Genomic DNA, 288,358 nt, shown 5'->3' with positions numbered 1-288,358 from the left:
TGTTGTACAGCAGAAACTAACACAACATTGTAAAGCAATTATACTCCAATAAATATATTAAAACAAAAAACAAAAAAACAATTCAGAACTGCCCACTGAGTGAATCATAGGATTTCTAGCAGTTCACAAAATTCTCAATGGGACTTCAGCTCTGGCTTCAGCTAATAGCTGGAAGGAAGTCCAGGAACCGAATTAAGAAAGGAAAGGAAGTTTTGCTAGGACTGTCAAGCAAGATCAATGCAACCTTAAAATTGAGTGTATAAAATGATTAATATTTAGAGAGGAAAAACATCTATGATTCTTCCTCCCTTTATAATTCTGAGATTTTCAGTCTACTCTCTTTATTCTTCTCCTTTTGGATCTGTGAAAAAACACATTCATCCAGAGAAGACTGAGAGATGGGTCAAAGTCTTGTGGCCTGCTTCAGGGATATTGAACATCAGCCCAAAGTCAGATATGTCATCAGCAGTTGCAGCTTAAGCTGGAGTTAGAGGGGCATCTTCTAAATCAGGACTTCCCTGGGGCACATAAGAAAGGGTAAAGGTGGTCCATTTATTATCGAATGAATCAGGTCCCGCTGCTCACCGCTCACAACATCAGTACTGGGGCTTCCCTGGTGGCTCAGTGGTTGAGAATCCGCCTGCCAGTGCAGGGGACACAGGTTCGAGCCCTGGTCTGGGAAGATCCCACATGCCGCGGAGCAACTGGGCCCGTGAGCCACAATTACTGAGCCTGCGCTACTGGAGCCTGTGCTCCGCAACAAGAGAGGCCGCGATAGTGAAAGGCCTGCGCACAGCGATGAAGAGTGGCCCCCACTTGCCACAACTAGAGAAAGCCCTCGCACAGAAATGAGGAACCAACACAGCCATAAATAAATAAATAAATTAAACTAAAAAAAAAAACCAAACACACATCCACATCCACATCAAGCTCTCCCCACACACATTAAAAAAAAAAAAAAAAAAATCAGTACTCACAGATGTTGACAGAAAGGAAAGGTGCCTTTAATCAGAATGCCAGCAATCTAGGGAGATGGTGGACTCAACGTTCCCCAGAAACCACCTGCCAAGATTCTGCTCAGGCATGAAAGTTTTAAAGGGAAGAAGGGAAGTAATCTCAGTTAATCACCGAGATGGGGGGTCAGAGTCGTTGCCATCCGCCACTGTGTGCAGGCTCATTCGTCGACTTCTTGTGATCTTGCTCTAGATGCTATCTTAGTCACACGGTTTGGTCGCACAGTTTGTTCACGAGATTACTGAAGGGGAAGCTAGGGAAGAGATCTGGTCATCCGTTAATTACTTATTCTTCATTTCTACTTCTTCGGTCTATGGAAAGAACCGACAAGTTAGGCAAGGGTATTGTGTGATTAAAAGATTTGAAAGGTGTGCTTGGGCTGGAGATGAGTAGAGCATGGGGGCACCTGGTTAAAAGTTAGTTACAGTATAGCTTTGCTAAAGTGGCAAGAAAAGGGGCTTCCTGGTAAGGGCAGTTTCCTGCAAAGAGCTGCTTTCACATTTTTCAGGGCCTCTTTCTGAACCTATTAGGAATGTTTAAAACAGGGACAAAAATATTTAAATCTGATGCCATTAGATGTAAAGCCCAAGTGTCATCTCCGGTCTCAAGAAGAACCTTAAAAATAGGCCATTAGTGGAGAGCACTTGCAAGGCTCCAGGGAAAAAGGCACTCAGAGTAAAAAGGATTATGATCTTTAATAGGCACATTTTGCACATTCCAAGAGGTTGAGGGTGAGGCAAGAAGCATTGCTAAGTGCATATATTATGGCATGTAAAGCTCGTCATTATAGTCTGGTTTTGGCAAAACCTGAATTAGACCCACATGCATTAACCATTGAAAATGTTTGGAGTCTCTTAACAGAAAATAAAGCACTGCTGTACTTATAAATGTTGGAAACAGTGATGGGTGAAATCAAATCGGTTGAAGCCTGGTAGTTGATGGGTGGGAGGGTCCTTAAACACAGGGTTAGATACAGCTAGGCTGCAGGTGACATACTTGGGAGGAAGCAAACACTGTTATACATGGGAATTTGCTTTGCTAAAACCTTTGGGGAAACACTCAGGCAATATTTATTAAATTTGGAGTTACAAATATTTGGATTTCAAGCTAGCTTTTCTGTTATTGGTTTCTAGTTTAGTTCCATTGTGGTCAGGGAGCATACTCCAATTCTTTTAAATGTGTTAAGGTTTGTTTGAGGGCCCAGAAAATGTTTTGCCTTGTTGAATGTTTCATGTGTACTTGGAAAGAGTATGTGTTCTGATAGGGTTGTGGGAAAGTTCTATAAATGACAATTAGATCCAGCTGGTTGACAAGAGTCCTTCAGGTCTTCTATTTTTTTATCAGTTTCTGTCTACTTATTCTAACAATTACTGAGAGGAGTGTTGAAGTCGATTATAATTGTGGATGTGTCTCTGTGGAATTTGCAATTCCATCAATTTTTGCTTCACACAGTTTGAAGTTCTGTTATTAGGTACCTACACAATTATGACTCTGTTGTCTTAGTCAATTAACCTTTCATCATTATGTAATATCACTCCTATCCGTGGTAGTATCCCTTGTTCTGAAATCTACTTTGTTTGATATAAATATTAGTACCCAAGCTTTCTTTTGATTAGTGCTTTTCATGGTATATCTTCATCCATCCTTTACTTTTAACCTGTGTATATATTCATATTTAAAATGGGTTTCTCATAAATAGTACATAGTTGGGTCTTGTTTTTATTCAAGTTGACAATATGTATCTTTTAATTCTTATGTTCAGACCATTTCTATTTAATGTAGTTATTGGTATGGTTGGATTTGTCTGCCACTTTATTATTTTGTTATCTGTTTCTTCCCTCTGTTTTTTGTTTCTCTGTTCCCCTTTTCTGCCTTCTTTTGGATTATTGGAAAAATTTTTTGTATTACATTTTCATTTATCTATTGGCTTTTTGACTATATCTCTTTGTAGTTTTTTTCCCTTTAGCGATTACTCTAGGATTACATTCACATTTCTAAACTTTCGATTTATTTAGTGTTTTAAAGAAGTCAAGAGAAAAAAAATTCATATTTATATATATTTTATATTTATATTAACAGATAGTTACCATCTTGGTGGCTTTTTCTTCACTCTAAAGATACAGATTTCTTTCTGGTATTCTTTCGCTTCAGCATGAAGGACTTCCTTTGATATTTCTTTTAGAATAGGTCTGCAGGAGACAAATTCCACTAGCTTTTTTCCTCTGAGAATGTCTTTTATTTCACCTTCATTCTGGAAGGTTGTTTTTTTTTTTCTTCAAGATATAAAATTCTAGGTTAACAATTCTTTTCTTTCATCACTTTAAATATATTGTTCCATTGTCTATGTTTTCTTTTTCTTTTCTTAATTTTTAAATTTTATTTTATTTATTTTTTTATAGAGCAGACTCTTATTAGTCATCAATTTAATACACATCAGTGTATACATATCAATTCCAATCGCCCAATTCATCACACCCCACCCCAACCCCCCCGCCGCTTCCCGCATTGGTGTCCATACGTTTGTTCTCTACATCTGTGTCTCAATTTCTGCGCTGCAAACCGGTTCATCTGTACCATTTTTATAGGTTCCACATATATGCGTTAATATACGATATTTGTTTTTCTCTTTCTGACTTACTTCACTCTGTATGACAGTCTCTAGATCCATCCATGTCTCAACAAATGACCCAATTTCATTCCTTTTTATGGCTGAATAATATTCCATTGTATATATGTACCACATCTTCTTTATCCATTCGTCTGTCAATGGGCATTTAGGTTGCTTCCATGACCTGGCTATTGGAAATAGTGCTGCAATGAACATTGGGGTGCATGTGTCTTTCTGAATTATGGTTTTCTCAGGGTATATGCCCAGTAGTGGGATTGCTGGATCATATGGTAATTCTATTTTTAGTTTTTTAAGGACCCTCCATACTGTTCTCCACAGTGGCTGTATCAATTTACATTCCCACCAACAGTGCAAGAGGTTTCCCTTTTCTCCACACCCTCTCCAGCATTTGTTGTTTGTAGATTTTCTGATGATGCCCATTCTAACTGGTGTGAGGTGATACCTCATTGTAGTTTTGATTTGCATTTCTCTAATAATTAGTGATGTTGAGCATCTTTTCATGTGCTTCTTGGCCATCTGTATGTCTTCTTTGGAGAAATGTCTATTTAGGTCTTCTGCCCATTTTTGGATTGGGTTGTTTGTTCCTTTAATATTGAGCTGCATGAGCTGTTTATATATTTTGAAGATTAATCCTCTGTCCGTTGATTCGTTGGCAAATATTTTCTCCCATTCTGACGGTTGTCTTTTCGTCTTGTTTTTGGTTTCCTTTGCTGTGCAAAAGCTTTGAAGCTTCATTAGGTCCCATTTGTTTATTTTTGTTTTTATTTCCATGACTCTAGGAGATGGATCAAAAAAGATCTTGCTGTGATTTATGTGAAACAGTGTTCTTCCTATGTTTTCCTCTAAGAGTTTGATAGTGTCTGGCCTTACATTTAGGTCTCTAATCCATTTTGAGTTTATTTTTGTGTATGGTGTTAGGGAGTGTTCTAATTTCATTCTTTTATATGTAGCTGTCCAGTTTTCCCAGCACCACTTATTGAAGAGACTGTCATTTCTCCATTTTATATCCTTGCCTCCTTTGTCATAGATTAGTTGACCATAGGTGCGTGGGTTTCTCTCTGGGCTTTCTATCCTGTTCCATTGATCTATATTTCGATTTTGTGCCAGTACCATATTGCCTTGATTACTGTAGCTTTGTAGTATAGTCTGAAGTCAGGGAGTCTGATTCCTCCAGCTCCGTTTTTTTCCCTCAAGACTGCTTTGGCTATTCGGGGTCTTTTGTGTCTCCATACAAATTTTAGAGATTTTTTGTTCTAGTTCTGTAAAAAATGCCACTGTTAATTTGATAGGGATTGCACTGAATCTGTAGATTGCTTTGGATAGTATAGTCATTTTCACAATATTGATTCTTCCAATCCAAGAACATGGTATATCTCTCCATCTGTTGGTATCATCTTTCATTTCTTTCATCATTGTTTTATAGTTTTCTGTACACAGGTCTTTTGTCTCCCTAGGTAGGTTTATTCCTAGGTATTTTATTCTTTTTGTTGCAGTGGTAAATGGGAGTGTTTCCTTAATCTCTCTTTCAGATTTTTCATCATTAGTGTATAGGAATGCAAGAGATTTCTGTGCATTAATTTTGTATCCTGCAACTTTACCAAATCCATTGATTAGCTCTAGTAGTTTTCTGGTGGCATCTTTAGGATTCTCTATGTATAGTATCAAGTCATCTGCAAACAGTGACACTTTTACTTCTTCTTTCACAATATGTATTCCTTTTATTTCTTTTTCTTCTCTGATTGCCATGGCTAAGACTTCCAGAACTATGTTGAGTAATAGTGGTGAGAGTGAACATCCTTGTCTTGTTCCTGATCTTAGAGGAAATGCTTTCAGTTTTTCACCATTGAGAATGATGTTTGCTGTGGGTTTGTCATATATGGCCTTTTTAATGTTGAGGTAGGTTCCCTCTATGCCCACTTTCTGGAGAGTTTTTATCATAAACGGGTGTTGAATTTTGTCAAAAGCTTTTTCTGCATCTATTGAGATGATCATATGGTTTTTATTCTTCAATTTGTTAATATGGTGTATCACATTGATTGATTTGTGTATATTGAAGAATCCTTGCATCCCTGGGATAAATCCCACTTGATCGTGGTGTATGATCCTTTTAATGTGTTGTTGGATTCTGTTTGCTAGTATTTTGTTGAGGATTTTTGCATGTATATTCATCAGTGATATTGGTCTGTAATTTTCTTTTTTTGTAGTATCGTTGTCTGGTTTTGGTATCAGGGTGATGGTGGCCTCATAGAATGAGTTAGGGAGTGTTCCTTCCTCTGCAATCTTTTGGAAGAGTTTGAGAAGGATGGGTGTTAGCTCTTCTCCAAATGTTTGATAGAATTCACCTGTGAAGCCATCTGGTCCTGGACTTTTGTTTGTTGGAAGATTTTTATTCACAGTTTCAATTTCACTACTTGTGACTGGTCTGTTCATATTTTCTATTTCTTCCTGGTTCCGTCTTGAAAGGTTATACCTTTCTAAGAATTTGTCCATTTCTTCCAGGTTGTCCATTTTATTGGCATACAGTTGCTTGTAGTAGTCTCTTGGGATGCTTTGTATTTCTGCGGTGTCTGTTGTAACTTCTCCTTTTTCATTTCTAATTTTATGGATTTGAGTCCTCTCCCTCTTTTTCTTGATGAGTCTGGCTAATGGTTTATCAATTTTGTTTATGTTCTCAAAGAACCAGCTTTTAGTTTTATTGATCTTTGCTATTGTTTTCTTTGTTTCTATTTGATTTATTTCTGCTCTGATCTTTATGATTTCTTTCCTTCTGCTAACTTTGGGTTTCTTTCTCTAGTTCCTTTAGGTGTAAGGTTAGATTGTTTATTTGAGATTTTTCTTGTTTCCTGAGTTAGGCTTGTATAGCTATAAACTTCCCTCTTAGAACTGCTTTTGCTGCATCCCATAGGTGTTGGATCGTCGTGTTTTCATTGTCATTTGTCTCTAGGTAGTTTTTTATTTCCTCTTTGATTTCTTCAGTGATCTCTTGGTTATTTAATAACGTATTGTTTAGCCTCCATGTGTTTGTGTTTTTTACGTTTTTTTCCCTGTAATTCATTTCTAATCTCATAGCATTGTGGTCAGAAAAGATGCTTGATATGATTTCAATTTTCTTAAATTTACTGAGGCTTGAGGCGTGACCCAAGATGTGATCTATCCTGGAGAATGTTCCGTGCGCACTTGAGAAGAAAGTGTAATCTGTTGTTTTTGGATGGAATGTCCTATAAATATCAATTAAATCTATCTGGTCTATTGTGTCATTTAAAGCTTCTGTTTCCATATTTATTTTCATTTTGGATGATCTGTCCATTGGTGTAAGTGAGGTGTTAAAGTTCCCGACTATTATTGTGTTACTGTCGATTTCCTCTTTTATAGCTGTTAGCAGTTGCCTTATGTATTGAGGTGCTCCTATGTTGGGTGCATATATATTTATAATTGTTATATCTTCTTCTTGGATCAATCCCTTGATCATTATGTAGTGTCCTTCCTTGTCCCTTGTAATATTCTTTATTTTAAAGTCTATTTTATCTGATATGGGTATTGCTACTCCAGCTTTCTTTTGCTTTCCATTTACATGGAATATCTTTTTCCATCCCCTCACTTTCAGTCTGTATGTGTCCCTAGGTCTGAAGCGGGTCTCTTGTAGACAGCATATATAGGGGTCTTGTTTTTGTATCCATTCAGCAAGCCTGTGTCTTTTGGTTGGAGCATTTAATCCGTTCACGTTTAAGGTAATTATCAATATGTATGTTCCTATGACCATTTTCTTAATTATTTTGGGTTTGTTTTTGTAGGTCCTTTCCTTCTCTTGTGTTTTGAACTTAGAGAAATTCCTTAGCATTTGTTGTAGAGCTGGTTTTTTGGTGCTGAATTCTCTTAGCTTTTGCTTGTCTGTAAAGCTTTTGATTTCTCCATTGAATCTGAATGAGATCCTTGCTGGGTAGAGTAATCTTGGTTGTAGGTTCTTCCCTTTCATCCCTTTAGGTATATCATGCCACTCCCTTCTGGCTTGTAGAGTTTCTGCTGAGAAATCAGCTGTTAACCTTATGGGAGTTCCCTTGTATGTTATTTGTCATTTTTCCCTTGCTGCTTTCAATAATTTTTCTTTGTCTTTAATTTTTGCCAGTTTGATTACTATGTGTCTCGGCGTGTTTCTCCTTGGGTTTATCCTGTATGGGACTCTCTGCACTTCCTGGATTTGGGTGGCTGTTTCCTTTCCCATGTTAGGGAAGTTTTCGACTATAATCTCTTCAAATATTTTCTCTGGTCCTTTCTCTCTCTCTTCTCCTTCTGGGACCCCGATCATGCGAATGTTGTTGTGTTTAATGTTGTCCCAGAGGTCTCTTAGGCTGCCTTCATTTCTTTTCATTCTTTTTTCTTTATTCTGTTCTGCAGCAGTGAATTCCACCCTTCTGTCTTCCAGGTCACTTATCCGTTCTTCTGCCTCAGTTTTTCTGCTATTGATTCCTTCTAGTGTATTTTTCATTTCACTTATTGTCTTGTTCATCTTTGTTTGTTTGTTCTTTAATTCTTCTAGGTCTTTGTTAAACATTTCTTGCATCTTCTCGATCTTTGCCTCCATTGTTTTTCCGAGGTCCTGGATCATCTTCACTATCATTATTCTGAATTCTTTTTCTGGAAGGTTGCCTATCTCCACTTCATTTAGTTGTTTTTCTGGGGTTTTATGTTGTTCCTTCATCTGGTACATAGCCCTCTGCGTTTTCATCTTGTCTTTCTTTCTGTGAATGTGGTTTTTGCTCCACAGCCTGCAGGAGTGTAGTTCTTCTTGCGTCTGCTGTCTGCCCTCTGGTGGATGAGGCTATGTAAGAGGTTTGTGCAAGTTTTCTGATGGGAGGGGCTGGTGGTGGGTAGAGGTGACTGTTGCTCTGGTGGGCAGAGCTCAGTAAAACTTTAATCCGTTTGACTGTTGATGGGTGGGGCTGGGTTCCCTCCCTGTTGGTTGTTTGCCCTGAGGCAACCCAACACTGGAGCCTACCTGGGCTCTTTGGTTGGGCGAATGGCGGACTCTGGGAGGGCTCATGCCAAGGAATACTTCCCAGAATTTCTGCTGCCAGCATCCTTGTCCCCATGATGAGCCACAGCCACCCCCGCCTCTGCAGGAGACCCTCCAACACTAGCAGGTAGGTCTGGTTCAGTCTCCAATGGGGTTCACTGCTCCTTCACCTGCGTCCTGATGCGCACACTACTTTGTGTCTGCCCTCCAAGAGTGGAGTCTCTGTTTCCCCCAGTTCTGTCAAAGTCCTGCAGTCAAATCCCACTAGGCTTCAAAGTCTGATTCTCTAGGAATTCCTCCTCCCATTGCCAGACCCCCAGGTTGGGAAGCCTGACGTGGGGCTCAGAACCTTCACTCCAGTGGGTGTACTTCTGTGGTATAAGTGTTCTCCAGTCTGTGAGTCACCCACCCAGCAGTTATGGGATTTGATTTTACTGTGATTGCGCCCCTCCTACTGTCTCATTGTGGCTTCTCCTTTGTCTTTGGATGTGGGGTATCTTTTTTGGTGAGTTCCAGTGTCTTCCTGTCGATGGTTGTCCAGCAACTAGCTGTGATTATGGTGTTCTCACAAGAGGGAGTGAGAGCACGTCCTTCTACTCCGCCATCTTGGTTCTGATCCCATTGTCTATGTTTTCTGATGAGAAAATCTTTGTGGTTTCTAACGAGAATTCTATGATGATTCCCTACATTTTTCTTTAGCTGCTTTTAAGATTTTTTTTTCTCCCTTTCTCCTCCTCCTCCTTCTTCTTTTCCTTCTCCCTCTCCCCATCCCCCGCCCCCTCCCTCTCCCTGTCTTTCTCCTTCCTCTTTTTGGCAATTTGATTATGAAGTGCTTAGGCATTTTTTAAAAATTTATTCTGTTTTGGGTTGGCTAAGCTTATTGAATCTCTAAATTTATGTCTTTCACCAAATCCAAGAAGTTTTCAGCCATTTCTTTTTCAAAATTTTTTTCTGTGCCAAGTTTTTCACCTCTTCTTTTGGGATTCCAATGACACGTATTTCCAACCTTTCAATAGTGCCTCACAGGTTCCTGTCTCTGTTTGTGTTGGTTTTTTTTTTTTTCTTTTCAGTCTTTTTTTTTTCTCTACTTTTTAGATAATTTCTGTTGATGTATCTTCAAGTTCACTGCTCCCTGTCCATCCCTCCAAACTATTGGCCACAACCCATGAATTGATATCTAATCATATGTCTGGCCATTTTTTCCTTCCAAGCATAGTGAACAACCAAGTGCCCTGTCTCAAGTTCTGCACATTGAGAGGACTTCCCTTCACCATTGTCCCTCAGGGATGCCCCAGAAAGGGCTGGAGTGCTGTGGCCATTCACTTTAGGGTGGTACTTGCATATCATGCACAGAACTGTAAACCAGGCCTGAGTTTTCTCCTCCTCTGTCAACTAAAATCATAGAGAACTCCCCATGGGGCCGTAGGTGCAGGCTGGGAGAGGGAAGGGAAGGCAGTATAGCAAGAGTGGGGACTGTGGGCGTTTGGGCCTTCAACAGATTGGGTGATGCCCACCTACACTGGGGATGGCCATCTGTTTTACTCAGTTCACCAGTTCAACTGCTAATCTTTCCTGGAAATACTCTCAGAGACACATCCAGAAATAATGTTTTACCAGCTATCTGGACATCCCTTAGCCCAGTCAAGTTGAAACATAAAAATAACCATCACAGATATAGAAACCTTTGTCTCATTTAAGTTTCTATATTTTATAGTATCTTTGATATAGCAGCTGAGCTTATATCCTAGCAAATATATTGCCCTAGAGAGATACATCCAATATTATCAAGTGAAAAAACAAATTGCTGAACAATATGTACACTATGATCCTATATTTGTAAACATCAAACCACAAAATAACCTATACATATTTGTGTATATTCATAAGGCTATACATCAGCTATTAGCTTCAGTTACCTCAGGTGTGAAAAATGGAGAGAAACTGGAGGTTAATATTTGTTTTTATATATCTGGGTTGTTTCACTTAAAATGAGCAAATGTTACCTTTTATAATCAAATTAAACTTTAAAATTTTGTATTTAATTATAATTATTAATTAGCAATTATTCTTTATTATAATTACTATTTAGTAATTTTTTAAATAATTAAAACATGTTAAAAAAATTTTTTTAAGTCTCAATGTGCTCTACAAGTAAGGCCCCCATGAAGAAGGTCATGGATAATAAAGAGATAGAGGGTAGATTCTCTAAGGGTCTGATAGCATGAGAAAGGCTCAAACAGTTCTTTGAGTCACAAGTTCAGGTCCTCAATCCCCACACCAAAGAGGTCAGCAGAAAATGTTGGTCATCTTTTTCTTGGTCTACGTTTTCCATGCCAGAACCACCCTGGCGCTGAGTCCACCACAGTGACTTAGCTCAGGCTACTCATTATCTGAAGAAATCTACTGTTCAACAGTCTCAACATTTATAAATCCAACAAACAGAGGGATGGGAGCTAGGACTAAGGTGGAGTGACCAGAAGCAGTGGGAGGGTTTCCCTATGAGTGGGACTGTAATGGACCCACAGTCACTGTTACTCTTTGTTTCCATCATATGCTGCAACAAAATGTGTTTTCTCCTCATGTGTATGAATTCTTTCAGTGGACATGGGAGCAATATCGTATGCATTGTTCTGCTGAATTCTTAGAATAAGTCCAAACCCCAGGACAGTGAGTCAAGTCTCCCCTACAGGGGATGGACATTCAAGGGAAGAGGTAGAACTTTAGGCTTCTGTCTAAAATGACAAGTCAAGCTTTAATGGTGATAAAAGGGGATTTGTGTCTCTGTCTGGATTCATTTTCCTACTAATAGCTCAGAGTAGTTCCTGCTTGGTGAAAGATAGAGAACTTCTGCCTGTGTATATGGTAAAGAACTAACCTTACCCACAGAGGCCTGGCCTTTGCCCTTAGCTCCTGATCTCTAGGCCTTTGGAATGTGCTACTTGATAAGAGTGTTTCTGTTTACCAGGGAGTCCTGGATCACACCAGATAGTCTAACACTGTGATTTCCAGTGAGGACTCTAGACCATGCAGTATCTGTTCTGCCTCCAGAGGGGTTGGAGACTAAAGGTCAGCCACCTGGGCAGTCAAGTATGTTCATAGCCCCAATAATAACTGTGGCCATCAAGGCTCAGTGGACTTCCCTGGTTGGCAATACTCCGTGCATGTTGTCACACATTGTTGCCAGGAAAGTTAGTGCTGTCCACAGCTCCAATGAAAGAGAACAACTTTCCTGGACTCTGCCTCCTGCGTCTCTTCCCTTTGCTGATTTAAATCTCTATCCTTTCTTTATTAAAAATAACTATCACAGTGACTATCACAGAGTTCATTGAGTCCTGTGAGTCCTGGTGAATTACTGAAACTGATGGTAGTCTTGGGAGCCCCCAAACTTGCAACTGGTGTAAGAAGTAAAAGTGGTCTTGTGGACTTTTCCCTAACTTTATATTTTTATGTCCTATCTAGTTGTATATTTATTTCTGTGTTTGTTCCAGCTAGATCTCACCAGGCTTATCAGAAATCAAGGAACCAATTGTGTCCATGATTGGGCCAAAGCATTAGAGATAGATCAGGGAGGTCCCCTTCCTCAAGCCAGTGTAGGGTGAAGCTGGGAGTCTCTAGAAGGGGAAGATGAATTAGGGAGTAGGTGGGCAAAATGGGAGCTCTGAAGTTTTGGCACCCTTTCTCCACATGGAAGTTGTTCCTCATCAATCAAACTTGGAGAACCCACCCTTTGAGCTAATAGATTTCCATATTAAATTCATCTGGGCCAAGGACCCCATCTTATACTTCTGCCTCCGTCACAGCACCAAGTACAATGTAAAGCGTAGAGTAAGTACATACTAATTCTTTTTTTATTAAATAACTTTTAAAAATTGAAGTTTAGTTGATTTACAATGTTGTGATAGTTTCAGGTGAACAGCAAAGTGATTCAGTTACATATGTGTGTGTGTGTATATATATATACATACACATATATATTCTTTTTCAGATTCTTTTCTATTATATGTCATTACAAAATATTGAATATAGTTCCCTGTGTTATATAGTAAATCCTTGTTGCTTACCTATTTTATATATAGTAGTATGTATCTGTTAACCCCAAACTCCTAATTTATCCCTTCCCCCGCCCTTTCCCCTTTGGTAACGTAAGTTTGTTTACTATGTCTGTCAGTCTATTTCTATTTTGTAAATTAGTTCATTTGCATCATTTCTTTAGATCCCACATATAATGATGTCATATGATATTTGTCTTTGTCTGAGTTACTTCACTTAGTATGTTAATCTCTAGGTCCATCCATGTTGCTGCAGTATTTCATTCTTTTAAATGTCTGAGTAATATTCCATTGTGTGTGTGTGTGTGTGTGTGTGTTTGTGTATGTATACATACATACCACATCTTCTTAATCCAGTCATCTGCTGATGGGCATTTAGGTTGCTTCCATGTCTTGGCATTATAAACAGTGCTGCTATGAACATAAGGGTGCATGTATCTTTTCAAATTAGAGTTTTCGTCTTTTCCAAATATATGCCCAGGAGTGGGATTGCTGGATCATATGGTAACTCTATTTTTAGTTTTTTAAGAAATCTCCATACTGTTTCCATAGTGGCTGCGCCAACTTACATTCCCACCAACAATGTAGGAGGGTTCCCTTTTCTCCACACCCTCTCCAGCATTTATTATTTGTTGACATTTTGATGATGGCCATTCTGACTGGTGTGGGGTGATATCTCTTTGTAGTTTTGATTTGCATTTCTCTAATAATTAGCGATGTTGAACATCTTTTCATGTGTCTGTTGGCCATCTGAGTACATACTAATTTTTGATTTTTAGATTGATTCTTTGGTATATAATATCTCACAGGGAAAAGAAGACTTTTTGAAGAACTTAGGCTGAAAAGATGTTATGAAATGCTCACTTTCTTGTTGCAAATTTTAATTTTTCTCTTAGTTTGATTTTGATTGGAAAAGAACATTTTGAAGAGAAAAGCACCCATAATCTTATTCCATTATCATAAACATTTTTCTATACAATTACATAGCCTTTATATCATTACCTGCAATTCCTACAAGAGTTGTGATCAAAGTATGCCTTAGGAAGGAAACTGGCGCTGTGCAGAAGACAGTTTAGAGAGTTCAGTTGTTGATCAGACCCAATTGTGGAGCAGCGGATAGAAGAAGCTGAGTCCTAGAGTCACCACATGAAGGAGAACACCACCATCCTGGAATGCCTACCTTGCTGGACTGATACAGGAGTCAGAGGAAACATGTATTGTATTTAAGCTATTACATCTTGGTTCTAGTTATTACAAAAGTTGAACCTACCCTAAATGATGTGAAAATTGATTCCTTGATAAAGGGTACTGCCATAAAAAGAGGCCAAAAATATGTGGCATTGTCTTGGTGGTTGAGCAGGAGGAGAAAAGAATATAGCGTGCTGTAAATCTGGAGACTCTAAAGGCTGTACCCTCTCAACCATGCTGCATTGCCCAGATAGGGCTTCCTGACTCAGGTGCTGTGAACAGTTACACATGTGCTGACAAACCGACACCCTCTGCACTCCAAGACTAGTCAGGCCCAAGGTGCCCTCCTGCTGTTTGCCTCCAGCCAAGAGCAATCTTGTGTTTACCTCCAGGGAACCATTTAAATGTGTGTTTTTGTTGGTTGTTTTTTTTTTTAGTATTGCTGACAAATTTTTTTTGTTGTTTTTTTTGTTTTTGTTTGTAGGGTTGGGTTTTTTTGGAGCAGAGTATCTTTTTTTTTTTTTAAACATCTTTATTGGAGTATAATTGCTTTACAATGGTGTGTTCGTTTCTGCTTTATAACAAAGTGAATCAGTTATACATATACATATATCCCCATATCTCTTCTGTCTTGCGTCTCCTTCCCTCCCACCCTCCCTATCCCACCCCTCTAGGTGGTCACAAAGCACCGAGCTGATCTCCCTGTGCTATGCGGCTGCTTCCTACTAGCTATCTATTTTACATTTGGTAGTGTATATATGTCCATGCCACTCTCTCACTTTGTCCCAGCTTACCCTTCCCCCTTCCCATATCCTCAAGTCCATTCCCTAGTAGGTTGGAGGAGAATATCTTTATTGGAGTATAATTGCTTTACAATGTTGTATTAGTTTCTGCTGTACAACAAAGTGAATCAGCTATATGTATATGTATATCCCTATATCCCCTAGCTCTTGAGCCTCCCTCCCACCCTCCCTATCCCACCCCTCTAGGTGGTCACAAAGCACCGAGCTGATCTCCCTGTGCCATGCAGCCGCTTCCCACTAGCTATCTATTTTACATTTGGTAGTGTATATATGTCAATGCTACTCTCTCACTTCGTCCCAGCTTCCCCGTCCTCCACCATGTCCTCAAGTCCGTTCTCTATGTCTGCGTCTTTATTCCTGCCTTGCCCCTAGGTTCATCAGTACTGTTTTTTTTAGATTCCATATATGTACATTAGCATACGGTATTTATTTTTCTCTTTCTGACTTACTTCACTCTGTATGACAGACTCTAAGTCCATCCACCTCATTACAAATAACTCAGTTTTGTTCCTTTTTATGGCTGAGTAATATTCCATTGTATATACGTGCCACATCTTCTTTATCCATTCATCTGTCGATGGACACTTAGGTTGCTTCCATGTCCTGGCTATTGTAAATAGTGCTGCAGTGAACATTGTGGTACATGTATCTTTTTGAATTACGGTTTTCTCAGGGTATATGCCCAGTAGTGGGATTGCTGAATGAATGAAAAAGAAGCTTTCTTTTCATTGCTCTTGAATGAAAAAGAGAACAACCTCTCTAAGCTCTTTTATAAAACCACTCAGGCTTTTTTCTGTCTTGAGTTATACAGATGATTAAGACCCCTGGCCAATTTTAAACTAGTCCTTTCCCCTGTTTTTTGTTTTTTGTTTTTTGTTTTTCAACTTCCTAAAGCAAAAGCTATCAAAATCAGCATATATCACAAGTCCCCTGGATTAAGTTGATTCCTCTGATTGTTTTTCTTCCCTGCTTAACTATAGTTACAGGTCGCATGGTAGTTACAAGGAATTTCACTATTGAATTCCCTTTTCAAAAATTTACTTAAATCAAGGATTTGTGGTTTCCAACAGTGACAGTAGGAAGTGGGGTAATCCATGTGCAACATATTAATGTACTTTGTTCCAAATTGTGAAAATGGGCTAGCTGATGGAGAACCCCGATGGAAAATTGATTCCCAGGTGGGTTAAATTCTGAACTTGGGACATGACTAAGATACCACTGTTTCCTGGATCAGTTGTATTTTCTCAGGGAACTCTCATATTATACTTTTAAAAAAGCATATGCCTTAAAAGATGATTAAAATGGTAAATTTTATGTTAGGTATATTTTACTACAATAAAAAAAGTTGTATGAGAGAAGAAGCTTTACTTCTGACCTTCCTATTCCCAGATGCATAGAATATCAAAGAAAGAAGTTTAGCGATCGCCTGAACATTTTGATTATTAAATATTATTACTTACTATTTATTCATTTATACTCCAACTTATTTCAGAAAGAATGTAAGGCAAGTTAAAAGCTATATAAAATATAGTAAGACAATATAAAATAGAAATAGTAAGTAAAACTTTTGAAAAGACAGAAACAACAATAATTTTCAAAAAGATTATTTAAAAAATAATTTTTAGAAGATAATTTTCAAAATAGGGTAGAATCATGACATAAATATAGACATAAAAGTGAAAATGTGTTAAAGATTTTATTAATGAGCAAACTGGTAAGGATCTGACAACTAGTTTAAGGGAGAAGTTGAAAAACATATTGGAGACCAGGAATGTTGAAATGAATGTACAAATGGAGGCAAAACTGTCCCCTTTCACTGTGGGAGAAGGTAGTCAATTAAACCTCTACCAGACAGGACAGAATTTGCTTGTCTATAGACAATAATTAGTTTGCATTGCTATCAGTAATCTACAGTTTACAGAGTTACAAAATGGCTCCCATATGATTTGAATCCGGTAACCCCCAGAGGGGCGTCCTCTAGAGTATAGACGATGCACAGTTTCCAACCAATCATAAACTTTATCCTACACATTAAACAAAACTGAGATGAAAGCTAACACGAAAATACATACCAGGTTGGAATAGGATGAGAAGAATTCTGTTTTCACAAAGAACTTGAAAACCAAACTACTGCAAATTTAAAGGGTTACCAGCACTGTGCTTCATGTTTTATTTGCCTCAAGAATCCAACTGGGAAGTTGATTTGCAAGGCCAACCTGTGAATTTTATTTGTCTGCCAATCCCTGTAGTATTCCCATATGTGTGATGATCTTTAATGATATTATTATGGTTAATATTTTAGGGTAGAAACATTTTTTCAGCTGTGTGAGTTTCTCCCTTTATCATTTTGGATGTTTTCATCTATTTACACAGTTTATTCCTTTCATTATTTAAATTAAAGGCTGAAATATGATGTATTGTGACACTAATGGGATTACGTGAGTTGTCACATCTGGAGAATTGTAGATTCTTGAGGACCTTCTATAGCACCAAGCTATTGACAGAAAAAAATGAAATTTAAAGCTGTCTTTAAAATTGACAGTAGTGCTCATTTAGGGGCCTTGGGAGAACCTATAAAGTAAAAGCCGACCAAAATTCACTGGATGTGAACATATACTATGGCCCTTATTCTATAGTTCAAAGTCATAAAGTAAGACCCTCTGTCCGCCAGAGTCCCTTCTGACCCTCCTCTCAGTTTATGTAGCAAAAGAATTGTTAGTAACAGCCCAAGCCACTCCTCAGAAAGTTCAAGTCAGAGGAGAACCCAGCTCCCTAAATTACCCAAAGAGCATTTATGCTCAGAGGATGAATAAATAGTTTATCTTTTTACTCAAATTGTGACTCTGGGCCCCCATCCCACCCACCAGGAAAATGACTTTTTGCTTTCCCTGGGGACGTCCCTCCTCAGATAACTCTAAGACACTTTAGGGATGTTTATTCAATAGAAAATGTCAGTCTAGATATTATCACCTGAGGAAGAAAAAAAATGAAAAATTGGCTCAGTCAGGAATTCGATTCTTTTCAGCTAGTGCTATTTACTGCCACTAGGTGTTGCTATTGAAATCTGAGTTATCCACCGGACTCTGGTCCAATTCAGTCATTTTCCTGTTGTTTTAGCAGATTTTTCTTTTTTTAAGAAATGGGTTGAAGAACATACACAAAACTTAAATGTAAAATACTGTTGCAAAACATCATGATATAATCAGGTAATAATTTACAAGAGAAACTTGTAGGTGTGAGTACATATATTGCCTGCTTCTGCCACCTACCTGCTCTAAATCTGGGACCCTTACCAATTTATAGTACAGGTTTTAGTGAAGCAGGAGGGGAAGAATGGGGAGCACACATCTTGGAATACAAGAGCTTCGAGAAACTGTGTTATTTGTTTTGGGATTAGTTTGGACTCTTGCATCATTACTTTTTTTTTCTGTTCTACTGAGTCATTCCTGTTAACAAATGAACCTGCTTCAGTAGCTCGCATTTTAAAAAAAATCCTCCTTAGACCCCACATCACCTCCAGTTTCTGCCTGATTTCTCTATTTCCATTCACAGAAAAATTCAAGAGTTGACTATACTCACTGTCTCTACTTCTTCGCCTCCCATTTTCTTTCCAGTCGGTCTTTTATTCCCACCCTGTCCCCTGACAAACACTCTTTTCTCCATGTTGCCAAATCCAGTGTCCAATTGAGTCACGGTCTTCATCCACCTTGACTGTCATTGCCACAGTTGATTTGACCTACTTCTGCTGAAACCGTCTCATCTCTTGTTGCACTCTTCTGATTTACCTTCGACCCCCTGGCTTCTCCTTCTTAGTCTTGGCTGAATCCTCCTTGCCTCCATGGTCTCTCACTGGACCATGCCCACTCCCTCGGTGATCTCATCCAGCCCTGTGGCTTTGGATACCATCTCTACACTATGACTCCCAAATGAATGTCTCCTCCCTGACCTCTCCCCTCAACTCCAGCCTCCCTGTCCAGCTCCTGTTTGACACCGCTACTTGGTCATCTGACAGGTGTCTCAAGCTTAACGTACCAACAACCTAACTCTTAATTTCCCCTCAAGACCTGTTCCTCGAGTCTTACCCATTTCAGTCCATAGTGTCTCTGTTGGCCAGTTGCTCAAGCCAAATACTGTAGAATTATCATAGACTCTTTTCTCCCAGATTTCATCATCAAATCCCATCCAAAAGCAACTCCTTTTGGCTCCAGCTTCAAAATGTATATTGAACAGATCCTTTCTCACCATCTTCACTATCACACCTCCACAATACATATCACCACCATCTCACTGCTTATACTGGCCCCCCTACTCTGACCTTGCCCACCACTTACAACCCATTCTTCACATGGCAAACAGAGGGAACTTTTAACAAAATTAATCAGATCAGGTTGCTCTCCTGATCAAAACACTCCAGTGGCATCTATTTCACTGAAAATGACATCCAAATGTCTTACCGTGGCCAGTCTAGACCCTACCTGGCCTGTCTCCTGGCTATCTCTCCTACTTTATCGTCTATGACTCTTTAATCCACTCCCTTCACTCCAGTCAGAGTGGTTTCCTAACAGTTCTGTGAACCACCCTGGAGCCTTTCACTGGTCACTCCTTCTGCTTAGAATTCTCTGCCTCTTTCATGGCCTGGCTCATGTATGGCCTAAATAGGGAGGCCTCCTCTGATCATGCTATTTAAGATGACATTCACCCCCCCCCCCCACACACACCTTATTTCTCTTTATAGCATCCATCACTGCCTGAGATTGGGTTATATGTTGACAAATTTGTTTATTGTTTGTTTTCTTCTGCTACAAATATAAGTTTCATGAGGACAGGCCTTTGGTGAGTGCTCTAGACCAATAGCTGAGATGTAAAGGACAGTCAATAGGTATTTATTTACTGCAGGAATGAACACTTAAGGTCCTGTCAGGATATACTTATTCTGCTTTTGGTTTTCTGGGCCGTTAACCAGAGCATTACTAGAGAGTGACCTATGCTGTGCCTGGGCCTCTAAAGCCAGCCCATCATTCCATGTACTCCCCATGAACTCTCTCAGCACCGCACACAAATACTTCCAGTATTTACATCCTCTCACGGACTGACAATTCCAACAGCCAACCAGCAGCCATGGGTATGACAGCATCTTACGAAAACATTCGCAAGAAATCAATGACGTTCATTGCGTTTAACTACTTAGTCCTTGTTAATAGTCAATTGAAAGCAATTCAGAATGGTTTCCTTATAAATTCACACCAGTTTTTGTATGATTTCCAAACTCACTAGTAATATCCCTAAACTATCACCCCAAACGTTTTCAAAATTTCCTTCCAGGAGCAAAAGTGATCCCTACAAATGGGCTATCCACCCATCTGACGTCCTCCTTTTTTTTTTTTTTTTTGGCTGCCCCGCACGGCATGCAGAATCTTAGTTCCCCAACCAGGGATACAACCCATGGCCCCTGCAGTGGAAGCGTGCAGTCCTAACCACTGGACCGCTAGGGAATTCCCTGATGTCCTCTTCCATTCATTGTCAGATCATCTGTGGTGACTTGGTCACTCCTTCTGCTTATAATTCTCTTCTCCCTTCATGGCCTGGCTCATATATAGCCTCATTAGGGAGGCCTTGCCCATAATGCTATTTAAGATGACATTTTCCCCCACCCCTGCTTCATTTCTCTTTATAGCACCCATCACCCATCTGACACGATCTCTGGCCACCCAAGGAAGAGGCTTTGATGACCTGGAATCACTGATATATTCACCACCACTGGTTTGCCATCGTGCCTTGGGGTCCTGGATCACACCAAAAAGGAAATATCTCCTTGGCTCACTATGGGTTTCCAGGCCAACACTATAGCCCTTTCATGACAAAGCTCTTGGAGTGTAAACACACAAAAAGAAAGTGATTTTCCCCAAGACAACCCCTCAGGGCCAAGGTGGCCGGGTCACAGAAGGTTACAGACTGCAGCCCCAGATGTTCTGAGGAGTCACCCCTCCACCCTGACCTATACATCTTGGGGTTGGCAGTAAGGGGAATCCCTTTCTTTCTTCTGAGCCTCAAGACTTAGCCCATTTCCTATCAAAGGATGTGACATTCCTTGGGGGAGGGAGGCAGAACCATTAGTTGTCTTTAGGCATTATTAAATAAGCTAAACATCAAAGTGACAAAAAGTGCAATCAACTACCACCAACCTGCAAATTTGTAACTGTAAAGTAAGGTAAGATTAACTCATAGACAGAAGGCAAGCAACAAAAATTAACTACTGTACCTAACTTCTTCTTTTGGAAAACAAGTCAAAATGTAGGTGGTTTTTTTACCTTTTAGATTATGTGCTAGTTATCCCCATTGTTAAAAGGACAGGGAAAAATTCTCTTGGGTAAAATTTCCTGCCGGGGGTGAGATGGCATGAGGCTGCGGGGTAGGGGAGGTCTCCCCAGGAGAAGGGTGACTCTGCATATTGACTAAATGGTTAAGGAAAAACCCAATGTCATAAAATGACTTTGTGAAGGGGCTGGTGCAATTAAATGTGAATATTGCACTCTTTGTTCCTGCCTAAGGAGCCTGTTCTAAGCCCTTTCTAGCCACCTGTTTTGAAACCTTTGCTCTGCTCCTCTCAGTTTAGCACAGCAACATTTTTAGAAGACAGAATAACAATTTAAAAGGAGGACTGGGCAGGGAGATTAACCAAGATGGCGGAGTAGAAGGACGTGCTCTCACTCCCTCTTGCGAGAGCACCAGAATCACAACTGGCTGCTGGACAATCATCGACAGGAAGACACTGGAACTCACCAAGGAGGATACCCCACGTCCAAGGACAGAGGAGAAGCCACAGTGAGACGGTAGGAGGGGCGCAATCAGAGTACAATCAAATCACATAACTGCTGGGTGGGTGACTCACAGACTGGCGAACACTTATACCACAGAAGTCCACCCACTGGAGTGAAGCTTCTGAGCCCCACGTCAGGCTTCCCAACCTGGGGGTCCGGCAACGGGAGGAGGAATTCCTAGAGAATCAGACTTTGAAGCCTAGTGGGATTTGATTGCAGGACTTTGACAGGACTGGGGGAAACAGAGACCCCACTCTTGGAGGGCACACACAAAGCAGTGTGTGCATCGGGACCCAGGGGAAGGAGCAGTGACCCTGGGGGAGACTGAACCAGACCTATCTGCTGGTGTTGGGGGGGTCTCCTGCAGAGGCGGGAGGAGGCTCTGTTTCACCGTGGGGACAAGGACACTGGCAGCGGAGGTTCTGGGAAGTGCTCCTTGGCATGAGCCCTCCCAGAGTCTGCCATTAACCCCATCAAAGAGCCCAGGTAGGCTCCAGTGTTGAGTTGCCTCAGGCAAAACAACCAACAGGGAGGTAACCCAGCCCCACCCATCAACAGTCAAGTGGATTAAAGTGTTACGGAGCTCTGTCCGCCACAGCAACAGTCAGCTCTACCCACCAACAGAGCCTCCCATCAAGCCTCTTAGATAGCCTCAACCACCAGAGGGCAGACAGCAGAAGCAAGAAAAACTACAATCCTGCAGCCTGTGGGCCAAAACCCACAGTTACAGAAAGATAGACAAGATGAAAAGGCAGAGGGCTATATATCAGATGAAGGAACAAGAAAAAACCCCAGAAAAACAACTAAATGAAGTGGAGATAGGCAACCTTCCAGAAAAAGAATTCAGAATAATGATAGTGAAAATGATCCAGGACCTCGGAATAAGAATGGAGGCAAAGATTGAGAAGATGCAAGAAATGATTAACAAAGACCTAGAAGAATTAAAGAACAAACAAACAGAGATGACCAATACAATAACTGAAATGAAAACTACACTAGAAGGAATCAATAGCAGAATAACTGAGGCAGAAGAACGGATAAGTGACCTGGAAGACAGAATGGTGGAATTCACTGCTGCGGAACAGACTAAAGAAAAAAGAATGAAAAGAAATGAAGACAGCCTAAGAGACCTCTGGGACAACATTAAACGCAACAACATTCGCATGATCGGGGTCCCAGAAGGAGAAGAGAGAGAGAAAGGACCCGAGAAAATATTTGAAGAGATTATAGTCGAAAACTTCCCTAACATGGGAAAGGAAATAGCCACCCAAGTCCAGGAAGTGCAGAGAGTCCCATACAGGATAAACCCAAGGAGAAACACGCCGAGACACATAGTAATCAAACTGGCAAAAATTAAAGACAAAGGAAAATTATTGAAAGCAGCAAGGGAAAAACGACAAATAACATACAAGGGAACTCCCATAAGGTTAACAGCTGATTTCTCAGCAGAAACTCTACAAGCCAGAAGGGAGTGGCATGATATACTTAAAGTGATGAAAGGGAAGAACCTACAACCAAGATTACTCTACCCGGCAAGGATCTCATTTAGATTTGATGGAGAAATCAAAAGCTTTACAGACAAGCAAAAGCTAAGAGAATTCAGCACCACCAAACCAGCTCTACAACAAATGCTAAAGGAACTTCTCTAAGTGGGAAACACAAGAGAAGAAAAGGACCTACAAAAACAAACCCAAAACAATTAAGAAAATGGTCATAGGAACATACATATCGATACTTACCTTAAAAGTGAATGGATTAAATGCTCCAGCCGAAAGACACAGGCTTGCTGAATGGATACAAAAACAAGACCCATATATATGCTGTCTACAAGAGACCCACTTTAGACCTAGGGACACATACAGACTGAAAGTGAGGGGATGGAAAAAGATATTCCATGCAAATGGAAATCAAAAGAAAGCTGGAGTAGCTATACTCATATCAGATAAAATAGACTTTAAAGTAAAGAATGTTACAAGAGACAAAGAAGGACACTACATAATGATCAAGGGATCAATCCAAGAAGAAGATATAACAATTATAAATATATATGCACCCAACATAGGAGCACCTCAATACATAAGGCAACTGCTAACAGCCATAAAAGAGGAAATCGACAGTAACACAATAATAGTGGGGGACTTTAACACCTCACTTACACCAATGGACAGATCATCCAAAATGAAAATAAATAAGGAAACAGAAGCTTTAAATGACACAATAGACCAGATAGATTTAATTGATATTTATAGGACATTCCATCCAAAAACAGCAGATTACACGTTCTTCTCAAGTGCCCATGGAACATTCTCCAGGATAGATCACATCTTGGGTCACAAATCAAGCCTCAGTAAATTTAAGAAAATTGAAATCATATCAAGCATCTTTTCTGACCACAATGCTATGAGATTAGAAATGAATTACAGGGATAAAAATGTAAAAAAGACAAACACATGGAGGCTAAACAATACGTTACTAAATAACCAAGAGATCACTGAAGAAATCAAAGAAGAAATCAAAAGATACTTAGAGACAAATGACAATGAAAACACGACAACCCAAAACCTATGGGATGCAGCAAAAGCAGTTCTAAGAGGGAAGTTTATAGCTATACAAGCCTACCTAAAGAAACAAGAAAAATCTCAAGTAAGCAATCTAACCTTACACCTAAAGAAACTAGAGAAAGAAGAAGAAACAAAACCCAAAGTTAGCAGGAGGAAAGAAATCATAAAGATCAGAGCAGAAATAAATGAAATAGAAACAAAGAAAACAATAGCAAAGATCAATAAAACTAAAAGCTGGTTCTTTGAGAAGATAAACAAAATCGATAAGCCATTAGCCAGACTCATCAAGAAAAAGAGGGAGAGGACTCAAATCAATAAAATCAGAAATGAAAAAGGAGAAGTTACAACAGACACTGCAGAAATACAAAGCATCCTAAGAGACTACTACAAGCAACTTTATGCCAATAAAATGGACAACCTGGAAGAAATGGACAAATTCTTAGAAAGGTATAACCTTCCAAGACTGAACCAGGAAGAAACACAAAATATGAACAGACCAATCACAAGCAATGAAATTGAAACTGTGATTAAAAATCTTCCAACAAACAAAAGTCCAGGACCAGATGGCTTCACAGGTGAATTCTATCAAACATTTAGAGAAGAGCTAACACCTATCCTTCTCAAACTCTTCCAAAAAATTGCACAGGAAGGAACACTCCCTAACTCATTCTATGAGGCCACCATCACCCTGATACCAAAACCAGACAAAGACACTACAAAGAAAGAAAATTACAGACCGATATCACTGATGAATATAGATGCAAAAATCCTCAACAAAATACTAGCAAACAGAATCCAACAACACATTAAAAGGATCATACACCACGATCAAGTGGGATTTATCCCAGGGATGCAAGGATTCTTCAATATACGCAAATCAATCAATGTGATACACCATATTAACAAACTGAAGAAGAAAAACCATATGATCATCTCAATAGATGCAGAAAAAGCTTTTGACAAAATTCAACACCCATTTATGATAAAAACTCTCCAGAAAGTGGGCATAGAGGGAACCTACCTCAACATAATAAAGGCCATATATGACAAACCCACAGCAAACATCATTCTCAATGGTGAAAAACTGAAAGCATTTCCTCTAAGATCAGGAACGAGACAAGGATGTCCACTCTCACCACTATTATTCAACATAGTTCTGGAAGTCTTAGCCATGGCAATCAGAGAAGAAAAAGAAATAAAAGGAATACAAATTGGAAAAGAAGAAGTAAAACTGTCACTGTTTGCGGATGACATGATACTATACATAGAGAATCCTAAAACTGCCACCAGAAAACTGCTAGAGCTAATTAATGAATATGGTAAAGTTGCAGGATACAAAATTAATGCACAGAAATCTCTTGCATTCCTATACACTAATGATGAAAAATCTGAAAGAGAAATTATGGAAACACTCCCATTTACCATTGCAACAAAAAGAATAAAATACCTAGGAATAAACCTACCTAGGGAGACAAAAGACCTGTATGCAGAAAACTATAAGACACTGATGAAAGAAATTAAAGATGATACCAACAGATGGAGAGATATACCATGTTCTTGGATTGGAAGAATCAACATTGTGAAAATGAGTATACTACCCAAAGCAATCTACAGATTCAATGCAATCCCTATCAAATTACCAATGGCATTTTTTATGGAACTAGAACAAATCATCTTAAAATTTGTATGGAGACACAAAAGACCCCGAATAGCCAAAGCAGTCTTGAGGGAAAAAAACGGAGCTGGAGGAATCAGACTCCCTGACTTCAGACTATACTACAAAGCTACAGTAATCAAGACAATATGGTACTGGCATAAAAACAGAAACATAGATCAATGGAACAAGATAGAAAACCCAGAGATAAACCCACGCACCTATGGTCAACTAATCTATGACAAAGGAGGCAAGGATATACAATGGAGAAAAGACAGTGTCTTCAATAAGTGGTGCTGGGAAAACTGGACAGCTACATGTAAAAGAATGAAATTAGAATACTCCCTAACACCATACACAAAAATAAACTCAAAATGGATTCGAGACCTAAATGTAAGACTGGACACTATAAAACTCTTAGAGGAAAACATAGGAAGAACACTCTTTGACATAAATCACAGCAAGATCTTTTTTGATCCACCTCCTAGAGTCATGGAAATAAAAACAAAAATAAACAAATGGGACCTAATGAAACTTCAAAGCTTTTGCACAGCAAAGGAAACCGTAAACAAGACGAAAAGACAACCCTCAGAATGGGAGAAAATATTTGCAAACGAATCAACGGACAAAGGATTAATCTCCAAAATATATAAACAGCTCCTTCAGCTCAATATTAAAGAAACAAACACCCCAATCCAAAAATGGGCAGAAGACCTAAATAGACATTTCTCCAAAGAAGACATACAGACGGCCACGAAGCACATGAAAAGATGCTCAACATCACTAATTATTAGAGAAATGCAAATCAAAACTACAATGAGGTATCACCTCACACCAGTTAGAATGGGCATCATCAGAAAATCTACAAACAACAAATGCTGGAGAGGGTGTGGAGAAAAGGGAACCCTCTTGCACTGTTGGTGGGAATGTAAATTGATACAGCTACTATGGAGAACAGTATGGAGGTTCCTTAAAAAACTAAAAATAGAATTACCATATGACCCAGCAATCCCACTACTGGGCATATACCCAGAGAAAACCGTAATTCAAAAAGACACATGCACCCGAATGTTCATTGCAGCACTATTTACAATAGCCAGGTCATGGAAGCAACCTAAATGCCCATTGACAGACGAATGGATAAAGAAGATGTGGTACATATATACAATGGAATATTACTCAGCCATAAAAAGGAACGAAATTGAGTCATTTGTTGAGACGTGGATGGATCTAGAGACTGTCATACAGAGTGAAGTAAGTCAGAAAGAGAAAAACAAATATCGTATATTAACGCATATATGTGGAACCTAGAAAAATGGTACAGATGAGCCAGTTTGCAGGGCAGAGGTTGAGACACAGATGTAGAGAACAAACATAGGGACACCAAGGGGGAAAGCGGCGGTGGGGTGGGTATGGTGTTGTGCTGAATTGGACGATTGGGATTGACATGTATACCCTGATGTGTATAAAATTGATGCCTAATAAGAACCTGCAGTATAAAAAAACAAACAAAACAACTAATACTAAACTTTCATTGGGTTATTTGTATGGAAATATGTTAATATAAATGTTTCAGACATTACATGAAATTTCTAAAAATCTTATTTGTTCTGGTATAATGTTATAAGTCATAATCCTAGTTATTACCTTAAAATGTATATCTCAGAAATAACTAATTTTCTTGTCAACTGCATTATTATGAACTTTCATCAAATTTTTAACTGTGGTCATTCTTAAGTCTTTTGTCATTTACAGACAGTTCTGTGTGTACTCTGATGCTTTTGCAAATATGTTCCTATAAAAGGGTTTCATCTTTAAGAAATTCATGGAAAAGACTCTGACAAGTACAGGTTTCTGGTAACTGACTGTACTGCTGAACTGAGTTAATAAGCATTTTCAGAACTCTAATGAAAAACTGATGAACTCATAAAAGTGCTAACAAAAGATCAAGATGAAAAAACAAAAATTTAATTACATGGGACTGAGTGAACTGATGAGGATGAGTATAATTTTTGTGACTTTCTGTCTGAATTAAAAAAAAAAAAATCCCACAAGGACTCAGAGGCAAAGAATATACAAATCAATTTTCACTGCAAAGTAAAGGAGCTGTTACAGTGGAGGATTACTGGACTGAATGTCAATATTATGACATAGTATGAGTGTGTTTCATGTTTGGTAATTGCAATCATTGTTGCTTTTGTTGTGGTCATCCATGTACAATGCTTGGTGTCAGTCTATTTATCTCTTGTAAAAATAAAATACAGTGTGTGTGTGTGTGTGAAAAAACAAAAAAACAAAAAAAACACAAAAAAAACAAAACCCAAAACAACAATGCTGCTATGAACATGCTTGCACATGTATCCCACTATACATGACCAAAAAGAGCGTGTAGGTATGTGTATGTACACACACAGACACACAGACACACACACACAATTCCACCCAGGAGTGGAACTGCTGAGTGTTGGGCATATGCAAATAGTTCTGTGCCACATACTCTTCAAATAGTAGTACATGAAATTCTCCAATACATCTGCAGTATAACACTTGACTTTATCAGACATCTAATTTTTGCAAACCTAGTGTTTTAATTACTGTAGTTTTAATTTGCTTTTCTGTGATTACTAGTGTGGTTGAGCATCTTTCCATATATTTATTAGCCATTTGTGTTTCTTCTGTGAAATGCCTATTTGTGCTTTTTGCCAATGTTTCTATTGATAGATTTGTCTTCTGCTTTGTTTTTTTTTACTGTAGTAGTTCTTTATATATTTCAGATATTAATCTTCTGTCAGTTTTATATATAGCAAATACCTCATCTCAAAAATAAATAAATAAATAAATAAAATAAAAAATAAAAGGAGGACTGGTGTTAACAGATTTTATGGTGGCCTATTTATGGAGAAAGCCCTGAAAATTGCCCGAGGTTATTTTCCTTTAGAACGTTGCCAGGATGAATGATTGGTATTTAATTATTTACAGAGTTCTTTGCCATCACTTTCATTTGTTTTTCTCCACAGCACCCTAACATTGATAGCTTCAGATGGGATAATATATAGGAAAGAGTTTAAAGTACAGAAAGTCAGAGGATATTGTTCTATCATTATGACTATTATACTTCTGTTCTTCTCTATAACACTGTTACAGCTTTTTTTTTTTTTTTAATGTAGCCGCACTAACCACAAAGAGCTGCCTTTATTTATTTTATATTTATTTTTGGCTGTGTTGGGTCTTCATTTCTGTGCGAGGGCTTCCTCTAGTTGCGGCAAGTGGGGGCCACTCTTCATCGCCGTGCGCGGGCCTCTGCACTATCGCGGCCTCTCTCGTTGCGGAGCACAGGCTCCAGACGCGCAGGCTCAGTAGTTGTGGCTCACGGGCCCAGCTGCTCCACGGCATGTGGGATCTTCCCAGACCAGGGCTCGAACCCGTGTCCCCTGCATTAGCAGGCAGACTCTCAACCACTGCGCCACCAGGGAAGCCCCTGTTACAGCTATTAATCTTTCCAGAGAGCAGTGGTTGGAAAGCAAGGGAATAGCTGAGACTTGCTCCATTTCAGAGAAAAAGCTAAGAAATAGAGAACACAGGCATCTTCCTGAAACTGCTCTTTGACAATGATGTATATGACATAAGACTGAAGAATCTCCTAGGATCCCCACTTCCACTGAGCATGTACATATGCCTGTGTGTGCACAAGTGCACCTCTATCAGCTAACAGTCCTGGGAAGAAAGGAGAAGGAGCGTCTGGAAGGTTTTTCCATTGCAGGAATCTCTTTGCCAATGTTTGCTGAGTTCTCTCCCGCTTGTGGCCATTTTCTCATTAGTTTCGTCATTAATTTCACCATTAATTTCTTTGTCAGCCACTAACTAGCTCATTCGCCACACAGACTGGTCCTTCATAGAAATCATCTCTTTCTCTGGTGTCACCTCTTCCACTGACCCATGCGGCCACTAATTGATGTAATTGGTGGTTGACAACTTGTTCTCTGTTATGACACCCTGGCCGTTCCCTTGGTGCCCAAGCCTTAGGGCCTGTGACTTCCTGCCACACCATACAGCATATCCCCTGCTTTTAAACTATCAGAGGATTTAAACTCTCAGAGTGCTCTGGGCTGCACTGTTAATATTTCACACCCTCTGCTCAGTGTGACTCATTCTATAAGAACAGGCAGCCTGAGCTTTCTCATGCCTTTCATTTTACTTTGAGCACATTCAAGGCCACCAGTGGATAATTGTATGTCACTCAGCAAGGCCTGTATAGGCACCCCCTTGTTTGCAATGCCTTAGGGAGTCATGGAGCCAGAAAAGGAGAAACATCTGCTTTCCAACCCTGGACCTTAATACATCTGAGGGGTAGTAGCTGCCGCAGCTGGGGGCGGGGCAGAAAGGGAGAGGGGGAGTCTTCATCCCTCCTGCATGCCAGTGAGAGAGATCTTCTCCAACGAAGGTGCCAGGGACCTCGAAAGAAGGGATGGTACTACCCCCCATCTCCCCACCCCTGCCAGGCAGCTCAGAAGGGGTGCTTCTCTCCTTTAGCCTGGGTGGGGGACATGCTGAGCATCTCTGTGCTGATCAAGGCTAGCACTTGCTCTCTGGTTCTTTTGTGCCGCGGATGGTATCAGAAGTTCAGAGCACAGGGTCCGCGGGGCTGAATTTGCCTCACATGTACCAGAAGAGGGATAATAAGCTCTCAAGGTCCCACCATGGCAGGGACGCTGCTGCTAGCCCTTATGGCAGCTTTTTGTGAATTAGAAAATGCACCCCTTCCTCAAGGCTCCAGACTGCCATCTGTTGGAATGTTGTTGTAATAGACATGCACGTATACAACGAGGACAAGAAAGGTGCTCTTGAGCCAAGCGCAGTGTGGTGAGAGGAGGTGGACATAGGGAGGCATGGCTCTGGTGACTTCAGTGGAGAACAGGCCTGGATGGGCCACACAATCCTGCAGAACTGGCATGTGGGTGGTGGCAGTAAAATGTAAACTATGGTCTGAGACCCGGAGCAGATAACAGAAGTGGAGAAGTAGAGGAGGTTGTGGCCTGGCTCAGAACTTGGCCCTAGTGTCAGGCTTCTCTGAGACTGCCAGCACATCAGCAGAGGGGGGAGGAAGGTGCCATGGGCCGGACAGCACAGGTGAGGCCCACTGCTGGGGAGCAGCAATGAGGAACGTAGTGTGCGACAGGGATACAGTTGCCCTAGGTCTCTGCTGGAACCAGGAGGCTCTTGAGGGGGTGGAGGTGAGGGTTAGGTGTCCTGCAATGCTGCAGGCTGGGACTTAAGCCGGAGAAATGCTGTTTGGTTGCCATTATTGTGGTCAATTATGCTCCCAGGACCCTGACCTGGGAAAACGCTTGTTAAACCACAAACGCCTGCCATATCCTTAACTGCTCCTTACCATCCCCAAAGTAAACTAGTTTGACCATTTTTCTCTCCGTCCTCTAGACCACTGCTAATCGCCCATCTGGACCTCTTTCCTCCGGCCAAGGCTACCTTACTGCTGTAAAAAGAGTAGAGAATAGACTGGCAAGAGAATACAATTCAAGAGACCACTCTTCTCTAGATCCTTCCAAGTGGGGAGGGAAAGGGAACAGAAATTGTTGAGCTTTAGGCCTTGTATGCTGGACTTTGCATGTCTTTCCCCCCGCCCCTTTGGAATTTAAAATTATAAATTTTTTCTTTTTTTTTTACTTTTTTTAAAATCATTTTTTAAAAATTGAAGTATAATTTACAATGTTGTGTTAGCTTCAGGTGTACAGCAAAGTGATTCAGATATATACATATATATATTCTTTTTCAGATTCTTTTTCATTATAGATTATTACAAGATGTTGAATATAGTTCCCTGTGCTATACAGTAGGTCTTTATTGGTTATCTATTTTATATATAGTGGTGTGTATATGTTAATTCCAAACTCCTAATTTATCCCCTGCCCCACTATCCCCTTTGGTAACCATAAGTTTATTTTCTCTGTCTCTGAGTCTATTTCTGTTTTATAAATAAGTTCATTTCTATCATTTTTTTAGATTCCACATGTAAGTGATATCATATGATATTTGTCTTTCTCTGTCTGACTTACTTCACTTAGTATGATAATCTCTAGGTCCATCCATGTTGCTGCAAATGGCATTATTTCATTCTTTTTTTATAGCTGAGTAATATTCCGTTGTGTATATATACCACATCGTCTTTATCCATTCATCTGTCAATGGGCATTTAGGTTGCTTCCATGTCTTGCCTATTGTAAATAGTGCTGCTATGAACATCGGGGTGCATGTATTTTTTGAGTTAGAGTTTTCTCTGGGTGTATGCCCAGGAATGGGATTGCTGGATCATATGGTAGCTCTATGTTTAGTTTTTTTGTTGTTGTTGTTGTTTTTTTAATGGGAATTGTTTATTTATGGCTGTGTTGGGTCTTTGTTTCTGTGCGAGGGCTTTCTCTAGTTGCGGCAAGTGGGGGCCACTCTTCATCGCGGTGCACGGGCCTCTCACTGTCGTGGCCTCTCTTTTTGGGAGCACAAGCTCCAGATGCGCAGGCTCAGTAATTGTGGCTCATGGGCCCAGTTGCTCCGCGGCATGTGGGATCTTCCCAGACCAGGGCTCGAACCCGTGTCCCCTGCATTGGCAGGCAGATTCTCAACCACTGCACCACCAGGGAAGCCCCTATGTTTAGTTTTTTAAGTAACCTCCATACTGTGGCTACACCAATTTACATTCCCACCAACAGTGTAGGAGAGTTCCCTTTTCTCCACACCCTCTCCAGTATTTATTATTTGTAGACTTTTTTTTTTTTTTTTAGTGGCACCCACAGCTATACTTTATTATGGCAAAATGATACAGAGCAAGATCAACAGAGGGAAAAGACACATGGGGCAAAGTCGGGGAAACCAGGCACAAGCTTCCAAAAATCCTTCCCAGTGGAGTCACAGAGGACACCATTCTCCAGCAAGGAGTTGTGACGTGTATGAAATGTTGCCAACTAGGGAAGTTCATTGGAGACTAGCACCCAGAGTTTTTCTAGAGGGCTGGTTGGTAGGCAGCCTCTGCCTGGCACATACCAAGTTCTAGACTCCCAGAAGGAAAGCAAGTGTTCAGTATAAACCAAAGTGAGAGTAGCATCGACACATATACACTGTGGAATGTAAAATAGTTGGCTGGTGGGAAGCAGCAGCACAGCACAAGGAGATCGGCTTTGCGATGACCTAGAGGGGTGGGATAGGGAGGATGGGAGGGCGGCTCAAGAGGGAGGGGATATGGGGACATGTGTATGCATATGGCAGATTCGCTTTGTTGTGCAACAGAAACTAACACAGTAGTGTGAAGCAATTATACTCCGATAAAGATCTATTAAATAAATAAATAAACCAAATGGTTTGTACAAACAATTTAGGTAGAGGGAGCCAGAACTGTTATCAGTTCTGGGAACAGTGGGAACACTCTGCTTTCTGACACACAGTCAAGGCCAGTCAAGGGCCAACCTTGTAAGCAGGTCTTTCACAGGAGAGCAGTCAGGTCTGCTATGTTAATCTTTTCTGCACACACCCCCCTCCCTTCAAGGCACTCTCATGCTGCACTATTCACCAGTCCTCTCTCACTATAATGTTGAACCCCTACTCTCAGCACAATTCTTGCCTCTTCCTCCTGGGAAACCGCAGCCCAGGCAGGCTGCCTCTCAACCCATGGAGACAGTTGACGTCTTTGTGAACTCTGAAGTTCCAGGCCTCTCCTGCTGCAGCTTCTAGCTCTGCTGGCAGCTCCAGCCAGCCCTCTGCCAGAGTAAGAACCAGACAACTTATTCTGTCCTGCCAAACTCTTAAGACATACCTGTTACATCCTTTCAAGAATTTTCTCACTACTCTGGACCCCTGTTGATCCTGGAAGCCACTGGAGTTCGCCTTCTCGGCTTGGCAGGGAAGACTTTTCCCTATGTTCTCAACAATGTTCTGCAAAGAAATCTCTCTGGAACAAATCTCTAGGCTTCTCTTATGTGAAGAATGGAGGTGGGTGATGGGCTAAAGGATTCAGGAAGGGATTTGGCCACTTCTTAGCTACTTCGTCGATGTGTCCAGCGCCTCTTTGCAGAATTTGGAAGTATTTGCTCTTTATTATTTAGAGCTTTGGGCTTCTGCCAAGATTTGCTGTGCATCATGCCTGGGAAAGGACCACCTCAAGTGTCAAAATGGGGCTGGACGTTGTCGAATTCCTTTGTAACCACGTCAGTAGGAGGCTTTTTCTACTCTCCTGGAGAATAGCAATGAACTACTGTGCACCTTTAAGGCTGAATAAAGCCCTCTTCTTCCTATTGTGGGTCTTCCTGGAACAGGCGCTGGGGTTGAAGACGTTATTTTAATTGCTCCTCTCCTCATCCCATCGCTGACCCAGGAAGAGAGTCTCTTCTGATCGGTGATCTGCTAGTGTTGGAGGGTCTCCTGCAGAGGCGGGGGGCAGCTGTGGCTCACTGCGGGGACAAGGACACTGGCAGCAGAAGTTCTGGGAAGTACTCCTTGGTGTGAGCCCTCCTGGAGTCCGCCATTAGCTCCACCAAGGAGCCTGTAGATTTTTAATGACGGCCATTCTGACTGGTGTGAGGTGATGACCTCATTGTAGTCTTGATTTGCATTTCTCTAATAATTAGCAATATTGAGCATCTTTTCATGTTTGCATGTCTTTTAACATCGGATTTCATCACTGAACAGTCTCCATTACCCAGATAGTTTATATATCTTTTCTTTTAATCCTCACAACAACCTTGTAAAGTAGGTGCAGTTCACAGAATAATAATGGCCCCCCAAAGTTGTCTTCATCTTAATCCCCAGAAACCATGAATATGTTATTTTACATGATGAAAGGGACTTTGCAGGTGTGATTGAGTTAAGGACCTTGAGTGGGGAGATTTCCTGGATTATCCAGGTGGGTCCCGTGTCAACACAGGACCCTTATTAATGAAAGTGGGAAGTGGGAGAGTCAGGGTCAGAGAAGGAGATGTGACAGTGAGAGCAGAGTCAGAGTGATGTGACATGAGAAAGGCTCAACCTGCCATTGCTGCTTTGAAGGTGGAAGGGGCCACCAGCCAAGGAATATGGGCAGCCTCTAGAAGCTGGAAAAGGCAAGGAAACCCTTGGGAATGCAGCCCTGCCGCTATCTTGATTTTAGCCCAGTGAGACCCATTTTGGACTTCTAACCTCCAGAACTGTAAAGTAAATTTGTTTGTTTTAAGCCACCACATTTGTGGCAATTGTTAGCGGACCAATAAAAAACTAACACAGTAGGTATCCTTGTCTCCATTTTATAGGCAAAAAAACTGAAACTTGTAAGAACCTGAGCCACAGTTGAAATCTAATTCTCTATGACTTCAAAGGCCACACTTTCCCTTAGACTCCATTGCTGCCCCTCTTAAATTTGTATAGCTAATGTCCTTACTGAAATCATCAAATATTTAATTGCTGGAACAAATACTTTAGAAAGAATCATTAATGGCATGCTTCTGAATAAATCTGCTTGCCACAGGTAATTTATTGAGAGAAAAGAAAGCATCAGTTAAATCTTGCCTGGAGATTCATGAAAACAAAACCAGAATATCTAAATTTCTAAAGCACTTAAGTTTAAGGGGATTAACAAAATCATCACTCTTTAGCTTGTTTATTCACTTGGTTGAATTTATAATGTATCCTAGGTACACTTAGTAGTACACTGGTCATGAAAAGATGCACAACATCATTAATCATCAGGGAAATATAAATTAAAACCATAATGAGATAGCAATCTACATCCACTAGAACTGTTAAAATTTGAAAGACTGAGCATACAAGTGTTGGTGAGGACGTGGAGAAACTGAGACCCTCATAAATTGCTTGTAGGATATAAAATAGTACAGCTACTCTAAAAAACTGTTTGGCAGTTTCTTATAAAATTAAATATACATTTACCCTATTATCCATCACTTCCACTCCTAGATATGTCTTTTAAGGTGTATACATTTGTCAACACTCATCAAACTGTTCACTTATAACCTCTGTAGGTAATTTATATCTTGTCTTGAAAAAAGAAACAGGAGTTGAAACAAGAAAATAAAAAAAGACTCCTCACACACTGGGGTTCTTGGAATAATCAGTGTGCATAGAGTTAGGACTTTTAAAAGGGAAGTGAGTGGAAAGAGCACCAGGCAGGAACCAGAAGCTTCCTTCTGGTCTCAGTCCCTTCTTTGACTCATCCATGTGACCTTGTGGGATGTATTCCGCCTTCCTGGGTCCCAGATCATCATCTGCAAAATAAATGATCTGCATTAAGTGACCTCACAGTTTTCTTCTAACTCTAAAAGTCCATTTTTTTACGAGTTCAAGTAGTAAATCAAATTACTTTAGAAGCTTCTAGTTGATAGAGCACTGTTTTCCCAACACACTCTGATTCTAATCCGTGATTCAGTTCATACTGGGTCATCAGTTAGCAACGTAACTCTAAGAGATTACATTTTCCTATGGGAAACTTGAATCCACTTTATCAATTAGTTTCCAGGAGCATATGTTTGAGAAAAGCAAGTGTGGGCCACGTACATTCAGATTATGGGCATTTTCCATATTCAGATACAGCATATATGTGTATATTAATAGAGACATGGGGATTACTAAGAATATGCTCTTTAAAAAGCTTTGAGCAAAAGGGTAATGTGACACAGTCAAAATAGCACCAGCCTGATAGGCTCTGTGGCCTGAGACAAGCCATTGACATGTTCAGATGACACATCAGTATCTGCACACATCAATATCTGCTTCCCCGGGGCTTCCCTGGTGGCGCAGTGGTTGAGAATCTGCCTGCTAATGCAGGGGACACGGGTTCGAGCCCTGGTCTGGGAAGATCCCACATGCCGCGGAGCAACTGGGCCCGTGAGCCACAATTACCGAGCCTGCGCGTCTGGAGCCTGTGCTCCGCAGCAAGAGAGGCCGCGATAGTGAGAGGCCCGCGCACCGCGATGAAGAGTGGCCCCCGCTCGCCGCAACTAGAGAAAGCCCTAGCACAGAAACGAAGACCCAACACAGCCAAAAAAATAATTAATTAAGTTTAAAAAATAATAAAATAAAATATTTGCTTCCCCAGTGTTGGTTAAAGGTGAAATGAGATCTTGTCAAACAGGTAAAGCGCGTTTTAACTTGTACAATGTTGTGCAAATACAAAGTGGTTTGTTTTTATTGAAAATGAGGAGGGGGAGGAGCAAGTGTCCAGGAGGGGATCATTCTGCAAACAACAGTTGAGGTCCGATCAGTACTAATTACCGCTCTGATGTGATATAGGAGATAATGAGAGAGAGGACGGTTTTTTAAGGACTCAGAGATAAAGGCATTTTAGAAGGACACCCTTGGTTGCACTGGACTCACGGCGATTTTTGCTGCTTCCAGCAGTCTCTCAGCTCACCCCCTAGTTTGTGTCTGAATAAAGCCCAACCGGCCCTCATCTGCAGGGTGATTGACCTTTGCATTGCCAGGCCTGATTGGGAAGACTCACGGAAGCCCAGTGTCCATAGCTGGAGGTGGGAGAGGAGTCACAGAGAGTGCTTGGGGAAACTGATTGTGTCATACTGCCGAGGCTCTGCCCAGTGTGGAGCAGGGATGGAGGTGGGGGGTTGGGTGGGAGGGCGGATGGGTAGACAGATGACGCAAAGGTAACATTACAGCAGAGGTGGGAGGTTGGAGAGCACAGGGTAGAGGAGAAGGGAGGCATGGAGAATGACCCTCTTCCACAGAGCACAAACTCTCCCAACAGACTTACTATCTGATGCTGTTATTTCCCCACTGCTGTAGTCCCAGGACCTATGACCGTGTTATCCATGCAGAATGTGCTTAATAAATACTGGTTGAATGAACCGAATGGATGCATAGTAAAAGAGGGTCAAAAGGCAGCATTGGCAGTGCCTTTCACCCCCACTGTGCCCGGAGGAGTAGGAGAGTCCTGGCCCATCTCTCTGGCCTTGGAGGCAGGAATAGAGAAGGGTTCAGCAGGCTAATGCAGCCAGCTATCTAAACTATCAAATCATGCATTGTTAATACCCTTTTTATGATTACCCACACCCACGAGGCATACTTGATTCTTTCCTTTACTCTACAGTCGAGGAGCCCCAAGAGCAGCGCCCTCAGAATGTTTCTTGAATCTTTCAGTTTTCACCACTGCTCTTACTCCAAGCTCCATCGTCCCCCATCTGGACCACTGCAGCGTTAAAAGTGTCCTAACTACTAATGAGAGCGCTTAAAGCCCTATGAGTGATGAATTGGTAGATTAGGATTGACATACATACACTAATATGTATAAAATAGATAACTAATAAGAACCTGCTCTATAAAAAATAAATTAAACAACAACAACAAAAGTCCTATGAGAATTGACCTCCGTTTTTCTTCTCTACTTTGTCACGCACCACACTGCCCCTTCCTCACTTTCCTATAGCCACGCTGGCCTTCCCTCTGTTCCTCAAACTTGCCAGATTGCCTGCCTGCCTCCGGACCTCTGCCCCTGCTATTACCACAGCTCCAGCTTATGTGGCTGGCATTTTCTTGTCATTCAGAGAGCCTTTCCTAACTAACATGCCTTCCCCATGTCACCCTGTACGCCCTATCTCCTCATCTTGTTTTATTTTCTTTACAGGACTTATCTCTATCTGGAGATAGTTTTAATTGCTGTTTACTTGTTTCTTGGCCCCTCTTCGTTAGGAATGTGCTCCCTCCATGGGCAGGGATTTGTAAGTGTTGTTGACTGTTGTGACCTCTATTTTCAAATGTTTGTGGCACCTAGTAGGCACTCAGTAAAATTTTGTGAATGAATGCCTGTTCACCAAGTGCCTTCTTGACTCTAATTTAGTTTTTCGAATAGACTGCTTATAGGAACGTGCCAGCCAGGGGACAGGGGTGTCTGTCCTATTCCCTAACGGCTCTATTTTTCATATAAATAAATACATGGATACTTGAGTTTGTGTACCTTAGCCTCTGTGGGTTTGGTTAATGTGAATCTGTCCCTAGAAGATGGATGGATTGTCTCTCAGGGCACTAACAAATCAGGTATTTGAGCCTGTAGATCTAAGAGCTGTGATCCACACTGAGAGGCATTCATTAAGAAAGATACCCTGCCTCAGTGATCCTTGACATTCCACTCATGACCTTCATGGCCTTATCATGAGTGTCCCCTGGGCTTCTTTTAGGATCTTCTCTAGGAATAAACAGAGAAGAGCTCTTGATGGAAAAACCTCCAAAAAGGAAAGGAAGGCTGTTATAAGTATTCAACAGGTCTTTCATCTTGAGCTTTTATATTTGTAGCATCTTTCCATTCTACCCCAAATGCTATCAGAGTAATAAGACAAGCTTACACTTCTGGAGAATGAGAAGAAGGAGAAGCTAATAGCTATTGAGTGCTTTATTACACATCAGGCACTAAGGACTTTATAAATATTATCTCACTTAAAGCAATATTTATAGAAACCAATAGGAATAGAGAAAATATAAACAGTGTATAAAACTTGGATATTTAAGATGAAATAACACAAAGGGTCAGATTGTCAAATCAGACACATAGGAGTTAGAGATCTCACCCAGTAAAAATAGTTACTAATAATTTCAAGAATACAGGTGACTTTGAGATACAGGAGAATCCTAGAGCCCCTGATCTATGAAAGCTGCTCTCTGGCTCTTTTCTTGCCACATTAGGATTTGCTCTGGCACAGATTTAACATATGAGGCCTTTAAGCAATGTATGCCGTCATCACTAAAGCACAAACAACAACTTGGGTCATGAAACATCTCAATTTTATACTCATATAGTTACATAGTTTACATGTCACTTTCCAAGGAGCCGTGCCCCATAAATCCATGGATTCCAGGTGTGTTTATCATAAGCCATCCTAGACTGACCAGGTATATCCCGCTAAAAAGTTTTTCATAGGTAAGAACTCTCTAGTGGTAATACCCATTAGTTTCCTTTCCAGGAGGTCTATCATTAGCATTTTTACAAGGAGCTTTAATCAACTAACTTCTTTTTCCACCCCTCCCTCCCTCCCTCTCTCCCTCCCTCCCTCTCTCCCTCCCCTTCCTCCCTTCCTTCCTCTTTCTTTCTTTCTTTTTTTCTTTCTCTCTTTCTTTTCAGTCAGTGGCTTCTCAGGAAAAGAGAGAAAATAGCCCTGCTAACCCCTTTTTTCCTCCAAGGAATAGGTTTCTGATCCTAAGAATTCCACTGAAAAGAGTGCAGTGGTTACTTTCCTATGCCCCCAAAGCCTTTCACCTCAAATGAACTCTGCTGCTGTCCAGGGAGAGCCAGCACAGATAGGCAGCTTCTCCTTAACCAGCCTCTTACCTCTTTGGCTTTCAGACCTGTTTCTCTGCTGCAGGGGTCATATATCTCACCACTAACTATATTTCTATCACTGAGTTTACATTTGGTTATTTTTCCACATAGTTCTTAGGTTTTTGTTTTGTTTTGTTGTAAGGATTTGTCTTTCAAACAGCTCTTAATAGCGATGTTTTGTTTCTTTTGTTCCACTGACCAACATCTACCACCAACAACCAGTGGGGTTAGGCTGATATAAACAGTGTTAGCACACTGAGTCCAAGTTCTGTTCAAATGCTATTGAAAGCCCACTGCATGCCTACTCAGTACTGAGGATGGAAAAGACATGGTCCCTGCTCTCAGGGAACTCGCAGTCCATTGGGACATAAAATGTGTCTATCCCCCAATCCTCCAATATCATGGAGTCACCCTGCCTTCAACATCTAAGTAAAAATGGCTGTGTCTTCAAAGAGGATGTAATGACAATTCTCTCCCTAATGGTATCCTGGAGTCAATTTAAACCAAGCGTGGTCTTAAACACCAGTAAATAAATAGAAACAAGGGAATGTGCTTGACGCTGTTACATAAGCAGAAGGAGGAAGTGATTAGTAAATTCTAACTGGGGATGTGAAAGATAGCTCAAAGAGGAGGCGGTTGTTAAGCTGGGTCCGATGAATGACTAGGAATTCATTAAGTGGGAGAAGGACATACCAAGCAGCAGGCACAAGGCAGAAGTATGAAAAAAGCAAAGAATATTTAGCGACCTCCCAGTGGTTAAGTATGACTAAAGCATTCACTAAAAGAGGAGTGTGAAAAGTGGCAAAGATGGTGTAATAAACAAAAGGCAGCTTACTGTCCTCAGCATTTTCTAAACATAAAAGCAAATCTGGCATAATTATCATAAACAATCGAGAAGTATCCCAGCCAGGGCCAGGACTAGGGTGAGGCAAGTGAGGGACTCATCTTGGGTGAAAAGATAGATAATGTTTCAACACAAAATTTCAAATAAAGATAGGATCAGTGTTACTGAGTTTTCCTTTTGCCTCAAGCTCCAATATGCCTCTGCAAGGCACTTCTTTATTTAAAATTTTGACATTTGTTCATAACGGATTTTTTGGCACTGATTTTGATTTTTTAAATATTGCATTAAGTTTTGTCTTGATGACTGAGTTTTTTGACTACTCTCTTAAAATTTTTGCATCTGAGTGCTTTACTCACCCTAGTCCCAACCCTGATTCCAGCCAAACTTTATCCGTTAGCATGTGTGAAAGATGGAGCATGTCATCCTGGCATAAAAGAACAAATTTTCTAATAATAAGTAATAAAATTCACAGCAGCGGGTGGCTGATGGGATACAGAGATAAGGGGAAGAGAGGAATCAGGAATTTCATCTTGGAAAACCATATGGAGGTTCTTCAAAAAATAAAAATAGAACTACCACATGATCCAGCAATTCCACTCCTGGGTATTTATCCAAAAGAATCAAGAGCGGGTCTTGAGGAGAAATTGTACACCCATGTTCATAGCAGCAGTATTCACAAGAGCCAAGAAATGGAGGCCAGCCAAATGTCCATTGACAGATAAATGAAAAAGAAAATGTGCTGTATATATACAGCAGAATATTGTTCCTTAAAATGGGATGTTATGCCTTGAAAAGGAAATCTTGTCACATGATACAACACAGATGAACCTTGAGGACATTATGCTCTGTGAAATAAGCTGGTCACAAGAAGACAAATACTGTATGATTCTACTTATATAGGGATCTAAAGTATTCAAATTCATAGAAACAGAAAGTAGAATGATGGCTACCAGGGGCTGGAGGGAGGGGGAATGGACAATTATTGTTTAATGTGTGCAGAGTTTCAGTTTGGCAAGATGAAAAAGCTCTGGAGATCTGTTTCACAACAGTGTGACTATATTTAACACTACCAAACTGAACACTATGTATGTACCTATATACATACATTTCCTATCTCTGTCTGCTGAGAGGGCCTAGGAGCAATGACATCGTAGTAGCCAAAAAGGCTCAGGAGTCACTTACTGTCAAGGCCAATAGCCTTATATATTTCAATAATTTTTCTTTTTTATTGAAGTATAGTTGATTGACAATACTGTGTTAGTTTCAGGTATACATCAAAGTGATTCAGTTATATATGTTTTATATATATATATATTTCAGATTATTTTCCATTATAGGTTATTACAAGATATTGAATATTGTTCTCTATGTTATACAGTAAATCCTTGTAGCTTATCTATCTTATATATAGTGGTGTGTATCTGTTAATCCCATACTCCTGATTTATCCCTCCCCCTGTCCCTTCACACTTTGGTAACCATAACTTTGTCTTCTATGTTCATGGGTCTGTTTCTGTTTTATAAATAGATTCATTTGTATTATTTTTTAGTTTCCACGTATGAGTGTGGAATCATATAATATTTGTTTTTCTCTGACTTCATTTAGTATGATAATCTCTAGGTCCACCCATGTTGTTGCAAATGACAATATTTCATTCTTTTTTTATGGCTGAGTGATATTCCATTGTGTATATATATATATATATATATATATATATATATACACACACACACACCATATCTTTATCCATTCATCTGTTGATGGACACTTAGGTTGCTTCCATGTCTTGCCTATTATAAATAGTGTTGCTATGAACATTGGGGTGCATGTATCTTTTCCAATTAGAGTGTTTGTCTTTTCCAGATATATGCCCAGGAGTGGGATTACTGGATCATATAGTACCTCTATTTTTAGTTCTTTAAGGAACTGCCTTACTGTTTTCCATAGTAGTTGCACCAATTTTCCATAGTAGTTGCACCAATTATTGCCAACATCAATAATTCTTGAGGTCATTATTTTATCACTTCAACAATTGATATAGGCAATAATGACCCTGGATCATAACGAAAAGGTTAAAATTTAATATACAGTCACAATTTTCTGGTTAAGGAGGCATGTAAAAGACTTCCATCAAAACTTAGCACCCAGGTCTTAGTTTATCAATAACCATTTTCCAATGTAAGGAGCCAAGCTTCCTTGGAGAAGTGGTTGATTCCAGGGCTTAAGGAAGTGCTTGAAAAAGGATGGGGGGCCTCTCAAAAAGATACAAAAGCCAGCTAGAAGAGGTTCCCAGACAGCAAAGATGGAACAATTTGAGCAATAAACTAAATCATGCTAGAATTGATTATAATCTATAAAATAAAATGAGTTTTTGCTGATATTAATTAAGTAATTAACTTTTTTTCATGTATTTATTTTTGGCTGAGTTGGGTCTTCATTGCTGCTTGCGGGCTTTCTCTAGTTGCGGTGAGCAGGGGCTACTCTTCCTTGCGGTGCACGGGCTTCTCATTGCGGTGGCTTCTCTTGTTGAGGAGCTCGGGCTCTAGGCACACAGCCTTCAGTAGTTGTGGCACATGGGCTCAGTAGTTGTGGCGCAAGGGCTCAGTTGCTCCGTGGCATGTGGGATCTTCCCGGACCAGGGCTCAAACCCTGTCCCCTGCATTGGCAGGCGGATTCTTAACTACTGAGCCACCAGGGAAGTCCCATAATTGACTTTTAAAAGGAGAAGGGAAAATTCTTTCTTACAGAGAATACCAGTTTAAAAGGTAAAAGAAATTAAGGAAATAGAAAAAATCAACATTGGAGGAAAGATCCACCAAGGGATGCTAAAATCGGTGAGTGAAAACTTGAGGAAAAACAGTATATAAGCATAGTCTCAAAGTATCTCATCCAAGATATTGGGTAACTTTACAGTAGAAAAATCCAGCAGACATCCCCTTAACCAAGCAATCAAAGGTTAACATCACTGGTCATAAGACATATGGACATGATGTGTCCCTGATTCTATGCACCAAGAAAGGTACTTCACTTCTGTGGTAGTCTTCCCCAAAGTGTGTAACCTCAATCTAATCACATTACACATCAAAACCAAAATGAGAGGCATTCTACAAAATCACTGACCAGTACTCTTCAAAAGTGTTAAGGTCATGAAAGATAAGGAAAGACTATGGAATGATCACAGATTGGAGGAGACTAAGAAGACATGAAGACTAAATGCAATGTGGGGTCTTCGATTGGATCTTGGGTCAGAAAAAGGAATGGGTGGAATTCAAATACAATGTTTAATTTAGTTAATAGTATTATACCAATGCTAATTTCCTGATTTTTATAATGGTACCATGGTTACGTAGGATGTTAACATTTGGAAAAACAGTTTGAATGCTATGTGTGAACTCTCTGTACTGTTTTTGCAACTATATTTTCTGTATGTCTAAAATTATTTCAAAATAAAAAGTTTAAAAATTCCTAATGGACATAAATTTATGGTGATGAAAATATATAATACATTTCATTTTTTATGATTTAACTGCAAATGCACTTGTGATATTTTGCTGATATACATGTTTCTCAGTGTATAGTTATAGCCTGTGTTTACATACTGGTGTTCTCCTCCACTCCCTCCCACCCCAAGTAATTGCACTCATGGAATCATTTTTTTTAATAATTTTTTTATTGAAGTATAGTTGATTTACAGTGTTGTGTTAATTTTTGCTATAGAGAAAAGTGATTCAGTTATACATATATATGCCTTCTTTTTTAATATTCTTTTCCATTATGGTTTATCACAGGATATTGAATATAGTTCTTTGTGCTATACAGTAGGACCTTGCTGTTTATCCATTCTGTATGTAATAGCTTACATCTGCTAATCCCAAACTCCCACTCCATCCCTCCCCCAATCCTCTCCCCCTTGGCAACCACAAGTCTGTTCTCTATGAACTCATGGAATAATTTGACTTTGTCAGTATGGGTGGTCCCATGCTGGGCACTGAGAACAAGAAGGTGAATAGCGCGTGGTTTTTGCTTTTGAAAAATTTACTGAATAGTAGGGATAATAAATGTGAAAAGAAAAGAAATCAATATGATATGACAAGCTTCATAAAGGTAGATAAGCAAATAACTGTGAGATACAAAGACGCTACTGTCTTTTTCTTTTTAAAAAGAATTCAGAGTCTAACATATGACATAATCTGCATAATTATGCTTAAAGAACATACAATCATCCATAATGTAATATACTGCAGTTGGCCAGGCTGTTCTCGAATGGGAACAGAAGTGTTGGGTATATGGGAGCTCTTCCCACTTTACAGGGAAGAAGACATTTCCACATGTTTCCTTGGGGTCAGCAGGCAAGAGCAGGTCGAGGAGGTTGGAAGCCTTCCTCTGCAGAGGGAAGAGGGCTCCAGCCTCCCAGCTCTGCAACTGCAGACCATGCATTTGCTGTTCCGAGCCCATCAGTTGCAAATCAGTTCTCCTAAAAGGAGACGTATGGGATGGCTAGAGCTCAGTTTCATGAAGGAAGAGGTCAGTCAGGTTCTCACCTAAGAGCTCAACTAATTTGTCTCATTTCTGACTTACAGCCTCCCCGAGCCTCCTCTCGGAAGTACCACCTATCACACCAATTTTCATAATTGCAGGTAATTGAATAATTGGCACATTCATTTCTCTGGCAAGACTTTCCTGTCGATTCTGTCCCCAGAAGCCTATAAGGACCCAAGGCCCTGCTGAGAATGGCTGCTCTCAGTCTCCCGGCTCACACTGCCCCCAACGATCACCTTCACTCCTTCATCGTCAGCCTCCTCTCTTCTGGCTTCTTCCTTCCTGCTGGAAACATGTGGGGGGTCTCTCTCCCCTACTTCCATAGTGTGACAGTGCTCTCCTTGAACAAAAGGTGGATGGCTGAGGGCAGTAAGGAAATATTTTACTCTGCCCAAATACACAAATAAAGGCAGCAAATAAATGAATAAATATCTTCCTTTGACACTTTACCCACCTTTAGCCACTCCCCTGTCTATCTCTTTCCCATCTCAGAGCCTTTGGTGCCTTAAAGTCATTGGGCCAAACACTGAACCCATTGTTTATCTCCATGCTGGCAAACTAACAACCCCCCAAACCACAGTTCCCTTCTCTTTCATGACCTTGGTTGGTGGCTTCTCCATCACCCAAGTCACCCACGCCAGATCCTATATATGATCCTAGACGTTTACCAATCTCTTTCTTCTGACATCTAAGTGGTCACCAATTTCCATCAATTTTACCCCCTTAATATCTTTCAAATCCATTCCTTTCCCCCGTGCCCCCATCCCCACTGCCGCCGTGTGGACTCAGGCCTTCTCAGTCTTGCCTGAACCATTGAAATAGCCTCCACTCTGCTTTCACTTCACCTTCTATCTGTCCACACGGCTGCCCAGGTGCAGATCTACCTCCCCACACCCTGGATTGAAACGTTTCAGTGCTTCCCTTAGTGTGGTTTGCACAGATTTTCTTTTCTTTTCTTTTCTTTTTTTAAACAGAAGTATAACTTATGTACAATATTATATAAGTTACAGGTGTGCACACAGTGATTCACAACCTTTAAAGGTTATGCTCCATTCATGGCCATCACAAAACTCTGGCTGTACTGTCTGTGCTGCCAATACATCCCCACAGTTTATTTGATACATAATAGTTTGTACCCCTTAATCCCCCACTGCCATATTACCCTTCCCCCCTTCCCTCTCCCCACTGGCAACCACCAGTCTGTTCTCTATATCCACAGCTTTTCTTATTCTGGCCCTTGCCAATCTCAAATTCTCATTTCCTACCTCCATAAGAAGCGATGTTTATGAAAAGCTTCCCTCATGCTAGAAGATGTAGTACTTCATGTTTTGTTAGTTATTTAATGTTCACAGAAATCCTTTGGTGGAGGTATTATTTTTTATCCACCTCTTCACAGATAATAAAAGTGAAGCAAAGAGAGGTTAAGAGTTTTGTTCCACTTTACATAGATTGTAAGTGGCAGAGCTGGGACTTGAATCCAGGTGTCCTGGGGTCAGAGTCTGTTCTTGGCCACAAGCCCTGATGTCACCTCTCTCCTCCAGCCCCCAACCTCAACATATACACACGAGCAAACCTGAATGGCCAGTGTTTGCACACACTCAAAATACTGTTTCATGATTTGCATGTGTTATTTTCCCTCTTGGAATACATTTCTGCCTCTTATTTGCCTGAACTTTATTTAGCCTTCAAAACCCTACTTTATTATCGGTTCTCTTTTGAAGATTCGCTGTCCTCTTTCTCCATAGACCGTTGTCCATTTTGTTATTACTTGGTTCCTTACATAGATATATATATATGACGTGATGTGGAAATTATTTACTTTTCTGTCTCACCATTTTGTTAGGACACGTTAACGGTCTTATTTATTGTTATTCCTCAGCAACTGGCATACTTTATGTAGAAAATATGGACACTGATTTCAAATGGTGTTGGTGCTAAAAGTTTTACCTTTTTTTGATTAAAACAATGAAAGTCAAAAGGTCTGAAATATGATATACTGGAGGGCTTCTTCATCACATAAATAAATCAGCTTTTGGTTTTCTTTCATTTTGAAGGACACTTTAATAATTAGAAAAAAGGAGCCACCAGTTATTCAAAACATGACTTGCAATAATCTACTTCCTAACTCAGCCTGGCAACTCTGTTCTAAGAAAATAATGGGATTTGCTTAAAAGTCAGCATAAGTGGGGGGGAAATTAGCAAAAGAGAGTGTCATTTCCTTCTACCATCTCAAGTAAGTGATCACAGATGCTCTCCTTATGGAACTGTATCCCCCCACCCAGAGGACCTGGAGCACTGCATCAGATAGCTGGGCCACTCTTGCAGTCACTTCCAGACCCAGTCAAGAACCAGGAGCCAGGGATGCCCCAAGCATGGCCACGTAAGACCTTCCAGGGAGAGTCTTACAAGAAACGGTCAGCTGGTCATTGCGAGGTTTAATCCAGAATGCGAGACTGGGTCAGATTGAGCGGGCTCCTAGTGGAACAGGAGTGCAGGAAGCAAATTCCCCAGAGTTATGTGCCTGCATCTTCTCTATGCTATAAATATGACAGTGCAGCAAAAACGGTGCTTCTGATCAGAGGGCAGAGTCCTGCCACAGACAAGTAGAATTTAAACACATCAGTTAACTTGAATCACCACTTTTGTTTCCAATCAGCTTGGTTGTGGGAATAAATTTCTACCTGTTTTCTTATAGTTATCACCCAGTGCTTATTTTCATTTCACAGCAGCCTCTGGAGAGAAAGAGAGAGAGGGAGGGAGGCAGGGAGGGGAAAACCACGCTGAATCGCTAAGCCGAGCACCCATCCATTTGACAGATATTTTTTGATGGGCCGCCCAAAGATGATGAGGACAGAGTTCCTATCTTTAAGGAGCTTCCAGTCTAGTGGGGGATTAAGACACACAAGTATTTGTACAAATTATAACAAGATCTTAGAGATGGTAGAGAAAGGAATAATAGTCTACCAGGTGGAGCTAGGAAATGTTTGCCGGAAGAGGTCAGGCTAGGTCATGAATGGGTACTGGAACTACACCAGAAGGGAGAAAGGAGGCTTTCAAGGAGTGGTGACAGCACGTGCAAAGGCTTGGATGTATGGAGGACCTTGGTTGGCCCTGGGAGTGGGGAGTAGTTCTCTGTGGCTGGAGCACAGTGTGTGTGGCCTTTATGGTAGGAAGGACAGGCTTGGGCTCAGGGGTCCAGGGGCTTGGAGGACAGGCCGAGGAACTGGATTCCATCCTAAGTGCCTCAGTAACGTGTCGTGTCTTCCCCTCTTCTCCATGCCTGCTGTCATCCTCACAGTTGAGCTCCTGCCTGGATACTACAGAAGCCTGCTAAAGGCTCTCTCTCATCCATTCTTGCTGCCTCCAATCTGTTCTGAGGGATCATGGCTGTTCTTTAATCTCTTCATTTGAGTTCCAGAACAGGTGAAACTAATCCAGCCTAAAAGAGAAAGAGCAGTGGTTGCCAGAGGAGGGGGGCTAACTGCAAAGGAACACGGGGCAACTTTCTGAGTGACAGAAACATGCTGTGTCTTGATGGTGGTGCTGGCTGCTCATTGAACTGTACACTGAACATGGGGGCATTTTATTGTTTTTAAATTATATCTCAATAAAGTTGATTTCTAAAAAAAAAACAACCTTTATTTGCCCTGGGAGGAAGACCAGTGCCCTGCCCCGTGGCACACCAGACCCCAACGCCTGCCGCTTTCTCCGGCCTCCTCACCACCCCGGCCCGGACTCACCTGCTTCTCCTGATTGCAGGACTCGCCGTGCCCTTCTCCTCACTGAGAACCGTGCCCATCCTTTCTGACCAGGATGCCCATCCTCTCTCTGCTGCCCACTCAGCCACGCGGCCTAGCTGACTCCTGCTCGTCCTTCACGTTGTGGCTGAAATTTCAGATCTTGCAGGGGGCGGTTTCTGGAGCCGCAGGCTCTGGTGCCCCTGCCCGCACTTCTGTGAAGCACTGAACACTTCTGTGAGTATTTGTTCCACATCTGTCGTCCCCTCTAGACAGCAAGCTTCATGAGGATGGGGCTTATTTACTGCTACCTCCCCGCCACCTAGCCCAGTGCCTGACATGGGAAGGCGTAACAAATGTTTGTTGAATTCACAAACTCATTTTAGGGTTTTAAGCAGGTTTGAGAGAGATGATCATATGTATGTTTGTTGTTGTTTTTTGGCCATGCCTTATGGCAGGCGGGATCTTAGTTCCTCTACCAGGGATCAAACCCGGGCCCCCTGCAGTGGAAGCACGGAGTCTTAACCACTGGACCACCAGGGAAGTCCCTGTATGTTTTTTCTAACAGAGGTTCTCAACTATGATGTTTGAACATGTCTAGGATCTTCTGTCTCTCACAGTGACTAAGGGGAGCTGGGGCTACCTAGTGGCCCGAGGCCAGGCCTGCCAGATGTCCCTCAACGCTCAGGACGCCTCCCTTGAGAAACACCATTTAGAAAGATCACTCTGCCTGTGCCGGGGAAATATTTGTGAGGTATGGAGGAAAAGGAAGTGGAGGTTGAAATCAGAGTGATTCGCAGGGAGACTGACAATCATCCAAAATTGGAGCTGGCTGGGTGGCTGGGGAGGAAGCTGGAACTAAATTAAAAGGAGACAGATTGAGAGATAATTAGGAAATAGAACCAACAAACTTGGTCATCAATAGGATGGGAAGTTACCCTTCAAGGAAGGAGAAGAGGTGTGAACACGAAGGTAGGCAGACAGATATAAGTTATGTTAACTTGGGCAAGTTACTTAACCTCTCTAATTTCCTCATCTGTAAAATGGGGAGAAAATACCCACATCACAGGGCTGTTGTCAGGATTACAAGAACTGAATTAATTTCTGTAACGCACTAGGAGCACTGCCTAGGGTAAGCCCTGGATGAGTATTTGACCTTATAACTATAGATACATGAATAAACAGATATGGAGAAATACTGACAGATAAGTGGTGGGAGGGGTGGATGGATGGACAGATGGATAGATGGTAAAGAGAGAGATAGATGGATATTGGATGTGGAGGATTAAGGAGAGAGCATGATCCCTGGAATATTTTTCCAAGAGCAGTCACAGATTGGAGCAAATCTACCTACACTCTTCTTCTTTCTTTATGTCCAGTGATCAGGGTACCAAGTGGTCTTTGGTTTATGGGACAGAGCCACGACTACTGACCCACATGGGACCACTGGAAGCATGCAGTAGGCAAAGGGCTGATGTGACAGGAATGTGCCACACAGGCGTCCCCTGAGATGGGCTGTGGGGCACGTGGGGCAGTGAAGTCAGACACAGCTCTTGCTGCTGTGGCTCGGGCTGCTCACAGAGGTACTCACCCATCTCAACTCCCTTCTCTTTCCTGATCTGTAGACATTTTGTCACTCACCTGCTTTCTAAATTCTGTTGTTTGTTAAGATTCTCCATCACAGGATAATTTAGCAATCCGTGTATACTGCCTGGGAAGACACTGGCCTGGGAGTTAGAAGACCTGTGCTCTAGCATGGATAATAAAGTTAGTGTTTGGTCTTTTTTTTTTTTTTTTTTTTTAATTATTTATTTATTTATTTATTTATTTTTGGCTGCATTAGGTCTTTGTTGCTGCGCGTGGGCTTTCTTTAGTTGCGGCGAGCAGGGGCTACTCTTCCTTGCCGCTTGTGGGCTTCTCATTGCAGTGGCTTCTTCTGCTGTGGAGCACGGACTCTAGGCATATGGGCTTCAGTAGTTGTGGCTCGCGGGCTTCAGTAGCTGTGGCTCACGGGCTCTAGAGCGCAGGCTCAGTAGTTGTAGCGCACAGGCCCAGTTGCTCCGCGGCATGTGGGATCTTCCTGGGCCAGGGCTCGAACCCATGTCCCCTGCATTGGCAGGCAGACTCCCAACCACTGCGCCACCAGGGAAGCCCCTAGTGTTTGGTCTTGAGCTGGTCATTTTATTTCTCTGGCTTCAGTTTTTGCATGTGTAAAATAACTGGACTACACTAGATCATTTTTGAAGCTTCTCACAGCTCTAACGCACCTGCACCTGCAGCCTGACCAGCCTCTGTTCTCATTGTTCTTGTCCCTAAACTCAACGCTCTACCCCTACTCTCTCATCTTCTATACCTTTGCCATTTCCTTGGTGTAGAATGCCCTCCTCTCCTTGTCCTTCTGCTAACCTCCCATACATAGTTTTCAAGTTACAATGCTACCTTCCCTGTGAATCTTTCCTTGGCACCCTCAAGTTTAGGCACTCACTCCTTATGCACCTGGTATACTCTCTATGTACATGAATCATAGCATTATCCTCAGTGATTTGTTTATATGCCTATATCCCCAAAAGGTTATAATGTTTTTAATGCAGAACTTACACTTGTATCAGTCAAGGGCCAGTTTCAGAGAACAGAATCCACTCTAACCAGTTAAAGCAGGAAAGGATTTATTACAGATATTAAATGGTGTATTAAGTCATTAGGATGGGAAAAGAAAGACTCAAGATTAGGCTTTCAGGAACCACTCACAAAGCCACACTGCAGAAATGGGCCACTGAGAGAGCTGCTACCTCTTTTGGTAGCGGGAAGTCTCCAGCTTCACGACAGTACCACCATCAGAACAATCAGGAACTAAATTCTCTCCATGTAGATATCATAGTCAAATTCTCAAAAAGAGCAAGAGTCTGTTGAGCCATCACCATCCCTGTTTGGACAATGTTTCTTGCACCAGGACACCCCCTAAATTTCTGACTAGTCTGGAGATTGATTACACTGGGATCAGGTGCTAAGTGTGGTCTAAAGAGCTGTCGCCAAAGGAAGTTAAGTTCATGTGGCACAAACATGGTGAAGGGGGCTGCTACAGATGAGGGTGTGGCCAATATATTTACTCTTTCTTTTTGCTGAGGAGACGAATTTTCCCCCTACTAATAGGATTCTTTAGTGGTGATCAATGGCAAGTCAATCTCCTGGCTGGATATTAATTAAATTTAAATCTGCTCTTAACCCTAACAATTTCTTCAGCTTATGCCTCCCACAAAACACAAACTGCTTTAACAAAATAGGGCAGGATCAGAGAATCTTGGGAATAGGAAGATGTTCAGGGGTCATAAAGTCCAGTGGTTACCAAATACCACTTTGTAGTAAAAGGAGAAAAATAGTATAATGTAATTAGCTTTATTTTATCTAAATGTATTTAGTTTAAAGTCTTGGCCTAAGACTTTTTTTGTCCTCCTATTTCTTTAGTGATAGACGGTATTTGTAGTTCATAGGTTTTTTTGTTTAGGTTTTCCTTGGCAAAATAACAATTAGGTTGTCCTTTGTTGTCCTCCTTTTGAGTTGCCTGTTGATTTTTATTTATTTATTTACTTTTGGCTGCGTTAGGTCTTCATTGTTGCGCGCGGGCTTTCTCTAGTTGCTACGAGTAGGGTCTACTCTTTGTTGTGGTGCGTGAGCTTCTCATTGCAGTGGCTTCTCTTGTTGTGGAGCACAGGCTCTAGGCGCACGCACTTCAGTAGTTGTGGCACGTGGGCTCAGTAGTTGTGGCTCGTGGGCTCTAGAGCGCAGGCTCAGTAGTTGTGGTGCACGGGCTTAGTTGCTCCGTGGCATGTGGGATCTTCCCAGACCAGGGCTCGAACCCATGTCCCCTGCATTGGCAGGCGGATTCTAACCACTGTGCCACCAGGGAAGTCCCTACCTGTTGATTTTTAATCTATTCTGTCATGCCCCTAAAAGTCTATACCACAGTTTCACTATGACACTTGTGTTACTGTTTCATCCTTCATACCCTATCATCTATCAGGATCTCCAGACACTGAACAAGTACCTGGACATGTGTTAGGACCTCAAGATACATAGGATAATTTCATGTGTGTGTGCTGTTCATTTTATTTTATTTTAATTTTTTATTGAGGAATATTTGATTTACAATATTATATTAGTTTCAGGTGTACAACAGTGATTCAAAATTTTTATAGATTATATTCCATTTATAGCTATAAAATGTTGGCTACATTCCCTGTACTGTACATTTCACCCTTGTATCATATTTATTTTCTACCTAATATTATAATTTGTACCTCTTAATTCCCTAAGATAAATGGTACACTTTGTATGATTCTTTGTCACTGCCTCCATCCCATCTCATATCACAAGGAATTATTTTGACACTCTACTCATAAATAAGGCCCAGCTTATTGAGAAAATAAGCTGTAATGTTTAGTGTGTCTTGGCATGCTTTCCCTACTTCAGCTAGGTTTATTTCCCTCTTTCTCTTATCATTTACATATGTGTGGTCTATTTTTATTTATCCTAACGTTAGCTTTTATTCTATCTATATTTTGGTTACATTTTCCAGGACTTTTTTCCTGGAATGCTTCTGATGATCTCATTTCTCTTAAATCCAAACTTACTCTTTATGATTGGGTGGAAGCATCTATGACTTCATCTACCCATTTGCCAGCATTTGGTACCCATTATCTCACTCTAGGTTTCTTTTCTGGGCCTGCATGCGAGCCCTCAGATGCACTTCCTGCCCTCCCTGGGTTCTGCTCTGCATCACGGGAGTGGGCGGACCCCTGCAAGCTGAGCTTCTCAGGCTCCTGTGTTAGCGCGTTTCCTGATGGATTTGTCCAGTGGGAGGTGGAACTGGGAGACTAGAGTTGGAAGGAGAGGGAAGCTCATGGCCCCCTGTGGCTATGTCTCTCCTCAGTGGTCCCACTGCTGCAACAGGTCCATCGAGGTCCTGCTTCTGTTAGGTGACCCTAGCCTGTGGCCTGATAATGCTACCTCTCACCTAGGTCCCGTCAACCTTAAGGAGCTGGAGGGGCTCCTTGATGGTGCTGAGCTCTGGGGAGCCCCGCTGTAAATACTCAGAGGGGTTTCTCTTTTCCAGATTAGACCCCAACAAATATAAGGATAAGTTCTCAGAAGTAGAATTGTTGGGTCAAAATCTGTACGATCTTTAAGCTGAAGATTAAAGACATTTCGTCCTGCTGTCCTTCTCTCCCGTAAGCCCTTTCCTCCACCTGTAGTTCTTTGTACACTGTCAGGGCCTTTCTCCTTCTGCCACCCCATCTTTTTACATGTCTCAGCCTTTGGGCACTGGGCTAGCCCTTTGGTTACATTACACTCTTAAAAAATGATAAACAAAACTAAGAGGTAAGGGGGAAAGCCACTACTTCCTGGTAATAATTGATATGTGTGCTTTCAGAACATGCCCAGGCAAGTGGAAAGAATTAAGCAATTATCTGGGTAGTTCAAGCAAACATTGACTCTCCTTTGTCCATTATGAGTGAGTGGTGGAAAGGAGGGAGAACTGGAATTAATTATTAACATCTTCAAAATTGCTGGAATTAGGCAGAGAGTTACTGAACTCAACACTTCATTTTCTATCAGGTGTCTGGTGCTCGGCCATTTCAGCTGCCAGGTTTTTAATTTCGGTAGGAGTCAGTCAAGAAGCAAAGTGGTCTTTGTCATTTGTGGGACTGAACCACTTGGTGACCTTGACCGCACACAGCTGGTAGGAACACTCCAGGCCCTGCCTCCCTGGGCAGTGGCCATGGCTTGCTGTAAATCAGTCTCTGCATCTTCTCATTGCCTCAGGCTTGGCTCTCATTAGAAACCAGGTGATCATCCAAACTTGGGTAAATGTCTGGCTTCCTGTTGTCATTTACCAAATTAAAACTATCTGTTTTTTAAAAAGCTGCTGATTTATCTCTAGCTTTCTCTGAATGTGTGGCCCTTAAAGACTCTGCTTATTTAGCAATATAACATAGTCATGAAAAATAATTTTTACAGCAAGCCATTCTTTGAATGCAAAGATAGAGAGGCAGTTGCAGCAGGGAGAACCATTATCTTGGAGTCAAGAGTTCTGAATTTGAGTCCTGGCCTTGCCACTAATTAGCCAAATAACCCAGATCAGCCATTTAACCCTGGTGAGTTTCTTATTAAAATTAAGTGCTCTGAAGGTGAAGAAGTTAAGATGAAAGAGTTACATATAGGTACATGCTAATATTCGTATTCATTTTTTCAATTTTATTTTTCCAGTACTGGTTGTGGATTGGTATGACCTCTCCGGCTACTTGCATCCTTTCATCAGCCCATTGGTAAAAGCAACAGATTAAACACACGTGTTGTGGTAACTGGTTAGGAGCCTCATCAACATTGGTATATGTGTTGGGGGCAGAATCTGAAAGCCATAAGCAAAGTGACCCTGAGTTTGATAATGTGGTTTCAAAATGATACACTGGAAGTGTCTAGGGAGGCTTGGATTATAATATGTCCCATTTCTCCTGCCTCCTTCCTCAGCTGCTCCTTCCTGATGGTGTTTAGACATCCCAAGTCAGTCTCCAGCAGCTTTCCTCTTGTATAGTTATAGGGACAGGGGACCCTCAGCAAGCCAGACCCTGTCTCAGGCCAACTGGGAACAGGGAACAACCTTACAGAACAGACCCAGAAAGTAGCATTAACCCAAGAACAAAGTAGATGTCATCTGTGATTTAACATGTGGTACCACAGGAACAAAAGCATTTTTACTGTCGCTGAAGCTTTGTTTCCCCAGGCCAGAAGCACTAACTAAGGGAAAACAAGTAGAAATGAATTTACCAGCTTTCAGTTCTGTTCTTATAGAGGTTGGGCTGGAGCATGCTGTTCCAGCTTCCTCCCTCCCCTCAGTGTACTGAGCAGCTAGCAGACATCCCTCTTCCCGGCATGCTAATCAGCCAAGCTCCACAGATGTCCTTCAGACATTATTTCCATCCTTAATCCAGTAAGGTTTTTCTGAGTGTTTCTAGAATTGCATCAGGTACTTAGAGACCATGAAAACAGCATGGAAGTCGGAAGCAGGTCAGGGTTTAATGGATTGATTAATTAAATGAGTATTTGTTGAGTGCCTTCTATATGTCAAATACAGTTCTGGTCAGTGTGCTGAAAATACAGCAGTGAACAAGGGTTGAACCCAGCCCTCCGGGAGTTTATATTCTGGTGGGGAGTTGGGGGGGGTGGTAGAGAAACAAGTACACAAATAAATATGTAACATAAATCCAGGTAGTGATAAGTTACTAAAACTAATAATAATAATAGCTTCTTTCTACCGTGTGAGGAGAGAGGCTGAGGACTAGGGCCAGGTTTCATCAATCTAAGAAAAAAGACATGAATGAAGTAGGGAGCATTGGAGAGAGGAAGGGAGAAAAAGTAAATTTGTCTAATTCACTTTAAATAAAATAATGTATTGTCAGTGTATAGAACCTACATCGAACTAAAAAAACTTGTGCACAGTGAAAGAAATGATGGACAAAATGAAAAGACAACATACGGAATGGAAAAAATATTTGCAAATCATATATCTGATAAAAGGTTGACATCCAAAATATATAAAGAATTCATATACCTCAATAGCAAAAATATATAGTAATAATAATGATAATCCAGTTAAACATGGACAAAGAAACTGAATAGGCAGTTTTCCAAAGAAGATACACAAATGGCCAACAGGTACATGAAAAGGTGCTCAATATCACTTATCATCAGGGAAATGCAAATTGAAACCACAATGAAATATCACCTTATGCCTGTTAGAATGGCTATTATCAAAAAGACAAGAGATAACAAATGCTGGTGAGGATGTGGAGAAAAGGCAACCCTTGTACACTGTTGGTGAGAATGTAAATTGGTGCAGCCACTATGGATAACAGTATGGAGGGGCCTCAAAAAGTTAAAAATAGAACTACCATATGTTCCAGCAATTCCACTTCTGGGTATTTATCTGCAAGAAATGAAATCACTAACTTGAAGAGATATCTGCATCCCACGTTCACTGCAGCATCATTTACAATAGTGAAGACACGGAAGCAACCTTAAGTGTCTGTTGACAGATGAATGGATAAAGAAAATGTGATATGTATATATATATTATATATATATTATATAAATATTATTCAGCCATAAAAAAAGAGGGAAATTCTGACATTTGCAAAAACATGGATAGACATGGAAGGCATTATGCTGAGTGAAACAAGTCAGACAGAGAAAGCCAAATACTGTATGATCTCACTTATATGTGGGATCTAAAAAAACCAAACTCATAGAGACAGAGAATACATTGGTGGTTGCCAGAGGCAAGGGTGGAGAAATTGGGTGAAGATAGTCAAAAGGTGCAAACCCCCAGTTATAAGGTAAATAAGTACTAGGGATGTAATGTACAACATGGTGACTATAGTTAGCACTGCCGTATGGTGTACTTAAAAGTTGGTAAGAGAGTAGATCCTAAAAGTTCTCATCGCAAGGAAAAAAACTGTTTCCTTTTTCTTGGTATCTATATGAGATGATGGCTGTTAACTAAGCTTGTTGTGGTCATCATTTCACAATATATTTACATATATGTAAGTCAAGTCATTATGCTGTACACCTTAACCTTATACAGTGCTATATGTCAGTTATATTTCAGTAAAACTGAAAAAAAAAGCAGAGAAAGAGGTTAGAGAGTGCCTATTTTATTTTATTATTTTTTAATTTTTAATTTTTAAATATATTTTATTTATTTATTTATTTTTGGCTGCATTGGGTCTTCATTGCTGCATGCGGGCTTTCTCTAGTTGCGGCGAGCAGAGGCTACTCTTTGTTGTGGTGCACGGGCTTCTCACTGCGGTGGCTTCTCTTGTTGCAGAGCACAGGCTCTAGGCGCACGGGCTTCAGTAGTTGTGGCATGCAGGGCTCAGTAGTTGTGGCTCGTGGGCTCTAGAGCGCAGGCTCAGTAGTCATGGAGCACAGGCTTAGTTGCTCTGCAGCATGTGGGATCTTCCTGGACCAGGACTGGACCCCATGTCCCCTGCACTGGCAGGCAGATTCCTAACCACTGTGCCACCAGGGGAGCCCTGAATGTGAATTTTCATACCACTCATCCCAAAGATTCTCCAGACACTAGGATCCACTCTCAGAGTGCATGAATTGTTTGACCAGTTACAGCTCCAGCCACCGCTCTCTCTGAGTCCTGATTCCAAACTTCTGCGAGAGAATATCTGATTGGCCTGCCTCATGCCATATACTCACACCTCTGGCCCAATCAGTGGCAGCCAGAGAAGAAGTTACCTTTGTGGATGGGGGAATTCGACGGGACAATTCCTAGAGAACGCAGCGCTCCTTAGGAGAGGGACGGATATACCAAAAGCGCCCATTACATTCCTCGCGTGTGAAATGGAGACAATAATACATCCCTTTCAGGGTACTGTGCTAGCTAAACAACATAACATGCCCCTAAACAAAAGCGGCATCCCACAGTAGCTTGTGCTCAGTAAATGTGACTTTCTTCCTCTTCTCAAGAAACAAACCAACAAACTGCAAAACACTTCTCTCTTGATTTTCCAAAATAATCCCAGCTTCACTATGCTTCCCAGTTCTAGATCGTTAGATATAAATTGTCCACCTGAAAAATACAGTCACAGTAGGTATATTTAACAAATATAAAACTTTATTAAGCAAAAATATTTAGATTTTGTCCCATCCCTCATGTCTTCCTCCCTCCTGCTAGGTCACTTTTGGTGTTGTCTGGTGGGATCGTTCCCTTCCGCCTCTGCCTCTACTCCAGGGTCTAGAACTATGGATTGGAGGTAATCTGTTGGGAAGAACAAAGAAGCAAGGATGGGAACTGGCTTTTAAAAGGGAGAGACTAGAGTGAGCTATAGGGAGAGAGGTTTTCGGGCAGATTTCTGAGAAGGGTAGGGGATGCAGAGGACTAGGGGAAGAGCATTGGAGAAATGTTAACATAGGCTATGTGTCAGATCCTCTCTAATGACATTTGAGAGATGCCAGCAAGATTCTAGTTATTCAGATTCTAGTTACTCTCAACTGCTAGAGTCAGTCTGCAATTCCCTGATGAGACAGAGCCAGGTGGGTGGCTGGGTTTTATTTTGTCTGCATATAGATAAAAGAAACCTTTTTTCCAGGAAGTTACCATATTTGAGGGATGCAAGGCTTAAATACTTAAACTAAGGAGGCATGAAATGGTTGCATCATAAGACAGTATACAGAAATGTATGGAACTGAGCGTAATCAAATATTTAAGCTATATCTAGGGTGATAGAGGCAATTATGAGTCAAAAAATATCCAACCTACTGCCGTTTCCTGGGCATGAAGGATATTCACAAAAATTAAGAAGAGTCCTTTGACATTTAGACAAATAATCCATTCTGTGTGTGAAAAGCACGTTTCCTCAAGGGAGTTTCTAAATAATAATGTTGCTTTTCCACTGTGCAAACAGGAGTCTTTATTGATAAAGTGTTCAGTATAAGAATGCCTTCCAGTTCAGCAATGCACCTTTTCACGAACCAACTTTGATGAAAAATTAAACAGAGACTAAAGGCTTCATAGCTCACAAGCAGACAGGAACATATTCAGGAAACGTGAATCAAATTGAAAATGTGCATCTAAACTCCTTTAAAATAAAATAATATGCACTTTTCAAAATTTTGATTATAAAAGTAAAGCATACTATGGAACACTACGTAGAAAAGAATTAGGTGGGTCTAGACATATTGTCATGCTAACGTATTTATTATTTGGTGTTTTGATTTTTTAAAAAAGCACTTTACAGAACAGTATGTTAAAGAGATCCAGGGTGACAAAGACAACCTAGGAGGCCTAGGGAGACCAAGCAGGTGTCAAAAATTTTAAGGGCCAGGCAGGTGTATGGCAATAGGTACCAAGCTCTTTATGTTGTAGAAGAGCACGACCTGTATAACTATGCAACCTTTTAAATCATTGTGTGGGTCAAACAAGACACTGAACTGGGAGTATACAGCTCCCCTAAGTCTGTTTGTAAGCAATAATTAAAAAAAAAACTCTGTATATGTGTATTTCCTTACATATGTATGCATGTTTGTAAATGCAGAATAAAATACCTGGAAAGTTACATATATTTATAAACTTTTATTGGTGCTTATCTTTGAGAAACCAAACTTGGGGAAGGCGGATTGGTGAGAGAATATGTTAAACGATAGTTTTTATGTTTCTCTGATTTCTGTTTTGTTTGACTTTTACAATGGGGATGTGGTCACATATTAATGAGTAATTATGCTTTATAAAAGTTAAAAAGTAATTCATAAGATTGCAAAAAATTTGGAAAAGAATAAATAGATAACAAAAATCACCCGTAATCTCAGATATAACTATTGATCATTGTCTTAGTCTGCTTGGACTGCTATAGCAAAATAGCATAGACTTGTTACTGAACCAGGTTCGTTTGCCCAATGCACAGCAAGCCAAATGCTGAGACGCTGAGGTTTCCAGCCCAGAAAGAGTTTATTCACAAGGCAGCCAAGTGAGGAGACAGGAGAACAAGTCTCAGATCCGCCTCCCTGAAGGCAGAGGATTGGGATATTTTAGGGATAAGCAGGTGGTCTTAGGCTGGGGAAAGGTGATTGGAGGCAGGTTAAAAGGTGAGGTAATTGATGTTCTGTGCATATGCATCTGGGTTACATGCTTCTGCATATTCAGAATGGAGGTGCTTAGCATGATCTGAGAGTGGAGTTTTCCGGCCCTCTGACATCAAAAGGCCATTCACTGGACATCTGCACAGGCCCAGGTTTAAGGTCGGTGGTCCCAACCAGCCCCCAGCCAGGCTGCACTGGGCAGGAGCAGACTCCAAGTTCCTGTAAAACCCCTGGGCTGCGTGAAGCTGGTAAGGTATGCAATTAAAGAGAGGAAAAGAAAGAAAGAAAAAAAAAAAAAAATTAAAGCGAACTTAATAATGAGGCAGTTTATAAGCAAAGGGGCTTTAACAAGCTGTTCCTTTATCTGTTATTCTGTAAGACAAGTTCAAGCATTTCTATTAGTTATCAGCTTCTGTTAACTATGGGGCATGGTTTCAATGCTAAGCTGCAAAACACAGTCCTACTCATGTATTTGCAGTAAACTGGAAAGTGGCTATTGGAATTTAGGGAAAATGGTCAAGTAGAAAGGCCTTTAGTGAATGCAATTTTTAAAACACAGTGATCAATACTACAAGGTTTAATTAACTGTTGTTGAATTTGTAAAGAAAAAAAAATGTTACCTGCCATTCCAGTTCTACAAGGATCAAGCGATCAGCCACTGCAGTTGCCCACTGACGGTGCCCTCTGAGGGAAATTCAGGATGGAGAAAAACAGCAAACTTTCTGTGCTTTGGATATACTGGCCCTTAGGTATTTAAGATGAATATCTATGGAAAAATTTCAAGTGACCCCAGATTGTTGCATCTTCCCATACATAGAAAAGCACTAAAATCATTAACTTCAGCTATCTCTGTTCTTTGTGATTAGCAGTACTCTTTTGATGCTTGACTACAAGTTTTTTCCCAACAAAAAGGTTCATATATCTCCTGGCTCCTCCCTTTACTTCTTGGAGTTCCTCTGAGCTATCTGAGAGGCTGTCTCTCAGGCTATAGTCCTCAGTAAAGTCCCCAAATAAAACTTAACTCATAACTTTTACATTGTGTGATTTTCTTTGTCAACACATTTCATTACCAGTATGTCATTTGTCATTACCAGTATATTATTTGTCCCAGTCCTGTAGGTGGTTGAGTTTCTAGCTCATTGTAGTACTGAGGGCTGATTTCCAGCACTTCTGTCATCTCTAAGCGGTGTTAGTTAGTTTGCGCAAACTCTTAGCACATAAACAAGTGATCTTATTAAATCCTCTTTGATGATTACAGTTACTATAGAACTCCTCTTCACCGACCCCTCCCTCCAAAAAAATTACAAGCACTTGAAAATTAGAGTCTAAATTTTTTTTGTTTGTCTAAGCATGTTCTGAGTACTGGGTTTGTGTTAGGCTTTATTAACACTTGGTCTTCAAGCTATAAAACCTTTCACCTCAAGTGTCCTCTCTCTTCTAGCAGCTTCGATTGAATGGACAGAGAGGAGGAGACATCTTCCTAAAAAACAATCTTCTTCAAGGTTTGAAATCTTGTGACCAAAGTCATGGTTATAAAAGTCAGAAGGGGCCAGGTTTCTGTGAGCTCATCTTTGCTATGGGTTAGAATTTAATGAGTTTTTTTGGTTTGTATTTTTGCTTTTGTTTTTGTTTTGCCATGCCACGAGGTGTGTTTTATTTTCATTAATCATACAAATAATTTTCTATAGTATTCCAGGGCAAACCGGAGAATTTGGCAGTCCATTTGGAGGGCCCCCTCAGAGACCCATGGGCTGGTGGCATCAGCAAGGAGTGCCTGGGCTCACAGTGCAGCTTGTCACTCATGTGCATCTTGCAGGTGATGCTTCCTCTACATCACAGCTAGGGTCTCCAAGACAATGGGAGTGGAGGATCCTCCAGGTTCTTAGAAAATTTCACTCCGCTTGCTTCTCCTGCTCGATGGTCTCTTTGGTCAGCAGGGTGTTCTTCTCCTGTGCCTCCGTCTTCTTCAGCTTGGCCTTATTGAAGCTGGTGATTTCCCCCAGGTCCTGCTTATCTGCCATTTTCTTAAAACAATCCGAGAAGTTCTGCTCCAAGCCCACAGTCCCAGTGCTCCTACCCACGTTGCTGCAGCAAGAGACTAGAATTTAATGTTAAATCATTTTTTTAAAATATATTTTTCTTAACTGTATTTGCTTATTTTATTTATTTATTTATTTATTTATTTATTTATTTATTTTATGGCTGTGTTGGGTCTTCGTTTCTGTGCGAGGGCTTTCTCTAGTTGGGGCAAGTGGGGGCCACTCTTCATAATGTTAAATCATTTTAAAAAGCTGTTGCAGACTTCTTATATCTTCTATTCCTGAGCACAAACAAGCTCTAACCAACCAACCAACAGGTCTATGGATCTATTGTGTTTTAGTTTTTTTTTTTTCTAGACCTATTTTTAAAAGGTAAATACGTATTCACTCTTGCTCTGGTTTGGACAATATAGACATGTTTGCTATTGATAAGAGGTTCTCATTTCCTCTTCTGTTGTGTATTTTAAAGCCATCTGTTGTTCTCAATGCTGATTCCACATGAGAATCAGTAACATAATCAAAATATTATGACTCTAAAATTATTAATAATATATTTATTTTTCTTCATACTAAGTCTTTGAAATCCAGCATGTATTTTATACTTAAAGCACATCTCAACTCAGACCAACCACATTTTAAGTGTTCAATTGCTCCGTGTGTCTAGTGTGACCATATCAGACAGCACAGATCTAGACCTAAGACTTCAAATGATTTTAAGAAAATGAAGACATAGGTGAGCAGTAAAAGCATGCAGAGTCTCATCTTGTCCTCAGGGTTGGGTAGGCAGCAGAATACAGATCCTGACTAAAATGTCAATTAGGCAAGGCAAATACCATGCATAAGTTCTAAACACTGGAGAAAAAAAAGTAGAACCAATCAAATAAAAGGTGAGAAGTGAAAAGAAAATTAAAGAAAATAAACAAGAAATATGGCTGATAGTTTAAAAGTTTACAGTTGGTCCAAACTTTGGAATACTGTGCTAAAATTAAAAAGAATAAGGTAGGCAGTGTCTGATGGCCTCCCCCCAATGATCTCTGCTTACTAGTGTTAATGCCCCTGTGTAATGCCTTCTCCTTGAGTTTGGCTGGATTTACTGACTCTCTCCTAATTAACAGAATACAACAGAATTGATGAGATATCACTTCTGAGATTAGGTTATAAAAAGGATTTGGTTTCTATCTTGTGCACACTCTCGCTCATTCTCTCTTAGATCACTCACCCTTGGGAAAGCTGACTGCCATGTCCTGAGGCAACCTTGCTGAGAGGTCCATGTGGCAAAGGACTGAGGTCTGCCAAAAACCACATGAATGAGCTTAAAAGAAGATTCCCACCTCACTCCAGGTCAGGCATTCAGATGAGACCACAGCCTCAGCCAATAGTTTGACGCAGCCTCATGAGAGACTTTGAGCCAGAGTTGCCTAGGTAAGTTGCATCTGAAACTCATCCACAGAAACTGTGAGATAATAAATGTTTGTTGCTTTAAGTTGGGGGATAATATGTTATGCAGCAATAGATAATGAACACAGTAGCTATATATTAACATTAAGTATAAAAAACCCCAGTTACTGTTTAGTACATGTAGAATGAACCCGTATGTAAAAAAATGCAAAAATTAAAATGTGTGAGAGGTAGACAGAATAAGATTTATTTATATATGATTATTCCTGTCTTTCCTTTCTCCTTTATTCTCCTTACATACACTAAACTGAGTCTTTTCCTTCCTTACCCTTCTCTTAGATGCTAAATCAGAAGAGTATAAAGAAATCTGCCTGAAAGTAGGAAGGATTTAGTGAAAAATCAAGCTAGTGTACAAAATAAAGAACTGGAGGTTAAAGAGAAAAGAAAGGAGAAAAATATGCACAAATTGGGGCTTGACAAAGTTTTGTGATTTAGCATATCAGAGATCCCAGCTTGAAAAGTATAGTACGGGTTTGAACTGGGGCATTTTTAGGGTTTTCAAGAGATGGGTACAAGGATTAGAAATGCTTCTTCATTAATATTTTGTGGATGAACTACTTTCTTTGAATCTAATATTATTCAGAGACTGGGCTATGTGGAAAATAGAATTTAGTAGGGTTATGTATGTATATAGGTAAATGTTGGTACATAAAACCTTATAAGGAAGCAGTGAAAGGCTTTCATTGTTCATTATTTGTTCTTCGGGATTTGAAATTTTAATAACAAGCTATATTGATAAAAATCTGAAGAAGTTATTTCACTAAAACATCTGTGCGATGTTGCCAGTGCAAGACACATGTGACAAATTCTTAGCAACAGCTATGACACAGGTAGGAAATGGGTGCTGGTGGCCCCAGTGGTGACATGAGACAGAGAAAGAGAGAAGAAAATGGTGGCACCATGGGTAACTAAGAAGCTTTGCAATGAATACATTCAGAACATCCCAGAATTCGTGAGGAGGAACTTTGAGAGGTGTCGAAGATGAAACAATTGTGGATTGTGGGAGAGTCAGAGAAATCCTGTTTCTCGACTGCCTTGTCACCCATTTTTAACCCTGGGATTGTGAAACCTGGGGGAATAAGTATGAAGCTTCCATAAAATTATTGACAACTATAATCATCCCCTAAACAATATTATGCAAACGACTCTCAGAAAGTCAGGTCAGCTACTGGGTGCAGAGAAATGGGAACGCTCAAATACTGCTTGTGAGCAGTTACACAGGCGAAAACAACAAGTCTGTAGAGGGTAGTTTGGCTTTTAAAATACCTGATGGAACGTAATTCTCTTTCTAAACGCCCACTCTCCCATTCCCCAAACATCTCAGTCACCCTTTGCCTGTGAAACATGTGCAAACCCCCAGGAGCACTTAGTTTACTATGGTGCAGTAACTATTGCTGAGTACCTCCCTCGAGTTTAGCACTGTGCCAAGGGATTCAAGCATCTTACAGGATATATCCCCACCCATCAGTTCTTAAACTCTGGTCAAGGAGAGAAATCACACCCAGCAAACAGTGAGTGACAGCGTTGGGTGTACTGAGACTGTCTCCTCACTGTCAAAATATAAGACTGCATGGTACAGGAAAACAGATAATAACTAGGCCCCACATCATATAACACCAACTCGATGAGGATATTTGGGCATTTATAAACGTTTCCATTATAAAGATTACTATGGGGGTGGGGGGAGAAAGATTAAGGGACTTGCTTAAAATCAAACAGTGACCTCCCTCCTCCTTCCTTCCTTCTCTTCCTTTCTTCCTCCCTCTATCCATCTATTCATTTAATCAACGTTTATTTAGCACTTACTATGTGTCAAGCTCTGTACTAGGTCCTGGGGATAAAAAGGTTAGCAAAAACTCTGGTCCTCAAATATCTTGGAGTGTGTAGGGGAGATAGATCAAATCATTATACAAAAATATGTAATTATAATTTTGATAACGTTATAAAGGTTAACAATATAGTGCTGTGAGACTATGTAACTTGACCATGGGATTCAAGTCTAGATTGACCCCAAATTCCCTGCTCCTCTTACTAACCACTCTTTGCCTTTTGCAAAGTAGTCAAAATACCATCCTAAAGATTGTATTGCTAATTCTGCTTCTGGAATTTCCTTTTCTTTGTTGAAGCTGCCACGGTAGTTCACTGTACTTGCATCACAGTTGTCACTGCTGGTGTGTAGCAGAACCATTTCAGGCTTGAGGTTCAGAGAGCCCCAGTTCCAAATGCTCATTTTGTCACTTTCTATCTCTGTGACATTGGGCAAGTCATTAGACCTCTCTGAGCCTCAGTTTTCCCAACCGTAAAATGGGAATAATAGTATATGTCAAGCACATGGGACATAATATCCATGCAATAATTAACTATTATTATTATTAACAACTGAGAATGTTACTGCCTGTAAATCTGGACCCAGGGAAACTGGGCAGTTTGTCCAGAGTTAGAGCCGTACCTGATGCCTAAATTAGAATTTTATACCTTATGTTTATGAAATCTTTCTCAAGATTAGAAATAAGCGCTGTAGGGACTTCCCTGGTGGTCCAGTGGTTAAGACTCTGTGCTTCCATTGTAGCGGGCACGGGTTTGATCCCTGGTCAGGGATCTAAGATCTTGCATGCCGCACAGCATGGCCAAAAAAAGAAAAGAAAAGAAAAGAAAGAAGCATTGTATGTTTGAAGACAGAAAAGCAATGGAAATATATGTCCACACAAAAAAAGACTGGACCTTCAGTGTTTATATTAATGGAGCTGTCATTTTCTGTTAAAGAAACCCATTTGAGTAAGAAGCTTCCAGCCAGAGCACTTTAGCTATATGTTTTGGCAACAGTAAGGGTATGGTGTTGGGACTCTATGATTCTGGAAAGCAGAATCAGAGTTTTGTTCCTGGAAAAGTAATGTTAGATTGTTTATCCATTTACATCCAGTAAGACTATTATCCGCTGATTGCAATGCATTACAACCCCCTGGAGATATTTGGCCATCACATCCGTTCTATTACATTCTTGGCTCCTTGCTACCCCTTTTTTTTGGCACCTCATCTTTATCCAGATGAGCAGATTGTTGCCAATCGGTGTACATTATTCTGATCAGTTCTTAGGAAGGAGGCTATGGGACCTGTCCAATGAATGGCTGAGCGAGCCCTACACTCCCCAAACTGGAGGTTTGGAAGCCCCTTGATGTAAGGGATCATATTTGGACCAGATCCTAATCCTGCCCAGCCACTCATTAGGTGGAAAACTTGAGCTGGTCACCAACTTCTCTGAACTTCAACTTCTATATCTTGGGCACATAGTGAGCACTTTTTAAGTGTTTTAGATATTAATTCTGTGCCATAGTTTTTATTCTCCCCATTTTTCATATGGGAAGACTGAGTGCGGTTCAGAGGGGTTAAGCTCAAGGGCGTGTATTTAGTTGATGATGCAACTAACGTTTAAACCAGGGTTTCTCAACCTCAGCACTACTGATGTTGTGGACCAAATAACTCTCTGTTGTGGGGGCTGTCTGTGCATTGAAGGACGTTTAGCAGCATCCCTGGGCTCTGCTCAGCAGATGCCAGTAGCACTCCCCCAATCCCAGCTGTGACAACCACAGTGTCTCTGGACATCATCCAGGGTCCTCAGGGAACAAAAATGGTGTCTTGCACCAGGTGGAGAAGCACTGATTTAAACCCAGGGTCTTTGTGGCTCTAAAGCCTACAGTCATTCCATGACATTATATCACTCATAAGTACCATATGATTCCTCATTTTAAAAAGGAATTTAAACAAGGTTTTTGTTTAAAAACAATAATCACATATTATTTCCAGAGGTTGATTAAAGCCTAATTGTGAAATCAGTATATCTTGTCCTGTTTCCCTCTTTTGCTCTTTTTTTTTTTTTTTTTTTAATCTATTAGTAGTTACCACTTGACTTCTACTGACTCCCCCATCAGGTGCCCACTGATTTCATTGTTCCCCTTCCTCCGTCATAATCCTCTTTGTACCTTCAGATGGCTTAAAGCTTTAGCTATTAAAATTTTGTTGGTTGCTGTTGTTTAGGTGTGTCTTTTGGTTTTAAAACAGAGCTCAATATTTTGGGTTAAAAGCATGGGTGCCCTACCAGCAGTTCTCAATGCTGGCTGCCCATTCAAACCCTGGGCAGTTTTTATAAATGAAAACTTCTGTGGGTTCTGATTCAGTAGGGAAGGGGAAGATGGGAGTTTTAAAAACTACTCAGCTGATTCTAACAGGCTAAAGTGCTGAGAAACTCTAAAAAGGCAGCAGAGTTTATTTGCTGCATTAGTAGTGCCTCTCAATCAGAATCACCAGAATTTGTTTAAACAAATGAAAAAACAAAAAATATTTCTCAGAAGCAGAGATTAATTAATTCAGTAATTCTGGGGTTGGGCCCCAAACTCTTCCATTTAACAAGTGACTAAGGTGATTCTGATGGTGTGGACCACAGACCAACTTGGAGAAACACTGTCAAGAGTTAGTTTGTTTGAGTCATACTCGGTTCTGCTTCATGCAAGCCAAGTAACGAGGAAGAAGTGAAACTTCTGAACCCCAGTTTCCTAATCTGAAAAGTGAGGATGAAACAGAGCCCACCTTGCAGAGTTTCTTTGAGATCCAATGAGACATTGCACAGGTGCAGAGCCTTGGGAAGTGTTGGTGGTCATCTATATTATTAATGGGTTTAGAACCTTAAGCAATTTGATTATTATTCTTACTAAGGTTTGTTGTGGTTTGGTTGGTTGTTTTTTAAAGTTAAAGCTAACAGTATAAACTATTTATAGATTACTTTTGGGTGGAGAGAGGGGTCCTTTGGAAAACACATATAACGAAGTTGGTAGAGTTCTCGGGGGTGCCTGCCAGCCCAGTTTGCACGCTGTGTCCACATCTGCCTCCCCTACTAGAGGGTAAGCTCCTCCACAGCACTTATTCACTCCCACTGCGCCTAATCCTCTTCTCTGCCTTGTCAGTGCTCTGGGCACCTTGTTGAACTGAACGACTGGTTCTATTAGTTTGCTAGAGCTATTATAACAAATTACCACAAACAGAATGACTTAAATAACAAAAATTTATGGTCTCGCGATTCTGGAGGCTAGACGTACAAGATCAATATGTTGGCAGGGTTGATTCCTCCTGAGAGCTGTGAGGAAGAGTTTGTTTCATGTCTGTCTCCTTGCTTCTGGTGGTTTGCTGGCAATCTCTACTGTTCCTTGCCTTGTAGAAGCATCACCCCGATTTGTGCCTTGATTTTTCACAGCGTCCTCCTTGTGTGTGTGTATATCTATGTCCAAATTCCCTTTTTATAAAAACACTGGTGGGGCTTCCCTGGTGGCGCAGTGGTTGAGAATCTGCCTGCCAATGCAGGGGACATGGGTTCGAGCCCTGGTCTGGGAAGATCCCACATGCCGCGGAGCAACTAGGCCTGTGAGCCACAACTACTGAGCCTGCGCGTCTGGAGCCTGTGCTCCGCAACAAGAGAGGCCGCGACAGTGAGAGGCCCACGCACCGCGATGAAGAGTGGCCCCCACTCGCCACAACTGGAGAAAGCCCTCGCACAGAAACGAAGACCCAACACAGCCAAAAACAAATTAATTAATAAAAACAAAAAACAAAAAAACCCCAAAACACTGATCTAATTGGATTAAGGCCCATCCTAATGACCTCACTTTAACTTGGTGAAGACTCTGTCTCCAAATAAGGTCACATTCTGAGGTGCTGGGGATTAGGACTTCAGCATATGAACCTGGGGGGACATGATTCAGTTCCCAACTGTGTGGACCATGATAGCAATGGTGCACACAGTTGGGAACTGGATGCACCACTTATGGCCAAGAAATTACTGATTTTTCCCTGCACAGTGAAGTGCATTCGATTCTTGCCACTCTCAACCTATAGCTTGAATAACACAAATCCAACATCTCACTTATGAAAGTAAATCAAACCCACCACCACTCTGAAGAAAGGCTCCGTATGATTGCCGGTGATCATCCTCTCCCCAAACCAGGGGTAACGCTTTCTGTGCTGATGTGGTCAAAATCCCCCTCCACACTGCAAGATGTCTCTACATGTTTGCTGACAACATGAAGTCATTTCTCTGATATTAACGTTGTTTGAAAATGTGGTTTCTCCCTCTATTAGCAAAGGCAATGATGGACTTATTTTCTTGCTTATTATTAAAAGAAGGTCAAGTGCTTAAAAACACACAACCACAGGCCACAGCAATGAGAAGCCCGCGCACCGCAACGAGGAGTGGCCCCCCGCTTGCAGCACCTAGAGAAAGCCCGTGCACAGCAACGAGGACCCAGCGCAGCCAAAAATAAATAAATAAAAATAAATTTATCACAAAAAATAAAACACACAACCACTTGGATTCACATTTCGTGATGACTAATGACCCTGATGAAGGAAAAGAGAACTGACAAGATGGGTGTGAAAATAATATATGCCATTGAAGAGTACGGCTTTAAAAAATATTGAATACCTGGATTCATTATTATTTGATTTGACCAAAACCTCACTGATATGCTGTGGGTATTCTCTGAGTAGCCCTAGAAAATTTCCATACCAGCTCCTCAGTCTAACTACACACATTTCCCAGCAAAACTGCTTCATTTCCCTGAGCGAAGCCATGTGGGTCCTGCCATGAATACACAGCCAAGACAGTAAAGAGATCCTTGAAAATGCACCTGTCAGTCTGGTCTTGAGAAGCAAAGAATGAAGTTCATTATTTTAAGGAGGTTAGTGGGTAGGCAAGCAACCCTTCAAGTGTAGAGAAGGTGTGCAGAAAAGAGCTAGTGACAGGACCAAGACTGCTATCCTTAGAAAGGCCTGCTTGCAGGGTTGACCCTTGGCTGACATCTGGGGACTTAGATAAAGGGAGGGTTTGCACAATTCCTTAACTGGCAAGATCGGCCCCCTGTGCCTACAGTGTCTGCAAACAATGTGGTTTACACTGAATGCCTGCTTTCCTCCTGGGAGTGTGGAGTTTTAGTACATGCCAGGCAGAGTGTGTCAATGGGAACGGCCCCCAAGAAAAACCCTGGACACTTAGCCCCCCTGGTTGGCAGCACTTCACATGTGTTGTCACAACCCTTTTTGCTGGAGAAATTAAGCATGTCCTGTCTTGTGTGACTTCACAGGGATAGGACTCAGAAGCTCGGGCCTGGTTTCCTCCAGACGTCACACCATGTGCCTTTTCTCTTTGCTGGTTTTGCTTTGTATCCTTTTGCTGGAGTAGATCCTCGCCCTGAGTAGGACTGTGTGCTGAGTCCTGTGTATCTCCTGATGAATCCTCCAACGTGCAGGTGGTCTTAGGGGTCCTCGACACAGAAAAGCAGCTGTTAGCAGAAATAAAAGACTCTTTAAGCGAAATGCTTACAGAAACTTGATGTTTGATATCATTGCAACTTTTAAATTATTCAATTAATTACTATAGAATGTAATTTATTATATAAAAATTAATTTTCCAAATAAGAAGCAGGAAAAAGCAATCAAACAAGTGGGAGACCCTTTTTACCTTTTGTAGAAGATTCTCCTAAGAAAACCACAAGAGAGCTGGAAGCAGGGACCAACCAGCTGACATTAATTAGAAAGACTTTTTTTTCCTCCTAAACCTTGAAGTAGCATCCAATCTCAGATCATCACTTGGGAAATTCAAATTTCTTTCAAAGACTCAGACCCAAGCCCTTCTTTACTGTAGTGACAGGTACTGCAGAAATACCATATACAAATGTTGTTATCTGAAGCTTGAAAGCAGTCCCGGGAGAAAACTCTTAGATGGATGTCATTTTAGAGCACAACAAAAAACACTTTAAGAAAGGGACACAAAAATGAATAATGAGTATGCAGGAAGCTCAGGATGGCTGTCCTCAGGGACAGTTGTGCTGAACCAAAGGTTTGCTGAATCTTTGATATCTAATAAGTGGTTCTCAGAGATTCCTTAGAAGTGAGTGTCTCATCCAGCCTAGGTGTTTTCAGAAGTTGGAACTGAGTGCCAAGCTCTGGAATTTCTCAGTGCATTTCTTGACCAAATAGATCATTCTCAGGACAGATCTAGGAGCCAAATGGTCTGGGGTCAGCTATGCTAATGAAAGGTCCACACTCCTCCCATATTCCCTCGCCTATGGCAGAGCCCACCCTGCACAGAACTTGGCAGCTTCAGGCAATGAGGGCAATTCTCTGCTGTCCATCTCTGGGAATGATGACCCCAGAATGTTTCTGGCTTTCGTGTGACACATTAGCTTTCACTAAAGAACAGGCAGAGAGCTGACTGCAGTTGCATTAGCTAGGAGGGCAGATCCAGTTGCAGTAAATGGAAATGCATTACTATAGTCTTTGGTGCCACAGCCTGGCCTGGGGAAGCAGGGGCCAGCAGAGATAGAGGAACCATTCTTGGCCTTCAAGCTGTGTACAATTTGAAGTGTGTATACAAGGGCTTTATCCAGAAGTGTGAACTGTGTATTGAAGGATTGGTTATCTAATAATCCCAACTTTCTGGAACCCAGAAAAAAAAAACTTAAATGTTAAACACAAAAGTTCTCTGTACAGTAAAAAAGGATGTCACAAAGCCTATATGCTTTCCTCATAGCACTGCTGCTTTGGTCCTTGTCTAGAATACGTTTATTCTTACTTTATACCAAAAAAGAATCTGTCTTCAGCCTCCACTAAAACTGCCCTCAATGGACATCAATGCCTTCCTTGGGAAAATAACATTCTTTCTTTTATGAATTGATTCTCTAGGCAGCAGTTTTTAAATGTTGACTTCTCTTTCCTTCTCCCTTGACTTTTTTTTTTTTTTTAAAGTGCCTTTTTCCCCACATCACTACTTCCTCTTTGTTTTTTTTGTTTTTGTTTTTTTGTTTTTGGCTGTGTTGGGTCTTCGTTTCTGTGCGAGGGCTTTCTCTAGTTGTGGCAAGCGGGGGCCACTCTTCATCGCGGTGCGCGGGCCTCTCATTATCACAGCCTCTCTTGTTGCGGAGCACAGGCTCCAGACGCGCAGGCTCAGTAGTTGTGGCTCACGGGCCCAGTTGCTCCGCGGCATGTGGGATCTTCCCAGACCAGGGCCCGAACCCGTGTCCCCTGCATTGGCAGGCAGATTCTCAACCACTGCGCCACCAGGGAAGCCCCTCCCTTGACTTTTTAAAAGTTACATAATTTGTTGAGGTGAAATTCACGTAACATAAAATTACCCATTTTAAAGTGAGAGATTTAGTGGCATCTAGAATATTCCCAGTGTTGTGCAACCACCACCTCTATCTTGTTCGGAAACTGTATACAAGCCCCTGTGTCCTTGTCTCTTGAAGTAAAAGACTTTTTATTTAGTTTCCCAGGCTTCCCCTGTGACTCAAAAGGCTGGCTCAAGAGTTAATGATTAGGCATTGTGAACATGTAGAAACAAAGAAGAGCTGTTGGCCCAGGAAACTGGTAACAATTTAGACTGTAAGTCAGCCCGGTAGCAGCATCACCTAACTCCCAGTTCCCTGAAAGATATAGATAACAAAATCTGACACACATTCCAAAGTTGTTTTTCAGAAACCAGACCCCTACCATATGAAAACTGCTGACTGCAAGCACGTAGACCCCAGACCGACTGAAACCAGAAGACTGATGATGCTTGAAACTTCACCTTGATACCAATCAGTTCACATACCTTGCGGCCCCCTCCCTCACACTGCCTTTAAAAACCCTTCCCTGAAAGCCATCAGGGAGCTCAGGTCTTCTGAGCATTGGCTGCCTGTTCTCCTTGCTTGACTCTGCAATAAGCGCTGTACTTTCCTTCACCAAACCCGGTGTCAGTAGATTGGCTTTGCTGTGCGTCGGGTGAGTGGACCCAAGTCCAGGTTCTGTAACAGTTCTAAAACGTTTCCATTACTCCAAAGTAAATCTCCATATTCATTAGTAAATACCCATTCTCCTGTCCCCTTAGCCCCTGACAATCACAAATCTGCATTCTGTCACTATGAATTCATCTATTCTGGACATTTCATATAAATGGAATCATACAGTATATGGTCTTTTGTGAATGGCTTCTTTCACTTAGCATAAGATTTCTTCAAGTTTCATCCATGTCGTAGCATACTATCAGTACATCATTCCATTTTATGGCTAAATAATATTCAATTGTATAGATATTCCAAATTTTGTTTATCCATTCATCGGTTGAAGGACATTTGGGTTTTCTCCACTTTGGTGCTATGATGAATAGTGCTGCTTTGAAAATTTGTGTATTCCCTGACCTTTGCCACCTCAGTTTCTCATCTCTACAATGGAGATGATAATGGCCCCTATCCCACAGGACTCTTAGGATTAAATGAGGATGAAGCCTTTAGAATGGTGTCTAGAACATGATCAAAGCCAATAAATCCTTGTTATTACTGTTTTATTAATTTTTTTTAGTACATAAGTACTCAAAAACCATCGAGTCAGTTTGTATCAGGGCAGATAATTTACACATCTCAATAATGCTTGAGGTCATCATTGTACCCCTTTAATAATTAAGGTAAGAAATAGTGACCCCAAATCATAAGTGAAAGGTTAATGGTGAAATTATGGTCATTATTTTCTGTTAAGAAGGCAAGGATGAGTATGATACCATGTCGATGGATTTCCATCAAGACTTAGCATTAGGTATGGTAAACAATACAGCCTTACAGGGACCTGCAACAGAATATCTTTTTAAAAGTAATGAGCTATGAGTTTGCAGTGGGTAAGTCAGATAATAAGGGCCTTGGAGTGCTATTTCTCAAGCAGTAGAATTGCATGATAAAAATTAAGGATGAAGAAGAGCAGGCCAGCACTTCCGAGCCCAGGAGATTTGAGTGGAAGCAGGAAGACCAGAATGGACACTTGTACAGGGGTTGAGGTATTATCCTTGAGAGGCGGCTGGGCTTATGAAGAAGTAGCAACATTCCTGGGAGGCACCTTGTATGAAAAATTGATAGTAAATGGGAAGAGATTGGCAAGAAAAGGGAAGATTCAGAGCAAATGCTGTGAGCTCTGGTGAAGCAAAAGGCAGTGATGCCATGAATGCCGATTGCAGAGTTGGAAAGGGAGCTGCTCTGAGTTAGGGCAGGAGGGACTGCTTTGACACAGTGATGTCAGGTGCGTCATGTCACTCACCTCTATATTCATACAGATTTTACTTTCTATGTATGGATGAAGGGACACTCATTCCCACTCATAGCAACACTCTTTTTTTTTTAAAATAAATTTATTTATTTATTTATTTTTGGCTGCCTTGGGTCTTCGTGGCTGCATGTGGTCTTTCTCTAGTTGCAGCGAGCAGGGGCTACTCTTTGTTGCGGTGTGCAGGCGCCTCATTGCAGTGGCTTCTCTTGTTGCGGAGCACAGGCTCTAGGCATGCGGGCTTCAGTAGTTGTGGCACACGGGCTCAGTAGTTGTGGCTCACGGGCTCTAGAGCGCAGGCTCAGTAGCTGTGGCCCACGGTCTTAGGTGCTCCACAGCAGGTGGGATTGTCCCAGATCAGGGATCGAACCCGTGTCCCCTGCATTGGCAGGTGGATTCTTAACCACTGCGCCACCAGGGAAGTCCCAGCAACACTCTTGGTTGCATTCTCAAAACTTATTTCCCATTTTTTCCTTGCTGTATCAGTTGGAATGGGTTAAGATATGCCATAGTAACAAACAATTCCAAAATCTCTGTATTGTAACAGCAAAAGTTTTTTTCTCATTTGTGCTAAGAGTGCATTTCAACTCATTGGGGTCAGTACTCCTGCATCTTCATCATTCTCACCCTGGGACCCAGGCAGATGCAGCAGCCTCTGACTGGAATACTGCTGGTGACTATGGTAGAGGGGATGTTAGCATAGCAAAGCAAGGACTGGCCCTTAAAGCCTCTACTGACATTTTATTGGACAAAGTAAGTCATACAGCCAAGGCTGAGTATAAATCCCCCCTTAGGAGAAAAGTAGATATTGGGTGAAATGTAAAATAGTCCACCACATTTGCTAATTGAACTCGTTTTTTGTTTTGTTTTTCAGGTATGAACTTGTGGTATAAATCAGTCATGGCAGAAATTTGCCTTGGCCAGTGACTGCTTTAAGTGTCAATGGGCATGTGCCCCAACTCTGGTCAAAGAAACATGAAGGTCACCTGGCTGGGGGGCTTACAGGAGAGGCTTCCTTACTTACAGAATATGACTCCAGGAAGGGATAATCTTTTCTGTTTCTAGGCAGGATATTGGTAACTGTTCCATCTGTATCACATCCAGCCTGAGGAGGAAACCCTCACAGTGAACTTGGAGGCTCAGAAAGACAGAAAGAGCCTGGGTCTGTTGCTGACATGTTTGAGCTACTGAATGAACCAACACTGAAGTCACTGTATCTGCAGACTTCTTGTGTGAGATAATATATCCTCTTGTTTAAGTGAGATTTAATTGGGTTTCTCATACTTGCAGCCAAAGTATCCTAGCAGACAAAAGGAATATAATTATACTATCCTGACAAGTGAATTGAGATCATAGTTTTGAGGAAAATGTATTTATGCATTTTTTTCAATGAACAACTGATGAAATGTCTTTTATGTGCAGAGCACTGTGTTGTGTGAGGGGAAGACATTTGAGAAGAATAAGAAAAAGAGTTTATAACCCAGAACGGAATATCAGATGGGCACCCAACTAAATATAATATAAGGCTTCTAAAGTCACCTGAAATGCCACAACACAATGCTGGTGTTACGTGGATCATTTTATAACCAAAGTTATTCGCAGTTCACGTTATTTGGGATACAAGTTATTCCAAAGTCCCCAGGATGGTTACTTTCATGTCTCATTTGCCAGAATTGGGACACATGCCTATTCATACTTAAAGCTGTCACTAGTAAAGGCAAATGTCCAACATCAGAGTTTGAGCCTCTGGGAGCAATCGGGACAGACGGTTTAAAATCAAGGTCTTATTGATCTGCTTCCCACCCTGAGGGGAGTGTAGGATCAGGAATGCCCTGGTTCCAGGCTCCTTAAAGTAACAGCTACTTGTGCTTCAAACACACTCCAGCCTTAGCTGCTAGACACAAATGGCCAATCCAGTGAAGACGGTTCAGCCTCCTAGAGCTTAGGCTCCGTCTGCATGTGGATGAGCACGTGGATGTATTATGATTTTCAGTTTACTCTTAGTTGGGAAGAGGTTGCCCAGGTACCATCCTAATCAATGAATACGTGGTTCCACTTACAGGACAAACAAGCAGGTTTTCTGGTTCTTACTTGTTCAGTATATCATTATTCTACATTTCCCTTAGAAATGTGAATCCAATGTGGGCGGAGACAGGGTGAAGGGGACAGGTTCCAACATTGCTACAGCAGCGTCAACTGGCATGAGGCTTGAGAAGGCAATTTTCAGAGCCATAGCTATGTCACATCCTTTAATCCAGTAACTCTACTGGATTAAAGGATTTTCCCTGAAAGGGAACTAGGAGGAAGATAGATGTTTCATTGCAACATGAATAAAATAGAGATCAAATTAGATCTCTTTGGGGAGGAGAAGTTTATTAAAAGGGAAATTACTCAGAAGTAAATTTTTATAAATATCTTCCTTTCCTTGGGGACCTATTTCAGCTGACACATTATTACTTTCAATCTCTATAATAGCTATGAGGCAGGTATTATGAACTTCACTTTAAAAATGAAGAAGCAAAAATTTAGAAAGGTTAAATTACTTGCCCAAGATGAAAAAACTACTTAATGGAAAGGGCAGTATATAAATCTAGCTCTCTGTATTCATTCAAAATTTAGCTCTTTCTGTTATGGTCCAAGTTTAATTGATATCATACATATTTCTCAGGGGTTTTTGTAGTTTTCACAATAATCATTTTAATGAATTAATAATATTCTGTTGATAATTACGAAGCAGCAATTAGGAAAACATATTATTATATGTTTCAAATCAGAAATACAATTTAAGTTTGTATTTACCCCAAAATTACAACTGCATGAAAAAATACTAGAAGGAATCGTTCAATAATAATACTATAAGCTGGGGTTATTATTTGTAGGTAGGATTATAGGCAATTTAATTCCCTTTCTTTAGCTTCTATTACTTTTGTTTTTGCAAGAGATAATGATGTAGAGCAAATTCTTTCAGAATCTGACTTTCTTCCTCTCTTGTCCTCCATTTCATAGTCCCAGCAAATCACACTCACTTGGAGGAAAAACATGGACTCTAGGTATTGATATGCTTTATTCTAAGTACATACTCTTCAGACAACTTAATTTTCAGTTTCAGGAATTCAGTTCATTAAATTAACAGTCTATAAGAGACAGCACAAGACAGTTACAGTTTCTTCCCTGAAGTGCTAATTTCCTCGGAGTGTGATATTCCTAGTTGCTGTGGATCGATAGAGAATCGTGTGTAAGTAACAAGGATCAGTGAACAGGGCACTGTCTTTGGTGAAAGCCACATGATACAAGTCCTAACAACACTGTGGAGAAATGAAGAGGTTAACACAAAGGTGAAAAACCCACTCTAAGAAAAGGTAAAAATATACACCCATTGAGGTTTCCTAGTGTTCATTTCTATAAATAGGGAAAGGTCTTTGGGAATTGGGCTATGGCAGGGTGGAAGCAGCCAAACTAAGCCCTCCTCTAACGTTTCATTTGATGTGTTTGGTGGAGTTGATGTGGGCCTTCTAAGGAATAGGGAAATATATCATAAGGGAGAAGAAGGTAACATAAAATTAGTTAACTTACGATCTTGGCAAAACGGTAACTTAAGGGGACAGCATCTTTCTGATGTCAAGTAGCTATAAGATCATCTGTGTGATCTGGGCAATTGAGCGGTCTCTGCCTCCTGGGCCTGTGATGGTGCCCACACCCCTCACCCCTACCCCACTACTGTCATTAAAGTTCATTTCTTTGGGATTCCCTTTATTTATTCAACAAGTATTTGAAGGCCCAAGGCTGCTAGGTATTGAGACAGGCACTGGGAGATTAAAAACATACATGGTCCTCACCTTGTGGAATCTATAATCCAGTTAAGAGACAGAAATTAATCAGAAAAATCACAAAAGTAAATGTAATTGCAGCTGTGATAAGTGCTAACACAAACACACACACACACAATTCAGTTCTAACAAGAGCGTAAGATAGAACAATTTGACCTAATTGTGAAAGTCAAGGAGGACTTCCCTGAGGAAGAGATGACAGATGAAATGTAAACTAAATGAAGAGAAGGGAACAGCACATTCCAAGCCTAATATCCTGTGTCAGGAAAGCACAAAGGCCTGGAAGCAGGTCAGTGTGAGAGAAAGGGGTGAGTGGGATGGATGACATGGCAGAAGATGAAGTTGGTGGACACCAGACCACACCGGACCTTGAAAACCATGTATGCAGTTTTGTCTTTATCCTAAGAGCAGTGATCAGATATGGGTTTTAAAAAATTGCTCTGGCTGCGGAGTGGACAATGGCTTTCAGGAGAGCAAGAGTGATTTCCTGGGAACTGGTCTTAAGTCAGCTGAAGTTTTCCAGGCAAGAAATGGTGGCAGCTTGGACTATAGTGGTGTTGCTGGTGGAAACCGAGAGGGGAATTTAGGGGAATTAATGAAGGACAAGGCCTTCTGGTTTACCCTATAAAAATTGAAACACACCAAAGAGGATATAACATATAAAACCTTTTTCTGCCAACATACTTGTTGGAGGTTTGAAGGAAAAGATATGGTGAATGCTGTGGCTTGGCTCATTCAGCTTCAAACCCAACTTCTCTCTAATGTGCCTTACTGCAGAGGCTGGAAAGCTGAAAATCACATTTCCTAGCAGCTAGACTTGCAGGTGTGATTTGGAATGTACCAATCTGACGCATTCATGCAAGGTGTGAACTCAGAAATGTGGTAATGAAGGAGAATCAGGATTCGAAGCATACACTTTGCTGGTGGTTTGTAGCAGGAGGGGTGTGGTTCTGGCAGTTCTGCCAAGTCTTTCTGGTTTAACAGGCAGCCTCCTGATGGTGGCAGAGTGGCAGTAATCTTGGCAGCTGAGTTCGGTAGTGCCTGGCACATAAATGCTTAATACGTGTGAGCTGCTATTATAATACCTAGTATTTACCACAAATAGTACTAGGATGCTCATGTGCTATGGAGAGTACAGCTAAAAGATAATGGAGAGCTCAGCCTGACGTCTGAGGTAGTTCAGTCCTGAAGGAAATATTGTTTCATAGCTTAATGAATATGACGTTGGTGTCCTTTCACCCAATTTTGTTCCTTTTTTATAAAATATATACCTTATGTATAAGGTATATGTATGCGTTATGCTCCCACAGTATAATGTGCTAAAAACTGGTTCTGTCAGTGCTTGGAAGAAAGTCAGTCTGTTGTCACTAAAGGTGAGCAGTTTTCCTCTAGCACATTCCAGAAATTTTAAACATCTGATAAAAAATGACTGTTAGAATGAACTGTGACCTTCAGTTGCACTGATAGTTTCCACTTAAACTAAGCAGGAGCTGTGTCTGATTGAAAAGCCTAATGATGTTGCAACTTGATTGTAGTAAATAATAATTTTTGATTAAAAAGTTAAAAATGTCAACGAAGACACGCAGGAAGTGACTCCCTGCTCCTAATTCCCAAAATAATTTCTCCCTTCTCTGAACACATTTTTGGTACCTCTCCTAGGACATTTTCTGTTTTTTAGCTCATACTGTAGTTATTTATATCCATGTCTGGTCTGCCCAATATATGAAACTGTAAAAACATTGAGGGCAGGGACACCCACTGATTCAACTTTGGATCTCTTAAAATGCCTGCTAACAATGATCCCTTACACAAAGGAGGAGTCTTCTCTATTTAATGAAGGAATTGGTGAATTCATGTGCATTCCTCAGTCATGAGGACTAACACTTTTGAGAGAATGCTTACAAGGTGTTCCTACGCAACTAAATACTTTGATCCATTTTCCAGATAAAAGCAAAGGAGAACCAAAATGAATTAAGGGTATACAGGATGGGGGGTTACATCACCGCTTCAGACAAGTGTTTGCTCCACAAGTGGTAGCAGTGGCAAAAGAGAACACTTTAAGAGGGTAGGAGACCCAACCTCTAATCACTCATAGGCTGTATGATTATAGTCAAGATACTGGAACTCTCTCCCCTTCCTTCATAAAAGGGATTGATGAGGTGATAATTCCTTCTCATCACATTTGTCTTGTAGTCACCATTCAAGAAGATTGATGCTCTAATCTTCTGATGATTTAAGATCTTATTCTTAAAATGGCTTGAGGTTAATGTAGCTTCAGCATGGTGATTCAGCATCACCTGAATCACCTGCTGACCCTGCTCTATGAGTAGCTGCTTCCTAAAGCATTGTGTTGAGAAGGATTCTGAGGTCTTATTTAGGCTAAGTGGAACCGACTGCCTTGACTTCATTGTGATGTCTGGCATGAGGCAGGGAGGGGAGTGTCAGTAAATAAGCCATGTCATCTCTGATCTAGTCCCAATGCCTTCACTCCACAGGAAGAAAATGAGAATAGAAGCTCATGTCTTAAGTTTACCATGTTCCAGGCATTATCCAAATTGCTTTTATATGCACACATTCATCTAATCCTTAGCCAGTCTTAAGAAGTTAGCATTATTATGATTCCTATGTTGAAGATGAGGTTTATGGGAGCAAAATTTGCCTGAGGTTTACATTCTGGAAATCCTTATCTTTAAGCACTTCCTTATACTGCCTCCTGATCTGTGGGCACTTACTATGTGCTAGGCTAATGGCACTCAGCCAGGAGTGGTTTTGCCCTCCAGGGGACATCTGACAATGTCTGGAAATTTTTTGGTTGTGGGAGGAGAGGGGGTTCCTTGAATTTAGTGGGTAGAGGCCAGAGGTGCTGCTAACCACACAGTACAGTGCCCCGCAACAAAGAAGTATTTGGCCCCAAATGTCAGTAGTGCTGAGACTGAGAACTCTGAGTTAAGCCATGTGAAAGTCATTTTTCAGACTGAGGATGAAACTCTTCCTGGAGCCCAATAGGTACAATTACTGCCTCTCTTTTGCAGAAAAAGAAAGGTGCTCTCAGAATCAAGAAGTGGTCACCATAAGACAGGAACCCAGGTAGTCAGATTCTAGAGGCCTCCATTAAACTCCTTTATCATCATCTTCCTCTACTATCAAAACATGTCAACTCTTTTAACACCTGCTCACCTATTACGAATTTCAGAAGCTAGGAACTTTCAGCCAAGTGTGAACAATCTCCGCCGTGGTGTGTGTTTCCCTAAAGATAAAAAGTATTTGTTCCAACAGTTCCAAGAAGGTCTTTAGAAGCTCTTACTATAGAACCACGGATCTCGCTGGAGTAGACATTCAGATCCTTGCTTTAAAATAAAACTCTGAAGAGAAAGCTAATTTTAGGACATAACAATCTTTTTCAAGAATAATTAGCTCTGTGTTGTATTCAACTTTAATGTTTTCCCTTTTGATTTTAGGAGCTGGTGAGCCTGGAAGCTTATTTAGGAAGAGGAAATGAAACTGAAAAGACACAGTAAGATTCCTCTTTTTCTTGCAAGCAAGGCACAATATGAATACGAATAATTCTCATGCTGTCCAATTAACTGCCTCAAGTAAAAATAGAAAAAAAAATACACACTTGGTTATTTGGAAGAAATTGAAGAAAAAGCGAAGAACGGGATGGTAGTTTCAACAATAAAGCCCTACGCAAATAACTTCCTTTCGGATTTAAGGCTTGTCTCCCGCAGAAAAAGCAATGCTCATGAAACAGGGTGAGGGTAGGTGATGGACAAAGTTAAAGAAATACAGAGAAATAAAAGAGCTTGAAGGGGGGGGTGGAGGGGGGGTAATTGAGCATCTCTTTCTGAGAGGAATTACCGAAAAATGGAAGGAGGGCTGGAAAACAACGGGCGTGGGCAGGGTGACTCCATGAGTTCAGAATGAATGGTCCGGGCGCCTGCCAGAAGCTTTCATCCACCCGGCGTTGGTCGGGTGCAGGGGGATGATTTAAGAACCTCCAAGTCACTGGATTTTAAATCTTCTCCAATAAGGTTCTCCGAGTGCCAGCGCGGGCAGCATAACGGTGGGTTTGTTTGGCAGCTTGTCTGGGTCCTCCCGCCCTCGCTCGCCGCCTGCCAGATCCAAGGCAGACAATCCCAGACATTCCGCGACCCCAGAAAGCGGAGAACCGAGCGCGAAGAATGAAATGCGGATAGCGTGGCTCCGGCAAGAACCTCAGAAACGTTATTCGGGGTCGTCTAGGAGGCTGGAAATGTGTCGAGTGCCGCAGGTGGTGGGCGGCACTGGAATTTAATATTCTGGAGCCCCTACCCTGTGACAGGCAGCGCGCCTAGAGAGCCACACTCAAGGTCCAGCTCGGTGAGGTAAGTTAGAAGGATCTTCAGCGAGGTTACACACCTTGCATTTGCCGCTCCCTCTGCCTGGAACGCTCTTTCCGAGACGTCTGTGGTAGCTCCCCGGTTTAGGAGCTTTAGGGTGGGCTTTCTCGTCTATCACGGAGCTCCTGCATTTTAATTGTAACTGTGAGGCTTTCTCTCCCCTCCCCTTCGCACATGAACTGCGTACAATAAACAATCACGCTCCCCTCATGTCTCCTCCTGGGACCCGGCACCAATCTGCATGACTGCCTCTGGATGTCGGGGTCACAGCCTCCCGCCGGATCCCATGGGGATTCTGTCCTTCGTCATCCCGTGCCTGCAATCCTCCCTTCTCCACGTGTTTTCTCCGTTCTCCATCCCTTTGCCTCGGTCTGAGTTCCTCAAGAGGTCGAATCCTCTTTGCCTGTTCGACCAGTGTGTCCTCTGAAACCTTGTCCTTTAACCAGCCCCTCACGCGCCGCCCTCACTTCTTCCTCCCTCCCTGGCCCGGAAACGCCGCTCCACGAACATTTATTGAGTGTCAAGGGCACGCATATAGCCCGCTGGGCCGCCGGGAACTCCTACCCCCGCCCAGAGGCAACTCTCACCTCCCTCCACCCTTCGCACCAGTCGAGAACCCGGCTTCCCAACTCCCCGACTGCGTCATGGAATCGGTGCTTCTTCCAGGTGCATGGCCCCACCTCCTTCCCCGGGAACGACTCCTGGTTGGTGGGAGTGCGGGTCGCTCTGCCATCCCTCCCGCCCTCCCCGCGTGGCCCCGCCCCAGAGCTGGCTCTGGCTCCTCCTCCTCGCTCCCGCCCCTCGCTCCCCACTCCAGCTAATCGCCTGGCGGCGCGCGCGGAGAAGTTCTGGGCAAAGTACTGCGAACTGGTTGAGCGATAGCAGCGCACGCGAGCCGGGAGGAACAAGGAGAGCCGAGAGCCAGGCGGCCAGTGCGCGGCGCGGCTTCTGGCCCGGGCGGCCGTAGGCGAGTAGCCGTCCCCGCCCCTGTCTCCTGCGGCTGGTGCGGGAACTATATCAGCTGTGCGTTTGCTGGGGGACCGAAGAAGCCGGGTTTGCCTCCTCCCGCGTGTGGTGGACGAACCCCGGAGCTAGGCGGCGTTCGCGGCGGCAGAGCGTGCAGGTAAGAGTCGGGACGCCCGCCAGGATGGCGCTGGGGTGTGGTGGGGCCCCGGGCCGTGGCGCGGGCTCGGAAGGGCTGCGGTATGGGGGGGTGCCGCCGGTCTCAGCAAGCCTGGAGTCTGCCTCTTGTCGCCGAGGAACAACCGGGTTAGTGGGGGCAGCCCCAAGTCGCCCTCGGTGCCGGCCTCCCGGGAGTTAGGGCCCGAGTGCTGCCCACCCTGAGTGCTGTCCTGAGAGGCACGGTTTGGCTGGGATTGACGGCGAGAAGCCGCCGAGCCTGGGTCGGGGCGCCGGAGGATGCGGCGCCGAGGGGTTGTCCTGGGCAGCCGGGAGGCGCGGCGCCGGGGCGGGAGGCACAGGAAACTGGCTTGATTGGGCCGAGCGCGCGGCTTCACCACATCCGCGGGCTGGGGCGCGCCGGGGGCACCCGGGAGACGCTGGCCTTGCAGGCTCCGGGCTCGCCCGCCTCCCCGCGCCCGGCCTGCTCCACTCTCCGGCACCCAGGCTGAGGTCTGAGGGCACTTGTCCCTTCGGGCTTCCCAGCGGCCTGGGAAGCGTTTGCAGCTTCTAGAGTCACTAATGGGCATTGTCCTAGATCGTCCAGATATTTCTTAGGTCGGGGCGCGCCTCCCTCTTTCGGAAATGCAACTTGCCAGCCACCTTCTGCACATTTGTACTCTCTCTCCTCCGTCTCACGAACTACCAGTCTCCTCTGTAGTCAGGGCTCTAAGATGAGGGGAGCTGTGAAGTTGTCGCTGTCGATGTGTCTGGGGATTGCGCTGAGGTGCATCCGACCAACCCGCCCCGCCCCCCCCCCCCCCCCCACCGGCCAACAATGTTGGCCTGACCCTCAGAGTTTGAGTACTGGGATGAGGGCATTTAGAAATGTTTTAAGCTGCAGCTGCAAAAGAGATCCATCCATAGACAGGTAAAGGTGTAGGTCTAACTTTTGATCACCCACACTACCTCCAAGCATCATTCAAGGTGAGGTCGCCCTTCTGGCCCAAGGAGACCAACTAGGCCTGGGCTGAAATGCACCCAAGCTAAGTGACCATCCCCTCCACCAACATACTAGCACACCACCCTGTTTGGTGTTCCTCATAGCACTCATCTCTCTGAAATGATCTCCTTGGGCTGTTTACTGTCTGCTTTCCCCCACTAGAATGGAAGTTCCAGAAAGCAGAGACCTTAACTGTCTTGTCCATCATTCCACCCCTAATGTCAACAACAGTGCCTGACACACAGTAGGTACAAAAGAAATATTTATGGAATGGATGATGAAAACTTCTTTGTGAAATATGAGGAATGATGATCTCATAGCTGGTTTGATTTTCCTGTTTATTTATCCTTTTTTTTTTCTACTGGGAAACTGAACAAATACCAATAGCTACTATTAATCGACCACCTACTAAGAGCTGGATATGTACTAGGAACTTTGTATATAGATCACCTCGTTAAACATTACAATAGTCTTATTAGCTAGGTATTTCTAACCAGATGGGAAATTGAGGCTCCAGCAGGTTAAACAGTTTTCCCAAGATTATCCTGGCAGAACTAGAATTCAGCTCATTTTCTCTCTATTGTGCTGGGCTGCTTCCAAGAAACTAAAATGTGGTTTCCACCATTACAGCCAGTAGACATTTAGCTTTATTTATAACAAAAGCTATTGCTTAACTAAAAGATTTTATCATTACCGAGATTTAGTTTCAATAATAGCTAATAATTATGCTGTAAGCCAGATACTACCAGGCTGCCATAGGCTGTATTCTTTCATCTTCACCATCTTGATGGCAGTGCTGTGAGGTTATCTCCATTTTACAGATGAAGAAACTGCAGCCTAGGTTCGGGAATCTGCCCAGGGTCAATAGTAGATTGCTGAGTTAGATTTTTACTAATAGTCTTTCTGAGTGTAAATCTTTAGCTCCTTCCACTAGACTGAAATTTCTCCTGCTCCCACTATTTAATTAGATGTTAACTCATTATGATAGAGTTCAATGTTACAGCATATTAAAACCACCTGAGGTTGAGCTATAAACTTTCCACTGCCAATAACAAGTCTAGTTGTACTATTTTCTGAATTGTTGAGACTCTTACTGCCATGGATATTTGTGGATGAGTTTATGGTTTGTGGGCCTGGTAGATGAGGCACATTTAATGTAGGAGGAAAGGAAATTCTCCTTTCACCTGGATTTAAATTTACTTTCACCTAAATCTAAAGAGAAATCTGATGGGTTTTAACCCACTGTGGTAAATGAACTCTGAACACAGTAATACTTTCTGCCTCTTAAGGAAAGTACTGGAAGACCAGCTAGTACCTCTGTTCCCATATGTAGAATGGAGAGTTAGAAACCACTACTAGTTCCAGAAGCTTCTGCAGCAACCTTTTAGCAAAATAACTACATTTCGACTCTTTGTTCTCTTGTAGTAAAACTGAGAGCAAGAAGTTAGCTAAGTATGTCATGGTTACCACCTGAAGAGCTAATGGCAAAATAGAGGATGGGAAGAAATTAGAGATCCCTTTTTTCTTCTACTTCATTCCAGTTTTAGGGGTAGTATAATGTTTTTCCTTGCATGATGACCTGGATAATCCACGGTTTTATTTATACTGTGCCTCTTGGCAGTACTATATTTTCTTAATTGTTAATTCCATTTCAAGAGTACTCCAGGACTTCCCTGGTGACACAGTGGTTAAGAATCCGCCTGCCAATGCAAGGGACACGGGTTCGAGCCCTGGTCCGGGAAGATCCCACATGCTGTGGAGCAACTAAGCCTGTGCGCCACAACTACTGAGCCTGCGCTCTAGATCCTGCGAGGCACAGCTACTGAGCCCGTGCTCTAGAGCCTGCAAGCCACAACTACTGAAGCCCATGAGCCACAACTACTGAAGCCCGCGAGCCACAACTACTGAAGCCCGTGAGCCACAACTGCTGAAGCCTGCGTGCCTAGAGCCCATGCTCCGCAACAAGAGAAGCCACCGCAATGAAGAGTAGCCCCCACTCGCCGCAACTAGAGAAAGCCGCGTGCAGCAACGAAGACCCAGTGCAGCCAAAAATAAATATAAATAAATAAATAAATTTATAAAAAGAAGAGAGTACTCCAGGGAGGGTTGGAGAATCCTTCAACCCAGAACGCCCACAGAAATGATGGAACTCTGGGGCACTGAGGAACATGGAGGCTGTTAAGTTGAAGGAAGCTTCAGAACTGAGAGTTGTTTATAGTTGCCTGTGAATTCCTTTCCTGTCTACATCTCATTCGTCAACTTTTAGCCCCCTTCTCTGGAAATGTCCTTCTTAACTTCCCAGTCACTACTGTTTAGACCACGTTTATACTCGCCCCAGTTCGTATCTCTCCTCCCTCTTGTCTTTCACATCCATGCCTTCCAGCTGCCCCTGCAGCATCTTAGCTCAGGGTCTTAGGGACTTCTCTACTCTGTTCTAACATAGCTTAACATTGTCTCCCTCAGCCCCGCCTTCATATCATAGGTAAATTCTCTAGATCCTGTCATTATATTGCTAAAAATTCTTGAGTGGCTTATATAGTTAATAATAATTATAATATTAATAACAGCAGCAGTAGCTGCTGACCTTCTTGTGCCAGGTACTGTCATGAGTGCCTTATGTGAATTTAAACTTGTGTTTAATCCTCAGAGCAACAGCAAAGCAGGCACTGTTACTATACCCCCAATCTCCAGATGAGACCAGGAGAAGTTAAGTTTGCAACTACTTTACAACTAATACAAGGTGGAGTTGAGACTCGAACCCCTGGTCCTTTCTCTCCCCATTTAAGGTAGACTCCTTAGCCTAAAGTCAGCATCCGGCAGCCTGGGCTCAGTGTCTGCCTTCACCCATTGTTCCCCAGCCTGAACTGTATTCAGCAACAGGGTATTTTGCCTTTGCTCTTATACTGCTGTTGCCTAGAAAGCTCTTTCATTGCCTCTACCTGTGAAACCCCAAGTCTTTCAAGGCTGAACTCATAAACCAGTTCTGCCAGAATCATCTCTCTGAACTCAGTCTCTCATAGCATTAAAACACACACACTCTTCAGCACTTTCTTTCATACCCACCCGACACATTCCTCCACCCCAGTGCCTCCTGGCCTAGTTATTTATTCAGTTGTATTGGCTCCCTTACTACATTGTAGATGCCTTGAAGGCAGGACTAGTATCTATTCCTCCTGTTTGTATCCCCACATCGCTAAGCCTGGTATGCTATCCATAGTAGGTGCACAATTAAAAAGAGAGTAGAAACAACTATATGTGGTTATATGCTGTTAGAATATTTTGTGAAAAAAGTAATTGGAATGTGGCATTTTGTTTCCTACTTTTTGATCCACAATACTGTAATACCTTCATCAATTTATGGTGAAGCAATAGAAATCCTAATTATTTAAATCCACGAAAAGCACTTATTCTAGTTGTTTTCACCTTGCAGATATTGTAAGGAGATCTCAAACCCATAAAAAAAACAAGCATTGTCTGTAGGTTAAATATCTTGCATCTTATACACACTATTTTTTCATATATATGGTAAAGTTGTTATTAAAAGTATATTAAAACTGTTATGGAATTGAAACTAAATTTTCATCAATGTTTTATTGATCAATGAATATTTCTCATTTTTAAACCTGATTTACTAGATCTTCTATGAATCACCTCTGGCTCATAGCTCATCACTTCGCTCTGTGTGTTCTAGTCACACTGAACTAAATTCAGCTCCCCGCCTGTATCTCCAGGGCCATGAATAATGTATTTTGGCCTCCCAGTTTCCACATAAAGTTATGTCCTCTTTACAACGTCTTCCTGCTCACCCATGTTCACCTGGCTGGTTCCCACTCATCCATCACATTTCAGCCTGAATGTCACTTATAGGAAGACTTCCTCTGCTGCCTCCAAGTTGAAGTTGGAAAACACGCGTGGCACTCTGTGCCTATCTGTTTTGGAGGGAGCAGTTATCGTACCGTTGTGTAACTGCTGGTCACTTGACTGAATCTTCCATGAAACCACTGACTCTCATTTGGCTTACATTAGAATCACTTAGGGATCTAAAAAGCTTTTCCCTACCTAGGCCCAACTCCCAATGTTTCTGAATCAAGTGGCATGGGGTGAAGAGGGTTGGTCCCTGGAATTTTTTTAAAAGACATTTTCTCATTCTGTGTTATAGCTGGATAGTATTCCATTGTGTGAATGTAACATACTTTATCCAGTTACTTATTTTTTTTTATAAAAGCTTTATTGAGTTATAACTCACATTTCATACAATTCACCCATTTAAAGTATACAATTTAATGGTTTTTAGTATATTCACAGTTGTGCAACTGTCATGTCATAATTAATTTTAGAACATTTTATTACCGTCAAAAGAAATCTGTACCCTTTAGCAGTTCCCCTACTCACCTTGCAACCACTGGTCTACTTTAAGTGTGTATGTATTTGCCTATTCTGGACGTTTCAGGAAAATGGAGTCATGCTTTTATGTCTGGCTTCTTTCACTTAGCATGTTGTAGTTGGATTCACCCCTGTTGTAGCATGAATCAGTGTTTCATTCCTTTTTATTGCCTAATAACAACCCATTGTTTGTATAGACCACGCTTTATTTATCCATTTGCCAGATGGAACTGGAATTTTTTTTTAAAGCTTCCCCAAACAATCCGACTGTGCAGGCAGGAGTTAAACCGGAAGTTCCTTTGAGTCTTGCTCACTGCTGTGTCTTGGGGCTAGAACAGTACCTGGCACAAGATAGATGTGTAATAAACATCTGAATGAATAAAGCATTTTACTAAAAGTATAACTCCTGTTATGCAGGTGTCATCAAAAAACATTGCCATTAAAAAGAGATCCTCATAGTTGATTGATTAGATCCTGATTTGAACAAATCCACTGTTAAAAAAGTATTAGGAGACAATCAAGGAAATTTGAACATGGATGAAATGGTACTATTTTTAGGATTTGCTTTAAAATATCCTGGGGGTGGGGAGGGAGAATAGAGGAAACAAGGCTGTGTGTGAGTTGACTGAAGCGGAGTGGTGAGTTCATGGGCTTTTTAATGCTTTTCCCCATCTCTGCTGGCCCCTGGGGCAGCCATTGGCTACATGTGGCGGTGGTGCACTTGAGGTGTGGCTAATCCTTGGTGAGCTGTACTGTAGGTATGAAATACATACTGAGTTTCCAAGAGTTCGTACAAAAAAGGATGTAAAATTATCTCAATTTTTTATTGTTTGCTTACATGCTGAAATGGTAACATTTTGGATTATTATAATACATAATTAAAACTAATTTCACCTGTTTTCTTTTACTCTGTAATTGGCGACTTAAAAAATTAAAATTGCGTATATGGTTCATATTACATTTCTCTTGGACAGTGCTGCTGTATAGTTTTGTATATGTTTGAACTTTTTCATAGTAAGTTAAAAAAATCAAAGATATCTGAATTTCTTAAAAGTCTGGAGCAAAATATTTTTCACAAAGAATTCCTCTTATATGAAAAGATTGGAAAATATTGATTTGTTCCAAGATGATTCTTTGTAGAAGCTTATAGCAGGCAGACTGTAGCCTTCCAATGTCATTCCTGGGCTTACTTCATCTATGTGAAAATTTAAAAATTCTTTTATAATAAATGGAATAGCAACATGAAGGAGTAGAAGAATTGCTCCTTTAGTTATTTGTCTGATTCTTTTGTTTTGAAGTTGATGAAATATTTCCTTCATCTTAGAAAAATATGGAAAGTGCATTGGTAATTTCATTGTTCTTAGTCACACTGTTTATACCCTGAAATTGAATTTTCCCTGGACTTGCTTTATAATCAGTCTGCTTAAATCTGTTTGTTTGGGAGCCAGAATATGATTGTTTCTAGACACCCCAAGACCCCTGGAATATGAGTGGAAAATGATTCTTAAATAATAATGATAATGTGTGGGTTTAAAGCTGAGAAACAAATTGCTTTCATATAAAATTTCTTTAGATGAGCATTCTGTCGCTGTCTAGGTGTCTGTGTTTACTCACAAAAGAATAGCCGAGGTAATAAACCCAGCTCTCTGAGGGAGTGTAAGCTAGATGGACAACCTCAGAGGATATTCTTCCTCATCTGTGATTTCTGAGATCGTGAGACAGTGGACCTGAATTGAAAAATAGCTTGAATATAAAGTAGAACAGAATTAAATTGCAGTGAGGAGCCCAACAAGAGATCATCAGAGGATCTGTGACTGCCAATATAAAATCAAGTTTACTCTTTTGTTTACTCTCTATGGTTAAAATATTAAAATCTGTTTGTTTTTAATGTTGTGTGGGTCAAACACTTCTCAATATAACATTTCTCCACTTGTGTATTAAAAGATAGTACTGTGGAAGATTCCCATACTTGTTTTCTATCTTGATATCAAATGCTGTAATACAAGAAATTTAAAGTTATACTTTAAGTCTTATAAAACAAATATCCCTCTCCGAATCATTTGTGGTGGGCAGTGATCTGAAATGTTTAGAAGCAAAAGCTAAATAATATATTTTATTAATCTCACAAACATGATTAAACTTGAAGTAAATGCCTCTCTAGAAGGAAAGCATGCAGTATGATTTTTGTCCATACATTGAGTGCGTATTTGTTGAGCACGCGTTATGTGCCAGACACCAGACTGGGTACAGGGGATATGGTGATGACTGAGACAGATGTGGAACCTCCCTTCAAGGAGATACTAAACAGTCACAGAGAATTTGTTAATTACAGTGAGGATCTGTAGCTCCAAGGGAATGAGTCTGGATTTTAATTGGGACCCTGGAGAGAAAAATTCCATTTTTCTGTAGGTCATGATTCAGGCTGCTGATGGTCTGAAGGAGGAGGAGGAAAGGAAATCCTCAGAGGGGGATGACAGGAGTGAAGTCCTGCCCTTTCTGTGTCTTTGTGCTGATTGCCGGAGGCCAGGTGGAACTGAGTAGGAGGAGGGGTTTAATTCCTCTCCCAAGGTTTTGAATTGCTGTGATGATACACACAGGTGTGTTTATTTGCTACTGGGAACTGAATCCAAAGTTGAGTTTTTACCAGCTTTGTAACTGAGAGCGAATGAGATCTAACAACCTGTTTTCCAGCATGGTCATGGAAGTAGCTTAAAATAACTTGCTGGCTCCAATTCGAGTGTAGTTCTGTTGTCTAGCATCTGAGATGAAGTGGACGAGGGGTACTTGAAGACCTCAAAGAATGCAGGGAAGACCCACTTGGGTTTTTCCTATGGGTTCAGAGTTGCTTCAAGCAGATTTCTAGTGTCTATAGAATTAACTGAAGTGTCCTTTGGAGCTTGTTGGGGTCTTTAGGGAATGGGGAACCATCCTGACTTTAAAGGGGGTGATGGTAATTGCAAAGAACAGTAATAATAGCAGCGGCAGCCGGTAACTGTGGAGCACTTACTCTGTGCCAGGTTTAGTGCTGTACTTATACTACTATCTCATTAGATCTTCCAATAATGTATGTGGTGGGTCTCAGCATAACAGTTTACCAATGACCGAACAGAGGCTGGGGAGCAATTACTTGCTCTTTGGTTGTCCAGCATCCATTTACCCTTCCTGATTTCCATTTGAGGAATCACTTCTTGCCTTAGGGTCTAGAACGAGGAGCCCCATTCTCCTCAGCTGTGGGTGGCCCTGGGAGCCAGACCAGTCAGATTCCTCTGGCTGGAATCTGGGTCTAAAGCCGAGGGTCATGGAGATTCTGTTGCCAAGGGTGTGTCCTGACGCAACCATTCTTGTCCGCACGGCATTGTTATAGTCTGGCTTCAGGTCCCATGAAGCTGTGCCCGTGCTTGCCCCTCCAGCCCCGCCTTACTTCCTGAAACTGATATTTTCCCAGTACATTTTTTTGTTTGTTTCAGTTGCCAGAATATTTTCTCTTCCTTCCACTCACAGAACCCCAGACTATCACAAGCCTAGGGGGGCTTACGTAGTCTACCCACAGTCACAAAGGGACTGCGTGGCAGAGCTGTGGTGTAGTCGGGTCATTGACCAGAGGGCCCCTCCGTGTGGTGGAGGGCACAGAAGTGGGAGTCAGAGAATCAGAGGATGAATCCAGCCCCGGAAGTGCTTCTGCCTCTGTGGCCTTGAGCTGATCACTGCCTTCTTAGGCTGAACTGTTTGGACAAGATGAAATCTACACGTATGTAAAGGACACCCAGCTCCAGAGGATTTCCTCCTGCAGGAGATTTTTGGACGTGTGACTGTGTCCCCGTTTTCAAAGGCTTGCAGTCTGAGGTTTGAGGTGTAGTCTGAGGCGGTGGTTTTCAAAGTGTGGTTCCACAAGTTGCTGATCAGCATCACCTGGGAACATGTTAGAAACGCAAATTCTCGGGCCCCACCGCAGACCTATTGAATCAGAAACTGAGGGGAGGGCCCATCAATCTTTTTTTTTTTTTTTTATAAATGTATTTATTTTATTTTTGGCTGCATTGGGTCTTCGTTGCTGCGCACGGGCTTTCTCTAGTTGTGGCGAGCAGGGGCTACTCTTCATTGCAGTGTGCGGGCTTCTCGTTGCGGTGGCTTCTCTTGTTGCGGAGCACGGGCTCTAGGCACACGGGCTTCAGTAGTTGTGGCATGCGGCTCAGTAGTTGTGGTGCACGGGCTTAGTTGCTCCGTGGCATGTGGGATCTTCCTGGACCAGGGCTTGAACCCGTGTGCCCTGCACTGGCAGGCGGATTCTCAACCACTGCGCCACCAGGGAAGCCCCAGCAATCTGTTTTTACAAGCCCTTCAGGTGATTCTGATACTCACTAAAGTCTGAGAACCACTAGGCTAAGGCATTTTCATTTTATTAAATACTATTTATTATGTATAATAATAATGGATTAGCCACAGCCCCTGCTCTCAAGGAACATTCCCTCCAGCTGGGAGGGACAGTTATAAACACACAATGTGAGAGACAAGGAGGGGTGTAACACTTGCTGCAAACAAGATGCTGAGGTGTGGTGGGAGCACAGAGAGGCCATGGGAGACGCTTTTGCAGAGAAGGGGGCATCTGAGCCAAGCCTTGAAGGACGTGTAGGATTGAGACAAAGGAAGGGAATGGAGAGCTAGGTGAAAGGACACTCCAGGCAGAGAATGCAGGATGAGCCAAGGTGTAGCATTTTTTTTTCTTAACATTTTTATTGGAGTATAATTGCTTTACAATGGTGTGTTAGTTTCTGCTTTATAACAAAGTGAATCAGTTATACATATACATATGTCCCCATATCTCTTGCCTCTTGCCTCTCCCTCCCTCCCACCCTTCTAGCTGGTCACAAAGCACCGAGCTGATCTCCCTGGGCTATGTGACTGCTTCCCACTATCTATTTTACATTTGGTAGTGTATATATGTCCATATATACACTACCACTCTCTAACTTTGTCCCAGCTTAGCCTTCCCCCTCCCCATGTCCTCAAGTCCATTCTCTAGTAGGTCTGGGTCTTTATTCCCGTCTGGGCCCTAGGTTCTCCATGACCTTTTTTTTTTTTTTTTTTTAGATTCCATATATATGTGTTAGCATACGGTATTTGTTTTTCATACTTCACTCGTATGACAGACTCTAGGTCCATCCACCTCACTACAAATAACTCAATTTCGTTTCTTTTTATGGCTGAGTAATATTCCACTGTATATATGTGCCACATCTTCTTTATCCATGCATCTGTTGATAGACACTTAGGTTGCTTCCATGTCCTAGCTATTGTAAATAGAGCAGCAATGAACATTGCGGTACATGACTCTCTTTGAATTTTGGTTTTCTCAGGGTATATGCCCAGTAGTGGGATTGCTGGGTCGTATGGTAGTTCTATTTTTAGTTTTTTAAGGAACCTCCATACTGTTTTCCATAGTGGCTGTGTCAATTTACATTCCCACCAACAGTGTATGAGGGTTCCCTTTTCTCCACACCCTCTCCAGCATTTATTGTTTGTAGATTTTTTGATGGTGACCATTCGGACTGGTGTGAGGTGATATCTCATTGTAGTTTTGATTTGCATTTCTCTAATGATTCATGATGTTGAGCATTCTTTCATGTGTTTGTTGGCAATGTGTATATCTTCTTTGGAGAAATGTCTATTTAGGTCTTCTGCCCATTTTTTGATTGGGTTGTTTGTTTTTTTGATACTGAGCTGCATGAGCTGCTTGTAAATTTTGGAGATTAATCCTTTCTCAGTTGCTTCATTTCCAAATATTTCTCCCATTCTGAGGGTTGTCTTTTCGTCTTGTTTATGGTTTCCTTTGCTGTGCAAAACCTTTTAAGTTTCATTAGGTCACATTTGTTTATTCCTTTTATTTCCATTTCTCTAGGAGGTGGGTCAAAAAGGATCTTGCTGTGATTTATGTCATAGAGTGTTCTGTCTATGTTTTCCTCTAAGAGTTTGATAGTGTCTGGCCTTACATTTAGGTCTTTAATCCATTTGGAGTTTATTTTTGTGTATGGTGTTAGGGAGTATTCTAATTTCACTCTTTTACATGTAGCTGTCCAGTTTTCCCAGCACCACTTATTGAAGAGGCTGTCTTTTCTCCATTGTATATTCTTGCCTCCTTTATCAAAGATAAGTTGACCATATGTTTGTGGGTTTATCTCTGGGCTTTCTATCCTGTTCCATTGATCTATATTTCTGTTTTTGTACCAGTACCATACTCTCTTCATTACTGTAGCTTTGTAGTATAGTCTGAAGTCAGGGAGCCTGATTCCTCCATGTCCGTTTTTCTTTATCAAGATTGCTTTGGCTATTCGGGGTCTTTTATGTTTCCATACAAATTGTGAAATTTTTTGTTCTAGTTCTGTGAAAAATGCCAGTGGTAGTTTGATAGGGATTGCATTGAATCTGTAGATTGCTTTGGGTAGTAGAGTCATTTTCACAATGTTGATTCTTCCAATCCAAGAACATGGTATATCTCTCCATCTATTTGTATCATCTGTAATTTCTTTCATCAGTGTCTTATAATTTTCTGCATACAGGTCTTTTGTCTCCTTAGGTAGGTTTATTCCTAGGTATTTTATTCTTTTTGTTGCAGTGGTAAATGGGACTGTTTTCTTAATTTCACTTTCAGATTTTTCATCATTTGTGTATAAGAATGCAAGAGATTTCTGTGCATTAATTTTGTATCCTGCTACTTTACCAAATTCATTGATTAGCTCTAGTAGTTTTCTGGTAGCATCTTTAGGATTTTCTATGTATAGTATCATGTCATCTGCAAACAGTGACAGCTTTACTTCTTCTTTTCCACTTTGGATTCCCTTTATTTCTTTTTCTTCTCGGATTACTGTGGCTAACACTTTCAAAGCTATGTTGAATAACGGTGGTGAGAGTGGGCAACCTTGTCTTGTTCCTGATCTTAGTGGAAATGGTTTCAGTTTTTCTCCATTGAGGGCGATGTTGGCTGTGGGTTTGTCATATATGGCCTTTATTATGTTGAAGTAAGTTCCCTCTGTGCCTACTTTCTGGAGGGTTTTTATTGTAAATGGCTGTTGAATTTTGTTGAAAGCTTTCTCTGCATCTATTGAGATGATCATATGGTTTTTCTCCTTCAATTTGTTAATATGGTGTATCACATTGATTGATTTGCGTATATTGAAGAATCCTTGCATTCCCGGGATAAACCCCACTTAATCATGGTGTATGGTACTTTTAATGTGCTGTTGGATTCTGTTTGCCAGTATTTTGTTGAGGATTTTTGCATCTATGTTCATCAGTGATACTGGTCTGTAGTTTTCTTTTTTTGTGACATCTTTGTCTGGTTTTGGTATCAGGGTGATGGTGGCCTCGTAGAATGAGTTTGGGAGTGTTCCTCCCTCTGCTATATTTTGGAAGAGTTTGAGAAGGATAGGTGTTAGCTCTTTTCTAAATGTTTGATAGAATTCGCCTGTGAAGCCATCTGGTCCTGGGCTTTTGTTTGTTGGAAGATTTTTAATCACAGTTACAATTTCAGTGCTTGTGATTGGTCTGTTCCTATTTTCTATTTCTTCCTGGTTCAGTCTCGGAAGGTTGTGCATTTCTAAGAACTTGTCCATTTCTTCCAGGTTGTCCATTTTATTGGCATATAGTTGCTTGTAGTAATCTCTCATGATCGTTTGTATTTCTGCAGTGTCAGTTGTTACTTCTCCTTTTTCATTTCTAATTCTATTGATTTGAGTCTTCTTCCTTTTTTTCTTGATGAGTCTGGCTAATGGTTTATCAATTTTGTTTATCTTCTCAAAGAACCAGCTTTTAGTTTTATTGATGCTTGCTATCATTTTCTTCATTTCTTTTTCATTTATTTCTGATCTGATCCTTACGATTTCTTTCCTTCTGCTAACTTTGGGGGTTTTTTGTTCTTCTTTCTCTAATTGCTTTAGGTGTAAGATTAGGTTGTTTATTTGAGATGTTTCTTGTTTCTTGAGGTAGGATTGTACTGCTATAAAGTTCCCTCTTAGAACTGCTTTTGCTGCATCCCATAGGTTTTGGGTCATCTTGTTTTCATTGTCATTTGTTTCTACATATTTTTTGATTTCCTCTTTGATTTCATCAGTGATCTTGGTTATTAAGTAGTGTATTGTTTAGCCTCCATGTGTTTGTATTTTTTATAGATTTTTTCCTGTAATTCATATCTAGTCTCATAGCGTTGTGGTCAGAAAAGATACTTGATAGGATTTCAATTTTCTTAAATTTACCAAGGCTTGATATGTGACCCAAGACATGATCTATCCTGGAGAATGTTCCATGAACACTTGAGAAGAACGTGTATTCTGTTGTTTTTGGATGGAATGTCTTATTATTATTAATTAAGTCCATCTTGTTTAATGTATCATTTAAAGCTTGTGTTTCCTTATTTATTTTCATTTTGGATGATCTGTCCATTGGTGAAAGTGGGGTGTTAAAGTCTCCTACTATGATTGTGTTACTGTCGATTTCCCCTTTTATGGCTGTTAGCATTTGTTTTATATATTGAGGTGCTCCTATGTTGGGTGCATGAATATTTACAATTGTTATATCTTTTTCTTGGGTTGATCTCTTGATCACTATGTAGTGTCCTTCTTTGTCTTTTGCAGTAGTCTTTGTTTTAAAGTGTGTTTTGTCTGATATGAGAATTGCTACTCCAGCTTTCTTTTGATTTCCATTTGCATGGAATATCTTTTTCCATCCCCTCACTTTCAGTCTGTATGTGTCCCTAGGTCTGAAGTGGGTCTCTTGTAGACAGCATATACACGGGTCTTGTTTTTGTATCCATTCAGCCAGTCTATGTCTTTTGGCTGGAGCATTTAATCAGTTTACATTCAAGGTGATTATCGATATGTATGTTCCTATTACCATTTTCTTAATTGTTTTGGGTTTGTTATTGTAGGTCTTTTCTTTCTCTTGTGTTTCCTGCCTAGAGAAGTTCCTTTAGCATTTGTTGTAAAGCTGGTTTGGTTGTGCTGAATTCTCTTAGCTTTTGCTTGTCTGTAAAGGTTTTAATTTCTCCATCAAATCTGAATGAGATCCTTGCTGGGTAGAGTAATCTTGGTTGTAGGTTTTTCCCTTTCATCACTTTAAATATGTCCTGCCACTCCCTTCTGGCTTGCAGAGTTTCTGCTGAAAGATCAGCTGTTAACTTTATGGGGATTCCCTTGTATGTTATTTGTTGTTTTTCCCTTGCTGCTTTTAATATTTTTTCTTTGTATTTGATTTTTGATAGTTTGATTAATATGTGCCTTGGCGTGTTTCTCCTTGGATTTATCCTGTATGGGACTCTCTGTGCTTCCTGGACCAGGTGGCAGTTCCAGACCTTTTCCCGGACTCCCTCCCTGCTAGCCGTGGCACACTAGCCCCTTCAGGCTGTGTTCACGCAGCCAACCCCAGTCCTCTCCCTGGGATCAAACCTCCGAAGCCCGAGCCTCAGCTCCCAGCCCCCACCCATCCTGGCGGGTGAGCAGAGAAGCCTCTCGGGCTGGTGAGTGCTGGTCGGCACCGATCCTCTGTGGGGGAATCTCTCCGCTTTGCCCTCCGCACCCCTGTTGGTGCGTGCTCCTCTGTGGCTCCAAAGCTCCCCTGTGGCTCCGAAGCTCCCCACTCCACCTCTCGCCATCTCCGCCCACGAAGGGGCTTCTAGTGTGTGGAAACCTTTCCTCCTTCACAGCTCCCTCCCAGTGGTGCAGGTCCCGTCCCTATTCTTTTGTCTCTGTTTTTTCTTTTTTCTTTTGCTCTACCCAGGTACGTGGGGATTTTCTTGCCTTTTGGGAGGTCTGAGATCTTCTGCCAGTGTTCAGTAGGTGTTCTGTAGGAGTTGTTCCACGTGTTGATGTATTTCTGATGTATTAGTGGAGAGGAAGGTGATCTCCACGTCTTACTCTTCTGCCATCTTGAAGCTCCTCCCCGCATTTTTTTTTATTGAGGTATTGTTGATTTACAGTATTGTATTAGTTTCAGGTGTGATTCAGTTTTTTTGTAGGTTATACTCCTTTTACAGTTATTACAAAATAATGGCTGTCATTCTCTGTGCTGTACAATATATCTTTGTTGCTTATCTATTTTATACATAGTAGTTTGCACCTCCTAATCCCATACTCTCTCTTGCCCCTCCCCGCTTCCGTCTCCCCACTGATATCCACTAGTTTGTCTTCTGTATCTGCGAGTCTGTTTCTGTTTTGCTGTACACATTCGTTTGTTTTACTCAAGGCGTAGCATTTTGAGGAAGGACATACCCTCCAGTTTGATGAGAAAGACTGTTTTAAGTGGGAAAAGTGACAGGATATGAGAATGGAGAGGTAGGTTGGGGCGCAAGTGGAGTGGATCCTGAATCCTACAGTGAGGGTTTGGACTTTATCCTGTGGACAGTGAACAAGGAGGTGACATGGTGGGAGCTGTCTTAGAGAAAGTATTGTAGGGGTGGTAGAGAAGGTCAGAGGCTGGGAGTATAAGCACAATGAGACCTGAACTGGGGTGGTCACAGTGGGAGAAGAAAGGAAAGATAGCAAAAAGTATTGGAAAGTTAGAATGACAGCCCCTAGGCACTAGGAAATTGGGGTCCAGGGTTGAGAGAGAAGGCAAAGATGATTCTATGGGAGATAATAAATGATGTTGGTACAGTCAGGTGAAAAATAAAGTTGGAGCCTTACACCATGCCTTCCATCAGAATAAATTTCACATGGGTCAAAAGTTTAGCATTAAAACAACTAATAAAAAATAGAATACCATTTTAATAATAATGGAGATAGACAAGCCTTTTAAGATATAAAACAAAATATTGATTTATTTGACTATATATGATTTTTGCAGGGCCAAATGTTTTTAACTGTCAAAAGGTGATCAATAAATTTAGAAAAATAATTGCAATTCATGTCACAAAGATCTAATTCCATCAATATATAAAGAACTACAACAAATCAATAACAGAAAGAACAGTTACTGTAGAGGCAAAGAATTTGAACAAATAGTTCACAAAAGTGCATACAAATGATGCTTAAACATGTGAAAACTTTAACCTCACTCATAAAAAGAGAAAGGTAAGTTAAAACTTTAGTGAGATGCTGTTTTTTCACCTATCAGATTGGCAAATGTCAGAAAATGTGGTAACTGTTGGCAGAGGTTTGAGGAGACAGGTATTCATGGTCGATGGAAATGTGAATTGGTCCAAGCTCTGTGTAGAGCCCTTGGCAGTATCTATCAAAACTGCAAACACATGCACCCTTTGAACCAGCCATAACAGTTCTGTGAATTTAATCCTACAGATAAGTAAATGTGCACAATGATATATGTGCAAAGTAATTTATTGAAGCATTGTTTGAATAAAAGGATTGCAAATAACCTAATTGTCCATCAGTAGGAACTGGTTAATGAGTAATGGAGCAGTTAAAAATGAAGCAGCTCTACATCTACTGATTTGTAACAATCTCTGAGTTAAGTTAAAAAAAACAAAAAACAAAGTGTAGACTACATAGATTTATGGCATACATACCATATATACCAAGGTATGTATGGGATGCTTCCATGTGAGAAAAAATATATTCATAGCTAATATATATTTTATATGTTTATGTATGTAAACATGTACATATTATGCATAGGTACACATACTCATAAACTGGGGGAGGGGGTGGGCTGAAGGCAGCTCGCACTGGCTTGTGAGACCAGTTGTGTATATCTCTCCCCAACTCCTTGGTCAATGACTCTGTGGTGGTCGTTTGAAATTGGCCAAGGTGGGAGTATTTACACCATGGCAATCGGCAGAGGAAACAAATTGGGGTTTTTGTTTTTGTTTTTCCAGAGAGCTTGTTGATAAACATTTACTAGTACCCCCTGTGTATCATAAATATAAAATATCTCTTGAAGGCTATACAAGAAGTGGGTAACATCAGATTCCCCAATGAGGGAAGAATGGGAGATAAAAGGACAGTTGTGAGATTTAAATTGCATCTTTGAAATTTTGTTCCAAGTTAAGGTGTTACTTATTCTGCAGTAAACATATAAAGCAAACCAAGAAGTAACTCCAGAGTTTCAGGCCTATGTGACTGTTATTTAAGGTGCCATTGACTATGCCATGGAAGAAAATAGAAAGATGAATAGATCTTAGGGAAAAAGGATGCTTTTGGTTTTGAACATGCTGAGCTTGAAGTGTGTGGATGATATCAGTGATGTCCAGTAGATAACTCAGGAGAGAGGGCAAAACTGGGGATCACTCCTGGGAGTCGGCCGTTTAGTTGAAATTATAGCAGTTGAGGAGGTTTCCAAGGGAGGCCCAACCTGTCCAACCTTTTGGGCAGGTCCCAGAAGAGGAAAGGGGATGCATGTGGTACCTTGAGAAATGCCAAACAAGAGGTAGGTAGGGGAAGGGTAAGCAGTCACAAAGGTAGGAGGACCTTATAACGATAATCATAGTAGCTTTCTTTCATGGATTGTCTATAAAAAGTGAGCCACTATGTGCAGTTCTTTTTGAGAGAACATCACCTGATTTAATTCTCACAGCCACTCCCTGATTGCTGGTGAATGGGGAAGGGGGATAATTCCAAAGAATAAATGGAAGAGAGCTTCTGGGAAGGATGTTAATAGAGCGAGGCTTTGACCCACCGAAAGTGTTTGCGCTAGAGAATGTGCTTTCATCAGTGTGACTGGTAGTCACATACAACAACCACTGCTGAGAACGTCACACATGAGTTGGGCAAAATCACCATGTTCTTGGGTCTTGCTCTAGCTAGTTAACGCATGCTGAGGTTTGGCGTGTCATGGACTTCTCTACATTCCTGTGGATGGTACTGTTCCCCTCCACCCCCCGCCCCCAGAGGAGTTGGGTGAGAATTAGCCAAGTGTCAATAGATGTGAAGGGGGTTCTGGAGGAATTGAGAGCTGCATGATTGTTAGCCGCACAGGAAACCAGCTGGAGGAGTGTGGCCCGTGTGAATGGGACTCACAGTTACCTGTCAGTTTCTCTGGGGTTCTAAACTTCAGCAGCACCAGAATGACCTGCAGGGCTTGTTAAAACAGATTGCGCGCCCCACCCCAGAGTTTCTGATTTAGTGGATCTGTGGTGGGATCTGAGATTCTGCATTTCGAACAGGTTCTCAGGTGATACTGATGCTGCTGGTCCGGGGACCCCTTGGAAAACCCAAGCATTGCTGCAGCAGGCAGAAGACTCAGTCTCAAGCAGCCGTGAGCCCACTCTGATTTGGGGAGGAACCAGAGAATTCTGGTTCACATTAGGTTATCATAAGCCCCATATTTTAAATAGCATTTCCACATTTGTAAATTACTTTGATATACTTTGCTTCTCACAATAAAACAACCCTGTGACGTAGCAGGACAGGTATTACCTTGTTGTAAATCAGACTGAGGACCTCGGGTAAGGTGAGTGACTTACCCAAAGGGCAAATGTCAGAGCGGACCTTTGCATCTAGATTTCAGATTTCCTTAGCGTAGGTTTAGTGTTCCTTTTGCATTGCTAGTGAAAGCTTAGCAATCATCTTCTCCCATAACAAAGTTTGTTTTAATCACCCCCCAAGACAAAAACAGCTTTTCATTTTAGAACACTTTTAGATTTACAGAAAAGCTGTGAAGATAGTACAGAGGCTTCCCATATGCCCCACACTCAGTTTCCCCTACTGTTACTATCTTACATTAGTAAGGTACATTGGTCCCAATTAACGAACCAATACTGATACATTCTGATTTGTTAACTAAAGTCTAAACTTCATCCATGTTTTCTTAGTTTTTACCTAATGTCCCTCTTCTATGCCAGGATCCCATCCAGCGTTCCACACTATGTTTAGTCATCGTGCCTCGTTCAGCTCTTGGCTGTCAAGTCTCTTAGACTATCCTTGTTTTTGTTGACCTTGACAGTTTCAAGGCATACTGGTCAAGCATTTGTAGAATGTCCCTCGATTGGGATTTGTCTGATGTTTTTCTCATGATTAGACTAGGGTTATGGGTTTTGGGGCAGAAGACCACAGAGGTAAAGTGCCATTTATCACATTATGTTGAAAGTACATACTATCAATGTGTTTTATCACTGTTCATGTTGACCTTGATCCTTTGGCTGAGGTAGTGTTTGTTAGGTTTGTTCACTGCAAAGTTACTCTTTCTACTGCCCACTGTGCAGCCCACACCTAAGTAGTGGGGAGTTATGTTCTACCTCCCACGTAGATTATTTGGCATTCTTCTGTATGGCAGGTCTGTCTCTCCTCCCCCATTTATTGATGTATTCAGTTAATCAATATTTATATCGGTGTGGATGCACGGATTCTTACTTTATACTGTGGGTTGTAATCCAGTAGTACTTTATTTAGTTTAGTGCTCAAATTTTTCCAGCTTTGGCCAGTAGGAGCCCTTTAATTTGGCTCCCGTGGCCCTTTGACATAAGCCTATCGTTGATTTTTTTGAGCATGTTCTTACTTTCTGGCACTACAGGATGCCCTAGATTCATCTTGTATAATTCCTGCTCAGCCCTAGAATCAAGTTTTGTTTTTTTAAACTATTTATTTATTTATTTATGGCTGTGTTGGATCTTGGTTTCTGTGCGAGGGCTTTCTCCAGTTGCGGCAAGCAGGGGCCACTCTTCATCGCGGTGCGCGGGCCTCTCACTATCGCGGCCTCTCCCGTTGCGGAGCACAGGCTCCAGACGCGCAAGCTCAGCAGCTGTGGCTCACGGGCCCAGTTGCTCCGCGGCATGTGGGATCTTCCCAGACCAGGGCTCGAACCCTTGTGCAGACTGTCTACCACTGCGCCACCCGGGAAGCCCTAGAATCAGATTTTTAATGTCGGTCTTGATCTACTAAATTGGTTTCACCATCCACCTGAGTCACCACCCACAGTGGAAAAACACAGATCCATTTCCACCCGTCACTTTCACAATAAGGAAATCAGCACCTTGAAAGGTGAAATGGCTTATCTGGGGTCACATGTAGTTGGTAGCAAAGCCGGGGCCAGGACCAGGTCCAGGTCCTCTGGACTTCTAGTCTTGTGCCTTTTCTACCATTCTATGCTGGCACATTCTACCTTCAGAACCTGGGTCAGCATACTTCCCCCTCACTCACATCCTTGGGTGTAGGCAGTCTGATGTGAACTCACCTGGATGTGCTACTGTCTACTCAGGACAGAGATCAGCAAAAAGGGGCAAAGGGTACTGGCCAGATTCCTTGTGGAGGTGGCCTCAGCAAGTCTGTTTTCCCATCAGAATGGGGTTTTGTAATGGTGAAGAAGTACAAGCCCACAGAATGTAACTGCTGCTATCAGCACTTTGTAACTGAGCTTTTACCACATGACTGGCCTCTGCTTTGTGGGAAAGTGGGGGCCGAGGGAGGCTTGTAGAATCCACACACTCTTCATTTGGGTTCTCCTTTCCATGGGGGAGGCAGAAAGAAGTGAATTCAAGCAGCAAAACCCTCAAATTTCACCTTGTCCTATGAACTCCTGGCATCCACAAAGAGCTGAGCAGACAGGTTTTTGGTGTTCTAAAGGCCCAACCAACCCTGTATTAGGATCTGGTGTGAATAATCAATTACACCAACAAAGCTTATTTTCCTTTGTGGGAAGAAATAGTTCTGTCATCAAAAGGTTCCTAACATGCAGGGAGTAATAAAGACAAACTTATTTCATATCAATTTCTCAGAGTGTCCCATTTCAAAAGATATTTTTTGATTTTTTAATAATTGACGGTGGGTACTCTGGCTGAAGAATTATTCCTGTAAAGCAGCGGTCCCCAACCTTTTTGGCACCAGGGACCGGTTTCGTGGAAGACAGTTTTTCCACGGACGGGGGTGGGGTTGGGGGATGGTTCAGGCGGTCATGCGAGCGATAGGGAGCAGCCGATGAAGCTTCGCTCACTTGCCTGCTGCTTACCTCCTGCTCTGCAGCCTGGGGGTGGGGGAGTTGGGGACCCTTGCTGTCAAGGGATTTAAGGGAATAAGGCAGTAATCATGGATTAGGGAATTTGTTTGCAAGCAACAAAAACCCATCCAGTTTAAGGACAATTTAAAAGAAAGTTTATTGGCTTATGTTGCTAAAAAGTCCAAGAGGAATGCTAGCTTCAGGCATGGCTGGATCTAGGGGCTCAAATCATGTCATCAGGGCCCTGTTTCTTACCATTTCCTAGTCTGTTTTCATCTGGCTTCATTCTCAAGCCAACTTTCTCCATGCGAGAACCTCTTAAGAGCAGAGGGCTTATTTCCTACACTAAACAACTCTATTCTGCAGATGCTTATTGCTTTTGATTGTCCCTGCCTTTGGTCATGCCCCTAACCCTGAACCAGTTACTGGGACCAGAGTTATCAGGACTGTCACTGGCCAGGTGTGGGTCAGGTGTTCCCTGTGGAACCAGGGGAAGGGATGTTTCCTCTGAAGAATGAGGTGCTGGTACCAGAAGGATGAGTTGGATGGACAAACAAAAATAATGGTTGTCTGTCTTTTGCAGTGTTGTGAACACTCAGGGTAAATGCTTGATGAATGAATAAATACTCATCTCTGATGCTATCCATAGGTTTGTTTACTTATCCCCTTCCCAAGCTACTCATTTATTTCTTGGACTTGTGAGTTCTTCTAGAGAGACCTTCTAGTCATTCCTTGATTAGTGTACTCACTTGAATCGCCAGCCCTTGTTAGGCCCTCAGCAAATGCTCTTCTTGCTGTCCCTATTGCTGATTTCAAGTCTAATTTCAGGTGATGGCTAGCTGATGGTGATCCTTTCTTTGAACCTGTTTAACCAGGTCAGTGTTAACTTATGTTTGGTTTTGGCTGAATGGTCTGCATAGATGTCTTTAATAAATCTGCTTTGCAATATTAAGGGAAAGGAGGCAACTTCTGATCTTTCTTTTTCCCTTGATGCCATTCCTAGCTCGGATCATTAGTGGTTAATTCTAATCCTACCTTCTATAAGGGGAGAGAATTTTTTTAATCACTACATGAGCCAATAATTATTAGTTCCAGATTTTAAAAATTTACTTGAAAGTTTGATTATTCAAATCTCTTGCTTGTTTTCCTTCTTGCTACTTGCCTTCGGCAAATTTCACTGCTTATTAGCATCTTTACCTGAAGGTGGACAGTGTAAGATCAAGAGCTGTAATTAAAACCTTGACAGCATCCCACCTTTTTTTCTTGTTTCTTTTTGGAGGGGCTGCCTACTTGGCGACGTTTCTGTGCAAAACCAGTTTTGTACCGGGACTAACAATGAACTATGATGGATTATCTGTGAATTTCAGTTAATTATCTTTTTGGTATACCCTTTTACAACAGGAAGTTGAAAGTTGGCTGCAAAGTCACCTCTCTCTGGTGGTTGCCTTGACTTCTGATCTTTTCCCTTTGCTGCCTTCTTGAGTCCAATCGAGATCAAGTTAAAAATGAGTTAATGCCAGGTTCAGAAAAGAATAAGTGTTTGGGTCTGGTCATCAGCCCTGGAGTGCCTGTTATTTCTATATTGCCCTGCCAATAGAAGAGCTTTTTAAACATCTGTCTCCATTGACACTGATAATTGAATTTACTATACATTGATTTTATTTTGTCCATCTCTGTGTTTATTTGAAGCACTGCTCGACTAGTTCAGTGCCATCAATTTTTCTTTTCCTTTTTTAAATCTCCAAAGTATTTGTATCTGGGCTATGGTCAAGATTCACAAAAACCATTTTGATTAGGTTTCTCATTCATTTATATACTACATAAGCAGGGCATGCCTTTGTGTTATGGGAGTATTTTTAGAAGACTAATGAGGTGGAAGAATTTGTGTTTCATTTCCCTTGGTTTCCCTCTATTCAGACACCTGCATTTGCGATTAATTACTACTCCCATGGTGCTCTCTCTTTGTCTCTTGTGCAGTGTTTTGAAATAATATTGGGAGGGAAGCTGGGGGCTGAGGCACATATCTGCATTGGAATAAATAGTTGTTTTTTTTTCCCTAGTAGCTCAACATAAGGCTTATTTAAGAGTAATTGATATTTTGGTACCATTTTAAGGAGGTTTTGTTTCTTTTCATCTTTTTCTGCAATCTTTGCTTATTCCCTAGAGCTGATCTCTGGTCACCTCATTTTTTTTCCTTAATCAAACCATCCTGAATACCATTTGTGGCTCCTGCATTGTTTTAGAAATAGAAAACTGCTTTCTTTGGATCTCTTTTTGATAGTAGGCTCTTGGGTCAAACCAGTACAAGTCAGTTGGGTTTGCAAAAATGGCTAATAATCACCATGACATTTAAAAAACATTTATTCATGAAAGGTATTTTTAAAGGAATATATTCCCTTTTGGATGTTTAGCCTATTGCTTTTCTTTTATTTTAGGTAAACTTTTTACTGAAATGTAACATACATGCAGAAAAGTATACAAAGCACAGTTGTATCATTTAATGAGTTTTCACAAGATGAACACATCTGTGTAACCAAACTGAGAATATTACCAGCTCCTTAGAAGCCTCCTCAAGTGGTCCCCAGTCCCCATGCCTACTCCATAGGGGTCTCCTGATTTTTAACACCATCCGGTTACCTTTGCTGGTTTTTGTATTTATGTAAATAGAAGTGTGTAGACCCTTAGGGTCTGTGAGATTCTCTCACATTTTGGTGTGAAATTGTATAGTTTGTTCATTCCCATTGCTGTTAGAATTCCACTGTATGGATACCATACTTTATCTGTTCTACTATTGATAAACATTTAGGTTTTCCCCATTTTATGCTGTTATAATTAATGCCACTGCCAGCATTCTTGTACATAGCTTTGTGTGAACAATTTTTTTTTATCGAATATATACCTAGGAGTAGAATTTCTGGGTCACAGGGTTGGCATATGTGTGGCTTTAGTTGGTTACCCCAAACAGGTTTCCAAAATGCTTATACCATTTTCCTCCAACAGTTTATGAGAATTCTGGTTGATCTACAGCTACACCTGACATTTTCTGTCTTTTCCATTTTAGTCATTCTGTTGGACGTCTAATGGTATCTTGTGATTTTTAAACTGCATTTCCTTGATTAGTAAAAAAAAGTCAACCACCTTTTCATGGGTTTACTAGACCTTAGTACATGGCTTTTAAAAATGCTTTGATCTTAGTTATGTTCTTTAGTCATTTAAGTCACAACCAGGATTTCAGTGTTAAAACAAACGTTGAACAAAAAACTTAGAAGAAGGATTTATCAGCATTAAATTGTAATATGAACTTCTAGGCCAAAGAGCAAGTCTCCAGAGCTTCACTATATTTTATTATGCCCATCACTAGATTTACAGCATTTTGGAAGTTTAAGGACATATATGCAATTATTAGAAAGTCACAGTTTTTTATTTCTAATTCAGTCTTCCATTCCACGTTAATTGAGTGAATGTGTTGGATATCATAAAGGGTGCTAAGATGGAGAATTTGCTTTCAGACTTTAAGAAGCTCATATATGTACATGGCAGAGTGAAATGATGCTGTTCTGAAGCTTCAGCAGTGTGCCTTGGACACCCTGAAAAAGGAGGGATTAAGTCCTATGAGAGGAATACAGGAACATTTCATAAGCACTGAAATGCCTTTGAATTTGACTGTCAAACATTTTTGTGACTAGAGGTGAAAGGAATAGGCATTTTCCAAAATGTGGTCTATTTGGAGAATAGTAGGTATTTCAGGATGGCTGGATCATAGGATGTGCAGAGGGATGTCGAGGAAGAAAGTAAAAGGGACTGAATTAAATTTTCTTGCTACTCAAGAGAGACTATCAAGCAAAAAAGGCCCAAAAACTCACTAGATAAAGCAAATTAAAACACATGGAGGGCTTCCCTGGTGGCGCAGTGGTTGAGAGTCTGCCTGCCGATGCAGGGGACACGGGTTCGAGCCCTGGTCCGGGAAGATCCCACATGCCGCGGAGCAACTAGGCCCGTGAGCCACAACTACTGAGCCTGCGCGTCTGGAGCCTGTGCTCCGCAACAAGAGAGGCCGCGATAGTGAGAGGCCCGCGCACCGCGATGAAGAGTGGCCCCTGCTTGCCGCAACTAGAGAAAGCCCTCACACAGAAACGAAGACCCAACACAGCCAAAAATAAATAAATAAATAAATTAAAACAAACAAACAAAAAAACACACATGGAGATGCCATTTTTTGCTATCCTATTGGCTGAGATTTAACAACAATGTTTGACAAGAGATTATATGGACAATTTTGTGGAGAAATAGTTTCCATTTATGGCTGGAAGGAGAATAAATTGCTGTAAACCTCTATGAAGGACAATGTGGCAATCTTTTTCAAAATTGAAAATGTGTATACTTTTTGACCCAGCAATTCTCTTTTAGAAATGTACCTTACAAATATGCTTATACATGAGCAAAGACTATTAACGGTAAAAGATTGGAAATAACCTAAATGTAGGACAGTTAAATCTATCATGGTCCCTCCACTCAATGGCGTTTCAGGCAGCCAATGAAAAGAATGGAGGAGCTCCCTCTCTGTTGATACATGAATATGAAACAATCTCCAAGATACATTGTTAAATCAGAAAAAAAAGATGTAAAACAGTGAATAATATGATAGCATTTGTATAAAAATTGAGGGAAAATCCACATGCATCTGAAAAATAAATATGATGTTGATTACATTCCTGAGAAGAGAATTAGGTGGTTGGCGGAAAGGAATGAAAGACTTTTTACTGAATACCCTTTTGCAACTTTGGAATTTTGAACCATGTGAATGTATTACCTAATCAAAGTAAATAAAATTGCTCCCCTCCAAAAAAAAAAACAATTAGGAAATGAGATCATAGAGGACTTTGAATTGCCGTCTAACAGTTATATTTTTGTGTAGTTTGTTAGGGTTTATAAATTCTTTCAAGTGCTTTCCCTCCTTTAACCTTCACGATAACCAACTGACAAAGCATTTTGTATTTCTGTTTTACAAATGAGAAAACTGAGACTCAGGTATTTAAGCAATTTGCACAGAATCTTTCAGTGGCTGATATTAGATTTGAGAACATCAAGTGTATTGTTTAAGAAATAACATCATTTACTAGAATTTTATTTAAAGGACAAAAGGCAAAATACTAGAGAATTTTTAGGATGAATGAATATGTACTGATTAAAAGTCGTTGAAGCTTAGTGATTTGAGAAGTGTTTATTAGCAATTTTTATCTAGATCTTTACCTTCGTACTGTATTAGCACTGTGATAAGGCTCAGCTGTTCAATCTAGAGTAGAGCTTGTTTTCAAACTCGATCACTGAGTGAAAAAGGTGAAATTCATTAAGAAAGAGGTGGTTGAAGGCTTGACAAGTTTTTGCATAATGCAGACTGGATTTGTTTTGGAAGTGTAGAAAAGTAATCTTTTTTATTGATGGGAAGGATTGTGTCTCACAAACCTTAGTTGATGATGGTGAATTTTTTCTTTTTGTGTCTGTTCTGCCGGGATCTTGGCAAAGACCCCATGAGTGCATTATGTTGCTTCAATAGCCTTTCCTTTCAGAGTGTTAAATTCCTCTTTTATCAAAAGCAAAGGGCTTATTCAAGTATACAGACTGGAACTTTCTAGAATGGTTTGATTACCACTTGATCTTATCTGACCTTCATAGCACCAGGCAAGGCAGATAGAATATGACTTATTACATTTCTATTGATGAGCAGTTAGGCCACTCTATTGAGTATTTAATATTGGCGGGGGCTGGGGGCAAGGCGTCAATGAGGAAAGACAAAAAATATGAAAGGATGTGAACAGATAGGCCCCAGATCTCCCCGCTACAATCAGTGGAGCTGACCACGAAGTTGGGAACTAGAAATTCAGTAAAACAAAGAGAACCTATTTTAAAAAGGAATTTTACCACACCAAAGGAGCTCCATGAGAAGAAAGTAATGGCTGAGGGGTGAAAGAGTTAAAAAAACAAAAAACAATAGAGGAACAAAACAATGTATCTTCATTGAAAACTGAAATTTGATTGTTAACATGATATTACATGAGGAGCTAAGAGACAGGTGGGGAAATCACAAATGTAGAAAAAGACCAGACTCACAAAGAAGAATGCAAAAAAAATCCAACAGTTTTAATTCTAATAATGAGACCAACTTTATAAACAGAAAAACCTTCTATGAGAAATGTGTGCAGTGTGTGCAAAAGACAGAGATGAAGGAAGATGCTCATCTGATGGTTAAGAGAAGACGTGAAAACAGCAATAGATATTCTAGCGCTTTACCATTCTGTTCTTCATAACAACAAACACATGGAATGGGCAGGTGGGAGAGCTGGAGCAGGGAAAACTGATGAAGGATATTTTAAAAAATTAGCTATATTCTAATCTGAGTGGCTAGATGCTTTAGTTGATAAAATAATCTACCCATTGGCATCTTGTGCAGAGGTAGAAATAGCTCAGAAGAACAGAAAAGGGGCTGGTTAATTGGGAGCCCAGTTGGTACCCTCCAGGCTGGGTCAGGGGTCTCCCTGGAACAGGCTTTGCAGTATTTCAGTCACACAACAGTTTTAGTAAAGCCTTTATATGACCGAGTGGGTTTCCGGATGATGGGAGTCAGCGCCGAGCTCACACTCAGGTGTTGGCTGTAGGCCCCTGGCACCCTGGGGGAGTCAGTCAGTATTTTCCATGGAGATTGATTCAACACCTGGTAGAAATGGACTTTTTTTTTTTTTAAAGGATTTTTTTTTTTTAACATCTTTAATGGAGTATAATTGCTTTACAATGGTGTGTTAGCTTCTGCTGTATAACAAAGTGAATCAGCTATACATATACGTATATCTCCATATCCCCTCCCTCTTGCGTCTCCCTCCCTCCCACCCTCCCTATCCCAACCCCTCTAGGTGGTCACAGAGCACCAAGCTGATCTCCCTGTGCTATGTGGCTGCTTCCCACTAGCTATCTATTTTATGTTTGGTAGTGTATATGTGTCCATGCCACTCTCTCACTTCGTCCCAGCTTACCCTTCCCCGTGTCCTCAAGGAAATGGACATTTTTATTAGTGGTCTGGGATACGAAGTGGGAACAGCTGTTAGAGTTTTCACATGGTGCATCCAGTTGGTAAGTTGGAGGCTGGGCAACAGCCTGATCTCAAAGCTCCAAGTGCAGGCTTTTCTCTGCAGGGCCAAGAGCTAGTCTGAGCGAAGAAGATCTGTGAGGCCACAGTGATGAAGCTGCACGGCAATGGATGTGCTGAGGCAGCTTAATGATTGTGTGTTTTCAAAAACATTCATTCTGTAGATATTTATTGAACACTCATGAATGTGCCAGGACCCTTGTGAGTCCTGGGGATATGACAGTGAACAAAATCTTGCCTTTGAGGAGTTTGCATTATAAACAAATTATATATATATGCCAGGTGATATTAAGTGCCATGGAGAACATGAAAGCAGGGCTAAGGGGTTAGAGAGTATTCAGGACAGGTTGCTATTTGATTTTATATAGAGTAGTCAGAGGCCTCTCTGATAAGATGACATTTGAGGAGAGACCTGAAGAGACGGAGGGAGCACAGACTACATAAATGTCTGGGGAAAGAGTGGTCTAGGCCGCCTGGGGGGGTGGGATGGGGAGGGTGGGAGGGAGAGAGATGCGGGAGGGAGGAGATATGGGGATCTATGTATATGTATAGCTGATTCACTTTGTTATGGAGCAGAAACTGACACACCATTGTGAAGCAATTATACTTCAATAAAGATGTTTAAAAAAAAAAAAAAAGAGTGGTCTAGGTAGATGAAACAGGATGTGCAAAGGCCCTGGGGCAGAAGGGTGCTTGAATATTTGAAGAATAACAAGGGGCCCAGTGTAGCTTTCTGGAACGAAGTGGGGAGAAGTAGCAGAGGAGATAAAAGAAGTATGAAAAGAAATGTAGAATGTTGAATATGAGGAGGGGCCAGAGAAAGTAGACTTAGCAGGTAGAATGCACGTGAGAGATCATATATTAGAAAATGTGGCAGAGTAATTGATGGGTGATGCCTGAGTAATCACATAACCAGGAGCAGTTTATGGGAAGAAGTGCATACCGGTAGAGAAAAGAGACATCCCCTGGCACGTTCAGAACGAGAGTCGAGTCCACGGAAAGAGAGTACTTGTCTGGAAGTATCTTTAAACTGAGGGATGGGCAGGAGACCCAGGGAGCGTATGTAGCATGGGAACATGACTGAGAACCATTTAGGTGTGTGCAGAAGGAAAAGAGGTTGGTAATGGAGACTGACCCTCCCTCCAGAGCGGTAGGAAGGGGACAAGAGTGAGGACTGCCCCATGTACCCCAGAGGTCACCAGAGCTGTCCCAAAGGCCAGAGCCGTGAAGCCATTTGTGGAGTCCAAGGCTTGTCCACGGCAAAGCTGAGACTCAAGAACAATGCTTGTGGTTCTGGGTCAGCCCTTCTATTAAATCAAGAAATGTATGAGTGTGAAATGGGAAATGCTTCTGAGAAAACCAGGATATAAAATCATTTTTATACAGTTTGAACCCAATGACAAAAATAAATAAAATAGGTAACTAGAAAACATTTGGGGATGATATGCAACAAAAGTTTGTAATAGTTACCACTATATGGTGAAATTCCAGGTGATATCAATGTGTGTTTTTAATACTTTTCTGTATTTTCTAAAATTTCTAAATACAGTGAACATGTATTACATTTCTTAATCAGGGAAGAGAATGGGCTTACCCTGCAGTCTAATGGGTTTTGTTTAGATGAGAATTTCCTTTATTGCAGACTTAGGTACTAGGAAATTATGGTACCCACACTCTGCCTTCTGTCCTGTTACAGTGAATCACTTGCCCCTGCCCCTGTCTGAGGCCATGCACCTGCTCACAGGTCTCAACCTCTCTTTCTTTGCCTATGGATTTATCTCCTCTCTCCTATGTCATTAATTTCTTCACCTCCTGGATTATCTCCATCAACCTATAAATGTACAAAATATAGCCTGAGTCCAGTTCCTTTTCACCGATTCCTCTCTGGTGCAGGCCACCATCATCTCACCTTCAGTCCGCACAGGTTCCCTAACTAGCCTCTTTGCTTTTCTTCTCCGCCTCAACAGCCTGTCCTCCACGTAGCAGCCAGGGAGAGTCACTAGAATGGATGCCCTTTGCGGGCAGGAACTCCCTGTCTTGTCCACCACTGCATCTCCAGCCCCAACAAAATTCCTAGCACATCGCAGATGCTCAGTAAATTTTCGTTGCTGGAATAAATGAGTCCCTGAATGACAGGCAGCACCCAGTCTCATTATGGAGAAGGTTTAAGTGTTTTTTGCTTTATTAGTGGGGAACTAACTGGTAACTTAATGTGCTACCAGCTTTAAGCAAATGCCTGAATGATCGTGTTGTAACAATGTATTAATTCAAAAATAATTTGTTTGGGGCCTCTTATGTGCCAGATGCTGTTCACGTACTGGGGGTATGTAGAGCGGTGAAAAAATAAAATCCCTGCTCTCTTGAAACTTCCAGTGACCAAGGGACATCATGGGTCTTAGAAGTCATGATTATGGAGGGCATGATTACATTTTCCGTAACTGCCCAATTGCTTTATCCTTCACTCTATTTCGATCCATCCCTTTAGTACCATTGGCAAGAACCCTTGGCCAGAGGAACCGCTTATCAGACCCAGTATGATATTTCTTACACTCTTTAAAAAAAAACCTGTCAAAGTGTCTTCCACCCTTATAATTTCTAGGAAACATAGTTTGGTCACCATATTCCTGCTAAAAAAAATTTCTAGGTTTGAAATTAAAAAGAGTTATCAATGCAGAATGATTTTTTGTTTGCTTAGGGTCCAAATTTTAATTCTTTTAATTATTTGGACAGAACCTAAGTTTATTTGTAGGACTTGCCTCTTTGTACCAACCCCTCACTCCTGCCAACCCCCCCCCCACCCCCGGTTTTTTTTTTCTGCTCTGTGTAAGAGAATTGTCCAGTCAATACTGAAAAATAATATGGTTGGAATGGTAAGAGTGCTGTTTGTCTACATACTTTCTTTGGGGCAGAAACGCCCTGGTTAAATGGGTCTCTAATGAATGTGTTTATATGAATTCAAATAGCGTGAATGATTCTTGACATAGAGTAACTGTAATGACATTTGTAATTATACAGAACTTTTAAAGCTGTTTTGGTTTGATGTCTTACCTTGTGACTGAAAAATTTTGACATCCTTATGGAGAAAGGATTAAAAAGTAGCAGTCTCTCTTGGTGCAGAGAATAAATAATAACTTCATATCTAAAGATATCTTAATTTGCAAAATAAATTTAATCCAAGTGTTTGACTAGAAAGACTTTTCATAACTTAATAAAGCAGCTAGATGACTCCTGGGGTTTGGGGCAATGTTTTGGCTTGAGAGACTGTATATTTGGACATTATAGCTCCTTTGTTTGCTTACATGAAAGCTGTAATTCTTGCGGAAGGCAGAAGAGTGGAATACTATGAAAGAAGAAAGGTCTTGGTTGGGAAAAAGCTTTTCATTCAACATTTATTGAGCGTCTCTGGTGCCAGGTCCTGAAATAGGGAGTGGATATAAATCTGCAGCTTCTGTTTAAAGTGAGCTTCCTTCCTTGGCTGTGAACTACTTTCAGTAATACAATCTGACTGCTTTTTAATGTGCCTAATCCTTTTTCTATTAATCTATTTGGTTTTCATACTGAGAATAATAACAATTGCCCAATTAATAAAGTCCCATTTAGGATGAAGATTGAAAATTTGGTCATAATTCAGCAGCCACGCAATACTTTAATAAGAGATATTTAAAATCAAGTTCTGAGCAACCTTTCCTGCAGGGATGGGAAATTAGAAACTGCTCGTATAATCTTACTTGAAAGAAACCTCAGGGAAGAGTTGCTTGGTTTGGAAAGATATGGTCTAACTCCCTGGCAAAGCTGACAAATGGTTGGTTATCAGGAATCCAGCTGTAGATGGGTCGCCAGAACAATTAGAGGGATGAAATGAAACTATTGAAGTGAAGGTTTTCATCTTTTAAGATATTATAGTATTACGTTTGAAAAACCTCAGAGTTATTTTAGGTGAGGTGGAGGAGGGGAAGGGAATTGGGTGGAGAAATGTTTTAAATCTGGGAATCCTGATGGTACTCTTGTTAATAGATTCAGCTAATGGTTTACAGATTTTAACGGCTGGGACATCCTGGAAATTACCTAACCACAATCCCCTTAGGGCTGATGTAATGCACAGAGTTAAGAATGTAGTAGGGGAGGGCTTTCCTGGTGGCTCAGTGGTTGAGAATCTGCCTGCCAACGCAGGGGACACGGGTTCAAGCCCTGGTCTGGAAAGATCCCACATGCTGCGGAGCAACTAGGCCCGTGAGGCACAATTGCTGAGCCTGCGCATCTGGAGCCTGTGCTCTGCAACAAGAGAGGCCGCGATAGTGAGAGGCCCGCGCGCCGCGATGAAGAGTGGCCCCCGCTTGCCACAACTAGAGAAAGCCCTCGCACAGAAACGAACACCCAACACAGCCATAAATAAATAAATGAATAAATGAATGAATGAATGTAGTAGGATTTTGTCTATGATTATACAAATGCCTGGCATGAATTACATTAAACTGGATGAAAAAATTTAGTACCTAATCTCTTTAGGTGGCTCATATGAGGCTTTCCTTATCGGTAGAGCAACACCTAAAATTTCATCCTATTTCATGTTTTGTTTAAGGATGTTAAAAATGATTTTTCCGATACGGAAGATTAGACCACGTCTTCTGAAGCTTCTGAGGTTCAGTCTGCTACAGTGCATGGTATTGAGCCTCAAGGCATTCTCCAGGTAGACCTAAGTGACTGGGTATACGGTTAGTGGTAACATGACACTGGGCAAATCTTGAGCCCATGGGCCTTAGTTTCCTTGTCCCTAAAATAAAAGGGACACTTCTATTTTGCTTAGCTACTTAAATTCTTTTCTTTAATTCTGTTTAGATTATTGATCCTAACCCAAATCAAATATTAGTCTTGTCGAATAGAACTTTGTGTGTCATACTGGTGCCTGGGTAGTTAAAGTGCCTCTTGACTATTGCATTCTAAAACTTTACCATGTCTGAGCTCCTTTTTCAAAGCATGAAATGCCCCGCTACATTCACTCCTGTTCTTCCTTTTAGTTATTAGGTGATATAATCCAGTTAATCGTATCCCCAAGAAGTGTTGCTATCAACAATACAAAAGCTCTCTCCAGTCTCATTCATGCTTGAATGAAATGATTCCCTTTTATGTTTAAAAAAATGAAACCATTGGAGGTCTCGCTGGAAGGGTTTATTCATTCAAGCTCAAAGATGTACCATGGGTGTTATGTCTGATTTTGGAGAGCTTTTGCAACAGGTTTATGTCTAGAGTGTTTTGTCTGTTTATTTATATTTGTTTAGACTGAAATTAATAAAGAGCTTTTCTTGCAAACCATGAGGATAATTAATACAGGTTTCTCCCCTGTGGTGCTTTTTGTCAGCCCTTCCATGGAGAAAAATGTGAAAGAATATTTTTTCTTTAATCTCAGTTTGTACATCTTTGCCAGTAAACTAGGGAACTTGGGGAAAAAGAAAATGACAGAATCCTCTGTGTGTGTGTGTATGTGTGTTTGTGTGTATACAGTACTAAAGTTCAGATCATAAACATTAATAGTCTTCTGGCTTTTGTAAACCAAATTTCTTAGCTGGCTCTAAAAGTGTTTTGTGTTTTTTGTCCATATTCATGGTCATGGACTCTATGTATATATTTAATATTACTGAGTGAACTTTTTGGTTTGCAGTTACTTTTCATTTTTCCCTTTTTTGACCAGAAGGGATATGAAATTAAATATGAACCCTCTATGCGCAATTGAAAAGGTAATTATGATTTACTTTTCACTTGAGCAAAGAGTTGCTTTTATTTAAAGGCATTTTTATTTTTAGGAAACTTGAAAAAAGATCACCTATGGATCCACTTATGTTGGGTCATTAAAATTTTTTACATGAGGTTTTTATTGATTTGATTGATTTGACAGTTATTTCTACAATCCCAGATTTCTTCATTTCTCCTCCCCACTTTCCAGTCCTTGATGCCACAATCATCAATAATTGGTATTAGGAGAGTCTTCCTTCCTTCCTTCCTTCCTTCCTTCCTTCCTTCCTTCCTTCCTTCCTTCCTTCCTTCCTTCCTTCCTTCCTTCCTTCCTCCCTTCCTCCCTCCCTCCCTCCCTCCCTCCCCCCTTCTTTCTTTCTTTCTTTCTTTCTTTCTTTCTTTCTTTCTTTCTTTCTTTCTTTCTTTCTTTCTTTCTTTCTTTCTTTCTTTCTTTCAACTCTTAAGATCTACTCTTTTAGCAACTTTCAAATATGCAATACACTATTATTAACTATAGTCACCAGGCTGTATGTTACATCCCCATGACATTTATTTTATAGTTGGAAGGAAGTTTGTACCTTTTGACCCTCTTCACCCATTTGCCCACCCCTCTCCACCTCTGGCAACCACTAATCTATTCTTGTTTTTTCTTTTTTCTCTTCTTTCTTTTTTTTTTTTTTAGATTCCACATAAAAGTGAGCTCATACAGTATTTGTCTTTCTCTGACTTATTTCACAAGTATAGTGCCCTCCAGGTCCACTCGTGTTGTCACAAATGGCAAGATTTCCTTCATTTTTATGGCTGGATAATATTGCATTGTATACATATACCACATTTTCTTTATCCATTCATCCATTGATGGACACTTAGGTTGTTCCCGTATTTTGGCTATTGTAAATAATGGGGGTGCATATATCTTTTTGAATTAGTGTTTTTATTTTTTCTGGAAAAATACCCAGAATTAGAATTGCTGGATCATATGATAGTTCTACTTTTATTTTTTTGAGGAACCTCCATAGTTTTCTATAGTGGCTGTACCAATCTACATTGCCACCAACAATGCACAAGGGTTCCCTTTTCTCTACATCCTCACCAACACTTGTTATTTCTCATCTTTTTTTATAATAGCCATTCTGACAGGTGTGAGGTGATATCTCATTGTGGTTTCGATTTGTGTTTCCCTGATGGTTAGCGATACTGAGCATCTTTTCATGTACGTGTTGGCCATCTATATGTCTTCTTTGGAAAAATATGTATTCAGTTCCCCTGCCCATTTGTAATTGGAGTGTTTTTTTTTTGCTATTGAGTTGTATGAGTTCTTTATATATTTTGGATATTAACTCTTTATGAGATATATGATTTGCAAATATTAAGGGAGTCTTTCTTTTTATTGGGGGTTGGTGGTGGTGGTTGATTTAAATATTAAATGTACAAATATTAATTGTGGGGCTTTGATACAACTTCATATAAATGCAACTTTGATCTGTTAATTAAGGTTTAAGGCTTAGCTTTATATAAATAAGAAACAAATTTTTTTTTCAGCTCAAGTTTGGTCTCTTGTGATTTTGCAATTTGACTTTTAGCTGTTGGGCATTGGTTTTAAACCGTCCTTTGTGTTGATCTGAGTTCCAAATTACATAACCACTTTAATTCTGAGCAAACTTGTTCTGATTGGCCCTCTTTCCCTCCTTTTACTCTTATCCTTGGCCAAGAAATTTTACATGCTTTGCATGTTGAACTCAGTTGTTTCTACTTTAACCTTTGAGCGCTTTGGTGAGCTTAAGGTTCTGTTGTTGTTGTCATTGTTTTTGGTCTATGTTGATATCAAGACTAGTTATAAGGACTTAAGTGAACATCTGTGCAGGCATTTTGATTCTTGAGAAATTCCTTTTCACCAGTATGTGTGTTTGTGTGTGTTTTTATGTATCTTTGTGTGTATGTGTTGGCGTGGGTGAATATTTGTTCCTGGAGTCTTGACTGCATTACTAAATATTTTCTCGTAAAGAAATGAATGTGGTCAAGTTACGTAATTTCTTAGGAACTTTTGTGCTGGTACTTAGGGCTTTTATAGACTAAATACTCTTAATGGCCTGGCTTGGGAACATAACCATTTCTAATAGCATTTCTGTGGGAAAAACTAATTGGAAATACCAAGCAGTTGATTTACAAACATACTTTGGGTGCCAAAGTACTGGAAAACTGAAGGCTGTTTAAATAGTTCAAGAAGACAGGGCCCTCCAGTTGGGGCTGTATCTCGGTGATAAGGACATGTCAGTTGAGTTCATTAATGTGTTATCATCATTCTGAAGCAGAACATCCACCAAGTATGGCATCTCTCAGTGGTTCTCTCTTCTTCTTTGTCCCACTTGAAAGACCTGGTCCTATACTTACCATAAAGTTTAATGACTTAGTCTTATAATATCAGAGCTTGTTGGTGTGATAGATTACCGAGCTTCAGGAAAGAGAGGCAGTTTGCTTCTCTGTGTTGAAGAGGTCACCCTCATTGTGATGAGGAGATCCCCTGGAGTCCTAAAATGTGGACGCTTGAAGGGACTTTATTTCCATTTTCTCATTTTGCAGATAGAGGAACTGAGACCTAGAAATAACCTAAATGACCACTGCATTATTTCAGGTTCCCCTGAGAGCATAGCCTGAAACAAGGAGTTGAGTGCACGTTGTTTATTTGGGAAGGATCCAGGAAGCAGGGGTGAGGGAGCAGGGAGAAAGGCAGGGAGGGAGGAAAAGCCAATATAAAAGTGTGTTATGAAGGTTGGTGCCGTAGGCATTTGGGGCTCCGTTCTGCACCCAGATTCCTCCTTTGGAAAGATAGGAGGCCAGAGCATGGTACAGCTGCCCGTTTAGCCCCCTAGTTGAGGTTGTAACCTTGGCCATTAATGCTTCCACATTTCTGGGCTGCCCTTGCCTTTAGGCTGAGTTGATGCTTAGCTTCAGAGAAGACCCCGGAGAACAAAGGAGACACCTGTGTTGCCTGTGGTGGGAGCTGTCAGCCTGAGTTCACCCTACTTGGAACTCCCCACCATGGCTAAGCCTGAAACCAGGGCTGGGCTGAGGGAGTGTGACAAGGGACATCAAGAGTTATCTGCTGCCCTCATGTGGCTTAATATCATCAAAACAAACAACCCAATCAAAAAATGGGCAGAAGACCTAAATAGACATTTTTCCAAGGAAGACATACAGATGGCCAAGAGGCACATGAAAAATGGTCAACATCGCTAATGATTAGAGAAATGCAAATCAAAACTACAGTGAGATATCACCTCACACCAGTCAAAATGGCTATCATCAAAAAATCCACAAACAATAAATGGTGGAGAGGGTGTAGAGAGAAGGGAACCCTCCTGCACTGTTGGTGGGAATGTAAATTGATACAGCCACTATGGAGAACAGTATGGAGGTTCCTTAAAAAACTAAAAATAGAGCTACGATATGATCCTGCAATCCCCCTCCTGGGCATATATCTGGAGAAAAACATGGTCCGAAAGGATACATGCACCCCAGTGTTTATTGCAGCACTGTTTACAATAGCTAAGACATGGAAGCAACCTAAACATCCACTGACAAAGGAATGGATAAAGAAGATGTGGTACATATATAGAATGGAATATTACTCAGCCATAAAAAAGAATGAAATAATGCCATTTGCCAGCAACATGGATGGACCTAGAGATTGTCATACTGAGTGAAGTAAGTCAGACAGAAAAAGAGAAATATATTACAATATTGCTTACATGCAGAATCTAAAAAGAAATGATACAAATGAACGTATTTACCAAACAGAAACGGACTCACAGACTTAGAGAATGAACTTATGATTACCAGGGGGAGAAGGGTGGAGGGAAGGGATAGTTAGGGAGTTTGGGATTGACATGTTTACACTGCTGTATTTAAAAAGGATAACCAACAAGGACCTACTGTATAGCACAGGGAACTCTGCTCAATGTTATGCGGCAGGCCGGATGGGAGGGGAGTCTGGGGGAGAATGGGTGCATGTATATGTATGGCTGAGTCGCTTTGCTATGCACCTGAAACTATCACAACATTGTTAATTGGCTGTACACCAATATAAGATAAAAAGTTAAAAAAAAAGAGTTTCTGCTGCCACACCAACACCAAAAGTGGATTGATTACACAGAGTACAGCCAACTGTATCATTGAATCAAAGACTATTAATTGGAAGATCCACCATTAATTTATGTAGTACTAAGAAAGAAAATGTAGCACTAAGGAAGGAAAATACACTGCTAAGTAAACTGTGATGGCCATTAAATGTGAGACATGCCTAATTTCAGAGATGTTAAAATGTTGGAAAAAGCATTTTCTAGAATTGATGAAACAGTATGTAATGAATACTATGAAGCTATGCTGTAGGTCTATATGTCTTATCATGGAAAGATATTCAGAATGTGTTTTTTTTTTTTTTCTTATTAGTCATCAATTTAATACGTATCAGTGAATACATGTCAATCCCAATCGCCCAATTCATCACACCACCACCACCACCCCCCCCCGCCACTTTCACCCCTTGGTGTTCCATACGTTTGTTCTCTACATCTGTGTCTCAATTTCTGCCCTGCAAACCGGTTCATCTGTACCATTTTTCTAGGTTCCACATACATGCGTTATTATACGATATTTGTTTTTCTCTTTCTGACTTATGTCACTCTGTACGACAGTCTTTAGATCCATCCATGTCTCAACAAATGACCCAATTTCGTTCCTTCTTATGGCTGAGTAATATTCCATTCTATATATGTACCACATCTTCTTTATCCATTAGTCTGTCGATGGGCATTTAGGTTGCTTCCATGACCTGGCCATTGTAAATAGTGCTGCAATGAATATTGGGGTGCATGTGTCTTTTTGAATTATGGTTTCCTCTGGGTATATGCCCAGTAGTGGGATTGCTGGCTCATATGGTAATTCTATTTTTAGTTCTTTAAGGAACCTCCATACTGTTCTCCGTAGTGGCTGTATCAATTTACATTCCCACCAACAGTGCAAGAGGGTTCCCTTTTCTCCACACCCTCTCCAGCATTTGTTGTTTGTAGATTTTCTGATGATGCCTATTCTAACTGGTGTGAGGTGATACCTCATTGTAGTTTTGATTTGCATTTCTCTAACAATTAGTGATGTTGAGCAGCTTTTCATGTGCCTCTTGGCCATCTGTATGTCTTCTTTGGAGAAATGTCTATTTAGGTCTTCTGCCCATTTTTGGATTGGGTTGTTTGTTTCTTTAATATTGAGCTGCATGAGCTGTTTATATATTTTGGAGATTAATCCTTAGTCCGTTGATTCGTTTGCAAATATTGTCTCCCATTCTGAGGGTTGTCTTTTCATCTTGTTTATGGTTTCCTTTGCTGTACAAAAGCTTTTAAGTTTCATTAGGTCCCATTTGTTTATTTTTGTTTTTATTTCCATTACTCTAGGAGGTGGATCAAAAAAGATCTTGCTGTGATTTATGTCAAACAGTGTTCTTCCTATGTTTTCCTCTAAGAGTTTTATAGTGTCCAGTCTTACATTTAGGTCTTTAATCCATTTTGAGTTTATTTTTGTGTATGGTGTTAGGGGGTGTTCTAATTTCATTCTTTTACATGTGTCCAGTTTTCCCAGCACCACTTATTGAAGAGACTGTCTATTCTCCATTGTATATCCTTGCCTCCTTTGTCATAGATTAGTTGACCGTAGGTGCGTGGGTTTCTCTCTGGGCTTTCTATCTTGTTCCATTGATCTATGTTTCTGTTCTTGTGCCAGTACCATATTGTCTTGATTACTGTAGCTTTGTAGTATAGTCTGAAGTCAGGGAATCTGATTCCTCCAGCTCTGTTTTTTTCCCTCAAGACTGCTTTGGCTATTCGGGGTCGTTTGTTTCTCCATACATATTTTGACATGATTTGTTCTAGTTCCGTAAAAAATGCCATTGATAATTTGAGAGGGATTGCATTGAATCTGTAGATTGCTTTGGGTAGTATAGTCATTTTCACAATGTTGATTCTTCCAATCCAAGAACATGGTATATCTCTCCATCTGTTGGTATCATCTTTAATTTCTTTCATCAGTGTCTTATAGTTTTCTGCATACAGGTCTTTTGTCTCCCTAGGTAGGTTTATTCTTAGGTATTTTATTCTTTTTGTTGCAATGGTAAATGGGAGTGTTTCCATAATTTCTCTTTCAGATTTTTCATCATTAGTGTATAGGAATGCAAGAGATTTCTGTGCATTAATTTTGTATCCTGCAACTTTACCAAACTTATTGATTAGCTCTAGTAGTTTTCTGGTGGCATCTTTAGGATCCTCTATGTATAGTATCATGTCATCTGCAAACAGTGACAGTTTTACTTCTTCTTTTCCAATTTGTATTCCTTTTATTTCTTTTTCTTCTCTGATTGCCGTGGCTAGGACTTCCAAAACTATGTTGAATAACAGTGGTGAGAGTGGACATCCTTGTCTTGTTCCTGATCTTAGAGGAAATGGTTTCAGTTTTTCATCATTGAGAATGATGTTTGCTGTGGGTTTGTCATATATGGCCTTTATTATGTTGAGGTAGGTTCCCTCTATGCCCACTTTCTGGAGAGTTTTTATCATAAACGGGTGTTGAATTTTGTCAAAAGCTTTTTCTGCATCTATTGAGATGATCATATGGTTTTTATTCTTCAATTTGTTAATATGGTGTATCACATTGATTGATTTGCGTATATTGAAGAATCCTTGCATCCCTGGGATAAATCCCACTTGATCGTGGTGTATGATCCTTGTAATGTGTTGTTGGATTCTGTTTGCTAGTTTTTGTTTTTTTTTTAAATAAATTTATTTATTTATTTATTTATTTTTGGCTGTGTTGAGTCTTCGTTGCTGTGCGCGGGCTTTCTCTAGTTGTGGTGAGTGGGGGCTACTCCTCGGTGCAGTGCACGGGCTTCTCATTGCGGTGATTCTCTTTGTTGCAGAGCACAGGCTCTAGGCATTCAGGCTTCAGTAGTTGTGCCATGTGGGCTCAGTAGTTGTGGCGCACGGGCTTAGTTGCTTCACGGCATGTGGGGTCTTCCTTGACCAGAGATTGAACTTGTGTCCCCTACATTGGCAGGCGGATTCTTAACCACTGCGCCACCAGGGAAGTCCCTGTTTGCTAGTGTTTTGTTGAGCATTTTTGCATCTGTATGCATCAGTGATATTGGTCTCTAATTTTCTTTTTTTGTAGTATCTTTGTCTGGTTTTGGTATCAGGGTGACGGTGGCCTCATAGAATGAGTTTGGGAGTTTTCCTTCCTCTGCAATTTTTTGGAAGAGTTTGAGAAGGATGGGTGTTAGCTCTTCTCTAAATGTTTGATAGAATTCACCTGTGAAGCCATCTAATCCTGGACTTTTGTTTGTTGGAAGATTTTTAATCAGTTTCAGTTTCATTACTTGTGATTGGTCTGTTCCTATTTTCTATTTCTTCCTGGTTCAGTCTTGGAAGGTTATACCTTTCTAAGAATTTGTCCATTTCTTCCAGGTTGTCCATTTTATTGGCATAGAGTTGCTTGTAGCCATCTCTTAGGATGCTTTGTATTTCTGCGGTGTCTGTTGTAACTTCTCCTTTTTCATTTCTAATTTTATTGATTTGAGTCCTCTCCCTCTTTTTCTTGATGAGTCTGGCTAATGGTTTATCAATTTTGTTTATCTTCTCAAAGAACCAGCTTTTAGTTTTATTGATCTTTGCTATTGTTTTCTTTGTTTCTATTTCATTTATTTCTGCTCTGATCTTTATGATTTCTTTCCTTCTGCTAACTTTGGGTTTCTTTCTCTAGTTCCTTTAGGTGTAAGGTTAGATTGTTTATTTGAGATTTTTCTTGTTTCTTGAGGTAGACTTGTATAGCTATAAACTTCCCTCTTAGAACTGCTTTTGCTGCATTCCACAGGTGTTGGATCGTCGTGTTTTCATTGTCATTTGTCTCTAGGTATTTTTTGATTTCCTCTTTGATTTCTTCAGTGATCTCTTGCTTATTTAGTAACGTATTGTTTAGCCTCCATGTGTTTGTGTTTTTTACGTTTTTTTCCCTGTAATTCATTTCTAATGTCATAGCGTTGTGGTCAGAAAAGATGCTCGATATGATTTCAATTTTCTTAAATTTACTGAGGCTTGATGTGTGACCCAAGATGTGATCTGTCCTGGAGAATGTTCCGTGCGCACTTGAGAAGAAAGTGTAATCTGCTGTTTTTGGATGGATTGTCCTATAAATATCAATTAAATCTATCTGGTCTGTTGTGTCATTTAAAGCTTCTGTTTCCTTATTTATTTTCATTTTGGATGATCTGTCCATTGGTGTAAGTGAGGTGTTAAAGTCCCCCACTATTATTGTGTTACTGTCGATTTCCTCTTTTATAGCTGTTAGCCGTTGCCTTATGTACTGAGGCGTTCCTATGTTGGGTGCATATATATTTATAATTGTTATATCTTCTTCTTGGATTGATCCCTTGATCATTATGTAGTGTCCTTCCTTGTCTCTTGTAACATTCTTTATTTTAAAGTCTATTTTATCTGATATGAGTATTGCTACTCCAGCTTTCTTTTGATTTCCATTTGCATGGAATATCTTTTTCCATCCCCTCACTTTCAGTCTGTATGTGTCCCTAGGTCTGAAGTGGGTCTCTTGTAGACAGCATATATACGGGTCTTGTTTTTGTATCCATTCAGCAAGCCTGTGTCTTTTGGTTAGAGCATTTAATCCATTCACGTTTAAGGTAATTATCGATATGTATGTTCCTATGACCATTTTCTTAATTGTTTTGGGTTTGGTTTTGTAGGCCCTTTTTTCTCTTCTGTTTCCCACTTAGAGAAATTCCTTTAGCATTTGTTGTAGAGCTGGTTTGGTGGTGCTGAATTCTCTTAGCTTTTGCTTGTCTGTAAAGCTTTTGATTTCTCCATCAATTCTGAATGAGATCCTTGCCAGGTAGAGTAATCTTGGTTGTAGTTTCTTCCCTTTCATCACTTTAAGTATATCATGCCACTCCCTTCCGACTTGTAGAGTTTCTGCTGAGAAATCAGCTGTTAACCTTATGGGAGTTCCCTTGTATGTTATTAGTCATTTTTCCCTTGCTGCTTGCAATAATTTTTCTTTGTCTTTAATTTTTGCTAGTTTGATTACTATGTGTCTTGGCGTGTTTCTCCTTGGGTTTATCCTGTATGGAACTCTCTGCGCTTCCTGGACTTGGGTGGCTATTTCCTTTACCATGTTAGGGAAGTTTTCAACCATAATCTCTTCAAATATTTGCTCTGGTCCTTTCTCCCTCTCTTCTCCTTCTGGGACCCCTATAATGCGAATGTTGTTGCGTTGTATGTTGTCCCAGAGGTCTCTTAGGCTGTCTTCATTTCTTTTCATTCTTTTTTCTTTATTCTGTTCTGCAGCAGTGAATTCCACCCTTCTGTCTTCCAGGTCACTTATCCGTTCTTCTGCCTCAGTTATTCTGCTATTGATTCCTTCTAGTGTAGTTTTCATTTCAGTTATTGTATTTTTCATCTCTGTTTGTTTGTTCTTTAATTCTTCTAAGTCTTTGTTAAACATTTCTTGCATCTTCTCGATCTTTGCCTCCATTCTTTTTCCGAGGTCCTGGATCATCTTCACTATCATTATTCTGAATTCTTTTTCTGGAAGGTTGCCTATCTCCACTTCATTTAGATGTTTTTCTGGGGTTTTATCTTGTTCCTTCATCTGGTACATAGCCCTCTGCCTTTTCATCTTGTCTATCTTTCTGTGAATGTGGTTTTTTGTTCCACAGGCTGCAGGATTGTAGTTCTTCTTGCTTCTGTTGTCTGCCCTCTCCAGAATGTGTTTTAAGTGAAAACTGCAGAATACATTACATGCAGCAATATGTAGACTATTCCATTAATTTGTAAATAAACATCAATACAGTCTAGGTGGAGTCACACCAAATTGATAACATTAATTCTCCACAGTGTGGTGAGGTGACTGATGATATTTTCATGGTGAGAATATATGTGGTACCATGAAACTGACAAAAAGAAATAAGGACGTAGTGGCCCAGAGAAATCATGACTTGGTAAGTCTCTGACAGATCATGAAAGTCAGGTCTAAAACCTTCTTCTAAATATTGCTCAATTAATAACTGTTTCTGCTGACTGGGGAGCAGCTTTGCCACTAGGAACAACTGGTCTCCTTTGCTGCATCATATGCAGCCATACGCTTTGTATACACATCTCAGAAAAGCTTTTTCCCAGAGAGTCCCTCTTATGCCCTCCCAATTAAAATGCTTCTGACCCCTTCCCCACCCTTGATGATAAGGGCTCAGTGACACTAGCTAGCTTCAATATTGACCTATGCCGACAAATACCCAGATAAAGATGTAGAATTGAGGATCTCAAGAGTTTTATTAGATGATTTGGGGATTATCTACTCAAAGAAAGATGGAGACTTCCTCTTCCATGAAATGGGTAATAGAGTCTTAGAGTTAGAATAAAGGATCTTAAATATCCTCCAATCCAGTACATCATCAGATTCTGTAATGTATACAACTTTGCAGACAGACACCATTTAGATTCTGAAAGGTTCTTTAGTGATAGAGAATTCAGCACCATTTTGTGAAATCCATTCCAGCTATGAGCTATCAAATTGTTAGAAGGGTCTTTTTTTTTTAAGGTAAATCTGCTTAACTTCTACCCATAACCCTTGGGTCTCCCTTCCGAAGTGGAAGGAGTTTGATGTCTTCGGTGCAACAATACTTCAAATATTTGAAAATAGCTACCTTGTCTTCTCTGAAGACTTTCTTTTTTAGGTGACATTTCCAGACTTGAAACCACTTGAGAGTTTTCTGTTTCTCTGGTAGCTATTGGAGACTGTGATTCTCTGTGATCCATCCTTGTTTTCTAGCTCTGGCTCAAGGGATTTCTGTATAGGTCTGTGAGTTTGCTATGTGACATTTGATTTTCTTATTTCCAGTAAAAGATTTAGAAGTGAGCGAACATTGGATTTTTAAAAATTCCTTGTTATTCTTAAAGTTTAATCTGTGATACAGTCTCTTGCATCTTTGATGCACCATGAGTGGATAGAGTTCTTTGGGGCCGTTATAGTGTCTGCCTGTCCACTGTCAAATCACCAACACCCATTACAGAACCTGGTGTATTACTTGTGTTCAGGTCATGGTTTAGTTTCTAGCTTATTTTTAACGTTCAAATTGTGTTTTGAAATATCCTTTGCTTCACATGGGGAAACATTCTGTATCTACTCAGAAATTGTGACTCCTAGATGGATTAGGCAATACTTGACCTCCTCCCTCCACGTATAAATAAGTTGTTGGTACATTTAGGGATAAAACCTAGTTCTAAAATGTGACTTTGAGATTCATTCCTTGATAGTAACTGTGGAAAGGTATTTTCTGTGAAATCAGAGTATGTTAACTTTCAGGAGTAGCCACGGGGGGAGTGAGAGCAGCAGTTGGTTGTTCCAGAGGTTTCTGGTAAAGCCAGGTTGCATATATTCTGTGGGTGAATTCCTTCTGTAGACCATTGCATTACACCTGAAGGGCTTTATTCAGAGTTTCCTAGGTGTCTTTTTCTCTATTTTAATACATTTTTGGAAGGAGGATAGTGAATGATAACATTTCACACATGTATAGGAATTCAGTTTTGCTTTTATTTTATAAGGCCTATATTATTGAATTATGGAAGTCTTACTTGGAAGAGACCTTAGAAAACTTCAAGTCCAGCCTTTGTCTGATGGTTTAATCTTCCCTAAACACCTTGGCTTGACCATCATCAGGGATGGGGACCTCCTGTCTTTGTTTTTGGATACCTCTGAGTCTCCCTCAAACTCAGCAGTCCAGCTTCCTGTGATACAGCTTGTCTTCTTTGTTTTAGTGATTTAAAGGTATGAATGGGGCAAGAATAATGAACAGTAAGGCTCATCCTTTTTACTTTTACACAAGCCAAACAGCAAACCTTTATTGGGTCCCTGCTGGGTTCTGTGGGAAAGGGAAAGAATTGACAGTTCTTATCCTCACAAAGCTAACCATATAGATGGAGTCAGTTTCTCTCTCTCTCATCGCCCCCTCCCCTCACCTGCTACTACAGCTCACCAATTCAAGGTGTATGATGACCAGTGAGCAGAGCAGCAGAGGGAGAATTCACTGCACCTGGAGTGGGTAAGGTGGCCCCGAGCCTGCCCTTAAGAAACGGGCAGGATTCCTGTGCTTACGTGGCCTTTTGTTGCTTAAGAGTCCAGAAGTCCAAAAGCTGTTCTGTGACTCTCTTGTTAAGGTAATCAATTAGTTAAGCTTAGTTTATTTAACAAAAGAAGATATTTGGATAGAACAAAGTAACAGATAATTATTTCCCTCATAACGACTCTTATTTAGAATGCAGCAGTCTACCTAAACATATTTTTAAAATAATTGAAACTTACCCCTTTAAAAACTGAGGCAGTTTTTAAAAAAGTGGCCAGAAATCTCCTCACATTGATAGGTGTGGGTCTATGGGCTTGTGACTGCTTCAACCAATAGAATATGGCAGAAATGACACTATATGACTTCTAATACTAGGTCATAAAAGGCATACAACTTCTGCCTGCTTCTCTTGGAATGTTAGTTATGGGAAAGTGAACTGCTAAACAGAAATGTGATTACTCTGAGATTTCCATGCTGGAGAAGCCATGTGTAGGCGCTCCAGTCAACAACCCCAGCCAAGCTCCCAGCTGACACCCAGCATCGACTGCCAGCCTTGTGAGGGGGCCATCTTGACACCCACCCAATTGGGTCTTCAGATGACTCCAGCACCACCTGGAATCTGATTGCAGGCAGTTGAGAGACCCTGAGCCAGAACCTCTCAGCCAAGCCTTTCCTAAGTTCTTGCCACCCCGAATTGTGAACCAAAAAAAATAGTTGTTTAAAGTTGCTACTGTGATTTGTTACATAGTACTAGTAGTTGGAACACGTACTAAGACATAAAGTATAAATCAACTGGGTCTTGCATCTCTCTAAAATGTACTATCTACATTTTTTTTAAAAGAGTGTAGACATAATTTGAACATCTTCGGGACAGTGAACATCTTATATCTTACATTGTGATTAATGTAGTTATGTCTTTGAGCTGCACAGTGAGTTGCAGAGAAGCTGTAGACTGCTCAGCTTGTAGAGTCTTATGCATACTTCAAGGTTTTCCTTTTCCCTTGCTGCCAGTATCATTTCACCACATCTGAATGTGCCACTTTTAACACGTTAAATCACATTTAGAATCATTGTGTTCACATTCAGGTACTATATTAGGGATATTTTCAACAAATATTTAGTGAGTGTTTACTTTGTGTTGGGCATTGTTCTAGGTACAAGATGAGGTGCTAAGCTTCAAGAGACAATGACTTTGTCAATCATGTATCCCCAGTTCCTAGAATCATACCTGGTGCTCACTAAGCCTTTGTTGAATGAATAGATACAGGACACTGTGTTGGATGGTCAGAGCATGTTCTCACAATGGAGTCTTGTCCTTAGGGGAGTGACCAGGATGGAGAAGGGGCAGGAAACCATGTTGTGGGAGAGTGAGGGAATTAAAGGGAGATGTTCAGCCTGGAAAAAAGAGGAGTTGCTTGAAGGAGGGAAGGAGTATCATGTGGAAAAGAAATAGTGCTAGATTTGAAATAAAGTGGATTTTCTTTTGTCTTTTATCAAATGGTGCCTAGGTGGGGTTTATCAGATAACTTGGCAGTGGCTGTTGTGGCTTAAGGATGTTGCTTGTTCAAATACAAGAAAGAAGCTAATGATGGAATTCATCAGGAAAAAGAAAAAATCAGACGTTGACTCATTGTGCCAGAATTATTGCTTCATGTTTTATGGTTTCTAAAACATTTTTGTCAACGATGTAGATGCAGGTTGTTAATTCATTTGAAATGTCACTGTTACAGAGAATAAGAAGGGCCACATGGAGGGGTTAGGTACCCTTGCCAGACGAGAAAAATATGAACACAAATACCATTTTGTGGTACAAACCTTTGGATAAAGTAGAGCATTACAGAAGATCCCTTGGCATTCCTTCTCTTTTGGGAGGGAGAGGGTTTGATTTATTGAGGTTTTTAATTCTTTAATGTTGTCATGGCAGTTTTAACACGTGGAGTTTCTTCTCAGCATCACCACCGTAGTCTCAGTAACTGAGTCAGGTCAAGCTTAATGCAAATAAGAAAACAGAAGCTCTTGCTCCAAGTTTCATAATAAGTTTAGGAGATGTTACAGCCACTTTTGTAACCAGAGTGTCATATTTTAGAATATATAGAATCTGATCATCCCTCAAAGTCAAGATCACTTTTTAATCTTCGGTTTCTCCCCAATAAATTCTTAAATTACTCTAGACTTTATATTGATGAATCTTTAATTTCTTCCTTGTTTTTTTTTTGTGTATTAAACAAGATTTTTGGCTATTTATAGTCTTTTGTCCATGCTGGGAAGACTGATTGAGTAAAGAATTAATTTAACTATTATTATCTCTTTTAGTTGGTGGTTAACCTGAAACACAAGGTAAACTTCATAAATTGACTTCCGTGGAGTACAATGATAAGTGTCAAGGAAGATTCAGAATGGACCAACCAAAGTCACATATGTTTATGATATTTATTCTAGGTAGTGACATTTTCAATAGTCCATCCCAATTTAGTTGTGTCATAGTGAAGATATTGGCAGCATCAGGGAACGTGAAAGCTCTTCTTCGAGTCAAGTTTCCGTTTTACTAAATTCTGCTGGCGTGATTTCTTTCAAAATTGAATTTGTTTCTTAGTGTGGCTCTAATATTAGATGGGTTTCCTTGGATATATGCATGAATATAGAGTTATAGTGTTATCCCTGATCTTATCTAGCTTAATGGAATTCTTAGAAAAGTATGTTCTTATTTAGGTAATTAAAAGATTCCACGAAAGCAAATATAGAAGCTATGGAAATAAAATTTGAGGTGATAAATTTCTGGTTGTGAATTCCTGCTTTGCTGCAGGGGTGATTTTGAAGGTGGAGGTGAGGACTAGGGGAAATAACGGCATTTTTAGGTGTCACTACAGATAGGTCTTCCAACAGGAACAGACCATGTGGATCAGTGTACCTGGTAAATCCCAGTCTCCATCCCAGCAACTTAAGGAATTCATGACTGTTGAAAGACAGTGAGCATATGACTGACATTTTCTAATTATTGATAAGAGAAAAAGGATTCTGTTTTCTCAATTATAAAACTTTGAAGACTTTAGAGAAGTTTAGAGGGAGCCTGGGAGCGAATTTGTGACATCTTGCTCAGAGAAGAACTGAGCTTGGGTTGTGTTTTTGTTTTTTAATATTGGGCTATGATACCTCCAAACTAAGCCAAGTACAGGTGTGCTTTGTTAGGCTGAAACCTAATCAGTTGGAAATGCAAACTGACATCATAATGGGACCAATCTGACATAAACACTTTATTTTTACAGCTTTCAGGCTGTTTTCTTCAGTTGTGCGTTTCAAAAAATGTGTACTCAGACTTCTTTTTAAAAATATTTATTTATTTATTTATTTTTAATTTTTTGGCCGCGCTTCACAGCATGTGGGATCTTAGTTCCCTGACCAGGGATCAAACCCGTGCCCCTTGTAGTGGAAGCACGGAGTCTTAACCGCTGGACCACCAGGGAAGCCCCAGACTTCTTAATTTACATCTCTGGGTATGCATATGCCCCATTTTTTTTCTGGCTCATTTTTGCTCACTTCCTGCTGATGAACTTGCTGTTTACTAAACACCAACTCCTAGAGGGCCAAGAAACTGGGTCTCAGGAACATCCTGAGTGGGCCTGTCCTGCTTCAGAATCTTTGGGCAGAGGGGGCCCAATGTAGAAGCTAGAAACCTTTTGTGTTACTTTTGTTTTGGTATGAAATGACTGAAGGAACAGACTGAAATGTATCTTGTCTTTTCCTTTAAACCTATGTAAGGTTAATAAGCAGATATGTAAAGTTGCCTCTACGTCATGAGCATTCTTGTGTCCCTCACTGTGTCATGATTTGCTATGGTCGGACCCAGAGGGTCAGATTCCTCAGCGTGAATATTGCTGTAGAGCACTGGGCATGGGCTGTGTGAACGCAACCGTGGAAGTGGCGTAAATTGGTTAAATCACATAACCCTGGGCGGCCATACAGTACATTGCCCTACTGCCATACCTGGGATAGACTATGATAAGGAATTAGTGGCATTTCAAATAACCAGTAAATTGAAGAAACTGGGTAAGTTAGGGGGGGAAGCACTCTCTGAGGTTACATTTCACCCAGAAGTTTATTCTAGCTTGTGATTCACAGAGAGGACGGCCTTTCTTGGCAGTCATTGCTCTATAGCCTCTTATCTTTGCAGAAGGAGCGACAGCAGTGGTCACCTCCTTAAGCGCCAGCATTGCACAGTTATTTGTAATTCAGTCTCTTGCCACAATTGTGAAATCTGAGTAGCAACGGGGTTTTGGTGAGTTTTTCTGTTTATTTTAATTAAAAAAAAATTTTTTTTTTTTTTGGTAGCTCATTTAATGGCTAAGTCTGCTCTGAACTGACGTGAAGGTATTTATGGTCTTTATTCACGTTAATAGGAATGTTCATACATTTTGTTACAAAAATATTGATGTATTTAACTATGAGATGCTGCTGCACGTCCTGCTAGAGCTGTTATTATATGATGTATGTATCATATTACCTTTCTAAAATTAAAAAAAAAAAGAATTCTAAATATCTCTGGCCTCAGATGTTTCAGAAAAGGAACTTAAGACTTGCACCTAACAGGAAGAAAAATGGCCATCAACATAGAAACACAGAAATGTTTCTAATTTGCATTTGTCCTAATTTCATATTTCAGGGGCTCTGAATTCTCTCTTGTTAAGTAGATGAGACCTGATATCGGGATGTTCCTATTCTGATAACTATCAGTGTGGAATATGTGGATTATAAATGGCCTCTTTCTAGCCCATTATAAATGATAAATCTAGGAAATGAAAGGAGCAAAGTGTCTGGATAGGGCTGGCAGCCATGGATCTAGTCATCCTTAGCTTCCAGTGGACTTAGTGCTTTGGTCAGGATGGGTGCCTCTTAGCTTTATGTAAAACTATGTATTCATTATATTAGTTGTATACAGGAATGTCTATACTTAGATTGACTACTTAGCAAATTTGCTATAATTTTTTCCATGTTGTGTGATTTCTCTTCTTTTCAAATAATTCATTATTTTCTTCATAAAGTTCCATAAAAAAAAAAAACCTTGAGATTTTAAAGGGAAGGTTAATTGGGAGATTGGGATTGACATGTATACAATGATGTGTATAAAATTGATGACTGATTAAAAAAAAAAAAGATGCTAAAAGCAAAAAAAATAAAGGGAAGGTTACTTGGGTCAGATGGACTCGACATCTGTTTCTGATGGTGTCCAAAGTGCATGCAGATAAGCAACGGGCCTGTGGAACAAATCTTACTCCTTCTTGTTGTGTTACATGTTACATAGAGAAATGTGAGCAAGATACAGCCTAGTGTCCATAGAGCCATAGATGTGGATACAAGTAACTATTAAGACAGTCTAGCTTTGCAATTACGACAAGTGGAGTGAAGTGTGAGAAAGAAAGTTGGAAAGGAAGGTTGGGTCAGAATTGGGGAGGGCCTCGAATGTTGCTACTGCAGAGTTGGACTTTTATTTTGTATATCAAATGATATACACGACTTTTGCATGTAGAAGAATTCCATGTGATGATATGTGTTACACTTCAAATAACTAAATGTATTATGTTATGTTAGATTAGCTATCTCTTCTACTAGATGCTGATACGGACAAGTGAAAGTTGGTGCCAAAAGTTATGAAAATGTGAAGGGAGAGAAACAAAATGGAGGAAAAGTATCTATTACATCTATGTTTTTTCTTTCTGCAATTCGAGAACCGATTGCCTCATTTGATTTTTGTGGTGGGAACACCTCGACCCATCTCATGGGATGTAGGCGCTGTAAGAGCTGGACTTGAAAGCCAGTGCTCTGGGCGGTGATGAGTCACTGCAGATCTTTGCAGAGAGGAGTGACGTGATTGGAGAGGTGCTCCAGGAGTATTATTTTGGAAACTGTTTATGGATGGCTTGAGCAGCGAGAGCCCAGTAGTTGGCAAGCTGGTATATACTGTTAAGAGCTCAATATTTTATCTTCCTTTTCCATTCTCTTCATTCCAGCTCACCTTCAACACTGCCACCAATCTAATCCTCTGCAAAAACCCTTGGGTTTCCTACCATGTGTAGGATAATGCAGTCCAAGCTTTTAGCATGGTGTTCAAGATTGTTTCTAGACTCATCTCCCTTCATTTCTTCCCTGTCCTGTATGAACTTGTTCTCCAGCAGGTCCTTAAATTTTCTGTGCTTGCAGGCAGTCTCTCTGACTGAAGTGACTCTCAACTCTTCCCCTTTTTCATTTGGCAGAAGCTCAAATATGAGCTTTCAAGCCCCAGATCCAGGGTCACTCTTTGTCCAGAATCCTTCCGTCTTCCCGCTCCTAGACAGAATTGGTTATTGACTCCTGCATCTACTCCCAGGACTCTGTGCTCACTGGTGGTATATGGATGTGGCTTGGCGTATTACAGTTTTGACCTTGTTAAGAGCAGGATCTTTGTCTTGTGCATCTCGAGGACCCTGGAACCCTTTTGCATAATTTTAGCACAGGGTCTATGGTCACTGAAGGTTGTATTACAAGAATTTTTGTGTGTGTGTGTGTGTGTGTGTGTGTAAATTGTGAGAGGAAAAGTTAGCCCTGAATACAGTTTGTACTCATGTCTCAGCTTCCTTTGAAAAATGTACACATATTCTAACACACTGAACTTCAGGGGGAAGGCGTTTTCAAGTTCATCTTTTACAAGAACCATAAAGATGATTGATATTGTGTTTTAGGGGGGTGATAGGAAGGATTATACTGGGGATTTCAAGGCTAACTTTTCAGCCAGGAGAAACCTAAGAGTGAATTAGGTGGTGATAAAAAAAAAATTCCTTCCTTGAGAATATATATACTTTTGTGGGGTCTTTCCCCCTGAGTTATTAAAGCAATTCTTACTCACTGCAAAATAAACATCAGAAAAATGAAATAGAATTTTTAGAAGAATATTAAACTTTGGCGTTTTTGGACTTTTTCTCTGGTCACATAGAGACATATAATTGTATAAAAATGGGATCATCCTGTTATAAATACTGTTTTGTAACTTTTTAAAAAACCTGACCTGTCTTGAACATGTATCCATATCAAGCAATTGAGCTTCATCATCATTCTTTTTAAATTCCGGCATAACTTATATTCTAAATTGTATAAATCTCATGTGCACAGCATAACCACCACCCAGAGCAAGTTATAGACATTTCGATTACTGCAGAAGGCTCTCTTTTAGTTCCTTTGTGATGATGTAACAGTTCTGGTGGTGGTTACGTGAATTAGTGTACATGTGATAAAATTTTATAGAACAATACACAGTACACATACGTGCACACAGGTACACATGCACACAAAATGAGTGCACGTAAAAACTGGTGAAATCCAAACAAACTCTGTAGTCTAGTTAACTGTATTGTGCCAATGTTAATTTCTTGTTTTTGCCTACAGTTATATGTATAGCACGTTACCATTGGTAGGAGCTAGGTGAAATTTACACTGACCACTCTGCACTATTTTGGCAACTTCTTGTGATTCCGTAGTTTTTTTAAGTTAGAAAAAAAATGCCCTTATTCCTGTTTTATTATTTTAATGGATGTCTTATAGGTTATTGTATAAATATGCAATAACTTATTTAACCAATTCTCTGTCCAGAGTTTTGACTAGTACAAGCAACTTTGTGATGAGCAACCTTGTACATATTTTTCAAAAATAGTTTACGTATTTTCTTATCTTAATAAAGAGTCACCGTAAGGTTCTTTTAAGTCATTTTCCAATGACTATATACAATTTTCAAGATCATGCGTTAAATAAAATGAGGCAAGCCTGTCCAGTGGGGATAATTAAGTGTCCTAGGTAGAAGGTATTTCAGCTATTATAATTTCTGGCTTTTCCACCTGCCTGTTGCCAAGGATGAGGGGTGTTGAACTCTGCTCCAAGGAATAGACGATATAAATGAAAGTGCCGCCTAATTCAAACACAGGTCCTTACATTTCTTCTCAATGTAAGCATAAAATATTTCTAGAAAAGATTCATTCAAAGGTAAGCTGCATGGCAAACTCAGTTTTACAGTCTTTATTTCAAGGATAAAGCCATATGAGTAGTTATGCCAAGTTTTCCTGTATTGTTCATCCAAATTTCTAATCTGATTTTGAGAAGACCAGCATGGACACAGGCTTCTTGAAACCATAATGTGCTTTACGTTACTCCTCAGTGGTTGAGGGCAAAGATAGGTATGTTTTTGGCAAAGCATATGTTAAATGAAGATTGTTTCCGTTTTGGACCCTGCAGGTACCTTATACTCTAACAGTTGCTGAAGTTATTTTTTCTTGTTGCTGTTTTTGACAGCAGTTTTCATTTCACTTATATTTTATTACTGACAATTTTGTCTTTGATCCAAGGAACTCGGTTATTTGTCATTAAAGCGTCTAACTCAGACACATGAGAAGACTATAATGAAAACATTATTGCTTCTCATATCCAGCAAAGAAGACTTAACACTTGTCAGTAGGATTGGTGAAGAGCATGCTGTGTTTATTTGTGTAATATTTGAATAAAAATTTGTTGAGGTAATTGATATTGGTGCTTTTCAAATGAGACCTGCATTGAAATGGTGAGATTTAACTTTTTACACATAAAAAACTGCTCTCACATGACCTTATTTTCTATCACTTTCACACTCTTACTTTTGATTACAGCTGAGAAAAATGGACTGTCTCTCATATTCTCCTTTTAGAGCAATTACACATATGGTCTGCCTTTTCTCATCAGCCCCATTGCATTCTGTCCTTTCCTTCTTTTAAATTTTGCTTTTCTCATTTTATCCATGGAGCTATTTACAGACTAAAGCAATGTAATGCCAACAAGCCTTAGAATTTATTGTTTTACCCTTTCTATTTATGCCATTTGTAACTCTTACATATATTTTTGTATAGGTATCTTTGGCTGAAATTCCAAATTTTGATAGCAAAAGCAGATAGTTATTAACTTTATGAATTACCCATCTGTTTCTTTTCTCTTCTCATAACCAGTTATGTAACCATTGACCTCGGATAAGAACTGGGAGCATTTGCAAATACTTGCCTAAACTGGAATTTAAAATAAATGACTTATGGAAAAGCAAATTTTCTTTTGCATAACATCCTTAAAATTTTGCTCAACTATTAGTTTTCTTTGGGAACAAAAGTATAATCAGAAATATCATTGACAACCTAAGTGTTCTGTATTGTGGGGTAAAACCTAGTTTGGGTTTTTAGAGTGGCCTACGCTTGTCAGTGTCTTTATAGTTTTCTTCATGTTTTTCTTCTCCTTTACATGGTCTGCTTCTTTTAAACTATTATCAACTTCAGATGCTGTTTTGCCCATGAAAATTTTCAGTAAATTTTGGGAGTAAATCAGAGTCCATTGAGAGAGAGAATGTTCTAAAGGGCTGTGTTTGCATGGTTGCTTTTTGCCTTCACACGTCTGTTGCTTTTGAACTCTGGGACAGTGTTAATAAATTGTCAAGCTGAATTGCCTCATATTTGATTCCCTTTTTGGGAGTTTGCAGATGGTACTAATGAGCTTTCCCTCCTTGAACACGTGTAATGAATGTCCTCTTTAGTCTCCATTTTAAACTTGAGCGGTGAAACCCCCTCTCAGCTGGGCCCAATTCTGCAGGCACCTGCCTGCCTGGCCTGTTATTACTCCACGAATCATTGCTGGCCTTATTAAACTATTTTGGGTAGCAGCCTTTCCATTCCCCTCCCATGAACCATGAAGACTGGAGCTGCTGCAGCAGCATGGTCCCAGTGTGGAATCGGAATGTGAAGGAAGGAAGGGTCACTGGTTTGTAATACAGCATCCCACCTTACGGAACAGCAGGGTGTCTGCCCATTGAGGCCCCTCGGTGTCTTGACATTTTTCTTTTGTTTTTCAAAAGAAAAGTTTAGTTTTGAATATCTAGCATTTAAACTGCTTGACTGTAAGGCAGTTTGGTCTCCCTACCCCCAGCCCCCTTTTCTTTCACTTTCTCTAGCACGTCCACGATCCTGGTTTGGGTTGGTAGTCTCCTTGCTCTTGTATTCTGAACTGCCTCGGATCCATAGACCCACAGTGCAAACCTGGACCAGGAAAAGCAGCATAACACAGTGGATAAGGAGGAGGCCCCCAGTCAGACACGCCTGCATTTGAATCTCAGCAATGGTGGGCAAATGACCTCTTTTAGGTTGAAATAGGCAAAGTGTGGCCAACCTCAGGCTGGTTGGTTACAGGGATGAAGATAAGACATGTAAGAACTAGTTAATGGGAAAACTGACCACTGGTCAGTACTAATCAGTAGGGGAAGTCCTCTGGCCTGTGTTAAGGAGACATTATAATTCATGTAGTCTAAATGTTTCCTTTTAAAGATCAGTCACTCAGACCCAAGGAGGTTGTGCTTGCCTGATGGCACATAGCTCTACATGGATGAGCAAGGGTGAGAACTCAGCTTTTCTAACTCCGAGTCCAATGTGTTTCCATTATACCACATAACTTCCCCATATGTTATTGGTTCAGGGCCATATTTGAACTGTTCTCAGCCTTACTGATGGAGGTATTTGTCATTCATCAGAAAATACTTTTTCCATCAGCTGCTGTTTTGTACTTCTCTTCATTTCCTAACCCTTTAAAAAAGAAAGATAGCAGACAATGTATTAGCTTCCTGTTGCTGCTGTTACAAACTAAATTGTTTTAAGCCACAAGTTTAGTGGCTTAAAACCACTAAATACAATAAGTATTTATTCCCTTACAGTTCTGGAGGTCAAAAGTCTAAAAAGTCTAAAATCAATCAAAGTATCAGCAGGGCTGTACTCTTCCTGGAGGCTCATGTGGAAAACCTTCTTCTTTGCTTTCTCTACCTTCTCGAGGCTACCTGCATTCCTTGGCTCAAGGTCCCACATCACATCTCCTTGTCCATCATCACATCTCATTACATTGCATTCTACTAACTCTGATCTGCTTCTCTCTTATAAGGACCCTGTGATTACACTGGCCCCTCATGGGTAATCCTGGATAATCCATCTCCAGGGCTTTAACTTAATAATATCTCTGCAAAGTTCTTTTTGCCATAAAAGGTAACATTCACTGGTTCCATGGATTAGGATGTGGATGGATTTGGGGGCCATTTTTCTACCTACTACAGACAGACACCTGCCTTACGACCCAGAATTCCCAAACTGTCCTTCTTTTTCACCTCTAGTTCTGAATGTTTCCAAATTAAGTCACATTTACCAGTCTGCTCACATACATTTTTTGCTAGCCATTTACTCTCCTCCCTCTGTGTCCCATAAGGAATTTCTTCTTTTAGACTAGACCTATTCTAGAAATGGGAGGCACTGACACCACCCACTCAGATGACTGCTCATACTTCTCAGCAGTGGTTGGGGAATGGATTTCTGGGAGCATATCCACAGCCCACTTTGTACCTCTGAACATGTGCTTCCTGTGAGAATGTTAAATAATTTTTGGAATTTGCAAAAGTCAAGTTCAGATTCTGCCATGTATGTATTTGGGATTTGGATTAGGAGAGATTTGCCCGCCTCTGTTTGGATATAGGTCATATTTGAATTATTGTTAGCAGAAATATCATTGGTGAATTTGTTTAATCAGGGGTCCTTCTAAACCTAGGGTCCCTTAAAGGCTCCATGGAAGGCCTTCATGGAGGTAGATCTCTTGGGGCTGTGAAAAGCCATATGATTGTTCTTCTGGAAAGACTGGACCATACCTCTCATTAGATTTTTAAAGAAGTTAGTGACCCAGGAAAGGTTAATGACCAACTGAATTGATGGTGGGTGGATTCCTTTCCATTTCCCCAATAGGTAAAAGGCCCTTGGAAGTACACTGCATATATTTTTTTCATATGTAATGTGATCTTTTTTTAGCTGCAACTCAACTTTCCCCATTCCTGTTGAAATAGACATCCCACTGAAGCCCATGTCTTTTTTGCTGTCAGCAATAAAAGTTTTATTTTATTTCTTCTGGCATATACCGAGATATCTTTGGAGCAAGATATGGGAAACCTTTGTTAAGTGTAATCTGTGTCTTGAATAGGCAATATATAATTCGTTTAGACAGGAATTGAAGATAAAAAGTGTTGTTCTCCCCCCACCACCCCCAAACCCCCCTGAACACCAGATGTTTTATTGGCATTTTTTTTTCAGCACATATTTCTTTGGAACTGAAAACTAATTTCCTTTAATGTCTTGCCATGCCTTTCCCTCTCACCTTTGATCACCATTTACCCTTTCTTCTGACTCCTTAAGTTTCCTCTTAAAGAATGTGTGGTATTTTCCTGCCTTTATCATTAACTTTGCCTCACCTTGCCTTATGGGAACCCAAAGGATGAGGACTAACTTGGAATTTGCTTAGTTTCCATACATTGCTAGATATGTGAAGCTTAACAAGAGTAAAGGAGTATTGTATATGCGTAAGGCAAAATAGCGAGTGAAACCCAATGGTTTGCTGTTTGATTCACTCCATACAATTTAAAGCTTAGTGAGCAAAACATAAATGACCAAAGGGGATTATTTATGCTTCCTGGATCATAAAGGTTTTTTAAAAACAGGTGCAATTTGGAATTAAGCTCCGATGACTGTGAAAGGGAGTTCATTAAGCTTCACTGATTTGGCAGAGCAGATCTGACACACCAGGCAGAGGAGGGAGCCTTACATTAAATAAAATCTCCTTTCTTGATGAGTTCTTCTTCCTTTTTTTTTTTTTTTTGTTTGTTTGTTTGTTAATATGTGGTGTTTTGAGAGAATTATTCCTTTGGCATTAAATAGGATATATACAAAATCTCTTTGAAAACTTTGGGACATTATGCAAAAATAATGCTTAACTATTATGAAAGGAATATGTTGCCTTCGACAGAACTCATTTATGTTCATTTTTGTTTAGAACAAGAATATAAGTCTCATTTGGCCTGACTTAACCACTTTATCGATAGGAAAACATTGAGGTCAGGATAGATGGTCTTTATAGCATTATGCAACTATTTATTGACAAAGTTGGTGATAAAATTCAAGACTCCAGAAACGGACCCAGTGATCTTTTATTATATCATATTGCTTGTGTTCTATAGAAAGAGGAAAAGGTTGAAAGTTGAAGGACATAGATTTCATAACCTTGTAAATGAAACCACAGTGAGGTATACCTGCACACCCACCAACATGGCTGAAACTTATTATGTGTTGGCTTGGACATGGGGCAGCTGGAGCTGTCAGCATGGCTGGTGGGATGGCTGGTGGGAGTGTAAAAAGGCACAGCCACATGGAGAGCAATTTGGCAGTTTCTAACATTAAACACACTTCCCTTCAGCCTAACAGTTCTGCTCCTATGCATTTACCCAAGAAAGACCTATGTATAACTGTTCATAGCAGCTTCGTTAGAACCACTAAAAGCTGGAAACAGCCCAAATGTTCATCAACTGGTAAAGAGACAAATTGTGGTATACTTATTTATTCCATGGAATACTACTCAGCAGTGAAAAAGAAGGGACCACTGATATAAGCAACATGGTGGCTGAAACTCAGAAACATTGTTGAGAGAAAGAAGCAGCAACAAAAAGAGCATATTCTGCATGATTCCATTTATATGAAGTCCTGAAACAGACAAGATTAATCCTAGTGATAGAAATCAGAGGTGGGAGTGTGGGAGTTGACTGCAAAAGGGCATGAGGATACTTTCTGGGTGGGGGAAATATTCTATATGTTGCTTGAAGTGGTGGTTATATAGGCATATACATTTGTCCAAACTCATCAAAGTGTACATTAAAAGGGGGCATTTTATTGTATGTAAATTATACCTCAATAAAGTGATTTTTTAAAGGGACAGGATAATGAGAAGTTAAGGTGCTGAACAGCAAAGCACAGATGGTATAAAGCATAAAATATTTTTACCATGCCATTGAATTTTCTCTGGTCCCATTTTCTCTCTCAAAATTGTGGTCCTTCTGTTACTGTCCCCTTGCCACTTGTCTGAGAACACATATAACTATAAGCCAGCATACCATTGTGGAAAAAACTGAACAACTTGCCCATGCACATTTCCACGAGCGAGTTTCTTCTGTGCTTGAGGATATTTTGCCAACTTAAGCAGTAATCATGGGAATCATTTAGAGCTTCCATTATTAATTCTTCCTTAGTTACCAAAATTTTACCAGTATAACTATATATGCAAATAAAATAATACCCAGAGAAATGCCAAGTGTTTTTCTGTTCTCTACGAGGAAGTTTAGAGGGTTTGTAGACTGAGTAGGTTGAATTTATAGCCATATTCTCTGCTAGAAAAATCTAAAAATGAAAGCATTGGCATCCCAGTTGGTGTTCTGAGTCATATTTTAAATCCTGTAAGCCTGTAGCTTTGCAAAATGCTATTCAGAAAACTCTAAACTGCATATACAATATATCTTCGTCTTGCCAACTCCCCTGCCAGCTTCTTTCAAAGATTTCTTTCATCAGTATCTAAGGCTGGAATTGAAGTCATGTGGTTCCCCTTGAAATAAGTTCTAGACATAAGATGAGAGCAGCATTGCTTCTAACTGAATCAAAGATTCCCCAGAGCTTTCTCTTTAGTGTACTTGAGGATTATTAAGTAACTCTTAGAACCCAAGGCACACAGTGGAGAATCTAATTGAGTAAACACTAGTGATTATATTCATTCAAGTTTTCTTTTGCTCAACTAAAACAAGATAATGTCATCAGTATTCCTTGTTATAGTTTTGGCTACATTGCCTTCACATGGTGCATTTATTAGTTAGTTCACTGGAAATTTATTAAGTACCTACCGTATGACAAGTATTTTGTGAGGCTGCAGGGTATGAAGATGAAAAAGAACAGTGTCTTCCCTCCAGGAGCTTACAATTCAGTAAGGAGACAGACGTGCAAACAGAATTTTTCTTTGTATTAAATGCAGTTGCTAGAATAAAGTATGTGCAAGGGCAGCCTGGTGTGTGCCAGCCTGGGAATGTTAAGTCCATTTGATCTAATGTGTCATTTAAAGCCAGTGTTTCTTTATTGATTTTCTGTCTAGAAGATTTATCCATTAATATAGTGGGGTATTAAAGTCTCCTGCTGTTATTGTGTTACTGTCTCTTTTTCCCTTTAGGTCTGTTAATACTTGCTTTATATATTTAGGTGTCCCTATGCTGGGTGCATAAACATTTACAAATATCGTATCCTCTTGTTGGATTGACCCCTTTATCATTGTGTAATGATTTTCTTTGTCTCTTATTACAGCCTTTGTCTTAAAGCCTGTTTTGTCTGATATAAGTATTGCTACCCCAGCTTTCTTTTGGTTTCTGTTTGCGTGGAGTATCTTTTTCCATCCCTTCACTTTCAGTCTGTGTGTGTCCTTGCATACGAAGTGAGTGTCTTGTAGGCAGAGTAATGATGGGTCTTTTTTTTTTTTTAATTCATTGTGCCATGCCACTCTGTGTCTTTTGATTGGATAATTTATTCCATTTGCATTCAAAATAATTATTGATAGGTATGTACTTATTGCCAGTTTGTTAATTCTTTTCTGGCTGTTCTGTAATTCCTTTGTTCCTTTTTTCTTCTCTTGCTCGCTTCCTTTGTGATTTGATGATTTTCTGTAGTAGTGTGCTGATACTCCTTTCTCTTTTTCTTTTGTGTGTCTGGGAATGTTAGGGAGGAGTGGATAGAAAGCGTCATTGGAGCTGCAACCTCAAGGGGGACTACTCTGCCATGTGTACATTGGGGGCAGGGCAGCTGCTGCAAAGGCTCAGGGGCGGTTTGTGGGGAACTGCAAGTGGATTAGTGTTGCCGGAAGGTGAAATGTGAGGTGGATAGTTACGGGAATCAAGGCTCGTGTGTAGCACAGAAGACCTGAGACTTCCTTTTGTAAGTCGGTAGTTCTCAATCCTGTGCATTTTAGTCGTCTGGAAGGATTTTAAAAAAATGTTCTTACCTAGATCCCAGGACGGTTGAATTGCCATCTTCAGGAAGAGGACGTGAGTGTGCATTTTTCTTTAAAATATCCATGGATGGGACTTCCCTGGTGGTCCAGTGGTTAGGATTCCGGGCTTTCACTGCTGTGGCCTGGGTTCAATCCCTGGTCAGGGAACTGAGATCCCACAAGCTGCGTGCGGTGGCACAGCCTAAAATGAAATGAAATAAATCTATGGATGATTCTGATTTGCAGCCAGACATCTATTATTTGTAGGTAATGAGTGAACACTGAAAAAATTTGAACAGGGGCATGACATGACCTGACTTGTTCTAACTGCAGGCTAGAGAGCTTTTTATGAACTGTTGTCCACTGCTTCTGTAGCTGCAAATAGGTCGCTATCATTTTCCTCAATTCAGATTACACTTAGGGGGTAATTGTTCTAGATATAAAGAAATAATAGGTTCTAGTTACCACTGCATACCAATCCCTGTGATAGGAGCACATCTAGTAATTGTGTCTTCCTCTTCGTCACACAAGTGCAAAACTGAGGGCTGATAAGGTTTCCCTCCACAGCTATTTAAGGATCACTTTAATGAAACAGAATAAGCTTTTTATCTTTCTAACTCCAGCTCTGCCATCCTGTCTTAAAAGTGATCCACGGAAACCAAAACAGTTATTCTACTCAACCTTTCCATGTCACAAAGATGGGTACAGTAATGGCTGTGAAGTTGGACTTGTCTACCGAGCCAGCTCTCTGAGCTCTAACCACAGTAAAGTGTAAAGGAGGAAGCCTGACTTAAACACACCGTTAGGAGAAACCCACCTCTCTTCCCGCTTTTCTCCTCCTGGATGTAACCCAGTGACACTGTTTGCTGCAGTGATAGAGAAAGGCAGTGATAACGTTCCCATCTGAATGGGGACCCTGAGTGCATTTGTAGCTCTGAGAAGCTGGAGATCGCTCTTGCAGGGAGGGATGTCTTCCTCAGGAGTTTAACTTGGAAGGAAAGCCATCCTTGTAGAACTCATTTGAGACATTCAGTACCTCTCCCTTCAAGCAGGCCTGCCTACTGGCCGTTTGGAAGGAAGAAAGTTTTTGTTATGAATTGAGAGGCCCGGCCAGGAGAGATGTGGAAACCATCTTGGGTCTTAGAGTATTTGGGCTGGAATTGAACTATTTCTTCTGTTCTTGAAAAGGTGTCTGACCACATATTACTATAGGTGGGCATCCTTCCTAGTGTTCCAAGGTCCAGACGGCAAATAACAAAGTCAGGTAAATATACCGACCTCACCTTCTCCACATGCTTCTGGGGTTTATGTTAAAAGGGGAAACCGAGGGGAGTTTGTTATGGTAGCCGTAGGTCAGTGAAAGGCCTACCAGGATAATTTCTGATTCAGCTGTTGGTTCCTGTGTTCATATATATGGAACTTAAAACACCACACTCTGTATTCATGCCATTTAGTAATCTTTAATAACATTTTTTGAACATTCATTATATGTATGGGTTCACTGTGTTCTTATGTTATAAATATCCGAAGACATATATAAAAGTGATAAATTTTTATGCCCCCTCCCTTGTCCCTTTGCATATACATGCATATGCACATAAAAAAGAAGTGAGAAAGAGAATCTATATAGCTGATTTGTATCATCCCTAAAGAAAGGAAACAACCAACCAGCCTGCCACAGGACAAATCTGATTCCCAAGCAGAACCTTGAGCAGCACAGACATAGATCTAAATATCCCGGGAGGAAGGGGGATCTTTTTGGACATGGAACAGTCTTCTGACCACCATCAGTTTGGTGAATGCTCAGATAGGCCTCGGGGCAGCTGATTAAGCTGGAGATCATTGACATCATCAGAACATTTAAAAACGGAATTGGCTGCCTCAGAAAGTCATAAGTTGCCCAGCAGAGCATCCACACCAGTTAAACCCAGCCTGACACAAGGTAGGCAGGCACTGAGGAAATGTTAGGAAATTAATGTCAGAGTGACAATATTAGCAAGGAGCTTAACTGGGTGACCTTGGTTCTTCAAGTTGGCAATTCTGTGTAGGAATCCATACTGGATACTACAGTTATAGGAAAGTTACAACTCGAGAAGAACAAGTACAAAAGTGTAAGGGGTAGACTCTTAACTACTCCCCCTACCATTTGATTTTAAGTGATTAAATATATCATCTTGAATATATTCTCATTATAAAAATGTTGAAAGTACAGAAAATTAATAAGCAAAAGAGAGGGAAAAACCCCCTTTGATTTGCCATCCAAATGTAGCCCCTATTATCTCTTTGAGCATTTCCTGTGATTTTTATTTTCAATATGCATTTTTACATAGTTCTGTGCACTTTTATATTTAGTATTTTTCTTTAAACACGAATAATTTACATGTTATATTCTTCACAAAAATCTTTAGAAACAATATTATTCATTATATAAAATAATATATTCTAGTCCCAATTTGCTCAACTTATCCTCTAATGTTGGGCATTAAGGTTGTATCCACTTTTCCCCTATTATGAATCTTGAGTAAGATTCATAATAGGGTAAGACTATTTTATAGCATTTTGATAACAGTCATTAAATAGGTTTCCCAAACATTTTTATTTATTTATATCGCTATCAGCAATATGTGTCAAAATCTGCCAATCCCTCCTCTCATTGGGTTTTTTTTTTTTTTCCAATTAATTAATTTATTTATTTATGGCTGTGTTGGATCTTCGTCTCTGTGCGAGGGCTTTCTCTAGTTGTGGCAAGTGGGGGCCACTCTTCATCGCGGTGCGCGGGCCTCTCACTCTCGCGGCCTCTAGTTGCGGAGCACAGGCTCCAGACGCGCAGGCTCAGTAGTTGTGGCACACGGGCCTAGTTGCTCCACGGCATGTGGGATCTTCCCAGACCAGGGCTCGAACCCGTGTCCCCTGCATTAGCAGGCAGACTCTCAACCACTGCGCCACCAGGGAAGCCCCTCTCATTGGGTTTTGATACTCAAAATTACTTTCTTATTTCATATGTGAAAAATAGTATTTCAAACTGGATCAAGAAAGGGGGGATTTTATTGGACTGATGCAGGGGTAGCTCACAGAGCCCTTGGGCAGGAAGCTGGAGGCACAGCTGGAACTTGGCAGGGCCTTAGACACGGCAGAGATCCATCCGGTCCTCCATTCTCCCCACCAGGCCGCCCATCCCCGTTGGCCTCCCCATCTGATTTGTCTCTCTCTGTGCATCTGTTACTTTGCTTCTGGCTCTGTCTCACTGCATGTGTGTGTTGTCTGTCTGTCTTCCTGTGTGTCTCACTCTGCCTTTCTCTGTGTCTCTGGTCTGCCCGTCTCTCCTCGTCTGTCAGTCCCTCTCTCTGTCTACAGGCCCTGCCATCCTGCTTTCCCTGCTTTTTCCCTCTCATCTCTGCTTTCCCAGCACCTGGTGAAAAATAGCACCTCCCCCAAGCCCCCCGACCCCTGTCCCCGGCAGTCCCACATGTCTTTAAGTTCAGTGGCCATCAGAGGCTGCCTTGGTCCCTGTGTCTACTTATGAATTCTGGACAGAGAGAATCTGGTTGGCTCAGCTTGGTCAGTGCAGTGGCTGCCCTTGGTGTGGGTCATCCCAGTGGCCAGGGAGGGGCGGGGCACGGGGCGAGGCTGGTTCTCAGAGAGAAGGGTGCTGAGGAGAGGAACCCTGTTGTAAGTGCCTGTACTAAGACTGTAGTCCTGACCCCCCAGACATGATGAGCTGCCTCCTGCAAGTGTGCCCTGTGTTCTTTTGTGGGCCTATTAAAGAAAGGAGTGAGATTAGTGAAGACCCTCTCTTGATAGATAGTCTATCACGATTGACAGAAACTATCTTCTAGGAATGTATTTGCTGTCCCTAAAGTGAAGAATCGGCTTAATTGGTCCCTCTCTGATACTGTGTGTGTGAAGGGGGTGTGGCGCAATACTGCAGAGTATCCTGATGGTCACACTTACATGTTTGCTTTTTCTTTTCTTCTGGTTCTCAAACTGTCACTCAGCCCTTCCTTCCCCACCCCCCCCTCCTTTTCTGTACTGACCCTAAGGTAATAAGGGAACTTTGAATTCAGAATTAGCCCTCTGGTTTTCTGTAAGGAGGATGATCCGTCACTCTCACCCAAGAAGCTCTGGGTCAGTGAGAGTGTGGCCGGTTGTTAGAGGAGGAACCGAGATCCTTGACCTGAAGTTCTGAAGCAGGACTGGGGAATGAAGCACAAATAGCAGGGTTGACAGCAAGGCTGTGAATCAGAACCAGGTGGTCAGGCTAGAATGAGGTCAGACTGAGGATGGGGCCTGAGCCAGTAGCTCAGTGTAAGTCTGAGGAGGGCCGGAGGAGGGACAGGGAGATGGCGAGAGAGGGGCTAGGGAGGGCGTCCCGAGTTATTACACACTCCCAGCTCTCATTTGGGGTTCACTGTAATGGTGACTCACATAATGCATTCCGTTTCTTTGATTGTTTAATGGGTGATATGTATTTGTGAAACCACATTCTGAAGGCACCAAAGTATCCACTGAAAAGTTAATTTCCTTCCTACTCTGGTCACTCAGCCACACAATTCCCTGGGCGAGAATGATTCCCTGGTTAAGGAAATTGAGGCACAAAGAGGCAAATTGCTCAAGGTCACTATCACAGTGTATGTAAGTTATTCTAAGGTATTTTTTAAAATAAATTACATCCACAATACTAATGAACTTAAAGGTACAGAGATCCCACACATCTTTGAGGTGCCCACTATGTACAGCCTCTGTGCTGCGTGTAGGACACAAGGGTGATGAAAAACAGAATTTGTATTGACCACAAGAGACATTGAGAAGTTGCTGAAAGTCACTACTTTTCATGTATCTTCCCTATGAAATATATTTTTTTAAAAATCCAGTAATTTGACTTTCTGTATGCATATTGTATTTCAACAAAAAAATATTTTAAAAAGTTCTGTAATGAGAAGTCTTGTTTGCTTTCACTTCTGGATAAGCAGACGCTTACTGAAATTAAAACTTTGGGAGAGCAGCAAAAAGCCACAGGCCCTCGCAGTCACAGAGAGATCCCCTGTGAAGGATTCATATGTCTGAATGGGAGTGGGGTGGGTTTCCCATGTGGCCCAGGGCCTGTTTGTTCACCAGTTTAGGATATCTGGGGAAGGACAAGACCAGAGAGTGTGCACCCTATTTCCCCATGCTGCAGCCGGGGCACTGCCACTATTGAGCTACGTTCGGAGTTGAACTTGGAAGACATTTTCCCCCTCTAGGAAGTGCCATCAACTTTCTGCTTCACATGCATTGCATTGGTCTCCCTGGTCTCACCTGGGTATGTGACCACAAGCTAACAGATTTCTATGAGAAAATGTGTTTCAAGTTTCAAACAGCTGATTTATAACTACCTCTTGGGAATATAACCTCTCAAAATTTGGAATTATCTGTGATTGCTCCATTTATCTTGCTCTTTTGACTGCAGACAACGAATTGCAGGCTTTTCATTAGCTTGGGTGGTTCTTTTGACTTGTGATGGGTTGGTCTGTGTGAGTATGTGTGTACACGTGCATATCTATTTTAACCTACATGGTGGTATTTCTGAGAATTAGAGATGTAGTAACTTTTTTTTTTTTTTTTTAATGTGGGCCTGAGTCATTGCTAAATGTAAAGCAAGCATACAGATCAAAGATCAACCAACTGTTTTGGAGCTTCAAGGTCAGTTTAACGTCACATCCAGATTTGAGCTTGAAGGTCATCATTTTAACATCATGTCCAGATTTGGCTTTTAGTCATTCTGTCAGGGTTTTAATTAGACCCCTGATTGCTTGTAAATAGGCCCTCAGTCACCTAAGCCAGTACTGCCTACCACGATAGAAGAAAGCCTTTGAGGTCTTGGAGGACCCATGTTTCATCTTTGGATATGATTGTCAACAGCCTCTCAAATGAGGAGTCTCCACAATCTATTTGTGAGTTCTAGGATGACTAATGTGGCAGCCAGGATTGACAAGTCTTGACATAATTCATATTGGTGTTTCCATGTGTTGGAGTTGACTTTGACCTTTGACTTGCTGTTTCATTCTTTCCTTTCCATGAGGTCACTAGAGCATATGGATTCTGAAGACTTCATAGAGCCCAATCTGAAGTTATAAGCTCCCATGTTGATATAATTTTGTTCATTTGTTTTCAGTTGAGTATGCTATTTTAGTCATGGTGGAGTTCTCAGAACTTTCCTATTGAAGTTTATTTATCTTTCAATGCACAGAATAGTCCTTTATTTTTTGAATCTTAAGACTAGATCCCAGTGTTACATATCTGATTCAGCAAAAGTAGATTCACCTCAATGCCAGTGGTTTTTGTGGGAGAAACTACATAACTAATATCAGATTCTATTTGATTCAAAGATTATTTTTGGGAGGGTAAGATATTTTTTATTGATATATTATTCACATACCACAAAATTCACCCTTTTGGAGTATATAAGTTTATCATACTAAGTGAAGTAAGCCAGACAGAGAAAGACAAATATCATATGATATCACTTATATGTCGAATCCAGAGTATATAAGTCAGTGATATATTTTTTAGTACATTCACAAAGTCGTGCAACTGGAATTAGTTCCAGAACATTTCCATCATCCCCAAAACAGATCCCAAGTGCTGGCAAATACTTATCTACTTCCTATCTTTATAGATTTACTTATTCTGGGCATTTCATGTAAATGGAGTCATACAATATGTGGCCTTTTTTATCTGGCTTCCTTCACTTAGCATAATATTTTCTTTTTCTTATTTTTGGTCGTACTGCATAGCATGTAGGATCTTAGTTCCCCAACCAGGGATCAAACCTGAGCCCCCTGCATTGGAAGCTCAGAGTCTTAACCACTGGACCACCAGGGAAGTCCCTAGCATAATGTTTTCAAGGTTCACCCACATTGTAGCTTGACTCAATGTTTCATTCCCTTTTGTAGCTGAATAATATTTCATTGTATGGTATCTTAGTCCAGGCTGCTATAACAAATTACCATAGATTGGGTGACTTAAACAACAAACATTTATTTCCTACAGTTCTAGAGGCTGGGAGGTCCAAGGACCAGGTGCCTGCAGATCCACTGTCTGGTGAGCACCCCCTTCCTGGTTTGTAGGTGGCTATCTTCTTGTTGTATCCTCACATGGCTGAGAGCAGAGACAGGAAGCAAGCCAAAAGCCACTAATCCCATTCATGAGGGCTCCACCCTCATGACTTAATTACCTCCCAGTGGCCCCATCTCCAAATACCATCACACTGGGGATTAGGCTTCAATATATGAATTCTGGGACTACACAATCAGTCCATACCATATAGGTATTTTATTTTTGTTTATCCATTTATCAGTTGATAGATATTTTGGGGTTTTCTACCTTTTAACTATTATGAATTCTGCTGCTATGAATATTCTTGTGCAAGTTTTTGTGTGGACATACATCTTCAAGTTTCTTGGGTATATACCTAGGAGTGGTATTGCTGCCTCATATGGTAACTGTTTAATATTTTGAGGAACTGCCAGACTGTTTTTCAAAGTATGCATAGCCACCAAAGAGCATGAGAGTTTCAATTTCTCAACATCCTTGCTAACCATTGTTATTCTCTGCCTTTTTGTTTGCTTCTCTCTCTCTCTTTTTTTTTTTTTTGTAATTTTGGTTTGCATTTCTTTCATGGTTAATGATGTTAAGCATGTTTTTTCATCTGCTTATTGACCACCTGTATGTCTTCCTTGGAGAAATGTCTATTCAAATTCTTTGCCCGCTTAAAAAATTGGGTTATTTTTTCATTGTTGGGTTGTAAGAATTATTTCTGTAAATAATAGACCCATATCAACTATATGATTTGCAAGTATTTTCTCCTGTTCTTGGCTTGTCTTTTCATACTCTTGATTTTATCCTTTGAAGCATAAAAGTTTTTAATTGTAATAAAGTCCAACTTACTATTTTTTTTTTTCTTTATTGCTTTTGCTTTAGGTGTTATATCTGAGACTCTGACCTAATCCAATATCAGGAAAATTTACCCCTGTGTTTTCTTTTAAAGGTTTTATAGTCTTAGCTTTTACATTTAGGACTTCGGTCAATTTTGGGTGAATTTTTGTATGTAGTATGAAGTAGGGTCCAACTTCATCCTTTTGCATGTGAATATCTCCTTTTCCCAGCACCGTTTGTTGAAAAGACTCTTCTTTCCCCCATTGAATCGTCTTGGTACCTTTGTCAAAATGAGTTGACCATAAGAGTGAGAGTTTAATTTCTGCATTCTTACTTCCCTCCTTTTAGCTATATGTTTATCTTTCTGCCAGTAAACACTGTCTTGATTCCTGTAGCTTTGTAGTTAGTTTTAAAACTGGGAGGTGTGAGTTCAACAAATTTGTGAAGATAATTTTTTGATGTGATGTTGATATTTACTCTTCTACCTCACGTACTTTGAGATAGCTTTTCTCTGCCATCATGAAGTCACATTAGAAATGTAACTTTGAAGTAGCCATGAATTCAGTTTCAGGTCTAACCTCACTATTCTTGTATAAAAGGTATGGATTTGGAGTCAGACAGATTACAGAAGTTTGACCACTAGCTCTGTCTCATTTTTCTAACTGTAATATAAAGCTTAGGACCTAAGTCAAAGGATAGTCCTGAGAATTAAAAAATGGAGCATTTATAAAAGTATCTAGCATGATGCCTGAGAAATGATAGATAGAAAATAAATATCTGTTGCCTTTCCCACATCCTCATGGATGCAAAAACTTACCTTGTACCTTGTAAGATGGTTCTGAATTCTTAAAGTCAGCCTTCTTCCATTTAGAAATTGTTTTCCCCAAAGTCATCATATGCATTGGTATTACTGAATTTGCTAGTCTGTTCTGTGGTGTTGTTTCTAGTGTAGTGTTTTCGACTTTCTTCACTGCTTTATCTCCAGTGCCTAGAATTGTGCCTGACCAATAGTAAGTGATGAATAAACATCTGTTAAGTGAATACTAAATGTTGATCCCATTTCTTGTGTACTTGGGTAAATATAGCACACATTGCTAGGAGCTACGTGTTTAGGTAGTCCTGCACAACAGTTGTGTGAGTAATTTCTGAGATCTTTTCCGCAAGATTTCTTTGAGCACTTTGTCCAGTTAACCGAGAATGTCATTCCCTGGCGTGGTGCTTCTTTCCTCCAAATGATGTTGGACTTCCTATGCAGATGTTTTCTCTTCAGGGTAATTTCAGACTGAAATGGGAAGCATCGAGTCTGAGTAGTAAACTACAGAAAGCAAGGAGGAAGGGGAGTGGGGAAGTTGGGTTTGGAGGACGATTAAGTGATAATGAGAGACCATGGAGGGACTTTTAGGGAAGATTGGGTCAAATAGGGAAGCATGTTCCCAGTCTCTGAACATTGCTTATGGTTTTTATGCAACAATCATGGTTTTTCGTGATTCTCTAGACCTCTCAAGTCTAGACATGAAACTTTAAGCAAAGGATATCCAAATGTTACTACTGGCTGTTATGAGCCTGATTCATAGCCAAGAAATGGTGCCTGTGCGTGTTAGGCTATTATCTGTGTGACAGATAAACCAGCCTTTAAAGGTTAAGAGTTCAGTTCATTTCATGGATTCATAGGATAATTGAGCTTTCAAGCTAGACTGGATCATCAGGCTGAAGGAATGTCAAAGTATTACCTCAGAGAATAGATACCATAGAAAGGTTTGGAATGGGTTGAACAAAGTTAACCCATTTGGCTTTTATTGTAGTTTGCTTGTTTTAACCGCAGGACCTCTCAGAACCTTCAGTGTGCCAATACATATTACACTGTGTCTTCAAGAGGGAATGTAGGAGCAGTATTTCCCAAGGGGACCGGTCTGTGAGGACCTGCTTTTTCTCCCACAGACAGCCCTGTGAGACTGTTATTTGGCAGAGCACATTTTGAATAATTATGACCCAGGATAACAACTTTATTTTTCAGTCCTGAAATTTGATTTCTTTGTCTTTTTGAGCTGCTGTTTCTAGGAAGGGTCATGACTGCTTTTATATTACATAGAAGCTGACTGTGTCTGTTGTCTCACTTGTCAAAAAGTGAAAGCTTAAATTAGAAGCTAAAATCAAACTCCTGAAACATTGCATATATGTATAGATAACTTATACCCTACCTTCCAGGATCTGACTTTTTTTTAATATGTTACTTGTTTAGCTTGGTCTGTGTGGTACCTAATAATCCGTGATCTGTTGAACTGGTAAAATTTGATTTCTGCAGCTTTTGCTCTGATGCACCTTTTAAAAGATAGAGGCCAGGAAGAGGCAGGAGGAGGAGGACCCAAACCAAACAAGACCACTGACTTTTGCTATGGAGTAAACAAAACGTGAGCAGCTACCTTGTTCTGAGTTGTCAGATGAGCTTGTCATGCCTGGAGTGCATTCTTGGAGTTCTGTGGTAGAGCAGACTGTATCCAATTACAAATGTAATTTCTATACTCCTAATGGCTCTTCCATCTTCCCTCCCTCAACTTAAACACCCTCCCTCCTTCTTCCTCCAAGTCACCTAATAGACTTTGTTTATTTGACTTTCCTTTAAGGGGAGGAAGGGTTTCTTTTAAGGGGGGGGGGCAGAGAGAGAACGAGAAGGAGAGAGAGTGTGTGTGAGAGAGTGAGAGAAATAGGAAGAGAGAGAGAAGGATATATGATAGATAAGAAGGAAGGGAGGGAGGGAAGAAGGAAGGAAAGAGAAAGAGAAAGGAAGAAAGAAAGAAGGAAAGAAAGGAAAGAAGGAAAGAAAGAGAAGAGGAAGGAAGAAAGGAGAGAAAGAGAGAAAGAGAAAGAAAGAAAAGAAAAGAAAAGAAAGAACCTGTCTAGGTATTGGAAGAGGTCTCAGTGGTATAACCGCCTTCACTTCCAGTAAATCCAGTTTGTGTGTGTTGGTGTGTCACCACTGATGTGTAACAACAGCACAGTTGGGATTCCCAGTGTCAATAGTTTCCGTTCACACCTCCAGTTAAAAGACCCCAGACCTGCTGTTTTTTCTAATCTACATTTTCCATGTTCTTGGGAGGCCCAAGAACTGTGGGGCCTGACGACTGTGGGGAGGTATGACAAAGGACCGTTCTCTCATGTTGAAGCATAGTGTTCCTCTAAAAACTGAAGCACAACCAGAGAAAGGAGGGTCAGAGGATGAAGAGGACTGGTGAGGGTATTTGAGTCAGAATCTGAGATTGGTGAGTGTCAGGGAAATAAGAGAAGCACAGATCAGGTGACCATTTTAGGAAAATGAACCATACAAATCAGAAAAGTAATTACTATTTTACATTTATTTCAATGATATGTGTTCGTTACTTTTAAAGATCAAGCAAAACAAACAAACAGAAAGCTCAAAGGAGAAATTAAAATATTACCCAGAAATCTCAACCATAAAATAACCAATGTTAACATTAATTTCAGGCTTGGCTCTGTACATATAATGGGAGGGACGCATAGAGGGAGAGAGGGATAAATGAGGGGCAGAAATAATTGTCTAAGACTGAGCTCAAGCTAAACATAGGTTTAAAAGTAAAATATCCTATTTGATCTTGCTTGAATTTAACAAAAGGAAAAAATGGCTAGTCTGCTGAAAAGTTATTCTTTATCCAAAGAGGATTAGTTCTATAAATTCAGAGGAGAGATGAAAACCTCTGAGGGCCTGGGAGTGAGAATGGGTTGGGCAAGCTGTAACAATGTAATAAACAATCTGACTCTTTTGCCCAGCAACCCTCCCCTGATATCAGATGTTTGTCCTTTGTTTTATTTTCATTTTGTTAGGATTTATACTTTTAACACTTAGTAGCTCTACTTCCCCTGGTTATTCCCCCACTTATTTAACCCCAATCAGTGCACTGTTAACCATTGGTCTTTTTTCCATGGCTTTGTCATTCTTGATAATTTAATGTTTGGTGGCGTTCATCATCATTAAGGTTTTTTTGGAAAAGGCTTTTGGAAGCCATATTTCCTGAGTTGTTTTATCTTTGGAAATTGTTGCTTATTGCCTTTATTTTCGAGAGACAACTTTTCTATTGCCAAATTGCCTCCTAAAGAGGTTATACCGATCTATATTTTATTAGCGATTTATGAGAATGCCTGTTTTGAATGGGGAACTCTTAAGAATATCTGTTTGCCTGAAATGGTGGAATTATATTGGGCAATACATTTGAGCTGGTAATCGAATATCAGATTATGGAAGCACTTGCATGTTGGGAAATTGGCTGTTTTCTTAGTGAATTTCTCATTTCCTCACCAAAGTAACAACAGCTTTCCTGCAGGCCAAAAGATAACTACTGGGCAGCTTTGTGGAGCTGTTTCTAGGACTTTGCAAATTGTGCAGGAACCCTTTTAAAAGGCTCTCCCCCTTCCTCCCCACTCTCTGTGAAAAGGCACCTGCTTGGCTGAAGATGGAGTTTTTTTGCCATCTGAAGATAGCAGAAAGTGGTAAATATGTTCATCTACTAAAAAAATTGACATCTGATAATTTTGGATTGATAATACCTTTTTTTGTTCTGAAATATGATCTTGTGCTTCATGTCACAGACCCTGAGCAGCCATTATAAGCCATTCCTAAATGACACGTGAACTTCACATATCTTTTCATAACATTCCTAGTGGTTTTCCATTGGAGCTGTCTGTTGGAGGAGCTAATCTCTGTACTGACACAGTTTGAAGCACCTGGAAGTTTCAGTTGGGCTTATTACTAAAAATCCCTGCTCACCTCATGTAGAAAACTAGTAGCCTCTTTCACTCTTTAATTCATTGTCTCCAAACAATGGAAGGAGTGGGGAAGAAACTTTCCCAGATGACTGAATACATTTAAGTTTGGCCACCATACCTATGATGACTCAGCTGTTGACCAGCCATTGACTTTTCCAGAGTTGGTAAGAGTGCGAACACACCTGGAGGATTTCAGGAGGCAGAAATAATCCCGAGGTGTTCTCACTTTGTGCTTAGGGAAAGGAGGGAGAAAATAAGTGGTTTAGAATGGTGTGGTCTAAAGCTGTGATGTCTGATATGGTAGCTACCAGCCACATGTGGCTATGAAAATGTAAACGATTTAAAATTAAGATTTAAACTTCAGTTTCTTAGTTGCACTGGCCACATTTCAAGTGCTCAGTAACCACATGTAGCTAGAGGCTGCAGTGTCAGACAACACCCAAAGTTCTGTTGGCTAGCTCTGGTTCAGATGCTGCAGTTTTATTTCATGATCATTCAGGGTTCATTACAGCCTTAATGAGTGCTCTCCTGTCTTTTCTCCCTCCCTCCTACTGCTTTCAATCATTCTGCTCCAACTCAAATGATGAAGCGCTGCTCTCCATATTGCTTTGCTGGCGTCCTCTGGTTTCTGGGCACAGATAGCCCCCGGGGAGTCCTGTGTGTGGTTGAGAATAGATCTTTGCACTGCAGGATCAACCAGACAACTCTGGCCAAGGCCCAAGAGTTAGTCAGTGTTCTTTCCAGAGGACTGAATGGTGCTGCGGATTTTTTTTTTTTTAAATTAATTAATTATTTATTTATTTTTGCTGTGTTGGGTCTTCGTTTCTGTGCGAGGGCTTTCTCTAGTTGCGGCAAGTGGGGGGCCACTCTTCATCGCGGTGCGCGGGCCTCTCACCATCGCGGCCTCTCTGGCTGCGGAGCACAGGCTCCAGATGCGCAGGCTCAGCAGTTGTGGCTCACGGGCCCAGCCGCTCCGCGGCATGTGGGATCTTCCCAGACCAGGGCTCGAACCCATGTCCTCTGCATTGGCAGGCAGATTCTCAACCACTGCACCACCTGGGAAGCCCGGTGCTGGGGATTTTTGACTCTAACAATAAAACTGCTCTTTAGAAATATTTAAATGTACCCACTTAGGACTTTTACTTCAATTCCCTCTTCCCCTTCTGGATGGATGTTCTTAATGGAGAGTACAGTCCTGGGTTCTGTCCTACTTGTACCCCGACAGACTGACCCTATGACCTTAGTAAGACAATTTCTCTGTGGCTCAGCTGCCAGTTGAAAACTCATTCCCAACCACTGCTTAAGCTATTAAAGAGAAATGCCAAGTGATAAGTGAGAATTTTGAGGTCAGTGTTAAAAGGTGTATTTAAAGGGTTCTTTTAAGTTTAATTAGGTCCCATTTGTTTATTTTTGTTTTTATTTTCATTACTCTAGGAGGTGGGTCAAAAAAAGATCTTGCTGTGGTTTATGTCAAAGGGTGTTTTTCCTATGTTCTCCTCTAAGAGTTTTATAGTGTCCGGTCTTCCAATTAGCGCAGGACTCGGTGGGGAGAGCTAGACTCTGCTCTGCTCAGTGTCTGCTAGGACTGCACGAAGGCTGGGGGCAGGGACATTTGAAGGCTTGCTCACTCACATGCCTGGGAGTTGATGCTGGCTATCAGCTTGGGGGAGGGGTGTCTCAGTTCTTTTCCAAATGGGCCCCTCCATATGTTCTCTCCACGTTGCTGTCCTCGCATCATGGTGGCTAAGTTGAAGGTGAACATCCTGACAGAGAGAGAGCATCAAGTGAAAGCTGTATCACCATTTCTTTTTCTTTTTTTAAAATTTATTTTATTTTTGGCTGCATTGGGTCTTCATTGCTGTGCGCAGGCTTTCTGTAGTTGCGGCGAGCGGGGGCTACTCTTCGTTGTGGTGTGCGGGCTTCTCATTGCAGTGGCTTCTCTTGTTGCAGAGCACCGGCTCTAGGCTCACAGGCTTCAGTAGTTGTGGCTCGGGGGCTCTAAAGCGCAGGTCCAGTAGTTGTAGCGCGCTTCGCGGCATGTGGGATCTTCCCGAACGAGGGCTCGAACCTGTGTCCCCTGCATCAGCAGGCGATTCTTAACCGCTGCGCCACCAGAGAAGTCCTTTATCAGAATTTCTAACAGAGCCTTGGAAGTCACACAGCATCACTTTGGCCATGGTCACAAGCCCACTCAGGTTCAAGGGAAGGAAACATAGACCCCACCAACTGATGGAGAAGTGTCAATGTTACTTTGTAAGATGAGCTTTTTGGTGTCTTCGTCTTTAAAAAACACATCTGCCACACCCAGTAATGATGATTCAGAATTGGCATCGGCTCCTGTTAAGCCATTAATAAACCTTGAGGTCTGACCTGGGTCTGGAAACTGGGGTGCTTCTCATTTTCAGGAGGTATGATGGTATGATTGTCATTGCTCTGCGCTGGGGCTGCTCTGCCTTTGGGTGTGAGGTGGGGGAGTTGCCATTTGCATAGCGCTGGGACTTCTTTGATGACAGATGCTGTCTAAATACAAAATGGTGTGTTGAAACACCCTCAAATGTGCTAACCCACCTCGTTCAACTGATATCTACAATGAATACACAAATAGGGGAATTGAGTGAAGATCAGAGTCCTGGTTGCTGAAAATTATTTCAAATATTAGCCTGATGGAATCCAGCTAGAGTTTTGATAATTTACATCTCACTTTTGACTTAGATTTTATTTGTAATTTCTGTTACTTATTACTTTTTTGTTACATTCTCATTGGATACAAACTCCTAAACAATTAGGATCCATCTTTGTACAAAATTTTTTCAGATTCATAAATGGATACTTTAGAGTATTTATTTTCCTATTTCTGAGATAAAATCTTCTAGAAGCTAGGGGAAGGGGACACAGGCCATCAATTTGGTTTTGTTTTTATATTTATTTATTTATTGAGGTTAGTTGATGTAGACTATTTTATAAGCTTAAGGTATACAACATAGTGATGCACAATTTTTAAATATTATACTCCATTTATAGTTATAAAATATTGGCTATATTCTCTGTGTTGTACAGTATATCCTTGTAGCTTATTTATTTTATATATAGTATTTTATACTTCCTAATACTGTACCCCTATCTTTCCCCTCGTTCTTTCCCTCTCCCCACTGGTAACCACTAGTTCTCTATATCTGTGAGTCTGTTTCTTTTTTGTTATATTCACTGATTTTATTTTTTAGATTCTACATATAAGTGATATCATACGGTATTTATCTTTCTCTGTCTGACTTCTTTCACTTAGCATAATACTCTCTGAGTCCATCCATGTAGTTGCAAATGGCAAAATTTTATTCTTTTTTTTTACGGCTGAGTAGTATTCCATTGTGTGTATATGTGTGTGTGTGTATATATATATATAACCTTTTCTTTCATTTATTTATTTATTTATTCATTCATTCATTCATTCATTCACTTATTTATTTTTGCTGTGTTGGGTCTGTTTCTGTGCAAGGGCTTTCTCTAGTTGCAGTGAGCGGGGGCCACTCTTCATTGCGGTGCGCAGGCCTCTCACTGTCGCGGCCTCTCTTGTTGCGGAGCACAGGCTCCAGACGCGCAGGCTCAGTAGTTGTGGCTCACGGGCCTAGTTGCTCCGCGGCATGTGGGATCTTCCGAGACCAGGGCTCGAACCCGTGTCCCCTGCATAGGCAGGCAGATTCTCAACCACTGCACCACCAGGGAAGCCCTATAACCTCTTCTTTATTGATTCATCTGTTGATATACACTGAGGTTGCTTCCATATCTTGGTAATTGTAAATAATGCTGCTATGAACATTGGGGTGCATGTATCTTTTCAAATTAGTGTTTTTGTTTTTTTCAGATATATACCCAGGAGTGGAATTGCTAGGTCATATGGTAGTTCTATAGTGAGTTTTTTGAGAAACCTCCATACTGTTTTCCACAGTGGCTACACCAATTTACATTCCCACCAACAGTGCATGAAGGTTCCCTTTTCTCCACATCCTCACCAACATTTGTTATTTGTGTTCTTTTTGATGATAGCCATTCTGACAGGTGTGAGGTGATGCCTCATTGTAGTTTCGATTTGCATTTCTCTGATGATTAATGAAGTTGAGGATCTTTTCATGTGCCTGTTGGCCATCTGCATGACTTCTTTAGAAAAATGTCTGTTCAGGTCTTCTGCCCATTTTTGAATTGGGTTGTTCTGTTTTTTTGATGTTGAGCATCAATTTGATAAATAACCTGCCACACACCAGGTTCCGTGCTAGCTGTAGGAAATTGAAAAACAAAGCAAGAGTTAGACACAATCTTCAAATTGCTTCTGACCTACATGCTCTACTGGAGGGAAAAAACAGCCACGAATGGTTAGCACTAGCCGCAGAGTTGCTCTTACCTTTTTCTTGCCTTTTTAGCTTTAGTCTACCAATAACCACTTCATTTTTAAAATTTATTTATTTATTTATTTTTGGCTGTGTTGGGTCTTTGTTTCTGTGCGAGGGCTTTCTCTAGTTGTGGCACGCGGGGGCCACTCTTCATCGCGGTGCGCGGGCCTCTCACTGTCGCGGCCCCTCTTGTTGCAGAGCACAGGCTCCAGTCGCACAGGCTCAGTAGTTGTGGCTCACAGGCCCAGGCGCTCCGCGGCATGTGGGATCCTCCCAGACCAGGGCTCGAACCCATGTCCCCTGCATTGGCAGGCAGACTCTCAACCACTACACCACCAGGGAAGCCCCACTTCATTTTTTTTTAAACCTGTTTTCTCTGCCTTTTCATTCTGTTTCTCCTTATAACTGTTTTTCAGTTTGTACTGGTTTAAAGTGTCTCATGCTCATTTTCTTGCAGTAGTCCATCCCCTAGGAGAGGAAAACTCCCTGTGTCCTTTTTCCTTCCCACCTACATTTGCTAAGTTATTGACTTGTTGCTTTCTTTTGGGCCTCTTACAGGGGATTGTTTACTATTGCCCTGGCAATATTCCCCAAATATATATCGGGGAATTCTTTTATAGAATTTGTTTGAAGCTTAGCGTCTCAGTCCTAGGGTTATTTTTAGTTAGGGAGACAAACAACTTGAAGTGTGTACATCTGATACCTTAACCACAATCACTAGGTATTTCGTTTCTTGTTATTTGAGAGCATTCAGGTACTGCTGATGGAGCATTATTCATTGTTAGCTTAATGTTTCCATTGCTGAAAAGACTTTAGAAGATTTTTATGGGAGATAGAGAAGTTTTAAGAAATCACATTCACATTTTACAGTGACTCAATGGATAGTCTCTTTAGATCGGTAATGAAATGCCGTCTGTGGTTGCCAATTGTTAAAATCTACCCTGCTTCCGCCAGCAGTTGTCAGTTAAGGGAGGATCGCAACACCCACTGATAAAATTCAAACCACAAGATGTTATTTTAAGTTTTTGGGTGGCGCTCTCTCTTCTTACCCTTTAAACTAAGTCACATCCTGCTCTGCATTTTAATTTGGTACAAATTAGATGCAGTAGACATAGGTCTGGCATTAGATACTAAAATGAAATTAAATGCTAAAATAAAAGACAGAAGTTTTGTGGAGTAAATCTTTCTATCATTTCTGGATGCAAGATTAGGAAGTGGTTCTCAACCCTCGTGCCTCATCACAGTCACCTGGGGAGCTTGCCCAGGCCTCATCCCAGAGCATCTGGATGACTTGCTATGGAGTGGGGCCAGACTTTGGTATTTTGTAGACGCTCCCCAGGGTGATCCTGTCATACAGCCAGGCTTGGGAAATATTGTGTGAGGTGCCCTCCCCACCCTCCACATTCCTCTCTACCTAGTCAAGTCCTGTCCACATTTTTAAGGCTCCCCTCAGGCCACTTCTTTCAAAGCTCACAGCTTCGGCCCCCCTGAACTCTTCCCTGTGACTGTCCACCAAACCTACTAGATAGCCCACCCTGAACCGTGTTCTGACTCATTTCATCTACACACATCTTATCTCCTTGATCAGAGCAGTTGACTCCTTGGATTAAACTACTGCTTAGTTGTCACTTGTTTCTATCATTTAGGGTCAGCACAGCTATGGACACTTAATAGGGACTTAATAGATATGAATTGAGTCATCAGCGTAGTTATTCTCCTTCATCCTCTTGTCTCTCACTATAGCTTCCTTTATTAGCCCACCTTTGCCCATCAGTGTTTCTTCCTCTAGAGACAAGTCAGGGTGGCTAAACTGCAGAAGGAGAAGCAAACTCAGCCCGTTTCTGATTTTACCGTATTCAAGAGTGGAGGGATGGGCGTATGCCCTGTGGACTCATCCCTCTCCACCCAGAACATTCAGTGCTCCTGCTCTAGAGTGGCTCTCAGGACCACGTGGGTGACACATGCAACATGCAGGGGCCCCGTCCTGCTGGAGAAGGTGAAATGATTTGAGGATGGATCTCTACCGTAAGGCCTACTGAAGAATAGGGGGGGTTGTTTGAGGAGATAATACACTCCTGGAACTTGGAAACAGTAGCTTTCTTTGCTTTTTCAAACAGGATTCTTACTGCTAATGGTTCAAGGGTTCCTGTTTCTGGGCCCAGCAAGCTGACCATCGAAGAGATAGATGGTTGGCAACTTCCCGTTGAAGGGTACAGAGGTGACGCAAGATTCCTGATTGTGAGACATGCTACCTTCTTAGGGCCTGCATTATTTGCACTAAATCTCTGTAACTGAGAGACCCCCAAATTAAGTGGCTATAACAAGATTGAAGTTTATTTCTCTCTCATGTAACTGTCCAGATATGGTTATTCCTGGGCTTGTACAGTGACACTGACATCTTCAACCAGTGGCTTTCGTTTCTGGGTCTACTTGTTGCCATCTCTCAGTGCTCAGGAATGGGGAAAGGGCAGGGAATGTGCACATCTTTTTAGCACAGCTTCTACTCACATCTCATTGGTCCCCACCAAGTTGCAAGGAAGGCTGGAAATGTAGCAGATGAGCTCGTGCCCAACTAAACTTGAGAGTTCTGTGATTAAAGGAAGGAAAATGGATAGTGGTGAACAACAAGCCAAGGCATACGTGATAAGCTGCCAAAATACCAGACCTACAAACCATCACCCTGTTCATTGGTTTGCATAAAAGTACACTAAAAGAAACCACAAATGTATCTCTGGTGCTATGATGTCATGGTAGGAAACTGAAGATCTCCAGGGGGATGTGTGGTGTTTCTACTTTTCCAGGGAAGGTAGACCACGAGCTGGAAGAGGATGCAGAAAGTGTACAAATAACTGCCTCACAGATAGTGTTGACAAACAGGGTTTGGTGTGCGGGGAAGACTCTTGGCATCTCTGAGGACAAGTGTGTTTGGCAAGAGATCTGCTAACCTGATCAAGAGAGTTCAACTGAAATTTGCTGGGAAGGAAAAACCATGGAAACTTGATTGGATAGAGAACAATACGCATAGCTAAGAGAAGACCAGTAGCCGAGGAGGAGAACTTCAGTAATTCATTTAAAAACACCTGGGAAGCAGGGAGGTTATAGTAATACCTGTAGCTGTTTGCCATCGTGCAGCTTATGAGGACTAAGCAAAGTAAACATTAAAAGTGGGGCATAGATTTGATCATCCGATTTGTCTCACCAAGAAGGTTAGGATGGTTCTCACGACGAAAATATGATTCTAGAAGGGAATATTTTGCTTTAAAGAAGCAGGCCTATGGAAATCCAGGCCCTAAAGGTAAATTTCTAGGTAAGGGGGGTGGGGAGAGAGAAACCACAGAAAGTATGTTGTAGTAGGGTCAATATTATGGATTTTCCAGACTGGTTACAGATGATGCTTTCTCCCCAGAGACTGTAACTCTGGAAGGGATGCCAAATGTGCTGATAAAACCCACTGGCAGTTTTATTCTGCTAATTTCTTATAAACTCTTGATTTGTTTTGCTGATCGTTTCATTTTTAAGAAGACTGAGAAAATAATGCAAGGAAGGATATCTCTGGATTTCTTTCTGACCCAACAGAAAGCACTGTCCAGTGATATAAAGTGGTGGGAACCAGGAGATGAAATCCCTAGAGAAGCATGCTTTGGGCATAGCTATGGACACTAGAAACATTTCAAACAGTTCAGAGAAAAGAAAGAAATGATCTCTCTTGTGGCCAAAGAAAATGGTGAGGAGACTTCACAAGGAAGGGTTAGCTAAAATGTTCTGAAATGCGCATGTAATCCCAAGTAATTCCAGTGAAGAGGGAAGGAGGATGGCTCCTTGGAAATAGATCAATGTGCTTACACAGAGGACTTTTTCCCTGTTAACTCAGATTAATGAAGGGTATTCAGTCTGGCTTAACAATCATTACTACTAATCTTTAAGTTGCTTTCCCACAAGAAGGTAAAAGATGAGTAAAATGCAGTCACTGAGCGTGATGTAGACCTAACATCTAGTGGTAAGGTTACAAAGAGTAACCTCAAAATGTGGGCAACTTCTGACATACTTTGAGTCACAAAAGTAAAGCGGGGGTTCAAAAGAGAAACAAAACCAGGGGTCAGGGTGGTTTCAGAAAGGGTTTCAGGGAGCAGATGATGCTTGCGATGCTCTTTGGAGGGTGGAGGGAATTTCCACAGATGGAGGAGAGGCATCGTGTTAGAGGGTGCTTTGCAGAGAAGAACTAGCAAGGACCGAGGCAGAGCGACGTGACTGCAGGAGAGTGTACAATGTAAGGTATGTATATGTGAGTTTTTAGAGTTGAGGTTTGAGTGATAACAGCTGAAATATAATTGAGTGATGTCTGCCAAGTACTGTGCTGAGTGTGTGACCTGTGTTACTTCAGTCAGTCTTCACAAAAACTGAGTACTATTAATTGACCCTCTTTTCAGATGAGGAAACAACTCAGAAGTTTAGTAACACACAGTAAGTGGTAGATAGAACCAGAGTCCGAAGCCATTTAAATTTAACTGCGTTGTGAAGGGCTTAGGATTTTTTTTTTTAATATCTTTATTGGAGTATAATTGCTTTACAATGGTGTGTTAGTTTCTGCTTTATAACAAAGTGAATCAGTTATACATATACATATGTTCCCATATCTCTTGCCTCTTGCATCTCCCTCCCTCCCACCCTCCCTATCCCACCCCTCTAGGTGGTCACAAAGCACAGAGCTGATCTCCCTGTGCTATGCGGTTGCTTCCCACTAGCTATCTATTTTACATTTGGTAGTGTATATATGTCCATGCCACTCTCTCACTTTGTCACAGCTTACCCTTCCCCCTCCCCGTATCCTCAAGTCCATTCTCTAGTAGGTCTGTGTCTTTATTCCCGTCTTGCCACTAGGTTCTTCATGACCTTTTTTTTTTTTTTTTCTTAGATTCCATATATATGTGTTAGCATACTGTATTTGTTTTTCTCTTTCTGACTTACTTCGCTCTGTATGACAGACTCTAACTCCGAAGTTCAGTGACCAGTGGGAATTTGGAGTAGAGGAGAGACACTAGAATCTTTTTGGAAAGATGAACTGGGCCAGGAAATGTAGAGTAGATTGAAGTGATGGGAAAGAAAAAGTGGAGACCCCCTAATGGGGATCTAAAATGGATTGCTGGTTGTAGGTGTGGAAGAACAGGAAACAAGTTTTGGGTTGAGGAGGTGAGTGTCGGGACAGAGGTAGGATCTGCTGTATTGGGGGATCTGGGAGAGAAAGTTGGGGTGGACCTGGAGAAGGGGTGGTTGTCTTTTTTTTTTTTTTTTTTAAATTTATTTATTTATTTATGGCTGTGTTGGGTCTTCGTTTCTGTGTGAGGGCTTTCTCCAGTTGCGGCAAGTGGGGGCCATTCTTCATCGCGGTGCGCGGGCCTCTCACTATCGCGGCCTCTCTTGTTGCGGAGCACAGGCTCCAGACGCGCAGGCTCAGTAGTTGTGGCTCACGGGCCCAGTTGCTCCGTGGCATGTGGGATCCTCCCAGACCAGGGCTCGAACCCGTGTCCCCTGCATTGGCGGGCAGATTCTCAACCGCTGCGCCACCAGGGAAGCCCGGGGTGGTTGTCTTAATCAGAGTCAGGGAAGTCAGCACAGGTTATCAGCATGAGGGAGCGATAGGTTTGCTCTTGAAGTAAGCAGTAGGCTTCCTGTTCTAGTGATAAATCTGGGGGCCATCCACCAGGCTGTGGGCTGGAGGAGGGTGAGGACAGCAGAGTGAGTAGAAACCTATCTTACTAGGAGCTATGGGCGTGGGTAAGATGATCAAGAGCTAAGGCTCATAGAGAGAAGTGGATGGAGGGAAAAACACCGGTAAATGCCTATGTATTAACTGGGAGGGAGAAAGAGGAGCCGGTAAGCCACACTTTAAAGTTAGGAAGAACTTTAGTTAAGAGTATTAAGTGTTACACAAACATGATAGAAGAAAGTCTGCAGAACTAACGTCAGGAATGAGCTGAGACTTACAAAAGGTGGTTAAAAACTTTAAAACAGCTTTGCAAATGTGTATCCAGAACTACATGAATAAGTAAAAGATAATCTTCTGGGTGTGGAAATTTTCTCTGCTCAAAACATCAGGAGTCAAAAGAATTGTTCCAATTCTACTTGTTTCCCATCTTTTTTTTTTTTTTTTCCTAAAGGAGAAGTACCAACTGAAAAGAACTGAATACACCCAGAGGAGAGGGAATTGGAACCTTAGACAGGTGAAGGGGTGGGAACCATGTACCTATCTCTGCTAAACAGGTTCTGGGTGCCAGTTCAGCCCAGAACACACCAGGGGACTGAATTACTTTAGTCTGCACAGGACCTCTGAGAGTAAACTGTGCCGGATGAAAGAGATCACAAGCCTAAGGACAGGCAGATGCTGTCAAGATGATTAGAAAGAGAAAGGAAATTTCAGAAAACTCTAGACCAGTGATTCTCAACCCTGGGTGCACATTGAAATCTATTGGGGAGCACTTAAAAATTGCTGCCAGATCCCACCCCCAAAGTTCATGATAACAGTGGTATAAGGACTTTATGCCACCCCTTATGACATTCTGACAAGCATCCAGGGGTAAAAAAATCACACTCCATATAGGTGAGTTCTGTCCATCCACTGCAAAATTCTTGAATGTACTGTTACTGAAGAGGTGAACAGTTCACATTAGAAAAGGAGCCAGTCTGGGTTCACTTAAGACAAAACATGCTGAATTTCTCTGGTTTCCCCTTGTGTTTAGGTTACTAGATCATAAAAATACCACAGACACAGTAGATCTTATTTCTACTAGTTGACACCTGAGGATTGGGGGAGAGTCATTCCCAGCTTGGGAACTTGTCTCAGGAGGGCTGGCGGGGGGGAAGAATAGGTGCGATCTTCAACATTGGGAACCACCAATGGGATACAGAATGTTTAGTGAGAATATGGTAGCTGGTGAGGAGGACACAGCCTGATGAAGTCGAGCCAGCAGCAAAAGCCACTGTCTCGAGGGACATCTGTGCTGTGGGGTGTGGGTGTAAGTGCTCAAAGCGGAGCCCATGTGACCAAGAGTAGGGGCTCAGCTTTGGAGCCAAGCCCTGGGCATCAAGGCAGCCAGCCAGTATTGCAAGACGAGAGTGTTTATGCATAGCAAGCTCTTCCCATTTTTTAAGGATGTCAGACTTCTGAAAAGTCTGTTTGAAGTATTTGATAAGCAATCTGTCTTGTGATATCCTTGTGAACAAGGTGGAAAATTAAGGTCTAAGTCAATAGCTTCTCTTCTGGTGAAGAGTAGGATTTGTTTAGGTGTGGAACATGGAATTTTCATAATAATCATTTGGAAATCACCTGTACCTCCTTCTCCACATCTGCCTGCAAGCGCTGCCTCCTAGAAATCCTGCCAGCTCTGAATTGTCCGTCTGTAAACTTCTGAAAGGCTACTAGTAAGCTCCTTGGGGGTCTCTCCCAATCTTCTGTCTCCTTTCTTCACTGACATGCTGCTTTCTGATTCTGTGTGCTGGGGTTAGTATTTGTGTCTGTCCCTCCCTCCCTCTCGCTTGTTCTAAGGATGTTTGAGGCAGTTGGAGGCTAGGGCTCACCCAAGTAGATACAATGGAAGGCAGCCTACAGTAGGAAGCTAAGTAGAAAACTACCCGCTGTCAGACATCTTGCCAACAGCCCAGCAGCAACTTGTACAACTTTCTAGCTTAAAAAAAAGATAATTTATTTAAACATCATCTTATTTCACCAAGTCTTTGAAGTGGTTTCCAAGAATACACACACTACACGGGAAATAGTGGGTAGTTGAGAGAATTGAAGCGCAGGGACAATAAAGGTAAGCCAGGCACACGGGAAGGCTCATCTTCTGCCACTGAGGTTTACCAGCAGTGCCGCCAGGAATCTGACTCATCCATCCTAGTGCCCCAGACAAAACGAGATATGTTCTCATATACAAATTCTCAGTGTCTAAAAGCCAAGAACAAGCCAGTCACTTAGGAGAGGCACTCTGATTCTGAGACCTGAATATTTGCTTACAAAGGTCCTGTAAAGCAGCCTTTGTCTTGTATGAATTGATTGGTTTGGCCATTTGGAGGAGCAGTTTGGAATATCTGGTGAAACTAAAACTAGTTCTACCTCATGATACGGCAGTTCCACTTATTTTAGAAAATCAGGCCACAGCGTCACAAGAAGCAGATCCTGCAGCACTGTTTTTAAGCACAAAGAATCAGAAACAACCTAAAGAAAGAATACTTTAAACAAGGCAGAGTCATACCATGGAACTATGTGGTAGGAATGAACTAGTGTATATGTGTGTATGTGTGTGTAATAATTTTGAGTGAAAATAAGCCAGTTGCAGAAAGAAATGTATGGTATGATACTATTTATTATGCAAAATTTTTTAAAAGTCAGAAAAATGATAGATATATTTATATAAATAAGGATGGAGACCTATTAATTTGGGGTGGTAGGAAAATGGATATTTGTATATATCCTTTTTATTTTTCTGATTAAAAGGGAAAAGCAGCCACTGTGATGTTGGCAGGACAGTGACCACAATATTCTGTACGAACTCATCTAGAGATGACTGCCCGGTCACCTTTTCTATGCTTTTATATGATTAGCTCATTGAATCACCTCAACAACCCCTTTGGGGCAGTCCTTTAATTATTGCCATCTGTCAGATGAAACACTGAGGATTAGAGAAGCTGAAAACTTGCCTAAAGCCACCTAGTAAGGCTGGCTTTGAACCCAGGCCGTTTGAATCCAGAGCTTATAGTCTTAATTATCACACTACTGTACAGAATTTCCCAATATCCTCAGGTGGGTTGGTGGGTTGGTTATTTATATTTATATATATATATATATATATATATATATATATATATATATATATATATATATATACACACACACATGCACACACACACATGAAATCTCTTTCACTGTAGGTCAAGGGCATTAAGTCCAGAGGACAGTGCAGGGAAAGCGGTTCTTCCTATATCAGAACAGTGCAGTTCCACCAGCTCGTCCATCTGATGATCTGACTTGGGCTAGGTGTACATATATCTTATATTTCTAGATCATTTGCTGGTGGCTCTCAACCCTGTTTCCACATCAGAATCACCTGTGGAGGTTTTAGGACTATCAAATCCTGACCCCACCTCAGGTTCCAACGTGATAGATCTGGGCTTGGTCATCAGCATTTTAGAAAGTTCCCCACATAATTCTAATGTTCAGTCAGAGTTGAGATCCCTTGCTCTATAAAGTCTGGATGGTACAATGTTCAAGGTTATAATGTTTGGTAAGAGCCTGGAGGGTTGATGCTTTGTGTTGAGAATCAAGGATAGATTCGTAGGTGGTGACTCTTGTGAATGTCTTGTGAAATCCAGGCTCCTGATCAGGAGGAGGGGATGCCTGGACCTCCACCTGCCCCACCACACCCATGTGGACCTTGGCAGGTTAGGATCTGTCCAGCCAACTGTCTTCTAGTTTTCTGGAAAGCTGTTAGAGAAAACTTGCTGTGATAATTAAGCATAGGAGCGGGGACTGGAAGCCCATGTATCTGGCATTTGCCATCCGTGGCTTAAAGGAGAAGCTAAGAAGTGGGACAGAGTCTTCCTTAGAAAAGAGCTCAGGGTCTACTCCATTTCCCTGATGGAAGGTATACCAGTTGCCTCAAGGTTCTATGCCCAGATAAAGTATTCACCTATGGCAGTGGTCCTTAAACCTGTGCATCAGATCACCTGAAGAACTTGTTAAAGATGGATTACTGGGCCCCACCCTCAGTTCCGGACTCCGCAGGTCTGTGGTGGGGTCTGAGAATTTGCATTTCTAACAAGCTCCCAGGTAATGTTGATGCTGCTGGTCTGAGGACCACTTTTTGAAAACCACAGGCCTAGGATAATAAAAGAAGGTTTTGGAGCTTCCAAAATCGGCCTTTGAAACAAGGATCCATGAGACTTTGAAGCAGGTGGATCTGGACACTTTGAGAAATTAGACATGACTGTATGGTTACGGGGATTTGCAGTGGGTTGGCAGATTTGGTCCCAGAAATGCTAATTAATGAACAAATTATCATCGACCTATGGAGAAAACCTCAGTGCCCTTGACACTCTTCTTAGTAAATCTCCCTGTATGATTTACTTGGGTGAGGACAGAATTCACATGCCTATGCAGTCTCTGAATGCCGCAAACAAAGGAAAAGTCAGCCAGACACATAGAATGACAGTCACTCCCCAGAAATATCTTGACAGACTGGAATCATGGGTCAAAACTAATATGAGGTAATTCAATAATAATAGAGGAGCATCAAGTCCTGAATTTCAGCTAAAGGAAGTAAAGGAGTCCTGCTCAGAAAGAAGGAAACGCAGCTTCTCCACAATTCCTACCACATCAGAGTCCTAGATGTAAGGGCAGTGAGTGCTAGGAAGAGGTGTGTGTGTCCCCAAAGCTAGGACAAACTGAGGCAATATTAACAGCTGCAGTGTGTATAAGGCAAGGAAGTGGATTACTTCCTTCTTTCCTGCTATCCCCAGACCACACCTGGAGCTTGTCTTTAGATCTGGGCACTATTTTCAGGGAAGTATAGACAAATTGAAGTGTAATCAGAGTTGGATGTCTGTGATCATGAGGATCAAATAAGAAATGGCTGATGAAAAATGTGACTGTTTGGTCTGGAGAAGAAAAGATTTGCTGGGTGGGAGGTGGCAGTGATGGTAGTTCTGATGCAGGTTATGGTGGAAGAAGTGGTTCATCTTGTTCTCTGTAGTGACGGAGGGCAGATCTAGGACCCATGTGTCCTAGTGAGACAGAGTTCAACTCTAAGTGAAAAACCGCCTTTAACAAAAAATGACATGGGTTGCCCTGTTTCTGTCATAGGAAATGGTCAAGCAGGGATGACCTAGCAATTTACCAAAGGGATTCTTGCTTTGGATGAGAAGTTGGGCTAGAATTCACTCTTAGGTTCTATGATTCTGTGCAATGACTGACTAGTATTTTTGGGCTTTTCATTCTGTTTATTCAGTGGTGGCAAATAAATGGTTTGAGCAAAACTTACAATCTGGTGTCACTGTCAAGTTTTTTGTCTCACGGAAGCTGCCACACTTCAAATCTGTGTTCCCATATATTTCTGTTGCTGGATTGAACTCTGAGCAATAACTTGTTCCTCTCTGAAGAAATGGATTGCAAAGGGCATATAACACCCTTTGCATGGATCATGAGGGGGTAGAAATGGATATTCTGTTTCAGTGTGACAGAGTAAGCATTTGAATCTTTAGGCCTCTTGACCCCTGTCTTCCCAGAGGGGAGAGAATACAACAACAAATAGTTTATGTTTGCCCTTAGGGGAGAGGGGGTAAGGAATCCTTTACCTCTGAGCCTCAGTACTCATCCCCCAGGAACAGTCAGATTTCAGAGCCCCTGGATCAGGCCAGCCGTCCAGATCGTTAACGCAGATTGGCCAGCATTTCACACAGAGGGCCAGGACCAGCTGTCCAAGGGCATCATGGTTAGAACTAGCTTCCAGAAACCTCTGATCATTTTGGAGCTTATAGCCAAATAACCAAAGCCCTACTTTTGATCATGTAACATTTTGGAAATCAAGGTGTTTCAGAGGGCATCATTTCCAAAAAGATGTATATCCAGGATTTGAATAATTTTCTTTTATCAAAGAAGACCAGAAGACCAGAAATGGATATTCCATTATACATATTTTGGTGTTAATTCAGTACATAATTTTTTTAAAAATAAATTTATTTATTTTATTTTTGGCTGCATTGGGTCTTGGTTGCTGTGCGTGGGCTTTCTCTAGTTGCAGTGAGCGGGGGCTACTCTTTGTTGCGGTGCACGGGCTTCTCATCGCGGTGGCTTCTCTTGTTGCAGAGCACGGGCTCTAGGCACAAAGGCTTCAGTAGTTGTGGCTTACGGGCTCTAGAGCGCAGGCTCAGTAGTTGTGGTGCATGGGCTTAGTTGCTCCGCAGCATGTGGGATCTTCCTGGACCAGGGCTCGAACCCTTGCCCCCTGCATTGGCAGGCGTATTCTTAACCACTGCACCACCAGGGAAGCCCCTCAGTACATAATTTACCTATATATTTGTTGACTGAATTAAAAACGCACAACGTGAAAGCCAAGAGTTTCAGTTTTATTTGGGGGCTTACTGAGGACTGTAGCCTGAGAGACAGCCTCTCAGATAGCTCTGAGGAACTGCTTTGAAGAGCTAGGGGGACAGGTCAGTAGGTATGTGATTTTGGAGAAGGGGTACATGCAGTTAAGTGCACATCTTGGTAGAAAGTTGCTGCCAGTCACGAGGAACATATGTCTTAGTTAATGGTTTTAGTACTTTTCTAATTATGGGAAGATGCAAGAAACTGAGTGCATAAAATATCTGTCTGAAGGCCTGTTCTGCCAGTTTTCCCAGAGCACAGAGTGACTCATTCCTAATTCTGTTCCGAAATCCTTTCAGCGTGTGTTGAAGGTCAATGACTGCAGTGGCTAATCCTTGAACTGGGTGACAAGGGACCTTCTTTAGTTGACATATCTTACTGGGAAATTTTAAATTAACAGGAACTGTGTGCTCTCTGGTCTTCATGTGAGTTGTTTCCAAGGCTGGAAGCAAAACCTGTTTCTCAAGCAAAACATGACTGAGTGTGTGAGTGCAGACCCCCAGACCTAACAGATCAATAAATAGCTATGTTATATGCTGCTGTTTCAAACCTACAAGTTAATATTAAGTTGCATTTTTGGGCAGCCAATGGCAGTGAATTATACGGTTTTAATCTTTCTGCATTTATGTCTTGTCACAAAGTAAGCATGCTGCTTTGACAATTAAAAAATCTGTTCACACTTGCGTTATGGATTTGGGGAAATGTTAATATATTGAAAGACAAAAATGTTTCAAAATTCTGTAGAGTGCTTATTTGTTTTTGGTTGCAAGAGGAGTAGAGGATCTTATCTTTGGTGCATACGCCACTTTCAGAAAGCCGGGAGAGGAGGAAATGGAAGTAAGATCTGTTGAGTGTCTACTCCCTTTAAGGCAGGACTTTTATCCTCATTTTCTCATTTAATCCTCACAATTCCCCATTTCCTACATAAAAAAAAACAAAAAAAACAAAAAAACCCTGAAGATCGGAGAGGTTAATACATTGGTCAAAGTGCACAGAGTTTGTAATTAAGGAGCGCCAGTTCGAACCTAAGTCTTGCTCCTTCCAAGGCAGATAGGTCTTTTTAAAAAAATTTTTTTAATTGAAGTATAGTTGATTTACAATGTTGTGTTAATTTCTGATGTGCAGCAAAGTGACTCAGTTATACACATATATACATTCTTTTTTATATTCTTTTCCATTATGGTTTATCCTAGGGTATTGAACATAGGTCCCTGTGCTATACAGTAGGACCTTGTCGTCCATCCATTCTACATGTAATAGTTTGTATCTACTAACCCCAAACTCCCAGTCCATCCCTCCCCCACCACCTTGGCAACCATGTCTGTTCTCTACGTCTGTGAGTCTGTTTCTGTTGCGTAGATACATTCATTTGTGCCATATTTTAGATTCCATATAAAAGTGATATCATATGATGTTTGTCTTTCTGACTTACTTCATTTAGTATGATAATCTCTAGTTGCATCCATGTAGCTGCAAATGGCATTATTTCATTCTTTTTTGTTGGCTGAGTAATATTCCATTGTACATATGTACCACATCTTCTTTATCCTTTCCTCTGTTGATGGACATTTAGGTTCTTTCCATGCCTTGGCTACTGTGAATAGTGCTGTTATGAACAGAGGTGCATGTATATTTTTGAATTATAGTTTTGTCTGGATATATGCCCAGGAGTGGGATTGCTGGATCATATGGTAGTTCTGTTTTTAGTTTTTTGAGGAACCTCCATACTGTTTTCCATAGTGGCTGCATCAGTTTACAGTCCCACTAATGGTGTAGGAGGGTTCCCTTTGCTCCACACCCTCTCCAGCATTTGTTATTTGTAACTTTTTAATGATGGCCATTCTGACCAGTGTGAGGTGGTACCTCATTGTAGTTTTGATTTGCATTTCTCTAATAATTAGCGATGTTGACCATCTTTTCATGAAGGCACATAGGTCTTCATGTGTATGTCTTCTTTGTGTCTTTTCCCAAACTGTGTATTCTTTTCTTAGTGAAAATTTCTAAAATAGGTCTTAAAATAGCCTTTGTTGCCAAATGTTTGGCAGTGCCTTGGTCTTTTATTCTTCCCCATTCTTGGTAGAAATAGGAGTTCTCTCTTCCCTAATTGAGCCTCAGGATGGCGTATGTTTGCAAGTCTTATGCCCATTGGACTTGTAACTAGAGCCCCATTTTCACCTGGGCCTGACCCTACTGTTTCTCCAGGTGGGTGACAGTGGTGAGAGAGGACCCAGCTCATCTCAGAGGCCCAAGAAGAGCATTTTTGAATTGACCTAAATGCATCAAGCTTTGTATCCCTGTTGGATTTGGCTACTAGGTGGTTTGTTAAGTGAGAGCAGGTCCCAGAGTGAGTTCTGCTGTGCAACAAACACTTGTATTAGGCAGAAAGTGCAAGAGCACTCATACTTTCTGTTCCTGAAAGCTCAAGGAGGTCCCAGCTCTCTGTCCCTGGGGCACATTGACAAGTACTTGCAGGAGAAAAAGGACCAGCCCCCCACCAGGCAGATCAGTGGCCAGGGGGTGGAGGAACCTTCCGGGTAGCCTGCAACTGCTGTATTTCTTAATCCACATGGTGGTTATGTCAGTATTTGCAAATGTAAAATGTAAACTTTCATAGAGTTGTCTGTACACTTAAAATTTGTTCACTTGGGGGGAGCTTCAAGATGGCGGAAGAGTAAGATGTGGAGATCACCTTCCTCCCCACAAATACATCAGAAATACATCTACATGTGGAACAACTCCTACAGAACACCTACTGAACGCTAGCAGAAGACCTCAGACCTCCCCAAGGGCAAGAAACTCCCCACATACCTGGGTAGGGCAAAAGAAAAAAGAAAAAACAGAGACAAAAGAATAGGGACGGGACCTGCACCTCTGGGAGGGAGCTGTGCAGGTGGAAAGGTTTCCACACACTAGGAAGCCCCTTCGCGGGTGGAGACTGCGGGTGGCGGAGGGGGGAAGCTTCAGAGCCACGGAGGAGAGTGCAGCCACAGGTGTGCGGAGGGCAAAGCGGAGAGATTCCCGCATAGAGGCTCAGCGCCGAGCAGCACTCACCAGCCCGAGAGGCTTGTCTGCTCACCCGCCGGGGCGGGCGGGGGCTGGGAGCTGAGGCTCGGGCTTCGGTGGGATCCCGGGGAGAGGACTGGGGTTGGCGGCATGAGCACAGCCTGAAGGGGTTAGTGCGCCACAGCTAGCCGGGAGGGAGTCCGGGAAAAGGTCTGGAGCTGCCGAACAGGCAAGAGACTTTTTCTTGCCTCTTTGTTTCCTGGTGCGCGATGAGAGGGGATTAACAGCACCGCCTAAAGAGCTCCAGAGACGGGCGCGAGCCACGGCTATCAGCGCGGACCCCAGAGACGGGCATGAAACGCTAAGGCTGCTGCTGCAGCCACCAAGAAGCCTGTGAGCAAGCACAGGTCACTATCCACACCTCCCCTCCCGGGAGCCGGTGCAGCCCACCACTGCCAGGGTCCCGTGATCCAGGGACAACTTCCCCGGGAGAACGCACGGTGCACCTCAGGCTGGTGCAACATCACGCTGGCCTCTGCTGCCGCAGGCTCGCCCCGCATCATACCGCTCCCTCCCCCCCGTCCTGAGTGAGCCAGAGCCCCCGAATCAGCTGCTCCTTTAACCCCGTCCTGTCTGAGCGAAGAACAGACGCCCTCAGGCGACCTACACGCAGAGGCGGGTCCAAATCCAAAGCTGAACCCCGGGAGCTGTGCGAACAAAGAAGAGAAAGGGAAATCTCTCCCAGCAGCCTCAGAAGCAGCGGATTAAAACTCCACAAACAACTTGATGTGCCTGCATCTGTTGAATACCTGAATAGACAATGAATCATCGCAAATTGAGGAGGTGGACTTTGGGAGCAACGATATATATATATTTTTTTCCCTTTTTCTCTTTTTGTGAGTGTGTATGTTTATGCTTCTCTGTGTGATTTTTGTCTGTATAGCTTTGCTTTTACCATTTGTCCTAGGGTTCTGTCTGTACATTTTGTTTTTTTGTTTCTTTTTTTTAGTATAGTTTTCAGCGCTGGTTATCATTGGTGGATTTGTTTTTGGGTTTGGTTGCTCTCTTTTTTCTTTCTTTTTTTTATTACTTTAAAAATTTTTTTAATAATTTTTATTTTATATTTTAATAACTTTATTTTCTTTTATTTTATTTCATTTCATTTCATTTCATTTTATCTTTTTCTTTCTTTCTTTCTTTTTTTCTCCCTTTTATTCTGAGCCATGTGGATGATAGGCTCTTGGTGCTCCAGCCAGGCGTCAGGGCTGTGCCTCTGAGGTGGGAGAGCCAAGTTCAGGACATTGGTCCACCAGAGACCTCCCAGCTCCACGTAATATCAAACGGCGAAAATCTCCCAGAGATCTCCATCTCAACGCCAAGACCCCGCTCCACTCAATGACCAGCAAGCTACAGTGCTGGACACCCTATGCCAAACAACTAGCATGACAGGAACACAACCCCACCCATAAGCAGAGAGGCTGCCTAAAATCATAATTAGGCCACAGACACCCCAAAACACACCACCAGACGTGGACCTGCCCACCAGAAAGACAAGATCCAGCCTCATCCACCAGAACACAGGCACTAGTCCCCTCCACCAGGAAGCCTACACAACCCACTGAACCAACCTTAGCCACTGGGGACAGACACCAAAAAACAACGGGAGCTACGAACCTGCAGTCTGCGAAAAGGAGACCCCAAACACAGTAAGTTAAGCAAAATGAGAAGACAGAGAAACACACAGCAGATGAAGGAGCAAGGTAAAAACCCACCAGACCAAACAAATGAAGAGGAAATAGACAGTCTACCTGAAAAAGAATTCAGAATAATGAGAGTAAAGATGATCCAAAATCGTGGAAATAGAATGGAGAAAATAGAAGAAACGTTTAACAAGGACCTAGAAGAACTAAAGAGCAAACAAACAATGATGAACAACACAATAAATGAAATTAAAAATTCTCTAGAAGGGATCAATAGCAGAATAACTGAGAACGGATAAGTGACCTGGAAGATAAAATAGTGGAAATAACTTCTGCAGAGCAGAATAAAGAAAAAAGACTGAAAAGAATTGAGGACAGTCTCAGAGACCTCTGGGACAATATTAAACTCACCAACATTCGTATTATAGAGATCCCAGAAGAAAAAGAGAAAAAGAAAGGGACTGAGAAAATATTTGAAGAGATTATAGTTGAAAACTTCCCTAATATGGGAAAGGAAATAGTTAGTCAAGTCCAGGAAGCACAGAGAGTCCCATACAGGATAAAGCCAAGGAGAAACACGCCAAGGCACATATTAATCAAACTATCAAAAATTAAATACAAAGAAAAAATATTAAAAGCAGCAAGGGAAAAGCAAAAGATAACATAGAAGGGAATCCCCATAAGGTTAACAGCTGATCTTTTAGCAGAAACTCTGCAAGCCAGAAGAGAGTGGCAAGACGTATTTAAAGTGATGAAGGGGAAGAACCTACAACCAAGATTACTCTGCCCAGCAAGGATCTCATTCAGATTTGACGGAGAAATTAAAAACTTTACAGACAAGCAAAAGCTAAGAGAATTCAGCACCACTAAACCAGCTTTACAACAAATGGTAAAGGAACTTCTCTAGGCAGGAAACACAAGAGAAGGAAAAGACCTACAATAACAAACCCAAAACAGTTAAGAAAATGGTAATAGGAACATACATATCGATAATGACCTTGAATGTAAATTGATTAAATGCTCCAACCAAAAGACATAGACTGGCTGAATGGATACAAAACCAAGACCTGTATATATGCTGTCTACAAGAGACCCACTTCAGACCTAGGGACACATACAGACTGAAAGTGAGGGGATGGAAAAAGATATTCCATGCCAATGGAAATCAAAAGAAAGCTAGAGTAGCAATTCTCATATCAGACAAAATAGACTTTAAAACAAAGACTATTACAAGAGACAAAGAAGGACACTACATAATGATCAAGGGATCAATCCAAGAAGAAGATATAACAATTGTAAATATTTATGCACCCAACATAGGAGCACCTCAATACATAAGGCAAATACTAACAGCCATAAAAGGGGAAATCGACAGGAACACAATCACAGTAGGGGACTTTAACACCCCACTTTCACCAATGGACAGATCATCCAAAATGAAAATAAATAAGGAAACACACGCTTTAAATGATACATTTAAATGATACATTTAAGATGGACTTAATTGATATTTGTAGGACATTCCATCCAAAAACAACAGAATACACTTTCTTCTCAAGTGCTCATGGAACATTCTCCAGGATAGATCATATCTTGGGTCACAAATCAAGCCTTGGTAAATATAAGAAAATTGAAATCCTATCAAGTATCTTTTCTGACCACAAGGCTATGAGACTAGATATCAATTACAGGAAAAAATCTATAAAAAATACAAACACATGGAGGCTAAACAATACACTAGTTAATAGCCAAGATCACTGACGAAATCAAAGAGGAAATCAAAAAATACGTAGAAACAAATGACAATGAAAACACGACCACCCAAAACCTATGGGATGCAGCAAAAGCAGTTCTAAGAGGGAACTTTATAGCAGTACAATCCTACCTCAAGAAACAAGAAACATCTCAAATAGACAACCTAACCTTACACCTAAAGCAATTAGAGAAAGAAGAACAAAAAAACCCCAAAGTTAGCAGAAGGAAAGAAATCATAAGGATCAGATCAGAAATAAATGAAAAAGAAATGAAGAAAATGATAGCAAAGATCAATAAAACTAAAAGCTGGTTCTTTGAGAAGATAAACAAAATTGATAAACCATTAACCAGACTCATCAAGAAAAAAAGGGAGAAGACTCAAATCAATAGAATTAGAAATGAAAAAGGAGAAGTCACAACTGACACTGCAGAAATACAAACGATCATGAGCGATTACTACAAGCAAGTATACAACAATAAAATGGACAACCTGGAAGAAATGGACAAGTTCTTAGAAATGCACAACCTTCTGAGACTGAACCAGGAGAAAATAGAAAATAGGAACAGACCAATCACAAACACTGAAATTGAAACTGTGATTAAAAATCTTCCAACAAACAAAAGCCCAGTACCAGATGGCTTCACAGGCGAATTCTATCGAACATTTAGAGAAAAGCTAACACCTATCCTTCTCAAACTCTTCCAGAGTATAGCAGAGGGAGGAACACTCCCAAACTCATTCTACGAGGCCACCATCACCCTGATACCAAAACCAGACAAAGATGTCACAAAAAAAGAAAACTACAGACCAATATCATGACGAACATAGATGCAAAAATCCTCAACAAAATACTAGCAAACAGAATCCAACAGCACATTAAAAGTACCGTACACCATGATTAAGTGGGGTTTATCCCGGGAATGCAAGGATTCTTCAATATATGCAAATCAATCAACGTGATACACCATATTAACAAATTGAAGGAGAAAAACCATATGATCATCTCAATAGATGCAAAGAAAGCTTTCAACAAAATTCAACACCCATTTACAATAAAAACCCTCCAGAAAGTAGGCATAGAGGGAACTTACCTCAACATAATAAAGGCCATATATGACAAACCCACAGCCAACATCATCCTCAGTGGTGAAAAACTGAAACCATTTCCACTAAGATCAGAAACGAGACAAGGTTGCCCACTGTCACCACTATTATTCAACATAGTTTTGGAAGTTTTAGCCACAGCAATCAGAGAAGAAAAAGAAATAAAAGGAATCCAAAGTGGAAAAGAAGAAGTAAAGCTGTCACTGTTTGCAGATGACATGATACTATACGTAGAGAATCCTAAAGATACTACCAGAAAACTTCCAGAGCTAATCAATGAATTTTGGTAAAGTATCAGGATACAAAATTAATGCACAGAAATCTCTTGCATTCCTATACACTAATGATGAAAAATCTGAAAGTGAAATTAAGGAAACACTCCCATTTACCATTGCAACAAAAAGAATAAAATACCTAGGAATAAACCTACCTAAGGAGACAAAAGACCTGTATGCAGAAAATTATAAGACACTGATGAAAGAAATTAAAGATGATACAGATAGATAGAGAGATATACCATGTTCTTGGATTGGAAGAATCAACATTGTGAAAATGACTCTACTACCCAAAGCAGTCTACAGATTCAATGCAATCCCTATCAAACTACCACTGGCATTTTTCACAGAACTAGAACAAAAAATTTCACAATTTGTATGTAAACAGAAAAGACCCTGAATAGCCAAAGCAATCTTGAGAAAGAAAAACGGAGCTGGAGGAATCAGGCTCCCTGACTTCAGACTATACTACAAAGCTACAGTAATGAAGAGAGTATGGTACTGGTACAAAAACAGAAATATAGATCAATGGAACAGGATAGAAAGCCCAGAGATAAACCCACAAACATATGGTCAACTTATCTTTGATAAAGGAGGCAAGAATATACAATGGAGAAAAGACAGCCTCTTCAAAAACTGGTGCTGGAAAAACTGGACAGCTACAGGTAAAGATGAAATTAGAACACTCCCTAACACCATACACAAAAATAACCTCAAATTGGATTAAAGACCTAAATGTAAGGCTAGACACTATCAAACTCTTAGAGGAAAACATAGGCAGAACACTCTGTGACATAAATCACAGCAAGATCCTTTTGACCCATTTCCTAGAGAAATGGAAATAAAAACAAAAATAAACAAATGGGACCTAATGAAACTCAAAAGGTTTTGCACAGCAAAGGAAACCATAAACAAGACGAAAAGACAACCCTCAGAATGGGAGAAAATATTTGCAAATGAAGCAACTGACAAAGGATTAATCTCTAAAATTTACAAGCAGCTCACACGGCTCAATATCAAAAAAAGAAACAACCCACTCCAAAAATGGGCAGAAGACCTAAATAGACATTTCTCCAAAGAAGACATACAGATGGCCAAGAGGCACATGAAAGAATGCTCAACATCATTAATCATTAGAGAAATGCAAATCAAAACTACAATGAGATATCACCTCACACCAGTCAGAATGGCCGTCATCAAAAAATCTACAAACAATAAATGCTGGAGAGGGTGTGGAGAAAAGGGAACCCTCTTGCACTCTTGGTGGGAATGTAAATTGATACAGCCACTGTGGAGAACAGTATGGAGGTTCCTTAAAAAACTAAAAATAGAACTACCATACGACCCAGCAATCCCACTCCTGGGCATATACCCTGAGAAACCATAATTCAAAAAGAGTCATGTTCCACAATGTTCATTGCAGCTGTATTTACAATAGCCAGGACATGGAAGCAACCTATGTGTCCATTGACAGATGAATGGATAAAGAAGACGTGGCACATATGTACAACGGAATATTACTCAGCCATAAAAAGAAACAAAATTGAGTTATTTGTAGTGAGGTGGATGGACCTAGAGTCTGTCATACAGAGTGAAGTAAGTCAGAAAGAGAAAAACTAATACCGTCTGCTAATACATATATATGGAATCTAAACAAACAAAAAAAAAAGGTCTTGAAGAACCTAGGGGCAAGATGGGAATAAAGACGCAGCCCTACTAGAGAATGGACTTGAGGACACGTGGAGGGAGAAGGGTAAGCTGGGACAAAGTTTGAAAGTGGCATGGACATATATACACTACCAAATGTAAAATAGATAGCTAGTGGGAAGCAGCCGCATAGTACAGGGAGATCAGCTCGGTGCTTTGTGACCACCTAGAGGGGTAGGATAGGGAGGATTGGAGGGAGGGAGATGCAAGAGGGAAGAGATATGGGGGATTTATGTTTATGTATAACTGATTCACTTTGTTATAAAGCAGAAACTAACACACCATTGTAAAGCAATTATACTCCAATAAAGATGTTACCAAAAAAAAAAAAAAAAAAGAGTTGTTCACTTTACTGTATGTAAGTTATGCCTCAGTGAAAAATAAGGGAGGAAATAAATTATTGTCCTTAGGTTGTTCACAGTCTGTGAGCAGCGAAACTATTGTATTTTGTTCGAAGCAGTAATCCTCTTGAGTTAGAGGTTGTCCGTGGAAGGGTCACTGGGAGGGGTGAAAGCACCAAGGGTCTTTCATGTGTACCTGCTTCATCATCTCCTACACCCCTGGATCCATGGCCTGGCCCCTGGCCAGTGTCTGTCTCCCTGCAGGGCTTTCTCTTTGCCATTTTACTTAGTCAGCTAATTGGAGTAGAGGACGCCAGACTTTCATGTGATTCCCCTTTGTCAAGGTTCTCTGAGGACTCCTGTGAAGGTCTTTCCTGTGGTGACGCCCACAGGCCAGCCTGCAGGGTCCCCTAGGTTGGACACAATAGCTGCCTCATTCCACGTGACTGCCTTACCTCTCCAGTACCTTAGTCTTGGGCTACTGCTGCCTTCATTCTTTATTCTTTATTCTGCCCTGTTTTAAGCATATCCTTTCCCTAGAATTTGACTTCTTTTGCCCTTTAAGCTGCCCCTGGTAATTTTGACTGAATTTCTGATGAAGCTAGGCAGGAAGGTTCTGGGGGATGAAACAGATATATTTCCCTAGGCATAATCTTAAACTTACCTGGGGATGGATGTGGGAAGGGCTGTAGATTCTCACCCTTTCTTTTCCCAGAAGAAGAAGAAGAAGAGACAGGGGTGAGGGTCACAGCAGGTGGTACCTTCAGAGGCCTTAACTCAAAGTACCAATTTAAATGAGTATGGATTTAACCTGTTCACAGCCCTGGCCTTCATATCCGTTGCCTGTGAAGTGAAATTTGGCAGGGTTAAAAGATAACGATCATTCTTTTAATCAACTGCCTCTAGGAGAGGATTATGATGTTTCTGTTCTGACACAGTTTCAGAATTCCCGTGACTCTTACTTTATGGCCCAAATGCTCTTTTTTGTCCCTTCTGCACATGTTACACACCACCTCTCAACCCATGCTCTCATTGTCAGAATCTCAGCCTTGAAACAAAACAAAACAAAAAACTTCCACACACAAGCAGAGTCCCTTTGTTGGTATTCCTCATCCACTGTGGAACCAATTGTCATAGCAATGGCTGTCCCCACAGACATTTCATCATTTGGGGTTTCCATCAGGTGTTTCTTTTTTTCTCTTTCTTAAACAGCAACAGCCAACACTGCTATTAAACAAACTATTAATATAGCTTAACAGCCTCTCTTGGCAGTTTTTAACTAGACTGCATTTGCTTCTAATTTCAGGTACAATTAGTCATGTCTCATAAGTAAAGCTAACTTTATGAAGATGCTGGTGTTGGTTTGCTTTTAGTCTTATTTATTGTTGGATTCAGTACATAATGAATACAGAGATTTGTGTGTGTGTGTGGCAGAGGCGGGGTGGTTCTATGAAAGCAACGTGGGAATTGAGTTCTATGCCTACAGGTACCTTAATTTTATTTTCTGAGATTTCGTTATTTCTCTGCATTGTCTTGGTTTTAGTTTATGGCCTTAACATGCTCATTATTTAAGAAGTGTTAGTGAAAGGCATAGGAGACTTGAGTACTTAATAATTAACCAAAAGTTTGATATAATATTTAACTAGCTGGTTCCTGGACAGCTGTATAACATCCTTCTTTTAAAATTAGACTATGTGAACACTAAGAACCAAATGAATTAGATATAAAACATTTTTTCTTATTGTTGTTAACATGCTTGGGGAAGTTGTAGAATTTACTTAGTGTGTCAAATAAAAGTCTGAAGGCAAAACCTAAACATGTTAGTCACCCTTAACTCAGGGCTGTGGGTAAAGGCAGTGGTTCACCCTTAAAGAGCTACAGGGGTGGCAGCCCAGCCAACTACTTGTAAATGTAACCGGATGAGGCAGGTACCAAGTTCGGCTGCTTGCTGCTCGAAAGGCCAATACTCAAGAGATAAGGGTTGGTGGAAAAGGAAAAGTTGCTTTATTCAGGAGGCCAGCAATCTGGGAAGGTGGTGGACTAATGTCTTAAGACCGTCTCCAAGTTGCCAGTTAGGAGACAGAGGTCTTAAAGACAGTGTGAGTGAGGGGGCTGCAGGGTGCATGACCAGCTCGTGCACAATCCTCGGGTTGGTTGGCATCAAGGTGAAGTTTTGAACACCATCAATCTTCCAGTTTCAACAGGCCTGGGGTCTCCGTGCTTGAGGTCAGCAGTTTTCATCTGGTGAGGGTCTGCTTCCTGTAGAAACAACTCAGGAATGTGTGTCAGGCCTTTATATCTTTCAAGGAACCGGGAGTTCAGTGATTGCTGATTTATGGTCTAAGTTATTACCAGTTTCCTGGCACAGCAGCTATTCTTTGTTTCTACATCTTCACATTTCCTAATCACTAACTCTTGAGCCAGCCTTTAGAGACTCAGGGGAGGCCTGGGAGACTAAGCTTTTCTGTATAAACAAGAGGCAGGCAGAGGACATGGGGAGTGGGGTCTGTCCTGAGAAGGCGCCATGGGCTCTTGCTTTGTTACTTTGCTGCTCCTCGCTGCTGAGGAGGCACAGCTGCAAAACAAGAAAGGGAATAAAGTTTTGGATAGAGAGGTTAATCCTAAAGTCAGCAGAGAGACTCAGTTTCATAAAGGGGTCTCTGCCAATGCCCTGGTCAATCCCCTTCCCCGCCAGAGATCCTTGCCATCTTGGAGATCTGCACTGTGCTGTGGAGAGAATGCGGCATTGCCTCTTCAAAGCTGGCTTATGATGTGCTCCCTCCTGAGTCTTCCTAGTTCAGCTCCTCAGTTCTCTTAGGTCCCAGAGATGGGGCAGTAGCTGTTATCACCAGACCTGGCCATCAAGGCATGCTAATTTCCAGCACCAAGATTAAAGGCCTGGGACCTAGCCTGGATGCAGTCTCTTGCCAGCTGCATGACTGGACAACTGACTTAACTTCTCAGAAACTTGGCTTTTTCCTCTGTAAAATGCAGATAATACCCATCCCATCTGACTTTGATTAAATGAGACACTGTGTGTGGGAAACCCATATTATAGTGCTTGGCAGTAAGTAGTATGGACTCAACAAATGATCATTGATTTAATTACTAATATGCTAATAGATGGTATGGAAAATTCTGCTTTCCCCCATAGTTTTTGTCACATCATGTTATAGTTTTTTTTTTTATAAGATGTCTCCAGAAACCTTTGGTAGAACAAATTACCCATCTCTATCCCTCAAAAAACCAGAAAGGGATTTTTTTTTTTAATTGTAGTAAAATACATAACATAAAATTAACTTTTTAACCACTTTCAAGTGTACAATTCAGTGACATTTAGTACATTCACAATGCTGTACAACCATCACCATTATCTAGTTCCAGAACATTTTAATCACCATTAAAGGAAACCCCATAGCTAGACTCCATTCCTTAAATCCCCCAGCCCCTGGCAACCACTAATTGGCCTTCTGTCTCTATGGATTTGCCCACTCTGGATATTTCATATAAATAGAAACATCCACTATGTGTTTTTTTTGTGTCTGGCTTCTTTCATTTAGCATAATGTTTTCAAGGTTCATTTCTGTTATAGCATGTATAACAGAGGTGAATAATAATCCACTGTGTGAATATGCTGTTTTAGTCTGTTTGGGCCGCTGTAACAAAATATCACAGTCTGGGTGGCTTATAAGCAACAGAAATTTATTCCTCACAGTTCTGGAGGCTAGAAGTCCAAGATGAGTATGCCAGCATGGTCAGAGGGCCCTCTTCGGGTGGCAGGCTTATCACAGTACCCTCCCATGGTGGGAGGGGCCAGGAAGCTCTGGGGTCTCTTTCATAAGGGCAGTAATGCCATTCATGAGGGCTCTGCCCTCAGGACCTAACACCTCCCAAAGGCCCCACCTCCTAATACTATCTCATTGGGCATTAGGATTTCAACATATGAATTTGGGTGGAGGTGGCGGTTAGGGGGGAGGTGTAAACATCCAGACCATAGCATATACCATATGTAGTTTATCCATGCATCAGTTGATGGACATTTGGGTTGTTTCTGCCTTTGACTCTTGTGAATAAACAGCATAGCGGTGAACATTCTTGTACAAGTTTTTGTTAGAATACTTGTTTTCAGTTCTTTCGGGTATATACCTAGGAGTGGAGTTGCTGAATCATATGATAATTCTATGTTTAACTTTTTAAAAACTGCCAAACTGTTTTCAACTACGGCTACACCATTTTGCATTCCTAGCAGCGATGCCTAAAGGTTGCAGTTTCTTCCAACACTTGTTATCTTTCAGTTTTTTGATTGTATCTATCAGGGTTGGTATGAAGTGGTATCTCGTGGTTTGGGATGGTTTTTATAGTACAGATTTTTGTATGTGTCTGGACTCAAATTTTCTTACGTTCTTAAGCCTATTATTATATTGCAAAGTTACACGAAAAACCGCCTATACGTAATTTCCCATAAGAGATAGGTATAATGCGTCTTTTCCTTCACAGCCCCTGATGTGAGTGACCATCGTGGCTCTGTAATCTGTAGTGTAGATAAACCACTTGTGGGATCAGTGCTAATTATAGATGATATCTGATGCCTTGTACCTTCTCTCTAATTCTTTTCTTTTTGTTTTAGGGATTTCCTCTGGGTCATCCAAAATGCTTTTAAAACATATTGGATAAAAGCTGAGCCACCTGCTTGTGTCTGACTTCCATACTCTCTGCTCCACTGTCTTCTATGGCATTTTGACTACATCAAGGCCAAGGACCTGCTGTTCATTATGAGTGATGAGAAGAGCCTTGGGGTGTCCCCCAAATTGGTCTCACCTTCAAGGAGCACAAGTAGTTGCTCTTCCAAGCAGGGAAGTCGACAGGTAAAGTTTAATGCAAATTTTAAGATGCAAATTTAAATCAAGAAGTTTGCACATTAAAATCTGTACATTGACTTGGGAACTCCTGCTTCTCAGTTTAAGAGCATTTGCTTTTAGTCATATCTTAATTATCTAAGAAGAGTAAATTTTAGATAATTTTAATAATGCAGCTCGAGACCCTACTGGATGGGAAGAAATGTATTTGTCTCTTTGGATTATTTTACTCAATCGTTGCAACTGTCCTCCAACACAGATATTGATATTCCTGTTTTCTCCGTGAGGAAGCTGAGTCAGACCAACTGAGTTATCTGCCCAAGGACACATAGCTAGTCTATTAAGTGGCAGAGACAAGAAACCAAAGCTCATTCTGTTTGACTCCAGAGCCCACACTTTCCTTTATACCCTACTAACCCAAACAAAAAAGCTACCAATCACTTTTCCAGTAATTATAATATCCTCCCACCCTCTTCTTCCTTCACTTTACCAAACCTTTTATGACAGCTTCCAACCACAGAATGCCCCGTTATAACTTTGGGTCTCACCTGCTTTACTTCCCTAACGGGCAAGGGAAGCAAGTCAACAGAGAAGTGGTCAAAAGGAATTAAGTAGGAAGAAGAAAGAAGTGAAACAAAGGACTGAATAGTTAACTCCTAAATAACTATCAGCTAATTATATGTTGCTCCTTGATTTCCTTTCTAAAAAATCTCCGTTAGCAGAATTTGCTGGGTTTAGATCCATGGCAGTAAATGCACATTAATTATTATAATTCTTTCACCTTCAGTTAAGTCAAAAGAGAGTGGGCTGCCCAAAAGCTGTGGGTTTACAACCGAAGTGGTCTTGGAGCCTTTTCAGTGTCAGCTGGCTGTGTTGGCATTGCCTTTCGTCCATGGGACGCACTGGCCTAAGTTGGCTCTGAGTCCTTGGTTCCAGATTGGAAGCAACAGTCAAGCAGCCTCCCACCTCAGGCACGTCCACACATTTATGACGCATCACCACGGGTCTTTCCCTTCCAACATTGCCTGGGACAGGGAGCTTGCCACCTCTCAATACTGCTTCGTGGCATTAGAATCTATAATTCTAGACAAATTAGATCTTGCCATAGGGGCGTTTGGGGAGCTCTCCAAGATCTCCCCTGAGGGGTTAGGAAGAGTAATTTTTTCATCACTGTTATCACTTCCTCCTGGGATTAAAAAAAAATGACTAAGGTTACTCCTTGGCTAACGTATCATGGCTCCGTGGGAGTTCTAGTTTCATGAGGGTAGCTAATCTCACCCACTTTGTCAGCTTTCCACGGGAGTGTTTCTCTCCCTAAGCCAAATATCTGGTTGGGATTAGAGCCGAGTATGTGATCTTCCCCCAGCCCTTTGCATTTAGTAGCATCTATTGCCATGTCCTCCTTGGATAAAGGGAGAACACGTGATTCATTCAAACAGCCAGTGCTTATAACACCATAGCAACTGGAGCAGTGCAATGAATGAAATTCTAGGACTGAATACCATAGAAACTTTTTTTTGATGAGTTATTTGAAATTGATTGATTTGGTTTTCACAGAGCTTTTATTTTTGAGGTTACATCATAAAGAGTAAGAGGAATATGCTTGAGGCCTCACTTTTTTCTGACTTAGAACGGGTTGGTCATTCAGCCATTCATTCGTCAATTGGTCATCTTTTATATTTAGGATCTCTCACTTTAATTTGCATGTAATGTTGCTTTATACACATAAACACTTATTTTCCCTCTGTGCCAGAGAAGATGGAGAATTTAATAAGTTCATTCCCGCTTTAGCCTGAGTCTAGTTATAAGGCCAAGTTTAATTTTCAGGAACCATTTTCTTATTCAATCCACTTTCCCATCCTTCTATCAAAGAAAGGTGTTCGGTCGCAGGACTGGCTCAGCTTTTCCCTCTCTGTTGTCCACCTTGTCAGTCCATGTCCATCCCACATCACACACTGTCCCAAGACTGTCTTTTAGTTTCTGAAGGTGCCACAGAGGTACAGGGACCTTGAAGTTCTTACTTCATGGCTCTTAGGGAACACAGCCATATCCAGGGGTCTCTTGGGTGCTAAATGTAGCGACCATGCTGTGTTTCCAGTCACTTTGCTGGAAAGTACAAGTTCACCATTTAAAACTTCAAGATTTATATAATTTATTTAATTTGAGGAATGTTCACATATAACCAATGAAGATAATCTGTGCAAAAACCTACTTGTTTTTAAAGCTCCAGATTAAAGTCATTTTTAGGTTGTTCTGTTCATTCCGTCTGGAGGAGATAACTCTGATGTTAAGTTTATTGGCCATCTTCCTTAATGCTAGTTTTTCTCACATACTTTGGAATTATAGTTTAGGGCGCCATCTTGAGCTTGCTTTCCCTGTGTCCTTTCTCTGCACTCACCTGTGATTTTCTATTACCTACTTCCTACCTCTGATGACCCCAGCCCAGAGCCAAGTCTGATATTTGCAGCTGGCGCCTCTGTTCCACATCAACCAGGAGTATATAAGAGCCACCACCAGGCCAGCGTGCAGCATGGCCAGGTCCTGGTTGTGAGACTGTCTGCGTCCTACCATCTCTCTGGATAGGCAGATTTTTAAAGCCTCCTTTCATCATGGTGTGGGGCTTCCCCCTCCACATTCTCTGATTTCCAACAATAAGCTAGCTCAGGTCCCAGCCTTTTCCTGGGGATATTTGTAGCTTCATTAGCCCACTGAAGTAGGACCCCTGGACGCCTCTGTCTGCAGTATCCTTTGCATTTCTGTTTTGTGTCTTATTCATGAGATATTGAATCTTGTTTTGTTTTTTTTTTCCAAATCACACAGACATATCAAAAAAAAACCCTACATGTTTATATTTTTTTATATTTTTTCTGTTTGGAGCTCGTGAGGTGACAGGGAAGGGGCACTAAATGCATAAACTTGCAGTACAACCTTGGCTGAAAGACTTGGTCTTCTGGAGTCATTTTCGTTTAAATTCTCATCCACCATTGCCAAGTGACATTGGTTCTCTGTACTGTAGCCACACTGGCTTTCTTTCAGTTCCTCCCACTGAATTTGCCCTTGTCCTTGTTTCTTGAACTGAACTTGAACTTGTTTTTCCTATCCCAGAGCCTCCTCACGTAAATCTCAAGAAGCCCTCATTTATGTGTGGATACTCCCCTTTCCAAATATCTGTGTTAGAAGAGCTTGCTTCCTTAATGGACAAAATGATGAGACCTGGGTGTTAAGTGTGATCTGTGTTCTTCATTTCTACAAATTGAACCTAAGACAAAGTTTACAACTTACAGCCTTGAAAACCCAAGGAGAAGGGTGCTGTCATCTTTTAACTTAAATACTAGGGCTTTTGAAATTTTAAATATAATATGCCTCATTTTGTCAATGTGGAAACAGCCTTTAAATATAATTTTTATCAAGATAATTTTAGGAGGAAGGTATGCCTAGTGATTAGAACTTGAACTCTCCGACCTTGGTTCCACTCAATAATTAGTTCTGTAACCTTAAACTCTCTAAGCCTCAGTTTTCTCATCAATAAAATTGGAATAATAATAGTTCTTTTCTCATACGATTATTGTGAGGATTAGAACTAAAGCATTTAATGTAGGGTCAGACTCATAGTAGGTGCTGAGTTAATATTAACGTTTATTTTTATTATTATAGTTAACATTAATTTGAATTTCATTCCTATATGTGGAAAACCTAAATTTTCATAGTGAGTAGTTCTACTTTTTGCCCCCAGAAACTTTTGCAGGCATCATACGTGTACCTACCCATACCTCGTTAGTGTTGTACAGAGGTCCACAAAACTATACAATGTATATATGAATGTATACTTTAAAATAAAATGTATCTTACTTTATACATATTAACAAAGTACTTTTAGGGAAGAATGTAACAGAATGTTTAATATATGAGCTACATTTGATATCTTGAACATACAACATAACCTGTACCTAAAGCAAGTGGAAAAAGTGTTAAATTCGTTTATTTATTTGTTTGTTTGTTTATTTGGTTGTGTGAGATCTTAGTTGCGGCTTGCCTCTCCTTAGTTGTGGCACGTGGGCTCCTTAGTTGTGGCTCACTAGCTCCTTAGTTGCGGCACGTGGGCTCCTTAGTTGTGACATACAAACTCTTAGTTGCAGAATGCATGTGGGATCTAGTTCCCTGACCAGGGATTGAACCCGGACCCCCTGCATTGGGGGCGCGGAGTCTTATCCACTGCACCACCAGGGAAGTCCCAGGCGTTAAATTCTTATCCCATTCTGTTCTGCTGGGTTTTGTCCTTGCATGAGTGTCCTTGTATGTCCTTTCCCCATGCATTCACCTATCTATTGGTAGTAGCTGCTTAGAGCATTGTGTTGAGAAGGATTCTGCAGTTGAGTCTGGGTTCAGTGGGAAAGAGTGCCATGTTTTCAGTAATGGCTCATGGGCATACACAGGGTGAGTGGCAGCATGGGTGCCACATTTGTCACCCCTTAGTGGTATTAGAGGGCTGAAATCAAGAGAAAGCTGCTACAGTCTTTATATTCTGCTGTTGGAGGAGCTTCTGGCAAGTGAAGTTCACCTCAGTTCTCCATCTTCTGCTTCCTTTGCAGGGATGTCGTGAGAGAAAATTTAGTATTTTCACTGGCTAAAAGCCATTGAAGCTCATTGGAGAAAGGTCCTCTGTAAATTTAAGAAACAATTACTGATGAGCTCCCTTTACTTTGGTGAATTCTGGAGCCAGAAGTGAGATGTCCTTGTTTCAAGAACTCTGATTCTCTGCACAAGAAGTAGATCTCTTTGAAATAGACCATCCTTTAGATATAGCACCTTTACTGGATAGGAATCTATTCTCCTTGCAGGAAATCTCCAACTAAAGGAACCCAGCTTACACAGAGAATAGGTTGTTGGTCCCTTCTGACTGTCTTCGTCACACCCCATCCCTTGTAGTGTTCTAAGTCAGTCTTTGCTTCACTGTTCTTCCCCACCCCAGGCTTTGGCTCAGCTATCCCCTTTAGCTAGATTAAATCATATGAAACTGTTCTGCCCTTTTGAATTTTGCGATTTTCTTGAAAAGAATCTTCATTTATTGCTTTAGCCCTTTAAAAATAATTTTTATAAAAAATAATATATGCTCTCTGTAGATCATTTCCAATATATATGCAGTCTATGTGAATTGCAATAGTTTAGTTTTAAGTGGCTGCTTGATAGGTCAAATAAAGTGAAGTTGAGAATGACCGTTGGTTGTGGAGGTCATTGGTGACATTGCCGAGTGGTTTCCTTGAAGTGGTGGGCATGAAAGTCTGGTTTTAAGTCCGTTCATGAGAAAATAGGAACAGAGGAAGAGGGTACCCCAGTTCTGCCAGGCACCAGACAGGAGTTGAGAGAGGCCTTCACAAAAGTTCTGTTTGGGAACCTTCAGTTTGGCTAATGCCATGCCTAACACAGCCTTGTTCTCTCCTCTCTTTTGATTAATTCATTGGTTTGAAAGAGTGTGTGGTTCTTTGAGTCCTGGGTCCTATTTACGCATCTTTTGAGCTCTCACGGCACTGGCACGGGGCTTTGCACATGGCAGATGCAAATTACCGGGCTGAATTTACTGCACACCAGCAGCAAATATCCCTCTATCGAGGGCAGGTTGGAATGCATGGGCAGGTACATGTGGGGAACGGGAGCAAAAAGCCACAAATTCCCCAGCTCCCTCACTCTGGTGACAGACATATGAGGATTTCAAAAAATGAACAAAGGCCTCTCCATTGAGTTTTTCCTGGCAAATGATGAAATCCCTAAATACTTTCTAAACCTGGGGTCTCCAGACAAACTGCTCTGTTGGAAAGTATGGAACAGAAGTAAAGACTGTCTTTGTTTTAACTGACCTGTATTCACACTGGCTCTGCTTTTTGCTAGCTGGATGACCTTGCCATGTTACAGAAAACCTCTGAGTCTTGGTTCTTCAGCTGTGAAATGTAGATAATTTTGCTTCCTTTTGAAAACTAAATGAAATAATAAATACAGAGTACCTAAGCTGCACATGGTAGACATTTGATAAGTGTGGATTAAATGAATGAATGAATAAGCATGTGGTTGCTAGGTAGAAAGCTAGCCTTGTGCAATTCACAAAGCTCTATACATATATTAAGTAGGTTAAGGGATGTCTAAGTGGGAGAGAGAATTGCTATTTCAAAACCTGTAAAATATGAGTAATTTCCTCTTGTCTTTTTCCCACTGCCCCTTACATTTCCTTCCTAGAACTTTCAAAGTAACACATTTCAGAAGCCAGATTGTGCTAGAGATGAATGAATAGGTTTTGTCTTTTTTGAAAGAGTTCTGTATGCCCTAATTTTTATTTCTTCAACCAGTATCCACTGAGAACCTCTTACTAAGAGACCATGAGCAGGGGGATGTGAAGCTACTAAGGATAGGACAGCTGAACACATCACTAAAAATAAGAAATCAACTCTGATTGGGAAGACTGTGGGTTGTAAAGAGAGCATGGCTTCCGTTTTTTTTTTAATTTGCTGTGTAAGTCAGAAATCTGGAACTGAATCCTTCCAAAATAATTAACAAGTGCTTCTCTCATTATTGCAGGGGATTTGAAATGGAGAGATCTATTGCTATGTAAGTCTCCATACAATTATGCAATTTATTCTTGTCACCCTCTTGTCCCTGGGGCCATCAGAGGTGGCCTTTGAGCTCTCCCAGGGTCACCTGATGAGAATTTATTTATGCAGGCTCTTAGATTATGCTGTACTCCAGGGAGCCCAGGGTGGCTGGGCTTGCTGCCAGAACCCGTAAGACACAGGAGTTGAATGGGAGAGAATTTGCCAAGAAGAGTGAATTAAAGCTATAATGTTCAGGTGTTTATAATTTCAGCTCTCTGGGTATTGAAAATATGTAGTTCCATTTATTTCTTTTAATTCATTGTGTCTTTAGACACTGAGATTTACCAGCTGCCTTTTGTAAGTATGGGCTGAATAAACACCACAAGAAAGACCCGTCATGGAAGAGTGGCTTGGGAATGGCATGACTGTGTCACATTGCTCTATGATGGTCACAGGAAATAAAAGGCAACGAGCATGAAGTTGCTTGAGAGCCAGATAGCCTGAGTTTAAATGTTGGGCTGTTTATAAGCTGTTTGACCTTGGGCAAGGTCCTTAATCCCCCTGTACCTTGTGTCACATAAGGTTGTGACAGTTGCTTCAGTTAGAAGAGAGCCAGCACGTAGTGTTATGTAAGTGTTTGGCACATAAACCATTCACCTTCCAGAAGCAGGAGTCCCAGGAGCCCTCAAGCAGTACCACATGGTGACTGCTTCCCTGTTTCATCCTTTCAGCTGCGAGGCTGGTGGCACTACGCAGAGGCAGATGGCTTGGCTTCTGTCTAGGCTGCTCTGAAAAGAGTCAGCAAGGGACTCTAGAAGTTAGCAAGCATCTGATAGCACCTTTACAGCTCATGAGATCCTTTCCTACTCTCCTTTGGAGTCTCAAAACAATCCAGCGAGGTCTGTATTTTTTCTACACTTTAGAAAGAAAACAAGGCCCAATTAACTGCCGGTTTAGAGTCACACAGCTAAGAAGTGGTAGAGGGTCAGGCAGCCATCTATTTGAAGAACACTAGGTTTCTTTAGATGCTAGAAAGCTTCTTTAGAAGTTAATTCAAGTTCCATGTGCCCTATGTACAAATGATTGTTGTTTAAACAAACCTCCAGAAGCCAACACTCTGTGAATGCAGGGGCAAGAGTAACACAGATGAGGGAAGCAGCCATAATGATCCCCCAGGTCTGTTTGTCCAGAGCTGTTATTTTTCTGGTGGCTCCAACAGAGAAAAATAATTAACTATATAGTTCCATCTTAGTTTTTCAGATCCCCCCCTTTCTGAGCCTTTTACTTCTCCTTACTGCCTACCTTTTGGTCACACCTATGGTTGTGACATTATGCACTGAAAGTAGGAAGGGCAAAGACCCAACACTCAATTCTCAATATATTTCTACTCTGAGTAAGTCTTGTAAAGAAAAAAACAAACATTTGATACAGGAAGAAATGAAAACTTCAGCTAAAATGATGTATTTGAATTGTCAGGGTTTCCTTGTCACTTTGCATGTCTACAAATGATAAGCTGCCTTCCACACTCTGAAGAGCACAAGAAACCAAACTCTTAAAACACTTCTGGAAGTTACTGAACCATCCAAACTGTTTTGCAATTCCAGAATAACACACATAGCAAATATATTTTGGTGGGTTTTAGAAACACTAGTTTGATAGAAACTACATGGATACCTTAAGAGAATCAGTGTATTTATTCACGGTTGGCATTGGCTGTAGTGCAGGATACAGGAAGGCAGAACTGATTCAGATGCTTTTGTTGAGAGCACAGCTTACTAGCTTTGCAGCTATTAGATGTTTTTCTAGGAGCTATAGATGCAAATGTGAACCAAAGTGACTCAACAGTTCTTTCCCAGGGAGGGGAAAGTCTGAGTCTACTTCAGTGATGTGATGCTATTAAAATATTGATACTAAAGGCCGAGAAGTGACAGTGTAAGTAGGACAGAGGCAAAACAGGAGACTTCCCTGGAATAATCTGACCTCTCTCTAAGGTCCTCTACACCCTGGCCCTACCATCGAGTCCAGCTGTGTCTCCCTCTGCACCTCTACACAAGCTCCCACCACAACCAAAATCACCTCCTCTCTCTTCTCACTCCAGATGAGTCACTTTCCTGGCAATCTCTGGCCTAGTGGTCCCTCTTGCCCTGTGTAGTAGGCTGAATGGTCCCCCCACCCCCAAAGATATGTCTACATCCTAGTCCTAGGAACCTGTGAAGGTTACCTTATTTGGTAAAAGATGTAATTAATTTAAGAATCTTGAGATGAGGAGAACATCCTGGATTATCCAGGTCAGCCCCAAGTTCAGTGACCAGTGTCCTTATAAGAAACACACAGAGAGAAGACAGACATGGAGGAGAAGGTGATGTGTGTGAAGACGGAGGCAGAGATCTGGGTGATGGGAGTACAAGCCAAGGAATGCCAAGGCCACCAGAAACTGGAAGGGGCGAGGAACGCTATTGTAGACTGAATGTTTGTGTCTGTGCCCGCCCCACCCCAGTTCATATGTTGAAGCCCTGATCCCCAATATGATGACATTTAGAGGTGGGGCCTCTGGGGGGTAGTTAGGTTCAGATGAGGTCATGAGGGTGGTGCCTTCATCCTGGGATTAATGCCTTTATGAGAAGAGGACAGACAACAGAGCTTCTTGCTCTTAGGCGTGGAGGAAGAGCAGACAGCGAGAAGGCAGCTGTTTACAGGTCAGGGAGCGGGTTCTCACCAGGAACCGAATCTACCAGCACCTTTATCTTGGACTACCCTCCCAGTCTGTGGTATTTTGTTACAGCAACCCAAGTTAAGACAAACACATTCTCCCTTAGAGTCTCTGGAGGGAGCATAGGCCTGCTAACGCCTTAATTTTGGACTTCTGGCCTCCAGAACTGTTAGAGGATAAATTTCTGTTGCTTTAAGTCACTGACGTTGTGGTAATTTGTCAGGGTAGCCTCAGAAACCCTGCTTCTCACGCTGTGTCAGTTTTTCTTCATATCCCAGCTCAAGTCATTTCGCTAAGGTGGATCCAGCCCTACGTGAGATTGTGCCTACCCCGGAACAGGAGTCTGTAGCAGGTTTTTGTGCGACTCCCATTCGGCATTTACAAGTTTTCAACCGAGTGGTGTCTCTATTTTTAATGTACGTTAACTTTTTTGAAGGCCAGCATTTGGTTTCACATCTTTGCATCTCCAGTACCTACCTGGTGCTAAGCCTTAGACCTTTGAGTTAGAGACTACCCCGTTAAATAGAAGCTCAGTTATAACTAGAATATAACCTACATAACACAAAAGCCATTCCTTTTTTGATTCATGAGGCTCTCCAGGATCTTAACCTGTTGCTAGGTTCTCATGATGAGAACCAGTTATTCTTATAGAGAGGTGAAAGAAAGTCACTGATGATTTGCACGTTCATTGTGCTAAACTTCTGCCACCTTCTCCTATGATTTTTAAATCATATATGCATTAACTAGCCAGAATGTACCTCTACTTTGATTGTAAATTTCAATTAGCTCTGAAAAAATAGCTTTGAGAACACTGTGAGAGAGAGTACTGTCATCAGCTAGCACCATCCAGCAAGGGGGTGGGGTGGGTTTTCTTGAGGAGCTGTGGTTGCCCTGTGCTTGGACTACAAAAGTGTTATATCTGAATACGGAGAGTCAGTGATTCCCACCAGGGCTCAGGCGCCAAAGGGCAGAGCTCTGTGATATGCCAAAAGAGGTATGATTTTTTAAAATTTAAAGGTAGTAAAGATAAAACACTGAACAGTGCTGGAAAGTATAAAACCAAGCGGAAGTCTCCCCACCGTCGTGCCTCTGGTCTAGTCCCACTCACATAAGAGTCTGTATTAGAGATTTTCCCTGTTATCCCATGGTGTGTGTCCATGTGGTGAGTTAGCCCAGGATCTCCTACACAAGGCCGTCTGCCACTATGGAAACATGGTAATTCTTAGGAAGGGGTAGTGGAAAGGGTACTGAGTTGGGGTCAAAGGACTGGGTTCTGGTCCTCAGAAGTCCTTCACTCCTTGTTGTGGCCCTACTAAGATTGTTTCTCTTAGATTCCTCATCTCTAAGATGAAAGAGCTGGGTAACTTCCACATTCTCTCTCAAACTCTGGTGTTTAAAAGAAATATTTCATGACTCTATGGGATAAAACAAATCATTACTGTATTCCCTGGAAAAAAAACTCAGAAGAGACTCTTGAGTCCCTTGGGTGGAGAGAGCTGTCCTGTCATCATTGGCTAACACACATGCATGCTAAGTGCCAGAACGTGCTGTCAGAGACAGACTCCGCTTGGGGAGAAAGTAGTCCTGGGGAAGGGGAGTAAGTGGCCTTGGATGGACTCTAATACACTTGTAGGTCGTCTTGTCCAGAGTTGATGTTGAACAGAGAAGTTCTGTGTGTGGTCTCCAGTCCACAGATGGGGTCCACCACTCAGTAGTTTGTGATCCTGGGCAAACTACTTTGGAGCTTCATTTTCTTCGTCTGTAAAATGAGAATAATAATACCTTCATTACAGAATCATTGTGAGGCACATAGAAGTTATCCACCAAATAGTAGTTGTTACTTGTATCACTGTAATCACTACCACAATAGCAACTATAAAAACATTGCCACCACGCTGGTGGGCTGCATGGCCAGAGCAGAATGACATCTATGGGGTTGGGTGTCTCCATCTTTAACAGTAGCTACAGCTCTTAAGAGGCTCTTCTTTACAGAGCAGAGCATTACAGAGAGAAAAGTGCATAAAAGATGCAGTCCATAGTCTTGAAGGTCTTGTATACAATTGGGGGATATTTAACAAATATTAATAACCCACAGATTTATTTGAGGATCTTAAAAAGTACCAATGTAATTATACCCATAAATGCTAAGTGAGTGATAAACAGGATAGAAATCATCATTATATGTGCATTAAAGTTTTTTGTTAATACTATTTTAATTATAAATCCACCTGTGGTCAACGCAATTGGAAAGCATTTTTCTCTTATTTGGTACCCAAGATAGGAATGGCCTCAGGTGGAGTCACCGACAGACCTGATAACTCACATGCTTTTTCTCCCCCTTGTCAGTATCTACTGCTGCCAATGACTCTCCTTTTCTTATCCTCGCCTCCAGTGTTTTCTCAAGGGTTTACCCCCAAAGACCAATTGCATATTCTCTATTATCTAAGTTATTAAGTCTCCAGGGTTTTGGTCTGGGACTACCCAAGTGATTAAGACTTAAGACATTTGGGGGCCTCAGTCATCTGAGTGTTCACCTTTCCACGCCGGTGTGGGTTGGTGAACTGCGGCTGTGTGTGTGAAGGGAGAGGCAAGACAATGGCTGTTGGCAGGTCACGTGCTGCTCCCCACGGAGCTTTCAGAGTCTGAGCAGGCTCTTCACAGCTCAGTCTTCCTTTTTTTTCCTTCATCTTCTCACTTAGATCCTAAGGTCAGGGATTGAACCTGAAGTTACTAGACTGAAGTTAATACTACTCATTTTTAATTTGTTTTTTGGAAGATTTTATCAGCCAATATTTTCTTTTCTTTTATTTCATTTTATTTATTTTTATTATGGTAACACTTAACATGAGATCTACTACCTTAAAAAATTTTTAAGTGCACAATACAGTAGTATTGTTAACTGTTGGCACAATGTCGTAAGCAAATCTCTAGAACTTACCTCGCATAACTGAGACTTTATACCCAGTTAACAGACATGAGGTTATGATATAAGATTTAGAAGGGGTCTCAAGCTCATTTATCCTGACCTCCTTCCTGGTCTAGGAATCCCTCTGCAGCACCTATGCCAGCCTCTGACAGAGCTCCGCAGTGACTAGGGAACGTACTCTTTCACAGCCCTTGTCGTTTCTGTTATTTTTCATAGCACTAAGTATTATCAGACCATCATCCTTTATGCAGAGTTGGAATCCAGGGCCTTATAATTCTCACCCATTGGCCCTGGTTTTACCCTCAGAGCCTACTGAGTCAAATCCCAGTTCTTCAAGGCAGGCTGGTCTCCTCGAGTGTGGCTGCTTGTAGTGGTTCTGTGGTCCAGCAAAAGCAGCGGCCTCATCTGTGCAGGTGCAGGAGCTCAGGCCTTGCCCCAGCCCTACGAACCTGAACTCTGTGTTTTGACAAGATCTTCAGTGATTGGTACGTTACAGTTGAGAAGCACTGCGTTAGATTGCATATCCACCCCACCCCATCTCTATTCTTTTAATTTTTCTTTCTATGAGGTTTGTTGGTGTTCAAAAACTCTTAGTTGAGGAAGAAACAATTGACAAGAAGCAACAACTCCAAGTGTCAGTGATTGAAATATAAGTCCAGAATTGGTCTGACATCAGTTAAAGCTATCGTTATATTAACTGGAAATCTGTTGGCAAGCATTTCCATGTGTTCATAATACAGTCATAAAAGATGATATCGATGATCCTGAGGCTTTAGAAGATTACACATGCCTTTAAAGTCATGTTAAATTGTGTTCCACGTGATTTAATGCTGGGGATTGCCTTGTGATTTTTAAAAACCTGATAAACAGACTAAATAAATAATCAGAACAACCCACTTTCCAGTCATGGCAGACAGAGGCAACCACAAAGCTTCCTTCCACAACACTTTTCAGCTGCAGGAAGAATTTAGAGTTTTAAATCGTTTTCTATTTCTGACATCACTGCAAGGGCAGTGACTGAGAACCCAGCATTTGAAAGGTGCAGAGGAGATGTATGCTGTGGAAACAGCTGTGCTGGAGGGAAGTGCTTTCAATTTGTGCACTCAGCAATATGGAAATGAACTTTGCCAGCTCATGAGCATGAATAAATCCTTAGTTGCCTTTCCCACCACAAAGCAGCTTTCTATATTTGGCACTTTTAGATGTTCACTGAAACAGACTGAATTTAATGCCAGATGACAGTGCCAGACTGTCTTCCGTTAAACTCAAGCAAAGACCTTAAGAAGCCGCTTCCCCCTACCCTGTCATATTTCTCCCTCCACCTGATATTCATGGGGAGCTTTAAGCCTGACGCCCCCAGGGCAGATATCAGCCCAGCTGTGTTGGGCTAAGTCAGCAGGGCCTGATCTCCCCTGGGCCCAGGTCCACCTGCACTGTGTTTCTCAGGGCGCTCAGCTCAGGGTGCATGTCCTCCTCCTGGGTCACTGGTATGTGAAGCACAGTAGAAACCACTTCCTGCCACCCGGTGCCTTTAGCCAAGAGAAAGCGGCATCTCTGCTTTTTTCTGTCCTGAGTACCAGTTCACTCCAATCCAGCACATATTATTAAAGTCCCTGACCCCAAGGGCTCTGTGAGGCCCTTTTTATAGCCTCATTCGTTCAGCAAATATTTATTTAGGGCCCCTATGTCACAGGTAATGAGGTGATAAGAAATAAGCCCCAGTCTCTGTCCTCACAGTACCCACCTTCTAGCTAGGGAGACAGAGAGTGCAAGTGATGTCTGCAAGTGCTGAGGAGGGAGAGAATTTCTGCCCCGAGGAGGAGGTGGTGTGGGGCTAAGTGAGAATTCACCAGGCTGAGAAGTAGGTGGGGCAGATGTTCCAGATGTAAGACAGCGAATGAGCAAAGACTTGGCAGCATTAAAATGCACAGGCTGATTTCCCGCCCCAGTTCAGGGGAATGCAGGATGGGAGACGTGGCAGCTCTGCTCAGGATCCCAGCCTTGCTTCTCTCTGTCTATAGGGCAGGGCTTCTTGACTCCTTCACATGGCTTCGGATCTTGGACTTACCCACCACCGTCCCCCTGCCCCATGGCATTACTCTTTGTTCATCATCAGAATGTACATATTTAAATTACAGTAGAATATACAATGTGCTATAATATGTAGCAGAATGATTGAAAATATCGATTTTGTAGTCAGGTGACTTTATAGCATGGGGAAAGTTACCTATTCTCTCTTCCTTGGTTTCCACATTCCAAAAATACTGGTTTCCAGGAAGACTGAGAGGGGATGAAAGTTAAGGGAGGAATATTTTTAGGGAAGTGAAACTATTTTGTATGTTATTGAAATGGTGGATATATGACATTATGCATTTGGCAAAACTCATAGAACTGTATACCACAAAGAGTGACTCCCTAGTGTAAACTATGGACTTTAGTTAATAATGATGTATCATATTGGTTCATCTGTTTTTTAAAAAATGTGCCACATCAGTGCAAGATGTTAATAACAGAGAAAACTGTGTGTGGCGAGAGAGGAAGTGTATGGAACTTTTTGTAATTTCAATTTTCCTATAAACCTAAAACTGCTCTAAAAATAGTCTATTAGTTTTAAAAATGTAAAAAAAAATGAAGGTGCAATAAAGACATTTAAAAAAAGATACTAATAAATCCAACCTTGCAAGATTGTGAAAAGATTAAGCGCAACAATGTACACATGGTGTTTAGAACACTTCCTGATAGATAATAAGTAATAACATTATTAATAATGTTAGCTATTGTAATTGCTTCATTAGTTTGGTCAACATATTTATTCATATCTACCATGGACCATTTTTTCCCTTCCAGTTTTATTGAGATATAATTGACATACAGCACTGTGTAAGTTTAAGGTGTACACCATAATGATTTGACTTATATACGTCATGAAATGATCATCACAATAAGTTTAGTGAACATCTGTCATCTCAGATAGATTCAAAATTAGAGAAATAGAAAAAAAATTTTTCTTCCATGTGATGAGAACTCTTAGGATTTATTCTTTTTTTTAAAATTTATTTATTTTGATTATTATTTATTTTTGGCTGTGTTGTGTCTTCGTTGCTACTCGCGGGTTTTCTCTAGTTGCGGCGAGCGGGGGCTCCTCTTCATTGCCGTGCGCAGGCCTCTCACTGCGGTGGCTTCTCTTGTTGCGGAGCACGGGCTCTAGGTGCGCGGGCTTCAGTAGCTGTGGCTCAAAGGCTCTAGAGCGCAGGCTCAGTAGTTATGGTGCACAGGCTTAGTTGCTCCGCGGCATGTGGGATCTTCCCGGACCAGGATTCGAACCCGTGTCCCCTGCATTGGCAGGCAGATTCTCAACCACTGCGCCACCAGGGAAGCCCAGGATTTATTCTTAACCACTTTCATATACTATGCACTATTAAGTAGTGAACAAGACAGAAAAGGTTCCTGCTTTCATGGGGCTAGAAAGTATTCAATCATTTTATCTTTTTGTTTATATTTTTGTATTTATATATTGTTTCAATCTACCCCACTGGATAGTGTTTCCTGAGGCACTATTCTTTTGTGTTTTGAATGGCAGGCTGTCTAGAAGTGTGGATACATTTTAATATCTCCTTGTTGACCAACCACTCAGTGCCATTTACTTGGTTTGAGACCTTAGTCTATGTTCTTTGTTTGAGACCCCAACAATGAATAAACCCTGGAGAATTCTTTTCTTTCCTACTATATACTCAGTTCTTTGCTGGGGTTCTAAACAACTTAAAAAGATGGCCCCTACAACTGTTTGGGGACAGAAGATCAAAGCACTGGGGATAAAAATGGAAAAAAAACCCATAAAATACTGAATTACCTGGTAATGGACAGCAATACGACTATCATTTACAGGAATACATGATTGATGTCGTTTGGATAACTTAGGAATTTCATGGAAAGAGAAAACTGAACTAAAATCTTGAAGCGTTTGTACGGGTGGAAAAGAACAAGAGAAGATTCTGGGAGCTTGGAAAAATACAAGTAAACCACAGCAGTGGAAGTGACAAATATTATGTTGTATTCATTTTTACACTGCATGGAGAGTAGGACCTAGTGAGGTCCCATAAATGATTGTAGAAGTGGGGAGTCTTGGGAAATCAGGTTTGATGAGATCGGCGGGTGGTGGCGGGGAAACAGAGAAGGGACATGGAAGATACACATTTTGAAGATGAAACCAACAGGACTGACTTATAATAATCAAGCCCTTACAGTTTCAAAGTGATTTCACTATATTGTGTCCTGGTCTGGCATTCCTTCTCACAGAATTGGTGTCAGGATCAGCACTGGCTCTTAACCCCATCATACCAATGTCCCCTTTTTGTGACCAGTATTTCAGTGAAGCCTTTACTCTCCTCAAATGAAATTCATTATTAATTTAATATAATTGCCCACATAATTTTGAAAATATCAACATAACACTTTACTGTGAATAAAGGAAACTTCAGAGAAGTGGTTAAAGTATACATTATAATATGTAAAAGCCCAGACATGACTATACCAGAAGACATAATGAAGTGGTCAGATACACCTATATGTGGGGTGACGGCTACTAATGCAGACCCATAGAGATGTGTTAATAACTCACATACCACAAGTGGCACGGGCTTCAGTGACACGATTCTGCAAAATGGTGGGTGACTCTTGCTAAAGTCCCAAACAGGAGGAAGTACAATCTTATCTCAATTATTCAGTAGTTGCATTCCCAAGAATTCAGAGTGTGTTAAAAACCATGCAAAAATACTTTGGTAAGTACATGAAACAGAGTTAAGTTCTGTGCTCGAATAATTATAAACGGGTTTCACCTATGAAAATGTCTCTTGGCACTTTGGAAAATCATGCGGATATGGGACAACTTCTTTATTGTGCAAGACTGAGACATTTCAGGACATCTAACATTCCTGGTCCCCAGCCATTAGATGCCAGAGACCAACCCCCAACCCCATCACTGTGACAACTAAAAGTGCCCCCAAGGTTTCACAGCTTGAGAAAAGAGTACCCACTGAGAACCACTGGCTGGATGCTGGCTCTTAGGTTTCAGCCTCATGACTCAAGGACAGTGACAGATAAGGAAGTTGGGAGGGAGAGGATTTGGATGTTGAGCCAGAAAAGGAGTTGGCTGCAGTGCTTTCTTCCTCAGTCAAGGAGAACCTTCACTTTCTTAAATTCTTCAAATCTGGCTCTTCCAACCTCGTAAGAGTTTCAAGTTCTGAGCCCAGATAGAAGATAAAGTGAGGGAAAAAAAGATGATATTTTGTAGTAATAAGTGCAAACCCTGTTTGACTTATTTACCTTAAGAGCCAAGAAACCCTAGTCTAATCCCCTGCCCTCCACATTGGCTCATTAGTAGGCATATACTGTGTCTCAGGAGTTCAGGAGAAATCTAGTTCTAACATGAATCCTTGAAACATTTTTGAAATTTAAGCCCTGTTATCCTTTAAACTATAGGTGTGATCTCATTCCATTTGTTTTTCAGTTTTGTAAAGTATGCAATAACGTCTAATCCCTCTTGGCATTTGCATTTTGCACAATTGAATGTCTTCAGCAGATGTGCACTATGGTCTAGTATTAGCACTCTGCCTCTTGCCTTTTGCTTGGGAGTCTTAAACAAATCAAAAGGGCTTGATTTTCTTAGAGTACTTTTTAGAAGATTTCGAGCCTTAGATTTTCATTTAACAGTGATAACACACATACACCTTCTTTCACAAGTGTGAATGTGCTGTATTTGATTTGTAAATAGTCATTTAGCCCAAAGATATTGGGCATACTTCAAATGCAAGCCAGTGAATGATATTCCAAGAACATAAATCTGTTTGCAGCCTTATTCCAGGACCAAGTTTATCCATGTGTTAATCAGATGCATACTATTCACAGGATAACAGGTTAGGCACATTGAGGAAATCAGAAGTGAACAGACACTTTAGAGCCTCAAGGAATCTATTATCCAGTCCAGGGATGATAAAACCTCACATATACAATCATAAGCAGAAGGTGAGGTGAAATACTGATGGAGTCTCTAGGGATGAAATAGTACTTTCCTCTACTGGAGGAGGTGAAATTTTTAACTTGATGATTTTAACGATTTGTTAAAATCTTGACAAGCAAGACACTTTTTGAGGACTGGTTTTTTTGAGCTGAAATAAATGTGAGCAGAATTTTTGTGTGTGTGTGGCTTCCCATCCCTTAATATTATGCATTCTCCATTTGTCTGGATGTAATTAAGTGACTGAATAATTGGTAATAACTGCTACAAAGAATCTCATTTGACATTTTTACCTTTTTGAAAAAGTCCTCTAATTTAAGAGCTGAATCTAAGCTTTGGTTTTTCCATTGAAGAATTCAACTTTTACAACTCCAGATTTCAACCAGTGCTATGTTTGAAAACTCCGGGATGTACCTTAAGCCTTATTGAGAGTAAGGTGCAATCAGACATAAGGCAGATCTGTCAGGATGGTTATACAAAGCGTTCAGCCACTAAGGTAGGAAAATGGTCTTGCTACCAGGTGTTTTCCATGTATTGAACTTGAGGACAACACAGACACCGCGTCAGAGCACCCAGGACTCGCTGGGTTCCATGCCCTCCCCGTTAGGCCGTCTGTTTCCTGGGACTTGGGTCTAATTGCTTGTGCTCCCAGGTTATTAAGGTCCATCTCCCAGCCCCTCTGGCCTCTGCCTGTACCACTTACTGCAGGCTGGAGATTTGACTAAGAGCAAGTTATTCAACATGAAATTTGGCCCAGATGACATGTTTGTCTCTTGAGATATCCGCACCCCAGTTTTCATTGTAGCATTATCTACAATAGCCACAACATGGAAACAATCTAAGTGCCCATTGGATGGGTGAATGGATAAAGAAAATGTAAGATGTATATGTATCCCCTGGAAATGTAAGATTCCATATATTCCATATATATACATATACACAATGGAATATTATTCAGCCATAAAAAAAGAAATCCTGCCTTTTGTGACAACATGGATGGATCTTGAGGATATTATGCTAAGTGAAACAAATCAGACAGAGAAAGATAAATACTGTATGTTCTCACTTATATTCGGAATCTAAAGAAGCCAAACTCATAGGAGAGAGTAGAATGGTGGCTACCAGGGGCAGAAGGTGGCGGAAATGGAGAGATGTTGGTCGACTGGTACAAATTCCCAGCTGTAAGATGAATAAGCTCTGGGGATCTAACGTATAGCATGGTGACTATAATTAACAATGTTATATACTTGAAAGCTGGTAAGAGAGTAGATCTTAAATGTTATCATCACACACAAAAAAATAGTATATTCTGTGAGGGAATAGAGGTGTATCAAATCATCACATTGTACATCTTAAACTTATGTATGTTATTTGCCAGTAATATCTCAGTAAACCTGAGGAGGGGAAAGACATGTTTGTCAAAACTTACTTATCCTGTGTTGGAAATGTTTTCTCTCTGATCTGGATGGTAGGTATAGGTATATAAATTCTTCAAGTTACAGTCTTAAGATTTGCGCATTTCATGTATGTTATATCCCAACAAAAAATGTAAAAATAATAATAATAAAAACCACTGAAGTGTTGCCAGTTTTGGTCCACCCGGGGGTAATTTTGCAATGGTATGTGCATTTTCAAGCATTTAAAAAGTAAATTTTTAGTGTTTTTCTTTAGTATTCCTTTTAAAATTCTTTTCTAGTCAATTACTTGAAATAACCCAAAATAGCTAACAGTGGAAGCTTTATAGTAATAACTACTTGTACCTCAAAATTGCAAACAGCTTAGTAGAGCAATAATTGCACCCTCCCCCAACCAAAGTTTGTGAAACAAAAGAAAAGAGGAGAAAACAAAACTTCTGGGGAAAGAGGATGAAAATACTTGTTGCAGAACCACCTTTTTGATGCTTCAAGATTTCCAACATTTAAATACCTAGAATTTGGAGGTAGGGTGACTAAATCATCATTTCGACCAACGTGTTGTGTTTACCAACTTGCATGCAATCTCACACTTTTCAGCCAATTTTCCCAGCCACCCCTACCCCTCCTGCCCAGCCTCCGTCCTGATGTCTGTAGCTTTGGGTTCAAATTCAGACTGAAGTCTAGTGGTGAGTGAAAATTACTGATGATGTCAAAGGGAACAAAAATAGAACTTACAGGAAAGTCTTTACCTTTAGCTGTGGTTGTCAAGGTTCAAGCACCAAAAAAGACAGAGACATTCCCTTCTGAGAGAGAGCTTTTCAAAAACAACAACAACAAAAAATTTGATGCCACTAAATTATAGCATTAAATCTGTAAAGTCAAAGAACTGTACATAAATTAAATTTGAATTTCTTCTCCCCCACACACCCAGCCAATCTCATCATCTTGGATGGATTTACTGATGGGATTGAGTGCTTCTTAACATTACTATTTTTTTTAGAGATAGCCATTGAGCCTGAACTCTTTTGTTGGAACAGGACAGCTGGGAAGTGGTGGAAGGACTGAGGGGAGAGATGAATTACACCCAGGAGCCACCAATTCAGAAAGGATTTTTGCTGAAAAAAAGGAAATGGCCCTTGAAAGGCTGGCACAAGGTAAGAACTGGCCTGGGACGCACCTTCGTTTGCACCTACACTCCCCACTCAGGACCCGGTTCTTAGGCACTTATATTTAATTTGAAGTTGAGCATGGAGACCAAGAGAAGGATGTTTAAATGGAATGTCTTATTTTTTTAATTTCTTTTTGGCTGCGTTGGGGCTTTGTTGCTTCGCACGGGCTTTCTCTAGTTGCGGCAAGCGAGGGCTACTCTTTGTTGCGGTGCGCGGGCTTCTCATTGCAGTGGCTTCTCTTGTTGCGGAGCACGGGCTCTAGGCTCGCGGGCTTCAGTAGTTGTGGCGCACGGGCTTAGTTGCTCCACGGCATGTGGGATCTTCCCAGACCAGGGATCAAAACCGTGTCCCCTGCATTGGCAGGCGGATTCTTAACCACTGCACCACCAGGGAAGTCCCGGGAATGTCTTAATGAATTCTTCTTTATTCCCCACAGAGATTCTTCTATCTGGACAAAGGAATCTTGAAATATGCCAAGAACCAAAGTGATGTAAGTCGTCTTGTTAATCCAGTATGCTGTTGAAGAATTCTAAAGGCCTAGTGGTTGTCAGCTCATGGATGAGATTGTGCATATTTGGGAATTACATTTCCCTAAACTGGAAATCAGGGAGGGGTGGCGGTTCCCTCTCAGGGAACAGAGGTGCCTGCTGCCCACTGTCCCTGCTCTGGGTTCTGGGTGGGCTCAGTTCACCCACCAAATAGAGGTGCAGGAGCCCCTGTCAACACCCTACTGGGTATCCAGGCATGGGTTCTGGTCTTAGGGTTGTGCTGTGGGGTTCTCTGGGTCGGGGAGACCTCTTCACAGTGAGGTAACAGGAACGAAACAGAGAGCATGTCCCTCCCATTGTTATGGGGACTGAGGGGTTTACTGGAGAAGGCCCTTGGTGGAGGTGACAGGAGGTTCCCCTGTGTGTGGACACCAGGCAGACAGCCCTTGAGGACTCGGAATGACTGCTGGTCCTGCCCTCGTAGGGGTTCCTCTCTCACCCAGCACTTCTCTCCTCCCGTCTTCCTCTCTTCGCCTCTCTCACGGTGCTCACCTTGTTGGGGCGAATGCAGAGACGTGCCGTAGTGCCTGACCCACAGTGGCCGTGGCCTGTATTAGCTTCCTTACCCCTCTTTTTATTTTTATTTTTAAATTTTTTTTTTGGTTTCTTCAGCTTTTAAAGAAATTTTTAAATTAATTTTTATTGGATTATAGTTGATTTATAATGTTGTGTTAGTTTCTGCTGTACAGCAAAGTGAATCAGTTATACATATATCCACTCTTTTTTAGATTCCATTCCCATACAGGTCATTACAGAGTATTGAGTAGAGTTCCCTGTGCTATACAGTAGGTTCTTATTAGTTATCTATTTTATATAGTAGTGTGTATATGTCAATCCCAGTCTCCCAATTTATCCCCCCCTTCCCCTTTGGTAACCATATTACTCAGCCATCAAAAAGAATGAAATAATGTGATTTGCAGCTACATGGATGGACCTAGAGATTGTCATATTGAGTGAAGTAAGTCAGACAAAGACAGCTATCATATGATATCGCTTATATGTGAAATCTAAAAAATGGTACAAATGAACCTATTTACCAAACAAATGGAGTCACAGATGTAGAAAACAAACTTACTCCTCTTTTTAAGTCACTTCCAAATGAATTTAGACACCCGAAACTATTTCTGCAGGAGGCAGTGAAGTTAACAGGTGAATTCACTGTCATAGGAGTCATGGGGCTACCTTTCTAGTTTCCTCACCTTCCTGCTTCCTCACTTAGCAATGTGCAAACTGCTTGTTACTTAATTAACCCTCTGCAATTCAGTCTCCTGTCTGTAAAAGGGGAGATGTTTCCTCCCTCACAGGTTAAATAGGATGATGTGTGTATAGCACTGAGCTCCGTGCTAGTTCACCCTAAGTACTGGAGAAGCGTAGTTATTGTGTTTACTGTTAGTGGGTGTGGAAGGGGGTGGGTAGAGGGAAAGAGTGTTAAGGATGTTCCGATGGTTTTTAACAGCGTGGTTCTCAAGGAGCCCCCTTTGTGCCTCTGCAGATAGAGAGAGAGAAGCTGCATGGCTGCATTGATGTCGGGCTCTCGGTGATGTCTGTGAAGAAGTCGTCAAAGTGCATAGATCTGGACACCGAGGAGCACATTTACCACCTGAAGGTGACACTGCTTCCCAGATGCTGTCTCCTGTTGCACAGAGTTCCTTTATGTTGTGAAGGGATTGTCAGTTATAGTACCGTTGGTGATGCCTTTTGAATTTCAAAACATCCAGCCAACATGTAGAAGATCTTCATTATGAAAGTATTTCTAAGGATATATCTATTGATATCTGGATGGGACAGTTCTTCATTGTGTAGGACTGTCTCTTACACTGCTGAACATTTAGCCTCCTTGTCTCTTATCCCCTAAATCCCCCACTCCCTTGTGATTGTGACATCAGTAACAAAAAAACAAAAAACAGAAAACTTCATGTTTCCAAATACAAACCCTCCCTACCCCCAGGCAGTACTATCTTTAGTGAAGAACCATTTACCATAGGTTAAAATGTTTCCTGAAATAAAATATGATCTTTAGTCTGAGAGGCCCCATCTTATAACTTTGACTAATTTTATAGGGATTCCATTAAAATTCTCATACCACAATGATGTCCAAAATTTTTCCTCTAAAGGATGGGTCTCCAAATAGTATCTCTGAAAGCTGCTTAACTACCCTCTTCTGCCCCTTCTCCACAATGATGTCCAAAATTTTTCCTCTAAAGGATGGGTCTCCAAATAGTATCTCTGAAAGCTGCTTAACTACCCTCTTCTGCCCCTTCTCCTGCAGGTGGTATAGATAGTTAAAAGCGTGATAAAGATCTGGTTCAGATCTTGACTGCCGCTACTTACTAGCTTTCAGCCTTTGACAAATTATTTAATCTCCGAAAGTCTCAGTTTTCTCACCACCCTCCCACCCCGACAATGGGAATTCCAGTGCTCATCTTGTAGGGCTGCATGTAGAAAACTTGACGTAATGCCTGACCCACAGTAAGCTCAATACATTTATGTATTACATATAACTATTAGGTGGTACCTGAGTGTTAGAAATTAATTGAGAAAATGTTAAGAGTCTTTTCTTACTTGGACAAATTACTTGGAATATTGGGAATGGGGGCTGAGCTTTGGGAAAATAAAAGCATGAGATTATGAACTCCCCATCTTAATGTGTCCCTGTCCTCCCCATAGCTCGTCGTGGTACTTGGGCAAATACATGCTTAGCACATACATGGGCTTGATTGCCCCCACGGCAAAGACGTCTCCAGCCCACCCTGTCAATGTGCCGAGGGTGAGAAGCCCTGCTGTACGCAATTACCTACAGCCACAGGCATAGGGTCTTAGGCTTGGGGAATAGTACGGATTTGACTGTCCTGGGCAGTCAGTTAACAACATCTGGGAAATGAAGTACATTTCAAGAACATAATTTAAAGGCGACAAATAGATGTGAGTCTGTTGGTGTTGCTTCTACCTGTAAATGACACATCCAGTAGCACCTGGAGGGGTTTTAAGTCTTGTGTGTACTTCTTTTTTTTTTTTTAACATCTTTATTGGAGTATAATTGCTTTACAATGGTGTGTTAGTTTCTGCTTTATAACAAAGTGAATCAGTTATACATATACATATGTTCCCATATCTCTTCCCTCTTGGGTCTTCCTCCCTCCCACCCTCCCTATCCCACCCCTCTAGGTGGTCACAAAGCATTGAGCTGATCTCCCTGTGCTATGCAGCTGCTTCCCACTAGCTATCTATTTTACATTTGGTAGTGTATATATGTGCATGCCACTCTCTCACTTTGTCCCAGCTTACCCTTCCCCCTCCCCATATCCTCAAGTCCATTCTCTAGTAGGTCTGTGTCTTTATTCCCGTCTTACCCCTAGGTTCTTCATGACCTTTTTTTTTTTTCTTAGATTCCATATATATGTGTTAGCATACGGTATTTGTTTTTCTCTTTCTGACTTACTTCACTCTGTATGACAGACTCAACATAACAAACATAAACGCCAACCGAACACTTGCTAAACGAAGGATGTTGCTGACATTTATTTCCACATCCTTGCTCTCAGTAGCAGCATTAGTAAAGATTTTAACTGGATTGACCTGGATTTTTCTTCTTGGAAGTTAACCTACCATACATCCTTTTGGGGTCTTTTAAATTGCCACTTCATGAGTCTCTGTGTTCTTGTATATAGATACCATTTTTCATTTTGAAAATATTAATACACCATCATACACACACAAATATTGACTATTAAGAAATACCCATGGTGCATAGGTGCTTGTTATATTCTTTTTAGTACTTTTATGCACATTTGAAATACTTTATAATAAAAGTTACTACATACAAACATTACTCTTCATAGAAATTACACATTGATAGTCACTCCCGGAGAGAATGGCTAAAAGTTTGTGTATGTGTGTTTGAAAAATCCTGGAAATCACTGATAAAACTTTTTCAGATTTTTGTTTTCTAAGAGTGGGAGAAATGTTCTTTTAAGTAACCTTCACATTCATTAACATATATTCCTCAGCAACATGTTCTTTGTCCGAGAAGATTAACAAGATTAAATATTTTAGGAAGAATTTACTGGAATTCATTCCAGTTCAGAGAAGATTGATCTGAAAAGTCTGAATTATAAAAGAGGTTTTTTTAAAAATGGTGCTAATATTTTCAGTAGGGTTAGGAGAAACTGGGACAAGAGAACTTGGAACTGCTTTAAGAGATGGATAAATATAAATTTCAGCTTATTTGTTCTTTAATATTTCCTAATAATAACATAACAATTGGAGTCTTTCATAGAATGCCTAAATGTAGAGTTTATGAAGACCATTTTTACTCTCCATCTCCTTCTCCAGCTTGTTCCATAGACTACAGAAATGTAAATGAAGTCAATAAACTGGGATTTCCACATTTCTACACATGACAGCATGAAGAGGTGCTAGGAGTGACCTCAGTGTGATGACTAATTGTTCCTTAGAGTGATTGACATTCTCGTCTCCTTTCAACCCAACATAATCTAGGTAAAGTCAGAGGAAGTCTTTGATGAGTGGGTATCCAAACTTCGCCACCACAGAATGTATCGTCAGAATGAAATCGCCATGTTTCCACACGAAGTTAATCACTTTTTCCCAGGATCTACTGTCACAGACTCTGGTTCTGGGGTCTTGGACACCATTTCGAGTAAGAAGGTAATGATTTGCCGATAATCTGAAGGAAGGTGGTTTTGTGCGGCAGGAGTCTGCTTTCGGGGGCTGTGTCTGAGGAAGGAAGGGTTTGTCGGGAGGAGCAGGGTAAGCTTGAGCTGGGATTTCATTAGTCTGTGTGTCCACTCAGTCAGAACGAGGGCCAGAAGGGCATCTATTAATGCTGAGAGTGTAACTGGAGAACAGCATGTACGGAGGGATTTAATATCCCTGAAAGCTCCAGCTTTCTCTTGACCAGTTTGACTTCAGTTGGCTTTCTGGTTGTAACATGCAAGAGGTGCACTTACAGTCACACAGGATTGCAAACTCTTTCCCAACATTTGTGTCATTATTTCAGTGTGGTTATCATTTGACAGGAGGAGAAATCAGGGGCCCGTAGCATGGTGTGGCCACGCGGGTAATAGCTGGAGGTCTCAGGGTCTCCAGCGGAGTGCTTTGCTAGAAGCTTCTTCCTTACTATGGGCAGATGGCTTTCATTAGCTACGAGCCCACTTGATTATCCTTTACCCTAAAGTGTTCCCACCGAGCTCTGTTTTCATTTGTAATGTGCTTTTGTCATCTGTGGAACAGCGTAGCAGTATATCAAAGCAGAATTCGTTTCAAACCGGAAGCAATTTATCATTTTCTTGTGGTGGTGAGACTCGAGTTCCGTTATGGTTACAGTCTTCAGAGGACATGGAAAAATGCTCTAAAGGTAGAGTGACTCGAAACCTCTGCTTCTTTCTGTCAAAACCTCTGCTCTCAGATTACACTGGTTTGGTATTCAGACCCCAGATGAATTTGTATCCTCCCCCATCACTGGTCTACATCCCCTGTCATATTTTGCTTATGAAGTCTGCACTCGTGATCAACAAAAAGCACTTTCCTTTAGAGTTTTATGTCTTCCCCTGGGTGTGCGTGCAGACAGGTTTCCTTTTCTGTTCTTTAAGCACTGATGCCTGATTTCCATATGGCCTACTAAATCACAGAATCCAGGGATGGGGTCTGCACAGTTCGCTATATATCTTTAAGTGCCAAAAATGCTTCTGATGCACATCCAAGAATTTAAATCACTGTTCCAGAGGTGAGTGGGTGAACCAAATGGAGATCCCCACCAAACAGGTGTTCTCCACCCTGGCTGCACATTAGAATCGCCAAGAGAGCTTTTAAAATGCAGGATACACATGCCCAGGCCCCTGTCCCAAAGAATCTTTCTAAATTAGTGTGGGATGGGGCCCTGGCATCACTAGTTTTCCCGCAGTTCCTCAAGTGATTCTGATAAGGAGCCAGGGTTGAGAACGCTTACCGTATGGAAGCTCTGTGTTTGCAACCTTAATTGGCTAAGAATCACCCAAGGAACTAAAACAAAACAAGGTCACCAGTGGGATTGGGGGTGTTCTAATTTAATTGCCTGAGGATGGGACTTGGACATAGGTGATTTTAAAAATTTCACCAGTTGATTTTTAAAGTGTAGCCACAATTGAGAACCACTATCAGAGAAAGATGCCTGAAAATTGCATTTTTGCCTGTTGAAGGCAGATATTATCACACCTGGAGCCATATAAGTGTTGCCGTCCCAATAAATATGAGCTTCACTGAGTGACATTTTGGGACAGTACTCCCTGCAGTGTTTTCCCTGGACCAGCAGCATTGGCCTGGCCTGGGAACCTATTAGAAATATGAATTCTCAGCTTCAACTCAGATAGACTGAATCAGAAACTGGGGGGTGGAGCCCAGCAATCTGATTTAACAAGTTCTCCAGGTGATTCTGATGATACCAAAGTTTGAGAGCCGCCGTCTTTAGGCTTTTGGACCTTGATTTCTCAGAAGAAACAGCCACCGTCATCCAGTGCACAGCACATTGAGGACTAGCTTTTGAGTTAGTGACCCAGGAACTGGACTGAGGATGCTCGTAGGTCCTCTTAGGTCAGTCTGCAGAGGACCATCATGGTCCTCTTGCAGGTCCATGATTGACAACGTTATCCTTAGAGACCAGTACACCCTTCATTTTAATTTCATTCATTTAACTTGTGTTGGGTCCTTACAATCGGATAGTGACAGCCTGTTCCTGAAAGATTGGAAGTAACAATGATGGTGGTGGTGATGGTGATGATGACGAAGACTGATTGATTTAGTGCTTACCATACGCTGGGTACTCTAACAGTACTCTGCATTTATCAACTCGTTCTTAACTCAACTATCCTGTGAGATAGGTATATAATTACCCCCGTTTTCCAGATGAGGAGACTGAGACACAGAGAAGTTATGTAGTTTGCCCAAGATTCACAGTTCGTTAAGCACATTCAAACTGCGGCAACGTGGTTCTCCAGATGTTTGCCCTTAACCACGATGGTCGACTGCCTCTCCTGTAAGAAGGGAAGTGAGGTTTCCTATCCTTGTGAGATGTAAAAGCAAATAGAGATAAATGAGAAAAGTAGCTGGCGCTAGCATAGGGAAGCTTGAATGCAAGATAAGTGTGTTTGACTCCTCCTCTTGCTTTTCTCCCACAGACCTGGCACACTGTCACGCCTGCCTGGTGGAGATGAGCCAGCTCCTGCAAAGTATGGACGTCCTGCATCGGACATACTCGGCTCCGGCTATCAACGTCATCCAGGTTAGCCAGATCCCGCTTCTGTTTCATTCTGGCACTCTTCCGCTTTCCTCTCTCCTCCCAGCCTTTCACTAACAGGGACGTTGTCTTGTTGGTTGCTTCAGCCAGATTCAAGGGGATGGAGGTGGTCGCTTTGGTGTGTGTCTTTCCCTATTGGTTTGGTAGACCTTACTGTCTGTGCTCTCTTTCCTGTTTTGAAACAAAGGGTGGAGCTTTTGAAAGTCCCAAAAAGGAAAAAAGATCACATAGGAGATGGCGGTCCAGAGCTGTTGGCAAAGACGCTAAAGGAACGCTGCAGGTAACCCTTGCTTCCCTCCACGGGCTGGTTTCCTCATGGACACATGCTGGGGACTCCTTGGACTCAAAGAGAAGAATAGACAAGTGACTATTCTGTAGTTATTCTCTCAAATACCCTGTGCAGAGAGAGGAATTCAGTCACTTAGATTTCCTGGAAGATTTTCTGAATACTAGAATAAGCATGTATTGAATATTGGGTAAAGGGTTTTGGTTTCCCCTTCTTTAATGCTTAGCCTGCCTGCTCTCTTCGCTGCTTCGGTGTGTGCCTTGATTTGTGGCTGCTGTGGTCGTGTGCTCTGACTCACCTCTTCTGCTGCAACTCAGTGGACTCACCATCCCTCTGAGCCCACTGGCTGGAGTCTCTGGGAGCAGGACATTGTACAGACTCTCTCTTGCCTCTTGTCTCCAACCTTCCAATCCCACATCAGAAGTTCGCTGCATAATGCTAGCCGCTGACTTTTCCCAATGCGCGGCTAAGCCAGAAGCCATGATTTGCAGCTCAGCCGTTGCATATTAAATTGCAGCATTGTCAGGGTCAAAATAAATCAGAAACTTACAGAAACTGTTATACTCTTATATATTAATAACTCTGGTTCACAGCACTTTATGGGTTGAACTTAAATACTTTGAAAGCAAAGAGTGATTTGTGTATAAACATGTGAGAAGGAGGTTTGTTTCGTAGAAGCACCAGGTGCAAGTAAAGAAAACATTTTTAAATCTACCCCATTAACTATTAGCAACCTAGATCCTGGGTGATTATTGCCAGGAGGAAGGAAATGAATATAAACGAGAAACAGTCCGGCTGCTTTAGTTGTCATTTTCAACCTGTAGCTTTAATGCTGTGATCACCTCCAAAGGAAAATGTGATTTCTCACCCATTTTTATTTTGCAAGAAGCCAGTGAAAGTTTCTGTGACAGGTGTTTTCCTGAGTTTTCATATGTTATCACTCAATAGAAAGACTTTTCTATAGAATGTTCTTCTTCTTAGTACTTTCCAGTCCTAGAAACAAGTAAATATTCTAAGCGATTCGTATCTAAAAAGAAATATCTCCCTTTGGTGTCACTTCAGGTCCCAAAACCTTTTTCTGGCCCAGTAAGACTGCATTCCTCCAATCCTAATTTGTCAACACTAGATTTTGGAGAAGAAAAAAATTATTCCGATGGCTCTGAAACCTCATCAGAGTTTTCTAAAATGCAAGAAGATCTGTGTCATATTGCCCATAAAGGTAAATGAGTTTTCTTTCTTCCTAATGTGTTTGATGAAAATGTTAAATGTTTGTCTGAATGTGGGATGTCCTTGGAGAGGGGAATCTTAGTTGGTTCGTTTTCTGCTCTATTAGGATTTCGGGCAATCTAATTTTTATTTTATTTCCCTGGTAGTACAGAGTGTATTGGCAAGAAGTTTCTTTTTAACTCTGTAGGGGAGAAGGTGAGAGCCTTAAGTATACTTTAAAGGCTGAGCAATTTCTATGCTGCAGATGAGAGTGTAAATTGGTACTTCTCTGGAGGGCATGTGACATCATGTTTCAACTTTTTAAAAAGTCTGCCTATCCAGCAATTCCACTTTGAAGAATTCATTCATAGCAATTAATTTAAAAATTATCCAAAGATATCCATCGTAGCATTGTTTATCATTATCAAAAATTAGAAATAGATTTTCAACATCATTAGGAAAATGCAAATCAAAAGCATGGTGAGGGGCTTCCCTGGTGGCGCAGTGGTTGAGGGTCTGCCTGCCAATGCAGGGGACACGGGTTCGAGCCCTGGTCTGGGAAGATCCCACATGCCGCGGAGCAATTGGGCCCGTGAGCCACAGTTACTGAGCCTGCGCATCTGGAGCCTGTGCTCCGCAACAAGAGAGGCCACGATAGTGAGAGGCCTGCGCACCGCGATGAAGAGTGGTCCCCGCTTGCCACAACTAGAGAAAGCCCTCGCACAGAAACGAAGACCCAACACAGCCATAAATTAATTAATTAATTAATTAAAAAAAAAAAAGCATGGTGAGACATTACAATGCACCTATTAGAATAGCTAAAATTTTTTAAAAAACTGACAGCTGGTAAGGATCCAGAGAAACTGGATCTCTCTTCCATTGCTGGTGGCAATGCAAGATGGTACACTCACTCTGGACAAGAGTTTGGCAGCTTTATATAAAACCAAACGTGTACTTATCATACAACCCAACATTCACATTCCTGGGCATTTATCCCAGAGAAATGTAAACTTAAGTCCACACAAAATCCTATACACAACTGTTCAGAGCAGGTTTATTTGTATCAGCCAAAGACTGGAACAACCCAAATGTCCTTCAACAGATGAATGGTTAAACAAAAGGTGGTGCATCCATGCGGTGGAACACTACTCAGCAGTAAAAAGGAATGAACTGTGGATACACGCCACAGTGGAGGGGATCTCAAGGGCATCATATTGACCTAAAATAGCCAATCTCAAAAGTTGTCATAGTGTATGATTGAACTTATTAACACTTTTGTAGTGATACAGGCATAGAGATGGAGAAATGATTAGTGGTTGCCAGGGGTCAGGGACAAGGAGGAGGGAAAGTGTGATTATAAAGGGGTAGTAAAAGGAATCTGGGTAGTGATGGAAAGCTCTATATCCTGATTCTAGTGGTGGGTCCACGAATCTAGACATACAATAAAATTGCATTGACCACCATACGTGTACACATATTCACAAGTGAGAGCCTGTCAAACCGGTGAAATCTGAATAAGAGCTGTAGGTTATACCAATGTTAATTTCCCCGGTTTGATGTTGTACCAAAGTTATGTAAGATGTTACCACCATGGGAAACTGGATGTAGGGCACCCAGGGCTTCTCTGTACTGTTCTTGTAACTTCCTGTGAGTCTATAAAAATTTCACAACAGAAAGTTTAAAAAAAAAAATTAGAAATAACCTAAATGCCTGACAGTAGAGGGATTGGATTTTTAAAATGCAATGTAATCATATACTAGAATACTCAACAGCTACAATAATAATATCTGCCTTATATCGAACACAGTGTCATATCAGGTATTTGCTAATAAGCACTTAACATGCAGTATTTCATTGAATTCTAGCAGCAACCCGCAGAGTACATATGACTGTAACCTCTTATCTGTGCACGCGTAAGAAACCTGAGGCTTAGAGAAGCCAGAGAACTTCGTGAGGGTCACATGGTAGAAAGTAGCCAACCTGAGACTTGAATCCTAACCTGCCTGACCCCAGAGTCTGTGCTCCCCACATGGTGTCTCACTGCCCTTACAGATGGGGTAGCCAGGGTTATTTTTATTTTTATAGGTGTTGGAAGATTGACACAACATATTGAGCAAAAAATATAAGGTATGATCCCATTTTTTGGGGGGGAAAAAATAAACTATATAAATCTGGCATATATAGACATATTAAAAAAGTCTGAGAGGATACATACCAGCATTTTAGTGATGGAGACTAGGAGTACTTATTCTGCTTTTTTAAAAAATGTATCATAGATTTATCATTTTTTAAAGGAGAAAATGAGTTAAAAATTTTTAAATGGGAGGGCAGTACTTGAAGTGGGAGGAGAGAAGACATTTCCTATTTTGCTCTTCTCTCGTCACCCTGCATTTTCCTTCCTTTACATCACTGATTCCTTTGGCTCTTTTCCCTAACCCTACAGACTTAACGTAAAACACGTTGGTTATGAGGAAACCATTGTATTCTCTTTACAGATTCTTACCTCCAACTCTTGTCCAAGTCACCATTAGAACCTTGTCCATGTTTGGCAGTACAACTCATCTGTAAAATGGGAAGAATTACCTGCCCCACCCCTTTAAAGATCTTCACACACCCCAGTGTGGTTCTCTAGTATTAAAGGTACCCACTTGTAATTAGGTTGTTTCATTTTAGGTTTTGTGGGAGGAAATTCCTATACAGTGCCATTACTTTTTAATAATATGCACTGTCTTTTTAAAAATGAGAAGATAGTGCCTCCCTGCAGAAGGGAACTATCCTGATTTTACGTGCCTTGAAGAAGCTGCTTCCTCAGAAGGACAGAGTTTGCTATATTGAGTTGATCCCCTGATCCTGTCCTCCTGCAGAGGGCCTGACCTTGTGCAAGGTTTATAACGGGCCTCAGCCAGCTGTTCTGCCTTTCGGGCTTTGTGAAAACCAGCTGGCTGCAGGGCTGCCGCATACCTAGACTAGGTCAAGATTTGTGCTCGGAGAAAAGTCCAGGAACACCTATTCAACTATAGCCCACGCCCCACGGGCTTGCGAACAGTGAATTCCACAGGGAGCCCAGCAAGCTTTGTTTCATTCCTGTGGTTTTAGAGCATACTTGCAGAGACTGCAAGATGTCGGGGAGTCCCTTTTACAGAGGCTGTAACTCAGAGGCCTCATGAAATGAAGACAGTTCTCAGCTTCTCCCTGTGTCCTGTGACCTTGCCTGCTTTCTCACTTTCATTCAAACTTTTGAAGCATCTTGACTTTTCTTCCTTTGTAAGCCTGATTTTGTTACTGACAGTTTTTATTGTACTTCATTAACTGCATCACTAATCTGTTGACCAATAGATCTATTGCTCTATTGACTTCAGAGCAGCTGAGCTCAAGGCAAGAATTCCACTGTTGTTGTAAATAGTCTTATATTACCTACTTTTTCTTCAGCTTGTTAAATGCATCTGAATTCTCCCTGTCTCATAGAAGTTGGATCAAATGGTAGGCAACTAATATACACCCATCCTAAAAAGTCTTTGTTATATATTTTAGACTATAAATTTGATTTTTATGGTGTATCACTGAACTAATTCTCATTGGTTCATGTGTCTGGCTTTGTGTCTATGTTGACATACATATAAGCAAACAGAGAACAAAATGTACTAAAGTCTAAAAGTCATAAGTAATTTGCCTTACATATATTAGCTTTTACATATCCCAAAATGTGTTTCATGGAACACTTTGCCCATACAACACTTTAAAAAACAGAAGAATTCCATGATTTAAAATGTTTGGAAAACACTGCTGACTATAGTCTGCTTTGCATTTACACAAGAAGCAGTAAATATTAAAGGCCCTGAGAAGTCCTGCAGCAGAGAAGCCTGTTAGCTTTGTTTAACTTAATGATTTTTAAATTTTCAACGTTGTTAGGGAAAATCTCCTCCCTCTTCCCCAAACTGCTGTCAGCTATTATCACTCTGGAACTAAAGTTCCTGGAAACATATGTCAGCAAACATTGTAAATAATAAGCCTTTTTGGAGCTAACCCTCTATACAAGCTAAGTCAGAAAACTTGCATTCAACTAGGCCACCTCTGTTATGACTAGCTGTGGGACTTTCACCTCATTGATTAACTTCTCTGGGCCTCAGTTGCCTCATTTGTTAAGTGTCCTAAAATAGTTGTCCTGACTCTTCGGCCTCTCAAATTCTGTAATTATCTTCTATGATTAATTGTTTTCCACTGAACAGAAATCATGCTGCTGCTTCTTGTTACAAGGAGATTTTGTGAGAGAGTGGTCTATTAGTAACACAAGCAAAAATTACCATATTTGGTGAGCAGATTTAGGATGGGAAAGCAAGGACTAGTATAGGACTGGGGTCAGGGTACTCCAGATGGAAGTGGATATTCACATTCTGCCTTGGAAGGGAAAAAAGTGAGGTTTTAGGGATACATCTCCTGCAACCTGTGGAAAATCTTTGCAGTGAGAGAAATCTTCATTTACAAATAGTGATAGTAATCTTCTAGTTTGGTTGAATGCCTTGCTTTCCTGCAGGCCATCTGAAAGCCAAGGGAATTGATTTGGTAAAGTGGCAGCCAGCTGAGTGCTATATCTGTTTAATTTAGAGCAATAAACATGACAATGAAAAAAATTTTTTTTGTAACTATGTAAAGTGACAGATGTTAACTATACTTATTGTGGTGATCATTTCCAAATGTATACAAGTATTGAATCATTATGTTGTATACCTGAAACCAGTATAATATTGTATGTCAGTTATACCTCAATTAAGAAAAGAATTGTAGTAAGATACTAAGTAAACTTACCAAAAAATAACAGTGACGAGGTGTTTCCCCAGGGACCCACTCAGATGGGCATGGGTATCCTGTGGAGTTGCAAGGGGTAGGGGTGCCTATCTAATAGGACCTAAAATGCAGTGAGTGAGTTAACCACAGGGCTTGTTGCTTTCCGGCTGAGAGCTTCCACTGCTTCTAGTCAATCTCTCATTCATAGAACTTCTACCCTGTGTGCATTTATTTATAAATGATGTTCCAGCAAGAGACTCAAGTATCCTAAAACTGCTGCCCATATTTCAAAAGACTGCAGTCATCACCACTTTCAGCCTCGTATGTTTCTTTCATCACCACCACTATTATTATTGCAGTAGCATTTATTATTTATTATATGCGATGCATTGGGTTAAGTGCTTTACCTACATTATCTGATTTAATCCCCATAACGATCTTATGAAGTAAATGCTATTATTATCCCTATTTACAAGTGAGGAAACTGGGGTCCAGGTGCATAATATACTTGTCCGAAGTCCTGCAGTGAGTAAGTGATGGAGCTGGGAAGAATCCAGGGCTGATGTGGGAACTCACACTTTTGGTAGCTCTGTTATTGTGCTCAATTGAATTGTTTAAATCCAAGAGCTAAGCATGTTCCATAGACACTATTAGAAAATTCAGTACCTATTGACCCTTTACCCCTGTCTTCTGTCAACAGAAGCACCATAATTTGTGTGTGCATTTAAACAAATTACTTATTTGTCCTGTGATTTTGTGAAGATGCTCTAAGTCTATGGCTTAACACCACAACCTCAGACAAGTTAGGGACAGCCCACCGAGAGAGGTTCAGTTCTCTGCGTGCCTGTGGGATGAAGGGAGTAATTCAGTCATGCATATTTAGTTTCTGTGATACTGAATCGGCCACTCTGGAATAACAATACCTCAAAAAGTGCAGCGCCAGGCAGTTCAGTATTATGCCAGGCCATTGGAGTAGAAGTGTGTCTCAGCCTCTTCCTTCTTCCTGCCTTTCTAAAACAAAATAGAATGAAGGAGATTGGAAATATTCACACGTGATTTCCATGATCAGTAATTCGGATGACAGTTGCCTTGTCCCTAGGAGGCAACTTGTATATTATGTGATCAAAACTTGGTGAATTTTTTGCTGTACCTAATAAGGGTTTTTAAAACTTCAGTTCAGGCACCTGAGTGCCTAATAACACTGAGCTCTCATTGTACCTGAACGCTCACTAAAGTGAACCAATTGTGGAATGCCACGTTGAGAGGTGGGGAATTCTGGGTCAGGCAGCTGGAAGGACTAACAAGGAAGAGGGTAGGTAACACCTTTTTGGAAATAATTTTAAACTTATAGACAAGTTGCAAGAATAATACAAAGAACTCTCATATGTCTTTTACCCAAATTCACCATTTTTAATATTGTGCTGCATTTATCTCTTTCTTTCTACACACACACACACACACACACACACACACAGACATATATATATATATACATGCAGATGTGTGTGCATTTATTTTTTCTCATCCATGTGAGAATAGGAATCAACATCATGTCTTTTTTTATGCCTTTATGCTATAGTGTATATTTCCTAAGAATAGGGATATTCTGTTACTCAACCGCAGTTTAGTTATGAAATTCAGGAATTTTAGCATTGAAACAGTACTTTTACCTATTCTGCCTTCCATATTCAAATGTTGTCAGTTATCCAAATAACATCCCTTAATAGCTCTTTTCCCCTTCAGTACAGGCTCTAGTCCGTGGTCATAGAGTGCATTTAGTTATCACGCCTCTTTAGTCTCCTATAATTAGGAACAGTTCCTGAGTCTGTCTTTCTCTCTGATGAAATTGACACTTTTGAAGAATGCAGGCCAATTTGAAAAAATAGGATGGTCCTCATTTTGGGGTTGTCTGATGTTTCCTCCTGAGCAGATTCAGATGGCCTATCTCTGGCTTGTGTACAACAAAAACAATAGTGTGTCTTTTTCAGGGTATCACACAAAGTCCCAAGGTACACGAAGTCCATCTGACTCTCACTAGTGATTAATTTTGGACACCTAGTTAAGGTGCTGTCCAGTTTCTCCTCTGCATCGTTACCATTTTCCTTCTGACAGCCAATAAGTTCTGTTTTCAAACATTTCCAGTCTTTGGAGGTACAAACAAAACTAAATGTTGATAATTGAGAAGTATAGTCCTTTCAAGTGTCAAAATGTCTTGGTGACAGGTCATAAAATCATGGAATTTTATAGTGGATAGGGACTTTGGAATTGACAAATATGTGTGATTTTCAAATTTTTAATAGACCTTATTCTTTAGAGTAGTTTTAGGTTCATAGCAAATTGAACAAGAAGTATAGTGTTCCCATACCCAGTCCCCCAGACATACATACATAACCTCCCCCATTATCAACATCCCACCACAGTGGTCCATTGGTTAACCGTCGATAAACCTACATTGAAACATCATTATCACCCTGAGTGCATGGTTTACATTAGGGTTCACTCTTGGTATTACATTTCAGATGTATTTTTTAAAGTCAATATAGGTACACATTGGCTGGACGCAAAATATTCATGGCTGTTGCTTTTCTAAGTTCTTTTATAAGAAGTACATCTCTCTATATCTTGTTTTTAATTATGACTCTTCTTTTATTCCTTTTTGTAATGATTATATCTTTATAGTCTACTTCACTTTAAGGTCAGCTTTTAATACCATATTAACGGAGAGAGAGAAACTGAAGCAGCTGATGGAGCAGGATGTCTCCGTCTCCGCCTCTGCCCAGGTCCTTGGTCTGAAGCACGCCCTGTCATCTGTAAGTTACACGTCTGTGTCATGGAAATGCCTGACAGTGTGTCCAGGCTCCTGAACTCTTTATATTTTCCATTGCCATGGTTATGTTGAAAATTCACGATTCCCAAGGTTGTGTTGAAAATTCATGAGAAAACCAAACACATTATCCAAATTACGCTCTAACCTTTCATCAGATCTGCTTATTCTAAACAGCAAAGCTGAGCCTACTCGAAATCTTAGTTGCTAGTATTTCACTGAGCATTAGATACTCTTGTTTGGCTTCCTCCTATTTATCTTGAGTTTTCTGTTTCTGTAAAGCTTTTGTTATATGTTTTCATTTTTGTTTTAAATTTATTTATTTACTTATTTATTTTTGGCTGCGCTGGGTCTTTGTTGCTGCGCGCGGGCTTCTCTCCAGCTGCGGCGAGCGGGGGCTACTCTTCGTTGCGGTGCGCGGGCTTCCCATTGCGGTGGCTTCTCTCGTTGCGGAGCATGGGCTCTAGGTGCACGGGCTTCAGTAGTTGTGGCTTGCGGGCTCTAGAGCGCAGGCTCAGCAGTTGTGGCACAGGGCTTAGTTGCTCTGCGGCGTGTGGGATCTTCCCCGACCAGGGCTTGAACCGGTCTCCCCTGCATTGGCAGGCGGATTCTTAACCACTGCGCCACCGGGGAAGCTCCCATTATATGTTTGTTTTACAGACATGTGTTTGTTAATGCTTACAAAGTCTGACAGTTTGCAGATTTCCATACCTAAGACTTCACAAGCTTAGATTGACTTTCCAAATTGACAGGTACAGGCAACAGAGTGAAATGTTGAATTCACACTCTTCTCTGCTGCCCAGCATTGATCCTATCTACCTGTTTATACCACGTCTCTTTCAAAGACAGAAAAGTGATTTGATTTGATAGTACAAATGTTCAGCTCCCATGCTCCCCCCATGGGCACAAAGAGATGAGTCATGAGGAGTGTCAGGCAATCATTGTGCCTTCATAACAACAGAAAAATCACTGCCAAGCCTCAAATGTCTTTCAGTAAGCCGTCCTGTCATTCACTCTCTCTCCTTTTTTTTTCATCGATTCCAGTTTATTCCTCAGAAGAGCTGGACTCCATTGAAGTGCAATATCCTAGAACTCTGTTTTGAATAGCTGACAATGTCTGGCTGTTATCTCTGTATCTGTCAAAAAGCTGGAGAACTTTTAAAAGAACATACTCATTTGCTCCTACTCTTTGCTTGTATGTGGAACCCTTATTGTGAAAAGAGAGAGAGTGTGTGCGCACATGTGAAATTACCATCTGAAGCAATACTGAACTTTCTATGTAGGGTCAGGTAGGGGAGATGAATTTTAGGATTTTGTTTTCAGAAGCCAATTCAGGCAGTGAGAGAGCTAGGAAATACCCACCCAGGTTTTCTACTCATCATATTACTGAGAAAAGTAAAGCAATGCTTTTGGTGTAACATTAATGGTAAATACATTACCAGTGGTACATACTGTCATTGTAAGATACTTAAGGAATATTCGCTCAGTTGAATATTTCCAGTATGTTATCTTTGAAAGAAATAAAAAATAACATAGATTTACTCCATGTTTAGAGTCTTAATGTTGTAGACCCAGAGATAGAAATGCCCCTTTTGGATTGTATTGGACAGCCAGCCACACACTGGGTGCTGCTTTGGTTTGAGGGAAGCAGGGTGGTTTTTTTCTTTTCTTTTTTTTTTTTAAGTTTATTTTTTAGTGGTAAAAGCATTTCTTATTGTTCCCAGTAGGTTGGCCTTTAGTGCACTTAGAAGGTACCTCTGATGGGCTCCCCAAAGTCCTTTTCACTGTGGTCTTCCTGTCTCCTGCCCTCCTCCTGTGGAGGTCTGGCCTCATTTTGTTAATCTGCTGGTCTGGTAGAGGCCATGAGACCCACCTGGCCATGGTGTCCTAGTCCAGAGTCATTACCTTCTCTAAGGAGCTCTCCCTCACCCATGGTAAGGATTTTAGAAACTTAAGATAAAACGGATTGATCCTTTCCTTTTTGTCTTGGATTCCTGATTAGATTCAAGACTTGTTTTTTAAAAATAAGAACTTTAGAGTTATCTCAGGGCTATCAGAACGAATATGTTTGTGCTGTATGTGCAATCTTTGTGTTTTTCTTTCTTCTGCCTGTGGCTTACAAAGGAAAGAGAAGCTACTAAAATAGCACATTTTTCAGACCATATGGAGATTCTAGCCAGTGGTATAGATTCTAGCCACTTATACTAAGACGCCAGCAACATATTGGCCAAAGTGAGTGCCCCATAGAGGTTATTAGATGTAGTTGTGTGATTTAAGCAACGTTTACTCGATGTTTCCTAAATGACCCTTGAGAATTTCCCGATAACCCTTTCCATCTGTGAGTACTAAAATATAAAGCCAAAATTCTTGTTTGAGATCCAGGCAGTGGGTTAAATATAGACATCATTCTATGCTCTCAGCAGCTAGACCCTGTGGGCCCTGATGGATGGGGAAGGCTCTGAGCTTCTCAGAAGAGAGTCAGGAAGACAGACAGACAGGATGGATCTGTGTACAAGCACCTGGGGAGCTGATTGTGGGAGTGTGTGTTGGGTGAACCAGGTGAAGTTGTCCCTTTCTAAAAACAGATCATTTGGAGAACAGTTGGTCATGAAGCACAGGGGATACCAGCATGAAAGAAACACCTTCCTTTACTTTCCTAGTTGGGAGGATGGGCTAGGGAATCACACCTGTCCAGGGAGAAATAAGAGATCTGGGTGGGCTGACATGAGCTCACATCTCACAACCCCCTTCCCAGGGCCCTGGTCCTTAGCCCTTACCCAGGTAAGTAAGCTCTTTTTTTTTTTTTTTTTTAAATAAACTATCTTAGTCATGAAGAATGAATATAAAGCAGTCAATACCTATATTGTAAAACAGTAAAATTAATCCTCCACAAAATCTTCTCAGCACACTTCCTAAGATCCAATTCAACTAGTATGATAATTAAATAACATTAAACTATGTCCAATCATAAGGGGTGAGAGCAGCATTTTTATTGAAGATGAGAGAGGGAAGCTTGGAATCTTTAGAGGGAGCTAGTCAGAGTCTAAAGGCAGCTGGGAAGGAGGAGGGGCTGAGAAACCTTGAGTAATAAGAGCTGTAGGTGTTTGTGATTTCCTACTCCGCCGAAAGGAAAGCCTTACTAACCCCACTTCCATCCCTGGAAATGAGATTCGAGAAGGGCCTCCATTTCCAGTGTTTAATATCTTGTATCTGCCAGGCATCTCAGGAGTATCCTGTTGGATAACATTCAAGAAAAATAGTCAAGGAAGTGCCCCCAAGGGCTCCGCCACACTGAGCCCACTGCCGTGCTTTTCTGAAACATCCATTCATTAACAGAGCCCCACTATTTTTAACGTGTTCCAGGCCCTAGCACAAAACACAGATCTTAAAGAACGCTTATGCAGAATCCATGCTGAGTCTCTGCTCCTCGACCTCCCAGTTGCTGCCAAGTCGGGTGATGGTCTGGCAGAGGTGGGTAAGGTTCTCGTCTGGTAATGTCGCCGCGCCTCGTCCCCGCAGGCCTCCCTGCTGCCCCTGGGAGTGGTCCTCCCCTCACCACGGGCAGCTGAGGATTCCCAAGGCTTCCTTGAAAGTATGCTGCTAGCTGCGTTTCTGAACTGCTTTTTCCCCCTAGAACTCTTCCTCCCTTGGTATTTCTTTACCCCATTTTCCTCCTAAGGATCACCCTTTTCTCTTGATATTACTGGAGTGGGGACTGTAGAGAGACAAATGTTTTCTCCTGTTACTTCTGAAAACACCTCACGTTCTCCGACCTATAGCATCCCAGTTCCCAGCCAGCTTCTTTTTGCTCCCTCTCTGAGAACCACTCTCCTATTTCTTGGTGGCTGTTTCCCTCTCCCTTTCCTGTGATTACCCTCAGAGGGGGAGAAATATTACAGTTGAGTGTCTTGGTCAGTTCATAGTATGTTAAAAATGTCTGTTCTCAAGACATGGGATGTTTATCCAAAATATTCTTTGACTGTGTTTAAAATGAGAAAGTTCAGAAAAATACAAGTGGGTTACTTGAAAAAATCAGTAGAAAAGGGTAGTGAAGGTCAAAATTGTTTTTAGCAATCTCTTATGTTTATATGCCTGCCTCCATTGTGCTAAATTTTTCATTAACAAATGTATTAGACTGAGTGCATTAAAAAAAAAAAAAAAAAGGAAGGTCAGGTACAAGAGGTGGGCATTGTAAATTTTTTAAAGGAGTTTCTAATGTTTAATCTTAATTCGTCCTCCTCCTTTTTCTGTCCTCAAAGAAAACAAAACCCTGACACAATTCCTTTACTCCTTGGAAAGTTGTTGTGTCGGGCGATGGGAAGATTAGATGCTGGAATCAATCAGACTGAAAGGCCCAGGCATCCACCTTCACGTGAAGCACAGGCTGTGTCCTGAGCTGACGGGACCCTCTTCTGATGAGGGTGGTACCCTCTCTCCACAGGGCTGGAGGGCCTCTTATTACTTCTGAGATACATGTCAGTGGTTGACCATGAAATTCTGCATCTTTCCTGCCCCCAAGAGATCTTTTCAATCACCTTATTTATTTTTAAAATTTTTATTAGAGTTGATTTACAAAGTTGTGTTAGTTTCAGGTGTACAGCAAAGTGAATCAGTTGTACATATACATCTGTCCTTTAGCCCAGACCCAAACTTAGCCCCCTGCAAGACTGAGCACCTAAACATTACCTAAAGGGGCCTTCATTTCAGGCCTGGGTAAAGAAACATGCTTACCAGGAGGGCTGTCTCTGAATCTGCAGGTTTGCTGTAGCAGGGCTCAGTCACTGAGGCCAGCCGTCACTCAGGGTGGCTTGCTGCCAAAAGCCATGGCGTTCTGTGGGGTTTGGTGCCCGTTTCCAGGCAGCACTTACCTTTGAAATTATCACCTAATTACATTAGTTTATTTAACAAGCCATTAAATAGATAAATGGCGAATTGACCCTTCATTTATGGTTCTGTGAATTTATATTCAATGCGTACCCTTGGGGCTATTTGCATTTGGGAAAGGAAACCAAAATCACAGGTCTTTTAAAATGCATGTTTTTAAATTGATCTCACAAGTAATGCACCTGAAGGCTTAAATGCTGTACATTGTCTTCGAAGAGGAGTGATAACATCCCTCGAGCTCACACCTTCCAAAACAACCTGCTAGAGTCTTGAATTGATGATTCACTTGTCTCACTGATCTAGTTCCTCTTTCAGTGATTTTCTGTTTTCCGTTGTTTTATCCTGCTTTTCACAGAGTGTGAAAAGGAAAGGCTGACTTTCCCAGTAAGGGAAAAGCCATTGTTGCCCTCAGGAAATAAGAGAGTGAGTGGAAATGGCCGCCCCAGAGCCTGAAAGCTCTACTCCAGTGTCCTTTCCTTCGGTAGCTCACAGGCTCCTCAAACACTGTGGGAATGACAGTTCCCACACTGGGGTCAGCCCAGGGTGCTCTGTTTTTAGGCCCTCGCAGCCAAAAAATTAAAAATAAATAAATAAATAAATAAATCTTTCCATTGCACACTAAAATTAATCACTAATGAATTAAATTCAAACGGAAAAATATTGATTTAAATGTTTAACAAATGGCTAGAGTAGGGAGGACTTCCTAAATGTGGAAGCAATAGAAAAAATTACAAGAAATGTTGACTAGATTTGGAATTTTTTTTTAAAGGAAAAAAATTGGTCTGTTTCAAAAATAAGAAGGCAAATAATAGACTAGGAAAAAATATTTTCAGTGAAAATGACAGACTTAGATAATGCTAAATAGGTGGTAGTGTCTTTAATATGTAAATAATTAATGAGTAAGAGCAGGCAACTTAAGTCCTCAACAAATAAATGGGAAAAAAGACACAATTCACGAAAAAATACCAAATACAAATTTTTTTTTTTAAACTTCTTATTTTGTGATATTTATCAATTCACAGGAAGGTGCAAAGAAATGCAGAGGGAGGTCCCATGCATCCTGACCTAGCCTCCCCCATCTCTACAACTAGTTTTTTTGTTTTTTTAATTGAAGTATAGTTGATTTACAATATCATGTTAGTTTCGGGTGTACAGCACAACGATTCATTTATACATATAGAGCTAGTTTTTTTAAAAAGGAAAAAAATGTTCAACCTAATTCTTAATGAAGAAATGCAAATTAAAACAATTAGAGTAAAAAAAAAATTTCTAAATTATAGTATTCTGTAGCGGTAAAGATATAGAGAAAATAAAGCTTCTCTTACTTGGTGTAATTAGGTAATATACATTTTGCCTTAAACATTTTTAATAATTACTTCTGAGAACTGATTCTAAGAAATAATGACATACGAGCAAAGACACATTTGCAAACGTGTTCACCATCTTTACAAATTTGGAAACACCCTTAATTTCCAATAAATGAAATGGTTACTCTGTGACACACATATATAGTAAATCTATCAAGTAAAGTTCATTGTCTCAGAGAAATTTTAGCAGCTTAGGAAGAAGTTCACAATATAATGTTAAGTGAATGTGGCAGACTTAATAAAGACTACGTGCAGTGTGATCCCAGTTTTTCAAACTAAAAAAAAAATCTATATACAAATATTTTAATACAAAAAATACACTGACAGGTTAATAGGGGCCACATCTGGGTGATGGATTTTAAGTGATATTTATTTTATTTACGTCTTTCTGTATTTTCTATTTTGAGCACGTACTACCTTTATCCTCAGAACAAGTGTTAATTTAATTTTATTTTTTTTAACATCTTTACTGGAGTATAATTGCTTTGCAATGGTGTGTTAGTTTCTGCTTTATGACAAAATGAATCAGCTATACATATACATATATCCCCATATCTCCTCCCTCTTGCGTCTCCCTCCCACCCTCCCTATCCCACCCCTCTAGGTGGTCACAAAGCCACCAAGCTGATCTCCCTGTGCTATGCGGCTGCTTCCCACTAGCTATCTAGTTTACATTTGGTAGTGTATATATGTCCATGTCACTGAAGTTACTGTGCAATGTTGTTTGGAGGAAATTTATAAAATTAGATAGATAGATAGATGACAGTTATTTCAAAACAAAGCAAAGCTATATGTATAAAAAGGATTGGAGAGAAATGTATCAAAATGCCTATAGCATTTTGATTTAGTGTGATGGAATTATGCGTGTTCCCTTCCCTCCTTTTTCTCTATTTATCTTTTTGTAATGTAAAAAAAGCTAAACAACCACTTAGGCCTTACAAACTTGAGGGGATATGATTGAATTGAACTGACTAGATTAATATTTTAATACATGAGGTCCTGGGCTGTGCAGGACACTGGGCTGAGGGCTGGAGGCTCCTGCAGTCCTGTTTAGTTTTCAGTGACTATCAATAGGAAGTTGCTGGAGTAATGGAACAGCAGAAAGGGCTGGGGCCAGGCGTGCTATTTTCAGCGTTGATCAGGCAAGAAATCCTTCTGACCCATCAGCCTAGGAAGAAGAAATACAGAAAGAGCCGGAGTGACTATTAATAAATTAATGAGGAGAACAAGTAAATAAATCATTAGAGTCTTATGTGGCAGTGACAGCAAAGACACAGGACTGTTCTGTTGTTTCAGTGAACATTAAGGGAGCTCGGTTATTCATTACCATGTCTCCTCTTTTGAGGAGAGAGACCTTTCCTTTAAAGGTGACAGATGTGATGCTTATTTATAGATCCTAAAGTGATCTATCTTGTTTGTTAGCATGGAGAAGAAGCCTGCTTTTCAAAAGGCTGTAGGGATATTAAAATGGGTAGGATCTTTCAATGAATACCTTGGCTAGAAGAGAAAGGGATACACATTTAAATGTGTTCCTGAAGTAAACATTCCATAAAGAGACCATTTGACCTTTATTAATTATGTACATCTGCTGGGGTCCTCCTGTTATAGCATCTCCATTTTATGAGACTGAGGCGTGTGTCCTGAACTCATAAAGCTTCTGGGAAAGACGTAATATGCGTTAACTTTTATTTCCCAAATTGTTCTGGGACTCATTTATCAGATACATAAGGATATATAAGCAGCTCCTTTATCAGCCGCGTGAGAAATGTGAGCTGTCAGGAAGTTCAGGTGACAGTCTTCTCTGATTCAAAGGAATCAAATCATGTCATCCTCAGTATGTTCTTGTTCCTCAAGGTCTAGTCAGGCATCACCTCTTCTGTGAAGCCCTCCCCAACCAAAGCCCCCCTAACAGAACCAACCTCTCCTTCCTGTCCGCTTCTGTAGCGCTTTCTGTTCCATAGTCTTGGGCTCATGTGTGTTGGATGCGTCCTCTACACCACTTACTCGGGCCAGAAACCTTGGCTTATTCATCATCGTATCCCGCCATGACCGGCACAGTGCAGTTGCTCAATTTCTTGAGTTAAATTGAATTTTCACTTGCAAATACCATACAAAACATATTCCCAAAGTATTTAGGTCCTTTCCAGAGGAAAAGTCCAGACTCAGTGACTCAAGGGATGGAGGGCCAGCAAGAGGAGAAAATCCCGATATTCAATTGTGTTGTTTGCAGAGAGGCTTGTAAAGGAGATTGGGGACTTCCTTCCCTTGCAGTCAGTGTGGTTAGAGAGAGAGAGACAAAGAGAATTTATCTCATTCATCCATGAATAATGAATGATCTACCAACAGGGGCACTTCTGGACCGAAACACACTGTTTATTTCTCAGGGGTGCCTCAGGAGCAGCACACTGGCCTCTGCGAGAGAACTGAGGCAGAAGAAAGCTGTGTTGCTCTGAACCAGCCATGCAAGGACATGCATTGAGTACAATTCAGAGGAAATTTTAGGATGAAAAGAAACATCCTGCAGTGGTAGAGAATAAGAGGATATGATTCAGAGAGTGTTGGAATTTTTCCCGTCTTAAGTGGAATAAAAACTGACCTGCACAGTCTTTTTTTTGCTTTGAGGTTTGTTGTGTGTGCCTGAGCCGTGATAGTGCCTGTAAACAAGGTGCCCATTTGGGGGAGACCTAGGCTTTTCACCGTGTTTTGTGTGAGGTTTGCTTCTCCTCAACTTTGAACCTGCCCTCTGCTTTGAGCTGCTTGTTTGCCTGGGCCTGTGACCGTGTGTGTTGTGCAGCAAAATCAGTTGTTTATTTTGCTTCTCTTGAGACCGTTTCTAAATATATGCATTTTTGGTTTTGTGTTTCAAATAGGAAAACTCCAGAGATGACAATCGAGCTCTGGTCCATCAGCTTTCCAACGAAAGCAGGCTCTCCATCACTGACTCTCTTTCAGAGTTTTTTGATGCACAGGAAGTTCTGTTGTCTCCAAGCTCTTCAGAAAATGAGGTTTGACCACTGTTTTCAGTTAGGTGCCTCCAAAATCTCTTTTGCTGCTTTACCTGTTCAGTAAATACCCATATTTAGAAACACTAAACTCAGTGGCTCCTTTTTATCATTACATTCTGAGGATCTTATAACTCATACCCCAAAAAGCATAAAAAGATACAAGATCTTAGGGAAAAAAGATATGAAAGTAGGTGTTGGGCACATCCTGGTTTCTGTTACTTGATTTGTTATACCTCTTTTCAATTGTAGGTTAATGATTTTGACTATTAGCTGTTTGATAATGTATTATTTCCACTACAGGGTCAGACGTTAGTACCTTGTATATTTTCTCATCATTGAATTTGCTCTCTAGTAATTTATAATATAATTATGGTTATTATAGTTATTATAATATGGTTGTTATAATTAATTTGTAATGATGTTCTGAGTGTGAGTACTGATCATTTTACCCCTTCAGGATAGAAGTACTAATATTTTTTATCTATTAATTTCCATAGAAAATACTTTTATTCACAAATAGTTAAAAGACAATTTGTAACTCATTCTAGTCAAACGCTAACAAATTCTGAAAAAGCAGTCTGAATTAATAAGAATTTTTATAATAACTAAAATCTGGAGTTTACATGTGTTTTCCTTGTGAGAATGAATCAAGAATGTATAAGTATTTTAATAACATATTTTCCGTGAACATCCCCTAGGCAGACTGGTGTATGGGCCTTTATGAAAACGGCATCCAAAATTATTTCTATAGGTTTATAATGTGGGGTCTAAGGTATTTGATCATTTGAAGTAAAGGCTTTATGAAATCTGGCTTGTGTACTCTAATGTATATTATTTCTTCTTTCCCATAGATTTCTGAAGATGATTCATATGTCAGTGACATAAGTGACAACCTTTCCTTAGATAATCTCAGTAATGATTTAGATAATGAGAGACAGACTTTGGGTAAGATTTAAATTGTTTGATCTCTGAGTGTTTGGATCTTTACAGAATACTAGTAAGCATACATAGAGTACCTGCTGCAAACAGAGAACTTAGCAAGTTCTGCATCAGAAACTTAAGACATGGTCCCCACCCTCAAGTTTTATAATCTAGGCGGGACATGGCACTCACATGTGAAAAATTTATTCATTCAAATGCATTTGTTGGCTAGTGCAAATTTCTATTTTATAAAGTAAGGTTATACCAATTATCATATAAATATCAAAAATTAATACTACAGATGTTCCTTACTTGGTTCAACAATCTCTCTGCAAACATATTAGAATATAGCTTTTTTCCTTTAGGTTTCTAGTGGTTTTCATAGTTTAGGAATTCAGTAGCACTTATATTGTAAAAGGTCTGGTCTAAGCGGTAATTTAGCTTCTGATTCTTCAAGATAACACATTTGAGAGTAACAAACTGCTCCCCCTGTGGGGGTAGGGCTTAAGGTACCCTGAGATGTCCCTTTATTACTGGTTAATCCCAAGACTGAAAATGATGCCCAGGAAATGTTAGTTGGAACCGTGGCGGGTACCTGGAATGTCTGCTGTCTCCAAACAGCTCTGATTTAGGAGTTCAGTAAGCAGACTGAAGCCTGTTTAGGAAGATGACCTATCCTTAAGAAGAATCTGCCCATTGGACAGGTCTCTATATGAGTCCTGCAGCATCAAATACTCCCAGTCTTGGTACTCAGTGTGCTTGGGGTCTCTAGATTTATCTATGCCAGAACACCACATATTTTTATATCTACATGGAAGACAAGGACCGTGTCAGTTCCTTTTTGATGTACCAGTGCTTGCCAGCTCAGTGTGTATGTGAAATACGATGATGATGAGTCGTTATCTCAATGTCAAAGAGCCTGCTCTTTGGGGGACTACAGAAAAGGCAGGTAAATTCACTGTTCTCTGAAAGAATATCCTTTCAGCATCACACCTGCTAGAAGTCAGAAGCTCATTATGCTCTGTATCTTTCTTGAATTGTTTCTGGAGAGATTAACCCTTTGGTGGAAAAGTCTGAGAACCAGTAATTTGAAGGCAAAGACCAGTAATACAGGAGCAAGTTCATGCGCTACTTGTTTTTGTAGAAAAACAAGGAGGCGAATTGAAAGAGAAGTGAGGAGGCATCACTTATTCCCTTGGCAAACAACACACACACACAGTAAATGGGAACTCTTATTGTGGATGAAGAAGACGAACGAATGCCGAAGTCCTTCTGTTTGAGGCCTTAGGGAGGGGGCCAAGAGGAACAGAGGGATAGAGGTTCAGAGGTCAAAGTTGGGAACAGAGGACTTGCCCCCAAACCTAAGACCACAGCTGTGCTGAGTTGACACCAGCCAGGGAAAGCATGTAAGAGGTGAAGGCTGGTTCTCTCTATCTTATTCCACAGCCATTTTGCTAGATTACTGACCAACATTTTCTTAGCTTGAACAAACACTGGGCCAAACCTAGCTTTCTTCTTTGGCAGTATTTGGAAGATTAGATTTCTACACATCAGTACTCTACTGAAAAGATTGCATGTAGAAATAAACTTTGCATCTTAGGACACAGTATTGCCTACATAAGGAAATAGGATTTATCCAGGTCTTGATAAATTACCACACTAGAATTTCTCTGAGCCCTTAGTAAATGGTAGGTATTTAGAATGTTTCCTATTAGTTTACCCCCCCCACCCAAATCAGTAGGCACATAATAGGATCTGTCACTGTGATGGGTGCTGTGTGGAGGTTCAGTGGTTAGGAATATAGCTTCAGGGACCAGATTTCCTTGGTTAACTCCAGCCCTGCCACTCACTGGTTATGTGTTCTAGGGCAAGTTACTTAATTTCTCTGAGGAATTCTCTTAATTCCTCAGTTTCTTCATCTGTAAAATGGGGATAATAATTCTTTTTATCTCAAGAGGTTGTTGCAAAGGATAAGTGAGATAATACGTGTAGAATTCTTGAAAGGCTGTCACAGAGTAAAAGCTATGTATGTATTAGCCATTATTATTAGTAGTAGTATAGTATTCTTTCAAAATTTAGTGTAATCAAAGAAAGTATTTTGAGATTACATGGAATGCTGTTTTTAAAGACTGTCATCATTTGCAGCTATTTACTTGATTTTTGCCCCTGTTGAGCAATTAAAACAAATTCAGAATTTAATTGGTTGCTTAGATTAACATGAGACTTCAAAGTATGACCTCACTTTCATATTCTCCTGTTCATCAAAGCAACCTCGTTATTCAGAGTGATTGGCTTTATAATAAAATACCACTTTCTCATATGTTGATGTAATGCAAAAGATTTCATTTGAAAATAGGCTATGTTGGGGTGGGAAAAGAATTCCAGAGCATGAGGTAATGGAAGTTGTCACAAAGGAAAAGATTGATAGGTGTAAAAACCTAAGATGTAAATGTTTCATTCATTAAAAAACGGCATAGACCAAATGTAAAGATAAATGTCAAATGGGGATTAAATTGTAAAACAAATACAAAAACAAAAGATTATGTCTTAATATGTAAATAGGAAAGTGGACAATTCAGAAAAGAAGTGTTCATGAAAGCATTCCAGACCACACTAGGAATTTTTTTAATGTAGGTTAAAACAAGGAGATAGCGCTGTCCACCTAACGATTTGCCAAGAATTCAGAACGAATGCTGACAAGCCTGGAATGGTCTCAGAACATGGACACTGGTATATGCTTGCTGATAAATGGGAAACTGATACAGCCTTTTTGAAGAGCAGTATGATCGTATGAATCAGTGTATGATTCCCACTTCTGTATATTCTAAGAAAATAATCAGATATAATTAAATATCTAAGAATATGAATATTCACTACTTTTTTTTAGCAAAACATTGAAATAAATCTAAAAGTCCAACAACAGATGAATGATTCAATAAATTATGTCTTATCCATAGCATGGAATTGTTTTACAGTCATTAAAAATGATGTTTTAGAAGAATTTTGAATAGCATGGAAAAATATTTATGTTAACTGATTAAGCAAAGCATTCAACTGTACAAACATTGTCAGCTATATGGAGAAAACACTAAATGAAAATACTCCAAAATATAAATGGCTACTATTTCTGGGTAGTGGGATAATGGATGACTTTTGTTTCCTTTATAATTTTCCTATAATAAACACAATTGTTTTACCAGAATTGGAAACGATTTTTTTTTTTAGAGGTTTTCTGGCTTTATTTATTTATTTATTTATTTTTGGCTGCGTTGGGTCTTCATTTCTGCGCGAGGGCTTTCTCCAGTTGCGGCAAGCGGGGGCCACTCTTCATCGCAGTGCGCGGGCCTCTCACTATCGCGGCCTCTCTTGTTGCGGAGTTGAGGCTCCAGATGCGCAGGCTCAGTAGTTGTGGCTCACGGGCCCAGTTGCTCCGCGGCATGTGGGATCCTCCCAGACCAGGGCTCGAACCCGTGTCCCCTGCACCGGCAGGCAGATTCTCAACCACTGCGCCACCAGGGAAGCCCTGGAAACGATTTTTTAAAAAGACTTCAAAAGTTTTTATCAGAACTTGAAGTGCTTTTATAAAGAGTTTAAAAGTAACCTGCTCTGGGCATAGCAATCCAGTTTCCAGTTTTATTCTAAGTGCATATAAGCTACGAGGAACTAGCCTTTGATTAGGAGTATGAAGACCTCCCCATGAATAAGGTCCACGAGTTTTAGTGCTTGTAATTTTTGGTACTTCATTTAGCTGCTCAGAATTCTTTTTATTTTCTGACTTCAGCCATAATCTGGATAACTGAGATTAATAGTATCATGGCGTACTTGCTCAGTAAGGTGAATTTTTTTTTTCCTTTTTAATAGTAAAATAAAATGAAAATCCTTGTAAGGCAACCAGACTTATTTCCCTTTCAGGGCCCGTTCTCCCAAGCGGAGGGGAAGCCAAGTCCAAAAGAAGAACGTGCTTGCCAGCCCCGTGCCCCAAGTCCGGTAACGTCAGCTTGTGGAACATCCTGAGAACTAACATCGGGAAGGACCTGTCTAAGGTGGCCATGCCGGTGGAGCTCAATGAGCCCCTCAACACGCTGCAGAGGCTGTGTGAGGAGCTGGAGTACAGCGAGCTCCTGGACAAGGCCGCCCGGACGCCCAGTGCCCTGGAGAGGATGGTGAGCGCGCAAGCCGCCCCTTCACCGCAGGCGCGGCGGCCACTCACAGGGCCCGGCAGAGCCAAAACGGGCACAGCCAGGGCTCCTGTGCCTCCGGCTCCCGTCTGGATTGACCGTCAGATCGGTTCATTTCCCAGCCACCTCCGCTTCCCCTCTGCCTGGCTGTTTTCAGTCACCTGGTCAGGAATTGCCACTGGGGGCGGCTTCCCCGTGACAGCTGCGGCCTGGGGGGAGTTCTGCTTTGTGGTTTCCTCTTTCTCCAGGACCTTCCATGGGATTGTTCTGATATTGCCTGGCTGGAAGACATGTCTTGAGGGCTGTCTGAGTGTTTTTACTACCCTGAGTGGATAGAACTTAATTTTTGGAGCTGGTTGTTTTGTTTTGTTTTGTTTCATCCAGGGTAAATTTCCCTTGAGAGCATTTTTGTTTATTTTTGGAACTATCCTATCAGCCCCTAAATTTTTAGAAAATATCATTCACTCACAGGTTTCACATCAGAAAGATTCTTCTCCCCCCCGCACTTCTTTTTTTTTTTTGAATTAATTTTTATCGGAGTATAGTTGATCCCACACACACACTTCTTATTTTATGGAATAAGTTTTTTTAAAAAAACCCTCACCCTAGAAAGATTAACCTTCTGTTCTCTACTCAGTATCAATTCTAATCAAGTGATGGGGCTTCCGATGAAGGGGTCTCCAAGTATTTCTCATCCTTCCCCTGTCTTGTGGGGATGGGGTTAGGGGTACCTTAGTGGCAAGACTGGCCAAATCAGCCCTTTCTGTGACTGTGGCTATTTGTTCTTCAAAACTGAGTGTCTCTTCCTCTTTTTGCCTCCTGGTATGTTACCTGCTCAACAGAAAGGTCATTGTTTGTGTGGGATGCTGGGACATGAGTGTCTTCCCCCAAATGCAGCATCTCTGCCCTAAGCATCTGCTGATTGGCTAAGTGGGACAGCACGCCCCCAGCCTCAGGGACCCAGCTATACATCACCGTCTCACTGTTGGAGGACGCCATTGTTTTCTAAATTGTACACATTCTGCAGTTTAAACCCTCATTAAAACTTCAATTTCTTCAGTGATTTGAGGATTAAGGGAAAATCTTTTTTTTTTTTTTTTTTTTTTTTTGGGAAAATCTTAACTACTGGTTGAAAGAGACATCCTGGTCTCATCCCATACTGTCTCCTGGGACTTCTCCCATCAAAGAGATTTTCTTTCTTGATACTAATGATAATCAGAGTAGGAGAGAAAAACAAGCTGTTTATTTTTTGTCTTCTTTGTTACTCTACCCCAGAGAATTTCTGTGAACAAAGGGAGGCAAATAGCTGCCAAGGCAAGTGTTAAAAGTTATCATTCGTGGGCAGTGCTTTTCTTTAAAGAAAATGATCGGCTCTGAAGATGAAAGCATTCTTAAAAGGTGTTTCATTCTTGTAGCAATTTAGAGACCCTTAGGATGTCAGCTGATTGAGTGGTGTCATTGACCTTGAGAAGAAGTTTGAGGAAAGGCACCAGTACATTAGGAAGGGAAAGTTCAGGAAAGAATTGAGAACAAACCTAGCCCGTGGATTGTGTTTACTGCTCTGAGTATGAAGGTCAGCTCTACCCCTGCAGAGATTCTCTCTCATATTGTCAGCCCACAAGGAGGATGCTTCGTTTTGCCTGCTCCCTCCCTCCTTTCTCCCCCTACATCATGAATGATACCAGGTTCTTTTGTAAATGTGTTATATGTTAAATTGTGAAGGTGATTCAAGGTTGATTCAGCATTCCATGTAGACGTGTGACCTTGCTGTTTATCAGGTAACAGGCATCTGAGGAAACAGAGGAACAGATACCCAGGTTTCAAGAACAGACTGAATTGAGCACAGCAAATTGATTTTTATAAGCTCTCCAGCTGCTCTAGAGTGAGCAGCTTTAGTGTGAGGTGGTAAGGTGGGACCAGTTTGCAAAAGGCTGTTGAAAGTTATGTGACTAAACAGTTATGAAGGGCACACAGCTTTTTTTTTCCAATATAAGAAACTTCATGAAATGAGCTGAGAAGAGGAAATATTGAGATTATTATTCTGTATTAGAAAGGAAAATTTGCTATCGCTACTTCGGTTTAATTTTTTTGCCCCTTGCCCCTCAAAAGACCAAAAAGGATACAGACACATCTCAGAGATATTGCAAATTTGGTTCCAGACCACAGCGATAAAGCAAATATTACAATAAAGTGGGTCACATGAATTTTTTGGTTTCCCAGTGCGTATAAAAGTTATGTTTATACTATAGTCTATTAAGTGTACAATAGCATTATATCTAAAAAAAACAAGGTATACGCCTTAACTTAAAAAATACTTTATTGCTAAAAAATGCTAACCATCAATGCACCAGAGCCTTCATTGAGTGGCGGTAGTAACATCACTGATCACAGATCACCATAACAAGTATAATAATAATGAAAAAGTTTGAAATAATGTGAGAAGTATCAAAATGGGACACAGAGACATGAAGTGAGCAAATGCTCTTGGAAAAATGGTGCCAATAGACTTACTTGATGCAAGGTTGCCACAAACCTTCAATTTATAAAAAAATAAGTTTCTGCAAAGCACAATGAAGTATAGCACAATAAAACGAGGTGTGCCTGTACTGTGGCTCTTTGGTGCCCTGAAAGGGGAACTGTGGAAAAGGCTGAGATCCTCACAGCCAGGGCCATTAAAGGATTTTGCTCATTTCGTGTTCACCTATAGTTTTCCTTCCTTTTCCTTTTTGAGTTTTCATTTTTCCTCCCAGAAAAGCAGAACTTCTTAAAAGGCACTGTGCTCTGTCCCAGGCTCAGGAAATGACTCCCACAGATTTCTTTGGTCAAAATGAGGGGTTTTTTTGGTTTCTACAATATCAAATTTTGAATGATTAAACTTAGGATGCTTATTCCTGAATTTTTTTTTTTTATATTGGAGTAGAGTTGATTAACAATGTTGTGTTAGTTTCAGGTGTACAGCAAAGTGATTCCAGTTATACATACAATACATGTATCAATTCTTTTTTAAGCTCTTTTCCCATTTAGGTTATTACAGAGTATTGAGCAGAGTTCCCTGTGGCTTATTCCTGAATTTTGAGGGAAGTTTAGCTTTTTTAATACTCTTCATCCCTCTCCTCCTCAAAAGCCTTAGCACGACCTCAGGATTCTCAGATAGTGGCTGGTTTAGAGGGACTGACTCACCATCTTGAAAGCCTCTACCCACTTGCAGGCATCAGACCAAATGGACAATCTGAAAAGGTCTGGTCCACTTGTGCCTGGGCCAAAATGAACACTATTTAAACCTACAACTTGAAACCAGAGTCGGTTTGGGTGTCTTTAAACCAGGGACAAATCTTTGGCTTTTCGGGATAAACTGTAAAGAGAGAAAGAGAGGTTTTATTTTGTTCATGTCTTTGTTCGTAAAAATAAATTCCTTGGTGATGGAGAAATAACCAGGTTCTCTCCGCTCTCGCTAGGTGTACGTGGCAGCCTTTGCCGTGTCCGCATACGCATCTAGCTACTTCCGCGCTGGGAGCAAGCCCTTTAATCCAGTTCTTGGAGAAACATACGAGTGTATTCGTGAGGACAAGGGCTTCCAGTTTTTTTCAGAACAGGTGGGTATACACCCTTTTTGTTTGTTGGGAGAAGTTGCTTATGCCTCCCATTAAATGTGCTTTTGAAATATTTATATTCCACCTTTCACTGGCTTCAAAGCAACTGAGATAATTACAGTGCCTTTACACATAAACAGAGGGATCAGTTTCCTTCTACTGAAACCTCTCTGCCACCCGTGGGCATAAATGCGCGAGCCAGGCTGAGGCTCGTTTGGCCATATGCATAGTCAGAGCCCTTCCTGTTGAAAGTCGTGGTGGAGAGGGACTTGTTTTTTTTTGAATTTTATTTTATTTTATTTTTTACACAGCAGATTGTTATTAGTCATCCATTTTATACACATCAGTGTATACATGTCAATCCCAATCTCCCAATTCATCCCACCACCACACCCCCTGCCGCTTTCCCCCCTTGGTGTCCATACGTTTGTTCTCTACATCTGTGTCTCAATTTCTGCCCTGCAAACCGATTCTTCTGTACCATTTTTCTAGGTTCCACATATATGCGCTAATATACAATATTTGTTTTTCTCTTTCTGACTTACTTCACTCTGTTTGACAGTCGCTAGATCCATCCATGTCTCTACAAATAACCCAATTTCGTTCCTTTTTATGGCTGAGTAATATTCCATTGTATATATGTACCACATCTTCTTTATCCATTCACCTGTCGATGGGCATTTAGGTTGCTTCCACAAACTGGCTATTGTAAATAGTGCTGCAGCGAACATTGGGGTGCATGTGTCTTTTTGAATTACGGTTTTCTCAGGGTATATGCCCAGGAGTGGGATTGCTGGGTCATATGGTAGTTCTAGTTTTAGTTTTCTAAGGAACCTCCATAGTGGCTGTATCAATTTACATTCCCACCAACACTGCAAGAGGGTTCCCTTTTCTCCACACCCTCTCCAGCATTTGTTGTTTGTAGATTTTCTGATGATGGCCATTCTAGCTGGTGTGAGGTGATACCTCATTGTAGTTTTGACTTGCATTTCTCTAATAATTAGTGATGTTGAGCAGCTTTTCATGTGCTTCTTGGCCATCTGTATGTCTTCTTTGGAGAAATGTCTATTTAGGTCTTCTGCCTGTTTTTGGATTGGGTTGTTTGTTTCTTTAATATTGAGCTGCAAGAGGTGTTTATATATTTTGGAGATTAATCCTTTGTCCATTGATTCATTTACAAATATCTTCTCCCATTCTAAGGGTTGCATTTTCGTCTTGTTTATGGTTTCCTTTACTGTGCAAAAGCTTTTAAGTTTCATTAGGTCCCATTTGTTTATTTTTGTTTTTATTTCCATTACTCTAGGAGGTGGATCAAAAAAGATCTTGCTGTGACTTATGTCAAAGAGCATTCTTCCTATGTTTTCCTCTAAGAGTTTTATAGTGTCTGGTCTTACATTTAGATCTCTAATCCATTTTGAGTTTATTTTTGTGTATGGTGTTAGGAACTGTTCTAATTTCATTCTTTTACATGTAGCTGTCCAGTTTTCCCAGCACCACTTATTGAAAAGACTGTCTTTTCTCCATTGTATATCCTTGCCTCCTTTGTCATAGATTAGTTGACCATAGGTGTGTGGGTTTATCTCTGGGCTTTCTATCTTGTTCCATTGATCTATATTTCTGTTTTTGTACCAGTACCATATTATCTTGATTAGTGTAGCTTTGTAGCATAGTCTGAAGTCAGGGAGTCTGATTCCTCCAGCTCCGCTTTTTTCCCTCAAGACTGCTTTGGCTATTCGGGGTCTTTTGTGTCTCCATACAAATTTTAAGATTTTTTTGTTCTAGTTCCGTAAAAAATGCCATTGGTAATTTGATAGGGATTGCATTGAATCTGTAGATTGCTTTGGGTAGTATAGTCATTTTCACAATATTGATTCTCCCAATCCAAGAACATGGTATATCTCTCCATCTGTTGGTATCATCTTTAATTTCTTTCATCAGTGTCTTATAGTTTTCTGCATACAGGTCTTTTGTCTCCCTAGGTAGGTTTATTCCTAGGTATTTTATTCTTTTTGTTGCAATGGTAAATGGGAGTGTTTCCATAATTTCTCTTTCAGATTTTTCATCATTAGTGTATAGGAATGCAAGAGATTTCTGTGCATTAATTTTGTATCCTGCAACTTTACCAAATTCAGTGATTAGCTCTAGTAGTTTTCTGGTGGCATCTTTAGGATCCTCTATGTATAGTATCATGTCATCTGCAAACAGTGACAGTTTTACTTCTTCTTTTCTAATTTGTATTCCTTTTATTTCTTTTTCTTCTCTGATTGCCGTGGCTAGGAGTTCCAAAACTCTGTTGAATAATAGTGGTGAGAGTGGACATCCTTGTCTCGTTCCTGATCTTAGAGGAAATGCTTTCAGTTTTTCACCATTGAGAATGATGTTTGCTGTGGGTTTGTCATATATGGCCTTTATTATGTTGAGGGAGGTTCCCTCTATGCCCACTTTCTGGAGAGTTTTTATCATAAATGGGTGTTGAATTTTGTCAAAAGCTTTTTCTGCATCTACTGAGATGATCATATGGTTTTTATTCTTCAATTTGTTCATATGGTGTATCACATTGATTGATTTGCATATACTGAAGAATCCTTGCATCCCTGGGATAAATCCCACTTGATCATGGTGTATGATCATTTTCATGTGTTGTTGGATTCTGTTTGCTAGTATTTTGTTGAGGATTTTTGCATGTATATTCATCAGTGATATTGGTCTGTAATTTTCTTTTTTTGTAGTATCGTTGTCTGGTTTTGGTATCAGGGTGATGGTGGCCTCATAGAATGAGTTTGGGAGTGTTCCTTCCTGTGCAATTTTTTGGAAGAGTTTGAGAAGGATGGGTGTTAGCTCTTCTCTAAATGTTTGATAGAATTCACATGTGAAGCCATCTGGTCCTGGACTTTTGTTTGTTGGAAGATTTTTAATCACAGTTTCAATTTCATTACTTGTGATTGGTCTGTTCATATTTTCTGTTTCTTCCTTGTTCAGTCTTGCAAGGTTATACCTTTCTAAGAATTTGTCCATTTCTTCCAGGTTGTCCATTTTATTGGCATAGCGTTGCTTGTAGTCGTCTCTTAGGATGCTTTGTATTTCTGCGGTGTCTGTTGCAACTTCTCCTTTTTCATTTCTAATTTTATTGATTTGAGTCCTCTCTCTCTTTTTCTTGATGCGTCTGGCTAATGGTTTATCAATTTTGTTTATCTTCTCAAAGAACCAGCTTTTAGTTTTATTGATCTTTGCTATTGTTTTCTTTGTTTCTATTTCATTTATTTCTGCTCTGATCTTTATGATTTCTTTCCTTCTGCTAACTGTGGGTTTTGTTTGTTCTTCTTTCTGTGGTTCTTTTAGGTGTAAGTTTAGATTGTTTATTTGAGATTTTTCTTGTTTCCTGAGGTAGGCTTGTATAGCTATAAACTTCCCTCTTAGAACTGCTCTTGCTGCATCCCATAGGTTTTGGATTGTCATGTTTTCATTGTCATTTGTCTCTAGGTATTTCTTGATTTCCTCTTTGATTTCCTCAGTGATCTCTTGGTTATTTAGTAACGTATTGTTTAGCCTCCATGTGTTTGTGTTTTTTACATTTTTTCCTGTGTAATTGATTTCTAATCTCATAGTGTTGTGGTCAGAAGAGATGCTTGATATGATTTCAATTTTCTTAAATTTACTGAGGCTTGATTTGTGACCCAAGATGTGATCTATCCTGGAGAATGTTCCATGCGCACTTGAGAAGAAAGTGTAATCTGCTGTTTTTGGATGGGATGTCCTATAAATATCAATTAAATCTATCTGGTCTACTGTGTCATTTAAAGCTTGTGTTTCCTTATTAATTTTCTGTTTGGTTGATCTGTCCATTGGTGTAAGTGAGGTGTTAAAGTCCCCACTATTATTGTGTTACTGTCGATTTCCTCTTTTATAGCTGTTAGCAGTTACCTTATGTATTGAGGTACTCCATGTTGGTGCATATATATTTATCATTGTTATATCTTCTTCTTGGAATGATCCCTTGATCATTATGTAGTGTCCATCCTTGTCTCTTGTAACATTCTTTATTTTAAAGTCTATTTTATCTGATATGAGTATTGCTACTCCAGCTTTCTTTAGATTTCCATTTGCATGGAATATCTTTTTCCATCCCCTCACTTTCAGTCTGTATCTGTCCCTAGGTCTGAAGTGGGTCTCTTGTAGGCAGCATATATATGGGTCTTGTTTTTGTATCCATCAGCAAGCCTGTGTCTTTTGGTTGGAGCGTTTAATCCATTCCCATTTAAGGTAATTATCGATATGTATGTTCCTATGACCATTTTCTTAATTGTTTTGGGTTTGTTTTTGTAGGTCCTTTTCTTCTCTTGTGTTTCCCACTTAGCGAAGTTCCTTTAGCATTTGTTGTAGAGCTGGTTTGGTGGTGCTGAATTCTCTTAGCTTTTGCTTGTCTGTAAAGCTTTTGATTTCGCCATCAAATCTGAATGAGATCATTGCCGGGTAGAGTAATCTTGGTTGTAGGTTCTTCCCTTTCATCACTTTAAGTATATCATGCCACTCCCTTCTGGCTTGTAGAGTTTCTGCTGAGAAATCAGCTGTTAACCTTAGGGGAGTTCCCTTGTATGTTATTTGTCGTTTTTCCCTTCCTGCTTTTAATAATCTTTTTTTGTCTTTAATTTTTGCCAGTTTGATTACTATGTGTCTCGGCATGTTTCTCCTTGGGTGTATACTGTATTAGGCTCTCTGCGCTTCCTGGACTTGGGTGGCTATTTCCTTTCCCATGTTAGGGAAGTTTTTGTCTATAATCTCTCCAAATATTTTCTCTGGTCCTTTCTCTCGCTCTTCTCCTTCTGGGACCCCTATAATGCGAATGTTGTTGCGTTTAATGTTGTCCCAGAGGTCTCTTAGGCTGCCTTCATTTCTTTTCATTCTTTTTTCTTTATTCTGTTCTGCAGCAGTGAATTCCACCATTGTGTCTTCCAGGTCACTTATCCGTTCTTCTGCCTCAGTTATTCTGCTATTGATTCCTTCTAGTGTATTTTTCATTTCACTTATTGTATTGTTAATCTCTGTTTGTTTGTTCTTTAATTCTTCTAAGTCTTTGTTAAACATTTCTTGCATCTTCTCGATCTTGGCCTCCATTCTTTTTCCGAGGTCCTGGATCATCTTCACTATCATTATTCTGAATTCTTTTTCTGGAAGGTTACCTATCTCCACTTCATTTAGTTGTTTTTTTGGGGTTTTATCTTCTTCCTTCATCTAGTACATAGCCCTCTGCCTTTTCATCTTGTCTATCTTTCTGTGAATGTGTTTTTTTTTTTTCCACAGGCTGTAGGATTTTAGTTCTTCTTGCTTCTGCTGTCTGCCCTCTGATGGATGAGGCTATCTAAGAGGCTTGTGCAGGTTTCCTCATGGGAGGGACTGGTGGTGGGTAGAGCTGGCTGTTGCTCTGCTGGGCAGAGCTTAGTAAACCTTTAATCAGCTTGACTGCTCATGGGTGGGGCTGGGTTCCCTCCCTGTTGGTTGTTTGCCCTGAGGCAACCCAACACTGGAGCCTACCTGGGCTCTTTGGTGGGGCTAATGGCAGACTCTGGGAGGGCTCACGCCAAGGAGTACTTCCCAGAACTTCTGTTGCCAGTGTCCTTGTCCTCACGGTGAGACAGAGCCACCCCCTGCCTCTGCAGGAGACCCTCCAACACCAGCAGGTAGGTCTGGTTCAGTCTCCTATGGGGTCACTGCTCCTTTCCCTGGGTCCCGATGCACACACTACTTTGTGTGTGCCCTCCAAGAGTGGAGTCTCTGTTTCCCCCAGTTCTGTTGAAGTCCTGCAATCAAATCCCACTAGCCTTCAAAGTCTGATTCTCTGGGAATTCCTCCTCCCGTTGCTCGATCCCCAGGTTTGGAAGCCTGACGTGGGGCTCAGAACCTTGCCTCCAGTGGGTGGACTTCTGTGGTATAAGTGTGTGGGGAGGGACTTTTAAAGCACGAAGCATTTGCCCAACTGCAACTTAGAGATTTAAAGTGTGCACCCTAGCTTGCTGAATCGTCCTTCTAGAGCAGGAGCACCCCCATCAGAAGGGGCAGCACCAAAGAAACACATTACTCTTGATTTTGATTTAAGAGGAATCATTCATTCGTGTATCTATTCATTCCATCCATAAATATGTCTCGAGATTATACCACCTGCCTGTCACTGTTCCAGGTGCTGGGATACTGCAGTGGGTGGGAGCTGGGGGCAGACAAGAATGCCTGTCCCTCATCCTGTGGATGGACATACCTTATGCTTATGCAGCCTGAGTTCCCTGAGGAAGTTCCACAAGACCCTTCCCACCTGAGTTAGCAGAGAATAATATTCAAGAACAGTATCTCTGGAGTCAGCCAGCCTAGATTCAAATCTCAGCTCTCCCTCTCACTAGCACTTAGAGCACTTATACTCGAAGTATAAAGTGTTATATGAAGGTTTGTTGTCGTTATTGACGTATGACAGCATGGTTTGCAATAGTGGAATGTTGGGGACATCAAAGACCTCTGTCAGTAAGGAATTGTTTAGCTAAAATAGAGTGCATCCTGCCTGAAAATAAAGACCATTTCTCTCCCATCTGGTTAAGGCAGCACCTGAATGTGTCTACCGTCTGTATATCCCTAAATGTCAACCTGGGAACATGAAACATCATTGATACATTTCTCCCCTCTCAATTCTTAGAAAACTGAGGAAAAAGGGATGGGTTGCTAAAACATTATTTGCCTTCTGTTATCTTGCTGCCTTCTTTATCAGTGGACTGGTATTATGGGAGTAGGAACAGGAGGGTGGTGTGGCTGAGAGACTTAGGAAGACGGTGGTTGTCTTAACTGTGAATTATGAGCAGTGTTCTCTGAAACTCAAAGGAAAATGACTGTACGATAATCCCAAAGCACATTTTCAATCGCTTTCCAGTTAACAGCTAAAACGAGAAGTTGAACACTGATAGTGGGGCGGTAGGGGGTTAAATCCGTAGTTAAAGGGTAAGATAATCTGATTCAAATTCAACTGGGTTATTTAAGTACTAAATCTAAAATGGAATGTGAATAAATGAAAATATAATTTGGTTTCCATGGTATTACATGCACTCATGTGAAAAAACAAAGGCCAAAAATAGCTCCAAACTACAGCAGACAATCAGGACAGGATGAATAGGTAGAAGAAAAGAGTAGTAACGTGAGCTTGTGTAAAGCTGAGCTTCAATCCCACAAGCCCTTGATGGGGCAGGGCTGATTCAGGATCTGCACGTGGTTCCACTGTGGTGGCAGGGAGAGAGAAAGCAGAGCTCCTGGGCGCATGTGCACAGAGACGGAAAGAGCATTACATAACCTAGTCTTTAGTTCCATGAAATGGATCCCAAGGAAATAAGCAAGAAAGAGATCTGGTCGTTGTTAGTAGCATAGGGCATGCTGGGTGTAATATGGACCTGCTTTAAAATCCTAACCCCACCACTTTGTGTGTGGCCTTGTATGAGCTACTTAAACTTTCTGAAACTCAGTTGTTTCATTATCTGTAAAATAGGAATGATCATGCTTAGCTCATAGGTTGCAGGAAGGCTAAGTGAAATAACACACTGATATATAAAGCACATTCAGTACCTGGTTGTTGCTCTTATATTTAGAGGCAACTCTTAAAGTGCTTTTTAATACACAGTGTTAAGAACATTTAGAGGAGTGTTGAAATAAGATATGCTATATCTACTCTACTGATTCAAGTGGTTTGAAGGTGGCATAACGTCACTGGTGAGTCTCTGACACAAAGCCAGCCACGAGGCACCCAGGAGTCCTCACAGCTGGCTTCACCATGGGGATACCACCAGTCCTGATCATGAGGGAGCCACTTCATCTGTCTTGAATTTAGCCTTATGGGCTAGATAGTTGATTCTTTAAATATACCTGAGAATGGATGAGCCTCTCAGGGACAGAATCACACTAGCTAAGGTTATAAGAGACATGTATAAACCAGAATGCTACTATATGCCTTTAGCATGAAAAATAGACCTGCCATGGGGACCAGATGGCTTTGGTCAGCCTGACCAGTGATGCTTTCCCCATAGACTACTTAGGAAGACAGAATTGTAGTCATCAGGTAAGTGTACGGTGAGAAGGAGAGGTGTCTATTTAATTCAATGTGGCAGGCTGTCCACTGCCGCAGAAGTGAAAAGGGTTTTGACCAGGGCCCTCCTTTCCCGGCCAGCAGGAGAAACATCAATTCAGCCTCCCCCACTCCCTCTCTCGCCCTTGTTGGTTATGCTGACCTGGCGACCCGTTGTGCATGAAGGCTTTCTGATTTAACACATCTAAAGAGAGTGCCAGAGCATTTATTCTGTTTCATGCTGGTACCTGCCAGTCTGGCTTCTCCTGCTTCTGTCCCAGGAGACGTTCTGTTATGGAGACAGCATGACTCTACCCTTGTCCATTAGGTGTAGGTGATGGACTTCCGCTTTCAGAGTTTGGGGCTTCTTTGCTTTCTTGTATCTCTCTACAATGAGTAGAGCTTGCTGAATGACTAACATAAGAAAGTGAACAGGACCCCGAATTAAGATTTTGGGGTGGAATTTTATTCTAAGGAGGACATTGATGGAAATCATCTCTCCAAGTGAAAGGACCTGGAAAGAAACAAAGATAACTCAGCTTTTCTACTGAGTTTTCCAGACAGCAGAGTCAGGTGATTTGGAAAGTGATGTCTATCCCTTTACTCCAAGCCCTTAGGTTTTGTGGCTTGTGGTTTTGGTGGGTATGGGGATGTTTGGAGTCGTCGGTGATTCAGGAAGTTGAAGTAAGTGCTACTGCACAGAGTTCAGCTACGTGGAAGCTTGCCCCCTTTACCTTGTATCTCACCTAGAAGACCCAAAAATGCAGGAGCGAAATGACTCGTGCAGTCAGAAACGAGAGAAAGCATTTGCTGTTCAAGTTTTCCTCCTAACAATTAACTAGTATTATGCTTGCAGGGTGCTTTATGCTTTTCAAACTTGTGCAGGACCTTATTTGATCTTCGCAATACCGCTGTGTGGCACGTGGGGTGAGGTTCAGTTACAGGTGAGGAAACTGACGCCTAGGCCCATCAGCGCCCTCCAGTGGCCCTCAGCTGCACCCTCGGTTTCTATTCCAGCACCCTCTCTCCCTCACCTTTTTTTGGTGTCTCTTGTGTGGGTTTAGCGCTCAGAGCTGCCGGAGTCATCAGCTGCCGATGTGAAAACAGCCTTTTGTACACTGTTCAGACTATGGGGTTTTGCCTCTCATTGTCACGTAAACCTTTCATCCTCCAAACTCACGTAGGACTTTGTTCTCAACTCCCATTGTGGGCTGGGCAGTGGCCTTTGTGAACAAGGAACATTCAGGAATCCATCATAAACATTCCCGTCATATGTGCTAACCTCTGACTGTTCCACCTTCTCAGGGGAGGAGTTTCCTTTTTTTTCCAAGGGAATCCAGAAGGAAAGGACTTCCTTTCCCTTGTCAGGGACCGAGGATCCTGCCTGCAGGTTCTTCCTCCTTGGTTCTCGGGCAGCCTGGGTGGACCTTCATCAGGGACTGGACGGGTGAGAAAACTCATTTCAGTTTGCTCTGCTTCTGTTTTTTGTACCTTTGGGAACAAAAGTACAAAAGTTGGTGTCTATAAAGGATAAGCAGTTAAGCTATTGTCTAAAAGTGGCTTTTCCTAATTACCTGGAGCTTCAGTTGTCAGGTCACTGTTCAAGCCATTTTCACCATTTACCCACCCAGCCACTACTGTTGAGTTTCTGACAGAAAAGCTGAGCAGAGTTATTGAGCTACTAAAATGTGAGAGATTCAAATGAAGTCTTTTTTCTTCTGCTTCATGGGCTCAGCCCTTCTTCCTTTTCTGTTACTCATCAGAAGTCTGAACAAACATTCTTGGCTGGATTTAAAAATACCATACTTATCACTTCCCCCCGTGCACACCCACATCACCCGTCTGAATAGTTCTTTTATCTACTAGTAGGCAGGGTTATTTACTTCTGATTAAGGTGGCAGCTTGTTTAAAGACATTATCAGGGGAAATTCAAGCTGTTCAAATAAAATAAGCAATAAATCAACTATAAGGTGACTAAACCAGTGCTTCTGCATTTCTAGGTCAAGTCATTACTTAATGTAGTTTTTGGTTTTTGTTTTCTTTTAAAGAAACCGTGTATTTATCAAATAAGTGCTTAACTCTGAACTTAGGGGAAGAGAAAATAATTGGCAGCTGTATTCTCCCCCCAATCAGGCCAGTATCCTTGGCATCCTCCTTAATAGCTTTCTCTTAAAATCCACATCCTATTCATCAGCAAATCCTAGGATCTTCCTTCCAAAACCAGCCATTTTCACTGCCACCCCACTGGTGCTGGCCACCAAGCCCAAGCCATCGGCATCAGTGACTGGGCTTGTGGCGACAGACTCATCAACTGGTCTCTTGTTTCCATAGCCAGTTCTGCACTCAGCAGCCAGAGTGATTGCTCTAACGATTTCCCCAGTCACTTGGAATCAAATCCCAAGTCCTGGCTATGGCCCACAAAGCCCTCCAAGATGCCACCCCCAGATGTCATGCCTCCTCCCACTTTGACTCATTCAGCTTTAGCCATGCTGGCCTTTTTGCTTCTCCTAAAACATATCGGGCATTTGTCAGCCCTGGGTAGTGGCTGTGTCCTCTGACCTGGACATACTTCCCCCAGCTATCCGTGCGGTTAACTGCCTTATTTCTCTTAGTCTCAGAGGTTTCTATCACAGAGTCCTGCCCCTACCACCCTGTCTGATATGATACTTCCACTCACCATCCCCCATCCTCCATCCTCATCCTTGCTTTCTTCTCCTTCACATGTTACTACTGACAAATTATGTGCTTATTTGTTTAATAGTCTGTCTCACCCACTTCTGCACTAAAATGTAAACTCCAGGAGGGTAAAGATTTTTGTTTCTTTTGTTTCTCATTGTATCCACAGTGACTAAGACAGTGCCTGACACATCACAGGCAATCAGCAAATGTTTGATGAATGCCTTGGTCCCCTCCATGGGTGATTTTTGACCTGCCACTTGTTCTCTTTTCCACAAGCAGCGCTTCATGGTTAGAGACGCGTCCAGAACTAGGAGGACTCTATAGTTATGTCTCTGGACCGCTGCAGAATTGATGTATTTAAGGGTTTATTTTTCTAAATCTGAAGAAGAAAAACCTACAAATTACACACATATTGAAATGCACTCTTGACCCGTATTCTCCTCTCCTTACCACCCACCTCATATAAAGTGCATTCTCAAAGCATAAATCAAAAATGATTAGGTCAGGGTGAAGAAAGACCTCAGGTACACAAATAAATTACAAGAATTCTTAACTGCCATGGGAACTCATTGACTTTGGGATTGTAGAAAAAAAGATACATATAAATATTTGCACAATAAAAACCATGTAAACTAATTTCCTGAATGTTTGAGAATCCTTACCAGTCAGAAATTGCTCTTATTTGATTGGAATGGAGAGGAAGTGATAGAGATACTAAAAAAACTAGTCTAAAGTGGCTTTAGCTAGCAGGCTAACAGACAGTGTCTACTGCGGGGCTGAATCAGTTCAGACTCAAAATCTAGTGCCTTTCTATGCCTGGGTTACAATGTATGAGAAGAGAAACTCAACCAAATCCCGTACTAGCAAACACAGGTTCGATTGTGCACATTATTCTCTATTCCAGTAGATTTTAGAGAGATTACCGTCAACAAAGATTAAATGGTTAACTGTGAATTACCCCTTTCCGTGGGTATTAAAATTAATCAAAGACTTAATAGAATCTTCTCCAGTTGTCTGGCATCCACTGCCGCCTCTGATGCTAGGATTCAAAGAAAACAGATGTTAGAATGATAGCATTTTGAAGCCAGAGGGATTCTCAGACCTCATTTTACAAAGAAATAAATGAGAGAGAGGTTGGAAAGGTCAGACTCAGAAGATTCCTTCTCCAAGTATCCATGAGATGGGACATTAATGGTGTGCCGAGGCTCTGGGGAGGGACCAGAGCCCAACTTTGAGAGCAGCCATTGAGGAGCAGCGGAGGCATTGCAGGAAACAGCACTGGATTTGAAGTCAGAGGACCTGGGTTTAAAACACTACCCTCATCACTGATTAACTGTGTAACGTTGGGCAGGCTCTTCACTGGAAAGAACCCGTTTCCTAATTTATAAAATAAGGGTAATGAAGGCACAAGGTGACCGTGAGAGCTAAGTGGAAATACCACTCATGACAAAAAGTTAAAATTTAATCTCTGCTTACTCCATACCAGCATATGATCCTGGCACTTTCCATGTGTTGTCTTTTTGGGTTTGCAAAGTCAGTGGTACTAGCCCTATTTTACAGATGAGGTAATTGGGGCCCAGAGGGTTTTAAAACACACTCAAGGTCATACAGCCAGTAGATGCTATTGCACAGTTAGGTTCTAGATCTGTGGGACTCCAGAAGCTCTCCCTCACTCTCTGACACTCATGCAGCACATGGCAGAGGCTTCAGAAGTGTTTCGTGAATAAATAACCTGTTGTGAAGAAATATATCAAAGAAAAATAAGGCATCAATTTAATTTCCCTGGAAAGCTTTGTAAACTTCTGAAAAGCCATGTGCGCCAAATAAATCACTCCCAAAGGCCATTTTAAGCCAGAAAGAAATAAGCCAAATCACTGATATTTCAATGTTGAGATTAATGCATTCAGAAAACATCCCTTGGACCCCATCTAAAGGCGCTTTGCTAAGCATTGATTCATTAATCTGACACAATCATTTTAAAAGGTCAAATAAGCATTTTATGGGACATATGTATACTTTATGGTATGATAGGCTTTCTTTTATAATTCATATGAACAGTATATTTATCCTTGTATTATGGGATTTTAAACTATTACAGAAGAATTTATAGTTTTTATGTATTATATTTTGCTTTGATGTTTATATTTAGCCAGACTTATAAAATGCCAAATTCTTGATAAAGGCTGTGATCTTTACATTTTTTACTACAGAATTTCCGTGGGAATGAATATGATCTACTTTATAATAATCTACTTTAAAATATGCCCCCATTATGGGGCAGGGGAACATTCCATAGCTCCTCTCCCCTCCACTGGGGCTGGATAGGGCAGGTGGAGTGAAGAAGTGAGGGGCTGGTATTGTCTTGCCCTAGTTTAGTTTTTTATGATCCTGAGGTTTAAAAGTTAACTCCACTGTTTTTGTTGAGAGCTAGTGGGAAAAGAAGGGAAAACAGGGGTGTAGCGGTTTGTGATATTATGAAGTATCTTCAGGGGGTTGGATTGAAAAAGAAGACGATGAAGGAAAGCAGAGAGTTGCATTTTAGGAGTGAGGTTTCTAATTCTGTGTTTGAGCTGAAAAGCCCATAGGCACGGGATGGGGACTCACATTCTCAAGAGGCCTCTGAGAATTAAGACCATCAAGGGACGGTAAATGTGCACCTCCCACCTCATATTGGATGTGGGATTTATGTTCATCAAGATCTGAAAGATGCCTGCCCTGTTGACATCTTTGTCCCTACTTTTCTCCGAGCCAAGCTGGCACCATTGCGCTCCCATCAGTTGAACGTGTGTGTGGCGTGACTCACGATTATCCTGTCCCTGCCGTTCTCCACCTGGAGGAGGGCCACAGAAGTGGTTCTTAAACCGTGTTCCTCACTGCAGTCCAGGGTCCAGAGCAAGGCGAGTGGTTGTGGATTGGTCATCCCCACTTCCTGCCACACCTGTTCACCTCAAGCCGGGCTCTGAGTATATTGAGTTCTTGATAAGATATGTTTGAAAACAGGGTGTGGCTGCTTACGGATTTTTTTTTTTTTGGAAACTTTTTTGAAAACCATCTGTAAACCAAAAATGCTGGGTTTTACCTCTACTTCTTCCCTATCAGTGTGTTTCGGAAACGTTGCTGTTACTTAGTCTTTCTAGTTTCAGTCTCCTCATATGTAATATGTTGGCTTTGGCCCAAATGCCCTAAACGTAAGATACCTTTGCTAAGAACCAGCTAAGTCAGAGAAATATCTGGAAACACCGCTAGCAGCATTACTCTGGTTTTACTAATGCTGAATTATGATAACAGCACATATACTGCTCTCGTGCCTTGCATGTTACTGAGATAATGAGGAAATTAACTGAGGAGTCATTTTCTCTTTAGCTTCTTCATTAGTGAATAAAACAGAAGTAATGACCTCAGTGATAAAGGCAGGGAAATGAGCTACAGTCTCTGTTACACGGGACTCTCTTTTCTAGAATGTAATTGCATATTTACTCAAGATATTTTTATGAACAAAGAATGAACAAAAATGAACAAAAATTTTTTTCTTAGCAATTGACTAACATTTCTTCCATAATTGTTTAGCTCTTTTTTTATAAAAACATTTTTTTTAAAAAAAAACTATCTTGGATTCGTCTTCTTGTCAGTGATTTAAAAAGTGGCTGGACTATGTGATGCAGAGTTTTCAAAAGAGTAAAATCTGCTGAGCCAAAGAGCATTTGTGTGTTGCTTAGGAATATTTACGTAACATTTAAAAGGTTCTACTATTTGACATCTTAATTAAAACATTTGTGGGTACTTTCAGAATAGCATTGATTTTGACCTTGGTAGCTAATGTCAGATTAGATGATTTATAAGTGGGCAGCCCTTGCATCTCTGCTTTTGTTTTCATGTCTTTCAAAACACGTCTCTACCCTCATCACTCACCACTTGGCTGCTTTTTCCCCAGGCTTCTGGAGGCTTCCATTCACAGGCTTTTTCCTGACAAATTTGAGCAAGACAGAGCTGACTATGTCAGGAGCACCCTCTTGAGGACAGACTTATCGAAGGGAAACTAAACAAGTTTCCATTCAGTTAGACGCTGCAGTTGTATTACATCTCAGTGCAAGGGAGAAAGAATGGATTTCATGAGACACAAAAGTTAATTTTTTGTTTCTTCGCCTTTGTTTCCATCAGGTCAGCCACCATCCACCTATTTCTGCATGTCACGCTGAGTCTGGAAATTTTGTTTTCTGGCAAGGTAACGTGCTAATATATTTGACTTCTATCATTTTGTGTAATGGTATAATTTATTTTATTCAGGAACCTACTGTAAATGCTTGTTAAGATCAAAAGTGGGCCCTGGACTTGGGCCTTATTGGAAGAAACTGTACCACTTGATGTTCTTGCCTCTCACCTCTGAACAATAACTGCCATTTGTCGACTTCATAATTCAAGATTCTGGAGGATAATTTAGTTGTTCTCTTCTTTAAAAATCCTCAGTCTTTGTCTGGGCCAGCACCATTGTTTATTGCTATAATTTTTCCTTTATCGCATTCCACGGCCATTTGAAATGCCTCATGTATTTCAAGACATTAAGTATTTACAGTTATTTATCAGATTCTAGACAGCAGAGGGTTCTTTTGCTTTTGAAAGCTTTAAATTTGATTTCTGAAATTTTACGTTACTGACTTTTTTTTCAGTTTGGGGTTGTTCCTGTATTCAGTTTATTATATTTTGAATTTGGGAAGGGATGGCTTGCTCTGAAGCATAAATAAGGCTGCAAATATTTCCTAAATGGATTAATTAATTTTGTTAAATTATTTATTCCAAAGTCAGAAGGTGCTATAGAAAGAAAATTTGAGCATCCCAGGTTTTTGAACAATGAGCACATGTTAGTTTTTTAAAAGATTTTTCTCTGCTAACTGGTTAACACCTAATTTGCCACACTGCCTTTTTTTAATGCATCTATAAAATTTAAAAGATAAGAAAGAGTATTTTGTGAAAAAATTTCCTTCCCCCATTCCAGTTCGTAGCCATCCAGTTTCTCTCTCTGGACGCAATATTACCAGTTTAGGTTACAAGTACCATGGTTTCCTTTCTGAGTCTTTGCTACTAAAGTTTAAAATTGAAGCTTGACTGGAGACTTCTCTTTCACCGAAACCCTCTGGAATTAATTCCCAAAAGATCTCTAACCTCCTAATTGCTGTGTCATTGACCTTGTTAGCACTTTATTATTATTTTTTTAAGTTAGGTATTAGGTAATGGGAGGGGTCTTCTTCAAGTACTTCCTGTGTGCTCCTTACATCAATCAGAGTTTTCTCCTCCACTCCCTTTGCTTCTTCTTCATCAGCTTCTTCCTGGGCAATCCCATGTCTCCATAAGCCCACGAGTGCCAAATCTTGCTTTTTTTTATCCACTTTGACATTTTTCTGCCTTTTAATTAGGTTGTTTAGATCATTTACATTTATTGTGATTATCAACATAGTTGGATTTAAATCTGGCCTCTTGTTATTTGTTTTCTGTTTGTTGCATCTGTTCTTTGTTCCCCTTTTCTTCTTTTTTTTACGTTCTTTTGGATTAATTATTTTCTATGATTCCATTGTATATCCTTTGTTGCCTTATTAGCTGTACTTCTTTGTTCCATTTTTTAGTTGTTACTTTAGGATTCATATTATATATCTTTAACATATCACAGTCTCTTTTTCAAGTGGTATTATGCTACTTAACATATAGCAAAAGAAGCTTACAAAAGTGTACTTCTATTTCCCCTTCCCCAACCTTTGCTATTGTGGACAAACATTTTACTTACATATGTTATAAACCCTGTCATACATTGTTACTAATTTGCTTTAAACAACCAATTGTCTTTTGGGGGGTAACAGCTTATTGAGATATAATTTATATGCTATACAACTCACCTAATTAAAAGGTACAAGTCAGTGGTTTTTCATATATTCACAGAGCTGTACAATCATCACTACAATCAATTTTAGAACATTTTCATCACTCCAAGAAGAAACCTCTTTTCCCACCTTTTAATGGCTCCCCACCCCCCACCTTCCAATTTCTGTCAAGCTCTTCCATCCTTAGGCAACCACCGATCTTCTTTCTGTCCCTATAGACTTGCCTAGTCTGGACATGTCATATAAATAGAATCATGTAATATGTGCCCAGGAGCTTCCTGGTCCCAGCCCACCTCTCTCCTGGACCACAGCCATGACCCGCTACTGTCCTCCCTGCATTCACCTTTGCTCCCCTATGGTCTGTGTGTCTGTGTATTGTCACCCAGCAGCCAGAGGGATCATCTGCCTCTGTCCTTCTTTTTCTATTCCCTGTCTCCCTGATGGCACTACCATTCATGCAAGTTGGAAGAATCTGAGATCATCCACAAATTCTCCCCGTCTTTCACAATCTGCGTCTAATTTGTCACCCAGTTCTATCTCTGCTTCTTTAATGGTTCCAGGATCATTCCCTTCTACTCCATTCCTACCACCACTGTCCTGGTTCACTTCATCCTCATTTATCCCTTGAGCACGCAGGTCATCTGCTTCTCATCTCTCCTGCTCCTGTTCCATTCTCCATACTGCTGCCAGTTATCTTGGCAAAGTCTGTATCTAATCACATCAATTCTCTGTCTAAACAAAACCTTATTTCCCCCAGTGCACCCAATTCAGACTTCTTAGCCAAGCTTGTAGAGCCCGCTGCTTTTTGCACTGAAGCTGTTTTTCTACTCTTCTCTCTAAACAGTCTGAGACCCAGAGGACAGAACCACACCCTGTTCTCTCGTGTCTTCTCATGTCTTCTGCCTTAAACTGCTTTTTCTCTGCCTAGTGACCTGTTTATTCTTCAAGCCCAGTTTAAGCGGCCCCTTTAGACAAGCCTCTTCTGATGCCTTCCCCAAGCATGTTGGGCTTTCCTTCTTCTCTGGTTCCATTTCACCTTACAACATACCCAGTTATGGCCCATGCCTCTCTGGGGGGCCTTACTTGTTTTCACTTCTGTATGCCTTTCCCACTGTGAGTTCTTCCAAGGGAGGGACTTTATAATTTTAGTTTCTCTGATTCTGTTCCAGGTACTCAGTTGCTACTTATATTGAATAATAATGAATTTTATTATGAAGAGATTGTCCTATATTGTGATTGATCATTTATCCAGCCTAAGAACACTTTGATCTACCTAGCTCTCCTGCTAAATATGTAATATTTGGTATTATTTCATTTCAGACATGAGATGGAAGAACAAATTCTGGGGCAAATCCATGGAAATTGTTCCCATTGGCACAACCCATGTGACTCTGCCAGCGTAAGTTCTCCTTCTGTGGTTAGGAGCTTTATAGAATTTAGGGCCAAGGTTTAGGAGCAGGATGCCCATTGGCCCCCGTGGTGCTGAGTGTGTTTCTTTCTGTTAATGTGTTTGACAGTAGCTTCAAATGTTCTTCATTTTGACAGTCTCACATTTTTGTTCTCTCTAATGGAAATGCTTCCTGGACACCAAAGTGCCCAAGTAGGGGCTTTAAAAAATACATTTCTACTTTCTAACACAGTTAAGAATGATAATATTTCTTGAACACTGTTGTCCTGCCTCACTGTCAAAAAAATTTTTAAAGAAAGCTATGGCCTTGATCTTCAGGGATTATTGGTACTTACTCATAAAGCAAAACGGTAATCATTATGGCCTCTGGAACTGGGCTACTGTGACTCACGTGCTCACACCACTACTTACTAGTTGCAAATCCTTGGGCAGGTTACTTAACCTTTCTGATCACCAGTTCCCTCATCTATGAAACAGGGATAATAAACCATCTACTTCATAAGACTGTTGCGAAGGTTAAGCAGATATGGAAAGCCCTTAAAATAGTAATTGGCACATATTATGTGTCATTTAAGTGTTTGGTCTTGTTACCATTATCCTCATAATTATTATTAAACTCCATAAGTCAAATCTGAATACCTTCTCATTGTAAAAGATTTAAGATATATGTATCTTAAGATTAATATGTAAAATATATATGTGTGTGTATGTATACAGACACACCTCAGAGATATTGCGAGTTTGGTTCTAGACCACTGCAATAAAGCAAATATTACAATATAGTGAGCCACATGAATTTTTTGGTTTCCCATTGCTTATGAAAGTTATGTTTTATATACTTCATAGACATGAAGGGAGCAAATGCTGTTGGAAGAATGCTGCCAATGGACTTGCTCTACACAGGGTTGCCACAGACCTTCAACTTGTAAAAAACGCAATAAAGCGAGATCTGCCTGTATACATATGTGCCTAAATATACACACCTACCCGTGTATATACATAAGTATATATGTACATGTGTGTGCCTGTATGTACACATTCGTGTGTGTGCGCACATATGTTATGTGTGTAGAGAGCACAATGTGGAAAACCCCTCTACCCTCCCCTTGCCACTCTCCTTTCATAGTTTGGTGACTTTCGACACGTCTCCTCTGGCAAAGGACAGAGTGGGTTGTTCCAGGAGACCCCTAGCTTCTCGTGGAGCCTCTGGGAGCCTCCAGGGTCTGACCTTCACCCACCTCCCAGCCTCCTGAGAGGATGAAAGCTCTTAGACTGCCCAGCATGGCTCAATCGGTGTTGGTTCCGTTAATGAAGGAATGAGTAATTCATTACAGGACTTGTTTTTTAAATAGCCGTGCTTGTTTGCATTTGCTGCTGGCTGCTCTGGTAGTTGCTACTTTCACTTTTTCTTCCTTTAGTTTTGGAGATCATTTTGAGTGGAACAAAGTGACCTCTTGCATCCATAACATCTTAAGTGGGCAGAGGTGGATCGAGCACTATGGAGAGATTGTTATCAAGAACCTGAATGATGATTCCTGCCACTGCAAAGTAAACTTTATAAAGGTAACCTGGGTGGCCTGGTAGCTCTGGCCCCGGACAGGCCTCGGCAGAGCTGGACCTGAGGGCACAGGGTGTCTTGGGAAATTTTTCACCTTCACTTTTGTGCCAGTGGACAAGCAATGCCAGGTGCTCCCTGGTCCCAGCCCCACCTCTCTCACCTGGACCAGGGCCATGGCCCCTCCTGGCCTCCTTCCTTCCACCGTTACTCCCCTATGGTCTATCTTCAGTGTGGCAGCCAGAGGGACCCTGTTGAAACATGTCATCGTGTTACGGTACGGATGAGCCTTGAACACATTATGCTAAGTGAAATAAGCCAGACACAAATAGACAGATACGATTCCATTTATATAAGGTACCTGGAGCAGCCAAATCCATAAAGACAAAGTAGAATGGTGGTTGCCAAGGGCTGGGGACTGGACAGCATGGGGAGTCATTATTTAATGGGTACAGAGTTTCAGTCTGGGAAGATGAAAAGTTCTGGAGATATATAAGGCAATGGTTACACAACATGGTGAATGTACTTAAAGCCACTCCATTATACACTTAGAAATGGTTAAAACAGTAAATATTATGTTATATATGTTTTACCACAATTTTTAAAAATGCAAGTCACGCCATATTTGACCAAAATCCTCTGACAACTTCCCTCTTTCTCAGAGCAAAAGCCTGCATCCTTCCAATGGCCCACGAGACCCTACAGAGTCTGCACTCCTCACCCCCACCACCCCTCACTCACTCTCACACACACACACACACACACACACACACACCCCACCCTCATTCCTCTCCAACCTCAGCTCCTGCCACCCCTCGTTCCCTTTCTTGCTCACCATCCTCGAGCTGCACTGTCCTTCTTTTTCTCTCTCCATTTCCTTCTGCTCGGGCCCCTCTCCCCAGATCCTTCCATCCACCTTGTTAGTCACCCTCTATCATACCCTGTTTTCTTCAGAGTGTTCATTACCATCTGCAGTTAGCTTGCTCGCTGTTGCTTTACTTGCTTATTTTCTGTTCCCCACACCCTCCTTGCCGTTCCTGACTCCAGAAAAGCAGAAGCCTGGTCTGTCTTGCCCACTGCTGTGGCCAGTGCCTGGCAGTGGTGCCCGGCACACAGCAGAGGCTCATGAACATTCACAGATTCTCCTGGGGCAGAGAGCCTGGAATACTCTGCTTACCTTTTCAACTGTCCAACTTCCTTGATTTGAGCCCTTCTCCACAACTTCTCTTCCCCCTGAAATTCCCTCTTGTCCTTAAAAATCTCATGTATACAAAATGGCCTTAAAGTGCTACCCTCCTCAAGGAATATTTGCATTTAATTAAGATCAAAGTCATAAGCCAAGAGATTAGGTTCTAACTGTGGAATTTCACACGGTACCTCTCTGTACCACCTGTAGCAGGTGGGGCACATTATGGAGAGGTGGATGGGGGTCTTTATTATATCCTATAAGTCAAACTGGGTTGTAGATAGACATAAGCTGGTAGTGACTTGGCATAAAATACAAATGACCCTGCCGTGAAAGCTTCATCTAAGCTCTCTACAAAAAGAAGCAAAGGCAACCTGGAGCAGGGACATATATAACTGGGAGATAGATAGATAGATAGATAGATAGATAGATAGATAGATAGATAGATAGATAGATAGATAGATAGATAGAGATAGATAGATATCCAGGTGAGAGCTGCCTTGTTCTCAGAATTTTCCCCAAGGAAGTGTGCTCCACTCCCATTTCTACCAACCACTTGGTACTCGTCCACTGAGGACCAGGGAACAAATTTTCATAGCGATGAGAGATGAACAGAATTAGAACACTGGACGTGCCTCTGGTGTTGAAAGAGAATCTGAAAGCAGAGGCAGCCGTTGCCTGTGGAACATGACTGCCTCCCTCTGTGGCTTCCCATCATTGGACTTGTTGGCAAATATCTCTAAAGAGGAAATCTGACTCCTGCTTTAGAATAAACTGAAGAGCCTGGACAGTGTTTGTTCCCCTGTCCCCCATCTTTACATGACTAGAGAACTCACTGTTACCTTTCTGATTCAGCTCTGGGATACTGCTGTACTCTGCCCTTCCTCCCATGTTTACCACAGACTTGGTTGGAATGGGGAAACCAGTCCACCAGATGTGGCCTGGAAATGTCACTCAACTTTATTGGTTTCCAAATGTGGATTCTGTTTTGGCTGAAAATAGTAGTAGGATTTTTTGATTTATGGAGTAATGCCTTCTGGTCTTTTGCAGAGATTTTTTAGGGCAGCCAGGTAATTGGGAGAATTTAAAAAATCAACACTAGGGAGTTAGAGCTCCCTCTGCTGGCTGCAATGTGGTACTGTATATGTAAAACGCACAAGGCTGAGCCAAGATGAGCTGGTCTCAGACCAGGACCAATTCATAGTGGGAATACGGGTTGTATAAGGTTCCTGTAAGTTAGGTGAACGGATCTGGTTTTGGGGGGGGAAACTAATAGGAGGAACTGAAAATTGATTGGTTTACAAACTCGGTTAAAAAAATTCGTTGGTTTACAAAGGATTGTCTAGTTCCTTCAGAGAAAAAATTACATGAGTTACATTTCTTTTAAACTGCAGTAGTCAGAGCCACCGTGACAGCCAGGAAATAGCTGTTCCGGAGGGGGTGCTAAGGGCCAGCCCCTACTAGGTGGATGTGTGAGAACTGAGCCTTTCCTTTCTACTATGCATGTAGTGAAAGTCGAAAAAAATTGTGTCTTACACAAATGTTGGTGGTTGAGTTACAAACTGTAAATAAAGTGCTAGCTTTTTACTTTTCATTAAATAATTAAAGTATTATTAAAAAAAAACAAAACAGAACTAGCAAACCATATATGTAGCATAGAATCATTCTTATGGTACTTTTTCTCTCCTCTTTTGTTTTCTCTTAATATCTGTAATAAATTGACCCCAAAACACTAAACAGATGTCTCTCATTTGACTCCTAGGCAAAATACTGGAGTACTAATGCCCATGAGATTGAAGGTACAGTATTTGACAAGCGTGGAAAAGCAGTGCATCGGCTATTTGGGAAATGGCATGAGAGCATCTACTGCGGTGGCTCCTCCTCATCCACTTGTATCTGGAGAGCGAGTTAGTATCTGGGTTAATCAGCCCCAAGCAAAAGGAGGCGGGACGTGGCCAGAGGAACCACACGTGGGTGGGCGTCAGTGTCCGTTCGGTGTATCTAGCCTCTACCTGCTTTGAACTATGTTGGAGCTACTGGCCCATCTCATTCACCTAGTTATATCTCAGGCTTATCCTCATGCTTAACAATACCTCTGTTGGGGTGATAGGTCCTGGGTTCTTAATCCCAGAACAAAGCCATTGCTAATCGTGGTCACTCTGTCTTCCAGTCAACACACATCATTCCTTCACCTATACTGGGCACTATGAAGGAATATCAGTGAGGTACAAGAAGTCGTTCTAGAGTAAAGATAAAGGGAAAATTCTTACTGGAAAAGTAGAATGACGTACAAGAGTTAGGGGTCCCCTAGACTCTCCCAATACCATAAGCCACTCCAGTCTCTCCTGTAATTCTAGAAGGATGCTAAGTGCTTGAAGCAGCTGGGGGGAGAAGGGGGAAGGAAGTCAAACCTTCATAATGGCTTAAAGCATTAGGATATGTGCTATGCACTTAACAACAAATGGCAGGGGGTGGCCCCAGGGTTGTTACACAGGCAGATTACCTGTGTCAAGAACACAGGTCACTGAGGGACCCATCTGCCACTTCCAATATGGTGGTGATGTTTCTTCCCATGGATGCAAAATGGTTGCCTCGATTCAGTATCACATCCCCCTGTGACAGCTCACTAAGCAGGGGAGAAGGGAGGACAGAAGAAGGGAAGGGTCCAAACCCATCCCTTAACCAATCCTGGGCAACTGGGTCGGCAGGAGAGATTCAGATGAGTTTAGATTCATCCCCTAGGCAGTGTACAGTGACACCCAAACACATGAGTTTGCCATTAGCAAGTAAGAAAGGGAGATGACTGTAGAGTGGGCAAGCAACAATGTCTCTTTCAACGGGTAGCAGCCGTATCTTCCACCATCGCAGAGGTTGCCACGAAGCTAGAATGACTTGGCACCATGGCTGCCTTCCTAGCTTCAGAGGTTCAAAGGCACGCATGGCATTTTATGAATGAGACACTTGCTCTTCTTTGCTTAAAGAATGTATCACAGATGAGAGGTACCATCTGCCCTGGGTGTTAAAGTAGTACCTTGACAACAGTGTGTAAGCTGTTATTCTTGTTGCTATTGTTGTTATTCATTGACTTTATGTCTCTGCCTTGGCTATGAGCATCCCTGGCCTGTCTGCAAGAAAAACCACTGTCTCCACTCCGGTGATTGGGAGACTGGGATGGATTTTTGAAGGCACAGTAGGAAGTTGGCTATTATTTTTATGCTTAGGATCCACAGAGAATTAGAATTAGACAAAGTGGACTTCTGAAGCTTCAGAAAATGGGTCTTTAGAAAAGTTCGTGGAAAGCATTTGTATATGTGGACAGCTAGAGCTAAGGCTACGAGTGGATTGGCTTAGTCTACACTTGATTTATCCAATACGTAAATTTGGGTATTTTTAGCTTGACTTTTAGCTGGATTCATCCCCTAGGGAGTGCACAGTGATGCTAAGTGCTTGAAGCAGCTGGGGGAAAAGGGGGAAGGAAGTCAAACCTTCATAATGGCTTAAAGCATTAGGATATGTGCTATGCACTTAACAGTTAAATTAAAGTTAACAATTAATTAAAGTTAGGGCAATACGCCTGCATTAATCTGCTTGGGCTGCTGTAACAAACACCACAGACTGTGTGGCTTAAACAGCAGAAATTCATTTGCTCACAGTTCTGGAGGCTGGGTGCTGGCAAATTCGGATCCTGGTGGGAGTCTTCTTCGTGGCTTGGCTGCCAGATCAGGGCCCACCCTTCTGACCCCATTTAACCTTCGTTACTCCAGAGGCCTCATCTCCAAAGGCAGCCACTCTGGGGGTGGGGCTTTAACATATGAATTTTGAGAGAACATAAACATCCAGTCCATAACATTCCGCCCCTGGCCTCCCCAAATCATGTCCTTCTTACGTGCAAAATGTGTGTATTCCACCCCAGCAGCCCCAGAAGTCTTGACTCATTCCTGCATCAACTCTAAAGTCCAAAGTCTCATCCAAATATCATCTAAATCAGGTACGGGTGAGATTTGAGGTATGATTCATCCTCTCCAGCTGTGAGCCTGTGAAACCAAAATGTGCTTCCAAAACACAGTGGTGGGATGGGCATAGGATAGACGTTCCCATTCCAAAGGGAGAAAGAGGAAAGAAGAAAGGGATGACGGGTCCTAAGTGAGTCCAAGACCTAGCACGGCAAATGCCGTTGATCTAAACACTGGAGATCATCCTCATTGGCTCGATGCCCCACCCTCTGGGCCCACTGGGACTTTGCCTGGCTCCCAGGCCCCCCAAGGCTCTGGCTGGTGGCCGCCGGGCATGTTGAAGCTGCACAGCGGCCCTGCCATTTGAGAGGTAGAGGCAGCCTTGTCCCCTGAGTCTGTGTAGTCTGGGCCTGTGGTGGGAGTGGCAGCCTGATGATCTCTGAATCACCTTCAGAGTCATGCCTCCCTTTTCTTGAAGGCAATGCATGTTTGCAGCTGCGTAGCTCTCTGGTTCCATCTGTAAAATAACAGTAGTCCAGCAGCCTTGCTTCATTCAGTCCCGTTTTCTCCGTCCCCTTTGGTTCCAGCTGGCAGTGTTTCTGCCATTATAATCCCATCTCTATTCCTGGCTTCTGCTGAGGTGGTTTAAAATTAAAATATGTAAGATTTGGAGGGGCCAAGCATTGGTGAAAAGAAGAGCAGGATTGGAAGTACAGAATAATATTTATTGACCTCTTGGTATGGGTCCAACACTATTCTAGGTACTAGACAGAGTTTCAGGAGAATTTGACATCTCTTAAATGAAAAACGGATTCTCTAGAGTGAAAGTCTTGTTAGTCAGGAAAAATGGACCTAGAGTTCTTCTTAACATGTTTATTTTAGTAACAAATTATTTTTATAACTTAAATTCTATAGAAACTTCTTGGTATTTAATAAATTTGCTATAGGACCACACAAAGAAGGCCTTATCCTTGTAGGTAGAAGGAAGCTTATAGAGAAGAAAATTTATAGAGAAAAATTCAGCACCTCTTTGTGAGCCAGAATATTTTAATAGAAATGGAAGAGTTTAGAGCTGAGAGAGAAAAATTGTAGCTGGTCTGAGATGAAAAAGGTGAAGGAGTTAAGATGCGATGTGAATGCAATGCGAGTTAGAGATGAATGATTTCTTTTTCTTTTAGATCCCATGCCAAAAGGCTATGAGCAGTATTATGGCTTCACACAGTTTGCCCTGGAATTGAATGAAATGGATCCATTGTTAAAGTCTTTATTACCACCTACTGACACTCGATTCAGGCCAGACCAAAGGTAAGGATTTTTTTCAGATCTTTATCTCTAGAGATGTGAAACTCTTTGTAAAAAGTCTTGGTAACATCTCCCAGGCCACCAAAGGAGCCTAAGAGAGAGAGATTCTGTCATCAAGAGCAGAGATCTAGGGAGACTTTAAGCCATCTTGTGGAAGGAACGGAGCCCAGCTTAGATCTGTGTGTGGCATGACCTTTGTTCGTCAGTAGAACCCCATTTCTATTGAAATACAAAAAAAAAAAAAAAAGTTTTTTTTTAAAGAGTTTCACTGCATACAGCACTAAGAAAAACTTACTCTGTATTTGAAAGAGTAAAAGCATCCAGCTCCCCACCCCTCGAATTTTAAATTATTTTGGTGCACTGAAATCTAACTTCTGATCCTAGGTTTGCTGCTGACAAGCTGTGTCGCATACGCTAAGTCTTTTAACCTTTCTCAGCCTCAGTTTCCAACTCTGTAAAACAGAAAGAATAATCTCTCTCCTAAGGCCTTTCTAATTAAGACTCAAAACCAAGAAGGCAAAAAATAAAATAAAATTGATAAAATTTGACTTTATTTTAAAAAACCCAGCACCTTTCTTCATGGTAAAGTAAATAAAATGTATACCCAGAGTCAAAAGATTAATGACTGAGAAATCTATACTTGCAGCTTACTTCATGAATTGGTTCTAGAAATCAAGATCAATCCATTAAAAAAAAAATAGACATAGGGAAATGAACAGTTCACAAAGTAGGAAATTCAGGTAGCCCTTAAACATATGAAAAGATGCTCAGTCTTACTCAAAAAAACCTGCAAAATTTTAAAACCACGCTGTCATACCATCTCTTTACCTATCAGATGGCAAAAACTCAAAAGTTTGATGCACTCTGAGGGGAAGAGGCACTTCAGTAACATTGCTGGTGGAGATGTAAATTGCTATAATCCCCATAAAGGGCAGTTTGGTAATAAATATATTACAAACTCACCCTTTAACCCAGCAATTCCACTTCTAGAACCGTCTCCTTAGAGATATACTAACACATGTGCAAAATGACAGATATATACAGTCCTTCACTGCAGCATTAATTTTAACAGTAAAAAATTGGGAACATCCCAAATGTCTATCAATAGGGAATTGTTTAAATAAATGCAGGTATATCCACACAATTGAATATTATATATCTATTAAAAGTGAAAAGATCTGTGTACTACCAAGAATGAGCTCCAAGATACATGGTTAAGTAAAAAGGAAAACAAAACAAGATACCAAAGTATAGACAGTATGTGTCTCCTGCTTCCGTTTATGTTCTTAAAAGGGAGGGAGGTGTAAGAATATATCTTAATGTGTGTTTATATACGAATCAGGAATCTCTAGAAGGATGCATAAGAAACTGGTAACGGTGGATTACCTGCGGTGGGGCGTGTGAACGTGGGTGGGATGGAGAGGAAACAGGTAGAACTGCAGACGGGAATGAGAAGGAGATTTTGCCCCAGATTCCTTTTCACAGATATAATTTTTTGAACCATGTCTGTATCACCAATTCAGAACACAGTATTGTCCCTCATTACCTCCAAATAATGTTTTAAGGGTTGAGGAGGGGGCTGATGTATAGGAGAGTATTCTGAATATCCAGTCTTGCACGCATGCAGTTCTAATAGTAATGATTGTTACATTTCCTTGGTGTTCCTATTCCTTTATCTTTGTCCTCGATGCCTCAGGTTTCTAGAAGAAGGGAGCTTAGAAGAGGCCGAAATACAAAAGCAGAGGATTGAACAGCTGCAGAGAGAAAGGCGGCGGGTCTTGGAAGAAAATAAGGTGGAGCACCAGCCGCGGTTTTTCAGGTGTGTGTGCAGCCGGGGTCGTGCGGGTCATTGTTGGCAGGCACTGGCGACGCCTGATGCTTCTGGCGTGAAGAGAACAGACTGGGGTGTCCCTTCCCCACGAGAGAGTGTTCTCGGCCCTTTTCCTGCTTCAGAGTGGTGACATCCCTCCTCTGTGACGGCCCGACTTTGTGGGGACACTGCCCCCAGGCTGCCCCGCTCAGCCCTCCTTTTTTGCGTTCCTTGGTCTCTCCCAGGGCCTCTCCCAGGACTTTGCACAGAGGTGCTCAGTAAGTGCTTGTGGGAGAAGCAACGAGACCAACCAAACCCAGCTCCCAGTACCAGGCCAGCTTATCAAGCCATGTCTAAGGTTGGTCCCCCAAACGGGTAGATTCTACACAGTGATGGAGATAATTAGCTATCACCCCGTTCTTCACCAAACTAGAACTTCCAAGTAATCTAATTCTTGAATTGCAGAAGTTCCAATATACTGGGGCTTGGATTTGGAACATTTAGTATTATTTTAAAAATAGCTTGCTAGGAGGGTCTTAAGAACAGACTGAAAGATTTGGAAGGGGCGTCAGAGATCATCCGCCCTTCACCCCCTCTTTTATTTTAACTGCAAAGAAACGAAGGCCCAGGGGACATGGGTGATCTGTGGAAAGACCCAGTGAAATGTCCCAGACTGGGGCCTGGCTCTCTTGACTACAGGCCAGGGCTTGATATGGTTTTAGGGGTTTTTAGTTTGTTCATTTTTTTTTAAATCAGCAATGGAACAATCACAGGTAGAAAAGCAGCCAGCTCCTGCCCTACCTATTCCCCCCAGTCTTCTTTTCAGGATTTTGTTGTTGTTTGCAGGGATTTTTTGGTTGTTATTATTTTTTAATGGACAACAGAAACACTTTTAGGAGGATTTAGCAACTAATCTATCAGCTGCATCAATAAAATTATATATTTCCCAAACAGCAAAATAGCAACAAGTTATGTTTTATCCCCAAAGTATTATGTCCTTTCCCCTAAAGTTGATGTGGATTTTGATCATTTCACAAACTCAGAATATGAGTGATTGAAGATCAGTAGGCCAGAGTTTTATCCCAGAATATTCCTAACTTCATTTAAACATTTAAAAAATAAGACACCTTAAATTATTTTTTTTTTTTGATAAAGGCAAGGGATAGGTAAATGGATAGACTAACAGACTGATCATTTCATTTTGGTAATATCTGTTAAAGAGGTTCATTACAGTATTTTTAGGATCATTAAAAATTGTGGATAACCAAACTGTCTCCAGAACTAGATAAGGAGATTTATCAACTTGATCTGATGTAAAAACCTCAAAAATGACTTCACACAGTCTGTGGAGCTCTGTGGGAAATGAACTAACATGTAAATGCAAACTATAAAATGTTATCTGGGCTGTCACTGCAACCATGTAAGAATTATGTCTGGAACGGACAAGGACCGAACACAGCTGCAGTTCTTTTTCCTTTTGATTGTCTATAAAATTATCAGAGTATTAGATGTGGCAAGTAAAACTGTGAGAAAAGGTGGGAATTGTTCAGTAGTAGCAGTCCGGGAACTGTTCCAATTAGAAGCTGGCAGAGATGACAGAGGCGACTTGGACGTTTCCGTTGACACTCACTGAGGAGCCACGAAAACATCACTGGAAATTTCAAGTGGAAACTACAGCTCTGGCAGCGATAGTCATCTTTGTTTCATAGTAAAGTATCTGATAGGCAGATTGATTTATTGTAAACACATCCCTTTATTGGAAGAGAAAAACAATTGTGATAAAAATCTACGTTCCTGAGAATGTGGAAAAATAGGCACTCCTCACTTTTGTTTCTGAAACACATGACAATATCAGTCAACCTTACAAGTGTGCATACTCTTTGACTCAGAAGTTCAATTTATAGGAATTTTTAATATAACTAATCTCGTGCACATACAAAATAACATATGTTTTGTTTATAATAGCTAGAGGTTGAAAACAACATCCTCAGTGCCCACCAGTGGGGTACTTGTTGAATCGTGGTCCATCCCCACGATGGACTATCATGCACCTGTTTAAAAAGAAAAAAAGGAAGCCCTTTTTGCCAGAGTCACCAAACTTCTCCTGCAAAGGGCAAATGGTGAATATTGTTAGCTTTGCAGGCCATGAGGCGTCAGTAGTAATGACTCAACCCAGCTGTGCAATGTGAAAGCAGCCATAGACACTACTTAAATGAATGGGCATGATGTGTTCCAGTAAAATGGTATTACAGAGATAGGCCGAAGGCTGGATTTGGCCCTTGAGCTGTAGTTTGCTGACCTTATTGTGACAATGGAGAAGGATCTCTAATATATATATGTTATGTCAAAAACTCAAGGGGTGGGCTTCCCTGGTGGTGCAGTGGTTGAGAGTCCGCCTGCCAATTCAGGGGACACGGGTTCGAGACCTGGTCCGGGAAGATCCCACATGCCGCGGAGCAGCTAAGCCTGTGCACCACAACTACTGAGCTTGCACTCTAGAGCCCGCGTGCCACAACTACTGAAGCCCACGGGCCTAGAGCCCATGCTCTGCAACAAGAGAAGCCACCGCAGTGAGAAGCCCACGCACTGCAACAAAGAGTAGCCCCCGCTCGCCGCAACTAGAGAAAGCCCACACGCAGCAATGAAGACCCAATGCAGCCAAAAATAAATAAATAAATAAATTTATTAAAAAAAAAATCTCAAGGGGTGGGAGACCATCCAGGGCTACCATTGAATGAAAAATAGGAGGGGAGTGGAGTGTGAGTGTGCATGCGTGCATGCTCTCACACACGTGGAATTTCTCTGAGTGAAGCTGCTAAGATCATTGTCTCTGAAGAGAACTGGGAGGCTGGGGGTAGGAAGAAAACGTTCAGCTCTCCACTCTTTAGTACCTTTTAAATTGGGATCTTCGTAATATATTATCTATGCATAGAATAGTGAACCAAGGCTATTCACTCCAGGCTGTGATTCCAATTCCTTCCAATTCCTTTCCTTTTTACTGTGAATTGATCACTTGATTTGAACAACGTGATTGATTTGTAACTTTTACATGGCCGTACCCCAGCTGGTGGCTGTCACCCCAGCCCTGTTCTCTGTAGGACAGACTCTGCCCTCACCCACTTCTCTCAGAAGCACCCATTCCTCACAGCCTCTAAGTTGGAGAAGTCAAAGTCAGAACTAGCAAAACGGCTTCCAGGCTTCCTGCTCCCTCGCTGGTCCAGTACTGGACCACAGGGACAGGGGGTGCAGGTGCCAGAGATAAGCTGGCGAGGAGCGGGCGGGGGAGGAACGGGGTGAAAAGGAGACAGAGACTATGACAGTCTTGTCATGAGCCTTCAGCAAATTCTTTCACTTTCACAGGAAATCCAGCGATGACTCTTGGGTGAGCAGTGGCACCTATTTGGAACTTAGGAAAGATCTTGGTTTTTCCAAACTGGACCATCCTGTCTTGTGGTAAAAGAGGAAAGAACGATACATCTTTGTACTTCTCCCGCGTTTGCTTTCTGAAGCCACAAACCTGTGTCTGTATATTTAAACAACATTATCTAGAACGATCACTTGTGCTTCTTAGCTTAGTGTTGTATTTAAGTATATATTTTCTTCCGTAGGTTTCTTTACAATTTCAAATGTTATCACAATTGTTTATATGAATGTAGAACACCTTGATATTTCTTTTTATATCTAAACTATTTAATAAAAATGAAAGATTGAATGTTAACATGTGGGTTGAAAAAGAAGCTTTAACACTAATTTTCCAAAGGTTAGGAAAATTCTAATTAAATTTATGCCTTATAAAATTATGTTGGAAAAAAAATCCATCTTACCCAGGTGCGTTAAGAAAGAATACGAAGGGTTACTCACCTGTGTGCAAGCTACCCAGGTTTAATTTGGTAGCTCAGATATCTTTTTGCCTCAAACAGCTTTTGAACTGCTCACACAGAACAATTCTGCTGGTACTGGAGTCTGAAGAATATTTGCATTTGCGTTTTAGTGCTTGGGGGAGTGGTATACGATTAGTGGGATGTATGTTTTTATATAAGATGGATATGGCAGCTTCTCGAAGAGGAAGCATTCGAACTCATCCCTCCTTATAGTTTCATTGCCTTATGTGCAAAATTGTACCGTTACTCAGAAAAATTGTTGATAATCTGAGAAACCCCTGTTAATTAAATGTCAAAATGAAATCCCAGGCGGACAGTAGGAAATTTCTCCTTAGTGAGAGCTGAATCCATTAGAAGTTAAGAAACTGTTTTCTGCTTCCCACCCCCCCCCAGCCTCCTCCCCTGTTTGACCACATCTCTGTTGACTATGGAATGTCCCAATTTAGTGTAGAACATAGGTGCATTCAACATGGCAGTTTGACTTTCCAAAAGTTTAGCAAAGTAACTGATTGTTTTAAATAATTCAACATGTTTTTCTTAAATACTGTTTTGGTATTTTCTACCTCTCAATAAGCACCATATTTTAGATCTTGTATGAAAAGTTTGACCACCTGCCTTATAGACAAATGTAGAGAATTGATGTTCTTCCTTTGTGTTGTGTCCTGGTAAAGCTTTAAGTGTCTTCTTATCGCTTTCCTACGCTTCCTTCTTACTCATATCACTCTTTTGTGAGTTTTGCAGCAGTCTTGAATAATACAGAGTATAACTACTAAAGGAGAAACTTCGCCTTTTTAAATGTGTTATTTCCAATGACTATAATAGAATTTGTGCAGTAGTTGAATTGTGTGATCAAAGCAATTCTAACTTCTGCCCAGATTACTTTAAAACCAAAGCCTAAGTTTGAAGCCTTTTCCTCTAAAGTCCATGAAGATTTTATGTTAATATCAAGTAAAATGGTGTGGTAAAAGGATTTCTCCAGAAAACATTTCTAGATATTTAAATAATTTCAGAGAATGCTATGAGTGAAAAGTAGAATAAATAATGGAAAAAAGAATGCATGATTTTTCAGTGTCACACCAAATAACTAGTTGGAGAGTATTGCGCTTTCAAAATGGAGAGTTATTTAAAGTGGGTCAGTAGCCTTTTGGAATCTGCAAGTGACTAGCATTTTAAAACAATACACGACTCATTAAATATTGCTTTCATCCAATCCATTGTATCAAGACGTCAAGATGAACACAGTTCGAATATCATTTCCATTTCTAAGCAGTTATCTGACCCAATCAAATTCTTTGGTTATGTGCTTTGTTCTTTTCTTTTCAAGCGTGTATCTAAATTCTGCTCACAGACGGGAAGAAGCAGGCTGTAGATTTTAAGGATACTCCAGGGGAAAACAAATCTAGTTTTCACAGTGTGAAGGTAAATGTAGAACTTGAGTAATACTGACTGTTATAGGCCTGCTCCAGGGGTTGGCTCACAACAACAACAGAAAGAAAACATGCAGCCTGAATGGACGTAGCTTTGTCATGCAGTCTTTGGAAAGTCTTTAATTGTCCCGATGCTGTTATTTCAGTTGATCTTATGTTTCATTTTGTAATCATGAGGATCAAGGGACCAAATATCACTTTTGTAGTCATCTTATTTGAGATGGGAGTGGGGCTGAATTTGAATATGTATGCAAATTTTAAAGTCTATTAGTACCAACGTCTATAAAGGGCTTTTCTGAAATTTAAGCAGCTTGGTGATGCATCCTATTATAATCCTCAAATTCCCTTGAGGGGGAAATGGCTTCTTTTTTCCTTCAGTCTCTATGCTGGAAAGCATCCTCTCACCTAATTTGTATCTCAAGGACATTTTATATTCTTAGGATGAAGAAAACAGAAACATGGCATTGTTTGGGAAGAATTGAGGTAGAATTGACTTTGGATTTTGAATCTCCCGATTGCATAATGCCAATCAGTGCATCACTTGAGGTACATGTTGCAACCTCCATTTTATTCCTTATCATCCCATCCCAAATGTATGGTGAACTGCACAGCTGTTCTTGGAAATGGGACCTTGTACAGTTGGCCACATTACACTTCCGGTGTTCCTGTTGCCCCTGCCAGTTACCCGAAGCTGCGGGACATGCTTCAGGAAGGAGCCACAGTCTCCAGGGTAAGCCTGGCAGCAGGTCACTCCCTCCCCAGGCCCCAAAGCCTAGGCTGGCATTTCCTGGAGTCAAACTCAATAATCAAAGTCTCAGTGCAGCTCCTCCATGCCATTCACCTCCCAGAAGCCGGGCTGGTTCTGGTACTAATTAAACACATGGAGTTCACTTTAGGACAACTGTCCGTTATGTATCAGGTCCCCACAGAATGCCCAGAAAGCCCCCGTGGCCTCATGTGCTTCCTGTGGGGTTCTCTGGGAGAGAAAAGTAGACAAACCAACTTTTAAAAAAAAAATATTTGCTTCATTTGGGCTGCTGCTTTTCTCACATTCTACTTTTAACTACTTCCAGTAAATCATTGGCTTGGGCTTCGCGAGCACTATCCTTCGTCTGTGTTCTCCAGATTTATGATGAGTGGTCTTATCCTACTATTAACAACGTCGACCCTAAAAGAAAAATGATAAAGTATACAGTTTTTATTTGGCTGTTGAAACTTGTTGTAGGTCTACTGCATACTCTGTAAGTGATGCCTTCCAGCTATCATAGAATTTCCTCAGAGCTTTTAGTTATGAGTAGGAGCAATAAGCAGTTGTTCTTATGATCTTAGGAATAATAGTTCCAATGTATTGGCATAATTTATTTGAATGTCTTTAATTTTGATATTAACATTGGCATACTTCTATTTTTGCTACCAAATCATAGCTATTTTCATGTGCTCAATTTTCCCTACATTGTATTCATCTGTTGCTTAGTGTTTGTCTTTATTTTTCTGTGTTGGAAATATATATATCACATAAGTATCTGCAAATTGCAGCAGTCTGAAATGGAAACCATTTTCAGAGACTTTGGTTTTGAGGAATGCAATGATCAGGAGTTGTTAATTTATTTTTTTCATGATGATTTTATCTTCCTCTCTTACCCTCAGAGGATACTATTTTTTTTAATGAATATTTGTAAATCTTTCATCTAACCATTTATAAGATTATTTTCTGTTTAAAATCCCAGCCTTCCACCCATCCCCTTATGCCTCCCCCAAAAGCTCTGACTAATTTGTTTTTCCCCCTCGTGAAGCTAGTTGACTGTGAATAAATAACATGGAAAAAGGCTGCTCCTGTCGTTGTGTTTCCAGGTTAATGGGCATATGTGGCTGCTGAACGGACAGAGCAAGACTCTAGCTGAGACTTTGCTGAGGGAGAAACACACAAGATTAGCTCAAGTGTTGGGGTTGGAAATAAAAAATACCCCAGGATATAAAGAAGCCTGGAAACTTTGGCAAAAGTTTCCATACTTTTGGTCTGAACATTTCCAAGGTGTACTGCAAATGTAGGTCCCCCAGCCTTTGGGACAGGGGACCTGAGGCAGCTAGAGCCCCAGACAGCCCCCAAAGAAGCCCTGTCTGTTCAACCCAGCGTGCTATGGAAATATTATTTTCTGTGTGTCCTAACATGAAAAAGGAAAATGCCGACTAGTCACACTGATTTAATGGCCCTTACGAATGGCTGGCTCATCTCCTCCCACACCCAACTTGTGTCCTTTGCAATGCCCCAAACACTTAACCTTCCCTGAAGTCCCATTCGAGTCAGTTCATATATTTATGGTGTTACGCACGCGCTGGATCGCAGATACACACATAAGGTCACATCTCTGCCTCCCCCAAAGCGCTAAAGAGACAACCAAAAGCAATTCATGAACCTTGATTGGATCCTGGCTTAAAAGAAAAGAAAAACAAGCTATAAAAGACATTTTGAGGGCAATTAGTGACATTTGCATATAAACATCGTGAAATTATTGCTAATTTCCATATATGTATATGATATTGCCTGTTGATCTGTATCAAATCTGCCATCAAAGAAGGATTGACATTATTCCAAATAATATGAACACTAAAGGAAATCTTAAAGGGCAACCTCAGACCATTTTAACGTGTTGGCCATTATTGGAATAGATATTAAAGCATCCTAAGGTGTCGACTTTGAGGAGGCAATGAAATTTGAAGGTACAGGTTTTCGGCCTTTAGTTTAGGAACTCAGTCGTATTATTTTCTAGTCATACTGATGGAATACCTGCACTAATATAATGTCCATCAGTGACCAGCAAATCAGGACATCATGGTCCGAGTTGACACCAGCCAGGAGTTTCTTATTATGGACTAATTAGTTGGAGTCCCTGCAGGAAAGCGAATCCAACTCCATAGCTCAGGAGATTTAAATGAAGGGCTACTTGCAGGGCTATTAGCAGGATTAAGGCATATTAGCAACAGCTGGAAGTTGTAACCGCCCCTGCAGGAGCTGGAGCTCCGAGGAGGGAAGGGTGGTCAGGAGCTGTAGTGGAGGGACATTCGGCCTCTGCCAGAAAATCCAGTCCAGCATCAGGAAGAGATCTCCCAACCTCGGTCTCCTCTGGCCGCCATTCTCCCTGGTGACTGAACTCAAGTGGGTACAAGCCCCGAAATGCAGGAGGCGGCCCCGAGCCCCGAAATGCAGGAGGCGGCCCCGGGCCAACAGAGAAACAAGCACCTGGACCTCATATTCACCGGCATCTTCACGTCTGAGCTCTCAGAGGAATTTTCAGTAAGTAAATAGGCTTCAGAGCCAATTTTTTTTAGAGAGGATAGAATTTATTTGGGCTCCCAGTTATTTTACCAAGGATGAATTACGATTAACTGTGCTTTTTAAAAACTGGTTCTCCATGATATTGTTGTTGTAACACTTTTAATGAGTTAAGGGCAGCCTCTCTTCTTTATTAAATGCCATAGTTTAAACAGGTATCAGACTGGGAAAAACATGTCAGCTTAAGCAGCGATTCTCAAATTTGGCTGATGTCCTGGGGGGTTTCACACACAAACACACACACACACACACACACACACACACACACACTTCCTCTGGGTGGTTCAGACCCAGACAGCCTCACACAGTCCGTTGACCAGCATTTGCTCACCACAGAGCAGGAACGCCACTTTCTAATTTCATGATTGTTCTAGGACTTAGAAAATGGCATGTTGGAAAGAACTATGTTTCTTTTCATGACATTTCGCTCATTGCTTTTGCGCTTTACTTGAGATGTAAAGTTAGGGGCCTTGACACTCGTGGGTACTTTAACACAGGGGTCCCCAACCCCCAGGTCCCGGACCAGTACCTTCCTTGGCCTGTTAGGAACCGGCCGTATGGCAGGAGGTGAGCGTGGGAAGCTTCCTCTGCCGCTCCCCATGGCTCGCATGACCGCCTGGACCATTCCCCCCCTCAACCGTCCGTGGAAAAATTGTCTTCTACGAAACCAGTCCCTGGTGCCAAAAAGGGTGGGGACCGCTGCTTTAACAAGGGCCTGCAGACAGGGAGCGAGTAGCAGCTGCTGTGATGGATGTTTTCTTTGAAAAGTATTTACTGAGCCAGGAATGGTCCCAGACACAGGCAATACATGGCCTTCCTCCTTGAGAAGCTTCCAGTCTGCTGGGAGCCAGTGGGTCAGTGAGAAATCTGCAGTGCGTAAGAAGGCTCTTGGATGTGGTAAGAGGATGCCCACGTGATGAGGGGAGAGGTGACGGGGCTCAACCACACTGCAGTCGTGGCCTGAGAGGAGGGCCGGATCACAGAGCCAGTGAAGGAAGGAGAGGGCTTGGTGGCCAGGGAAGTCTGGGGGAGGGGGGAGAGGAGGCATGGGTGACTCACGGCCAGTTAGACCACGGTACCGCTTCCCAACCAGCGTCACAGTGAAATGTTTTGATGTGTCACAATACCTGGTGTTTCCTCAGCCTGGAGCCATGAGACAAGGGTGGGGAGAAGAGGCAGGCAGCGCCCAGGCATCCAAGGGGGCCGAGGGAATCACACCCGAGGACCCCACTCTTCTACCTCTGCGGCAGGGTCACATAAGCCTCCACCTCCTGTGTCCCCTCCCCATACATCCAAACACAGTGCAGTGAGGGAAACGGAGGCCAAGCCTGGGAAATCTAAGAGGTTCACCATGTCTCCAGAAGTGACTGAGAATTACCGGAGCAGACTTTCTAAATTATCAGATTAAGTTTTTTTTTTCTAATTTTTTATTGTGGTTAAAAAAATTTTATTGAGCTATGTTTGATGTATGGCACTGTGTAAGCTGAAGGTGTACAGCATAATTGACTTACATATATTGTGACATGATCACCACCCTAAGTTTAGTTGACATCCATCTTCTCATATAGATACAAAAAAGAAAAAAAAAATGTTTTTTTCCTTATGATGAGAACTCTTACGATCTACTCTCTTAACAACTTTCAAATATACCATACAGCAGCATTCGCTCTAGTCATCATGTTGTATATTACATTCCCACTACTTATTTATCTCATAACTGGAAGTTTGTACATTTTTGGGTGTGCAGGTCAGTGGCATTAAGTGCATTCACATTGTTGTGCGACCGTCACCACTCTCCATCTCCAGAATTTTTTTCATCATCCCATACTGAGATTCTGTACCTATTTAGACTGAACAACATTGGACCTTGAGTTAATTTTTTTCTTGCTAACCAATAGGTGAAGGGCTCGTGAGGAAGACCAGATCAGTTACTGACAAGATGAAAGATTTGCATTTCTCTCACTTCTGAGTTATAGTGTGTGATAATTTTGCAAGCTCACTACCAAAGCCTCACCACAACCCCATTTAGGCAATCCCCATTTAAGAGAAGTGTTCACTGAGGACCGGAAGTTAAGCAATTTGACCAAACTCTCCCAACTCCTTAATAGAGTGGGAATATGAGTGCGTGTCTGACGTGTTTCAAAACCCAGCTCCTTCTGCTACAGAGTGAGATATGTGATCCCAACACCCTTTTCCTTTCCAAGAACTTGTTCTCTAATTTTAGTCCCAAAGGTTTCCTTAGGTCTTTGAAGCTGACACAGGGAGCTCATTGGACAGGAAAGGAACCCTGGGATGGGACTTGGGAACCTAATTGTAGTTAATGGTGAGAACTTGCGTAGGTCACTTATCCTCCGCAAATCTCACTTGGCCCCAACATCAAATGAACAGATTGTTATTAAATTTCTCTCTGTGCTGCCATGTTGTGATCTCAAGAATAGGAAGAAATGTTCTTTGGTCAATCAATAAATATTCATGAGCAACAAACACATGCCAGACCTAATCCCTGCCCTCACGGAGCTTACCTACAGATTGCAGAATCTGCCCTAAATTGTTCTTTTGTGTTCTATCCTGAAAATGGGAAATATTTGGCCATATGGAAGAATTACATTGCTTACTTAGAAAGTACTGTCAGCTTCTGAATCATGTTTTGTGAAATGAAAATGATCCAAGAGTGAACAACAGGCTTCAAAGCCTATTGGTATGGTCCTTTGCCTACACATTCATCAAGCCAACAATACAGGGAATACAGGGGAGATTTTAAAAATTAAGTTTCTGTTCTTGTGGAGCTTAGAGTCTATTGGGACAGAGGGTGGGGGCCAGGGGTGGAGACAATGAGCTCATAAACAGATGTGTGGTGTGACAGATGTGAAGGTGCTGTGGAGGAAAATCCTCAAGGTCTGTGGGCAGGGAAGATGAATATTTCAATAGCAAATACAAGTCTGAAGCAGCGTTGAGCCTGGTGCGTTTGAGGCAAGGAAGCCAGTGCAGGTGGAGAAGTGTGAGTCGGGGAAAGGATGGCAAATCAAAATTAGGGCAGGGAGGTACTTGGGGTCATAGGACTTTGTTTTTTACTGAATGGGATTAAAAGTCAATAAAGGGTTTTGAGCAGAGGAACGACATGATTTGATTTATGATTTTAAAGGGTCATCTGGCTCCCTGGTGGAGATTGTAGGAGTCACAGGCAAAAACAAGGAGCCCAGTTTGGAGGTTATTGGACTCATCCAGAGAGAGATGGTGGAGGTTCGGACCAGAGTGGAAGTAGTGGAGGGAAGCAGAAAGAAATTGGAAGTACTTTGAAGGTAGAATCAACAAGATTGGCCAAAGAGTTGGATTTGGGATGTGGGAGGAGCGAAGTCGAGGATGACTTTAAGGTCTGTGGCCTGAGCCACTAGAAGGATGAAGTTGCCATGAACTGAGATAAGGAAGACTATGGGCAGAGCAGATTTGGGTGCTCTGGTGAAAAAATTAGGTGGTGATTTTTTTTGAGAGTCCTCTTATGTAGGCAGCTGGATACGAGTGCAGTAGAGGGTAATGCAGCAGGCTTGGGTTGTTCAAACCTTGCAATTTGAACACAGAAAAGGCTGGACCTTGACCATCTTTTGGGAAATACCCTCTAAGCCCTTGGAATATCCTTCCTGATAAGAGTGTTTTTATATACCTGGAACCTTGGGCCATGCCAGATAGTTTATAGTAAAAATGTGGTCATGGTGGGGACTTTGGGCCACACTGTATCAGTTTGACCTCTGGAAGGGCTGGAAACTAAGTAACTGTGGTTAGCCACGTGGATGTTCCATGCCTATGTGACCAGTGCTGGACACTGAGGCTTCCCTGGTTGACAACACTCTGAACATGTGGCCACACATAGTTACTGGGATTCCTCCAGCGAAAAATGCAGGAGAGATTTTACACTCCTCCGCCTCCCTCATCCCCACGTCCGTGGGACCTGAGTCCTGCCCAGTACACCTGAGAAGTTCCTCCTTCTTACCCACAGCCATGTCTCCAGCCAGACCCTCGATGATTCCTGCCTGGCCGAATGGAGCCTCTGTCCGCAGTCCCAACTCCTCCCCATCCATCCTATAAGCCCCAACCAGAGTGATTTTTCTAAGCTCTGCTCACAACGTTAATCTCATTACAATACGTCTCTGCTCAGAACACCTCAGCATTGTGTGTATGTAACACTGTGGTCACAAGCCCAGCCTTTGGAGACAGAGACTTGGGTTTGAACCCTGGCTCTGCTGTTTCCTCAGTTCTGCACTGGAGTTCTGCCCCAAGCAATGTCATGTGGATCACCGGTTGCTGCCATTTACTGCTGGCTCACACTGTGCTAACCACTGTCCCCAAGGCTCCCTCAATGTCCCCGCATCACCAAGAAGAAAGTGGAGACCTAGGCTGAGGAACTTGCTCACAGTCACAATCTCGAACGCGATAAAGCCAGGATTCAGATGCTCTCAGCCTCTAAACTAGCAGTTCTCAGAAAGTGGTCTGCGAGCCCCTGGACAAGGTCTGAAATAATTTCATAATAATGTTAAGATACTCTTTGCCTTTTTCACTTTCTCTCTTGAGTGTACAGTGGGATTTTCCAGAAGCTACATGACGTGAGTGTGCAAGGTTAATGCAGAAGCAGACATGAGAAGTCAGCTGTCTTCTTTTAAGCCAGACAGTAATGATATTTGCAAAAATATAAAGCAATGCTATTCTTCCCTCTAATTTTTTTGTTTTGGAGACTCTGGTTGTATTTCTTTAAAAGTATATTTTTATGTTAACATATAATGGTTTATTTTCCATACTTTTCATGAATTCATATTTCTCAGTTTCTCAGTTAGAACTTCTAATACAGTAAATATCAGTAGATATAACCTACATAAATAAAAGCTCTCTGGGGTTCTCTATAATTTTTAAGAGCATGAAGTTTTTTAAAGAGCATACAGTTTTTAAGAGCGTATTTAATCTTGAGACCAAACAGTGTGAGAAACACAGCACTAAGCTGTACATAATATGTAAATTGCTTATTATGGTGCCTAGTGGAGAATAAGGGCTCAATAAATGGTTGTTTTTTTACTATTTTATACGGTGCTGTAAATGAATAATAAATGTACTGGCCCGTGACTACTCTACACCTCACTTCTCCTCACTTCCCCGGATGCCCTCTTCTCCCCTGTTTTACTGAGTTGCCTGTAGTCTCAGATCCCCAAGCCTTTGCACACTCTGTTCCTCTTAGAGAAACGTCTCTCCCACCACATCTACCGAACTCACACCTTCTCCCCCTCAAGCCTCAGCTCAAGCATCTCCACCTCTTAGAAGGCTTCCTGGAGCTGGGCTCTACACT

At 41.1% G+C, this 288,358-nt stretch overlaps 2 protein-coding genes across 5 annotated transcripts; one reads left to right on the top strand and one right to left on the bottom strand.

The window, feature by feature from the left end:
• Positions 1-62,690: 62,690 nt before the first annotated feature.
• On the bottom strand, positions 62,691-62,819 carry LOC137768479 (thymosin beta-10-like). Its single transcript, XM_068550012.1, has one exon. The coding sequence runs from the start codon at positions 62,817-62,819 to the stop codon at positions 62,691-62,693; it is 129 nt and encodes a 42-aa protein (XP_068406113.1).
• A 21,636-nt stretch (positions 62,820-84,455) lies between these two features.
• Positions 84,456-278,095, top strand: OSBPL3 (oxysterol binding protein like 3). Of its 4 annotated transcripts, XM_068549169.1 has the most exons (23): positions 84,456-84,733; positions 190,632-190,869; positions 211,540-211,656; positions 212,108-212,161; positions 213,712-213,825; positions 216,717-216,884; positions 217,470-217,593; positions 219,389-219,492; positions 219,695-219,787; positions 220,856-221,012; positions 228,461-228,591; positions 231,969-232,076; positions 237,727-237,861; positions 238,713-238,806; positions 242,695-242,945; positions 246,416-246,553; positions 261,471-261,534; positions 264,500-264,578; positions 266,006-266,150; positions 269,091-269,235; positions 272,460-272,586; positions 274,280-274,402; positions 277,754-278,094. In XM_068549169.1, exons 2-23 carry the CDS (start codon positions 190,777-190,779, stop codon positions 277,848-277,850), a joined length of 2,661 nt encoding a protein of 886 aa, XP_068405270.1. In that variant the 5' UTR covers positions 84,456-84,733; positions 190,632-190,776; the 3' UTR covers positions 277,851-278,094. The 4 variants fall into 4 exon arrangements, with proteins under 4 accessions (XP_068405270.1, XP_068405271.1, XP_068405272.1 ...); XM_068549170.1 differs by lacking the exon at positions 219,695-219,787 and having other exon boundaries at positions 277,754-278,095; XM_068549171.1 differs by lacking the exon at positions 231,969-232,076.
• The last annotated feature ends 10,263 nt before the right edge of the window (positions 278,096-288,358 follow it).

This window comes from Eschrichtius robustus, chromosome 8 (assembly GCF_028021215.1).
Source record: "Eschrichtius robustus isolate mEscRob2 chromosome 8, mEscRob2.pri, whole genome shotgun sequence".
NCBI lineage: Eukaryota > Metazoa > Chordata > Mammalia > Artiodactyla > Eschrichtiidae > Eschrichtius > Eschrichtius robustus.
This window is presented reverse-complemented; position numbering and strand designations above follow the sequence as displayed.

What these genes read in the sequence shown, in the direction of transcription:
- LOC137768479 (XM_068550012.1), bottom strand. Translation starts at nt 62,819, where the DNA reads ATGGCAGATAAGCAGGACCTGGGGGAAATCACCAGCTTCAATAAGGCC.
- OSBPL3 (XM_068549169.1), top strand. Translation starts at nt 190,777, where the DNA reads ATGAGTGATGAGAAGAGCCTTGGGGTGTCCCCCAAATTGGTCTCACCT. An exon ending in ACACCATTTCGAGTAAGAAG is followed by an intron (nt 216,885 to 217,469) that starts GTAATGATTTGC and finishes TCTGTGGAACAG; the next exon opens with CGTAGCAGTATATCAAAGCA. An exon ending in ACCCATGTGACTCTGCCAGC is followed by an intron (nt 264,579 to 266,005) that starts GTAAGTTCTCCT and finishes TTCTTCCTTTAG; the next exon opens with TTTTGGAGATCATTTTGAGT.